The sequence below is a fragment of the Ranitomeya imitator genome, chromosome 1, assembly GCF_032444005.1.
Source record: "Ranitomeya imitator isolate aRanImi1 chromosome 1, aRanImi1.pri, whole genome shotgun sequence".
NCBI classification, from domain to species: Eukaryota; Metazoa; Chordata; class Amphibia; order Anura; family Dendrobatidae; genus Ranitomeya; species Ranitomeya imitator.
The window spans coordinates 344930809-345162028 of NC_091282.1; the positions used below are offsets into that span (position 1 = coordinate 344930809).

A 231220-nucleotide genomic window follows, 5' to 3' on the forward strand; every position below is an offset into this window, starting at 1 on the left:
GTTTTACTGGCATGAGCACAGCTGCATTAGCAGAGCTCCTGCTTGTAAAATTAGTTAATCCCTTCAGATGGATTTACAGCGTGGGACAAGACTGATCATCGGAAGGTATGGAATATTGGTTTTTTTTATTTTACCTTTTTTACAGAGCGAGGGTCTTCAGGTGGATTACCAGTATAATAAACTATTCCAACAACCTGTGTATTTATTTCATTAAAAGACTTTGTAATAATGTGTGTGTGTGTTTCATACTATTGGATTAATAATGGATAGGTGTCATAATTGACGCCTCTCCACTATTAACCCCTCTGTGACCTTAGACGTACTATCCCGTCGAGGTGCCCTGGGCTTATCTGACCCTGGACGGGATAGTACGTCATAGCCGATCGGCCGCGCTCACGGGGGGAGCGCGGCCGGGTGTCAGCTGCTTATCGCAGCTGACATCCGGCACTATGTGCCAGGAGCGGTCACGGACCGCCCCCGGCACATTAACCCCTGGCACACCGCGATCAAAGATGATCGCGATGTGCCGGCGGTGCAGGGAAGCACCGCGCAGGGAGGGGGCTCCCTGCGGGCTTCCCTGAGACCCCCGAAGCAACGCGATGTGATCGCGTTGCTGCGAGGGTCTCACCTCCCTCCCTGCTCCCTCCAGCCCCGGATCCAAGATGGCCGCGGATCCGGGTCCTGCAGGGAGGGAGGTGGCTTCACAGAGCCTGCTTAGAGCAGGCACTGTGAAGGCTGCAGCGCTGCATGTCAGATCAGTGATCTGACAGAGTGCTGTGCAAACTGTCAGATCACTGATCTGTGATGTCCCCCCCTGGGACAAAGTAAAAAAGTAAAAAAAAAATTTTCCAAATGTGTAAAAAAAATAAAAAAAAATATTCCAAAATAATGAAAAAAAAAAAAATATATTATTCCCATAAATACATTTCTTCATCTAAATAAAAAAAAAAACCAATAAAAGTACACATATTTAGTATCGCCGCGTCCGTAACGACCCGACCTATAAAACTGTCCCACTAGTTAACCCCTTCAGTAAACACCGTAAGAAAAAAAAAAAAACGAGGCAAAAAACAACGCTTTATTATCATACCGCCGAACAAAAAGTGGAATAACACGCGATCAAAAGGACAGATATAAATAACCATGGTACCGCTGAAAGCGTCATATTGTCCCGCAAAAAAAGAGCCGCCATACAGCATCATCAGCAAAAAAATAAAAAAGTTATAGTCCTGAGAATAAAGCGATGCAAAAATAATTATTTTTTCTGTAAAATAGTTTTTATCGTATAAAAGCACCAAACCATGAAAAAATGATATAAATGAGGTATCGCTGTAATCGTACTGACCCGAAGAATAAAACTGATTTATCAATTTTACCAAACGCGGAACGGTATAAACGCCTCCCCCAATAGAAATTCATGAATAGCTGGCTTTTGGTCATTCTTCCTCACAAAAATCGGAATAAAAAGCGATAAAAAAATGTCACGTGCCCAAAAATGTTTTCAATAAAAACGTCAACTCGTCCCGCAAAAAACAAGACCTCACATGACTCTGTGGACCAAAATATGGAAAAATTATAGCTCTCAAAATGTGGTATTGCAAAAAATATTTTTTGCAATAAAAAGGGTCTTTCAGTGTGTGACGGCTGCCAATCATAAAAATCCGCTAAAAAACTCGCTATAAAAGTAAATCAAACCCCCCTTCATCACCCCCTTAGTTAGGGAAAAATAAAAAAAAATGTATTTATTTCCATTTTCCCATTAGGGCTAGGGTTAGGGCTAGGGTTAGGGTTAGGGCTAGGGTTAGGGTTAGGGCTAGGGTTAGGGCTAGGGTTAGGGCTAGGGTTAGGGCTAGGGCTAGGGTTAGGGCTAGGGTTAGGGCTAGGGTTAGGGCTAGGGCTAGGGTTAGGGTTAGGGTTGGGGCTACAGTTAGGGTTGGGGCTAAAGTTAGGGTTAGGGTTTAGATTACATTTACAGTTGGGAATAGGGTTGGGATTAGGGTTAGGGGTGTGTCAGGGTTAGAGGTGTGGTTAGGGTTACCGTTGGAATTAGGGTTAGGGGTGTGTTTAGATTAGGGTTTCAGTTATAATTGGGGGGTTTCCACTGTTTCGGCACATCAGGGGCTCTCCAAACACGACATGGCGTCCGATCTCAATTCCAGCCAATTCTGCGTTGAAAAAGTAAAACAGTGCTCCTTCCCTTCCGAGCTCTCCTGTGTGCCCAAACAGGGGTTTACCCCAACATATGGGGTATCAGCGTACTCAGGACAAATTGGACAACAACTTTTGTGGACCAATTTCTCCTGTTACCCTTGGGAAAATACAAAACTGGGGGCTAAAAAATAATTTTTGTGGGAAAACAAAAAGATTTTTTATTTTCACGGCTCTGCGTTATAAACTGTAGTGAAACACTTGGGGGTTCAAAGTTCTCACAACACATCTAGATAAGTTCATTGAGGGGTCTAGTTTCCAATATGGGGTCACTTGTGGGGGGGTTCTACTGTTTAGGTACATTAGGGGCTCTGCAAACGCAATGTGACGCCTGCAGACCAATCCATCTAAGTCTGCATTCCAAATGATGCTCCTTCCCTTCCGAGCCCTCCCATGCGCCCAAACGGTGGTTCCCCCCCACATATCGGGTATCAGCGTACTCAGGACAAATTGGACAACAACATTTAGGGTCCAATTTCTCCTGCTAACCTTGGAAAAATACAAAACTGGGGGCTAAAATATAATTTTTGTGGAAAAAAAAATATTTTTTATTTGCATGGCTCTGCTTTATAAACTGTAGTGAAATACTTGGGGGTTCAAACCTCTCACAACACATCAAGATGAGTTCCTTAGGGGGTCTACTTTCCAAAATGGTGTCACTTGTGGGGGGTTTCTACTGTTTAGGTACATTAGGGGCTCTGCAAACGCAATGTGACGCCTGCAGACCATTCCATCTAAGTCTGCATTCCAAATGGCGCTCCTTCCCTTCCGAACCCTCCCATGCGCCCAAACGGTGGTTCCCCCCCACATATGGTGTATCAGCGTACTCAGGACAAATTGGACAACAACATTTAGGGTCCAATTTCTCCTGCTAACCTTGGAAAAATACAAAACTGGGGGCTAAAATATAATTTTTTGTGGAAAAAAAAATATTTTTTATTTGCATGGCTCTGCGTTATAAACTGTAGTGAAATACTTGGGGGTTCAAAGCTCTCACAACACATCAAGATGAGTTCCTTAGGGGGTCTACTTTCCAAAATGGTGTCACTTGTGGGGGGTTTCTACTGTTTAGGTACATTAGGGGCTCTGCAAACGCAATGTGACGCCTGCAGACCATTCCATCTAAGTCTGCATTCCAAATGGCGCTCCTTCCCTTCCGAACCCTCCCATGCGCCCAAACGGTGGTTCCCCCCCACATATGGGGTATCAGCGTACTCAGGACAAATTGGACAACAACTTTTGGGGTCCAATTTCTCCTGTTACCCTAGGGAAAATACAAAACTGGGGGCTAAAAAATAATTTTTGTGGGAAAAAAATTTTGTTTTATTTTTATGGCTCTGCATTATAAACTTCTGTGAAGCCCTTGGTGGGTCAAAGTGCTCACCACACATCCAGATAAGTTCCTTAGGGGGTCTACTTTCCAAAATGGTGTCACTTGTGGGGGGTTTCAATGTTTAGGCACATCAGTGGCTCTCCAAACGCAACATGGCGTCCCATCTCAATTCCTGTCAATTTTGCATTGAAAAGTCAAACGGCGCTCCTTCCCTTCCGAGCTCTCCCATGCGCCCAAACAGTGGTTTACTGCCACATATGGGGTATCAGCGTACTCGGGACAAATTGGACAACAACTTTTGAGGTCCAATTTCTTCTCTTACCCTTGGAAAAATAAAAAATTGGGGGCAAAAATATAATTTTTGTGAAAAAATATGATTTTTTATTTTTACGGTTCTGCATTATAAACTTCTGTGAAGCACTTGGTGGGTCAAAGTGCTCACCACACCTCTAGATAAGTTCCTTAGGGGGTCTACTTTCCAAAATGGTGTCACTTGTGGGGGGTTTCAATGTTTAGGCACATCAGTGGCTCTCCAAACGCAACATGGCGTCCCATCTCAATTTCTGTCAATTTTGCATTGAAAAGTCAAACTGCGCTCCTTCCCTTCCGAGCTCTCCCATGCGCCCAAACAGTGGTTTACTGCCACATATGGGGTATCAGCGTACTCAGGACAAATTGGACAACAACTTTTGAGGTCCAATTTCTTCTCTTACCCTTGGAAAAATAAAAAATTGGGGGCAAAAATATAATTTTTGTGAAAAAATATGATTTTTTATTTTTACGGTTCTGCATTATAAACTTCTGTGAAGCACTTGGTGGGTCAAAGTGCTCACCACACATCCAGATAAGTTCCTTAGGGGGTCTACTTTCCAAAATGGTGTCACTTGTGGGGGGTTTCAATGTTTAGGCACATCAGTGGCTCTCCAAACGCAACATGGCGTCCCATCTCAATTCCTGTCAATTTTGCATTGAAAAGTCAAATAGCGCTCCTTCCCTTCCGAGCTCTCCCATGCGCCCAAACAGTGGTTTACTGCCACATATGGGGTATCAGCGTACTCAGGACAAATTGGACAACAACTTTTTGGGTCCAATTTCTCCTGTTACCCTTGGTAAAATAAAACAAATTGGAGCTGAAGTAAATTTTTTGTGTAAAAAAGTTAAATGTTCATTTTTATTTAAACATTCCAAAAATTCCTATTAAACACCTGAAGGGTTAATAAACTTCTTGAATGTGGTTTTGAGCACCTTGAGGGGTGTAGTTTTTAGAATGGTGTCACCCTTGGGCATTTTCTATCATATAGACCCCTCAAAATGACTTCAAATGAGACGTGGTCCCTAAAAAAAAATGGTGTTGTAAAAATGAGAAATTGCTGGTCAACTTTTAACCCTTATAACTCCCTAACAAAAAAAAAAATTGGTTCCAAAATTATGCTGATGTAAAGGAGACATGTGGGAAATGTTACTTATTAAGTATTTTGTGTGACATATCTCTGTGATTTAATTGCATAAAAATTCAAAGTTTGAAAATTGCGAAATTTTCAAAATTTTCGCCAAATTTCCGTTTTTTTCACAAATAAACGCAGGTACTATCAAAGAAATTTTACCACTATCATGAAGTACAATATGTCATGAGAAAACAATGTCAGAATCACTGGGATCTGTTGAAGCGTTTCGGAGTTATAACCTCATAAAGGGACAGTGGTCAGAATTGTAAAAATTGGCCTGGTCATTAACGTGCAAACCACCCTTGGGGGTAAAGGGGTTAATCTGGCGTAATGTCACCTTACAATAGCGAGGTGACATTAACCCTTCATTACCCCATATCCCACCGCTACATGGGAATGGGAAGAGAGTGGCCAAGTGCCAGAATAAGCGCATCTTCCAGATGTGCCTTTTCTGGGTGGCTGGGGGCAGATGTTTTTAGCCGGGGGGGGGGGGGGGGGCAATAACCATGGACCATCTCCAGGCTATTAATATCTGCCCTAAGTCACTGGCTTTACCATTCTGGTGGAGAAAATTGCGCGGGAGCCCACGCCAATTTTTTCCGCAATTTAGCCCTTTAAATTAATAGCTAGTGCGCCCAAATTTTGCACATACACACTGCTAACATTAGTAGTGTGGAATATGCAAAAAAAAGGGATATGAGATGGTTTACTGTATGTAAACCATGTCTCATATCATGTCGGGTTTGGGAGGGAGATAGCAAAAGCTGGCAATTGAATTACCAGCTTTTATGCTATCTAGCGCTGGATGGGGTCTATGGGGGCCAGAAAAATACGGATTACACAAGGACCAGCAGTGTGACTTGCGAGAAATACGCAGCGGTGTTCTATAAAGAAAAGCCGGTAATTCAGTGCGGTGTACAATAGAATAGCTAAAATGAATGTCTACACATAGTATAGTGTGTATAAGTATATAAGGGGACAATACAAATATCTCGCTGAGGATCTGTTTATACCAAGGAAGGTGACGGGCACAAGGGGGCATTCTTTGCGTCTGGAGGAGAGAAGGTTTTTCCACCAACATAGAAGAGGATTCTTTACTGTTAGGGCAGTGAGAATCTGGAATTGCTTGCCTGAGGAGGTGGTGATGGCGAACTCAGTCGAGGGGTTCAAGAGAGGCCTGGATGTCTTCCTGGAGCAGAACAATATTGTATCATACAATTATTAGGTTCTGTAGAAGGATGTAGATCTGGGGATTTATTATGATGGAATATAGGCTGAACTGGATGGACAAATGTCTTTTTTCGGCCTTACTATGTTACTATGTTACTATGTATAGGGGTATATATATATATATATATATATATATATATATATATATATATATATATGTCAGTGAGACACATATATGTATATATATATACATATATGTGTCTCACTGACATATATATATATATATATATATACCCCTATACTATGTGTAGACATTTATTTTAGCTATTCTATTGTAACCTGTCAGTGTGATTTTACTGTACACCGCACTGAATTACCGGCTTTTCTTTATAGAACACCGCTGCGTATTTCTCGCAAGTCACACTGCTGGTCCTTGTGTAATCCGTATTTTTCTGGCCCCCATAGACTTTCATTGGCGTATTTTTTGCGCAATACGGTGACAAACGCAGCATGCTGCGATTTTCTACGGCCGTAGAACACCTTATAATACGGATCAGTAAAATACGGCTGATAGGAGCTGGGGCATAGAGAAGCATTGTACCGTATGCAATCCGTATTTTCAGCACCTCTCTTACGTCTGTAAAACACGGTAGTGTGACGCCGGTCTAATACACCAGGCACAAACATCTAAACTCCTTCCTCTTAAACAAGAGGAGAGTGAACAAAGGCAAATAGATCATCCGGGTAATTTGGTATATACCATAAAAAATAATAACTAAATCATAAGTATTTTAATACCCAGGAGAGATAAATGCCATGGACCTGTACCAAGACCAGTTGTCAAATACATGAAACTAAAAGGGGAGAGGAAAGCATCCAAACGACAACCTGAGGTCTATTTAAATAAAATTGCTTTATAGTGGAAGTGCAAGGAAGCGGTGGGAGCCGCAATCATCTAAAATTTAAGAAGGGCACGGTGAACCATGAATGCCATATGTATAAGATCTTAAATGTTGTACATTATGCATAACAGTGATAGATGTATCAAAATAGTACTGCATCCAAGATGCAGACACTTATTGTATACAATACACCAAAGAGTTCATGACACGAAATACGATACATCACCTAAAGTGCAGGCAAGTACAGGCAGACAGAGGGTCCCCATGCCCACCCCAAAGAGCATTTTGGAACACCTTCGTCAGGGAGCACCATGCCCTTCTTAAATTTTAGATGATTGTTTGTGGCTCCCACCGCTTCCTTGCACTTCCACAATAAACAATTTTATTTAAATAGACCTCAGGTTGTCGTTTGGATGCTTTCCTCCCCCCTTTTCCTTCCTCTTAAAGCAACATCACTCTTGTTTAAAATATACACCCCAATACAAACAAAAGCTGCAGGAGTTCACGGTCCACCCATCCCCAAGTCATGTCCACCTCCATCTAGTCTCCGGTGGTTTCTATATGCTTAGTTGAATGTAATGCATATACTTGTTGTACTTTGGTTTCACTTTCTCTCTGGTAAAAGGTCCTTCAGACTTCCTTTTATGCTGCAAAAAAGAATGCTGTCTTAAGAAGCTGATGCATGTACCTCACGTTGTGAAGATAAAAGTTGAATTACCCCATATAATCTACTCTAAGTTTCTTCTGCGACCAAACCATGCAACATATTTTACAATTCTTGTAACATTTCTAAACCTGTTTACACAATAATATTCATCACTCCCAATCCCTAACAATCCAGCATTTTAGAAAGATAGTCCTAAAAGAGTAAACGGTGAATAAGTTCTTCAGGAAAACGGCACGCTCCACTTTTTGATTCTTCGCAGTTAGATAAGTTTAATTGTCAAAGTAACAATGGTTATCAGACCAGAGAGATTCACCGATTAATGTGACATTTTGGCCCTTTGCACCCTGATGGTGAAAAATGATAAAGAGCGCCATCTATGCGTCATTCCTAGCCACCTTTCCACTAAAGTGTACCATACCACCTTCCTTGGCCAGAGGCCCGGCATTATCTGAACACAGGAGTCACAGCACAGAGAGTAACCTTTAACTTTTTCAAATTCAGTGAGGCCAAGTTCACAAGATCGTATTTTTGGTCATAGAGCTGTCCGTGAAAAAACAGACAGCATAAGGACAATACTCAGACCATCAGAGGATCGCAGCACAGCTGCGGAGGAGACAGAGAAAGTAATTTCTCCATCTCCTCTGCTGCCGGCGTCAGCGGGAATCGCACTGCACTCGGGTGAGATCAGAGTGCAGTGTGATGTTCCACACGAACCCATAGACTTATATGTGTGTGTGCGATCTGATTCACAAATGCAATTGCTGCATGCTGAGATTGTTTCCATAAGCCAAATCGGCATGAGAAAATAATTGCTGATGTGAGCTACCCCATAGAGAAACATTGGAGTGATCGGGGCGATTTTTTTTATCGGATTACACGCGTCCGATTACATTGCATGTGGGGATGAGCCCTAAGTGTTATTATTTTCCTGAGGGGAAACACAGGGATTCAGTAGCGGTTATCTGAGTAGTGGACAATCCCTGTAAGCGGCTCTGCCGTACTTTCAGCACTTTCATAATGCAATTAACCTGCAGATTAACCATATATCTGGAAGTTACGGTAATAGCATTATCGGACCTGACACGTTCCCTTTAACATAGAAAGCTGTGTTTAGTCTTGCTAATTTTTAATAAACGGATTGCATACGGTCTGAGTTTTCCGGACATACGCTGATATCAACTTAGCTTGACAGTGGGATCTAGGCTCAGGAAGGGCCGTAACGTCACAATATAACACAATATGCGGTGAATCTCTACACAGTGAAGAATTAAGAATTGAAGAGAGCTGAATCCTTGAAGGACAAGAATAGTCTTATTCCAGATCCATGTAAAAATGAATCTGAGGTAGGAAATGATCATCCAGGAACACAATGGGAAATCTTTTTTTTTTTTCATTGTGATCAAACTTTGGAGATAATTAGAAAAAATAACTGGAAAGACTAGGAACCTTCTCTGATCCTTGGGGAGCCTGGGAGACACTGAACCATGCTATCTGGCTAAATTCTTTGTCAGAGCCTGCAAACAGCACAGCCACAATGCACGATGCCAGACACCATTCTATACAGCCTCCCTAGTCTCATGCCCACAGTGGGTTATGTAATTCCTAGCAGGCAGCCTGCCATCCTAGCAGCAGGGAACATGTTCCATCCACAGGTAAACACAAGGCTACCTGCAGGGGGGGCTGCTGTCTCCTCCTCTCTTCTCATGGCTACAGTGTGGAGGAGGCAGAGACAAGCAGCAGACAGCCCAGGAGCTCAGAGCTTCCAACCTGTGGATAGTGTCTCCCTGTACAGAGCATGGCACTCCTCCAGTCTGACACATCCCTATGACAGGGCATTGCTCCTGTGCTGTGCCCAGTGCTCCTGTGCAGGGTTAGTGCCTAAGGTCTATTCTGGGAGTCAGCCACAATTGGCTACTATAGAGGAGCCCTCTGTTTCCTCCCCTGGCCAGGGTGCTGAGCTCACAGCATGGGTGACAGTGGAGCACCAGGGTCCTCTGATGGAGTGATGGAGCTGTCTATAGGTTCCTTCTGACTTCTGTCCTCAATCTGAAGATTTGCAACTTGAGTCATTCTCCGCTATGGCAAGGAATACAGCTCTCTACTTCAGACTGGTGGAGGGGAAGAACCTGCCTGCTAAGGATGTGTAAGTCTTTCTGTTTCCCCTCTTGGGTCATTCCTTTGGGAGCTGCTCATGTTCACCCCATTCATGAAATGAATGTATAGAGCACCATGCAGATGGCTGCAAGTGATATGTGACACCTGAAGGGTTTTACCTTATGGCTGAGCGTGTTTGTACTGGGAGTAGTAACCTGGCACACACTGGGAAATGCACCTGGCCGCCCTCCATCTCACCATGGACTGTTCATTTTACATGGAGCAGAATGTAGAAATGTGTTTACCGAAGCCCCAGTCCGGGTCATTGGCACAGAGACCTGCATTCTTGAAAAAGCAAAGTCTAATCTGACTGCATCTAGCAAAACTAGGTCAGAAATGATATACCTGTGATGGTACAGGGTGTCCAAAGTATCCCGCTATCTACCTGTCTATCCCAAAAACCTGAGTATACTAGTGTGATTACTACAGGTCTATGGAATTAATGTTATTTACCGCTTCGTAAATTAGGATAAGGCCAGTTACACACATTCGTGACACACAAGACACCCAGCCTGACTGACAGGTGTCCCAACCAGAGCTAACTCCATCATACCTGCCTATAAGGCCACGTTCACACCCTCAGTATTTGGTCAGTATTTTACCTCAGTATTTGTAAGCCAAACCCAGGAGTGTGTGATAAATGCAGAAGTGGTGACATGTTTCTATTATACTTTTCCTCGGATTGTTTCGCTCCTGATTTTGCCGTACAAATACTGAGGTAAAATACTGACCAAATACTGAGGGTGTGAATGTCATAGTGGTCAGGCCGGGTCTGCTGATGGAAGAACGGACGTGTTTCATGGAGGTGTGAAACTGGCCTAAATCTAAAAAAAAAAATGGCACCATAGGTCATGGAATGCCTCTTGGTCTGCAAGTTGAGACTGTTATAAATAAAGCACGTGGGCCCTTCATTAAAGGAGTTTTCCATTTAATCTAACATTTTCAAGTTTTGTAACAGAAACAATCCAATACCAGACTGTCACCAGATTTCATAACACAAACGTCATACAATATTAATTAGATGTCCGAGACCTGATAGGGCTGTTGTGCTTACTTTGAAAATTCATGGCGTAATCAATGTATAAACCTTCGAGAACTTTTTCACTAAATAAACACTGTAAGTCCCACCAGCGCATCTCATCTGATGTGAGAGAATCGGATGAGATATGCCAACGACTCGGCTCCTGCTCTGCTGCGAGCGTGAGGCGAGGGTCAGTGCTCCGATGCTCTAACATGAGAGGAGCGCAGCAAAGTAATTTCTCCATCTCCTCTGCTGCCGGCGTCTGCGGGTATCACACTGCATTCGGGTGAAATCTGAGCGCAGTGCGACGTTTCCCAAGCACTCATAGACTTATATGTGTGCGTGCTATCTGAATTTGGCAGGCAGTCGATTTTTTTTCTTGTCCGATCGCAATACATAGTAACATAGTAACATAGTTAGTAAGGCCGAAAAAAGACATTTGTCCATCCAGTTCAGCCTATATTCCATCATAATAAATCCCCAGATCTACGTCCTTCTACAGAACCTAATAATTGTATGATACAATATTGTTCTGCTCCAGGAAGACATCCAGGCCTCTCTTGAACCCCTCGACTGAGTTCGCCATCACCACCTATCACCAATACGGTTGGAGCAGGCGAAAAAATGCCACTGAGAACAGAAGCATAGGATTAAATTGTCACGAACGCAATCCGATTTTTAATCGAAAGTGGGAGCGATCCCTAAGAATCTGATCTCAGAAAATTCTCACTTTTATATAAGGTTGAGCAATTTTGCACAGCCCTTCACAGCACAGCCACAGACACATATTTTCAGCAGGTGTTGGAGATCTATGTAATAACGTATGTAGTTTGTAGTGTGAATTCTAGCACTGGCGATCCACTGCAGGTGGTCTGGGGGTCCGCCGCTGGTCTTTGCTTGCAGTCTGTCGTTGATAATGTCCTGATGTGCGGCTGCTACTGCTGATCCCTGAAATGTGCGGTCACGTTCTACACTCACTGGCACAATACTCAGCAATTGTCCTGATGCCAGTAGGATGGTACATGACCTCTAAGCCCACTGTTTGGCTGCAGCAATCATGTGCATCCTTGGCACTTAATCATTGGGAGACGGGAGTACTTGAACATCTGCGTCCGATCGGTGGGGCATTTAAAGGGAACCTGTCACCTGAATTTGGCGGGACTGGTTTTGGGTCATATGGGCGGAGTTTTTGGGTGTTTGACTCACCCTTTCCTTACCCGCTGGCTGCATGCTGGCTGCAATATTGGATTGAAGTTCATTCTCTGTCCTCCATAGTACACGCCTGCACAAGGCAAGATTGCTTTGTGCAGGCGTGTACTATGGAGGACAGAGAATGAACTTCAATCCAATATTGCAGCCAGCATGCAGCCAGCGGGTAAGGAAAGGGTGAATCAAACACCTGAAAACTCCGCCCATATGACCCAAAACCAGTCCCGCCAAATTCAGGTGACAGAGTCCCTTTAAGTGGTGAATAGTGTTTTTTTCATATTTCTTTATGACATTTGCTGCTCTATTTTTGTCATGAATTGGAGATTGTGTGTATAATGAAGCCACCATTACGTTCAGGACATTGGGGGGATTTCTGTTCTCTGGTAACTCTTTTGTCAGTTGTGAAAAGACCACTTTAGAATACAGGTATACCATAGACAAGTGACTGTGGAAAATGTCAATGAATCATCCCACAATCAGCAAATATAGCCAATAGCAATGTATACTCTAAAGGTACTTTCACACATAACGATTTCGTTAACGATATCGTTGCTTTTTGTGACGTAGCAACGAAATCGTTATGCGTGACAGCGACCAACGATCAGGCCCCTGCTGGGAGATCGTTGGTCGCTGGGAATGATCAGGACCTTTTTTTGGTCACCTGCTGTCATCGCTGAATCGGCGTGTATGACGCCGATCCAGCGATGTGTTCACTGGTAACCAGGGTAAATATCGGGTTACTAAGCGCAGGGCCGCACTTAGTAACCCGATATTTACCCTGGTTACCATTCTAAAAGTTAAAAAAAAAAGTACATACTCACATTCCGATGTCTGTCACGTGCCCCGGCGTCAGCTTCCCGCACTTGACTGTGTCAGCGCCGGCCGGCCGTAAAGCAGAGCACAGCAGTGACGTCACCGCTCTGCTTTACGGCCGGTGCTTACACAGTGCAGGGAAGCTGACGGCGGGGGACGTGACAGACATCGGAATGTGAGTATGTACTGTTTTTTTTTTTACTTTTACAATGGTAACCAGGGTAAATATCGGGTTACTAAGCGCGGCCCTGCACTTAGTAACCCGATGTTATCCTGGTTACCCGGGGACTTCGGCATCGTTGAAGACAGTTTCAACGATGCCGAAGTTGTTCCCCTGATCATTGGTCGCTGGAGAGAGCTGTCTGTGTGACAGCTCCCCAGTGACCATACAACGACTTGCCAACGATCACGGCCAGGGCGTATCGCTGGTCGTGATCGTTGGTAAATCGTTTAGTGTAACGGTACCTTTAGGTTCCCTGAGAGAGCATTATATGGTAATTGTAATCTTGTGAAGGAGAAAGGTGCAGACAAGCCTTTTTCCTACTATGCTGTAAACTTGTACCTATAATCCGATATAAAACCATCTGTTGTCGATTTATTCACTGTACATATACAGTCATCAATTAAATTGTTACATCAGAAAGGAAAAGTCATTGAATTATGGAAATCACAGGTTAGACATGTTAGTGATATGCAAAAGATGAAAAAATTGAAACAAAATTTTCAAAACATCTCAATTAGGGATGAGCGAAAAGCTTCGGATAAGAGCTTATCCCATCAACCCTAACCTCGATCTATTCTACACCAATTATGATCGATACATACAGAAATGCTCGCATCTACACAATTTAGCATGCTGTCAATGAGGTTATTAATGGTTGTCTGAGGAATGTTTTGTCACGCTGAATTAGCTTGGGCACGCAAATCAGGGCTGCCACTAGAAATTTCAGGGCCCCATACTGGCAAAATTTCCGGGGCCCCCTTGAGACTCCGCCCAGGCTCCACCCCAGCCTCGCCTCCACGCTCCACCCCTCAAACTGTCCACAGTCCCACCACTCTTTCTTGTAAAAACTCCACTTCTCACCTATCACACATTAACAGTTCCCATCACCAGATCACACATATAGCCGTCAGCTTTTGTTTTGGCCAAAAGATTTTTTAAGCCACCAAAATGACAAGGTAGACACTTTTGGCCGGGCCCTACTCTAGTCTAACCTATTAAACATTTGTTAAAATATGCAATACAATTTAGGTATATTTTTATTTATTTTTCAATTTTTAAAATGACCTATAATACCACATACAAGGAACAAAAACCACAGCACCATGACCAGACACCATATCACCACAGTGACCTATAATACTATCTTCAAGGCACAAATACCGCCACACCATGACCAGATGACATATTACCACCACAGTGATCGAATAATATCAAATACAAGGAACAAATACCACAACATCATGACCAGACCACATATTACCACCACATAGTGACTGAATACTACAATGCTGATTAATAATAAAAAAATAACCACAATACTATCACCATCAGTGACATTATACACAGGAGATCTGTACTTAGTTTGCAGTGTCTGTGTACAGGTAATACAGTGATCACCAGTGACATTATACACAGGAGCTCTGTATATAGTGTATAGGTAATCCAGTGATCACTGGTGACATTATACACAGGACTTCTGTATATAGTATACAGTGTATAGTGTCAGTGTATAGGTAACGCACTGACTCACCAGTGACGTCTCTAGGTGAAGTCCTTCATCTTTCATCCAGCACAGACCGCCATCACTTCATCCAGCCAGGACTCGTCTCTGCAGGAAATAACATCGTTATCTCGAGTTCCACTTGCAGAACACATTACTTAATTTTCCCAACTTCTACATTACACCACATGAAGAAGGCGACATAGTATCACTCTACACAGTAATAGGACCGCCCCCCCATTTAGAACAGTATACTCAAAAAATAAAATAAATACATCACTGCAGTAATAATATCCCTTAATTAGCCCCTATGGTAATAATATTCGCCATCCTAGCCCCCGTGTGTCTCATTCTTGGCGTCAGCCATATGTTCTCCCATCCTGCCCTAATGAGTATCCATCCTGCCCCATATGATCTCCCCATCCTGCCCCATCTGTCTCCATCGTATCCATCCTTCCCCATGATCCTGCCCCATCTATCTCCAATCCTGCCTCCAGTGTCTCCAATCATGCTCGTATCACCATTCTGCCCCGTCTCCAATCATGCCCCCTGTGTCTCAATTCTGCCCCATCTGTCTCCAGTCATGCCCCAGTGTTTCCAGTCATGCCGCCATGTCTGTCATCCTGCCCCCTGTGTCTCCAATCATGCCCCGTTTCTCCATTCTGCCCCTGTGTCCAGCAATCTGCCCCTGTGTCCAGCAATCTGCCCCTGTGTCCAGCAATCTGCCCCTGTGTCCAGCTTTCTGCCCCTTTGTCCTGCTTTCTGCCCCTGTGTCCAGCTTTCTGCCCGTGTCCAGCTATCTGCCCGTGTCCAGCTATCTGCCCCTGTGTGCAACTTTCTGCCCGTGTCCAGCGTTCTGCCCGTGTCCAGCGTTCTGCCCATGTCCAGCGCTCTGCCCCTGTGCGCAGCTTTCTGCCCCCCCCGTGTCCAGCTTTTTGCCCCCTGTGTCCAGCTTTCTGCCCCCCCTGTGTCCAGCTTTCTGCCCCCCCTGTGTCCAGCTTTCTGCCCCCCCTGTGTCCAGCTTTCTGCCCGTGTCCAGCTTTCTGCCCGTGTCCAGCTTTCTGCCCCTGTGTCCAGCTTTCTGCCCCTGTGTCCAGCTTTCTGCCCCTGTGTCCAGCTTTCTGCCCCCCTGTGTCCAGCTTTCTGCCCCCCTGTGTCCAGCTTTCTGCCCCCCTGTGTCCAGCTTTCTGCCCCCCTGTGTCCAGCTTTCTGCCCCTGTGTCCAGCGTTCTGCCCGTGTCCAGCTTTCTGCCCCTGTGTGCAGCTTTCTGCCCCTGTGTGCAACTTTCTGCCCGTGTCCAGCGTTCTGCCCGTGTCCAGCGTTCTGCCCCTGTGCGCAGCTTTCTGCCCCTGTGCCCAGCTTTCTGCCCCCCTGTGTCCAGCTTTCTGCCCCCCCCCCGTGTCCAGTTCTGCCCCCCCTGTGTCCAGCTTTCTGCCCCCCCATGTCCAGCTTCATTCAGCCAGGACTCGTCTCTGCAGGAAATAACACTGTTATCTCGAGTTCCACTTGCAGAACACATTACTTAATTTTCCCAACTTCTACATTACACCACATGAAGAAGGCGACATAGTATCATTCTACACAGTAATAGGACCGCCCCCCCATTTAAAACAGTATACTCAAAAAATAAAATAAATACATCACTGCAGTAATAATATCCCTTAATTAGCCCCTATGGTAATAATATTCGCCATCCTAGCCCCCGTGTGTCTCATTCCTGACGTCAGCCATATGTTCTCCCATCCTGCCCTAATGAGTATCCATCCTGCCCCATATGATCTCCCCATCCTGCCCCATCTGTCTCCATCGTATCCATCCTGCCCCATGATCCTGCCCCATCTGTCTCCAATCCTGCCTCCAGTGTCTCCAATCATGCCCGTATCACCATTCTGCCCAGTCTCCAATCATGCCCCCTGTGTCTCAATTCTGCCCCATCTGTCTCCAGTCATGCCCCAGTGTTTCCAGTCATGCCGCCATGTCTGTCATCCTGCCCCCTGTGTCTCCAATCATGCCCTGTTTCTCCATTCTGCCCCTGTGTCCAGCTTTCTGCCCGTGTCCAGCTTTCTGCCCATGTCCAGCTTTCTGCCTCTGTGTCCAGCTTTCTGCCCCTGTGTGCAGCTTTCTGCCCCTGTGTCCAGCTTTCTGCCCCTGTGTCCAGCTTTCTGCCCCTGTGTCCAGCTTTCTGCCCCTGTGTGTAGCTTTCTGCCCCTGTGTCCAGCTTTCTGCCCCTGTGTGCAACTTTCTGCCCATGTCCAGCGTTCTGCCCGTGTCCAGCGTTCTGCCCGTGTCGAGCGTTCTGCCCCTGTGCGCAGCGTTCTGCCCGTGTCCAGCATTCTGCCCGTGTCCAGCGTTCTGCCCGTGTCCAGCTTTCTGCCCGTGTGCGCAGCTTTCTGCCCGTGTGCGCAACTTTCTGCCCCTGTGCCCAGCTTTCTGCCCCCCCCGTGTCCAGCTTTCTGCCCCCCTTGTCCAGATTTCTGCCCCCCCCTGTGTCCAGCTTTCTGCCCCCCCCCGTGTCCAGCTTTCTGCCCCCCCCGTGTCCAGCTTTCTGCCCCCCCTGTGTCCAGCTTTCTGCCCCCCGTGTCCAGCTTTCTGCCCCTGTGTGCAGCTTTCTGCCCCTGTGTGCAGCTTTCTGCCCGTGTCCAGCTTTCTGCCCCTGTGTGCAACTTTCTGCCTGTGTCCAGCGTTCCGCCTGTGTCCAGCGTTCTGCCCCTGTGCCCAGCTTTCTGCCCCTGTGCCCAGCTTTCTGCCCCTGTGCCCAGCTTTCTGCCCCTGTGCCCAGCTTTCTGCCCCCCCTGTGTCCAGCGTTTTGCCCCTGTGCGCAGCGTTCTGCCCCTGTGCCCAGCTTTCTGCCCGTGTCCAGCGTTCTGCCCCTGTGTCCAGCGTTCTGCCCGTGTCCAGCTTTCTGCCCATGTCCAGCTTTCTGCCCCTGTGTGCAGCTTTCTGCCCATGTCCAGCTTTCTGCCCCTGTGTGCAGCTTTCTGCCCCTGTGTGCAGCTTTCTGCCCCTGTGTGCAACTTTCTGCCCGTGTCCAGCGTTCTGCCCCTGTGCGCAGCTTTCTGCCCCCCCGTGTCCAGCTTTCTGCCCCCCCCGTGTCCAGCTTTCTGCCCCCCCTGTGTCCAGTTTTCTGCCCCCCCGTGTCCAGCTTTCTGCCCCCCCTGTGTCCAGCTTCCTGCCCCCCCTGTGTCCAGCTTCCTGCCCCCCCTGTGTCCAGCTTCCTGCCCCCCTGTGTCCAGCTTCCTGCCCTCCCTGTGTCCAGCTTTACTGTCCTCCTTGTGTCCATCTTTCTGCTCCCCCCCGTGTTTAGCTTTACTGCCCTGGGCCCCCCCGGATCGCCGATCTCAATAATAAAAAAAGTTCTGCTTACCTGCCGCACTCCTGCTCTCTCCACGCAGCTGAAGCGTGCACTCGCCGGCGACTGACAATGACGTCAGACGCCGGCGACCTGCACGCTGCGGCTGGCGGCTGTTAACTATTATCTATCAATAGCGTTAAACAGCTGCAGCGCCGGCCGCCGCTAAGGGCCCAGTTCAGCCTGCGGCTGCCGATGCGGGCCCCCTCTGCTCACCGGGCCTCATACGCCAGTCACGGCTGTAATGCCCTGATGGCGGCCCTGACGCAAATCATCAAGATCCACTGCTGGCAGTTCACTTTGAAATTGCTGAGCAATGATATACCAGATGTGCTCCTTGAGAGACAAGGCTGTACACATTGCAGGTCATGGTAGCATCTTTAGGCCACGCAGGCTGCTTATAATTTCATAAGCAACATGCAACCTGGAATTGACAGGTTGAAAAATGTCTCTAAGGACACTATGGAGAAATGGCCGTACCACTGGTTCCTAGAACAAGTCAATGTAATGCTGAGCTGTTAATGTACCTGGAATGAAGACTGAAGAGGTCCAGCTAATATACATTGCACCACCCCACACCATAATGCCAGGAGTGGGACTGATGTGAAGTACCCTCTTGAAGGCCTCTTTATGGAAATGCCTACGTAGTCTCTAGATGGAGACTGAAGGTCTGTCTTCAACAATGAGTCTTGCTTTTATCTTGGATGTAATGAAGCCAGAGATTGGTTTGGAAACCACGTCGGCAGCGCCATGAAGAGGTCTTCGTAAGGGAATATCAAACCTGCCCTACTTTCCTGTTTATGATGTAGGGTACCATAAGGTACGGTAACTGGACTCCTCTAATCTTCATTTCAGGTACAATAACAGCTGGGTGTTAAATTGATGAAGTGGTAGAACCAGTGGCACAACCATTTCTCCAAAATAACCCAGGAGCCGTTTTTCAACACCACCAGGACACATGTTGCCCGTGCTGCTGTGACCAGGCTGCACGGTCTAAACTTCCTACCATGGCCTGTTGTGTCTCCGGACTTATCTACCCTAGCTGTCAATCTTCTTGACTGCATTCCACCTTGAAGAAGGAAGTCAGGAGGCAGAAGCATGAGATAACAATAAGAAAAAACATGAGATAACCCCTTTAATGTGTATGAGATTGTCTCAAGTCTACCAATGGAAGGAAGAACAATCATGTACTTGAGTAATGAGGTAACTTAAAGTAATTGTAATAGGTTAACAATATTAAAATTCATTAAAGGGTTATTCTCATATGCGTTAATGGATAAAATTTCAAAGTGCTTGTAAACATAAGCAACTTTCCAGTTAACTTGGTTTTAAGGCTATGTGCACACGTTGCAGTTTGTATGCGTTTTTGCCCATTTTTTTCACCGCGAAAACGCATACACAACACAGCCCATTGAATTCAATGGGATTCCGCAATGCTGTGCTAATGCTGCGCATTTTTCCGCGGCGGAATCGCATAGCTGAAAAATACACAGCATGCTCATTCTTTGTGCGGAATCGAGGGGATTCTGCACACATAGGAATGCATTGATCCGCTTACTTCCCGCATGGGGCTATGCCCACCATGCGCTAAGTAAGCGGATCATCTGCGGATGGTACCCAGGGTGGAGGAGAGGAGACTCTCCTCCAGGCCCTAGGAACAATATACCTGTAAAAAAAAAAAAAAGAATTAAAATAAAAAATCGTGATATTCTCACCTTCCGGCGTCCCTCGCAGCCTTCCCGCTCCTCGCCATGCTCCCATTCCCAGTGATGCTTTGCGACAATGACCTGTGATGACGTAGCGGTCTCGCATGATGCTACGTCATCTGAGATTATTGCCACGAGGCATTACTGGGAACGGGAGCATTGCGAGGATCGGGAAGGCTGCAGGGGCCGCCGGAAGGTGAGAATATCATGATTTTTAATTTTTTAATTATTTTTAACATTATATATCTTTTTACTTTATATATTTTTACTTTTCATGCTGCATAGGCAGCATCAATAGTAAAAAGTTGGTCACACTTGTCAAACACTATGTTTAACAAGTGTGACCAACCTGTCAGTTTTCCAAGCAATGCTACAGATCGCTTGGAAAACGCTAGCATTCTGCAAGCTAATTACGCTTGCAAAACGCTAGTGTTTAGTGGTAATACGCATGCCAATTCTGAATGCAATATACCCGCGGCAGGGATGCAGAATTGCCGTGGAAATTTCCGCCGCAATTCTGCAACGTGTGCACATAGCCTTAAAAGTCATCTCCTGAAAAACTGAAGGATTTTCCATTTTATTGTATACTGCTATTTGCTTAGGAAACCGACTACCAGTCTACCAGTAAGACTAGCAACGGTGGCCGAACTTGTGCAGCGCTTACAATGTTTTTTCTATAGATCTTGAAAATGCTGCTCTGGCCAAATTGCACCAGCTCCCGATTCAGCTATCTTCATTGCAACTTGCAGCATCGGAGAGCACATGGTCCAGGCCATGCCGCTGCTCTGAACCATCAACTAACCAGGAGTGCACAGCCCTCCCAGCAACCACAAAGCTTTTAAAGGTGTAGTCCAAGCTAATGATTTTATTGGTCTACCCTTAGTATAGGTAATCAATATCAGATCTTGGGGCCCTGACAGGACTCACCCTACTGATCAGCTTTTTTCAAAATAGGGACTCATCTGCAGTACCTGGAAACAGCCACCCACTGTGAATGGAGCTGTACTGTTTCCTTTCAGCTGCCACAAGAGATGGCAGGTGATCTCATGTTGATGACTTATCCTAAGGCCGGCGTCACACTCGGCGTAAGACAATACGGTCCGTATTTTACGGCCGTAATACGCTGAAAAGTCCCCAAAATAGTGGTCCGCATCTCCTCCGTAGGCAGGGTGTGTCAGCGTATTTTGCGCATGGCATCCTCCGTATGTAATCCGTATGGCATCCGTACTGCGAGATTTTCTCGCAGGCTTGCAAAACCGACATACGGATATACAAGGGATCCATGTGCTCAAAAAATAATAAAAACATATATACTGTATATATATATATATATATATATATATATATATATATATATATATATATACAGTGGGGCAAAAAAGTATTTAGTCAGTCAGCAATAGTGCAAGTTCCACCACTTAAAAAGATGAGAGGCGTTTGTAATTTACATCATAGGTAGACCTCAACTATGGGAGACAAACTGAGAAAAAAAAAATCCAGAAAATCACATTGTCTGTTTTTTTAACAATTTATTTGCATATTATGGTGGAAAATAAGTATTTGGTCAGAAACAAACAATCAAGATTTCTGGCTCTCACAGACCTGTAACTTCTTCTTTAAGAGTCTCCTCTTTCCTCCACTCATTACCTGTAGTAATGGCACCTGTTTAAACTTGTTAGCAGTATAAAAAGACACCTGTGCACACCCTCAAACAGTCTGACTCCAAACTCCACTATGGTGAAGACCAAAGAGCTGTCAAAGGACACCAGAAACAAAATTGTAGCCCTGCACCAGGCTGGGAAGACTGAATCTACAATAGCCAACCAGCTTGGAGTGAAGAAATCAACAGTGGGAGCAATAATTAGAAAATGGAAGACATACAAGACCACTGATAATCTCCCTCGATCTGGGGCTCCACGCAAAATCCCACCCCGTGGGGTCAGAATGATCACAAGAACGGTGAGCAAAAATCCCAGAACCACGCGGGGGGACCTAGTGAATGAACTGCAGAGAGCTGGGACCAATGTAACAAGGCCTACCATAAGTAACACACTATGCCACCATGGACTCAGATCCTGCAGTGCCAGACGTGTCCCACTGCTTAAGCCAGTACATGTCCGGGCCCGTCTGAAGTTTGCTAGAGAGCATTTGGATGATCCAGAGGAGTTTTGGGAGAATGTCCTATGGTCTGATGAAACCAAACTGGAACGGTTTGGTAGAAACACAACTTGTCGTGTTTGGAGGAAAAAGAATACTGAGTTGCATCCATCAAACACCATACCTACTGTAAAGCATGGTGGTGGAAAAATCATGCTTTGGGGCTGTTTCTCTGCAAAGGGGCCAGGACGACTGATCCGGGTACATGAAAGAATGAATGGGGCCATGTATCGTGAGATTTTGAGTGCAAACCTCCTTCCATCAGCAAGGGCATTGAAGATGAAACGTGGCTGGGTCTTTCAACATGACAATGATCCAAAGCACACCGCCAGGGCAACGAAGGAGTGGCTTCGTAAGAAGCATTTCAAGGTCCTGGAGTGGCCTAGCCAGTCTCCAGATCTCAACCCTATAGAAAACCTTTGGAGGGAGTTGAAAGTCCGTGTTGCCAAGCGAAAAGCCAAAAACATCACTGCTCTAGAGGAGATCTGCATGGAGGAATGGGCCAAGATACCAACAACAGTGTGTGGCAACCTTGTGAAAGCTTACAGAAAACGTTTGACCTCTGTCATTGCCAACAAAGGATATATTACAAAGTATTGAGATGACATTTTGTTTCTGACCAAATACTTATTTTCCACCATAATATGCAAATAAAATGTTAAAAAAACAGACAATGTGATTTTCTGGATTTTTTTTTCTCAGTTTGTCTCCCATAGTTGAGGTCTACCTATGATGTAAATTACAGACGCCTCCCATCTTTTTAAGTGGTGGAACTTGCACTATTGCTGACTGACTAAATACTTTTTTGCCCCACTGTATATATATATTAGTGAGACACATATATATATATATTAATATTTCATCCAGCGCGAGATAGCTTAAAAGCCGGTAATTCAATTGCCGGCTTTTGCTATCTCCTTCAAAAACCCGACATGATTTGCGACATGGTTTACAAACAGTAAACCATGTCATATCCCCCTTTTTTTTGCATATTCCACACTACTAATGTTCGTAGTGTGTATGTGCAAAATTTGGCCGTTCTAGCTATTAAATTAAAGGGTTAAATGGCGGAAAAAATTGGCGTGGGCTCCCGCGCAATTTTCTCTGCCAGAGTAGTAAAGCCAGTGACTGAGGGCAGATATTAATAGCCTGGAGAGGGTCCACGGTTATTGCCCCCCCCCCCCCCCCCCGGCTAAAAACACCTGCCCCCAGCCACCCCAGAAAAGGCACATCTGGAAGATGCGCCTATTCTGGCACTTGGCCACTCTCTTCCCATTCCCGTGTAGCGGTGGGATATGGGGTAATGAAGGGTTAATGCCACCTTGCTATTGTAAGGTGACATTAAGCCAGATTAATAATGGAGAGGCGTCAATTATGACACCTATCCATTAATCCAATTGTATGAAAGAGTTAAAAAAAACACACACACATTATTAAAAAGTAATTTAATGAAATAAACACACCGTTTGTTGTAATATTTTATTGTACGCTCAATCCACTCGCTGAAGACCCTCGCTCTGTGACAAAGAAAAAATAATAAACCAACAATATACATACCTTCCGAGGATCTGTAACGTCCCACGTTGTAGATACATCTAAAGGGGTTAATTTTTGTTACAGCCAGGAGCTCTGCTATAATGCAGCTATGCTCCTGGCTGTAAAACCCCAGCGAATGAATGGAAACTAGGTCAATGACCTGTAGTTACCTTCATTCGCGGTGAGGCGCCCTCTGCTGGATGTCCTTCGAGCGTGGGAAAAATTCAGAAAAGTTCCCAGGCTCGAGTTCATATAAGGACATCCAGCAGAGGGCACCTCACCGCGAATTGACCTGTATAAGTCAATTTTTCTACACCTAAATTCTCAAGTAACGCCAAACAGGTCAGATTTTTAGGTCTTCCTTATTACTGGAACACTATTAGCAATATTATACATTTTTAGATATTTTCTTTTATTGGGAATAGTAAAAATGTCAGCCCTTGGATGTACTTGAGGAATACTTGTCTATGGTACATGATTTTCATTTAAAATACTGGGAATATTTACCGGACCTGGTACATTGGACCTAGAATATTTCAGGCTGTTAGTTTAGATGAGGAGACCTGTGGCTCTTTCAGACATTTTTATTTAAATTTTATTCTCTCTGCTTCTCTGAGCATTCCACCTTTTTATTTTTTTAAATCTGCCATACAGGTCCATAGATATGGGCCATTTTTTAGTGCTAATTTCTATAGTCTTTCCAAGGGGGCGTAACTCAAAGGATCTTCTAAGAGCATGTCTTTAGGCTGTTCTGTATGCTTACAAAGAGAGCAACAGTTCCTAGGTAAAGATTGCAAAAATTAGCAAGCTACACTAATTAAAAAAGGCCAATATCTAGGCAACTGTATTGCAGATTCTAAAAGAGAAAAAAGGGGAACAGCGGGAATAAAATAGGAGCAATAACTGTCCACTTTTGACCTGGTGATAGGTCTGTTTTGAGAGTGATTCGTGATGCAGCCTGTGGCATGTCTGGACACGTAGTTGCAACGTTCTGTTGAGTATGGTAGTAGCAATGCATTTGTTTCTTAGACATATGTTGCTTTATTTCCATATGACAGAATCTGAGATGTATATTGCTTTAATTTATCTGTCAGCTGCCACCATTCATACAGGAGAAATGTGTTTTTTTTTTTGCTATATGGAAATTAGTGGTATATTTCTCATCAGGTAGGTCATGTGATCACATGGTCACCATCTTAGTAACCGGAAATTCCTTTAATGCAATTGGATGGAATGTACCACTGAAGTTTTCCACAGGGTCAGCATAGGAAGAAACTCATATCAAAGATAATGATGATGACTGCACAGCTCCTGTCACATATTTATAACGTAGGAGATCACAGCTCAGCCTCCCTTACTGTATACTTATAATTAGTTTATTTAGGAGAATATAGAGTTAAAGATAATTACAGTTGGTTCTATCTGCTCGTGTGATACTGTACTGATACAACATAGGATTTACAGCATAGCATCCAGGAATGACAGACAGAATGGAGGCTAGGAATCAAGATGGGGGCAAATATGAGAAAGTATGAGGCTGGACTACATGGAAATAAATACACCATATTAAAGAGACTAGATGGTGGCCCGATTCTAACGCATTGGGTATTCTAGCGTATGTATGTATTTATAAAGCAGCCACATAGTATATAGCACAGGCCACGTAGTATATAGGAGCCATGTAGTATATAGCAGACACGCAGTCTATAACACAGCCACATAGTATATAACACAGCCCACGTAATATATAACACAGCCCACGCAGTATATAACACTGCCCACGTAGTATATAACACTGCCCATGCAGTATATAACACAGGCCACATAGTATATAACACAGCCCATGCAGTATATAACACTGCCCACGCAGTATATAACACTGCCCACGCAGTATATAACACTGCCCACACAGTATATAACACTGCCCACGTAGTATATAACACTGCCCACGTAGTATATAGCAGCCATGCAGTATATAACACAGCCCACGTAATATATAGCACAGCCCATGCAGTATATAACACAGGCCACATAGTATATAACACAGCCCACGCAGTATATAACACTGGCCACGTAGTATATAGCAGCCACGCAGTATATAACACAGCCCACGTAGTATATAGCAGTGTGGGCACCATATCCCTGTTAAAAAAAAATAATTAAAATAAAAAATAGTTATATACTCACCCGCCGTTGTCCAGCGAAGCTGTCGCTATGCACGCGCTGCTGCCGCCAGCTTCCGTTCCCAGAGATGCATTGCGAAATTACCCAGATGACTTAGCAGTCTCGCGAGACCGCTAAGTCTTCTGGGTAATTTCGCAATGCATCTCTGGGAATGGAAGCTGGCAGCAGCCGCGCAAGCATCGGCGGACGACGGAAGGTGAGAATAGCAGGTTTTTTGTTTTTTTATTATTTTTAACATTAGATCTTTTTACTATTGATGCTGCATAGGCAGCATCAACAGTAAAAAGTTGGTCACACAGGGTTAATAGCAGCGTTAACGGAGTACGTTACCCGCGGCATAACACGGTCCGTTAACGCTGCCATTAACCCTGTGTCAGCGCTGACTAGAGGGGAGTATGGAGCAGGCGCCAGGCACTGACTGGACGGAAGTAGGGAGGGACCAATTCTCGGCCGGACTGTGCCCGTCGCTGATTGGTCGCGGCCTGGCTGCCGCAACCAATCAGCGACGTTTAATTTCCGGGACAGACAGACAGACGGAAGTGCCCCTTAGACAATTATATAGTAGAAGTGCAGCTTGTGATAGACAATAGAGGGTGGGGAGGTGGGAGTTGCAGGTATAAAACAGAAAATTGGAGTGCTTCCTTAACCATACTTTTAGGTAGTGTTTTAGCAGCAAGAGGGAATGTTTTAGTCCTGTGCCAATCAGGTGTGTAACTACAATGGGTGCAAGGGTTGCAATCGCACCCGGGCCCTGAAGCCTAAGGGGCCCCAAAAGTTCCTTTGGCCTATATGAAAAGAACAATACTATTAAAGACTTGCAATAATAGGGTGCCCTGTTGGAGCTTTTGCATTTTGGCCAATGAGCTTCAAGTTTCGCTACTGGTTCCAAGCATGCTCACAATTGCTTTCTGGGTGATCCCTATCTCTGAACTGATGTTGCCCTTTACAGCAATCAACCAGTAACTCCATCCCTCTGCTCTTGAGTGAAGGCTGGAGCATCCTACCTACAGCTGCCACTGAAATGCAATTTGAGGGGTTTCAAAGCTCACTTTAAGGGCCCCTTTCCACTTGTGAGAAAAACGGACGAGTGCAATCCGATAAAAAAATCGGATTGCACTCGGACCAATGTTTTTCAATAGGTGACATTCCATTAGCGATTTTTTTCCCAGCCGAAATTGGACTGAGAAAAATCTGTGTCGGCTGAGAAAAAAAATCGCAGCATGCTGCGTATTGCTGAGATTCTCGGACGAGACTCGCCAATGCAAGTCAATGGGTGCGAGAAAAAAAACGCACAGCACTCGCACCATGCGAGTGCTGTCCGATTTTTACGCACCCATGTCCTTAGAAAAGCCGGCAATTCAGCGCAGAGTACAGTAAAATCACACTGACATGTTAGATTAGAGTAGATATTTACACATAGAATAGGTATATATATAAATATATATGTCAGGGAGACACCTATATATATATATTTATATTTAATGCAGCGTGAGAGAGCTTTAAAGCTGGTAATTCAATTACCGGCTTTTGCTTTCTCCTTCCTAAAATCGACATGATATGAGACCTGGTTTACATACAGTAAACCATCTCATATCACCATTTTTTTTGCAGATTCCACACTACTAATGTCAGTAGTGTGTATATGCAAAATTTGGCCGTTCTAGCTATTATATTTAAGGGTTAAATGGCGGAAAAAATTGGCGTGGGCTCCCGCGCAATTTTCTCCGCCAGAGTAGTAAAGCCAGTGACTGAGGGCAGATATTAATAGCCTGGAGAGGGTCCATGGTTATTGGCCCCCCCTGGCTAAAAATACCTGCCCCCAGCCACCCCAGAAAAGGCACATCTGGAAGATGTGCCTATTCTGGCACTTGGCCACTCTCTTCCCATTCCCGTGTAGCGGTGGGATATGGGGTAATGAAGGGTTAATGCCACCTTGCTATTATAAGGTGACATTAAGCCAGATTAATAATGGAGAGGTGTCAATTATGACACCTATCCATTATTAATCCAATTGAATGAAAGGGTTAAAAAAAAAACACACACACATTATTAAAAATTATTTTAATGAAATAAAAACAAAGGTTGTTGTAATATTTTATTTAACGCCCAATCCAATCACTGAAGACCCTCGATCTGTAAATAAAAAAACATAATAAACCAACAATATACATACCTTCCGAGGATCTGTAAAGTCCAACGATGTAAATCCTTCTGAAGGGGTTAAAACATTTTGCAGCCAGGAGTTCTGCTAATGCAAGGCTACTCCTCGCTGCAAAACCCCAGGGAATGAAGGTAAAGTAGGTCAATGACCTATATTTACCTGCATTTGCGGTGAGGCGCCCTCTGCTGGCTGTTCATAGATCGTGGGAACTTTCCTAGAAAGCCTGGGAGCTTTCAAGGAAAGCTCCCACGATCTATGAACAGCCAGCAGAGGGCGTCTCACCGCAAATGCAGGTAAATATAGGTCATTGACCTACTTTACCTTCATTCCCTGGGGTTTTGCAGCGAGGACGTTGCATTAGCAGAACTCCTGGCTGCAAAATGTTTTAACCCCTTCAGAAGGATTTACATCGTTGGACTTTACAGATCCTCGGAAGGTATGTATATTGTTGGTTTATTATGTTTTTTTATTTACAGATCGAGGGTCTTCAGTGATTGGATTGGGCGTTAAATAAAATATTACAACAACCTTTGTTTTTATTTCATTAAAATAATTTTTAATAATGTGTTTGTGTAATTTTTTAACCCTTTACTAGTATTGGATTAATAATGGATAGGTGTCATAATTGACGCCTCTCCATTATTAATTAGGCTTAATGTCACCTTACAATAGCAAGGTGGCATTAACCCTTCATTACCCCATATCCCACCGCTACACGGGAATGGGAAGAGAGTGGCCAAGTGCCAGAATAGGCGCATCTTCCAGATGTGCCTTTTCTGGGGTGGCTGGGGGCATGTATTTTTAGCCAGGGGGGGGGGGGGCCAATAACCGTGGACCCTCTCCAGGCTATTAATATCTGCCCTCAGTCACTGGCTTTACTACTCTGGCGGAGAAAATTGAGCGGGAGCCCACGCCAATTTTTTCCGCCATTTCACCCTTAAATATAATAGAACGGCCAAATTTTGCATATACACACTACTGACATTAGTAGTGTGGAATATGCAAAAAAAATGGTGATATGAGATGGTTTATTGTATGTAAACCATGTCTCATATCATGTCGGGTTTAGGAAGGAGAAAGCAAAAGCCGGTAATTGAATTACCAGCTTTAAAGCTCTCTCACGCTGCATTAAATATAAATATATATATATATAGGTGTCTCCCTGACATATATATATATGTATATATACCTATTCTATGTGTATATATCTACTCTAATCTAACCTGTCAGTGTGATTTTACTGTACTCTGCGCTGAATTACCGGCTTTTCAAAGGAGACCCGTGCGTAAAAATCGGACAGCAATACGGATGTCATACGGATGTTGCGATAAAAAAATCGCATGACACTCGCATGGCACTCGCAGATGTTACATCAGTTTTTTCGGTCCGTAAATCGGACCGTTTTTTTCTCACACAAGTGGAAAGGGGCCCTAAAGAACACACAGCACTTACACCAGACCAGATAGCATGTGCAGGATTAAGTTTGCTTTTTCATACTTGCTGCTTTACAACTTTACTTAAAGGGGTTGTCTACTACTAGAACAACTTTTTCTTGAACTAAAGGTTTGGTCCTGATAAAACAAAAAACCTATACTAAACTCCAGTGCTGGCACCATTCCAGCGGTGTCAGTACTCACGGTCCCTGAGCTCTGGTGTGGTGTTGTGACACGTGGCCCCCAACACCCTTTCAGTGCTGGCATCACTGTCTCTGCCTTTGTACGGATTGAGCATGAAGAGGAAGACAGAGGATCAGCTACAGCCCAGTCTTCCTCTTCATGTTCAATCCGTATGAAGGTGGGGACAGTGACACCAGCGCTGATTGGGCTCTGGGCACCATGTATCACAACACCGCACCAGAGCTCCAGCACCGCAAGTGCTAACAATGCTGGAACTGCGTCAGCATGAGAGGTGAGGATAGGATTTTTATTTTATTGGGGCCAAATATTTAGTTCAAGAAGGGGTTGTCCTAGTAGTGAACAAACCCCTTTAGCCATTTTTCGACATCGGGCGTACATTTATGCCGATGTCAGACTCCCTCCCTGTGATGTGAGCCCACATCTTTCCTGGGACATGTCGGCTTTTTTGAATAGCTGACATGAGCCTGCAATAGCCGCGGGTGGAATCAAAAGATCAGATCTGCACCAAAATGATATGATTGAAAACGTCAGCTCAGCGCACAAAATATAAGCCCTCACCCGACCCCAATCACAAAAAATAGAGACGCTACAGTTATCGGAAAATGGCGCAATTTTTATTTTTAACAAAGTTTGAATTTTTTTTCCCCATTTACCATAGATTAAAAAGAACCTAGACATGTTTGGTGTCTATGAACTCGTAATGACCTGGAGAATCATAACTGCAGGTCAGTTTTAGCATTTAGTGAACCTAGCAAAAAAGCCAAGCAAAAAACAAGTATGGGATTGCACCTTTTTTTTTTTCAATTTCACCGCACTTGGAATTTTTTTCCCGTTTTCTAGTACACAACATGGTAAAACCAATAGCGTTGTTCAAAATTACAACTCGTGCCGCAAAAAACAAGTCCTCACATGGCCATATTGAGGGAAAAATACGAAAAACGCAAAGCTGAAAAAAGCTCTGGGGCTTAAGGTATGTTTTAAGACCTCTGCTTGTTGTCTGTCTAAAGCTGTGAAGAATTTTGCATTAAATTATTGCTTACCGGCTCTGCTTACACTTTTCATGGTATGATGGATACCATGTGCTGGAAAGGAGTTACAGCGCACATCAGTTTCCATCAATGCCATAAGGTGCATGCTCGACTTTCACTCCTCCTAGGTGCAGTTGTTCGGCTCCTGGACCAGAGTGATAGATGAGGAACCTAACGTTTGAACCCTCACCAATCTTAATGATCACCTATCCTGTGGCTCGTTACTAAATGTTTTAGGCTGGACTACCCTTCTAGGCTGCCCAATAGCATTTTATTTTCCTCCACTCAGTTGGCATCACCTGCTGCATCCACAGGTTTTGTTCCTACCAATATTCTGCAGATGACCTAATTTGCAGTAATAAATCCACTACTAATTAGATTTGATTTCTTGACACTAAATATGCCTGTTTGTATGTACAGTGTATTAAAACATGCCAAAGAGGGAATATTTATAACAAACAGAGCTATAGAAGATGCTGAACAACCAGAACAGAGCTCTGGCCTTCTACCTTCTGTATATCAAATGGTAATATAAAAGAATGCCTACTTAAGCACAGCTTTCAATTCCCCCAGACGGACCCTCTCTGCGGGGAACTGCAAGGAAAATAATCAGTGTGCCAAAACGTGTTTTTTTTCCCCATCCAGATGGGTCCTCCCCATCATTCCTCTCTCACCCACTCTCTCTCCCTATTCTAATCAGCGCTCATTATTTAATTAGAAATCCTAATTAAAAAAACAGCTGATGAAGGTTGGTGGGAGGCAGAGGAGGTGTAGAAACAAGAGATGAGCTAACTCATTTTCTAACAACTAAAAAGGGAAGAAAATGCCTTTTTAACTCTCTATGTGACTCCATGATGTTTGCAAACACTTGGCGTAATACGTCTGCATGCTCTGCGACTGGACCCATTCTTTTAAATGGGTGAAAAACACTTCCAAAATGCGAAAATAATTGATATGTTGCAGATTTGGGCAAAAAAGTAGCAAGAATTGATATGTTGCAGATTTGGGCAAAAAAAGTAGCATGTGAACAAGCCCAAAGCAAATCTGTCTCAAGGATTTAGCCATCCCATCTGAGAGCAGCATGATATAGGTGCAGAGACCTCGATTCCAGTGATGTATCACTTACTGTACTCGTTGCTGCAGTTTTGATAAAATCACTGTTTTATCTTCTGTAGATCTACCAGTTCGTTGAATACTAAGCTTTTGATAACGCTGCCCACACCACTGATTGGCATCTTTCTGTGTACACTGTGCATAGGCAGCAAGTTGCCAATTAATGGTGGAGACCGGGTTATAAAGAGCTCATGAATATGAAGGACTATATAGCAGCAGTTTAAGAGTCCCCTAGTGATAATCTCCTGCTGATAAAACAGTAATTGTATAAAAGCTATAGCAAGCAGCTCAATGAGTGACACATCACCAGAATTAGGGTCTTTGCCTCTACATTATGCTACTCTGAGATAAGTTGGGAAAAACCCAGTGAGAGATTCCCTTTAAGGCCACTTTCACACTCTCAGTATTTGGTCAGTATTTTACCTCCGTATTTGTAAGCCAAAACCAGGAGTGGAACTATCAGAGGGAAAGTATAATAGAAACAAGTCACCACTAGAGTTGAGCGACCTTGACCTTTTTAGAGTCGAGCCGGGTTTCGCGAAACCCGACTATCTCAAAAGTCGGGTCGAGTGAAATCGGCCGATTATGACGTAAAGTCGGGATCGACCGAAACACGAAACCCAATGCAAGTCAATGGGGCAGCATAGTCGGCAGTGAGTGGGGGCCAGGAAAACACCTAGAGTGCCCATTTTAATGTCAAAACCATCCATTCTTCTTAATGAAGCTTGTCAATTGGAAGGCATTTGAAATTGGGGTTCATTTGGCTAAAGTTGTGGTGGGTAGGGCTGGTTCAAGTAATTAGTGGGCCCAGGAAATCTGGACCACGTCACGGCAGTGGAGCAGGGAGAGGTAAGTATTTCAACTTTGCAAGTGCTGTGAACCTGAGCAAGCAGGGGGGGCCCACTCGTTGGCATTGGCACTGGCACAGGGCCCCTCAAAGTACAGCGGTGTGTTTGCACGGCGGGGGCGCCTCCCACCGGCAGCAACACTTTTGCGTACTATGAGAGGCCCTGTGCCAGTGACGTCGCCAACTAGTATTCCTCCCCCCACCTGATGAAGGAACCTGCACTTTCATCTGCACCTTCCTCTTTGTCCCCGTGTAAGGTGGTATGGTATGCGGGAAGAGCAACCTGACTTTCAGCAGGGTCACAATGTTGTTGTGTAGCGTGCACGGGGAATGTTGCGTTATGGGTCAATGTACCAGCAGACTCATCTATCACTGGCTGGGCAATGGGCAGGATGAGGAAGAAAAACACAGATATAGGCCCAAAGAATAAAGTTGGCTAAATGCAGTTCAAAATTGGTAACACAGGAATAACCAGGGGGCATTGCAGTGGAGGACAACTGGAATGAGAGGCTGACACAGAGAGTAGGCCCAAATCAGTAAGTAGTCGAAATGCAGTTCAAAATTGGCAACCGTAGTAAACAGGCGGCACAGCTTTGTTCAGTGGAGGAGAACAGCAAGGAGTGGCAGACACCGATAGTAGGCCCCAACCCAACTAGTAGGCCAAATGCAGTCTAACATTAACAACTACTTAACGAGCGCCTGAAAACGGAATTTCAGGACAGGAAACCAGGAGAACAGCAAGGAGTGGCAGACACCGATAGTAGGCCCCAAACCAACTAGTACGCCAAATGCAGTTGTTCCGTTTAACCACAATTTAATGAGAGCCTGAAGATAGAAGTTCAGGAAAGGCAACCTGGAGAACACCTTGGAGTGGAACACACCATCTCTCTACACCCCATACCCAATTTGTAGGCCTAATGCAGCGTAGTTTCCAACAACTACTAAACGAGAGCCGGAAGATCGAAGCTCAGGAAAGGCAACCTGGGGAACACCTTGGAGTGGAACACACCATCTCTCTACACCCCATACCCAATTTGTAGGCCTAATGCAGTGTAGTTTCCAAGAACTACTAAACGAGAGCCGGAAGATCGAAGCTCAGGAAAGGCAACCTGGAGAACACCTTGGAGTGGAACACACCATCTCTCTACACCCCATACCCAATTTGTAGGCCTAATGCAGTGTAGTTTCCAAGAACTACTAAACGAGAGCCGGAAGATCGAAGCTCAGGAAAGGCAACCTGGAGAACACCTTGGAGTGGAACACACCATCTCTCTACACCCCATACCCAATTTGTAGGCCTAATGCAGCGTAGTTTCCAACAACTACTAAACGAGAGCATGATGATCGAAGCATTGGCGAGGAAACCTGGGGAACACCTTGGAGTGGAACACACCATCTCTCTACACCCCATACCCAATTTGTAGGCCTAATGCAGTGTAGTTTCCAAGAACTACTAAACGAGAGCCGGAAGATCGAAGCTCAGGAAAGGCAACCTGGAGAACACCTTGGAGTGGAACACACCATCTCTCTACACCCCATACCCAATTTGTAGGCCTAATGCAGCGTAGTTTCCAACAACTACTAAACGAGAGCATGATGATCGAAGCATTGGCGAGGAAACCTGGGGAACACCTTGGAGTGGAACACACCATCTCTCTACAGTGGAACACACCATCTCTCTACACCCCATACCCAATTTGTAGGCCTAATGCAGCGTAGTTTCCAACAACTACTAAACGAGAGCCGGAAGATCGAAGCTCAGGAAAGGCAACCTGGAGAACACCTTGGAGTGGAACACACCATCTCTCTACACCCCATACCCAATTTGTAGGCCTAATGCAGCGTAGTTTCCAACAACTACTAAACGAGAGCCGGAAGATCGAAGCTCAGGAAAGGCAACCTGGGGAACACCTTGGAGTGGAACACACCATCTCTCTACACCCCATACCCAATTTGTAGGCCCAATGCAGCGTAGTTTCCAACAACTACTAAACGAAAGCATGATGATCGAAGCATTGGCGAGGAAACCTGGGGAACACCTTGGAGTGGAACACACCATCTCTCTACACGCCATACCCAATTTGTAGGCCTAATGCAGCGTAGTTTCCAACAACTACTAAACGAGAGCCGGAAGATCGAAGCTCAGGAAAGGCAACCTGGGGAACACCTTGGAGTGTAACAAACCCTCTCTCTGCACCACGGAAGGGCTGATTCTTAGGAAGGAAGGCTGTCGGAAAGAAGCAGGGCGCGTCCGAGGGTGATTATATTCTTATTAGGTATATACTCACCCTCGGACGCGCCCTGCTTCTTTATTTGTAATGAATGTTTATTTGCAATGTGGTTTTGACTTACTCTATTTTTTTGGTAAATAATGATTTTATTATTTTCATTGTTTTGCATCTTCTTGGCAATAATATAAAGAAGACGCGACAGGACAACACTCGGTGGATGCCATATCTGTGTTTAAAATTGAAAAAACCTTTCAGTTAACTACTTGCAGGAGAAAGTTATTGTAGCTGGTGGCCATTTTTAGTACTGTACCAGATTTTTGTTGTATGTGTTTGTTTTTAATGTTAAAATGTCTGCATTTGATATCTCTCCAGTATTTTCTTTTTTATAAGCAAAATACTTATTTTTATATTTTCTGATGTTGGTTCCAGGGGTACACGGGCAGCAGTGGTGTGGTCAGTGGAGGCCTAGTGGAAGGAGTGACCGCAGACAGGCATCGAAGGCCTAAAATAATAACACATGGCTGTAGGCAATTTTAAATTGGTTCCAGGGGTACACGGGCAGCAGTGGTGTGGTCAGTGGAGGCCTAGTGGAAGGAGTGACCGCAGACAGGCATCGAAGGCCTAAAATAATAACACATGGCTGTAGGCAATTTTAAATTGGTTACAGGGGTACACGGGCAGCAGTGGTGTGGTCAGTGGAGGCCTAGTGGAAGGAGTGACCGCAGACAGGCATCGAAGGCCTAAAATAATAACACATGGCTGTAGGCAATTTTAAATTGGTTCCAGGGGTACACGGGCAGCAGTGGTGTGGTCAGTGGAGGCCTAGTGGAAGGAGTGACCGCAGACAGGCATCGAAGGCCTAAAATAATAACACATGGCTGTAGGCAATTTTAAATTGGTTCCAGGGGTACACGGGCAGCAGTGGTGTGGTCAGTGGAGGCCTAGTGGAAGGAGTGACCGCAGACAGGCATCGAAGGCCTAAAATAATAACACATGGCTGTAGGCAATTTTAAATTGGTTCCAGGGGTACACGGGCAGCAGTGGTGTGGTCAGTGGAGGCCTAGTGGAAGGAGTGACCGCAGACAGGCATCGAAGGCCTAAAATAATAACACATGGCTGTAGGCAATTTTAAATTGGTTCCAGGGGTACACGGGCAGCAGTGGTGTGGTCAGTGGAGGCCTAGTGGAAGGAGTGACCACAGACAGGCATCGAAGGCCTAACATAACAAAAATGTCAATACAATGGTATTGTCAGTGGCAGGCATTGAAGGATGTCAGCGCATAGACTAAACATTGGTGGAGCTGTGAGATAATTTTGCAAGTGGTAGAGAACTGTTTGAGCTGGGGGGGGGGGGGGAACTGTCTTGTGGCCGGCGGTACAGGCCCAGGGCCCCTCATATTACAACGGTGTGTCTGACGTTGGGTGCGCACCACCACCGCCAGAGACACTTTATTGTACTATGAGGGACCCAGTGGCAGTGCCGTCGACCAAAAGCGGGCACACCCACCTCTTCAGACAAACTGCACTCTCACGGGTGCTGTCGCCAAGTGTCGATACCACGGCCCCGTGTGGGGAGTTTGGCCATTTAGTGAGGTGTAAACATGTCGTATGCTGGACAATCAGGTGCAGAAAATTACGAGATTGGAAAAGGCATTCAGAATAGTCCACAGGCAAGACCTTTTCATAGGAAAGCTAGGTGTCAGCCGGGCAAGGTGGGGCAAAAGATTTCGAAATCCAGTTGTGGTTCATTTTAATGAAGGTTAGATCATCTACATTTTGGGTAGCCAGACGAGTCCTTTTTTCTGTTAGTATTGAACCTGCAGCACTGAATACTCTTTCTGATAGGACACTAGCTGCCGGGCAAGCAAGCTCCTGCAATGCATATTCTGCCAATTCTGGCCAGGTGTCTAATTTTGATGACCAGTAATCAAATGGGAATGACGGTTGAGGGAGAACATCGATAAGGGATGAAAAATAGTTTGTAACCATACTGGACAAATGTTGTCTCCTGTCACTTTGAATTGATGCTGCAGTACCTGTCCTGTCTGCGGTCATAGCAAAATCACTCCACAACCTGGTCAGAAAACCCCTCTGGCCAACGCCACTTCTGATTTCTGCCCCTCTAACTCCTCTGGTCTGCTGACCCCTGCAGCTCGTGTGAGAACGATCACGGGCGCTGTGTGCAGGGAATGCCAGAAGCAAACGGTCAACAAGAGTTGATTGTTTGGTTGCTAATATTAGTTCCAAGTTCTCATGTGGCATTATATTTTGCAATTTGCCTTTATAGCGAGGATCAAGGAGGCAGGCCAACCAGTAATCGTCATCATTCATCATTTTAGTTATGCGTGTGTCCCTTTTGAGGATACGTAAGGCATAATCCGCCATGTGGGCCAAAGTTCCAGTTCTCAAATCTGCGGTTGTGCTTGGTTGAGGGGCAGTTTCAGGCAAATCCACGTCACTTGTGTCCCTCCAAAAACCAGAACCCGGCCTTGCCGCGCCACCAATTTCCAGTGGCCCCGGAAAAGCTTCCTCATTAAAAATATAATCATCCCCATCATCCTCCTCCTCCTCTTCGCCCGCTAACTCGTCCTGTACACTGCCCTGGCCAGACAATGGCTGACTGTCATCAAGGCTTTCCTCTTCCTCAGCTGCAGACGCCTGATCCTTTATGTGCGTCAAACTTTGCATCAGCAGACGCATTAGGGGGATGCTCATGCTTATTATGGCGTTGTCTGCACTAACCAGCCGTGTGCATTCCTCAAAACACTGAAGGACTTGACACATGTCTTGAATCTTCGACCACTGCACACCTGACAACTCCATGTCTGCCATCCTACTGCCTGCCCGTGTATGTGTATCCTCCCACAAAAACATAACAGCCCGCCTCTGTTCGCACAGTCTCTGAAGCATGTGCAGTGTTGAGTTCCACCTTGTTGCAACGTCTATGATTAGGCGATGCTGGGGAAGGTTCAAAGAACGCTGATAGGTCTGCATACGGCTGGAGTGTACGGGCGAACGGCGGATATGTGAGCAAAGTCCACGCACTTTGAGGAGCAGGTCGGATAACCCCGGATAACTTTTCAGGAAGCACTGCACCACCAGGTTTAAGGTGTGAGCCAGGCAAGGAATGTGTTTCAGTTGGGAAAGGGAGATGGCAGCCATGAAATTCCTTCCGTTATCACTCACTACCTTGCCTGCCTCAAGATCTACCGTGCCCAGCCACGACTGCGTTTCTTTCTGCAAGAACTCGGACAGAACTTCCGCGGTGTGTCTGTTGTCGCCCAAACACTTCATAGCCAATACAGCCTGCTGACGTTTGCCAGTAGCTGCCCCATAATGGGAGACCTGGTGTGCAACAGTGGCAGCTGCGGATGGAGTGGTTGTGCGACTGCGGTCTGTGGACGAGCTCTCGCTTCTGCAGGAGGACGAAGAGGAGGAGGAGGGGGTGCGAACGGCTACAGCCAATTGTTTCCTAGACCGTGGGCTAGGCAGAACTGTCCCAAACTTGCTGTCCCCTGTGGACCCTGCATCCACCACATTTACCCAGTGTGCCGTGATGGACACGTAACGTCCCTGGCCATGCCTACTGGTCCATGCATCTGTTGTCAGGTGCACCTTTGTGCTCACAGATTGCCTGAGTGCATGGACGATGCGCTCTTTAACATGCTGGTGGAGGGCTGGGATGGCTTTTCTGGAAAAAAAGTGTCGACTGGGTAGCTCGTAGCGTGGTACAGCGTAGTCCATCAGGGCTTTGAAAGCTTCGCTTTCAACTAACCGGTAGGGCATCATCTCTAACGAGATTAGTCTAGCTATGTGTGCGTTCAAACCCTGTGTACGCGGATGCGAGGCTAAGTACTTCCTTTTTCTAACCATAGTCTCATGTAGGGTGAGCTGGACTGGAGAGCTGGAGATCGTGGAACTAGCGGGGGTGCCGGTGGACATGGCAGACTGAGAGACGGTGGGAGATGGTATTGTTGCCGCCGGTGCCCTAGATGCAGTGTTTCCTACTACGAAACTGGTGATTCCCTGACCCTGACTGCTTTGGCCTGGCAAAGAAACCTGCACAGATACTGCAGGTGGTGCGGAAAATGGTGGCCCTATACTGCCGGAAGGGATGTTGCGTTGCTGACTAGCTTCATTGGCCGAGGGTGCTACAACCTTAAGGGACGTTTGGTAGTTAGTCCAGGCTTGCAAATGCATGGTGGTTAAATGTCTATGCATGCAACTTGTATTGAGACTTTTCAGATTCTGTCCTCTGCTTAAGGTAGTTGAACATTTTTGACAGATGACTTTGCGCTGATCAATTGGATGTTGTTTAAAAAAATGCCAGACTGCACTCTTTCTAGCATCGGATACCTTTTCAGGCATTGCAGACTGAGCTTTAACCGGATGGCCACGCTGTCCTCCAACTGGTTTTGGCTTTGCCACACGTTTTGGGCAAGATACGGGCCCGGCAGATGGAACCTGTTGCGATGTTGATGCCTGCTGCGGCCCCTCCTCCTCCGCTTCAGAACTGCTGCCGCCTGCACCCTGTTCCCCCAATGGCTGCCAATCGGGGTCAAGAACTGGGTCATCTATTACCTCTTCTTGTAGCTCGTGTGCAACTTCGTCTGTGTCACCGTGTCGGTCGGTGGTATAGCGTTCGTGATGGGGCAACATAGTCTCATCAGGGTCTGATTCTTGATCATTACCCTGCGAGGGCAATGTTGTGGTCTGAGTCAAAGGACCAGCATAGTAGTCTGGCTGTGGCTGTGCATCAGTGCACTCCATGTCAGATTCAACTTGTAATGGGCATGGACTGTTAACTGCTTCACTTTCTAAGCCAGGGACGGTATGTGTAAAGAGCTCCATGGAGTAACCCATTGTGTCGCCTGCTGCATTCTTCTCTGTTGTTTTTGCTGAAGAAGACAAGGAAGTGACTTGTCCCTGACCGTGAACATCCATTAACGATGCGCTGCTTTGACATTTACCAGTTTCACGAGAGGAGGCAAAAGAGCTAGAGGCTGAGTCAGCAAGATAAGCCAAAACTTGCTCTTGCTGCTCCGGCTTTAAAAGCGGTTTTCCTACTCCCAGAAAAGGGAGCGTTCGAGGCCTTGTGTAGCCTGACGACGAACCTGGCTCCACAGCTCCAGACTTAGGTGCAATATTTTTTTTCCCACGACCAGCTGATGCTCCACCACTACCACTACCCTCATTACCAGCTGACAATGAACGCCCCCGGCCACGACCTCTTCCACCATACTTCCTCATTGTTTTAACAACGTAAACAAACTAACGGTATTTGTTGCTGTCACACAAATTACACGGTGAGCTATAACTTCAGTATGATTTAGCTACCCCTTTACAGGTGAGTGAGACCACAACGAAAATCAGGCACAATGTTACACACTCTGTTGTTGGTGGCAACAAATGAGAGAGATGCCACACACGCAGGACTGTCACTGAAGCACAAATGTAAATATTAATCTCCCACTGATTTGATTTTTTTTTTTTTTTAAGGGAGACTTTAGGAAAAAAAAATAATAGAATAAAATGATTTTTTCAGGAAGAATTTAGAAACCAAATAAAATAAAATGATTTTTTCAGGGAGAATTTAGAAAACAAATAAAACAAAAAAAGGCTTTCTATGGCCCACTGAGTGAGAGATGACGCACACAGGAGTCAGGAGTGGCACACAAGCCCAGAGGCCAATATTTATCTCCCACTGATTGATGTAGTGATTTTTTCAGGTAGATTTTGGAACCCAAATCAAGCTAAAAAAATAATAGGCTTTCTATGGCCCACAATTGGAGAGAGAGAGCGAGATGGCACACCCAGGAGTCAAGACTGGCACACAAGCAGAAAGGGCAATATTAATCTCCCACTGATTGATGTAGTGATTTTTTCAGGTAGATTTTGGAACCCAAATCAAGCTAAAAAAATAATAGGCTTTCTATGGCCCACAATTGGAGAGAGAGAGAGATGGCACACCCAGGAGTCAAGACTGGCACACAAGCAGAAAGGGCAATATTAATCTCCCACTGATTTGTTTTTGTTTTTTTTTTTTCAGGGAGACTGTAGAAAAAAAAAATAGAATAAAATGATTTTTTCAGGAAGAATTTAGAAACCAAATAAAATAAAATGATTTTTTCAGGGAGAATTTAGAAAACAAATAAAATAAAAAAAGGCTTTCTATGGCCCTCTGAGTGAGAGATGACGCACACAGGAGTCAGGAGTGGCACACAAGCCCAGAGGCCAATATTTATCTCCCACTGATTGATGTAGTGATTTTTTCAGGTAGATTTTGGAACCCAAATCAAGCTAAAAAAATAATAGGCTTTCTATGGCCCACAATTGGAGAGAGAGAGAGAGATGGCACACCCAGGAGTCAAGACTGGCACACAAGCAGAAAGGGCAATATTAATCTCCCACTGATTGATGTAGTGATTTTTTCAGGTAGATTTTGGAACCCAAATCAAGCTAAAAAAATAATAGGCTTTCTATGGCCCACAATTGGAGAGAGAGAGAGATGGCACACCCAGGAGTCAAGACTGGCACACAAGCAGAAAGGGCAATATTAATCTCCCACTGATTTGTTTTTTTGTTTTTTTTTTCAGGGAGACTTTAGGAGAAAAAAAATAGAATAAAATGATTTTTTCAGGAAGAATTTAGAAACCAAATAAAATAAAATGATTTTTTCAGGGAGAATTTAGAAAACAAATAAAACAACAAAAGGCTTTCTATGGCCCACTGAGTGAGAGATGACGCACACAGGAGTCAGGAGTGGCACACAAGCCCAGAGGCCAATATTTAGCTCCCACTGATTGATGTAGTGATTTTTTCAGGTAGATTTTGGAACCCAAATCAAGCTAAAAAAATAATAGGCTTTCTATGGCCCACAATTGGAGAGAGAGAGAGAGATGGCACACCCAGGAGTCAAGACTGGCACACAAGCAGAAAGGGCAATATTAATCTCCCACAGATTTTTTTTTTTTTTTTTTTTTTCAGGGAGACTTTAGGAAAAAAAAGTAATAGAATAAAATGATTTTTTCAGGAAGAATTTAGAAACCAAATAAAATAAAATGATTTTTTCAGGGAGAATTTAGAAAACAAATAAAACAAAAAAAGGCTTTCTATGGCCCACTGAGTGAGAGATGACGCACACAGGAGTCAGGAGTGGCACACAAGCCCAGAGGCCAATATTTATCTCCCACTGATTGATGTAGTGATTTTTTCAGGTAGATTTTGGAACCCAAATCAAGCTAAAAAAATAATAGGCTTTCTATGGCCCACAATTGGAGAGAGAGAGCGAGATGGCACACCCAGGAGTCAAGACTGGCACACAAGCAGAAAGGGCAATATTAATCTCCCACTGATTGATGTAGTGATTTTTTCAGGTAGATTTTGGAACCCAAATCAAGCTAAAAAAATAATAGGCTTTCTATGGCCCACAATTGGAGAGAGAGAGAGATGGCACACCCAGGAGTCAAGACTGGCACACAAGCAGAAAGGGCAATATTAATCTCCCACTGATTTGTTTTTGTTTTGTTTTTTTCAGGGAGACTGTAGGAAAAAAAAAATAGAATAAAATGATTTTTTCAGGAAGAATTTAGAAACCAAATAAAATAAAATGATTTTTTCAGGGAGAATTTAGAAAACAAATAAAATAAAAAAAGGCTTTCTATGGCCCTCTGAGTGAGAGATGACGCACACAGGAGTCAGGAGTGGCACACAAGCCCAGAGGCCAATATTTATCTCCCACTGATTGATGTAGTGATTTTTTCAGGTAGATTTTGGAACCCAAATCAAGCTAAAAAAATAGTAGGCTTTCTATGGCCCACAATTGGAGAGAGAGAGAGAGAGATGGCACACCCAGGAGTCAAGACTGGCACACAAGCAGAAAGGGCAATATTAATCTCCCACTGATTGATGTAGTGATTTTTTCAGGTAGATTTTGGAACCCAAATCAAGCTAAAAAAATAATAGGCTTTCTATGGCCCACAATTGGAGAGAGAGAGAGATGGCACACCCAGGAGTCAAGACTGGCACACAAGCAGAAAGGGCAATATTAATCTCCCACTGATTTGTTTTTTTGTTTTTTTTTTCAGGGAGACTTTAGGAGAAAAAAAAATAGAATAAAATGATTTTTTCAGGAAGAATTTAGAAACCAAATAAAATAAAATGATTTTTTCAGGGAGAATTTAGAAAACAAATAAAACAACAAAAGGCTTTCTATGGCCCACTGAGTGAGAGATGACGCACACAGGAGTCAGGAGTGGCACACAAGCCCAGAGGCCAATATTTAGCTCCCACTGATTGATGTAGTGATTTTTTCAGGTAGATTTTGGAACCCAAATCAAGCTAAAAAAATAATAGGCTTTCTATGGCCCACAATTGGAGAGAGAGAGAGAGATGGCACACCCAGGAGTCAAGACTGGCACACAAGCAGAAAGGGCAATATTAATCTCCCACAGATTTTTTTTTTTTTTTTTCAGGGAGACTTTAGGAAAAAAAAGTAATAGAATAAAATGATTTTTTCAGGAAGAATTTAGAAACCAAATAAAATAAAATGATTTTTTCAGGGAGAATTTAGAAAACAAATAAAACAAAAAAAGGCTTTCTATGACCCACTGAGTGAGAGATGACGCACACAGGAGTCAGGAGTGGCACAAAAGCCCAGAGGCCAATATTTATCTCCCACTGATTGATGTAGTGATTTTTTCAGGTAGATTTTGGAACCCAAATCAAGCTAAAAAAATAATAGGCTTTTTATGGCCCACAATTGGAGAGAGAGAGAGAGATGGCACACCCAGGAGTCAAGACTGGCACACAAGCAGAAAGGGCAATATTAATCTCCCACAGATTTTTTTTTTTTTTTTTTTTTTTCAGGGAGACTTTAGGAAAAAAAAGTAATAGAATAAAATGATTTTTTCAGGAAGAATTTAGAAACCAAATAAAATAAAATGATTTTTTCAGGGAGAATTTAGAAAACAAATAAAACAAAAAAAGGCTTTCTATGGCCCACTGAGTGAGATATGACGCACACAGGAGTCAGGAGTGGCACACAAGCCCAGAGGCCAATATTTATCTCCCACTGATTGATGTAGTGATTTTTTCAGGTAGATTTTGGAACCCAAATCAAGCTAAAAAAATAATAGGCTTTCTATGGCCCACAATTGGAGAGAGAGAGAGAGATGGCACACCCAGGAGTCAAGACTGGCACACAAGCAGAAAGGGCAATATTAATCTCCCACTGATTTTTTTTTTTTTTTTCAGGGAGACTTTAGGAAAAAAAATAATAGAATAAAATGATTTTTTCAGGAAGAATTTAGAAACCAAATAAAATAAAATGATTTTTTCAGGGAGAATTTAGAAAACAAATAAAACAAAAAAAGGCTTTCTATGGCCCACTGAGTGAGAGATGACGCACACAGGAGTCAGGAGTGGCACACAAGCCCAGAGGCCAATATGTATCTCCCACTGATTGATGTAGTGATTTTTTCAGGTAGATTTTGGAACCCAAATCAAGCTAAAAAAATAATAGGCTTTCTATGGCCCACAATTGGAGAGAGAGAGAGAGATGGCACACCCAGGAGTCAAGACTGGCACACAAGCAGAAAGGGCAATATTAATCTCCCACTGATTTTTTTTTTTTTTTTTTTTTTCAGGGAGACTTTAGGAAAAAAAAATAATAGAATAAAATGATTTTTTCAGGAAGAATTTAGAAACCAAATAAAATGATTTTTTCAGGGAGAATTTAGAAAACAAATAAAACAAAAAAAGGCTTTCTATGGCCCACTGAGTGAGAGATGACGCACACAGGAGTCAGGAGTGGCACACAAGCCCAGAGGCCAATATGTATCTTCCACTGATTGATGTAGTGATTTTTTCAGGTAGATTTTGGAACCCAAATCAAGCTAAAAAAATAATAGGCTTTCTATGGCCCACAATTGGAGAGAGAGAGAGAGATGGCACACCCAGGAGTCAAGACTGGCACACAAGCAGAAAGGGCAATATTAATCTCCCACTGATTTTTTTTTTTTTTTTTCAGGGAGACTTTAGGAAAAAAAAATAATAGAATAAAATGATTTTTTCAGGAAGAATTTAGAAACCAAATAAAATAAAATGATTTTTTCAGGGAGAATTTAGAAAACAAATAAAACAAAAAAAGGCTTTCTATGGCCCACTGAGTGAGAGATGACGCACACAGGAGTCAGGAGTGGCACACAAACCCAGAGGCCAATATTTATCTCCCACTGATTGATGTAGTGATTTTTTCAGGTAGATTTTGGAACCCAAATCAAGCTAAAAAAATAATAGGCTTTCTATGGCCCACAATTGGAGAGAGAGAGAGATGGCACACCCAGGAGTCAAGACTGGCACACAAGCAGAAAGGGCAATATTAATCTCCCACTGATTTTTTTTTTTTTTCAGGGAGACTTTAGGAAAAAAAAATAATAGAATAAAATGATTTTTTCAGGAAGAATTTAGAAACCAAATAAAATAAAATGATTTTTTCAGGGAGAATTTAGAAAACAAATAAAACAAAAAAAGGCTTTCTATGGCCCACTGAGTGAGAGATGACGCACACAGGAGTCAGGAGTGGCACACAAGCCCAGAGGCCAATATTTATCTCCCACTTTTTTTTTTTGTTCCAGGGAAAATTTATAAACCCAATAAAAAAAATTATAAATAGGCTTTCTATGGCCCACTATCTGAGAGACAGAGAGAGATGGCACGCTTAGGACTGGCACACAAGCCCAAAGGCCAATATTAATCTCCCTTTTTTTTTAAAGGGAGAATTTATAAAACCAAAAAAAAAAAAATAAATAGGCTTTCTATGGCCCACTGTTTGTGAGAGAGATGGCACGCTCAGGACTGGCACACAAGCCCAGAGGCCAATATTAATCTCCCACTTCTTTTTTTTTTGGTTCCAGGGAAAATTTATAAACCCAATAAAAAAAAAAAAAATAGGCTTTCTATGGCCCACTATCTGAGAGAGAGAGATGGCACGCTTAGGACTGGCACACAAGCCCAAAGGCCAATATTAATCTCCCACTGATTGATTTATTGATTTTTTCAGGTAGAATTTAGAACCCAAATAAAGCAAAAAAAAAAGGGCTTTCTATGGCCCACTGAGTGAGTGATGATGCACACAGGAGTCAGGAGTGGCACACAAGCCCTGAGGCCAATATTTTTCTCCCACTGATTGATGTAGTGATTTTTTCAGGTAGATTTTAGAACCAAAATCAAGCAAGAAAATAAATAGGCTTTCTATGGCCCACTGACTGAGAGATGCCACACACAGGAGTCAAGAGTGGCACACAAGCCCTGAGGCCAATATTTTTCTCCCACTGATTGATGTAGTGATTTTTTCAGGTAGATTTTATAACCCAAATCAAGCAAAAAAATAAATAGGCTTTCTATGGCCCACTGAGTGAGAGATGACACAGACAGGGATGGCACTCTAGCAGAAATGTCAATCTTAATCTCCCACAAAAAAAAAAAAAACAGGGAGTGTCCTTCAATTACTATCTCCCTGCAGTAATCTCAGCCAGGTATGGCAGGCAGCAATAAGGAGTGGACTGATGCACAAATAAAAAGTGTGTACAAACAAAAAAGATAGCTGTGCAGAAAGGAAGGAACAAGAGGATTTGTGCTTTGAAAAAAGCAGTTGGTTTGCACAGCGGCGTACACACAGCAATGCAGCTATCAGGGAGCCCTCTAGGGCAGCCCAATGAGCTACAGCGCTGAGGGGGGAAAAAAAAAAAATGTAGCTTCCACTGTCCCTGCACACCGAAGGTGGTGTTGGGCAGTGGAAATCGCTACAGCACAAGCGGTTTGGTGGTTAATGGACCCTGCCTAACGCTATCCCTGCTTCTGACGAAGCGGCAGCAACCTCTCCCTAAGCTCAGATCAGCAGCAGTAACATGGCGGTCGGCGGGAACTCCCTTTTATAGCCCCTGTGACGCCGCAGACAGCAAGCCAATCACTGCAATGCCCTTCTCTAAGATGGTGGGGACCAGGACCTATGTCATCACGCTGCCCACACTCTGCGTTTACCTTCATTGGCTGAGAAATGGCGCTTTTCGCGTCATTGAAACGCGACTTTGGCGCGAAAGTCGCGTACCGCATGGCCGACCCCGCACAGGGGTCGGATCGGGTTTCATGAAACCCGACTTTGCCAAAAGTCGGCGACTTTTGAAAATGAACGACCCGTTTCGCTCAACCCTAGTCACCACTTCTGTATTTATCACCCACTCCTGGTTTTGGCTTACTAATGCTGAGGTAAAATACTGACCAAATACTGAATGTGTGAACGTGGCCTAATGAATGTTCTACAAGAGGTCTTCTGCAAAACAAACAGGGCTGTGGAGTCTATTAAGGCCTGTCCCACACGTCCAGACATTTCCAGTACCGAAAAAATCGATACCGGAGTTATCCGTGTCCGTGAGCTCACGTAGACAATCCGTGTGGCACACGTGTGCCGCCCGTGTGCCGACTGGGTGCCACACGGAGCGTGCAGGAGACAGCGATCTTTATTTAAAACATGAAAAAAAAAAGAAAAAAAAAGGATTTTTCATATCTTCTTTCCAGCAAACGCTGCTGGAGAGAAGATATGAATGGCGGCTTCAGCAACACGTGTGGGGGACAGCGCTTACTGTAGCGCTGTCTCCTGCATGGCACACAGACTGCACACGGACAACGTCCGTGTGCGGTACGTGTTTTACACGGACCCATTGACTTTAATGGGTCCGTGTAATCCGTGCGCTCCCACGAACACTGACATGTCTCTGTGTTTTGCACACGGACACACGGTCTGTGAAAACACGCTGACATGTGCAGAGACACATTGATTTCAATGTGTCTACGTGAGTCAGTGTCTCCGGTATGTGAGGAAACTGTCACCTCACGTACCGGAGCCACTGACGTGTGAAACCGGCCTAAGGGTGTGAGAACATGGATCCATTAGGACACTAGCATACCCACTTTTCTTTCTTTTTAGGAAAACACTTTTTCCCAAAGTCTTTTTCACGTCTATTCTGATTGCTTTTGCTTTGTTCCAAGCATTTATTTTCTTAAATCGTATTTATTAATAGTGACTGGCTTAGGCTATGTGCGCACATTTCAGATTTGCTTGCAGAAATTTGTGCAAGGTTTCTGCATCTCTTGGCAGAAAAACGCAGTAGAAAATCCTCACTTTTTAATGCATTTTTTGATGCAGTTTTTCGTGTGTTTTTTTCATGCAATTTTGTAAATCCATACAGCTAAATAAAGATATATTATTAAAAAAAAGAATTGTGATGTAATTTCATTGTTCACTCTCTTCAGTCAGATACCCTCATTAATATTAAATAAAGACACACACACACTCACCAGCCTATGTAGGAGCATTAACATAATTAACCTACATAATTAACCAACAATTTTAATAACCAGCAGAGGGAAAACTGATGGCTGAGGGCAGATGTTAATAGTCTAGGAAAGAGCCAATAGCCAAAGGTTCCCAGGCTATTAATATCAGCTCACAGCTGTTTGCTTAGCTTTTACTGGCTAGTTTACAGGGGAACCACAGAAAAAAATTGACATGGGGACCCCCAATACAATCGAACCAGCAGAGGCTAGGCGGACAGCTTCAGGCTGATATTAATAGCCTAGGAAGCGGCCATGGATATTGGCATCCCCCCAGGCTAAAAACATCAGCTCTCAGCCTCCCCGGAAATGGCGCATGTAGACAGAGACCCAGATTTTACTTATTCGTCACTTTCTGGGCTGCTTGCTATAATTTTGATAATACCATAGTTTTATCAGCAGGAGATTGTCACTAGAGTTCAAGTAGACCTTCTGCCATATAATATAATTCCCACCCTCTCCACTATGAACAGTGTACACAGAAAGCTGTGGGCAGCATTATCCAACGCTTAGTATTCATAGAACTGGTAGATCTGCAGCAGATAAGGCAATAATTTCATCAAAACTGCAGTAAGCAGCCCAGTAAGGGATACATAACTGGTAACCCGGTCTCTGCCACTACATTATGCTGCACTCAGATGGGGTAGCAACAACCTGGTGATTCCCTTTAACCACCTGAAGTGGTTAAAATAAGCCGAACTTAAGTACAAGTCATTGTTACATTGCTATCCATATGTGCATTTTTGGGGAGGTTTTTTTGTATTTTCTAAGGCAGGTTAACGACAGAATCTGCCTGAAAAAAACATTGTGCGCTTATACCCTAATACAGGCTTGCTTGGCTAGTTCAGAAATTCCCATTTAAGTGAAGGATGAGAGCCTTACATGAGTCTACCTCTCTATTCGCAGGGCCGCAAGATGGTAAAAATGTTGTTTTCCAAACTTTACGAAAATTACTATAACGTTCAGGTTGACCTGAACCTATAATCAGGTAGTTTTATTACCTTTTCTTATAGGTTTGGAAGTCCACAGGCTTTCGTATAATCACTGTTTATCTATATGGTTACATATATATTCTTCTAGATGGGTGATTTGGGAAAATGACCTAGATAGTTTTTTGGCTTTCAACCATCTGGCTTTAAATGGAAATTGCTGCATCCAAAGGTAGCAAGAAGTCAGTATGTCACTTATTTTGGCCGGTAAAAGAGCTGAAATTAAAGTACTTATCATGCCTGGCCACCATTGTTGCCACGTATTGGTGAAAGGTCTGTGCTATTGCATACTGTGTCCCAGTGAAGCCCAAAGCATCCCATGCATCTGTCCTCCTTTGTATATTTTTGATCTAACAGTTAATTACTGTCATAACTATCTTCTAAACACGTGGAATCTTGGTGATGGTATGCAGCAAGCTTATGGGACCAGTAAAATACAAGATCAACAGTACGGACCAGCAGCGTAAAATCAAACAAAATCCAACAATGGCAATGGCATCGTACTCTTCAGGATATGAGAACTGTAGGGTAGAGGAAAAAAAATATTTCATGCTTGGTCAGTTTCTTTAGGGTGCATTTTCCCCATAAAAGCTGACCAGGTTGATTTAGAAGGAAGCTTTTCTTCCTTACTGTTACGTTTTAGTCCTATACGAGGACTTTTGTCTCTTGTTAAAATGGTAAATTCCCAAGTGATAGCCACCAAAGGCAGACAATTACACAGGTACTGACTGGGGCTGAAATTCAGCCCTGGCATTTGAAATTACACAGGCCCATGTTGTCACCGACACCATGGGAGTCTTGAGAACACCAATTCTGTTAGCAACGTAGCAGTATATAACAACAAATTCAGAGCAACGGATGAACAAGGGACCCAGGCAAGAAGATAGGTGATATTATAAATTAGATTTTATTATAATGAAATTTGGTAAGCAACAATCCACAAGAAAAAATGATAAAATAATTTATATAAATACACAAAATGCGCACGTATGCTGAACCAAAAAAAACTGCCAATCATATATATATATATAGGCAAAGAATTTAAAGACCCCTAAAGGTAAAATAAATACAATATAATTCATAAAAATCCATATGCTGTGTTATAAACGAAAGGTGGGGGAGGGGAAAGGTAAAAAAATGTAATAGAAAGGGAATAAATTCTAAATATAGGAGAGTGAGGACTAAATAAATCTATAGCCTCAAAAAAGTGCACAACAGTGCCAAATAATCAATCAACAATGCAATATAAAGTGGAGGTCCAATGGCCCCAAAATAGCTCAGTACACTCTAAAAAACATAAAGTGAACAAGTGCATGTGATAAAAAGCAACAAGATTGTTTGCACAGTAAAATGGATATGTACCTTTAAGGGGTTAATAGGTCCAGTAACACGTGCGCCCCGACGCGCGTTTCAGAGTGAGTCCTTCGTCAGGGGATACGTATACTGTCCTACATGGCCATATTTATACAAGTGGTAATTACCGCCAATGTACGGCGTCCGGGTGTATGCGGCGCGTGCGCCGCCAGGAGGTCCCAGAAGTCCGTGACGTCCATGTCATGTGATCGGACTCACGGCATTATGGTCCAGCGTTGCCTAGATCACACAGATGCGGTGAGTCAGCAGCGTAGCAGACAAGGCAGCCCACAATCAGACAGGCCCTTCTGGCATTTGCCAGATGGCTAGTCCGGCCCTGCAATTACGGTTCTATAGAGGCCCAAATCTTGTGAAATCCATGTTACTTCCAGCATCATCAGACATCATGTAGAACTTTTGCAAGAGCCTCCGGAGAACATGTGCCCCATGGAGTAGGTGATCATAATTTAGACTTAGTGCCACGTCTTCTGTTTGGTCATGCGGTTGTCAGTGTTACTATGCTAGAACAGACATGCATCTTCGCCAAACACCTGGAAGCCATAACTTGGTGATGCTTCTCGGGATGGTTCTGTTTCTTACGTGGACTCTTTTCAATTACGGTACTTCATTTATCGTCCTATCCACCAGATTTGTGTTTATTCATCAGTGGTGTTCTTTCATATGTACCTTGATGCTATGTTATTTTTATATATATATATATATGTGTGTGTGTGTGTGTTCATATTCTCTATCAAAAGATCTGTTGACCCATTATCTAGAGCATAGACCATCATATTTATTTGGGTTTTTTTTTTGTGTAGGCTTTTACCTAGTTTTAATATTTTGCTGTTTATTGTATATCCAAGTATTTTTCTTATATGATCGCTAAATGAAAATTGTTAATTTAATTTTATTTCATTGGGATGTGCATTTTTGTATCATAATTCCCTTTTTTCTTTTCTCTTAATGGTTTTTCACTATGCATTGTGCAAACCACACTTTTCTGGTGGTAGACTCTTTTTTCAAATTATCAAACATGACAGGTATGGATAAATTAATGCCAGAGGCCGCAGTCACAAACTAAGTCCATATATAGGTGCTTCTCACTAAATTAGAAAATCATCATAAAGTTAATTTATTTCAGTTCTTCAATACAAAAAGTGAAACTCATATATTATATAAAGTCATTACACACAGAGTTATCTATTTCAAGTGTTTATTTCTGTTAATGTTAATGATTATGGCTTACAGCCAATGAAAGCTCAAAAGTCATTATCTCAGTAAATTAGAACACTTTATAACACCAGCTTGAAAAATTATTTTAAAATCCGAAATGTTGACCTGCTGAAATGTATGTTCAGTAAATGCATTCAATACTTCGTCAGGGCTCCTTTTGCGTTAATTACTGCTTCAGTGCAGCATGGCATGGAGGCGATCAGTCTGTAGCACTGCTGAGGTGTTATGGAAGCCCAGGTTGCTTTGATAGCAGCCTTCAGCTCGCCTGCATTGTTGGGTCTGGTGTCTCTTATCTTTCTCTTGATAATACCCCACAGATTCTCGATGGGGTTCAGGTCAGGCGACTTTGCTGGCCAAGCAAGCACAGTGGTACTGTTGTTTTTTAACCAGGTATTGGTACTTTTGGCAGTGTGGACAGGTGCCAAGTCCTACTGGAGAATAAAATTTCCATCTCCAAAAAGCTTGTTGGCAGAGGAAAGCATGAAGTGCTCTAAGATTTCCTGGTAGACGGCTGCGCTGATTTTGATCTTGATAAAACACAGTGGATCTACACAAGCAGATGACATGGCTCCCCAAACCATCACTGAGTGTGGAAACTTCACACTAGACCTCAAGCAGCTTGCATTGTGTGCCTCTCCACTCTTCCTCCAGATTCTGGGACCTTGATTTCCAAATGAAATGCAAAATTTACTTTCATCTGAAAACAACACCATGGACCACTGAGCAACAGTCCGGTTCTTTTTCTCCTTGGCCCAGGTAAGACGCTTCTGGCATTGTAAATTGGTCATGAGTGGCTTGACACAAGGAATTCAACACTTGTAGCCCATGTCCTGGATACATCTGTGTGTGGTGGCTCTTGTAGCAATGATTCCAGCAGCAGTCCACTCCTTGTGAATCTCCCCCAAATTTTTTAATTGCCTTTTGTTAGCAATCCTTTCAAGGCTGCGGTTAACCCGGTTGCTTGTGCACCTTTTACTACCATGCTTTTTCCTTCCACTCAACTTTCCATTAATATGCTTGGATACAGCACTCTGAACAGCCAGCTTCTTTAGCAATGACCTTTTGTGGCTTACCCACCTTGTGCAGTGTGTCAATGACTACCTTCTGGACATCTGATAAGTCAGCAGTCTTCCCTATGATTGTGGAGCCTACTGAAACAGACTAAGGGACCTTTTTAAACACTTAGTAAGCCTTTGCAGGTGATTTTGTTAATTACCATATATACTCGAGTATAAGCCGACCCGAGTATAAGCCGACCCCCATAATTTTGCCACAAAAAACTGGGAAAACTTAATGACTCGAGTATAAGCCTAGGGTGGGAAATGCAGCAGCTACCGGTAAATCTCAAAATTAAAAATATATACCAATAAAAGTAAAATTAATTGAGACATCAGTAGGTTAAGTATTTTTGAATATCCATATTGAATCAGGAGCCCCATATAATGCTCCATACAGTTTATGATGGCCCCATTAGATGCTTCTTATTAAAATATGCCCCATATAATCCTGCATGAAGGTTAATAATGGCCCCATAAGATGCTCCATAGACTCATTTGCCCAATATAATGCTGCACAAATGTTGATTATGGCCCCATAAGATGCTCCATAAAGATATTTGCCCCATATAATGCTCCACAAACGTTAATTATGTCCCCATAAGATGCTCTATAAAGATATTTGCCCCATATAATGCTCCACAAATGTTAATTATGGCCCCATAAGATGCTCCATAAAGATATTTGCCCCATATAGTGCTGCACAAACGTTGATGATGGCCCCATACAAACACTTGCCCCATATAGTGCTGCACAAACGTTATGGCCCCATATAGTGCTGCACAAACGTTATGGCCCCATACAGACACTTGCCCCATTTGCTGTTGCTGCGATAAAAAAATAAAAAAATCACATACCTCCCCGTCGCTTAGGCCCCCGGCACTTTCAATATTGACCTGCTCCTCGTTCCGGCGCAGCTCCATCTTCAGCGACTCAGCGTCTTCAGCACTGACGTTCAGGTAGAGGCGCGCACTAACCACGTCACCGCGCCCTCTGACCTGAGCGTCACTGCTGAAGACAGAGCGGCATCCGGAACGGGGAGAAGGTGAATATCGCACAGCGCTCCCCTCCCCATTATACTCACCTGCTCCTGGCGTGGTGCAGTCCCTGCTTCCCGGCGCCGGCAGCTTCTTCCTGTACTGAGCAGTCACCGTTACAGCTCATAACAGTAATGAATATGCGGCTCCACCCATATGGGAGGTGGAGCCGCATATTCATTACTGTAATGAGCGGTACCATGTGACCGCTCAGTACAGGAAGAAGCTGGGGCGCCGGGGAAAAGACGTGCAGGGACCGCGCCAGGAGCAGGTGAGTATAATTAGACAGCCCCCGATCCCTTTCCCCTGCCGACCCCAGGCATGACTCGAGTAGAAGCCGAGAGGGGGACTTTCAGCCCAAAAAAATGGGCTGAAAATCTCAGCTTATACTCGAGTATATACGGTATTCTAATTTACTAAGATAATGACTTTTGAGTTTTCATTGGCTATAAGCCATATTCATCAATATTAACAAAAATAAACACTTGAAATAGATCAATCTGTTTGTAATAACTCTATTTTATATATGAGTTTCACTTTTTGCATCGAAGAACTGAAATAAATTAACTTTTTGATGATATTCTAATTTAGTGAGAAACACTTGTATATTGTGGCCTATTTCTCTGTGATATGGCTCTATATAATGCACAAATAGCATACTTTGAAACCATAGAGTACCTTGATTTAAAATTTAAAGAGGTTGTGCACTACTGTTTCATTAATGATATACTGTATCCTAACCTATGACAATGAAAACCCAACTCCCCCCAACGCAATCACTGTTTTTGGTGGTTTCTGAGCCAGAAACGGAGGGTATGTATGCATTATACATACTCGTGGTCAGGGCCCACCTACTGGGTGTGGCCTCCCTCGCTGACAGTATGTATAACGCATATGTAACAAAAAGCCATGAGCCCTCTGGAAAATTAGTGCAGGATGTGCAGAATGTGCCATTAATGAGGAGAGACTGCCATCTGCTGACCAGCCGAAATCAAGCGGAAACAAAGTGTGCTTGCAGATTTGCAGGGTAAGGACCTTGTGTGCTGGACCAGATCAGGTGACCCTCTGTAAAGACTTCCGTGAGATAAAAACCCTGCGCATCAAACCACTCGGAGATTTGGCACCAAAGAACAGAGAGGGGCAGACGTGCTCCAGAGACACCGTTGAGACCAACGTGACAGGCCTCAGCAGGAAGTCTGTGGTACCCGGGTGTCGGTCACCACCTGGCAAGATCCCACCTGGAAGATATACCCTAGTATGGCTTACGTTGGTCAGAGCTGGAATCTGCACCCTTCGCTGGTCAAGGTCTGACTATCCCTGTCAAGAGCTGAGTTCCTGTCCTCTCTGCCCCGAGCCTGATAGACTTTCGCTGACAGCCAAGCCGAGAAGAGCCATACGGCGACTACGGCAGGAGAGACACGCCTGTGAGAGAGGAGGAACAGTGTGAGCAGGGCCGTCACTTCCAGCTATCACCTACGGTACTGGGTCAGCTGGGTCTATGATTACAGGTTGGGAGGGGGCCGGTTGGTGCGTGGGAGGCTCAACGGGCTTTAATAGACTACATCACAAGCGACTTGCATCCAAGCGGGAAAACCCGGTGACCCCCACTAGGATCAGAGCTTCGAGTGAGAATTCACATGGTGAATCCCAAGACTGGGCACATCACTAACGATAATTAGTGAGAGACTTTCTTGCTTGTTTGTAACCTGTTGTGATTCCCTATACTGGTAAATTGCATATCTACTAACCCTAATTGTTTAAAATGTATTGTTGTTTAAAAATACCAATATATCAACCCCTGACTGTTTCCGCCTCGTGATCTCTGTTCGCTGCATTCAGAGACCTGCATTACACATACATACTCCCTGGTCCAGGGTCAGAAACTGGCAAAGTGTGGGCGCTGGGGGGATCCATACGTCCCACAGAGTGACTGCAGACTTATCGATTTGGACCGGACAACCCTTTTAATAGGTGCAGAAATGGTGCAGAAAATCTGCAACATCAAAAACCCACCAAAAGCTCATTCTGGGAGCACAGCCTAAATAAGGCCAGGTGCACACTTTGAGTATTTGGTGAGTTTTTTACCTCAGCATTTGTAAGCCAAAACCAGGAGTGGGTGATAAATACAGAAGTGGTGACATATTTCTATTATACTTTTCCTCTGAATTTAACACTCCTGGTTTTGGCTTACAAATACTGAGATAAAAAACTCACCAAGTACTCCATGTGTTCACGTGGACTAATTGTCTGTTTTAATTTGTGATTACTGGTTTGCATTCAGCCCCATATTCTCATGATGCATTTTGTTTTTAGTAAACCATTCAGCTATGGACTTGTCCACACTTGGCACATATTTTAATGATGACTTGGTTATGTCAGATGTGATAAGATAGCAGAATAATAGCTGCACTGAACAGTCTTATCTTTGTTGTAACTATTAGAATGTGACCTTTTTCATTCCTCTTTCAAAGGTCAGGCACGAGTGACCCGTACTGCATTGTGAAGCTGGATAATGAAGTTGTAGCGCGGTGAGTCCTCTAATATGTGGTTTATCAGTCACAGTACATTTAGAAAACTTTCAGACCCATTCACTCAGTTTACAGTGCTGTATGATAATATAAGGTTTGCCAATATGTGTGCAATTATTCTAAAAATATAAAACTGAAATATCACATTTACGGTATATAAATATTCAGATCCAGTCCGTGGTCCAGAGAGTTCTAGAGCAGGTTGTTACCAGCCTCTCTTTACTTTGCCATTTCACCCTGACCAATATTCCAGTTCTTTAAACCTAAAAAATATCCCATCATCATAATGTTGCCACCACCATGCTTCACAGTAGGGACCAATTGATGAGTGCTGCCTGCTTTCCCCAAACATAACACTTGACATTCAGGCGAAAATGTTTAATAATGGTTATACCAGGGCAGAGAATTGCATTTCCCATGGTCTGAGAGTCCTTTAAATGTCTTTTGGAAAACTCCAAGTATCTGTCATGTGTGTCTTATTTACATCATCCATCTGGTCATCTTACATTAACCCTTTCTGCCATCGGACGGAATAGTATGTCCGATGGCAAAACCCCCGCTTTGATGTGGGCTCCGGCGATGAGCACGCTTCAAAGCCGGGACATGTAAGGGTCTGTGCACAAGTTGCAGATTTGGCTGCGGATCGGCAGTGGATTTGACGATGCGGATTCGCAGCAGATTTCCATGTGGTGTACAGTGCCATGTAAACCTATGGAAGACCAAATCCGCAGTGCACATGCTGCGGAAAATTCCATGTCAATTCTTTGTGCTTATTCCGCAGCGTTTTACACCTGTTCCATAATAGGAATCCACAGGTGTGAAATCCGTACAAAATCCTCAGTAAATCCGCAGGTAATCCGCAGGTAAAATGCAGGGCATTTTACCTGCGGATTTTTCAGAATCTGCGCAGAAAAATCCGCACACGAATCCGCAACGTGTACAAATACCCTTTGCTGTTTTGAACAGCTGAAATGTGCCCGCAGGGGTCCCAGGCAGCACACAGGGGCCCCAGGATGCACACGGGGCCCCAGGAAGCACACGGGGCCCCAGGCAGCGCACAGGGACCCCAGGCAACACACAGAGGCCCCAGGCAACGCACAGGGCCCCAGGCAGCACACATCGCCCAGGGGCCCCAGACAGTGCACAGGGGCCCCAGACATCACACAGGTTTGAGTGGGCCCTGTGCGCTGCATGGGGCCCCGTGTGCTGCCAGGGGCCTGTGCGCTGACTGGGGCCCCTGTGTGCTGCCTGGTGAACTGTGCGCTGCCCGGTGCCCTGTGCGCTGCCTGGGGCCCCTGTGTGCTGCCTGGGGCCTCGTGTGCTGTCTCTGCGACAACCCCCTCCCCACCCCCCCCGTGTGCTGCCTGGGACTCCGTTATTAAGTATATCACTCAATGGTTCTCAAAAGCCTGAAAAATCTGATCTACAGCAGCTGGGGTATATTCTGGCCCAGAGGGGTATAATCTGGCCTAGACCACTTTAACCCCAGGTATCTTCTGGAAAGGGGGTTAATCTGGCCTGTTACGCTGGGTAAAAACAAGAACAAAGGCAGAGCAAAGTCACAACCCCTGTATTAGCTTGAATATAGGCCGTTTCACATCTACAGTGGTATATCATGTAGAAGCTGGAGAAAAGTGGAGGTAAATCCGCACTGCCAACAGCATCAAATGCAGAGAGAGAACGTAGAAATTTAAATGCGGTTTTTATTCAATGCGTTTTGAAGCACACCTGCTTCTACCTCAAGACAAACCACAGAGATAAAAACAGTTTTACACTTTTCTCCAACTTTTACATGATAAACTTCTAAAAGACCTAGCATATCCCACGACTAACCCCCATACGAAATCACCACGGGGAGGTATGTGGGTGTATCCTTGATCTAATAAGAAGCAAAATTTGAGTTCTTGTATTTTGTCAGTCCTGGAAGGTATAGGTTGCTGAGGGTTCTATCGGTTTTCCTAAAGAGTACCTCCCTCCACTAAGCTCTGAGAAATTTCCATGACATGAGTTTTAGTAGTTTTATTTTGTCATCCCTTTTATTTTATGTCATTGTACAATATATACCATATTGTTTTGTTCCCATTTTGTATCATCTTTACATTTTTTTTATATACACTGCCTACTTTTCCAGATTAAATATATAAAATTTAATATCTGTTCTTCTTGCTCTGTAAATCACATCCCTGAAGTTATACGCTATCTTGTAACGGGTGTCCAATCAGCCTGTATAGACGATTGGTGGCAGCCAGTAGTTCCCTTTTGTTATTGTGGAGCTGGCAGTGACTGTATGACTGCACCGGGATATATATACAGTGGGTACGGAAAGTATTCAGACCCCTTTAATGTTTTCACTCTTTGTTTCATTGCGGCCATTTGGAAAATTCAAAAAAAGTTGTTTTTTTTTTCTCATTAATGTACACTCTGCACCTCATCTTGACTGAAAAAAATAGAAATGTATGCATATTTATTAAAAAAGTAAAACTGAAATACCACATGGTCATAAGTATTCTTTGGAGTCCAGCTGTGTTTAATTAAACTGATAGGACTTGATTTGGAAAGGCACACACCTGTTTATATAAAACCTCACAGCTCACAGTGCTTGTCAGACCAAATGAGACTCTTGAGGTCAAAGGAACTGGCCAAGGAGCTCAGAGACAGAATTGTGGCAAGGCACAGATCTGGCCAAGGTTACATCAGAATTTTTGCAGTACTCAAAAAATTAGGGGTGTGTTGGGGTTAGAGTTGGAGTTAGAATTTGGAGGTTCCACTGTTTAGGTACATCAGGGGTTCTCCAAATGCGACATGGCGCCCACCATTGATTACAGCCAATTTTGCGTTCAAAAAGTCAAACGATGCTCCCTCCCTTCTGAGCCCTGCCACGCACCGAAACAGTGGTTTTACCGCACGTACGGGGTTTCGGCGTACTCAGTAGAAATTGCACAGCAAATTTTGTGGTCCTTTTTCTCCTGATACACTTGCAAAAATACAAAAAAAATTAGTTTCAAAGAAAATATTTGTGAAAAAAGTAAAATGTTCATTTTTTCCTTTCACATTGCTTTAGTTCTCAAGAAGCACCTGAAGGGTTAATAAACTTCTTGAATGTAGTTTTGCATACCTTGAGGGGTGCAGTTTTTAGAATGGTGTCAGTTTTGGGTATTTTCTGTCATATAGACCCCCCCAAACTCACTTCAAATGTGAGGTGGTCACTAAAAAAATGGTTTTGTAAATTTTGTTGGAAAAATGAGAAATCGCTTGTCAATTATAACCCTAACGGAAAATAAATATGTTTCCAAAATAGTGCTGATATAAAGTTGACATGTGGGAAATGTTATTTATTAACTATTTTGTGTGACGCCACTCTCTGATTTATGGATGCAAAAATTAAACGTTTGAAAATTGCAAAAAAGTTGTATCGAAGAAATTTTACCACTATCATGAAGTACAATATGTCACGAAATAAATCTCAGAATCAGCGGGATATGTTGATGCATTCCAGAGCTATAACTTCATAAAGAGACAGTAGTCAGAATTGTAAAAATTGGCTTGTCATTAAGTACCAAATTGGCTCTGTCACTAAGGGGTTAAGCACAAAAATAATCACGGCCCTTTGGGCAAAACTGCAAAACAAGACGATAACACTTCGTGCAGTCTTTGCACTAGTGAGGGTCAGCCCACTCAGAGTTAACAATGTTCTTGCACAAGCACTATCTGCATAAACACTCTCCTGGAGTCTTCCTCTCCAGGCCCTCAACAGCCCAGACTAATCCTGGAGTTCAGCTTTAAGGCCAGACCATGTGACTCTCCATCATTTGACTGATCACATGATATTGACATCACACAGGTCCTGTCAGGAAACTGCAGGTGGAGATACAGTGGACCCTCACTCACTTTCTCTATGGAGGTCCACTAAAACCAGCCCATAACATAACTCTCATTTCATGCTCTCAACACGTAATGTGCTGGTTTTATATCACTGACGCCATCATGCGCAGTGACAGGTATCTCCCCTCCATCAGTAGATGGAGGACCTGCTCAAACATCTACTATAAGCACAGCAGCAACATCAGCAGCAATTACAGCAACAGATGGCACAACAGGAGACAAGTAAGCTGCTTATACAGCAAATGCAGCAGCAGCACCAGCAACACCAGCAGCATATTGACTTGCTTACAGAGGCAGTTCGTGGAAAGCAGGCAGCCCCTCCCCCGAGTCCAGGTGATGACACGCACGTCCGGCAGCCGGTAAGATGAGCCATGAAAAAAATGACCCCGGGTGACGATGTGGAGGCATTTTTGATTGTGTGAGAAGCTACATTAAGAGCAGTGAGCAGAGCTGCTGGCCCTCTATTTGACTGGTGAGCCCGAGAAGGCCTATTATGATTTGGCATTGCAGGATGCACAGGGGTATGCCAAGTTAAAGACTGAAATATTGGCACATGCAGGAGTGACTATGTTGGTCAGAGCACAAAGATTTAGCAATTGGGCGTATTATGGCGACAAACCGCCTCGGTCCCAAATGTTTGACCTACTGCATCTGGTGCAAAAATGGCTGCAGCCGTAATCCTCCACTCCAGCCCAGATGGTTGAGCGCATTGCCATGGACCTGGTCGGGCCCTTAGTTAAGTCCGGGGTCATCAATATATCCTTGTGGTAATGGACTACGCTACGCAGTACTCGAAAGCGATACCCCTGAGAAACTCCTCGCACGAGAGCTAGTCCATATTGTCTTCCAGACGGGCCTGGAGAAGGAAATCCTGATGGACCAGGGCACACCGTTTATGTCCAAGGTAATGAGGGAGTTGTGCAATGCCCTCCAGATTACCCAACTTAGGACTTCGGTGTACCATCCGCAGACAGACAGCCTGGTGGAGAGGTTCAATAAGACCCTGAAGTCCATACTGAAGAAGGTTGTGGAGAAGGATGGCCGAGTTTGGGATTGCCTCCTGCCATACTTCCTGTTCTCCATCAGGGAAGTCCCCTAGGTCTCAACAGAGTTCTCACCGTTCGAGCTGTTATATGGACGGCACCACAGGGATTTCTAGATGTTACAGAGGAGACTTGGGAAGTAGAAGTTACACCCCACCGGAGCATCATCGAGCATGTGGCCCAAATGCAGGACCGGATAGCAAGTGTGATGCCAATTGTGAAGGAGAGCCTCCTTCAAGCACAAGAAGCCCAGGCGAGAGTCTACAACCGAGCTGCAAGGCTGAGACAGTTTAGTCCTGGCGACCGGGTGCTCGTGTTGATCCCCACTGTGGAAAGCAAATTCTTGGCCAAGTGGCAAGGGCCATACAAGGTGGTTGAGAAGTTGAGTGATGTCAACTATAAAGTCCACCAACCGAGGGGAGAAAGCCATACCAAATGTACCACATCAACCTGCTGAAACCGTGGTGAGACAGGGACCTGGTAGAAGCAAGCTGCCTAGGGGCCCATCCTGAAGCCACGGTCGAGGAGGTCACAGTGCCAGAGACACTATCCCCGGCCCAGAAACAACAGTACTGTAAGCTGCTTCAGAGGAACCGAGACCTGTTTTCAGAGTTACCAGAATGTACGCAGGTGATGGAGCACAAAATCCTGACGGAACCAAGTGTGACGGTGAACCAAAGACTGTATTGGATTCCTGAAATTCACCGCGAGGTGATCTCACTGGAGGTGAAGAATGTTGAGCCTGGGTGTCATTCGGTACCCGGGGTCGATGATTTTATTGAGAGGCTAGGATCAGCCAGGTACATCACCACCCTGGATCTAACGAAGTGGTACTGGCAAATTCTTCTGTCTCCAAGTGTCAAGGAGAAGACGGCCTTTTCTACACCTGACGAGTGCTTTCAATATACCCGGATGCCGTTTGGACTACAAGGAGCCCTAGCCACCTTCCAGAGGGCAATGGACCAAATTCTAGTCCCTCACAAGAAGTAAGCCGCCGTTTATTTGGACCACATTGTGATTTTCAGCCTGGATTGGGGAAATCACCTGCAGTAGGTCCAGGCGGTACTCGATGCACTAAGGAAAGCAGGGTTTACTATAAACCCTAGAAGTGCACCCTTGGGAAAGAGGAGACAAAGTACTTTGGCTTTATCATTGGAAGAGGCGAGATAAAGCCGCAATTAGACAAAGTAGGGGCCATCCAGAAGTGGCCACAGCCGGTCTCCAAAAAGCAGGTCAGGGCATTCCTCAGAATAGTGATATATTATCGGCGATTTATTCTGAACTTCACCATGATAGCTGCCCCCCTGAGTGATCTTCTCAAGGGCACAAAGTTGATGATGGTCAAATGGTCCTCTGAAGCAGAGATGGCATTCCAGGAGTTGACAAGCCAATTTTTACAATTCTGACTACTGTCTCTTTATGAAGTTATAGCTCTGGAATGCATCAACATATCCCGCTGATTCTGAGATTTATTTCGTGACATATTGTACTTCATGATAGTGGTAAAATTTCTTCGATACAACTTTTTTGCAATTTTCAAACGTTTAATTTTTGCATCCATAATTCAGAGAGTGGCGTCACACAAAATAGTTAATAAATAACATTTCCCACATGTCAACTTTATATCAGCACTATTTTGGAAACATATTTATTTTCCGTTAGGGTTATAATTGACAAGCGATTTCTCATTTTTCCAACAAAATTTACAAAACCATTTTTTTAGTGACCACCTCACATTTGAAGTGAGTTTGGGGGGGTCTATATGACAGAAAATACCCAAAACTGACACCATTCTAAAAACTGCACCCCTCAAGGTATGCAAAACTACATTCAAGAAGTTTATTAACCCTTCAGGTGCTTCTTGAGAACTAAAGCAATGTGAAAGGAAAAAGAAGAAGATGACTGGGTGTATAAGACGACCCCCGTCTTATACGGCGGGCATATCCCAAATTCCATATTTTATATGGAAAAGTTGGGGGTCGTCTTATACGCCCAGTCATCTTATACACCAGAAAATATGGTAAGTTAAATATGAAACATTTCCTTTATATTTTAGGCCAAAAAATATATTGTCTTTTTTTTTTTTTCATTTTAAAAATTACAAAAAGGAAAATGGTCCGATCCCAAAGTTTGGGCACCCTTGGAGATTTGTGTGCTCAGATAACTTTGATCAAGGTTTCAAACCTTAATTAGCCTGTTGGGGTTTGGCTTGATCATTATCATCTCTAGGAACAGCCAGGTGATGCAAAATTCCCAGCTTTATAAAAACCCAACCTCTTCTAACCGTGTGGCAAAAAATAGCAGCCATAAGTTCTTCTAAGCAGCTGCCTAGCACTCTGAAAATGAAAATAGTGGAGGCCCACAAAGCATGAGAAGGGTATAAGAAGATAGCAACACATTTTCAAGTTGCTCTTTTGTCATACTCAAATCCAGCAGCTCTTGTGCACCAAGCGGCAGCTCTTCCCTCTGAGCTAATCAGCTCGCTGGACAGTTCATTGCTAAACCAGATACTAGTACCTGTGTTGTTTCTGATTAGCTCCACCCTGTAATCTCATGATTGAACACCCTACTTAAACCTGGTATTGCACTTCCTTCCTTGCGAGATTATTGAGTCAAGCTCTTTCCACCTGCTGCTTGGTCCAAAAAATACTGCTGCTCCCGTGTACCGACCACTAGCTAACTCCTGACTACGCAAGCTGCTTATCCTCCCAACTATACTGCTTCTCCCGTGTACTGACCTCTGGCTAACTCTTAACTACACTACCTGCCGGTGCTTCTCCTAGTGGTTGCAATACCACAACTCCAACTCAGATCAGTTCATGACACCTTTCCTCAGTTCGAAATGTAAATAAGAAATGGCAGTTAACAGGAACAATGAAGGTCAAGATAAGGTCTGGAATACAAAGCACAATTTCAGTGAGAGCATCTCTTAGAATTGCTAGAGAGGCATATCAGAACCCCCGCTTGGCTACAAAACACCTTCAAAAATATTTTGCAGACTCTGGAGTTGTAGTACATTGTTCTACTGTTCAGAGACACCTGCACAAACGGCATTCATGAGAGTAATCAGAAGAAAAACTCTCCTGTGTCCTACCCCATAAAATTCAGCATCAGAAGTATGCAAAAGAACATATAAACAAGCGCCTGATGCATTTTGTAAGCAAGTCCTGTAGACCGATGAGGTTGAAATAGAACACTTTGGCCACAATGATCAAAAGTATGTGTGGAGAAAAAGGGCACAGAATTTTAGGAAAAGAACATCTCATCAACCATAAAGCATGGTGTTGAATCGATCATTCTTTGGTGTTGTGTTGCAGCTAATAGCACGAGGAACATTTCACAGGTAGAGGAAGTTTCAATGAAATTTCAATAAATTCTTGATTCCAACATAACAGCATCTGTAAAAAAGCTGAAGTTGAAAAAGAAAATGGCTTCTACAAATGGATAATGACCCTAAACATAAGTCAAAATCCACAATAGACTACCTCATAAGCAAACTGAAAGTTTTACAATGGCCCTCACAGTCCCCTGATTCGAACATCATTGAAAATCTGTGGCTAGACCTCAAAATAGCAGTGCCTGCAAGACGATGTAGGAATCTCACAGAACTGGAAGAATTTTCCAAGGCAGAATGGATGAAAATCCCTCAAAGAAAAATTGAAAGGCTCTTGCACCATATACAAGCTGTGATACTTGCAAAAGGGGTGCTACTAGATACATGATAACAGTAATTTTGACCACTGGTGCCCAAACTTTTACATGGCACTGTACATGCATTTTTGATGTGATTCCACTGTGGAATAAATGTACATGCATTTTTTACTTGCAGATTTTTCACATCTATGAGAAAAATCTGCATGGAAAGCTCCGCATAACCGCAAGAGAAACTGGCATTTTGTAGAATTGAAACACGCACCACAGGCTAGTTTAGACTGAGAAAAAAAATCAGTGGGCATGAGATTTCTGTAGATCCCATCCACTTTGTTGGAATTGGAAAATGCTGTTTTGTAGAGAACATATACAGTATAACATCAAAAACTCATTGTGGGTACACAGACTTCCAGTTCCAGCAAAGTGGATGGGACTTATAGAAATGTCATGGCCACTGTGGTTCTTTTTTACTCAGTGTAAACTGTAATTTGGTGCATGTTTCAAATCCCCAGCATATCAATTTATCTTGCGGGTATGCAGTTGCGATTTTAGTGCGTTTTTGCAGCGGAAATTTACCAACAATGCAGAAAATCAGCACATGACTGTATTAATAGAGAGTTCTGTCATCGCCAAATACCAGGAAGTATCAAAAACAAAGCAGCTTTATTTAAACTATGACATACCAACGAGAGACCAAAAAATGCAGAGGAAAAACATGCTAAAAATATGTAAAAAAAAAAAACTCACTTAATGCAATGAATAAAACGCAAGAAACCTAGTTTACTTAAGGTAACATGCACACGCTGAGTTTTTTGTGAGTTTTTTACCTCAGTATTTGTAAGCAAAAACTAGGAGAGGAACAGTCAGAGGAAAAGTATAATAGAAACACCGTCACCACATCTGCATTTTTTACCTACTCCTGGTTTTGGTTTACAAGTACTGAGCTAAAAAACTCACCACATACTAAACGTCTTATTATGGCCTAATCAAAAACTCACCAAAAGCTCATCGTGGGAGCGTAGCCTCTCCATTACTAACTCCTAGGCTTGATTTCAGCAGACATAAAGCAGCTGACATCAACCCCAAATCTATTACCCCACTTGTCAACGCACCATGGCAAGTGGGAAGAGCCAAGGCTGAGAGCTAGAATTGGCGCATAGAATGAAAGTGCCATTTCTGGGGCGGCTGAGGGATGATGTTCTTAGTCTGGGAGGGGACCAATGTCCATGGCCCTTTCCCAGCCTATTAATATGAGCCCACAGCTGTCTATTTAGCCTTTGCTGGTTAATAAAAATAGGGGGAACCCACGTAATTTTTTGGAGCATTTTATGGGGCCCATCATATACTGTATGGAGCATTATATGGGGCCCATCATATACTGTATGGAGCATTTTATGGGGCCCATAATATACTGTATGGAGCATTATATGGGGCCCAGCATATATGGAGCAATATATTATTTATTTATTTTTGCTTATATAGCGCTATATTTTCTGCAGCGCTTTACTTAGAGACCCATCATATACTGGAGCATTATATGGGGCCCATCATATACTGTATGAAGCATTATATTGGACCCATCTTACACTGTTTTGGGGCCCATTGTGTATGGAGCAATGTATGGGGCTCATATTGTATTGAGCAATATATGTAGCTCATTATACTGTATGGAGCAAAATATGTGGCTCATTATTCTAAAAGGAGCACTATATGGTGCCTATAATTCTGAATGGAGAAATAAATAGGGCTCATTATTCTGTATGGTGCAATATATGGGTCTCATTATACTGTGTGGAGCACTATGTGGTTCCCATAATACTGTATGGAGCAATATATGGGGCTCATTATTCTGTATTGAGCACCATGTGGTGCCCAGAATACTAAATGGTGCATTATATGGGGTTCATTATACTGTGTGGAGCACTACGTCGTACCCATAATATTGTATCAATATATGAGGCTCATTATTCTGTATGGAGCACTATGTGGTGCCCATAATACTAAATGGAGAAATATATAGGGCTAATTATTCTGTATGGTCCACTATGTGGTGCCCATAATACTGTATGGAGAAATGTATGGGGCTAATTATTCTTTATGGAGCACTATGTGGTGCCCATAATACTGTATGGAGAAATATAATAGGTTAATTATTCTGTATGGAGCACTATGTGGTGCCCATAATGCTGTTTGGAGGGCTATACTGTCCGGTTTCTAAGCTATTGTAACATTTATACTACAAGGTGGGCCATTGGAAAAAATAAAGTTGGATCCAAAATGGCCGACTTCAAAATGACTGCCATGGTCACCACCCATCTTAAAAAGTTTTCCCCCTCCCATATACTAATGTGCCACAAACAGGAAGTTGATATCACCAACCGTTCCCATTTTATTTAGGTGTATCCATAGAAATGGCCCACCCTGTATATATCACTAGTGAAATCTTTATCCTAAGTCATATTGTACGACTCGTTAGAGGGTTGATTGTGACTTGTAGCATCGCTACTTCCAACAGGTGGCGCTATAGAGTTTAAGTCCTCTTTTTCTCAGAAGAGGCAATTTGCATAGTGAAATCTTTGGCATTGTACTATGCCTACAGTATATTTCTCTTCTGTATCTATGCATTATAAATTGTGGTATGTGTTAAAGGGGCCCACTGAGAGTCTTTTGCACGGGGCCCAGGAAAACCTGGAGCCGGTCCTGGCTATGAACCTTCATGACTATTGTCCCCTTTCCAGAATATTAACACCAGCCCCCAGCTGTTGGCTTTCCTTCAGCCAATTGGGAAAAGTAAGGGGGACTACATGCCGTCTTTTTTATTTATTTATTTATTTAATACGTGGTATAGACGGCAGGTGCTGACTCGCTGATTGTAGGGAGACCAGGCGACAATGATAAGAATCGGCTTCAGCACCCGACGCTAACTGTAAAGCTTTTCCCAGACACGGTACTTGTCACACTGATGGCATCTGTGTGTCATAAGTGTGCACGTGTGTGGAACATATTGCGGACTGTGCTGCAGCAAAAAAAACAGACACGGTCCGTGGAAGCACACTGAAGTGCGCAGACCCATTGATTTAAATGGGTCTATGCACGTGTAAGTGTCTGCAGTACGTGTAGAAACTGTAACCGTATGTACTTGACGTGTGGGGTACACTTGACTCACAAGCGCCTCTGATGACTATACCCTTTCTCCCAAAACCTTTTATCTATACCACCCCCACCCTATAATGACATTAGTTGTAATACCCAAAAATGACATAACACCAGCTTTTTGGATTAAATGGCCACAGCAGCCTTTTTATTAACATACAATTACAAATATAAAACAACAACCCAAACTCGGAAGGGGTGGTCCTCGAAGCCCCAAATTAAGGATTTCCAATGTTCCCCTTTAATATTCCTTTTGGCCTCCAGGCTTAGTCTTACCACTAGCCGCAAAGCACCAGCTCGGAGGCAGCTAATGACCAGCCCGGCCAAAACCAACAAATACCAAGTCCCATAATTATTCGTTACACCGACTGATCGACCACATCCACTCATAATCCACTCCGGGGGAGTCCAGGACCAATAGAGATCCCCCCCCCCTGCAATCCGCCAACGCACTTTCCACCAACTTCGAGGACCTTCCCCCCTCGCCACCAACATAAATGTTCTGTCACCTCAAACATTTATGTCCCTCCAAACTCTCAGGCCGGTTTCAATGCCCTCTTGAATGGCCAAGCAGCACATGTCCGTCCCCTCCGCATTCAAGTGAACCCCATCCGACCTCCAATATTCCCCTTTCCCCGATTCCAGATTAACGTGCCGTACGACCACTGCTCCATTTCGTGACATGAAACGCGAAATTGCCCTATTCACTTTGATCCTTGCCTTGTTTATTCCTTCAACCGACCTTGCCCCGCGCCACACTTTCCGAGGGACAATGTCAGACCACACAACCATCAACTTTGGGAACGACGGCCACAACCGCAACATGTCAAATTTTACCTCTTTTATCAGTTCCCGGCAAGGTCTTTTCCCCAAATCATTCCCACCCAAATGAACCACCACCAAATCCGGGCCCGGTCTAAATGTACAAATCGGTGAAATTCCGGCAAGAATTGACTCCAGACCATCCCGCGCTTCCCGATCCAGCGCAACGTCGCGGAATCTCTCTGGAACCCCAGCTGAGGCCCGTCGGGCCGAACCTCTCCCCTCAGTGCCGCCCAGAACACGAAGGAATGGCCTAAAATCCAGACCAAACGGGATGTACCACCTGAAATAAATAACAAAACCGTAAGTAAGAAAAAACCATCACGAGGCATGTAAATCCTAATACACTAAATTCGGGCGGATGTAAGATCTGAATCTGATTGATTCCCACCGACCAATTCTCTTTACCACATCTTCACCTAAACCTCTTCTAGCCGCCTCAGTCGCCGCCCCAATCCTAAATGAGTGTCAACTGTAGTCTGTGGGCGAAATACCCCCAGCTGCCAAACACCATTTGAACACTGCGATAAACTGGAATCGCAAGAAAAAGGACCCATCTTCGTGTATCAGAAAGGGGTTGGATAACACGCCCTTGCGTCTAATTAAATTATTCGCGCACAACACTGGAAACATGATGTAACCCGGAAATGCAAACAAAGCCACTTTGCAACCTTTTCCACAAACATCGGTCTTAGAAGACCGCAGTAATATCTCCCCCCTGTCACCAAACATATGAACATCTTCTCTCCGTACCCCCCCTTTCATTAATTTGGAGGGGCTAACCAAGTCCCTGAGGCGAAATGCACCGAAAAAGGCTAATGCAAAAGCTACTCTGAAAAGGTCAATCTCACATTGTGATACACATACCATCGACAACTGTGCGCCTAAAACCAATAACACCTCGTACGAAACTGGACGTCTCAAGTCCTCAACTTTCCAACCCTTTCTCCACCCTTTTAACGCCTGACATACCAAAAACGATTTTGTAACATCCTTGGCACCCTGCGCCTTAAAACCAAAAGCTAGCCCTGCTAGCATCTTATTCAATTTTGAAACATACCAACCCTTTTCTTTTAGGTGGCCAATCAACAAAAGCAATCTGGGTTCATCCTGCAAACGCTCCCCTATATAACCTTTACAATCCTCCCAAACCCCCCATGCATGATCATATTGCTTCCAGGTCCTAACAGATAGAGAGTTCACCAATAAACCATCTAAAGCCCGTCAGGAAGATTCCACAACTCCGCCGGACACTCCATGCCTGCTGAGTCCGCTTGAGGCACCAGCTCTCGAAAACGGTCCTCCTGGAGATGAGAAAGAGCGACAACAACTGAGTTACTCTCCAATGACCTGACTTCGGCTACAATCCACAAGTTACACAATAAACCCAAGAAAACCAGATGTTGCAAAATTTTTACCACTAATGGGGAATCCGCTGACAATGAATTTATCACCCTCGCCTCACTTTCTGACCTGCATGGGAAACGTATCTTTTTATTCATGATAGCCTTGCCCCATAACGACAAGGCCACCAAAATGGGAAACAGGTGCGTCAACACGCGATTCGCTGACCAACCTTGTTCCTTCCAAAAAACAGGCCATTCCGCCAACAACCAAGCACCCTGAAAAAACAATCCGAAACCGCATCCGTCTACCACTGCGGCAAACAGACCCAAAGCGTCCGCATCTATCACCGGCTCAATCCATATGGACTTACCATTGTAATCCTCCAAAAATCTCGCCCAAACTGCCAAATCATCTCGTAACTCTTTTCTCAATCTAATAAAATGAATGGGAGATTTTACACCTGCTGTTGACAATGATAGCCTCCTGCAAAATGCTCGACCCATCGGCATGATCCGACAAGCGAAGTTCAACTTGCCTAACAATGACTGCACCTCACGTAATCTCAGTTTCTTCGCCCTGTGCGCCCTAAACACTTCTTCACGCAACGTGCCAACTTTTTCCTCTGGTAATCTACAAACCATTTCCATCGTATCAATTTCGATACCTAAAAAACTCAAAACAGTAACTGGGCCCACCGTCTTATCTGCAGCTTATGGGACCCCAAAACTCTTAGCAACCGTTTCCATTGAATGCAATAGTATTGAACAGTCTGCAGTCTGAGCCGCCCCTATGAACAAAAAATCATCAAGATAATGTATACATGAATTTAAACCTGACACGTCTCTTATCACCCATTCCAAAAAGGTGCTGAAGGTTTCAAAATACGCGCAAGATAGGGAACACCCCATGGGAAGACAGTGATCAACAAAATAACCTCCATTCCAATAACACCCTAACAAATGCATACTATCCGGATGGACAGGTAGAAGCCTGAACGCTGCTTCGATATCTGTCTTTGCTAACTTGGCACCCTGGCCGCACACCCGAACCTAGTGCATGGCTGCATCAAAAGAAGTGTAAACCACCGAGCACAATTGCGGATCAATGCCGTCGTTTACGGACGATCCCCTAGGAAAGGACAAATGATGTATCATCCTAAATTTATTGGGTTCCTTCTTTGGAACTATACCTAGTGGCGATACCCTTAAATTCTGCAGAGGAGGACAAGCAAACGGACCTGCTATCCTGCCCAGACTGACTTCTTTTTCTAACTTCTCCGTCACAACCTCAGGAAACTGCCTCGCCGATTTCAAATTTTTCTTAGAAAAATTTGCTGCCATATCAACTGATGGGATTCGAAAACCATCCCTGAAACTATCTTCCAACAACCTCGCCACCATCCTATCTGGGTACCTATTTAGATAGTGTACCATCTCTCCCAGCCGAATTGGCATCACCCCTTTTTTCAGCTCCCTCAGCTCCTCTCTGTCTGCTTCCACTGAAACATTTTGATGATCCGTGCGTGCCACCGCAGATTGTACACTCGTGCTTAAATTTGCATTTTGCGCCAAATCAAGACCCCTCGTTGAATGCAAAGCACAAACCCTTCTGCATGGCCGTTGGATGTCCTGACTGGCTATAGCCCCCTGCGCTCCTGGGAAAGGACTGAGTGCTAGGCCCCGCTCTGGATGGGACCATCACCCGCATCCAAAGTGCTATATCCTTATGATCCCACCGAATTCCTTCCTCTGACGAAATTGCTCATCATATCTCCACCACCCTTGACCCCCATACACTCGGTAAGCCTCACCTATAGCGTCCATATAGCAGAATAACCCCGAACAATTTTTGGGAGCCTTTTCTCCTATTACGCTGGCCAAGATGGCAAATGCCTGCAGCCAATTTGCAAAAGTTCTCGGAATCAATCTGTACCTCCTCCTTTCCTCGTCCTCTTTCTTTGTCTCATCTCTTCTCACCATATCTAAGTTAAACCGTTCTAGGGGCAACAAAGAAAAAATTTCCACATACTCCCCCTTCCATATTTTTTCCCTAATCTCGCTTTTAAGATGAGCTCCTAAAGGGCCCTCGAAACACACGTAGACCTCTCTGCGTGCTGTATTGTCTAACCTCACTGTATCCTCCTCTTTCTCCGTGTCTCCTGCCTGGCTAGACACTGATACCGTAGCGGAGGAAATGGCTGCACCGGCCCCCCCGCTCTTGTTCCTTAAACTTTCCGCCGATACATCCCTAACCGGCACATTAGAGACCTCCCCAAACATGCCCCCTTGCCCAGAGATCCTACCCGTATACCCCAGCCAGGCAGTAGATGGGGGGGCAACAACCTGACCACCCCCAGATCCCCACAGAAGAGCTAAATCTCTCAGCCCATGCATAAGCATATTTAACCCCCCACTAACCCCTCCAGGAACCCCATCCTGACTACCACTCCCAGGCGAGGTCAACAAAGGGGGATAAGATAAAAAAGAGGTGTTCTCGCCAAGTTGCCCGAGCGCTGTAGACCCGGCAGCCGACCATCCAGTTGCCTGATGTTGCCTCTCATCCTCCGTCCTCCTTTCGTGGTCTGATGCTCCATGATCCATGTGGATGCTGCTGTGAGATGCTCTCCTCAACGTTCCTGGAGAACCTGCGGTAGTCTGTGCCGGAGACTGGGAGCCTGCATTATCCGGGGACTGCCGCCGCTGATGGTCCCTGTTTGTGGAAGGGGGGATGGGGCTTGCGCAGCACCGAGCGGCGGCCTGGGGACACGCGCCACGCTCGACCCCCTGCTGTCCCTCACTGCCACTGGTACTGCGGCGCTGCTAGGGCCGGCTGTTAGCCGCCCGCGATGCACCCCCCCGCTGAGGCGCCTGTGGAGCAGGCCCCCGTATCGGGTCTCTCCTGTCCGCCAATCGCCGAGCCGGCTCACCTGACACAGTGGCTCCGGCCGTTCCTGCTCCCGACACCCTGCGCGATCCTGATGTTGAGGAGGAGGCCGATGCCTCCCCCTGTTGCAGACCCCGCCGCGTGACCGGATTCCTCCCAGCTCGCCCTTGGGACCCGGCAATCCTGCGGCGCGCGCCGCCAGCTGGAGGGTCCTCGGAGGGGCTCCTACTCCGGCGTCGGGCCCGAGGGGGGACGTCAGGGCTTAGGCGTGCTGGCGGCCGGGACCGCCGCAGCCGGCGCCCTCCAGTGGGGACCTGGGGAGATCCAGCCGCCACCCCCTGGAGAAGGCTGCTCACATTTTGCTGCAGCCACGCAGTACCCTGCGTGCTGGCCGTGTCTCGGAGGCTCTGCAGGAGCGCTTCCACCTCCATGTCGGCAGACCGGAGCTTCGTTCACTCACAAACAGGCAGGTGAGAGAACGCTCCAGTGAAGTTAATGACGTGGAATTGGCGGTTTCCTCTTTACCCGCCCCACAGGCTCTCAGCCCACAGCTCCTCCTATCCTCCCCTTTTTGATCCTTTCCCCTCCCCAATTAAAAAACTCAGCCCATGTTAACCCCATACTGCCTATTAACCCCCTGTGGCACTGCTGCTCGCACATGACCCCGTCATGACGGCCTCCCTTGATGGCCCGGGGCCCAGTATGGCCTTTCTGGAGACACGGATGTGTGAAAAAAGCCTTAAGCATAGTTTTCTGTAACAAGGAAGTGATTCCAGGAGCATGAAATGGTTTAAAGGTTGCCTTTAAGAATTATGAAGGCCATCATTTTGCATTTTATGAGATTACAGAATGATGGAAGCATGAAACTTGAAGTTTGCATATGATGATTCAAAATGAACCACGCATTAGCATTGACAATGTCCAACATTGTACTGCAATCTGCTGCAATTGAATGTAAAACAACAACGTAAAATAAGCCCTGGCCTTAGAAAGATTGCAATGTACCATCTTAACCCTTTCTATTCTACACCTTGCTATACACCTAAAGTAACTACTGCTTGATCCTTGCAGTTACTCCAATGATGAAGTGATCACAGGGAGGGGTGACCTAACACCTCTAGTATTGCTTGTACAACCCCTGGCAAAATTTATGTAATAGTAACATAGTTATTCAGGTTGAAGGAAGACTTTAAGTCCATCTAGTTCAACCCATAGCCTAACCTAACATGCCCTAACATGTTGATCCAGAGGAAGGCAAAAAAAAAAACATGTGGCAAATAAGAAGCTCCACTTTGGGGGAAAAAATTCCTTCCTGACTCCACATTCGGCAATCAGACTAGTTCCCTGGATCAACGCCCTATCAAGGAATCTAGTATATATACCCTGTAACATTATACTTTTCAAGAAAGGCATCCAGTCCCCTCTTAAATTTAAGTAACGAATCACTCATTACAACATCATACAGCAGAGAGTTCCATAGTCTCACTGCTCTTACAGTAAAGAATCTGCATCTGTTATTATGCCTAAACCTTCTTTCCTTCAGACGTAGAAGATGCCACCTTGTCCCAGTCTCAGGTCTATGATTAAAAAGATCATCAGAAAAGTCTTTGTACTATCCCCTCATATAGTTATACATTAAAATAAGATCACCCCTTAGTCTTTGTTTTTCCAAACTAAATAGCCCCAAGTGTAATAACCTGTCTTGGTATTGCAGACCCCCCAGTCCTCTAATAACCTTGGTCGCTCTTCTCTGCACCAGCTCCAGTTCAGCTATGTCTTTCTTATACACCGGAGACCAGAACTGTGCACAGTATTCTAAGTGTGGTCGAACTAGTGACTTGTATAGCGGTAAAATTATGTTCTCATCATGAGCATCTATGCCTCGTTTAATGCAATGTAATCACCGGCCTTGGAGGATGTTCATTCAGTTGTTTAATTTTGTAGAAAAAAAGCAGATCACAGACATGGCACAAAACTAAAGTCATTTCAAATGTGAACTTTGTGGCTTTAGGAAACACTAAAAGAAATCAAGAACAAAAACTGTGGTAGTCAGTAATGGTTACTTTTTTTAACCAAGCATAGGGGAAAAATTATGGAATCACTCAATTCTGAGGAAAAAATAATGGAATCACCCTGTAAATTTTTATACCCAAAAATAATACCTGCATCAAATTAGATCTGCTCGTTAGTTTGCATCTAAAAAAGAGTGATCACACCTTGGAGAGCTGCTGCACCAAGTGGAGTGAGATGAATCATGGCTCCAACACGAGAGATGTCAATTGAAACAAAAGAGAGGATTATCAAACTCTTAAAAGAGGGTAAATCATCACGCAATGTTACAAAAGATGTTGATTGTTCACAGTCAGCTGTGTCTAAAATCTGGACCAAATAAAAACAACATGTAAAGGTTGTTAAAGGCAAACATACTGGTAGACCAAGGACGACATCAAAGCGTCAAAGCAATATGTCTCCAAAACAGGAAATGCACAACAAAACAAATGAGGAACGAATGGATGGAAACTGGAGTCAATGTCTGTGACCGAACTGAAAGAAACCGCCTAAAGGAAATGGGATTTACATACAGAAAAGCTAAACAAAAGCCATCATTAACACCTAAACAGAAAAAAACAAGGTTACAAGGGGCTAAGGAAAAGCAATTGTGGACTGTGGATAACTGGATGAAAGTCATATTCAGTGATGAATCACGAATCTGCATTGGGCAAGGTGATGATGCTGGAATTTTTGTTTGGTGCCGCTCCAATGAGATTTATAAAGATGACTGCCTGAAGAGAACATACAAATTTCCACAGTCATTGATGATATGGGGCTGCATGTCAGGTACAGGCACTGGGGAGATGGCTGTCATTACATCTTCAATAAATGCACAAGTTTATGTTGATATTTTGGACACTTTTCTTATCCCATCAATTGAAAGGATGTTTGGGGATGATGAAATCATTTTTCAAGATGATAATGCATCCTGCCATAGAGCAAAAACTGTGAAAACATTCCTTGAAAAAGACACATAAGGTCAATGTCATGACCTGCAAATAGTCCGGATCTCAATCCAATTGAAAATCTTTGGTGGAAGTTGAAGAAAATGGTCCATGACAAGGCTCCAACCTGCAAGGCTGATCTGGCAACAGCAATCAGAGAAAGTTGGAGCCAGATTGATGAAGAGTACTGTTTGACACTCATTAAGTCCATGCCTCAGAGACTGCAAGCTGTAATAAAAGCCAGAGGTCGTGCAACAAAATACTAGTGATGTTTTGGAGTGTTTGTTTTTTTGTTTGTTTGTTTTTCAAGATTCCATAATTTTTTCCTCAGAATTGAGTGATTCCATAATTTTTCCCCTATTCTTGGTTAAAAAAAGTAACCATTACTGACTACCATATTCTTTGTTTTTAATTTCTTTTAGTGTTTCTTAAAGCCAGAAAGTTGCCATTTGAAATGACTTTAGTTTTGTGCCATGTCTGTGATCTGCTTTTTTTTCTACAAAATTAAACAACTGAATGAACATCCTCCAAGGCCGGTGATTCCATAATTTTTGCCAGGGGTTGTATATGGATGTGGTTAAAAAACCCCAACTTTTAATTTATTTATTTATTTATTTTACTCGCTTATATAGAGGTATTCCACAGCACTTTGCAACATGGCCAATTAATTTTTCACATAGAAGCAAACACCCAAGGGGATTTAGTAGTTCCCATGCGTACTGAGTTTGAATGTGTGGCAGGGAACACTGAATTTCTGTCACACGAAAGGAATTATTTTCTTAGAAACAGAAGATAAACATTGATAGCGGAAATATTTCTAAAGAAAAAATCCCACTATTCATCCACTAGGGTGAACCTTGCAGTATGAATTTTTTATGAATATCCTATTAGAAATTGAGGACATGATGCAGGCTGACAGTGCTAATTGGCCCCTAGACATCGGGTTTTCAGACTGCAGTAATGATAAAGTGTCTTACAGTTCATGGAAATGAATTAGCATAGACGTCAATACCTTTTTTATGGTCTGCACAGGGTCCCTACTCATAAATAATGGAAGTAATCGCTGGTAAATAGAGTTGAGAGACTTTTACTTTTTTCGGATCGAGTCGGGTTTCGCGAAACCCGACTTTGTCAAAAGTCGGGTCTGGTGAAATCGGCCGATTATTGCGAAAAGTCGGGGGCCAACTGAAACACGAAACCCAATGCAAGTCAATGGGGAATCAAAGTCGGCAGTGAGTGGAGGACAGGAAACACCTACAGTAGCCATTTTAATGCCAAAGACATCAATTCTTACTACTTAAGCTTGTCAATCTTTATTTACCTTATAATAATAGTTAGGCATTGAAAACTGGGGATCATTTGGCTAAAGATGTGGGGGGGGGGGGGGTAGGGCTGGCTCAAGATTTTCGTGGGCCCAGGAAATGCGGAATACGTCACGGCGGTGGAGCAGGGAGAGGTAAGTATTTCAACTTTGCAAGTGCTGTGATCCTTAGCAAACAGGGGGGCCCACTCGTTGGCACTGGCACAGGGCCCCTCATAGTACCGCGGTGTGTTTGATGGCGGGTGGCGCCTCCCACTGGCAGAGACACTTTTGTGTACTATGAGGGGCCCTGTGCCAGTGACGTCGCCAACGAGTATGCCCCCCCACTTGATGAAGGAACCTGCACTTTCATCTGCACCTTCCTCTTTGTCCCCGGTGGTATAGTATGCGGGAAGGGAACCTGACTTTCAGCAGGGTCAGATTCTGGCTGTGTAGAGTGCAAGGGGAATGTAGTGGTCTGGGTCAGTGTACCAGCAGACTCATCTAGCAGTGGCTGGGCAATATGCAGGATGAGGAGGAAACACAGATATAGGCCTAAATAATAAAGTAGGCTAAATGCAGTTCAAAATTGGTAACAGGACTAAACAGGCGGCATTGCTTTGTTCAGTGGAGGAAAATTGTAATGAGTGGCAGACACAGTTAGTAGGCCCAAATAATAAAGTAGGCTAAATGCAGTTCAAAATTGGTAACAGGACTAAACAGGCGGCATTACTTTGTTCAGTGGAGGAAAACTGTAATGACTGTCAGACACAGTTAGTAGGCCCAAATAATAAAGTAGGCTAAATGCAGTTCAAAATTGGTAACAGGACTAAACAGGCGGCATTGCATTGTTCAGTGGAGGAAAACTGTAATGAGTGGCAGACACAGTTAGTAGGCCCAAATAATAAAGTAGGCTAAATGCAGTTCAAAATTGGTAACAGGACTAAACAGGCGGCATTGCATTGTTCAGTGGAGGAAAACTGTAATGAGTGGCAGACACAGTTAGTAGGCCCAAATAATAAAGTAGACTAAATGCAGTTCAAAATTGGTAACAGGACTAAACATGCGGCATTGCATTGTTCAGTGGAGGAAAACTGTAATGAGTGGCAGACACAGTTAGTAGGCCCAAATAATAAAGTGGGCTAAATGTCTGCCAAAAAATTGTTCATAAATAAACAGGTGGCATAGATAGGTACAGGGGTGGGCTCCTCTGCTGAGTAGCAGACAGTGGTAGTAGGCGCAAAGTATTAACTGGTCTAAATGGAGGCCACGGCCCCTGTATATTTTAACTATCATTTCAACAAATTTGTATTGGCAGTGCCATTGAAGGATTTAACAGCACAGACTACACAGTGGTGGAGCAGGGAGAGGTAAGTATTGCAAGTGGTAGAGCACTGTTCGAGCTGGGGGGAACACTCTCGTGGGCGGCGGTACTGGCACAGGGCCCCTCATGTTACGACGGTGTGTCTGACGTTGGTTGTGCACCATCACCGTCAGAGACACTTCATTGTACTATGAGGGACCCTGTGCCAGTGCCGTCGCCCAAGAGTGGGCCCACCCACCTGTCCAGGCAAACGGCACTCGCACGGGTGCTTGCGCCAGGTGGTGACCACGGCCCTGTGGGGGGAGTCAGCCCATTTAGAGAGGTATAAAAATGGCCTATGGTGGACACTCAGCAACTGCAAATGGAGAAATTGGAGAAGTCAGTAAGAGGAGGCCAAAAGCAAGACATTTTTCAGGCAAGCTACGTGTCAGCAGGGGAAGGTGGGGCAAAATAATTTGTAATCCATAATTGGTTCATTTTAATGAAGGTTAGATCATCAACATTCTGGGTAGCCAGACGTGTCCTTTTTTCGGTCAGTATTGAACCAGCAGCACTGAAGACTCTTTCTGATAGCACACTAGCAGCAGGGCAAGCGAGCTCCTGTAATGCATATTCTGCCAATTCAGGCCAGGTGTCTATTTTAGATGCCCAGTAATCAAAGGGGAATGGCCTGTGAGGGAGAACATCGATAAGGGAGGAAAAGTAGTTTGTAACCATACTGGACAAATGCTGTCTCCTGTCACTTTGAATCGATGCAGCAGTACCTGTCGTGTCAGCGGTCACTCCACAACCTGGTCATAAAACCCCTCTGTCCAACGCCACTTCGGATTTGTGCACCTCTAACACCTCTGCCATGTTGCCCCCTACGGCTCGTGTGAGAACCATCACCGCCGCTGTGTGCTGGGAATGCCTGAACCAAATGGTCTACAAGAGTTGCTTGTTTGGTAGCCAATATTTGCTCAAGGTTCTCATGTGGCGTGATATTTTGTAATTTTCCTTTTTATCGTGGATCCAGGAGGCAGGCCAACCAGTAATCGTCATCGGTCATCATTTTGATAATGTGGGGGTCCCTTTTTTAGGATACGCAAGGCATACTCAGCCATGTGGGCCAATGTTCCAGGTGTCAATTCACTGCTTGTGCTGGGTTGAGGAGCACTTTCTTGCAAATCAACATCACTTGTGTCCCGCAAAAACCCTGTACCTGACCTTGCAACGCCACCAGTTTCTATTGCCCCCTGAAAAGCATCCTCCCATAAATATTCATCCCCATCATCCTCCTCCTCCTCCTCTTCGTCCGCCACCTCGTCCAGGAGAGTTCCCTGAGCAGACAATGGCTGACTGTCATCAAGGCTTCCCTCCTCCTCGGCTGTAGACGCCAGCTCCTTAATGTGCGTCAAACTTTGCATCAGCAGACGCATTAGTGTGATGCTCATGCTTATGATGGTGTCGTCTGCACTTACCAGCCATGTGCATTCCTCAAAACACTGTAGGACTTGACAAAGGTCATGTAGCTTTGACCACTGCACACCAGACAACTCCATGTCTGCCATCCAAGTGCCTGCCCGTATATGTGTATCATCCCACAAATTAATTACAGCACGCCTCTGTTCGCACAGCCTCTGAACCATGTGCAGTGTGGAGTTCCACCTTGTTGCAACGTTGATGGTGCTGGGGAAGATTCAGCGATCGCTAATGGTTCAGCATACGGCTGGAGTGTACGGGCGACCGGCGGATGTGCGAGCAAAGTCTTCGCACCTTCAGGAGCAGGGCTGGTAACTCCGGATAATTTTTTAGGAAGCACTGCACCACCAGGTTCAAGGTGTGAGCCAGGCAAGGTATGTGTTTAAGTTCTGAAAGGGCTATGGCAGCCATAAAATTCCATCCGTTATCACTGACTACCTTGTCTGCTTCAAGATGTACACTGCCCAGCCATGACTGAGTTTGTTGCTGCAAGTACTCGGCCAGTACTTCCATGGTGTGTCTGTTGTCACCCAAACACTTCATTTGTAGCACAGCCTGCTGACGCTTACCACTAGCTGTTCGATAATGGGACACCTCGTGTGCAACACTGGCAGCTGCGGATGGAGTGGTTGTGCGACTGCGCTCTGTGGACGAGCTTTCGCTTCTGGAGGAGGAGGAGGAGGGGTGGAGAATGCCTACAGCCAACTGTTTCCTAGACCGTGGGCTAGACAGAACTGTCCCACTACGGCTGTCCCCTGTGGACCCTGCATCCACCACATTAACCCAGTGTGCCGTGATGGACACGTAACGTCCCTGGCCATGCCTACTGGTCCATGCATCTGTTGTGAGGTTCACCTTTCCACTGACTGATTGCCTCAGTGCATGGACAATGCGGTCTTTGACATGCTGGTGGAGGGCTGTGATGGCTTTTTTCGCAAAGAAGTGCTGACTGGGTAGGTCATAGCGTGGTACTGCGTAGGCCATCTGGTCTTTGAAAGCTTTGCTTTAAACCAACCGGTGGGGCATCATCTCTAATGAGATTAGTATAGCAATGTGGGCGTTCACACCCTGTGTACGCAGATGAGAGGATGAGAACATTCTTTTCATAACGAGAGTCTCTTGTAGGGTGTTGTGGACTGGAGAGCTGCATATGGTGGAACTAGCGGAGGTGGTGGTGGACATGGCAGATTGATCGAGGGTTGGTGATGGTATTCTTGATGTTGGCCTACATACAGTGTTTCCTACCAATAACTTTGCGATTCCCTGACTGCTTTGGCCTTGCGACGATATCTCCACATTTGCTGCTGGTGGTGTCCTAACCGGTGGGCTTACAGTGAGGGAAGCAATGTAGTGTTGCTGACTACCTTGATTCTGAGCAGGTGCACCAACGGTATGGACGTTAGGTAGTTAGTCCAGGCTTGCAAGTGAATGCTGGTTAAATGTCTAACCATGCACGTTGTATTTAAATTTTGAAGATTCTTCCCTCTGCTAAAGGTCTTTGAGCATTTCTTACAGATAACTTTTACTTGATCATTTGGATCTTGGTTAAAAAATTGCCACACTACACTCTTCCTACTATGGAATACCTTTCAGGCATTGCACGCTGTGCTACTTTCACCAGATGGCCACGCTGTCCTAAAACTGTTTTTGTTTTTGAGAAACGTTTTTGGCCTGATACGGGCCTGCCAGATGACAGCTGTTGCGATGTAGATGGCTGCTGCGGATCATCCTCCTCCGCCTCTGTGCTACTGGCAGCGGCACCCTCTTCACCCCAATGGCTGCCAATCTGGATCAACAAATGGGTCATCTATCACCTCCCCTTCAATTTCATGTGCACCTTCCTCTGTGTCACCGTGTAAGGTGCTATAGCGTTCGGGACGGGGCACATAGTCTCATCAGGGTCAGATTCTGGCTCAGTACACTGCGAGGGCAATGTAGTGATCTGAGTCAATGGAACAGCATAATAATCTAGCTGTGGCTGTGCATCAGTGCACTCCATGTCCAATTCATCTTGTAATGGGCAGTTAACAATTTCCCTTTCTAACCCAGGCACGGTATGTGTAAATAGCTCCATGGAGTAACCTGTAGTGTCGCCTGACGCATCCTTCACTTTTGGTTTGGGTGAAGGACAAAAGGAAACGTCTTGTTCCTGACCGGGAGCATCCACTGAAGACTCGCTGCTTTTATATTTGGAACTTTCTGAAGAGGAGGCGAAAGAGCTAGAGGCTGAGTCAGCAAGGAAAGCCAAAACTTTTTCCTGCTGCTCTGGCTTTAAAAGCTGTCTTCCTACTCCCAGATAAGGGAGCCTTCGAGGCCTTGTGTAGCCAGACGATGACGCTGACTCAACACCTCCAGCCTTAGGTGCTATTGTGCTTTTGCCACTACCACCATATGCACCATCACCACCACCATCAGTACCAGCTGGCAACCACCGCCCACGGGCTCTTCCACCAGACTTCCTAATTTTTTGGAAAATCTAACCAAAATAACAACCGTTATATGGTACTGTAAAACAAGGTAGAAGGTGTAAATAAACTTGTTTAGAATTTAAATCTCCTTTTTTTTTTGGGAGACTGAACCAAAACTCAGGCCCAGTGTATAACACTACACAATGTAAGTGGCAGAACGTGGCTGGCTGATATACGACAAACTAACAGAACTGACGTAGATCCACTTTGTGACAATTTGAATCTCCCTTTTTTGGGGGGGAGAATGCACCAAAACTCAGGCCCAGTGCATAAAACAACACAATGTAAGTGGCAGAAAGTGGCTGGCTGATATACGACAAACTAACAGGACTGAAGTATATCCACTTTGTGAGAATTTGAATCTCCCTTTTTTTATTGGGAGACTGAACCAAAACTCAGGCCCAGTGTATATAACAACGCAATCTAAGTGGCAGAAAGTGGCTGGCTGACATACGACAAACTAACAGGACTGAAGTATATCCACTTTGTGAGAATTTGAATCTCACTTTTTTGGGGGGAGACTGAACCAAAACTGAGGCCCAGTGTATAAAACAATACAATGTAAGTGGCAGAAAGTGGCTGGCTGATATACGACAAACTAACAGGACTGAAGTATATCCACTTTGTGAGAATTTGAATCTCACTTTTTTGGGGGGGAGACTGAACCAAAACTCAGGCCCTGTGCATAAAACAACACAATGTAAGTGGCAGAAAGTGGCTGGCTGATATACGACAAACTAACAGGACTGAAGTATCTCCACTTTGTGAAAATTTGAATCTTCCTTTTTTTTTTGGGAGACTGAACCAAAACTCAGGCCCAGTGTATATAACAACGCAATCTAAGTGGCAGAAAGTGGCTGGCTGACATACGACAAACTAACAGGACTGAAGTATATCCACTTTGTGAGAATTTGAATCTCACTTTTTTGGGGGGAGACTGAACCAAAACTCAGGCCCAATGTATAAAACAACACAATGTAAGTGGCAGAACGTGGCTGGCTGATATACGACAAACTAACAGGACTGAAGTATATCCACTTTGTGAGAATTTGAATCTCCCTTTTTTTGGGGGGAGACTGAACCAAAACTCAGGCCCAGTGTATATAACAACACAATCTAAGTGGCAGAAAGTGGCTGGCTGACATTCGACAAACTAACCAGACTGAAGTATATCTACTTCGTGAGAATTTGAATCTCACTTTTTTATTGGGAGACTGAACCAAAACTCAGGCCCAGTGTATATAACAACGCAATCTAAGTGGCAGAAAGTGGCTGGCTGATATACGACAAACTAACAGGACTGAAGTATATCCACTTTGTGAGAATTTGAATCTCACTTTTTTGGGGGGGAGACTGAACCAAAACTCAGGCCCTGTGCATAAAACAACACAATGTAAGTGGCAGAAAGTGGCTGGCTGATATACGACAAACTAACAGGACTGAATTATATCCACTTTGTAAGAATTTGAATCTCCCTTTTTTTTGGGAGACTGAACCAAAACTCAGGCCCAATGTATATAACAACGCAATCTAAGTGGCAGAAAGTGGCTGGCTGATATACGACAAACTAACAGGACTGAAGTATATCCACTTTGTGAAAATTTGAATCTCCCTTTTTTTTTGGGAGACTGAACCAAAACTCAGGCCCAGTGTATATAACAACGCAATCTAAGTGGCAGAAAGTGGCTGGCTGACATACGACAAACTAACAGGACTGAAGTATATCCACTTCGTGAGAATTTGAATCTCACTTTTTTGGGGGGAGACTGAACCAAAACTCAGGCCCAGTGCATAAAACAACACAATGTAAGTGGCAGAAAGTGGCTGGCTGATATACGACAAACTAACAGGACTGAAGTATATCCACTTTGTGAGAATTTGAATCTCCCTTTTTTTATTGGGAGACTGAACCAAAACTCAGGCCCAGTGTATATAACAACGCAATCTAAGTGGCAGAAAGTGGCTGTCTGACATACGACAAACTAACAGGACTGAAGTATATCCACTTTGTGAGAATTTGAATCTCACTTTTTTGGGGGGAGACTGAACCAAAACTGAGGCCCAGTGTATAAAACAGCACAATGTAAGTGGCAGAAAGTGGCTGGCTGATATACGACAAACTAACAGGACTGAAGTATATCCACTTTGTGAGAATTTGAATCTCACTTTTTTGGGGGGGAGACTGAACCAAAACTCAGGCCCTGTGCATAAAACAACACAATGTAAGTGGCAGAAAGTGGCTGGCTGATATACGACAAACTAACAGGACTGAAGTATCTCCACTTTGTGAAAATTTGAATCTCCCTTTTTTTGGGGGAGACTGAACCAAAACTCAGGCCCAGTGTATATAACAACGCAATCTAAGTGGCAGAAAGTGGCTGGCTGACATACGACAAACTAACAGGACTGAAGTATATCCACTTTGTGAGAATTTGAATCTCACTTTTTTGGGGGGAGACTGAACCAAAACTCAGGCCCAATGTATAAAACAACACAATGTAAGTGGCAGAACGTGGCTGGCTGATATACGACAAACTAACAGGACTGAAGTATATCCACTTTGTGAGAATTTGAATCTCCCTTTTTTGGGGGGGAGACTGAACCAAAACTCAGGCCCAGTGTATATAACAACACAATCTAAGTGGCAGAAAGTGGCTGGCTGACATTCGACAAACTAACCAGACTGAAGTATATCTACTTCGTGAGAATTTGAATCTCACTTTTTTATTGGGAGACTGAACCAAAACTCAGGCCCAGTGTATATAACAACGCAATCTAAGTGGCAGAAAGTGGCTGGCTGACATACGACAAACTAACAGGACTGAAGTATATCCACTTTGTGAGAATTTGAATCTCACTTTTTTGGGGGGAGACTGAACCAAAACTGAGGCCCAGTGTATAAAACAACACAATGTAAGTGGCAGAAAGTGGCTGGCTGATATACGACAAACTAACAGGACTGAAGTATATCTACTTTGTGAGAATTTGAATCTCACTTTTTTGGGGGGGAGACTGAACCAAAACTCAGGCCCTGTGCATAAAACAACACAATGTAAGTGGCAGAAAGTGGCTGGCTGATATACGACAAACTAACAGGACTAAATTATATGCACTTTGTAAGAATTTGAATCTCCCTTTTTTTTGGGAGACTGAACCAAAACTCAGGCCCAGTGTATATAACAACGCAATCTAAGTGGCAGAAAGTGGCTGGCTGATATACGACAAACTAACAGGACTGAAGTATATCCACTTTGTGAAAATTTGAATCTCCCTTTTTTTTGGGGAGACTGAACCAAAACTCAGGCCCAGTGTATATAACAACGCAATCTAAGTGGCAGAAAGTGGCTGGCTGACATACGACAAACTAACAGGACTGAAGTATATCCACTACGTGAGAATTTGAATCTCACTTTTTTGGGGGGAGACTGAACCAAAACTCAGGCCCAATGTATAAAACAACACAATGTAAGTGGCAGAAAGTGGCTGGCTGATATACTACAAACTAACAGGACTGAAGTATATCCACTTTGTGAGAATTTGAATCTCCCTTTTATTGGGGGAGACTGAACCAAAACTCAGGCCCAGTGTATATAACAACACAATCTAAGTGGCAGAAAGTGGCTGGCTGACATTCGACAAACTAACCGGACTGAAGTATATCTACTTCGTGAGAATTTGAATCTCACTTTTTTTTGGGGGGGAGACTGAACCAAAACTCAGGCTCTTTGCATAAAACAACACAATGTAAGTGGCAGAAAGTGGCTGGCTGATATACGACAAACTAACAGGACTGAAGAATATCCACTTTGTGAGAATTTGAGTCTCACTTTTTGGGGGGGAGACTGAACCAAAACTCAGGCCCAGTGTATAAAACAACACAATGTAAGTGGCAGAAAGTGGCTGGAAGATATATGAAAAAATATAAGGACTGTAGTACAATTTCAATCTCACCAAAAATGATCTCAGGGCAAGTATGACAGCAATAAAAAGGACTGCTGCACACAAAAGTGTGGACAAATAAACAAGATAACTGTGCAGAAAGGAGCAACAGGATTTTTGCTTTTAAAAAAGCAGTTGGTTTGCACAGCAGCGTGCAAACAGCAATGCAGCTATCAGGGAGCCTTATAAGGCAGCCTAATAAGCTACAGACATGATGCACAAAAATATAGCCTCCACTGTCCCTGCAAACAAATGGTGGTGTTGGACAGTGGAAATCGCTACAGCACAAGCAGTTTCGGGGTTAATCTTCCCTCCCTAACTATATCCCTTCTTCTGATGAAGCTGCAGCAACCTCTCCCTATGCTAAGATCGGCAGAAGTAAGATGGCGGTCGGCGTGCGCGCCCCTTTATAGCCCCTGTGACGCCGCAGAAAGCAAGCCAATCACTGTCATGCCCTTCTCTAAGATGGTGGGGACCGAGACCTATGTCATAACGCTGCCCACACTCTGCGTCCTCCTTCATTGGCTGAAAAATGGCGCTGAAAGCGTCATATGAAACGCGACTTTTGCACGCAGATCGGCGACCTCATGGCCGATCGCACACTAGGGTCGGGTTTCATGAAACCCGACTTTGCCGAAAGTCGGCGATTTTTGAATTTGTCCGATCCGTTTCGCTCAACCCTACTGGTAAATTATATGCTTGGACATATGTGTGCCTATATAGTCTATTCTACCAAGGATAGCAAGGAGGGCTGTAATATATTTGCTAATATCCTAGATAGTACTGATTTCCAAGAGACTTTGATCCGGTATAGATAATGTATAAGATAACAGGTAAAGGAAATATGTCAGTAGGAGAGACAGTGTTTTTGAGGGCTCATTCACACTTTAGTTTTTCTTGTATGAGTGCTATCCGTTTTTTTCACGAATATCACTCGTACCTGATATTCTATTGGGCTGTTGATATGTCCCAATTTTTTTCCTTGGACTGGTTCACTGAAAATATCGGAGGCATGTCTGATTTTGATCTGAGTGTCAGATCAAAATTAGTGATGAGCGAATATACTCGTTGCTCGGGTTTTCCCGAGCACGCTCGAGTGGTCACCGAGTATTTATGACTGCTCAGAGATTAAGTTTTCATCGCCTCAGCAGCATGATTTACAGCTATTAACCAACTTGATTACATGTGGGGATTACTTAGCAACCAGGCAACCCCCACATGTACTCAGCCTGACTAATAGCTGTAAATCATTCAGCTGCCGTGATGAAAACTTAATCTCCGAACACTAACAAATACTCGGAGGTCACCGGAGCGTGCTCAGGAAAACCTGAGCAACGAGTATATTCGCTCCTCACTAATCAAAATCGAGAATGCAAGTCTAAGGCCGGGGTCACACTAGTGATGAATACGGACGAGTGCTATGCGATAAAGCATATTCATCTATGGGGCAGCTCCCATCAGCATTTTTTTACTCTGCTCACTCGCACCCATATAAGCCCATAGGCATAGATATCATCCGAGTGATGTGCGATATTCGCTGACCCCGGCAATGGAGAAGATGGAGAAATTCATTTCTCCGCCTCCTCCGCAGCAGCTGTTCTCCAATCCGCTCTATGCGAGAGGCTCAGAGCACAGACGCATGACACTCGGCTCCTGCTGACAGCAGAGCAGGAGCCGAGGGTCATTAGCAAATCGCATCCGATGCCATATGCTTGTCTGACCCCGGCCTAAGGGTCCATGTGTGGTCTAATTTCCATGGTCTTACAGAAAGGAGAAGGTGGGGAAACTTTTATTTTTTTACTCTCCATATAGAAGAAAAACTGATGACACCCGTATCACACTCTGACCAAAGACTGATCAAAATAACCCGTTCATTTTTTGCATACTATGAAAATTGTGGATACAGGCGATAGATAGCAGATATGAAGATGTTCATACGCTGAAGTTTTGCAGTGTTTTTTTCCGTATCCAAAACCTTCACTCGTGGCAGTAAAAATGCTGCATATAAAGTGCCTCAAATAGATGCATTTTTGCTGCGTTTTACTGATAGATTACATGTGTGATTTGTCTACAGGACATGTTAATAAAGTTAGTTTTATTCACCAAAAACACTGCAAAAAAGCAGCACCAATGTTATGTTTTTGCAGCATATTTGCATGTTCTCATTGCTTTCTATGGGTAAGAAACAGTTCTGCAAAAAGAATTGACATACTGTGCTGAAATTCAGCCAGGAAAAAAAAAAGCTGTGTGTGCATAAGATTTCTGAAATCTCATAGCTTTTACTGGTACTGTTGATATTGCTGCCAGATTCCCATTTAATATCTAAGTTCTGCATTATTTTAAAGATCTGTGATGTCAGGGGCTGACAATATTAGCGCTGTTTTCGATGGATGGAGACTGCTATATTTTACTGACATTGACACCTTGAGAGGGGTGACGCCTGCCTCACATGATACAATGTATCCGGCTCTTAGTATTGGATCTGCACAGGTTTACATGTCAGGCGCTGCATGTATTCACAGCTGTTTTCCTCCGGTGATGGCGGCACCCAGAGATAGTAAAATTAGTGATGAGTTACAACCCGCTGTCCGCTACGGACCCGGATGATGCCTTGTGTCATTTTGTTGTTTTATCCCTTGTGTGTCTTAAGGAGTGGGATATGTGAAACATGTCCCCCCTGTCACTTACGAAGTGTGAGTTTCTCAGCATCCTTTCATCTTGTTTCCATGGAGACAGGAGGAGTTATACTGCTTCCCAAGCCTGTTACTAGGCTGTGAGTAAAGCCTCGTTATTCCCATGGGATACATTGCACCTCCATGTATCTGTACATTAAAGCCACTGGAGTTGTCTGGAAGTGCATAAAACCCTGCGCCTAGGTGGCATTCTTGGTATGCCTTATAGCATTGTCCTTTATACCTTTCTTCTTTTTTTATTAGCTACAGCACATTTCTCATTAAAATAACACATAACTCGTAAATACATGCCCTTGAGCTGCCCTCTACTATCAAGATTTATAAGTCCTTGTTCTGTCTTCATACACGTTGATACGGTGTGTGATCCGACATACGGCATAAACCACTTCTGTCTCCCAAATAAGCAGACTGTTCTCTGTAGTCTAACTTGTTTATTGGTAAACATGAGCGCGGTAAAACTATAAGAATACAAATGATTTGTATAAGTATTGGGCAAATAATAACATGACTGCAACTAACAGGGAAAGCATACAGGATGATGCAACTTCTATAATAACTACATACAGCAGGTAACCAAAAATCACATTTCCTGTGTACTAGCTGCTATACAGTTAATCACACTCTGTACAACATTACATAGCAAGAACAGGGATAATGGTCTTACCGGATAATCTTAACCGGAATGGCAAGTAAGTGATGTAGTTCAACACAGCAGATTAACACGTGTGTCCAGGGAAATACACAGAGAGAAAATGGAGTTTCCCCTTCCCATGATACCTTGGTGAATCCCAGAATGCAACACTCTAATAGTTACTGAAAAACACAGGTAATAAATTTAACCATCACTGGGTGGTGCTATAACACAGCAAAACCAAAACTATGGTATTAAACCTTTTTAAAGCTAGATACGAAACCTGACCTTCGCTAGAATGGGCAGAACACTCCCCGCTTGGCATCAACCGATGCCACCCACAGGTTCTTTTGGCGAAAACAGTAAGACAAGTTCCGCAACTGGTCTGAGAAATAGTTTACTCTCCCCGGACTTGCCTACTTTGACCTCGACCTTACGCACCTTCCCATCTTTGCTTGGGAGTATCTTGGTGATGAGGTCTAGTGGCCACTCATTACGGTGAGACTGGCTGTCTTTCATGAGAACGACATCACCGGTTTTGATGTTTGGTTTGTTGGTCTGCCACTTCTTCCTGGGTTGTAAGGTTGAGAGGTACTGCTTCCTCCATCTGTCCCAGAAGGTATTGGAGAGACTTTGGACTTGTCTCCATTGTCGTCTGTAGAGGTCCTTGTTGCTAAATTCTCCAGGTGGAGTGCTGAGAACGCTGGCTTTCTGAGTAAGTAACATGGCAGGAGTGAGAATGGTCGGATCCTCAGAGTCACTAGAAAGTGAAGTCAATGGTCTAGCATTAATGATGGCTGAAACTTCTGCCAGGAATGTGGTCAAACTTTCATGTGTGAGTCTTGCGCTACCTGCTTGCAAGAAGATGGAGTCGAGGATTCTGCGTGCCATTCCTATCATCCTCTCCCAAGCACCTCCCATGTGAGAAGAGTGTGGAAGATTGAAAGTCCAGGTGCATCCCTGCTCGTTCAAGTATCTTTCCACACTGGTGGTGTCTAGGTTGGAAGGAATTGAAGTTCTTTCACTGCTCCTACAAAGTTAGTACCTCTATCGGAGCGTATGTGCTTCACGGGCCCTCTGATGGCGATGAAACGTCGGAGTGCATTTATAAACCCTGAAGTGTCCATGGACTCAATTACTTCGATGTGGACTGCTCTGATGGACATACAGGTAAACATAACCGCCCAGCGTTTGGCGTTGGCTTGGACTCTTCTAGTGTGCCGTGCAACCACAGACCATGGCCCGAATACGTCCAATCCGACGTTGGTAAAAGGAGGTTCTGTACTAAGTCTGTCTGGTGGGAGATTGGCCATCTTTGGCTTTTGAGTCCCGCCACGGAGTTTGCGACAAATCACGCAGTTGTAAATGAGTTTACTCACGCACCGCTTTGCTCCACTATCCATAGTCCAGCAGTTCGTAGATTTCCTTCGGTAAACAGTCGGCCCTGATGTTTCACCAAGACGTGGTGGTGTTGCACAAGCAGGGTCGTGACATGATGATGTCCAGGAATTATTATAGGGTGTTTCTCCCCAAATTCCACTTCAGCTTCTTGAAGACGACCTCCAATTCTTAACAGCCCATCTTGGTCGATGATTGGATCAAGCTTCTTCAAGACACTGTCTCTAGAGACAGGTTGGATTTTATTGAGGTTATCTATTTCTTTGGCGTAACATTCACGTTGTATGGTACGAATTATAACGTTCTTGGCATTTTCCATGTTTGGAACGGTAAAGGCAAGCTTGCAGTGGTGCCAACCTTTGCAAGGTTCCTGGATGGCGGGTGACGTTGACTTGTAGGATCGAGCCGCATGAATTAAACAAGCGAGGGCACGAACAAGCGAGTTCCAAGTTGAGAACCTATTGAAACGGTGGGATTTGAGGTGATTGTCTTTAGTCACCGTACGTAGGACGGATAACTGAGGGCGGATTTCTTTATCTGCCTCCGGATCTACCAGCTCAAAGATGTTTGAACGGTGTAAGAATGTTGGGCCAGCAAACCAGGTTGTGTCCTTAAGGTGTCTTGCTTCAATGGATCTGGTTGCGTGGTCCGCAGGGTTGTGGTTTGTGGACACATAATGCCACTGTTTAGGGTCGGTGGATCTCCTGATCCTTAGCACCCGATTGCTGACGTAGACATAGAAACGACGAGTTTCATTGCAAATGTACCCCAACACTACCTTGCTGTCAGTGTAGAACTCGATTTCTTTGACCTCCAGGTCCATTTCTGTTGAGATAAGCTCAGCTAACTCTACTGCTAACACAGCTGCACAGAGTTCCAGTCTGGGTACTGTGTGTTCACGGAGCGGGGCCAGTTTTGTCCGGCTCATAACAATCCTCACGTGGCATTGTTCGTTGATGTCAATAGTTTTCAAATACGCCACTGCTGCAATTGCTTTGGTTGAGGCATCGCAGAAGATACAAAGCCTTTGCATCTTGATTTCTGTTGATGGCACAGAAGCATATGGTCGTGCAACGTAGAGACTTGACAGGGTTTCTAACGAGTTCTTCCATCTTAGGCTACGTTCAGATTAGCGTTTCCCGACGCTGCGTCGGGAAACGCAGCGGCGACGCACGCGTCATGCGCCCCTATGTTTAACATGGGGGACGCATGCGTTTTTCTTGTTGCGTTTTCCGACACGTGCGTCGTTTTTGACGCTAGCGTCGGACGCAAGAAAATGCAACAAGTTGCATTTTTCTTGCGTCCGATTTCGTCAAAAAAACGACGCGCGCGTCGCAAAACGCAGCGTTTTTGCGTGCGTTTGCACGCGTTTTTTCGTGCGTCGTGCGTTGCGTCGCTGACGCAGCGGCGCGCAACGCTAATCTGAACGTAGCCTTACCCACAAGTCTCTTTTCTCACTGGGAAGCGGATCATCCCAATCGGACGTCTCTTGGGTGAAGTCTCTCAACATCATTTTACCTTGGATAGTTACAGGAGTTACAAATCCCAGAGGATCGTACAAGCTGTTCACAACGGACAGGACGCCTCTACGCGTGAAAGGTTTCTCTTCTTCGCTGATCTGGAAGGTGAATGCATCCCTTTTCAAATCCCAAAGTAAACCCAGGCTCCGCTGCATAGGGAGGGAGTCCGTGCTTAAATCCAAGTCTTTTAAATCGGTTGAGTAATCTTGAGAGGGAAAGGCTGCCATTAGTTTTTGGCTGTTGGAAGCAATTTTGTGCAACCTCAAATTGGATGAAGCGAGCATTTCTTGCGCCCTTTTCAGGAGACTGACTGCCGACTCATCTGTGGGTGTGGATTTCAGGCAGTCATCTACGTAGAAATCCTTTTCCACAAAAGATCTTACATCCGATCCGTACTTTGCTTCACCCTCTCTGGCTGAATGTCTAAGCCCATAGATAGCGACAGCAGGGGAAGGGCTGTTCCCGAAGATGTGTACCTTCATACGATATTCCACGATGTCCTTGTAGGGGTCATTATCACGGTACCAGAAAAACCTCAAGTAGTTTCTGTGTTCTTCTTTAACAAGGAAGCAGTGAAACATCTGTTGTATGTCGGCCATAAATGCTACTGCATCTTTGCGGAAACGAAGAAGTACTCCCAGAAGTCTGTTGTTGAGGTCTGGACAAGATAGAAAGACGTCGTTTAAAGAAACACCTTCGTATCTGGCACTTGAGTCAAATACCACTCTTATCTGACCAGGTTTCTTCGGATGATACACGCCGAAAATAGGTAAGTACCAACATTCCTCGGAATCTTGAAGTACAGGTGCAATTTCCGCGTGGCCACTCTGGAATATTCTCTCCATGAAGGTAAAGAAGTGTTCTTTTGTCTCTGGTGACTTCTGCAGTTTGCGTGTAAGGGAGACAAATCGACTGTACACAAGTTCTCTGTTGTTGGGTAAGCGTTGCCTCTGTGGTTTGAATGGTAAAGGTGCGACCCAACTCTTTGATTCATCTCTTACTATCTCCCGCTCCATGATGTCCAAGAACAGTCTGTCCTCTATGGACGTTGCTACCTGGTTGTCTTCTCTTGTCCTGTGGAAAACTGTGCACCCTATATGATCTTCCTCACCATCGCATGCATGGTCTTCACAGGAAGGATCAGCTAACGGACAAGGTGGAAGGGCGTTGTGTGGCAATTCTTTAATCAGGAAACTGCTCTCGCATGGCTGGAAGAGAGACGGGCGTCCATTCTCGAGGGTATTGGTGAGCATGCTGTTGACTGATGTCTGCCTGTGTGCTCCACCCAAACAGACGTCTCCCACAATGACACATCCTTGGTCAAGTCTCTGAGCATATGGGGCGTTTTGTGGGCCGTTGATCTGTCCTCTAGCCTTGTGGACCTGTAAAATGTCTCTTCCGAGGAGTAAGACGATAGGAGCTCCTTGGTCAAGCTCCGGTATCAGGTGAGCTATACATTTCAAGTGGGTATGATGAGCTGCTACCTCTGGTGTAGGTATCTCCGACCTGTTGTCGGGAATTTGATTGTACTCCAGTATCGATGGCAAGGATAAGCAGGTTTGACCGTCTATAGACTCTACTTTGAATCCGGTCACCTTTCTCCCCGCCGTCTCGACAGTACCTGCACATGTCTTCAAGGAGTACGGAGAGCCGGGACCAGCAATGTTGAAGGTGTTGAAGAAAAAGGACTTAGCTAGAGACCTGTTGCTCTGATCGTCCAATATTGCATATACCTTGATTGCCTTATCCTGTTGGCTCACTGGGAATACTCTGACAAGACAGATCTTCGAGCAGGATCTCCCTGCTACAAATTCCTTGCAGATCTCTGTACACTGAGAAGTGACCACTGGGGTGTCAATGTCAGTGTCCGTCTGTTTTTCGGCAGACTCTTCTACTCGTGACGATACCCCTGAGGGTGGTCCAGGGTGTAAAGCCGTGTTGTGCTCCACACTACTGCATTCTGCGCATTTCAAACTGGTTTCACAGTTCTTGGCGAAGTGTGAGGTAGTCGCGCAGCATCTGAAGCATATCTTGTTTTCCCTTAGGAAGCTCTTACGGTCTTCTAGAGGCTTCTCCCTGAAGGCTCTACATTTTAGTAGAGGATGAGGTTTCTTGTGTAGGGGGCAGTGTTTGCTGAGATCCTGAGGTTTGTCCTCCTCTGGAGAGGACTTACTTGCCCTGTAAGGAAAACCTGTGGAGGTAACATTAGTTTTGTGTACTGCCACTGGTGTTTTACTGGGTTTTACACCGGAGACAGTGGTACATGACATAGTGAAATCGAAACTGGGGTCATTTCTAACTTTAGCCTGCTGAGCAACAAAGTCTACAAACACCCTGAAAGGAGGAAATGGCACCTTATGAGCCTGTTTGTAACGGGACCCGTGACTGACCCACTTTTCTTGTAAATTGTAAGGGAGCTTTTGGACAATCGGGTTGACACCTCTGGCAGTGTCCAGGAATGCCAACCCTGGTAGGTCACCTTCTGCCTGAGCAGCATATACCTCCATTAACAAGTCGCTCAGTTCCCTGAGCTTTTAATAACCCTTATTTGCTATCTTGGGGAAATCATCAATTCTTTTATACAAAGCATTTTCTATAGCTTCTATTGACCCATAACATTCTTCGAGTCTCTCCCACACCATGCGAAGTCCTGTGTGTGGGTACTTTATGTTAATGTTCCTGATTCTTTTGGCGTGTTCAGCTGACTTGTTCCCAAGCCACTTAACCAGCAGATCTAACTCTTCACTACTGGAAAGATGCAAGTCTCTGATGGCATTCTGGAAGGAGGCTCGCCAAGCTCTGTAGCTTTCAGCTCGATCGGTGAACTTTACAAGTCCCTTGGTCACCAGCTCCCGGCGGGTAAAGAACCTTGCAAAGTTCATAGTGGCTGAGTCAGTGTCAACATGAGCTGGTGTGCTGTTGTCATGCAGTGTGTGTGGTGCATCCTCATACCTGGTAGGAGCTTCTGGCTTAGGAAAGTCTGTATAAAACCGTTCTGAAGCGAAGGGTGTCCCTGTCAGTCTGGGAGGAGGCCGTACCTTCTGTTCTGTAAGACGATAGTGATGGTCGACGTCGTTTCGCAGTATACCTTCCTGCTTCCAGTACGGTGTTTGGGGGAAGGATCTCTGGTAATCTGTATAGGCTGGTTGGTGTAACGGATCAGAGTTGTCTTCAATTCCGGGATGTTGGTGGACATATTCTGAGACGCGTTGAGCAGGGTCCTGACGATCAAGGTCTGGTCCACGTACGTCACTGTCACGCTCAGATTCGGGAAACTCCACGGCTTCTAAGAACTCAGCTTTGTCTATTGCGGCTGCTGCTTCTTTTTCGGCGGAAAGCCTTTCTAAGGTCGCTCGCAGGCGTGCTGTATCTGCGTCTCTATCGGCTTGCAGGCGGGCTCTTTCTGCTTCTTGCTCGGCTTGCAGGCGGGCTCTTTCTGCTTCTTGGCAGGCTCTTTCTGCTTCTCTATCTGCTTGCAGGCGGGCTCTTTCTGCTTCTTGCTCTGCTTGCAGGCGGGCTCTTTCTGCTTCTCTATCTGCTTGCAGGCGGGCTCTTTCTGCTTCTTGCTCTGCTTGTCTTAACTTTAACTGCATCTCTTGTGCAGCGAAGGAGGATCTTACCTTCGCCGCCTCAGCTTCTGCTCGGGCGAGGGTGACAGACCTTTTCGAGGAAGACTTGCTAGAGCGGCTTGTTTGAGACCTCGTCCTGACTGAGGATGCTCGACTTGCAGACATCGTGTGTCCGTTTGCAGGCTGTAGGACGTCTCAGAGCGGGTAGGAATGACTTCAGCGTAGACTGAGACATGTAGCGCTTGGCGGGCAATATGGCGGCCGCTGCGGTATCTGCAGGCTGTGCGGTGAGGTACAAGCGGCTGTGTAAGTGGTCTTGTTATTGCTGGCGTCTAGCCTGGTTTTGCTAGCCTCCGCTGGTATTTAGCTTCTGTTTTACTGCTTGCTGGTATCTAGCCTGCGTTTTACTGGCCTCCGCTGGCGTCAAGAATCCGTTTTACTGTTCTGTATTCATACACGTTGATACGGTGTGTGATCCGACATACGGCATAAACCACTTCTGTCTCCCAAATAAGCAGACTGTTCTCTGTAGTCTAACTTGTTTATTGGTAAACATGAGCGCGGTAAAACTATAAGAATACAAATGATTTGTATAAGTATTGGGCAAATAATAACATGACTGCAACTAACAGGGAAAGCATACAGGATGATGCAACTTCTATAATAACTACATACAGCAGGTAACCAAAAATCACATTTCCTGTGTACTAGCTGCTATACAGTTAATCACACTCTGTACAACATTACATAGCAAGAACAGGGATAATGGTCTTACTGGATAATCTTAACCGGAATGGCAAGTAAGTGAGGTAGTTCAACACAGCAGATTAACACGTGTGTCCAGGGAAATACACAGAGAGAAAATGGAGTTTCCCCTTCCCATGATACCTTGGTGAATCCCAGAATGCAACACTCTAATAGTTACTGAAAAACACAGGTAATAAATTTAACCACCACTGGGTGGTGCTATAACACAGCAAAACCAAAACTATGGTATTAAACCTTTTTAAAGCTAGATACGAAACCTGACCTTCGCTAGAATGGGCAGAACAGTCCTTCTTCAGTTTACTCTTTCCCTTCTCTATTATTGTGTTATCTTTGCACCCGAGGATTCACGTCTGACATGTCTAACCAAATAGGCAAGAGAGTAATACTTATTTTCTGACAGATCAGCATACCCGCTGGTAACCCACAACATGTAAGTCTTCCTTATCCAGGAGGATTCAAGATTGTGATAGCACAAAGCCACCTCCACACTGCATGGCCCCTGTCCTTCTACCTCCCCTGTCTCTAGGCATGGCGGCTCATATCAAAGATCTGTTGTACGTATTTTCAGGGAATGTCAGATGCTGACCAAATTTTGGGAAACTGACACATCACCTTCAAACTAACAGACTATACTCCACCCCATGGACTCCAGGGTTCATTCATGCAACATCTTTCTACAAGAGACCGATCATCTGTCACCTGATTATCTGGGGCTCATTCCTGCATTCTGGCCTTCGTAGACTTTGCCTCGGGTCATGAAGAAATGAAGGATCTTATGTCCCTTTCACAGGCAAGACATGACACTTGTCTTCACTCTGCATTACTGATGGTGTTTTGAAAACTCTAAAGAGTTACATTAATGACCTAAAGATTCCCCAATTCTATGTTGTCTAGATCTCTTTGGTGATCCCCGCAGAGTGCATCCCTGATTCCCATTATGGTCATTACTATTCATTTACCGGGATTCATTTAGTGATTGATTTTGTTTTTTCCTATCTGACCTATTTTCCTGTCCCTCCTCTCCTCTTTCTTTCCCATTCTACCAAACCTCTCTTCTCTGCACAGGGTTCCTTTATGATTGTACATTTTGTATGATTCTGGTCAACATTTCTATACACCTGATATCTGAGTTCATTACTTTCTTTTCTTTACCTCCTGCCAATGTTGTTCTAGACTCGGATACCGATACTTGGTTATTTCTTATTATCTTATCTCTGTACTCCCCCTCTTTACATGTTTCCTTGTGCAGTTACCCTTTTTCCTTGGTTATTTTTTTTAAAAATTAAATAAATGAATAAATAAGCAGACATTTTATCATCGTTAAACTCCAGAGGGTCTTGTGTTCCCCATTGTAGCTTTCAGTCTGTGCAGTGTTTGACAGAAAAGGATAAGTTACTGTATGTGATATATTTACCTAGATATTATTATGGTATTAGTCATTAATGTATAATTACTGGATGTCCAACTGGTTAGCAAACTGATGAGGCAGATGGGCAGATACGCCATTGGTGCAGCTGCACAGGGGCCCAATAGGTTATTCCACATAAGGACTTGAGCTACTAAACTTTAGAGAGCAATAATTAGGTGCTTAATGATCAGCTATGGGTTTGGAGGGCTCCCAAAGACAGATTTTTGTCCCTCTACTGTTTGTTCCTGATGAGGCAGAAATATACAGTGAAGCCTTGTGGCCCCTTCAACGCAGTATCCTGTACAGTGACGCCCATACATATAAACAGGGCTGATTGTCACTGAGCTTTAGTACCAGACAAGGCCATGTGGACATTGTGCCAGGCACTGTACTGCCCAATCATGGGCAGCACGGTGACGCAGTGGTTAGCACAGCAGCCTTGCAGCGCTGGGGTCCTGGGTTCTAATCCCACCCAGGACAACATCTGCAAAGAGTTTGTATATTCTCTCCGTGTTTACGTGGGTTTCCTCCGGGCACTCCGGTTTCCTCCCACATTCCAAAGACATACTGATAGGGATTCTAGATTGTGAGCCCCATCGGGGACAGTGATGATAATGTGTGCAAAACTGTAAAGCGCTGGAATATGTTAGCGCTATATAAAAATAAAGATTATTATTATTATTATTATTCTACCTTTCAGTGAAAGTAATAGAAATAGGAACCCTACGGATAATGCAATCATGGACTACCCTAAGGAAACTGTTGAAATTTCAAGTCAAATTCTTTCCCACTACTAGACATCTGAAAGTCTTTTTCTAAGGCTTCTTAGTCAGAAAGTTGTATTGCGCTTCACAGGACTACTTTGATCCCATTTTCAGAGGAAAGGTGTTTTTTTTTCCTTTGGTGTAATCAGGTTACGATTTACACTGGCTGCCATGTAATAATGAGCTGTTCTGCATGGATGGGCATGCTATGTGGTAAAGAGTTGTCCACCCTGTAAGCTTGAACTTCTTTATTGAACACTTTCAAATTTGAAGCTTTGGTGATCAAGGTCAGTGACATCAGTGTGATCTTCTGAGGTGTATCTATGCCATATCCAATCCTTATTAAGACTGGATATCCATTTTGAAGGAGTTGCCCAGTGATAATTTATTGATACGTGAGGGTCCGACCTCAGGAGCACACACGAGTCAGCAGAATGTGATTTTTTTTTTTTATCCCTCAGATGGCACTATTATTTCTGTTGGAATGGAGCAGTCGTGCGCACGCCCAACTGTTACTCCATTAATTTACTATGTGGCTGCCATAAATAGTTGAATGTAACGCTCGCCAGCCCCATAAGGTATGAATGGAGTAGCACATGGTGGCTCAATGGTTAGCACTACAGCGCTGGAGTCCTGGGTTCAAATCCCACCAAGGACAACATCTGCAAGGAGTTTATCTTCTTTCCGTGTTTCCGTGGGTTTCCTCCTGGTTTTCCGGTTTCTTCACACACTCCAAAGACATACTGATAGGGAATTTAGGTTGTGAGCCCCATCGGAGACAGTGCAGATAATGCCTGTAAAGCGCTGCGGATTTAGTGGCACTATATATAGGTAAACTAAATAAATAAATGGAGTGACGCACGAGCACTGCTGATCCATGTCAATACAAGTTTCCTGATCTGACCATCAGTGCAGGTCCCTGAAGTTAGCCCCCACCAAATCAAATAATATCAATAAGTTATCACCTTTCATGTGAATAGGTGATAACTTATTTATGCAGATATGTAGGCAATATATTGTAAGGACATACCTACCATTTCCCATGGTTTTAGCAAGTCAGAAACTTTCTTTTTTACATTTGGTTATGTTCCTACTATGTATATTACCCATTTACTATGGTAATAATTTTATAATTATTATTCATTATTTACCCTCATCCATTCATGTATTTATTCTCTCATATGATAAGTGAAACAATTCTAAATCAATAGCTATAAAGTTTGACAATGGTATGATTTTCTCACATACAGAACTGCCACTGTATGGAGGGACCTGAATCCATTTTGGGGTGAAGAATTTACCCTACACCTCCCCCTTGGTTTCCATACTCTCTCTTTCTATGTGATGGATGAAGACACAATTGGGTGAGATTTATTTTTTCTTGTGTTGCATATCCATGGAATGGTGTATTTATATGCCACCGTCCATGTCTTCAACTGGGTTACACCTCTATCACGTTACATCGTACTAAACAGTGTTTTCCTATGTTGCAGACATGATGATGTGATTGGGAAGATATCACTCAGCAAAGAATACATTGCATCACAGCCAAGAGGTAAGAACATTCTATTGGTGGCCACAAATTTGGCGGATTTTCTGTTGATAGAAATTGCACACATTATTAAATATCTTAGACCTGATGCGGCTAGTGTGTTTACTTTGAAAATCCAGGTCAGAATGGCTGTATAATCCTGATAATAATTATGATAACAAAACAGTAAGGTACCGTTACACTTAACGATTTACCAACGATCACGACCAGCGATACGACCTAGCCGTGATCGTTGGTAAGTCGTTGTGTGGTCGCTGGAGAGCTGTCACACAGACAGCTCTCCAGCGACCAACGATGCCGAAGTCCCCGGGTAACCAGGGTAAACATTGGGTTACTAAGCGCAGGGCCACGCTTAGTAACCCGATGTTTACCCTGGTTACCATTGTAAAAGTAAAAAAAAAACACTACATACTTACATTCCTGTTGCGTCCCCCAGCGTCAGCTTCCCTGCACTGTGTAATTGCTGGCCGGAAAGCAGAGTGGTGACGTCACCGCTGTGCTCTGCTTTACGGCCGGCGCTGACACTGGGGGACGCAGGGAAGCTGACGCTGAGGGACGCGACAGGAATGTAAGTATGTAGTGTTTTTTTTTTTTACTTTTACAATGGTAACCAGGGTAAACATCGGGTTACTAAGCGCGGCCCTGCGCTTAGTAACCCGATGTTTACCCTGGTTACCAGTGAAGACATCGCTGTATCGGCGTCACACACGCCGATTCAGCGATGTCAGCGGGTGATCCAGCGACGAAATAAAGTCCTGATCATTCCCCAGCGACCAACGATCTCCCAGCAGGGGCCTGATCGTTGGTCGCTGTCACGCATAACGATTTCGTTAACGATACCGTTGTTACGTCACAAAAAGCAACAATATCGTTAACGATATCGTTATATGTGATGGTACCTTTATCCATTCTGACATGGATTTTCACAGAAAGTACACCAGGCCCAACACGTCTGCATTAGTTGAGGCCCTCGTGTCTGGCCTTATGAGTTTTGACTCATAAGAATCCCTGCCACAAGCAGACTTTAATTAAAGAGCGTTGACAATACACTGCAATACAGAAGTATTGAACTGCATTGTACCAGGACTCAAACTATAACTGGTAGAAAAGATAAACAGTTTAAAAATAATTAAATCTTTAAAAAAAACACCACAAAATACTGTATAAAAGTTTAAATTACACAAAGAAAAATTAAATAAAAAATGAAAATTGGTATCTCTGCATCTGTAGAAGTCTGAAATATTAAAATATTACTTTATTTGGAAATAAAAATGATTTAAAAAAGTAATACAAATCAATCAAAAAGTTATATGTACTAATAGTACAATATGGTACTAATAAAACTGCAGCTCACCCCCAAAAAATGAAGCTCTCACACAGTTCCTAGAGAGAAAAAAAAAGATAAATTGTCAGATAAACCATTTTTTTAAATATATTTTTTCTTTTATATTCTTTAAAAAATAAGAAAAAAACTATATAAATGTAGTTTAACTGGAAGGCTATGTGTACACGTCAGGATTTCTTGCAGAAATTTCCTGAACAAAACCGGACATTTTCTGCAAGAAATCCGCATGCATTTTTTTCACGTTTTTTGCACGTTTTTTGTGCTTTTTTCCCGGCGCTTCCCAATGCATTAAATAGCGGCAAAAACGTGAAAAGTCCACAAAATTCATGAACATGCTGCATTTTTTACCGCGATGCGTTTTCTCACGGAAAAAAACGCATCATGTGCACAAAAATTGCAGAATGCATTAAAAATGATGGGATGCTTATGTATGCGTTTTTTAAGCGTTTTTTCTGCAGAATAACATAAAGTAAAACATGAAAAACAATGGCAGAAATGCTGGCCTTTTATTCACACCACAAATAATTTTTTTCTGTTGTTCAGTATATTATATGGTAAATTAAATTGTGGCATTAAAAATTACTATTCATCCTCCAAAAATCATGCTCTTATTTGGCTGTAATCAGAGGTGTTGCTAGGGTCCTAAAAGATCAGGGGCCCAAGCCCCAAAGTGCATGTCTCCCCATACGACCCCCTTCCCACCATTTAAAAGAGGATCTATACATATATAATTACAGTATACCACTGTTGCTAACCAAAAATACACTATACAAACACCAATGTTATCATAAATACTACTATAATAGCCAACATAACACTGCAACACAATGTCTACAAACATTACCACTACACAGCAAATACATACCGTATATATACTCGCGTATAAGCTGACCCGAGTATAAGCCGACCCCTCTAATTTTGCCACAAAAAAACTGGGAAAACTTATTGACTAGAGTATAAGCCTAGGGTGGAAAATGCAGCAGCTGCTGGTAAATTTCAAAAATAAAAATAGATACCAATAAAAGTAAAATTAATTGAGACATCAGTAGGTTAAATGTTTTTGAATATCCTAATGCTCCATACAGTTCATGATGGGCCCCATAAGATGCTCCTTACAAAAAATATGCCCCATGTAATGCTGCACAAAGGTTGATGGCCCCATAAGATGCTCCATGGAATAATATGCCCCATATGCTACTCCATAAAGGTTGATGGTCCCATAAGATGCTCCATGGAATAATATGCCCCATATGCTACTCCATAAAGGTTGATGGTCCCATAAGATGCTCCATAGAATAATATGCTCCATATGCTGCTGCTGCTGCGATTAAAAAAAAAATGACATACTCCCCTCTCGTCGCTAGGGGCCAAGTGCCAGTGTCCTGAGCAGGTGGGGACACCGGCGCGCTATGGGGGCCAGGTGCCGGTGTCGCCGCTGGCTCAGGCCCCCGGCACTTGCTATCTTCACCTGTCGTCATCTTCAATGACGTTTATACTCACCTAATCCTGATTCCTGGCACTGCTGCCTCCGCCTCCTCTTCCATAGCTGGCCTGCAGAGTGGCACTATGCAATGACATCATCGCGCCGCCTATGCTGACGTCTCATAAGCCGTGGTTTGCGGCTTACGAGATGGACAGTGATAAGTCAGGGGGCTTATGTCTCGCTGCTCTATCACAAGATTTAACTGTTTCAGCGTCATGTTGATACTGACGCAGTTCAATGCGGTGGTTGCAGGAGATCTGGAACTCTGGCCAAAAAGTTTGGGGCCAGAGCCCTGGATGTTTGACGCTATGACCTGGCTGTAGTCATGGGTATACATAAAATTTACGTCGTCCTATAACAAAAGTTTTAATTGTGCCCCCTTTAAAATATATATATATATATATATATATATATATATATATATATACACTGTGGAGTGGGCAGGGTCATATCTCCCATATTTTTAAACAGGACATAGACATGTATTATGGCAAGTACACGGTAATTTTGCCTCTATTCAAGCCCCTTTCCTGGCCATTATAGTTTGATGTTCTCAAAAATTCCTTACCCACACATAGAGAGTATAATACACGTACAACTATCAGTATGATGGCCCTCACTCTGTATAATGCCCTCATTCAGTATGATTTCCCCCACACAGTCATATTAGATCATATCATATCACTGTTTCCCACACAGTATGATGCCCCCTCAGTATGATACTCCACAGCCTACCACCCATCGCAGTATCATGGTCCTAACCAGGTACAGACTGGGGCTGAAATTCAGTCCTAGCATTTGAAATCACCGAGGCCCATGTTGTCCCTGTCCCCATGAACCAGATGGGATATTTTATTATCATATAATTATATAGCACCATTAATTCCATGGTGCTGTACATGAGATGGGGTTACATACAAATTACAGATATCACTTACAGTAAACAAACTAACAATGACAGACTGGTACAGAGGGAAGAGGACCCTGCCCTTGCGGGCTTACATTCTACAGGATTTTGAGGAAGGAGACAGGAGGTCGGGGGTTGCAGTAGCTTCGATGGTGTTGAGGTGGCCGCGTGGTCATTACAGCTTGTAAGCTTTTTTGAAGAGATGGGTTTTCAGGTTCCGTCTGAAGGATCAAAATGTGGTGGATAACCGGACGTGTTGGGGCACAGAATTCCAAAGGATGGGGGATATTCGGGAGAAATCTTGGAGGCAATTGGGTGACGAGCGAATAAGCGTAGAGGAGAGAAGGAGGTCTTGGGAGATTACGTGAGGGAAGATATTGATTAGTTCGGAAATATTCGGAGGAGAAAGGTTATGGATGGCTTTGTAAGACAGTGTTAGTAGTTTAAACTGGATACGCTGGGAAACTGGGAGCCAGTGAAGGTATTTGCAAAGAGGAGAAGCAGGAGAAAGATTAATTAGTTGGGCAGCAGAGTTAAGGAAGGACTGGAGGGGTGTGAGAGTGATAGAAAGTAGGCCACACAGGAGGATGTTGCAGTAGTCGAGGAGGCAGATGATTAGGGCATGCACAAGCATTTTGGTAGAGTGAGGGTTGAGGAAAGGACGAAATCTCGAAATATTTTTTGCTCTGGAGCGAAAGGAGGTGATGAGAGCTTGGATGTGCAGTTTGAAGGAAAGGGCAGAGTCAAGGGTTACTCCGAGGCAGCAGACTACTGGTACGGGGGAGAGCATGATGTCAGTTATTGTGATACATCAGGTAGGGAAGGTATGCAAGATAGAGGAAAGATAATTAGTTCAGATTTGTCCACATTGAGCTTGAGGAAGCAAAAGGAGAAGGGGGATATGGCTGATAGACACTCAGATTCTGGAGAGTAGAGAGGTGACATCTGGGCCAGAGAGGTAGATCTGAGTGTCATCAGCATATAGATGGTACTGGAAGCCATAGGAATTTATGAGTTGTCCCAGGCCACGGGTATAGATTGAGAAGAGAACGGGGTCCTAGGACAGGGCCTTGAGGGACACCAACAGCGAGAGGGCGAGATGAGGAGCTAGTGTGGGAGTAGGAAACACTAAATGTGCGGTTGGTAAGGTATGAGGAGATCCAGGATAGGGCAAGGTCTTTGACACCAAAGGAAGAGAGGATGTGTAGTAGGAGGCAGTGGTCAACTGTGTCGAAGGCAGAGGACGGGTCTATACTTCAAGGATGACTATGAGTTGTACAGCATATTACATGGAGGACTACGGGATGCATTATACTATAATAATAATAATAATTATTATTATTATTATTATTTTATTTCTATAGCGCCAACATATTTCGCAGCATTTTAGAGGGGACTTGTACATACAACAGACATTACAGCATAACAATAAATACATAGATCAAAATAGATACCAAGAGGAATGAGGGCCCTGCTCGCAAGCTTACAATCTATGAGGAAAAGGGGAGACACAAAAGGTGGATGGTAACAATTGCTTTCGTTGTTTTGACCAAAGTGTAAGAATCGGGTGTTCATGTAATGCTGCATGAACCGGTTATCAGCCCAAGTATGTACCAGTACAGACACAGAGGGCTATTAAATGCATAAAGCATGTGAGAACATGATGCGAGGAACCTGGTTATGGTAAAAATTTTGAATGGGCAACACAGGGATATTTAGGTTAATGCGTTGAGACTGTAGGCCGATGTGAACAAGTGCGTTTTTAGGCACGCTTAAAACTGTGGGGATTGGGGTTTAATCGTTTGCAACTGGGTAGTGCATTCCAAAGAACTGGCGCAGCACGTGAAAAGTCTTGGAGACGGGAGTGGGAGGTTCTAATTATTGAGGATCCTAACCTCAGGTCATTAGCAGAACGGAGAGCACTGGTAGGGTGGTAGGCTGAGACAAGGGAGGAGATGTAGGGTAGTGCTGAGCCATGGAGTGCTTTGTGGGTGAGGGTAATAAGTTTGTACTGGATTCTGGAGTGGATGGGTAACCAGTGTAATGACTGGCACAAGGTAGAGGCATCGGTGTAAGATTGAGGAGTATGGGGGGGTGCATTATACTTCTTCTATGTACGACTCTGGTGAGTATAACGGTTTATTTCCTACTATACATTAAAGAACAGTGGCAGAACAGGGGACATATACCAAGATGGGGGATATATACCAGGATGGGGCTTAGGATAAGGGACATACATACCAGGATGACAGACCTACATGTATTATATATATATATATATATATATATATATATATATATATTTCCCTTAACAAATAGAGAGTCTGTAAGGCTACATTCACGTTGTTGGGCGCAGCGTCGTCGACGCATACCGACGCATGCATCATGCGCCCCTATCTTTAACATGGGGGGCGCATGGACATGCGCCGGTATGCGTTGTATATTACTAATATTACCCTGGATGGTGGAAAGGAAGATTTTCTACAAGAACAATATTTCTAATGATACCTGAGGCTGCTGGGGTAAGTGACTGAGTGAGAGCCTTTGTGTTTCATCACAACTTTTAACAGTATGGGTGTCTTGAGAACACAGATTCTGCTAACAACGTAGCAGACAAGGCAGCCCATGTCCAGACAGGTCCTTCTGGCATTTGCCAGAATTGCCAGATGGCCAGTCCGGCCCTGGCCAATAGCCCCTTACACAGTATGACTACCCCTCAGTATGATACTCTCACAGCCCCTTCCTCAGTATGATGTCCCCACAACTCAGCCCCCACTCAAGTATGAGGGTCCCACTGCTACCGACATTAAAAATAAAATAAACACTTCTCATTTTGCGATGATATCACAACACCAACTTCAGTGTGCTGAGTCTCAGACTCACAGGAATGGGTTGAATGGTGAATCACGGAATTTTCAATTTTCTAATCCACCATTTTATTCATCGATATACAGAACCTGAGGTTGCGGGTGCTACTGAGATTGTGATGACGTACAAGTGGGAGTGCCGAGTGGGCGCCCACCAGCTTACAGGCACAAGAAATGCCCCTTGGTCTGTCGCTATGGGCGGTACACGTCTGGTTGTAAAAGTGAAGTGGGGTTAAAAAAAAACCACATGAACAGTTTAATTGGAGAGGGAGTACTGCTCAGTAAAAGACACATTTCAGAGAACTCAGTAGACAACACTTGGTAATGTTCCTTTGGGCTCCATGTCTGCCACTACAACTCTGATGGGCCCTCCATCATTAGGTGCACACTTATCTACACATGTAGAAATACTAGAGCTATGGGTAGTACAAGATTTCTAATGTTTGCATAGCCATCTAAATTTCTTTGCTACTAAAACTCTGACAGTTCCAACTCGTGTGATCTGTCAGAGAACTGTCAAGATGAGCAGCTGTGTCTTTGGCACTCCTGAGGCATGGCTGCAGAGTCCCTCTTAGGCTCTTTGCCTTATGTTGCATGTACAGTAGCTGTATAGACTTAAAGTGGTTATCCAGTTTTCTGATGAAAGTCGGCAGTCACTCTTCGTGGCTGCAGATTTCTGAATCCAGACTGCATGTGGTGCACATGCTGTCAGGATTCACAGGTATTACCTGTGAGAGTGTGCTGTAAAGTGGCTATAGGACACCTAGTGCATGGTAGATAACCTTGGAGTAATGCTTTAGTACGTATTGAACTACAAGGGGTTAATGGGCCATGACAGGTTGATTGCCAGCAGCTAGATGAGTTGAGAAAAATGACTGCTCACCATATCTCCACCCCTGGATGTGGTTCACTTTGTAAAATGAAACCTGTTTGTCTCACACATGGCTGTGTTTATGGAGGTGTGCAGCTCTCCTGGATTGAGTGTCTTTACTAAAAGAAGAAGTTGGACTCTAAGCCAGGAGAGCTGACCAGCACTATTGTATGGACTTGTTACTTTATGTTTTACTTTGTGCCAGACAAAGGCTGTATTTAAGTTTTCCTGTGATGTGGTTTATGAGGACTGAAATAAACCAGCCGTACTTTAAATAGTAATAGTTCCTGTGATACCTCCGAACGCTCCCAAGTGAGTAGCATTGCTACAGTGTGTTCATATGTATTGAGAGGGGCAGAGCACATGTAGTTGTAATGTGGTCAGAAGTATGCAAGTCTCTAGAAATATTGACCTTTTTAACTTGTGCTAGTTTTTATGTTTTTAACAAGGGGGTGTTGCTTATAGGATAATAATCCAGAGAAGCCTAAATACATTTCCCCAATCCTGTCTGCCACACCTCCTTGGTAAAGACAGTAAAAATAAGTTTTAAATAAAAAGGCTCATATCTCTGGAATTGTATGGCTGGTTTAACCCCTTTACCCCCAAGGGTGGTTTGCACGTTAATGACCGGGCCAATTTTTACAATTCTGACCACTGTCCCTTTATGAGGTTATAACTCTGGAACGCTTCAACGGATCCCAGTGAATCTGACATTGTTTTCTCGTGACATATTGTACTTCATGACAATGGTAAAAATTCTTTGATAGTACCTGCGTTTATTTGTGAAAAAAACGGAAATTTGGCGAAAATTATGAAAATTTCGCAATTTTCCAACTTTGAATTTTTATGCAATTAAATCACAGATATATGTCACACAAAATACTTAATAAGTAACATTTCCCACATGTCTACTTTACATCAGCACAATTTTGGAACCAAAATTTTTTTTTCTTAGGGAGTTATAAGGGTGAAAATTTGACCAGCAATTTCTCATTTCTACAACACCATTTTTTTTTAGGGACCACATCTCATTTGAAGTCATTTTGAGGGGTCTATATGATAGAAAATACCCAAGTGTGACACCATTCTAAAAACTACACCCCTCAAGGTGCTTAAAACCACATTCAAGAAGTTTATTAACCCTTCTGGTGCTTCACAGGAATTTTTTGAATGTTTAAATAAAAATGAACATTTAACTTTTTTTCACAAAAAATTTAATTCAGCTCCAATTTGTTTTATTTTACCAAGGGTAACAGGAGAAAATGGACTGCAATCATTGTTGTACAATTTGTCCTGAGTACGCCAATACCCCACATGTGGGGGTAAACCACTGTTTGGGCGCATGGCACAGCTCGGAAGCGAAGGAGCGCCATTTGACTTTTCAATGCAAAATTGACAGGAATTGAGATGGGACACCATGTTTCGTTTGGAGAGCCCCTGATGTGCCTAAACATTGAAACCCCCCACAAGTGACACCATTTTGGAAAGTAGACCCCCTAAGGAACTTATATAGAGGTGTGGTGAGCTCTTTCACCCACCAAGTGCTTCACAGAAGTTTATAATGTAGAACCGTAAAAATAAAAAATCATATTTTTTCACACAAATTATCTTTTCGCCCCCAATTTTTTATTTTTCCAAGGGTAAGAGAAGAAATTGGACCCCAATAGTTGTTGTACAATTTGTCCTGAGTAAGCTGATATCCCATATGTGGGGGTAAACCACTGTTTGGGCGGATGGGAGAGCTCGGAAGGGAAGGAGCGCCGTTTGACTTTTCAATGCAAAATTGACAGGAATTGAGATGGGATGCCATGTTGCGTTTGGAAAGCCACTGATGTGCCTAAACATTGAAACCCCCCACAAGTGACACCATTTTGGAAAGTAGACCCCCTAAGGAACTTATCTAGAGGTGTGGTGAGCACTTTGACCCACCCAGTGCTTCACAGAAGTTTATAATGCAGAACCGTAAAAATAAAAAAATCATATTTTTTCACAAAAATTATCTTTTCGCCCCCAATTTTTTATTTTTCCAAGGGTAAGAGAAGAAATTGGACCCCAATAGTTGTTGTACAATTTGTCCTGAGTGCGCTGATACCCCATATGTGGGGGTAAACCACTGTTTGGGCGGATGGGAGAGCTCGGAAAGGAAGGAGCGCCGTTTGACTTTTCAATGCAAAATTAACAGGAATTGAGATGAGACGCCATGTTGCGTTTGCAGAGCCCCTAATGTACCTAAATAGTAGAAACCACTCACAAGTGACACCATTTTGGAAAGTAGACCCCCTAAGGAACTTATCTAGATGTGTGGTGAGCGCTTTGACCCACCAAGGGCTTCACAGAGGTTTATAATGGAGAGCCGTAAAAATAAAACAAAATTTTTTTCCCACAAAAATTATTTTTTAGCCCCCAGTTTTGTATTTTCCCGAGGGTAACAGGAGAAATTGGACCCAAAAATGTGTTGTCCAATTTGTCCTGAGTGCGCTGATACCCCATATGTGGGGGGAAACCACTGTTTGGGCGCATGGGAGGGCTCGGAAGGGAAGGAGTGCCATTTGAATGCAGACTTAGATGGAATGGTCTGCAGGCGTCACATTGCGTTTGCAGAGCCCCTAATGTACCTAAACAGTAGAAACCCCCCACAAGTGACACCATTTTGGAAAGTAGACCCCCTAAGGAACTTATCTAGATGTGTGGTGAGCGCTTTGACCCACCAAGGGCTTCACAGAGGTTTATAATGGAGAGCCGTAAAAATAAAACAAAATTTTTTTCCCACAAAAATTATTTTTTAGCCCCCAGTTTTGTATTTTCCCGAGGGTAACAGGAGAAATTGGACCCAAAAATGTGTTGTCCAATTTGTCCTGAGTGCGCTGATACCCCATATGTGGGGGGAAACCACTGTTTGGGCGCATGGGAGGGCTCGGAAGGGAAGGAGTGCCATTTGAATGCAGACTTAGATGGAATGGTCTGCAGGCGTCACATTGCGTTTGCAGAGCCCCTAATGTACCTAAACAGTAGAAACCCCCCACAAGTGACACCATTTTGGAAAGTAGACCCCCTAAGGAACTTATCTAGATGTGTGGTGAGCGCTTTGACCCACCAAGGGCTTCACAGAGGTTTATAATGGAGAGCCGTAAAAATAAAACAAAATTTTTTTCCCACAAAAATTATTTTTTAGCCCCCAGTTTTGTATTTTCCCGAGGGTAACAGGAGAAATTGGACCCAAAAATGTGTTGTCCAATTTGTCCTGAGTGCGCTGATACCCCATATGTGGGGGGAAACCACTGTTTGGGCGCATGGGAGGGCTCGGAAGGGAAGGAGTGCCATTTGAATGCAGACTTAGATGGAATGGTCTGCAGGCGTCACATTGCGTTTGCAGAGCCCCTAATGTACCTAAACAGTAGAAACCCCCCACAAGTGACCCCATATTGGAAACTAGACCCCCCCGGGAACTTATCTAGATGTGTTGTGAGAACTTTGAACCCCAAGTGTTTCACTACAGTTTATAACGCAGAGCCGTAAAAATAAAAAATCTTTTTTTTCCCACAAAAATTATTTTTTAGCCCCCAGTTTTGTATTTTCCCAAGGGTAACAGGAGAAATTGGACCCCAACAGTTGTTGTCCTATTTGTCCTGAGTACGCTGATACCCCATATGTTGGGGTAAACCCCTGTTTGGGCACACGGGTGAGCTCGGAAGGAAAGAAGCACTGTTTTACTTTTTCAACGCAGAATTGGCTGGAATTGAGATCGGACGCCATGTCGCTTTTGGAGAGCCCCTGATGTGCCTAAACAGTGGAAACCCCCCAATTATAACTGAAACCCTAATCCAAACACTCCCCTAACCCTAATTCCAACGGTAACCCTAACCACACCTCTAACCCTGACACACCCCTAACCCTAATCCCAACCCTATTCCCAACTGTAAATGTAATCTAAACCCTAACTGTAACTTTAGCCCCAACCCTAACTGTAGCCCTAACCCTAGCCCTAACCCTAGCCCTAACCCTAGCCCCAACCCTAACCCTAGCCCTAACCCTAGCCCTAACCCTAGCCCTAACCCTAGCCCTAACCCTAGCCCTAACCCTAACCCTAGCCCTAACCCTAGCCCTAACCCTAACCCTAGCCCTAACCCTAACCCTAGCCCTAGCCCTAGCCCTAACCCTAGCCCTAACCCTAGCCCTAACCCTAACACTAGCCCTAACCCTAGCCCTAACCCTAGCCCTAACCCTAGCCCTAATGGGAAAATGGAAATAAATACATTTTTTTATTTTTCCCTAACTAAGGGGGTGATGAAGGGGGGTTTGATTTACTTTTATAGCGGGTTTTTTAGCGGATTTTTATGATTGGCAGCCGTCACACACTGAAAGACGCTTTTTATTGCAAAAAATATTTTTTGCGTTACCACATTTTGAGAGCTATAATTTTTCCATATTTTGGTCCACACAGTCATGTGAGGTCTTGTTTTTTACGCGACGAGTTGACGTTTTTATTGGTAACATTTTCGGGCACGTGACATTTTTTGATCGCTTTTTATTCCGATTTTTGTGAGACAGAATGACCAAAAACCAGCTATTCATGAATTTCTTTTGGGGGAGGCGTTTATACCGTTCCGCGTTTGGTAAAATTGATAAAGCAGTTTTATTCTTCGGGTCAGTATGATTACAGCGACATCTCATTTATATCATTTTTTTATGTTTTGGCGCTTTTATACGATAAAAACTATTTTATAGAAAAAATAATTATTTTGGCATCGCTTTATTCTCAGGACTATAACTTTTTCATTTTTTTGCTGATGATGCTGTATGGTGGCTCGTTTTTTGCGGGACAAGATGACGCTTTCAGCGGTACCATGGTTGTTTATATCTGTCTTTTTGATCACGTGTTATTCCACTTTTTGTTCGGCGGTATGATAATAAAGCGTCGTTTTTTGCCTCGTTTTTTTTTTTTTTTTCTTACGGTGTTTACTGAAGGGGTTAACTAGTGTGCCAGTTTTATAGGGCGAGTCGATACGGACGCGGCGATACTAAATATGTGTACTTTTATTGTTTTTTTTTTTTTTTATTTAGATGAAGAAATGTATTTATGGGAATATTTTTTTTTTTTTTTCATTATTTAGGAATATTTTTTTTTAATTTTTTTTACACATTTGGAAAATTTTTTTTTTACTTTTTTACTTTGTCCCAGGGGGGGACATCACAGATCAGTGATCTGACAGTTTGCACAGCACTCTGTCAGATCACTGATCTGACATGCAGCGCTGCAGCCTTCACAGTGCCTGCTCTGAGCAGGCTCTGTGAAGCCACCTCCCTCCCTGCAGGACCCGGATCCGCGGCCATCTTGGATCCGGGACCTGGAGCAGGGAGGGAGGGCGGCAAGACCCTCGCAGCAACGCGATTACATCGCGTTGCTGCGGGGGTCTCAGGGAAGCCCGCAGGGAGCCCCCCTCCCTGCGCGGTGCTTCCCTGCACCGCCGGCACATCGCGATCATCTTTGATCGCGGTGTGCCGGGGGTTAATGTGCCGGGGGCGGTCCGTGACCGCTCCTGGCACATAGTGCCGGATGTCAGCTGCGATAGGCAGCTGACACCCGGCCGCGATCGGCGCCGCTCCCCCCGTGAGCGCTGCCGATCGCATATGACGTACTATTGCGTCCTTGGGAAGTAGGGCCCACCCCCCATGGACGCAATAGTACGTCTGATGGCAGAAAGGGGTTAAAGAAGAAAAAAAATCTAAATACTCAGTGGAGCATCGGGAATAAAATAAGAGCAAAAATATGACACTTAACCCGTTGTCCGTTTTAAAGGGAGTGTACAGTAGAATCAGTAGAATGTTAGAGTTGCAAGGGACCTCTAGGATCATCATATCCAACCCCCTGCTCAATGCAGAATTCACTAAACCATCTCAGACAGATGTCTGTCCATCCTCTGTTTGAAGACTTCCATTGAAGGAGAACTTTTCTAATATCTAATCTGTATCTTCTCCCTTTCAGTTTCATTCCATTGCTTCTCATGTTTCCATGTGCAAATGGGAATAAGGATGATCCTTCTACACTGTCACATCTTTTCAGATATTTGTAGACAGCTTTTACGTTTCCTCTTAGACTTCTTTTTTGCAAGCTAAACATTCCCAGATCCTTTAACTGTTCCTCATAGGGCATAGTTTGCAGTCCGCTCACCATCCTTTTAGCTCTTCTCTGAACTTGTTCTAGTTTTTCGATTTTTTTTTAACCCCTTCACCCCGAAGCCTGTTTTCACCTAAGTGACAGGGCCAATTTTTACAATTCTGACCACTGTCACTTTATGAGGTAATAACTCTGAAACGCTTCAACGGATCCTGGCGATTCTGACATTGTTTTCTCGTGACATATTGTACTTCATGATAGTGGTAAAATTTATTTGATATTACCTTCGTTTCTTTGTGAAAAAAACGGAAATTTGGCGAAAATTTTGAAAATTTTGCAATTTTCAAACTTTGAATTTTTATACCCTTGCATTAGAGACTCATATCGCACAAATTAGTTAATAAATAACATTTCCCACATGTCTACTTTACATCAGCAACATTTTGGAACCAATTTTTTTTTCCTTAGGGAGTTATAAGGGTTAAAAGTTAAACAGCGATTTCTCATTTTTTCAACAACTTTTATAAAACCATTTTTTGTAGGGACCACATCATATTTGAAGTCACTTTGAGAGGCTTATAGGATTTAAAATACCCAAAAGTGACACCATTCTAAAAACTATACCCCCCGAGGTACTCAAAACCACATTCAAGAAGTTTATTAACCCTTCAGGTGCTTCACAGGAAGTAACGGACTGTGGAAGGAAAAAAATAACATTTAACTTTTTTTTCCACATAATGATCTTTTAGCAACATTTTTTTTATTTTCACAAGGGTAAAAGAAGAAAATGGACCACGAAAGTTGTTGTGCAATTCCTTCTGAATACACTGATACCCCATATGTGGGAGAAAACCACTGTCTGGGCGCACGGCAGGGCTCGGAAGGGAAGGAGCGCCGTTTGACTATTTCAAACCAAAATTGGCTGGAATTGAGATCGGACACCATGTCCCGTTTGGAGAGCCCCTGATGTGCCTAAACAGTGGAAAACCGCCACAAGTGACCCCATTTTGGAAACTAGACCCTTCAAGGAACTTATCTAGCTATGTGGTGAGCACATTGAACCCCCAGGTGCTTCACAGAAGTTTAGAACGTAGAGGCGTGAAAATAAAAATTCACATTTTTTCCCCAAAAATGATATTTTAACAACAATTTTTTTATCTTCACAAGTGTAAAAGGAGAAAATGGACCACTAAAGTTGTTGACCAATTCATCCTGAATACACTGATACCCCATATGTGGGGGAAAACCACTGTTTGGGCACACGGCAGGGCTCGGAAGGGAAGGAGCGCCTTTTGACTTTTACAAACCAAAATTGGCTGGAATTGAGATCGGACACCATGTCCCGTTTGGAGAGCCCCTGATGTGCCTAAACAGTGGAAAACCGCCACAAGTGACCCCATTTTGGAAACTAGACCCTTCAAGGAACTTATCTAGCTATGTGGTGAGCACTTTGAACCCCCAGGTGCTTCACAGAAGTTTAGAACGTAGAGGCGTGAAAATAAAAATTCACATTTTTTCCCCAAAAATGATCTTTTAACAACAATTTTTTTATCTTCACAAGTGTAAAAGGAGAAAATGGACCACTAAAGTTGTTGACCAATTTATCCTGAATACACTGATACCCCATATGTGGGGGAAAATCACTGTTTGGGCACACGGCAGGGCTCGGAAGGGAAGGAGCACCTTTTGACTTTTACAAACCAAAATTGGCTGGAATTGAGATCGGACACCATGTCCCGTTTGGAGAGCCCCTGATGTGCCTAAACAGTGGAAAACTGCCACAAGTGACCCCATTTTGGAAACTAGCCCCTTCAAGGAACTTATCTAGCTATGTGGTGAGCACTTTGAACCCCCAGGTGCTTCACAGAAGTTTAGAACGTAGAGGCGTGAAAATAAAAATTCACATTTTTTCCCCAAAAATGATCTTTTAACAACAATTTTTTTATCTTCACAAGTGTAAAAGGAGAAAATGGACCACTAAAGTTGTTGACCAATTTATCCTGAATACACTGATACCCCATATGTGGGGGAAAACCACTGTTTGGGCACACGGCAGGGCTCGGAAGGGAAGGAGCACCTTTTGACTTTTACAAACCAAAATTGGCTGGAATTGAGATCGGACACCATGTCCCGTTTGGAGAGCCCCTGATGTGCCTAAACAGTGGAAAACCGCCACAAGTGACCCCATTTTGGAAACTAGACCCTTCAAGGAACTTATCTAGCTATGTGGTGAGCACTTTGAACCCCCAGGTGCTTCACAGAAGTTTAGAACGTAGAGGCGTGAAAATAAAAATTCACATTTTTTCCCCAAAAATGATCTTTTAACAACAATTTTTTTATCTTCACAAGTGTAAAAGGAGAAAATGGACCACTAAAGTTGTTGACCAATTTATCCTGAATACACTGATACCCCATATGTGGGGGAAAACCACTGTTTGGGCACACGGCAGGGCTCGGAAGGGAAGGAGCACCTTTTGACTTTTACAAACCAAAATTGGCTGGAATTGAGATCGGACACCATGTCCCGTTTGGAGAGCCCCTGATGTGCCTAAACAGTGGAAAACCGCCACAAGTGACCCCATTTTGGAAACTAGACCCTTCAAGGAACTTATCTAGCTATGTGGTGAGCACTTTGAACCCCCAGGTGCTTCACAGAAGTTTAGAACGTAGAGGCGTGAAAATAAAAATTCACATTTTTTCCCCAAAAATTATCTTTTAACAACAATTTTTTTATCTTCACAAGTGTAAAAGGAGAAAATGGACCACTAAAGTTGTTGACCAATTTATCCTGAATATACTGATACCCCATATGTGGGGGAAAACCACTGTTTGGGCACAGGGCAGGGCTCGGAAGGGAAGGAGCACCTTTTGACTTTTACAAACCAAAATTGGCTGGAATTGAGATCGGACACCATGTCCCGTTTGGAGAGCCCCTGATGTGCCTAAACAGTGGAAAACCGCCACAAGTGACCCCATTTTGGAAACTAGACCCTTCAAGGAACTTATCTAGCTATGTGATGAGCACCGTGAACCTCCAAGTGCCTCACCAAAAATTATAATGATGAGTCGTAAAAAAAAATAGAACACATTTTTTCCACAAAAATGATCTTTAGCAAGGTTTTTTTTGTTTTCCCAAGGGTTATAGGACAAAATAGAAAGAAAAAAATGTTGTGCAATTTTTCACGAGTACGCCGATACCCCATATGTGGGGAAAAACCACTGTTTGTGCGCATGGCAGAACTCGGAAGGGAAGGAGCACCATTTGGAATGCAGACTTAGATGGATTGGTCTGCAGGCGTCACGTTGCATTTGCAGAGCCCCTGATGTACCTAAACAGTGGAAATCCTCCACAAGTAACCCCATTTTGAAAACTGGACCTCCCAAGGAATTTATTTAGATATGTGGTGAGCACCGTAAACCTCCAAGTGCCTCACTCCACAAGTGACCCCATTTTGAAAACTGGACCTCCCAAGGAATTTATTTAGATATGTGGTGAGCACCGTAAACCTCCAAGTGCCTCACTCCACAAGTGACCCCATTTTGAAAACTGGACCTCCCAAGGAATTTATTTAGATATGTGGTGAGCACCGTAAACCTCCAAGTGCCTCACTCCACAAGTGACCCCATTTTGAAAACTGGACCTACCAAGGAATTTATTTAGATATGTGGTGAGCACCGTAAACCTCCAAGTGCCTCACTCCACAAGTGACACCATTTTGAAAACTGGACCTCCCAAGGAATTTATTTAGATATGTGGTGAGCACCGTAAACCTCCAAGTGCCTCACTCCACAAGTGACCCCATTTTGAAAACTGGACCTACCAAGGAATTTATTTAGATATGTGGTGAGCACCGTAAACCTCCAAGTGCCTCACTCCACAAGTGACCCCATGTTGGAAACTACACAGTGTGTTGTGTCAACAGGGTATAAACTAATTTTTATTAATTTGTGGACGTGTGGTATGCTTTGAAGCAATCCTTAATGCAAAGGCCAGGTTTCTCAGGGCAGGTTTCACAATGGTAAATTGTGTCCTTTCGGATTCCCCTCTTGGAACATACTCTACACCGTTTTTGTGATCGTCCTGTCCTCGCTGTTTGGGGAACCTGTCCTGGGAAATGTTGACCTTGGACAATACGGGCACTATCAGATTCAGAAGTACTGGGACCCTCACCTCCCTGAGTGCCAAACATTAGGGCCTTGATGACTACCTCCTGAAACTGAAGGAAGGTCCCCGTATTGCCTGCAGATCGGGACAGCACAAAAGCATTGTACAGTGCCATCTGTACAATGTGCACGGCCAATTTTTTGTACCATACGTAAGCTTTTCGCATGGCACTGTATGGTTGGAGGACCTGATCTGAGAGATCCACACCCCCCATGTACCGATTGTAATCCAGGATACAATCTGGCTTTGGGACTTGTGTTGTGGTCCCACGAACAGTGACAAGGGTGCTGTTGTCACGGTGTATGGTGGTCAGGATAAGGACATCCCTTTTGTCCTTATACTTGACCACCAGCATGTTGTCGCTGCATTTGGCTCTGCTTTCCCCTTTTCTCAGCGTTTGCCCAATTAGCGGCTTAGGGAGGCCTCGCTGATTTTTTCGCACGGTGCCACATGCAGCTGTACCTCTGGCAGAGAGGGCCTTGAAGAGTGGGATGCTGGTGTAAAAGTTGTCAATATAAAGGTGATAACCCTTATCCAGCAGTGGGTGCAGCAATTCCCACACAATTTTCCCACTCACCCCCAGGATGGGGGGGCATTCAGGGGGGTTAATCTGGGTGTCCTTACCCTTGTAGACCCTAAATCTGTGGGTGTACCCTGAGGTACTCTCGCACAGTTTGTACAGCTTTATTCCGTACCTGGACCTCTTACTGGGCAGGTACTGTCGGAATTTTAGCCTCCCTTTGAAATGAACGAGAGATTCATCAATAGCGATGTCCCTCTGGGGTGTGTACGCCTCAGCAAATTTTCTGCTGAAGAGTTCAACCACTGGACGAATTTTATATAGACGATCAAAGTTTGGATCGTCTCGGGGAGGACACTGTGCATTATCACTGAAATGCAAAAATTTTTGGATCGCTTCAAATCGTGTCCTTTTCATGGCCATGCGGAATACCGGTGTACTGTAGAGAATGTCAGTACTCCAGTATTGCCGAAGCTTTGGCTTTTTGATTAGGCCCATATGCAGCACAATTCCCCAAAATGTCAAAATCTCTGCTGCATTTACGGGGGTCCATCTGGCATAAGATGACGTGGGATTTTGGGTAAAAAATTGTTGGGCATACAGGTTCTGGGCCACCATAATATTTATTATTTCATCACTGAAAAAGAATTTGAAGAAGTCAATTTCAGTGAGGCCAGTCGTGTCAAACTGGATTCCTGAGCTGCTGCTGAAATCCGGAATGACGGGCTGAAAATTTTCCGGGGGTGCAATCCATACGGGATCGATTGCTGCAGGAGTTGCCTGGGTCCTACGGCGCCGTGTTAGGGGTCTTTCCTCACCAGATGAGGAGGAGGAATAGAGGAATGTGGGATCTTCCTCACTGGCTGAATCCGTGTCGGACGCAAGGATGGCGTAAGCCTCCTCTGGTGAATAGCGCCTTGTTGACGAATGGGCAATTTTTTTTTTCCCAAACCCTGGGTGTGTGTGTAAGTGGTGCTTTTACACGTGTAATGTGTGGGGCTTGTGTATAGGGTACTCTTTATTAAAACCAATCAGAGAGAAAAAACAAGTAGTGAGAAAAAATGTAGAAGAAACAAGAAAAAAAGATGAAAAGAAAAATCAATGTAAAAAAATAAGTTTGTATAAAAAAAAAAGTATAAATTTACCCTACGCAACTAAATATTTTTTTTACAAAAGAAAAGCGAACGCCACTAACACTGTGACGTACGCTCCCCTAATGCACTAGAGATAATCCGGCGATAGCAGATTTTTTTTATGCACAAGACGCTACCTCCCTACCTATAAAACTCAGTACGATTTTTTTTTTCTTCTAAAAGATGATCGGTCGTCACTAACGCTGTGACGCTGGCTACACTAACACGCTACCACTAAACTACCCTGTACAATTTTTTTTTTCTCCAAAAAAAAAAAAAAAGACCGGTCGTCACGAACGCTGTGACACCAGCTAATCTACGTCTAAGACTACACTGTACTAACTACTATTATATTTTTGTAAAAGAAAAAAAAAAATCGGACGTTGCTTAGACTGCAATGTCCGCTACACTAACTAAAAAAAAAAGTCCTGTAGCGCAGTCTCTGATCAGCAGCGATACTGATCAAAGAGCTGCGGACACAGGAAGAGCACGAATGCTCTGCGCGGGACGCCGCGCACAGGAAAAAAAGCGCAAAAAAGTGCGCAAAAAATTGAATTGGAGGGGGGTACTTGAACAGGGATGGAGGGACGTCACCAAACACTGACGCCGGCTACGCTACCTTGTTACGTCTAAAACTACACTGTACTAACTACAATTTTTTTTCTAAAAAAAAAAAAAACAGACGTCGCTTAGACTGCAATGTCTGCTACACTAACTAAAAAAAAAAAGTCCTGTGGCGCAGTCTCTGATCAGCAGCGATACTGATCAGAGCGCTGCAGACACAGGAAGAGCACGAATGCTCTGCGCGGGACGCCGCGCACAGGAAAAAAAGCGCAAAAAGTGCGCAAAAAATTGAATTGGAGGGGGGTACTTGAACAGGGATGGAGGGACGTCACCAAACACTGACGCCGGCTACGCTACCTTGTTACGTCTAAAACTACACTGTACTAACTACAATTTTTTTTCTAAAAAAAAAAAAACAGACGTCGCTTAGACTGCAATGTCCGCTACACTAACTAAAAAAAAAAAGTCCTGTGGCGCAGTCTCTGATCAGCAGCGATACTGATCAGAGCGCTGCGGACACAGGAAGAGCACGAATGCTCTGCGCGGGACGCCGCGCACAGGAAAAAAAGCGCAAAAAAGTGCGCAAAAAATTGAATTGGAAGGGGGTACTTGAACAGGGATGGAGGGACGTCACCAAACACTGACGCCGGCTACGCTACCTTGTTACGTCTAAAACTACACTGTACTAACTACAATTTTTTTTCTAAAAAAAAAAAAAAAACGGACGTCGCTTAGACTGCAATGTCCGCTACACTAACTAACCTAAAAAAAAAAGTCCTGTGGCGCAGTCTCTGATCAGCAGCGATACTGATCAGAGCGCTGCGGACACAGGAAGAGCACGAATGCTCTGCGCGGGACGCCGCGCACAGGAAAAAAAGCGCAAAAAAAGTGCGCAAAAAATTTCAATTGGAGGGTGGGGGAGGGAGGGGGTACTGGAACAGGGATGGGGGGATGGGAAAGGGGTGGGGGAGGTGCTGCTGCTGCTGTGATCACAGGAGTCACACAGCAGGCAGATGGCAGCAGAGAGCACACAGCACGGAGCACAAGCTGAAGCAGGAGCACAAGCTGGAGGCAGGAGATCCCAGGGAGGATCGCACTGGCCACCAATGGATTCCTTCACTAAGGTGACACAGAGGGGCAAATCTGAGAGAAAGATGGCGTGCAGGGCGGTGATCGGTATTTTAAATTAACCCCTTTGGCGCTGATTGGCTAGAAGCTATTGTTCAGCCAATCAGCGCCATAGGGGTTAATCAGGTGAGGTGACGTGGCGATCACCCCACCTACAGTGACGGCTGCGATTGGTGCGACGTCACACAGCATCAATCACAGCCTGTCACATGCTTTTTTTTTTTTTTTTTGAAACTTTATTGTCACATCGCTGTGATTGGCTGGTCAGAATTGACCAGCCAATCACAGCGATCGCTGATGCGGGGGGGCGGTGCAGGCACTCGGGGCTGCGTGCAGGGATTGTCTGCTGTCAGGAACAGCAGACACCGGAACCCGATCACCGTGCGATGCCGCGCGGTGACCGGAAAATGGCGGCGCCGTACTAGTACTGCGGCTGGCACTTATGCAGTGCCGGCAGCGCAGTACTAGTACGGCGCATGGCGCGAAGGGGTTAAATGTGCACAGAACTGGACACAGTATTCCAGAAGAGGTCTACCAAGGAGGAGTAGAGGGGGATAATTACTTCACGTGATCTAGACTCTATGCTTCTCTTAATACATCCTAGAACTGTGTTTGCCTTTTTGCTGCTGCATCACACTGTTGACTCATTTGTAATCTGTGATCTATTAGTGTACCAAAGTCTTTAACAAGTTCTGTTGTTTAGTTGTATTCCTCCCATTCTATAGATGTTATTTTCATTTTTCTTTCTTTCCCAGATGTGGAATCTTGCATTTCCCCCTGTTAAAAACCATTATATTAGTGGAAGCCCATTGTTCAATCTTATCTGGATCATTCTGAATCCTTTCTCTGTCTTCTCCACTGTTAGCTATCCCTCCTAGCTTTGCATTGTCTGCAAATTTGATTAGTTTACCTTCAGTTCCCTTATCTAGATCATTTATAAAACTGTTGACCAACACTGGGGCAAGGACAGAGCTTTGTGGTACCCCATTTGAAACACTCTACCAATTGGATATGCAACCATTTATTACTGCTCTTTGAGTATGATTTCTGAGCCAGTTATGAATCCACGTAACCGTAGCTTTGTCAATCCCATACTTAGTCATATTTTCAATAAGTATAGTATGAGATACAAATGCTTTGCTGAAGTTGAGATATACTATATTACCGCATTTCCCTGATCCACCCAGTCAGTAATTCCATCATAAAAGAAATTAGATTAGTCTGGTATGACTTGTTTGATATAAACCCCTGCTGTATCTGGTTAATTAAAAGTTCTGCCTTCTCAACATCATTTTTCACCACTTCACTCTTTTTCATCCAGTAAAAATCCTATAGCATCTTTGACTTTTCTTTTTGACGTACCCCGAAAATCCCTTTTTATTGCTTTTGGTCTCCTTTGCACGCCTGACTTTATTACTGTCTTTAGCTCTTCTAACTCTTGCCCTGCATTCCCAGCTGACAGCATTATATTCTTCTTTAGATATGTCCCCTTTTTTCTATTTGATATACGGTACATTTCTTTTCCCTTTTTATCATGTGTTTAAGTTCTGTTTTCATCCATCCTGGTTTTTAAATGCTTCCAATACTTCCTTCTTTTCTGGATTGTTACTGATTGTGCAGTGAGAAAATCTCCCATTCTTCTTCGACATTTCTGTGCTTTAGAACATCCATCTATTGGATCTTTACTACCCTCTTTCTGAGTCCATTAAAATTTGCCTTTCTGAAGTCCATTGGCAGATCCTCTTGTTCTCTCTTCTACCTTTTGAAAGATAAAGTTGTCAGCGTGAGAAAATCAGAATTTTCTGGACCCATTACTTTTGCCTGAGAGAGATTCCCCACAAATATCTGCATAGTTAAAATCTCCTATAATCACTGTGTCATACTTTTTTTTAGAACAAAGACATCTGATGTAAAAAGAGTTCATCCATATCTTCAGTCTGTCCAGGTGGCCTATAGTAAACACCTATAATAGTGTTGTGGCGACACCGCATTTAATCTGAATTATCAAGACATATTATTTCAGTAGGCCTAGGGACATGAGCTAGAGTTCATGCGAGAAGGACTGTAGACTCTTAAGGTACCGTCACATTTAGCGACGCTGCAGCGATCTAGACAACGATCCCGATCGCTGCAGCGTCGCTGTGTGGTCGCTGGAGAGCTGTCACACAGACAGCTCTCCAGCGACCAACTATGCGAAGTCCCCTGGTAACCAGGGTAAACATCGGGTTACTAAGCGCAGGGCCGCGCTTAGTAACCCGATGTTTACCCTGGTTACCAGTGCTAATGTAAAAAAAAAAAAAACACTACATACTTACATTCCGGTGTCTGTCCCCCGTCGCTGTGCTTTCCTGCACTGACTGTGAGCGCCGGCTGGCCGTAAAGCACAGCGGTGATGTCACCGCTGTAATCTGCTTTATGGCTGGCCGGCGCTGACAGTGCAGGGAAGCAGAACGCCGAGGGACGCGACAGACAGCGGAATGTAAGTATGAAGTGGTTTTTTTTTTTACATTTACACTGGTAACCAGGGTAAACATCAGGTTACTAAGCGCGACCCTGCGCTTAGTAACCCAATGTTTACCCTGGTTACCAGTGAAGACATTGCTGAATCGGCGTCACACACGCCAATTCAGCGATGTCTGCGGGAGATCCAGCGACGAAATAAAGTTCTGGACTTTCTGCTCCGACCAACGATGTCACAGCAGGATCCAGATCGCTGCTGCGTGTCAAACACAACGATATCGCTATCCAGGACACTGCAACATCACGGATCGCTAGCGATATCGTTGTGAAGTTGGTCAGTGTGAAGGTACCTTTATTGTCATTAAATTAATGTTCAATGGCTGCCATTTGTTGACTGGCTGCTGATTAGCTATTGTATCTGTACTAGTATTGCAGTCCTAGTATTGTTCTGCTATCTTTGGGAAACAAAGGCACAATGTTTGATTGTTTGTTAATATGTTGACCCATTGGAGCTCTGCAATATGAAGGACAATCTATGCATGTTGTTTGAACACTCCAGCAGTGAGGGATGGCCTCCTCACACCTTCCCCCAAGCCTATGGTGGAATGACTGAATGAGAACTTGTGACCTATAAAAAGAAGGATCTGCCTGTGTTTTGAGAGATGGCATTACAGTTGCCATGGCATCATGGCTCCAACTAAAGAAATACGGCATTTAGAGAATCCAGGTTGTGACAATCAAGTCATCTGGCCTCGTACATCAAGGGATTGTCATCTTCCTAAGCTTGTAACTACTTCCTCACTGTGGGGGACCGCCAAAAGCCGGGAGCCACTGAAGGCGGTACTTGGCCCTGGATACAGCTCTAATCCCGACAAGTCAGCAGATCGGTGATACTCTGTATCTTGCACCATCTTGGCTATTTGCTGGGACTGTTCTATATGCTATTGTGTGTTGGTGGTTCAATAAATTATAGCCACACTGTTTTACGCTCACCCTGTGTTGTCTGAGTAGTGTTCTGCCCACAGGAAGAGAGAGTAGGCGTTCAGTGGTATGGGCCCTGGTCCATGCAGTCTTTCTAAAGACAGCCGGGCCACTTGGCGAGAGCAACCACTAACCTTGTATCTCTACAAGTGTCCTTTCTGTTCTTCTCTCCTTGTATTCTTACTCACATAGATTCTACAGAGCTACCATTCTCTGAAGCTTGGATTTCTGTGGAGATATATGCTTTCCTAACATACAATGCAACACCTCCTCTCCCATTAAGCCTGTTTCTTATAAATAAGTTGTAACCTTCAAGGTTTGTATTCCAATCATGTGCATCATCCCACCAAGTTTCAGTGATGCCTATTACATCATATCTCTCTTCCTGTGTTAGCAGCTCCCATTCTCCTTGTTTGTTTCCCATGCCCTGTGCATTTCTATACACACATTTTAGTTTGTAGTCAGTTTCTCTTGCTCCTCTATTTTCTTTCAGAGTTTGTTGTTTTTGTTCTTTATTTCCACTTCTAGTAGCAGGGTTCGCAAAAAAATTCATTAGCTGCATACTTTTTTCTCGCCGTATATTTCTCTTCCCATATTGCTCTAGTTTAAAGCTCCCCTGATGAGTGTAGCAAGTACATACCTTGGCAGGTGCATAGTTATTACCTGAATTATATTGCTTCTTGATTTCCATACTATTTATTGTTGCATTCTCTTGAACTCATATACCTTCATAGTCATGAAATGTATCAACTAGAATTGAGATTTCTTACTCTTTTTTAGGAATTGACAGCTGGATTAACTTGAGTCGTGTGAACCCAGATGAAGAAGTCCAGGGAGAGATTTACCTTGAGTTGCACATAATGCAAGACCAGCACAAGAGCAACTTGCACTGCCACGTCCTAGAAGCTAGGTATATGGTATATTAAGCATTGTTTTATGCAGCTAAAATCTTACAATACTCCCTTGTTACCTATGGATTCCTGGAAATGTAGTGTTATAGCAATCTACCCCCCCCCAACCCCCCCCCCAACCCCCCCCCAAAAAAAAAAAATCAAAATGTGTCATGATGTCATTCATATTGTGCATCTTATTCCTATGAACAGAAAATGTGCTTGGAACTGCTGTCACTTCCTTTGCCCAATAAACAAGTTAAAAAGAGTCACAGATCTCAGAAGAGTTTAATTAATGACAGGGTAGCCTTAACTTGAAACGTAACATGGAGGACTGAATGTCTTTGGCCCAAAAGGAGAGATTGTTTCTAAATCTTTCATCATGAGCCGATTCTGAGGAGTTAACATTCTTCTTCTAGATCACTCCATTTCTATAATTTCACAGGATGAGAATAACAAGTTACATACAGGCCATTTACTGGTCACCGGCTACTTACAAGCAGCAGTGTAGTCAACGTTTGCCTTCACTGCTGGTCACCGTTCTTCTTGTGGCTCTAACCTCTTGCGTACCAGACTGACCCAGCTACTGCTCTCCCCAGATCTAATGTCTTGTACAGTCCACAAGCTTGACTACCATTAGCTGAAGTTATAACAAAGCCCCCACAGACCTCCAAGAGCTGAACTTTCCAGGCTTCATGGATATATAGCAAAACCAGAGACAAGAGCCAGCATATGTGTTAGTAAAAGTGCATTGTGTAGGTGCACATTCACACTGGGGCCATTAATAGACAAAACCTAGAATAAAAGCCATCTGACTGCAACAAGGTGTACCCAATCAGAATGGTAGCTAAGTGTAGTACAGTGGGTACAGAAAGTATTCAGACCCCTTTAAATTTTTCACTCATTGTTTCATTGCAGCCATTTGGTAAATTCAAAAAAGTTCATTTTTTTTCTCATTAATGTACACTCTGCACCCTATCTTGACTGAAAAAAAAGAAATGTAGACATTTTTGAAAATTTATTAAAAAAGAAAAACTGAAATATCACATGGTCATAAGTATTCAGACCCTTTGCTCAGACTATCATATTTAAGTCACATGCTGTCCATTTCCTTGTGATCGTCCTTGAAATGGTTCTACTCCTTCATTGGAGGCCAGCTGTGTTTAATTAAACTGATATGACTTGATTTGGAAAGGCAGACACCTGTCTATATAAGAGCTCACAGTGCATGTCAGATCAAATGAGAATCATGAGGTCAAAGGAACTGGCCAAGGAGCCCAGAGACAGAAAACACAGAGCTGGCCAAGGTTACAAAAGAATTTCTGCAGTACTCAAGGCTCCTAAGAGCACAGTGGTCTCCATAATCCTTAAATGGAAAAAAATATGGGACCACCAGAAGTCTTCCTAGACATGCCCATACAGCCAAACTGAGCAATCATGGGGGAAGAGCCTTGGTGAGAGAGGTAAAGAAGAACTCCAAGATCACTGTGGCTGAGCTCCAGAGATGCAGTAGGGAGAGGGGAGAAAGGTCCACAAAGTCAACTATCACTGCAGCCCTCCACCAGTCATGCCTTTATGGCAGAGTGGCCCGACGGAAGCCTCTCCTCAGTGCAAGACATATGAAAGCCTGCATTGAGTTTGATAAAAAAAAAACACATGAATAACTCCCAGACTATGAAAAATAAGATTCTCTGGTCTGATGAGATGAAGATAGACCTATTTGGTGATAATTCTAAGTGGTATGTGTGGAGAAAACCAGGCACTACTCATCATCTGCCCAATACAATCCAACAGTGAAACGGTGGTGGCAGCATCATGCTATGGGGGTGTTTTTCAGCTGCAGGGACAGGATGACTGTCATTGAAGGAAACATGAATGCGGCCAAGTACAGACATATCCTGGATGAAAACCTCTTCTAGAGTGCTCTGGACCTCAGACTTGGCCGAAGGTTCACCTTCCAACAAGACAATAACCCTAAGCACACAGCTAAAATAACAAAGGAGTGGCGTCAGAACAACTCTGTGACCATTCTTGACTATCCCAGCCAGAGCCCTGACCTAAACCCAATTGAGCATCTCTGGAGAGACCTGAAAATGGCTGTCCACCAACATTCACCATCCAACCTAATGGAACTGGAGAGGATCTGCAAGGAACAATGCCAGAGGATGCCTAAATCCAGGTGTGAAAAACTTTCCCAAGAAGACTCATGGCTGTACTAGCTCAAAAGGATTATTCTACTCAATACTGAGCAAAGGGTCTGAATACTTATGACCATGTGATATTTCAGTTTTTATTTTTTAATAAATTTGCAAAAATTACTACATTTCTGTTTTTTTTCAGTCAAGATGGGGTGCAGAGTGTACATTAATGAGAAAAAAAATGAACTTTTTTGAATTTATCATATGGCTGCAATGAAACAAAGAGTGAAAAATTTAAAGGGGTCTGAATGCTTTCCGTACCCACTGTATATCACCATATGATGTGCCAGCAGGCCTCAAAATAGGGGCAAAAGCAGGACCTGGACCTGGACTCACTGTGTTTTTCACCTGCCTGTGGAAAGTTAAATATACAAAATGCAGAACCCAAGTGGCCCCTATCCCAATTGTACGAAGTACAAGAAACTAAAGCCAGGCCAGAGACATGAGCCAGCATATCTGTTATTATAAGTGTAATCTGTAGGTGTGTTCCACTGGGATGGTTTTTACGCTCTTTTGATCAAAATAGTATCAACTTAATATCCTTCGTTATTTGCATGCACTATTACTACTTATTGTTCTTATTCTAGGTTTCATGGGTACAGAGGCCAACAAAACGCTCTCCTGGCACCTTATGCAGTTTCTTTCACCTCCTTGACACAAAACATTGCCTTTAAATGAATTTCTTTTCCTCTCTTTCAATAACATAGATTTAGAGCCACTATATCCACATCTACATCAGTGTTATCCTCTTCCAGGACCTGCAATGATGCTGGCACGTCTTGCTGCTGACAGGGCATTTTGTGCAGTGCTATGTACCCTTTCCCTACAGCCCAATACAAGCAAAGTGCAAATGGTACTCGGACAGTGCAAGGGTAACAGGGCAAACAAAGCTTGGCACAACACAGTACACACATTCCACGTGACAAAAACAGCAGCCCACCACTTATCTCTCAATATCGTATGTATCTGTCATAGGTGCAGATTTCAGCCTCATGTAGACGTTAGTGTTTTTCATCTGAGGTTTGCCAGTGTTTGGTCATCATATCAGTTTTTACCACCAGTATTTAATCAGTGTTTGGTGAGTTCATATTTTTAGTATTTCATCAGTGATTTTCACACATGAAAAAACAACCAACCTTCTCCTATTCATTACCATGTTAATCACAGACAGCACACGGACTGTTCAATGATTTCATCCGTGTACTGTCACTGATTTTCAAGGACCCATTGACTTGTATCCATGATGTGGATCAAAAATGGAAATGTCTGGATGATTTTTCTGTGGACTGAGTGTCATGTGAACTTATGAACAGCTCCATAAATTATAATTGTGAGTAAAAATACAGAGGTTGAACGCAGCCCCAACGCACGTTTCGCTTGGGCTTCCTCAGGGTGCCCCTCGTATACGGACCTACTTGGGTGAGATATAATCTTAGCTATACTGATATACATCACACTGGGTTTTGGATACTGAACCTTGGGACACACTTGTGGTGATTTATGCGGTTTTTTACCCTGGATCTCTCCTTATAGCCAGTGTTAGATGGTGATATATACATTATGCTATACACCCATGGTCCTTTTTACACTATGTAAACTTGGTTGTTTTCTGTCTGTGTCCTTCACATTTTTTAACTTGTTTGTCCTTGGTATATTCTTGTATATTATATTGTACTTTTATGTCACATGTTTTTATATTTACTATTAATAAATATTTGACTTTATTTATGGGTGGTTTGGTACTCCTGTTTCTCTTTTGTTTATAAATTATAATTGGTATGTGGATCGCCCCCCGTAGGGCAGTGGGGTACTCGGAGCCGGGCCCTTCGGTTCTCAAGGGGGATGTCACGGTGGCTGACCCGGTCCGTGGCCCGAGGGACGTTCGTTGTAAATGGGGGAAATGTCTTTAAAGGGATAATGTTCGTGACGCCACCTGTGGTATTCGGTCAGGGTGACTGACGCTGCTTAGGGGTCCGTTGGGGTGATGTTAGGGCAGCTAGATGGTATACCTTCCCACAGGTGAAGTATGTCCCCAGGGCTTCCCAGTGTGTGGATGGTGAATGGTGAAAGGCGCAGTGAAGAACGAGGACACAAAGTTGCAGTCTCTTTACCTTTACTGAAGGCTTCAGCGTCCACAGTCCAGAGCACCAGATTACAGGGCAGGCAGAGTCTGGCCGGTCTGAAGGCAAATCCAGAGTCCCCTTATCCAGGTGGAAATCAGTAGCCTTCCTCTAGCGCCTAGGTGTTGTAGTACCTCCCTGCTGTGCGTCTTGGTAAGGTCCTCACAACTATTGTGGATGTTATGTCTTTCTCTCTCTGTCCCCCTGATGGTAAGGATAGGACAAACCCGTATGACTGATGGCCTGAGGCTTTTTACAGGGACTCTAGTATGCCCCGGCCCCCACAGTTGCCACCGTGCCTCCTGGGTATAAGGTCGGGCAACTAATATGGAATTAGCTGTCCTGCCGGTCTCTGGAGCCAGGCTTGGAGACGATGACTCCCTCGGTGTTCCGGCTACCGGCTTCAGCACCTCAGAAGGAGGCAGCCTTTTACAGGGCAGAACTCCTTCTGGTTTCCTCTCATTTTGCTATGACTTCGTTTCTCACTCTCTGCAGCACAATTCCCCTCAATGTCTCTTTCTTAGGATGCTGCCGCATTGGTAGGCAGGCGCAGCTCTGTGTCCTTCTGTCTAGGCCTCTGACAGGATCCCACCCCTGTCAGGGACCCACTACCTGAGTGGAGCTCAGATAGCAGCTGACTGAGTGAAGCCCAGCTAGCGTCCACCAGACTGGTGCTGCCTGACTAACTTCCTATCCAGACCACCAGTTTTACCTAATTGTGAAGAGTCACCTACTAAATAGGAGCATAGCACCCCCTGGTGGACTGGAGTGTGAAGTGTGGTGTGTGGTATGTGATACCTGGTAAAGTGATCCCCTTTATTGCCATCAGACGTAACATCACTCCCCCTGGTGGAAGAATGACATTACTGCACCGACCAGGACCCTGGGGCGCTGCATATGTGTTCTATGATCCATGAAAACAGATAGAACACATACGTATAAATGGACATCTGAATGAGATTGTAGCGCTCATGTTCCTCTGCAGCTGATGCATACTTTACAGACTCGTCAGAAGTCCTTCCTTTTGAGACGCGCCTGTTTTTGAGAACTGGTCTGTGCTCCTAGCCTAGTTCTCTTCTCAATAATAGAGATCCTTTCCCAGCCATGCAACTTCTGCCACATACTGTGACTCACTTCCTGCTACAGCTCTTTTTATAATCTCCTGGTCCCTGCTATAACAGAGCCATCTAATAGTAACAGTTAAAAGTATAAACTCATTGAACCACATATAGACAATACCAACACTGAAAACAATGAATTTACCATAGTTACATAAATATACATATATAACAATTGCAGCAATAAGTTTATAGGAACATACCACAAGTCTTTTTACATAAGAAAAAAAGGATAAAATGATCTGGATCTATGCATGCTATGAATGGCCTAAACACATGAACTTCAATAGAATGTCATTAGAGTTTAATCTCTACTTAAAGTTAAAATATAGCTATACATGAAAAGTAACATAGAGAGATGATTTGCCAACAAATGAGAATTAGTAGTTAAAGGGAGGAAAAGTTATTTGGGAAACTTCTTTTTTGTAAGTTTAAAAGCTGCATTTTCTGTAATAATATTTAAGGTTCAGCTACCACCAAGTTGGGATAATCTACTATAGACAGCACATTATCTTTGGATACACTTACTAAGAATCAGTGAACCTGAATAATAAATAATAAAGGATTTATTTGACCTTCACCACACCCTAACCAAGAAGATGTTGAAGGCTGTAGCTCTCTTGTTAGTTAAGAACTTGACATAGAGTCCAAAGTCCCTTTTTCAGGAGCCTTATATAGCAGTCTAGCCAGGCCTGACTGTCAGGAACAATGCAAAATGCTATCCTTAAACGTAACCCTAGGGTAAACAAGAACAATACTTGTTGACTGGGATTCAATGTCAAGGCACTTGCACAGCAGAAGATTGGGGGATTCCACTTCCAGACACATAAGATCGTGGATTTCATGTCCAGGCACTAGCCATGAGATTGGGGGATTCCATGCGCAGGCACTAGCCAGAAGATTGGGAGGATTCCATGTACAAGCACTTTCAATACGATGGAGGATTTCACGTCTAGGCACTTGCCATAATATTGAGGATTTCATGTCCAGGCACTAGCTATAAGATCGGGATTTCATGTCAAGGCACTAGTTGTAAGATCTGGAATATCATGTCAAGGCACTAGCTGCAAGATTGGGGATTTCATGTCCAGGCACTAGCTATAAGATCGGGGATTTTACATCCAGACACTAGTATTAGATTGGGATTTCATGTCAAGGCGCTAGCTATAAGATCGGGATTTCATGTCCAAGCACTAGCTATAAGATCGGGGATTTCATATCCAGGCACTAGCTATAAGATCGGGATTTCATGTCCAGGCATGAGCTATAAGATCAGGATTTCATGTCAAGGCACTAGCTATAAGATCAGGATTTCATGTCATGGCACTAGCTATAAGATCATAACATCGGGGATTTCATGTCAAGGCACTAGGTATAAGTTCAGGGATATCATGTCAAGGCACTAGCTATAAGATCGGGGATTTCATGTCCAGGCACTAGCTATAAGATCGGGGATTTCAGGTCCAGGCAATAGCTATAAGATCAGGAATTTCAGGTCCAGGCACTAGCTATAAGATCGGGGATTTCAGGTCCAGGCACTAGCTATAAGATTGGGGTTTTCAGGTACAGGCACTAGCTATAAGATCGGAGATTTCATGTCCAGGCACTAGCTATAAGATCGGAGATTTCATGTCCAGGCACTAGCTATAAGATCAGAGATTTCAGGTCCAGGCACTAGCTATAAGATCGGGGATTTCATGTCCAGGTACTAGCTATAAGATTGGGGATTTCATCTCACGGCACTAGTTATAAGATCGGGGATTTCATGTCCAGGTACTAGCTATAAGATCGGGGATTTCATGTCCAGGTACTAGCTATAAGATCAGGGATTTCAGGTCCAGGCACTAGCTATAAGATCGGAGATTTCAGGTCCAGGCACTAGCTATAAGATCGGAGATTTCAGGTCCAGGCACTAGCTATAAGATCGGGGATTTCATGTCCAGGCACTAGCTATAAGATCGGGGATTTCATGTCCAGGCACTAGCTATAAGATCGGAGATTTCAGGTCCAGGCACTAGCTATAAGATTGGGGTTTTCAGGTCCAGGTACTAGCTATAAGATCGGGGATTTCATGTCCAGGCACTAGCTATAAGATCGGAGATTTCAGGTCCAGGCACTAGCTATAAGATCAGAGATTTCATGTCCAGGTACTAGCTATAAGATCGGAGATTTCAGGTCCAGGCACTAGCTATAAGATTGGGGTTTTCAGGTACAGGCACTAGCTATAAGATCAGGGATTTCATCTCATGGCACTAGCTATAAGATCAGGGATTTCATCTCACGGCACTAGCTATAAGATCGGGGATTTCATGTCCAGGTACTAGCTATTAGACCGGGGATTTCATCTCACGGCACTAGCTATAAGATCGGGGATTTCATGTCCAGGTACTAGCTATAAGATCGGGGATTTCATGTCCAGGCACTAGCTATAAGATCGGGGATTTCATCTCACGGCACTAGCTATAAGATCGGGGATTTCATGTCCAGGTACTAGCTATAAGATCGGGGATTTCAGGTCCAGGCACTAGCTATAAGATCGGGGATTTCATGTCCAGGCACTAGCTATAAGATCGGAGATTTCAGGTCCAGGCACTAGCTATAAGATTGGGGATTTTATGTCCAGGTACTAGCTATAAGATCGGGGATTTCATCTCACGGCACTAGCTATAAGATCGGGGATTTCATGTCCAGGCACTAGCTAAAAGATCGGGGATTTCATGTCCAGGTACTAGTTATAAGATCGGGGATTTCAGGTCCAGGCACTAGCTATAAGATCGGAGATTTCAGGTCCAGGCACTAGCTAAAAGATCGGGGATTTCATGTCCAGGCACTAGCTATAAGATCGGAGATTTCAGGTCCAGGCACTAGCTATAAGATCGGAGATTTCATGTCCAGGTACTAGCTATAAGATCGGAGATTTCAGGTCCAGGCACTAGCTATAAGATTGGGGTTTTCAGGTCCAGGTACTAGCTATAAGATCGGGGATTTCAGGTCCAGGCACTAGCTATAAGATCGGGGATTTCATGTCCTGGCACTAGCTATAAGATCGGAGATTTCAGGTCCAGGCACTAGCTATAAGATCGGAGATTTCAGGTCCAGGCACTAGCTATAAGATTGGGGTTTTCAGGTACAGGCACTAGCTATAAGATCAGGGATTTCATCTCATGGCACTAGCTATAAGATCGGGGATTTCAGGTCCAGGCACTAGCTATAAGATCGGGGATTTCATGTCCAGGCACTAGCTATAAGATCGGAGATTTCAGGTCCAGGCACTAGCTATAAGATTGGGGATTTCATGTCCAGGTACTAGCTATAAGATCGGGGATTTCATCTCACGGCACTAGCTATAAGATCGGAGATTTCATGTCCAGGTACTAGCTATAAGATTGGGGTTTTCAGGTCCAGGTACTAGCTATAAGATCGGGGATTTCATCTCACGGCACTAGCTATAAGATCGGGGATTTCATCTCACGGCACTAGCTATAAGATCGGGGATTTCAGGTCCAGGCACTAGCTATAAGATCGGAGATTTCAGGTCCAGGCACTAGCTAAAAGATCGGGGATTTCATGTCCAGGTACTAGCTATAAGATCGGAGATTTCAGGTCCAGGCACTAGCTATAATATTGGGGTTTTCAGGTCCAGGTACTAGCTATAAGATCGGGGATTTCAGGTCCAGGCACTAGCTATAAGATCGGGGATTTCATGTCCAGGCACTAGCTATAAGATCGGAGATTTCAGGTCCAGGCACTAGCTATAAGATTGGGGATTTCATGTCCAGGTACTAGCTATAAGATCGGGGATTTCATCTCACGGCACTAGCTATAAGATCGGAGATTTCATGTCCAGGTACTAGCTATAAGATTGGGGTTTTCAGGTCCAGGTACTAGCTATAAGATCAGGGATTTCATCTCACGGCACTAGCTATAAGATCGGGGATTTCATCTCACGGCACTAGCTATAAGATCGGGGATTTCATCTCACGGCACTAGCTATAAGATCGGGGATTTCAGGTCCAGGCACTAGCTATAAGATCGGGGATTTAAAGACCAGGCACTAGACATAACATTAGAGACTCAATGTTGAGATACTAGTAATACCTATCAATTATAGAATGTAGCTGTTTTGGGCAATGCCCTTCTCCCCCTCAAGTACACCATATAGTTCTCCAATCACATAGTCACACCATGATCTTTACAGCCACTAACATATCTTGATAACAAACTACAGGTCACCTGTGATATTTAAAGTATTTTTAAAGGCCAGTGTTTATAGTGAACACAGCAATTTCACAATGTTTAAGGAACGCTTGTCTGACTGTGAATTGTGTATTTTTGACTTGTTTATGGACAATAATCAACATAAGGGAGAGGGGTTAACCTCTTTTGTTCCTTATTGCTCTATTATCGCAGGCAACCTGTCTAAATATCTAATAAAATTCTGCCAACTGTGATGTATCATTGGTCAGATCACAACACTATACTTTAACAGCTGCCAGTCAGTAATTCGCCTATGGGATGAATGGCCATTTCCAACAAAAATACATATGTTTGTAGGTAACTTTAGAATAAAATGTAAGGGGACTATTGTTTAGGCAACTTTACTCACTTTAAGTCAAGAGAAACAGATCAAAGACTTAATGTAACAGATTATTTTCATATATTATATATCAATCTGTAGCTGGACTCACAAAATGCTAAATTTAATATCAGGTTTATGCTGTTACTTTCAAATGGAGATAAACAGTAAGTGTAAGTACACCAGTATCATTGGCTCTGTTAGATTTATTTAGTAAAGTACACAGCTTGCACTGTGAATTCGGCTGGCAGACCTTTTTTAACTCTGCATAGAGACATATTTATTAAGCTAATTTGCTCTATAAACCTGCCTTTCATGATAGCACCATATTTATTATATTTTTCACACCACAAAAAGGGCAGTGGAAATTGGTTTTCTTGAAAGGGGAGCATGGCTTAAAGTGCAGCTCCAAGTACCAAAAATGTTGCCAACATGACACTTGGCACAAAAATATTAATTCACTTTCACACCATCTATTTATTGGAGTGAGTTTGGGAATTTGGGGGAATTTTTTAAATTGCTAATAATGCTGGCTAAAAACCTCATATGAAAAGCTAATCATGGATATTTCCCCCCCAAAAATTGTGAGGGATGAGTAAAATGTCAAAAGGTTGATTTTTTTTTTTGTGCAAAAATGTTATGCACCAAAATTTGCTGCTTGATACATGCCCCCAAAAGTAAGCTAATTAATAGATGGTGTAAACTTATATATACTGATATATCAACCAGCATGAACAACTTTGATTATTCTTGAACATCATTAAAGGAATCCTCACCAGATTTTTTCCTACCATCTGAGAGTAACATGATGTTTGAACAGAGACCCTGATTCCAGCAATATGTAACTTATTGGGCTGTGAATTGTATATTTTATAAAATTACTGTTTTGTCTACTGCAGATCTACTAGTTTTCTGAATGCTGAGATCTAAATAATTCCTCCCAAACCACTGACAGCTTTCTGGGTACACAGTGCCTAGGCAGAAATTTGACAATTAGTCGTGATGGTGGGTTATACAGAGCTCATGAATATGAAGGACTACATGGAAGCCGGTTTAGTAGTCCTCTAATGATAATCTCCTGGTGATAGAACAGTGATTGTATTAAAACTACATCAAGCTGCAAGTAAGTGACACATTACAGAATCTGGGTCTCTCAGAGAGCTGACATCAACCCCAAGCCCCTCTACCCAATTGTCAATGAACCAGGGCAATCAGGAAGGCGAAGTGCCAGACTTGGAGCATCTCATGTGATACTCCACTTCTGGAGTGGTTGAGGGCTGGTACTTTTAAGCTAGGAAGGGCCCAATAACAATGGACCTTCCCAGCCTGATAATATCAGTGCACAGCTGTCTGCTTTGCATGTGCTGGTCTCATAAATTAGGGAGGACCCTACTACCTTTTTTATTTATCTAGTTATTTACTAGGTCCAACAAGCATAAAAAGCTGTAGAATTTACTCCACATGAAAGGCACTAAAAGGTACAATTTGAAAATATGTAGGGTGGTTGTGAAATTATATATCTGCAGGATATCTATATATATCTAGTCATAGCCGATAGTGTTGGCACCCTTGAAATTGTTCCAGAAAATTAACCCCTTAACCCCCAAGGGTGGTTTGCACGTTAATGACCGGGCCAATTTTTACAATTCTGACCACTGTCCCTTTATGAGGTTATAACTCTGCAACGCTTCAATGGATCCTGGTGATTCTGACACTGTTTTCTCGTGACATATTGTACTTCATGATAGTGGTAACATTTCTTTGATATTACCTGCGTTTATTTGTGAAAAAAACGGAAATCTAGCAAAAATTTTGAAAATTTCGCAAATTTTCCAACTTTGAATTTTTATGCCCTTAAATCACAGAGATATGTCACACAAAATACTTAATAAGTAACATTTTCCACATGTCTACTTTACATCAGCACAATTTTGGAAACAAAATTTTTTTTTTAGGGAGTTATAAAGGTTAAAATTTGACAAACAATTTCTCATTTTTACAACACCATTTTTTTTAGGGACTACATCACATTTGAAGTCACTTTGAGGGGTCTATATGATAAAAAATACCTAAGTGTGACACCATTCTAAAAACTGCACCCCTCAACATGCTGAAAACCACATTCAAGAAGTCTATTAACCCTTCAGGTATTTCACAGGAATTTTTGGAATCCTTAAAAAAAATTAACATTTAACTTTTTTTCACAAAAAAGTTACTTTAGCTCCAATTTGTTTTATTTTACCAAGGGCAACAGGAGAAATTGGATCCCAAAAGTTGTTATACATTTTTTTCTGAGTATGCTAATACCCCATATGGGGGGTAAACCACTGTTTGGGCGCATGGCAGGGCTCGGAAGGGAAGGAGCGCCATTTGACTTTTCAATGCAAAATTGACTGGAATTGAGATAGGACGCCATGTCGCGTTTGGAGAGCCCCTGATGTGCCTAAACATTGAAACCCTCACACGTGACACCATTTTGGAAAGTAGACCCCCTAAGGAACTTATCTAGATGTGTGGTGAGCACTTTGACCCACCAAGTGCTTCACAGAAGTTTATAATGTACAGCTGTAAAAATAAAAAATCATATTTTTTCACAAAAATTATGTTTTCACCCCCAATTTTTTATTTTCCCAAATGTAACAGAAGAAATTGGAAGCCAAATGTTGTTGCTCAATTTGTCCTCAGTACGCTGATACCCCATATGTGGTGGTAAACCACTGTTTAGGTGCATGGCAGAGCTGGGAAGGGAAGGAGCACAGTTTGACTTTTCAATGCAAAATTGACTAGAATTGAGATAGGACACCATGTCGCGTTTGGAGAACCGCTGATGTACCTAATCATTGAAACCCCCCACAAGTGACACCATTTTGGAAAGTAGACCCCCTAAGCATCTTATCTAGATGTGTTGTGAGAACTTTGAACCCCAAGTGTTTCACTACAGTTTATAATGCAGAACCGTGAAAATAAAAAAATAAAAATTTTCCACACAAATTATTTTTTAGCCCCCAGTTTTGTATTTTCCCAAGGGTGACAGGAGAAATTGGTCCCCAAAAGTTGTTGTCCAATTTGTACTTAGTACGCTGATTCCCCATATGTGGGGGGGAACCGCCGTTTGGGCGCATGACAGAACTCGGAAGGGAAGGAGCGCCGTTTGGAATGCAGACTTAGATGGAATGGTCTGCAGGCGTCACATTGCGTTTGCAGAGCCCCTGATGTACCTAAACAGTAGAAACCCCCGACAAGTGACCCCATATTGGAAACTAGACCCCCCAAGGAACTTATTTAGATGTGTTGTGAGAACTTTTAACCCCCAAATGTTTCACTACAGTTTATAACGCAGAGCCGTGAAAATAAAAAATCTTTTTTTCCCTCAAAAATGATTTTTTTAGCCCCTCAAATTTTTTTTTTCCAAGGGTAATCAGAGAAATTGGACCCCAAAAGTTGTTATCCAATTTGTCCTGAGTATGCTGATACTCCATATGTTGGGGTAAACCCCTGTTTTGGCGCACGGTAGGGCTCGGAAGGGAAGGAGCACTGTTTTACTTTTTCAACGCAGAATTGGCTGGAAATGAGATCGGACGCCATGTCGCGTTTGGAGAGCCCCTGATGTGCCTAAACCGTGGAACCCCCCCCCAATTCTAACTGAAACCCTAACCCAAACACACCCCTAACCCCTAACCCTAATCCCAACCGTAACCATGACCCTAACCACACCCCAACCCGAACACGCCTTTAACCCTAATCCCAACCACACCCCTAACCCCAACACCCCCCTAACTTTAATCCCAATCCTATCCACACCCCTAACTCCAACACACCCCTAACCCTAATCCCAACCATAACCCTAACCACACCCCTAACCATAATCCCAACCGTAAATGTAATCCAAACCCTAACTTTAGCCACAACCCTAACTTTAGCCACAACCCTAACCCTAACTTTAGCCCTAACTCTAACACTAACTTTAGCCCCAACCCTAACTGTAGCCCCAACCCTAACTGTAGCCCTAACCCTAACTTTAGCCCCAACCCTAACCCTAACTTTAGCCCCAACCCTAACCCTAACTTTAGCCCCAACCCTAACCCTAATAGGAAAATGGAAATAAATACATTTTTTAATTTTATTATTTTTCCCTAACTAAGGGGGTGATTTACTTTTATAGCAGTTTTTTTTTAGCGGATTTTTATGATTGGCAGCCGTCACACACTAAAAGACGCTTTTTATTGCAAAAAATAGTTTTGCATCTCCACATTTTGAGAGCTATAATTTCTCCATATTTTGGTCCACAGAGTCATGTGAGGTCTTGTTTTTTGCAGGACGAGTTAACGTTTGTATTGGTACAATTTCCGGGCACGTGACTTTTTTTATCGCTTTTTATTCCAATTTTTGTGAGGCAGAATGACTAAAAACCAGCTATTTATGAATTTCTTTTTTTTTGGGGGGGGGGGAAAGGGCGTTTATAACGTTCCACGTTTGGTAAAATTGATAAAGCAGTTTTATTCTTCAGGTCAGTACGATTACAGCGATATCTCATTTATATCTTTTTTTGTGTTTTGGCGCTTTTATACAATAAAAACCATTTTATATAAAAAATAATTATTTTTGCATCGCTTTACTCTGAGGACTATAACTTTTTAATTTTTTCGCTCATGATGCTGTATAGCGGTTCATTTTTTGCGGGACAAGATGACGTTTTCAGCTGTACCATGGATATTTATATCCATCTTTTTGATTGCGTGTTATTCCACTTTTTGTTCGGCGGTATGATAATAAAGTGGGTTTTTTTTGCCTCGTTTTTTTTTTCTTACGGTGTTCACTGAAGGGGTTAACTAGTGGGACAGTTTTATAGGTCGGGTTGTTATGGACACGGCGATACTAAATATGTGTACTTTTATTGTTTGTTTTTTTAACTTTTTTACTTTGTCCCAGTGTGGGACATCACAGTATAGTGTTGGGCATTGCAGGAGGCTTGCCGGCGTCTGCTGTGAGCAGGCGCTTGCAAGCCACCTCCCGGAAGGAGCCCCGCGGTCATTTTGTATCCGGGGCCTGCAGGGAGGAGGACGTAGGAGACCCTCTGAACAACGCAATCACATCGCGTTGTTCCGAGGGTCTCAGGGAAGCACGCAGGGAGCCCCCTCCCTGCGTGATGCTTCCCTATGCCGCCAGAACGCTGCGATCATGTTTGATCGCAGTGTTCCGGGGGTTAATGTGCCGGGAGCGGTCCGTGACCGCTCCTGGCACATAGTGCCGGATGTCAGCTGTAATAATCAGCTGACACCCAGCGGCGATCGGCCGCACTCCCCCCGTGAACGCGGCCAATCGCTTATGACGTACTATCCCATCCCTGGGAATTAAGTCCCAGGTCACCTGGGTTAAGTATTTCTCCCAGAAAATTATTGCAATTACACATGTTTTGTTATACACATCTTTATTTCCTTTGTGTGTATTGGAATAACACAAAAAACTGAGGAAAGAGAGGCAAATTGGACATAATTTCACACAAAACCCCATGACTGTTGACAGGAGGTTTCTGGCTGTGAACTTCGATTGCTTGGCTGATGCAATTTCCTGGTTCCTTTGAGAGCTTGTGACTCTGGTAGGGTAAGTTCACACTAGGTATTTTTTCAGAATTTTTTTATTCTGCAGCAAAACCTGATCTCTTGGCAGGAAAGAAACTGAAGAAAAAAACATGTTTTCCTTGGTTTTTCTTGCCTTTTTCTTTCATTTTGTATGCTTTTTTTTTGTACTTTTTTTCAATTTTTTGGCATGCTAGATTTGTCTCTTGTGCATGCAGATAAAGTTTAGTGTTGAAAAGAAAGTCCTATTCCATAGAATCAGGTTTTGGCGCACAAAAAAAAACACAGCAAAACATGATACCTGAGTCTTTGGTGCGTTTTTTCAGTATTTTTTCACCACCCATTAAAGTCAATGAGTGAAAAACGCTGAAAAAGCACTGAAAGAAATGACAAGCTCTATGTCCAAAAACCATGCAAAGCACAGAATACTGATGACTAGGGTTGAGCGACCTTGACTTTTTTAGGGTCGAGCCGGGTTTCGCGAAACCCGACTATCTCAAAAGTCGAGTCGAGTGAAATCGGCCGATTATGGCGAAAAGTCGAGGATCGACCGAAACACGAAACCCAATGCAAAGCCAATGGGAATTTTTTTTTTTTCTCTCTCTCTCTCTCTCTCTCTCTCTCTCTCTCTCTCTCTCTCTCTCTCCTCTCTCTCTCTCTCTCTCTCTCTCTCCTCCGTCCGTCCCTGAACTGAAAAGCTGGTGTTACACAGTGCAAATCGCTACAGCGCACAAGCGACAACATGGCGATAGGCGTCCACGCCCCTAAGACCTATGTCATCACTCTGCCCACGCCCCTTCATTGGCTGAAAAAAATGGCGCCAAGCTCGTCATACGAAACGCGACTTTGGCGCGAAAGTCGCGTACCACATGGCCGACCCCACACAGGGATCGGGTCGGGTTTCATGAAACCCGACTTTGCCAAAAGTCGGCGACTTTTGAAAATGAACGATCCGTTTCGCTCAACCCTACTGATGACAAAAAAACAATGTGTGTGCATGAAATTTCTGAAATCTCATAGGCTTTGCTAGTACTGTAAAACACAGCTGAAAATTAGCATACAAATGCATAAAAAAAGCAGTAAAAACGCCTAGTGTGAACTTAGACTTAGAGGAAAAGGAGCAAAGTCTTCAGGAGAGAATAGCTATACTGAAGCTCATCATAAATAAAGAGGATTTCCTTCACTGAGAAAAAGAATCTATTCAAAATGTTGCAAGAGAAGAGCTTTTCAGTGTTCTTGCAGAAGCTAATGACAAAGTAGAAATAACTGTTCAGAAAGTTTGAAGAGAAGCACGTTTCAATGTACTTGCAGATGAATAGAAATGGAAGCATGTGACCCAGCAGCAGGATGAGGTGGCAGTCAGCACTAGTGATGGGCAATCCCCCCAATGTTTGGGATCGGTGGATTCGCCCGAGTTTTTCTGTAAACTTTGAGTTCGGGGACAGAGAAGACGCGAATTTGCGTCCGAACCCTGAACTTGGACTTTACAGATATGGGATAGGGCTGTAAAAGAAAGCATAAAATTAATAATAAACATAATTATACTTACCCATACAGCGGGACAGGAGGATGCGTCGCTGGACAGATCAGTATAATATTTATAATGTTTAAAGAAAACTTTTACAGCTGAACTGGACCCGAACTGTAACACGGGTTTCCCATCGAAACCCGTGTTTAGGACCGTGTGACCGAACACTATGTGTTCGGTACCATCCCAAACTTTACAGTTCAGGTTCGTCCATTCCTAGTCAGCACCCATACTACTGGAGAACCGCTACTAGGCTCTCATGCAGGACAAGTATAAAGTTGTAAATCAGAAAAGTGCTTTGCCCTCAAAGAACACCACAGTTAGAAATCAGAAGCCTCTTTTATGGAGAAAAGGAAGCGCTATGGTGAAGAAGAAATGGAGAGTGGTGGTCGTGCAGGATTCCCTACTGAGAGGAACAGAAGTGTGCTGTCTTACAGGTGCCCAAATCAAAGATGTGTCTGATAGGGTATCAAGACTCTTCAGTGCTACAGATGAGCAGGCCAGACCAGAAAGTGAAGGAACTGGGAGCACAGGTCTTCTCATCCATCCGCCAGTGGATGGACAGAGACCAAGGAGATTGAACAGTATTCTACAGGTGAACAACTGGCTATGTCGATGTTGCCGTGAACAACGTTTTGGGTTTCTTGACCATGGAGTGAATTACCTTCATGATGGACTACTTGCTAGAGACGTGTTGCATCTTACGAAAAACAGCAATGCACATATTTGGTAGACGCCTTTCTACACTCATCAGGAGAGCTTTAAACTAGAACAATATGGGGATGGGAAATATATGGCCAGGAAGAGACATGCAGCTAATGAATCCTTTTGAGAACCCTGCTATTAGAAGTGGAAATAAAAAACAAAAACAACAAACTCTGAATGAAAATAGAGGAGAAAGAGAAACCGACTGCAAACTAAAATGTGTATATACAAATGCACAGAGCATGGGAAATGAACAAGGAGAACTGAAACTTGGTGGGATGATACTTATGATTGGAATACAAACCTTGAAGGCAACAAGTTATTTACTAGAAACAGGATTAACACGAGGGGAGGAGGTGTTGCATTGTATGTTAGGAAATCGTTTTTTTCCAGAGATCCAAGCTTCAGAGAATGGAAGCTCTGTAGAATTTCTGTGGGTAAGAATACAAGGAGAGAAGAACACCAACTATTGAGGGGGTTACTATAGGCCACCTGGACAGACTAAAGATATGGATGAACTTTTTACATAATATGCCTCTGTTTTCAAAAAGTACTACATAGTGATCATGGGAGATTTTAACTATCCAGATATTTGTTGGGAATCTGTCTGAGGCAAAAGTAATGGGTCCAGAAAATTCTTCTCTTGCTGGCAACTGTCATGATCCAGAACGGGTTTGGGGTCTTGTCTCTCCACAGTCTGGTCATGTCAGGGGTTAAATTTCTCTGCCTCGTTCTGAAGTCAGGTCTGCTATTTCTCTGCGCTGCATCCTGCAGGCAGTGTCAATTATATTTCCTGCCTACGGCGTGTGTAGCTGGCTCTGGTGATACCCTAATTTGTCCTGCTTTGTTTAGCTGTCTTTGCCGTGTCTGTTCATTGCTCTCTTCCAGCCCCGACTGTGTTTCCCTTTGTGTTTGGATTCTCCGGTACTCGACTCTGCTCCGACTCTAACCAGATTCTGTTTCTTTCTTCTTGTACTTTTGCTTCAGACCAGTGCTGACCTTTCGGTGCTCCTTTGACTCTGTGTTTGGTATTCCCCTTGGTACTCCACTACTCTCTGGTATCGATCAGGCTTGTTTGACTATTCTGCTGCCACCTGGTGGAAGCGTCGCTACAGTTCTCCTGGTCTGCTCTGAGCAGAATTTCAGCCCTCTCTCCACTCTGCTGCCATCTAGTGGAGTTTGCATTTACTTGCAGAGATGCAGCGTGACAACAACTTTATCTTTCAATTGTAGCAAAGAAAACAAGAGGATCTGCAATCTTGGACCTAATTAATACGGACAGAGAGGAAATGGTTCAGGAAGTAAAAGTTGCTAGGAAGCAACAATCATGCTATCCTCGAATTTTGGATTACAAGAGGAGGAAGACCAGTGAGGGCTCAGACATTAAGGTTGGACTTCAGAAAGGCAGATTTTAATGGACTCAGAAAGAGGGTAGGAAAAGTCCAATGGATGAATGTTCTAAAGGACAGAAATGTTCAAGAAGGATGAGAGATTTTGCTAAATTAAATTCTCACTGCACAATCTGTAACAAAAATCCAGAAAGGAAGAAAGAATTTGAAGTATTTAAAAATCAGGATGGATGAACACAGAACTTAAACATTTACTAAAAATGGAAAAAGAAATGTATATCAAATGGAAAGAAGGGGGCATATCTAAAGAAGAATATAATGCTGTTTGCTGGGAATGCAGGGCAAGCGTTAGAAGAGCAAAAGACAGTAATGAAGTGAGGCTTACGAAGGAGACCAAAAGCAACAAAAAAGGATTTTAGAGGTATGTCAAAAGCAAAAGAAAAGTCAAAGATGCTGTAGGATTATTTGTTTTTATTTATTTAGGATTTTTACAGGATGAAAAGGGTGAAGTGGTCAAAAATGATGTTGAGAAGGCAGAACTTCTTTAATTCCTATTTTGCATCTGGGTTCTCTAACAAAGCAAATGTAACATCAACTGATCTTCACTGTACTATCGAAGGAATTAAAGAATCCACACTATCTATTAACAGAGAGATAGTGAGGGAACACTTAGCTAATATAAATGAATTTAAATATTATGGTCCAGATTAATTAAATCCTAGGGTACTGAAAGAGATAGCAGAGGAAATTGCAGAATCACTAGGCAGAATATTTGAAATTTCCTGGAGAATATGAAAAGTCCCAGAAGATTGGAGAAGGGCAAATGTTGTCCCTATCTTCAAAAAAGGAAAGAAGATGGAGCCAGGAAATTACAGGCCATTGAGCCTTACTCTTATGCCAGGAAAGATTTTTGAACAAATTATTTAACAGCATGTATGTAAGTACAGCAATTAACCAGAGCCAGCATGGGTTTGTAGCAAACAAGTCATGCCAAACTAATCTAATTTCCTTCAATGATGGAATCACTGACTTGGTGGATCAGGGTAATGTGATAGATATAGTATATCTTGACTTCAGCAAAGCATTTGATAAGGTATCTCATACTATCCTTATTGATAAAATGACCAAGTATGGGATTGTCAAGGCTGCAGTTAGGTGGATTCATAACTGGCTCAGTGATCATACTCAAAGAGTGGTAATAAATAACTGCACAACCAAATGAAAGATTGTTTCAAGTGTGGTACCACAAGGCTCAGTCCTGACCCCAGTGGTGTTCAACATTTTTATAAATGATTTACATAAGGGAACGGAAGGTAAACTAATCAAATTTGCAGGTGATGCAAAGCTAGGAGGGATAGATAACACTAAAGAAAACAGAGAAACAATTCAAAAGGATCTAAATAAGCTTGAACAATGGGCAGCAACTAATAGAATGGTATTTAATAGGAAGAAATGCAAGATTTTATATCTGGGCAAAAATAACGAAAATGACATCTGCAGAATGGGAGGAATAGAACTAAGCAACAGCACGTGTGAAAAAGACTTGGGTATACTAATAGATCACAGACTGCACATAAGTCAACAGTGTGATGCAGCAGCAAAAATGGCAAACACAGTTCTGGGATGTAGTAACAGAAGCATTAAGTCTAGACCACGTTAAGTAATTATCCCCCTCTACTCAGGCTTGGTCAGGTCTCATCTGGAATACTGTGTCCAGTTTTGGGCACCGCATTTTAAAAAAGACATTGAAAAATTGGAGCAAGTTCAGAGAAGAGCTACCAGGATGGTGAGTATGTCCTACAAGAAATGATTAAATCATCAGGAAATGTTTAGCTTGCAAAAAAGAAGGCTAAGAGTAGACTTAATAGCTGTCTACAAATATCTGAAGGGATGTTATAGTGTAGAGGGATCATCATTATTCTCATTTGCACATGGAAACACGAGAAGCAATGGACAAACTGAAAGGGAAAATATACAGATTAGATATTAGAGAAGACTCTTTGACAGTGAGGGTGATCAATGAGTGTAACACCTGTTCTTCAAACAGAGGCTGGACCGGTATCTGTCTGAGATGGTTTAGTGAATCCTACGCTGGATTGAGGGGGTTGGACACAATGACCCAGGAGGTTCCTTCCAACTGTAACATTCTTTAATTCAATGATGTGTTTGTAAAATTCAGAAGCTATATGGATGGTTCACGCACTGTCTATTTTATTCTTGCACCCACAGACTTACATTGTTGAGTCTCATCCGATATATGCAGCCACTCGCAGCATGCTTCGATTTTTTTACTCACTACGAATACTACGAATACAGGTAACTTCACAGAAAAAAATCCCCAGTGTAAACTAGATAAAAAATACCTTTATTAGTTAATTAAAACCTATAATAATAAGTGCACTTCACACAAACCATCACCATGACAACAACATAAAATAGAAAAGACCAGGATGATGCCTAGCCCTGTAATGCACTACCTGCACCCTACCTACCAGCGGAGGTTGGCACCCTAAAGACCTGCGCAATTGGCGCCCCCGCTCACCGTCGACTATCCCTTCTACCCCTATTGGGCCCTAAATAGGACGGGATGAAAATACATACACAGTCATACAGAAGTGCTATAATATATATGATGGAAAAACAGGGGGAGTCTATATTGCTACCTGCTCTACCCCTACCTATCAGCGGAGGTTGGCACCCTATGATAGTACGTGGCGCCCCCGCTCAACGACGACTGTACACTCAACTGTCCCTTTATAGATGTTTCGGGAGATAAAATACTGTATGTATAATAAAGTGCTGTAGTGCTTATAAACCATGTCTAAACACACTCAACAGGTTTAAATATACTTGTATGGATTCTCTTTATATATAGCGCTCATTCATAAACCGACTGACTGTGGTTTTTTTGTTTGTGGCCTGACTGGGGATTCAGCCCAGTGGGTTTGGACTAGGTACTTGGGTGTCCAATCGGTGCATCAGGTCTATTTTGATGAATACTGATTATTTACATCTTTTATGTATCAAACTTCACTTTGTCTGGAGTACCTGGTTTATGAATGAGCGCTATATATAAAGAGAATCCATACAGAATCCATACAAGTATATTTAAACCTGTTGAGTGTGTTTAGACATGGTTTATAAGCACTACAGCACTTTATTATACATACAGTATTTTATCTCCCGAAACATCTATAAAGGGACAGTTGAGTGTACAGTCGTCGTTGAGCGGGGGCGCCACGTACTATCATAGGGTGCCAACCTCCGCTGATAGGTAGGGGTAGAGCAGGTAGCAATATAGACTCCCCCTGTTTTTCCATCATATATATTATAGCACTTCTGTATGACTGTGTATGTATTTTCATCCCGTCCTATTTAGGGCCCAATAGGGGTAGCAGGGATAGTCGACGGTGAGCGGGGGCGCCAATTGCGCAGGTCTTTAGGGTGCCAACCTCCGCTGGTAGGTAGGGTGCAGGTAGTGCATTACAGGGCTAGGCATCATCCTGGTCTTTTCTATTTTATGTTGTTGTCATGGTGATGGTTTGTGTGAAGTGCACTTATTATTATAGGTTTTAATTAACTAATAAAGGTATTTTTTATCTAGTTTACACTGGGGATTTTTTTCTGTGAAGTTGTTAAAAGTAGAGGTCCCCACAGTTCAACTTTTTTTCTCTGTGAAAGTGTTACGAATACAGGTAGTATGATGTAATTGAATGACATTGGTCTGTGTGCGATTCCATTGTACTTCTCCGATATATATGCAAGTGTGAGTGAGCCCTTAAGGCGCATTCAGGCTTCCATGCCAATCAGTCCGATACTGTACCACAATGCACAAACTTAGCTACGTGTCTCCCAACCCGAGTGTGACAGCTTCATAGAAATACATGAAGCTGTCACACTCGGTTCAGGAGAGACGCTAGTCAGTCCGTGCATTAGTGGTCCTTCCTCGGACTGATTGGCATGGACGTCTGAATGAACCTTTAGGGTAGGTTCACACGAGCATAGAACAAAATAAATAAATAAAAAAAAAAACGTTCAGAGTTTCATTCAGAAAACTCAGACGACTTTTTTCACTTCCATGTGCAATCTGTTGTTTATTTGGCTCAGCTCTAATCATGTACAAACCATTTATAGTTTATTATGTTCCAGAATTGCAATGTATCAGCATTTTTACCTACCTATATACTTGAATGGGCGAGTCTCATCTGACTTATGGTATAAACAAGTACTTATTGCAATTTTTTTCGCAAGCAGATTCTGTGAAAAAAAAAACGCTCATCTGCACTGCCCAATTGAATAACATTGTTCCAAGTGCTGTCCGTTTTTTTCACGAATGGCACTTGCACTAAAAAATACAGTTGTGTGAAGGAGCTCATTGAAGCAGTGTTTCTCTTAGTCACTTTCTTTTTAAATTGCAATTTCTAGCAGAAATGAAGCTTCCCTATGTGTTTGCTCCACTAATCATTATTCATTCCCGAGCTTCTGCTTAATAAAGGCATTTCTCTTTAAATAAAAAAAAAAATCTCTTTTCTACAGCTGTAAATCCCTAAATGGCAGGATTCAAATACCAAAGATTCCAGACAAATGTCTGTCCTGTGACAACAACCATTGTTTGCTTCATTGAGCTAATATAATTGGGCAGTCCATACCCCCTGCCAAGTAATGGCTGTCCTAGGGCGCCCTGGAATTCTGCACTTTTTAGATTGTGATGTCTTTATAAAAGGTTCCCTTGATGTTTTTTTTTAACAAATGTATGTCCCTGATAAATATAACCCTAGATCTAGACATTTAATGACAATTTGCTAGCTGTGAAGCTGAAAAGATTGTGGTTTCCTAGCAACAGGTTTATGCGCATAGCAACACGGAATCATTTCAAGTGTGAGAATAGCTGGAATTAAAAAAAAAGATGGAAACTAAATAAGGCTGTTAACACGCGAAAATCCCATGGGTATATGATGAAGGTGAATCATGGCATTACTGTTATAAACAACACGTTTGTGAAAAAGAATAATATAATAACTGTTCAGACAAGTGGGATAACAAGACAGATCCACCGGCAAGCTGCTTATGCCTGTGTATAATCGAACATTCCCTTTACAGTGCACAGTGTCAGCCATGTACAACTGTGATATAATATCTGTAAACTAGAAATAGTAGATGAGTCATTCTTAAAAGGTGGCAAATTAACTTAAAATGGGATATATGATCTTAAAGGGAATCTTTTACAGGTTTTTGCACCTAATCTGAGACTAGCAGCATAATGTAGAGACAGAGACCCTGATTCCAGTGATGTTTTACTTAGGGTACCGTCACATTAAGTGACGCTGCAGCGATATAGACAACGATGCCGAGGTCCCAGGGTAACCAGGGTAAACATCGGGTTACTAAGCGCAGGGCCGCGCTTAGTAACCCGATATTTACCCTGGTTACCTAAAAAAAAAAAACACTACATACTTACATTCCAGTGTCTGTCGCGTCCCTCGCAGTCAGCTTCCCGCACTGACTGTGAGGGCCGGCCGTAAAGCAGAGCACAGCGGTGACGGCCCTGCGCTTAGTAACCCGATGTTTACCCTGGTTACAAGTGAAGACATCGGTGAATCGGCGTCAGCGGGTGATCCAGCGGCGAAATAAAGTTCTCGCCTTCTAGCTCCGACCAGTGATCTCACAGCAGGATCCTGATCGCTGCTGCGTGTCAAACACAACGATATCGCTATCCAGGACGCTGCAACGTCACGGATCGCTATCGTTATCGTTCTATAGTCACTCAGTGTGAAGGTACCTTTACTGGGCTACTGAATGTATTTGTTTAAAAAAAAAAAAATCACTGTTTATCAGCAGGAGATGATCACTAGAGGACCAGTAAACTGGCTGCCATGGAGTCCTCCTTATTTATGATCTCTGTATAACTCCACCACCACCACTGATTGGCATTTTTCTGTCTGCATAGTGTACACAGAAAGCTGCCAATTAGGTTTAGACAATGTAATACACAGCTCAGTATTCAGAGAACAGCTAGATCTGCAGCAGATAAAACAGAGATTTTATTTAACGTGCAACAAGCAGCCCAGTAAGTGATATATTGTAGCAATTAGGGTCTCTGCCCCAACATCATGCACAAATAGAGTAGCAAAAATTTGCTGACAGATTCCCTTTAAAATGGAATCTGTTCAGATGAGTGATAAGCAAATGTTTCTCATGTGTTAGCTGCTTTTTGTGGAGCCAAGTGATTTGCCAACCATAAAGTAACTTGATAATCCAGGTTAGAAAAAATTAAAGTGCACTCACCGGTCCTGAAAAACAACGATCCTTTATTACAACATGTGCAGGGTACAGCAGGGAGAACATGGACAGAGAAGGACAACGGCCGTTTTGCGCTGCTGCGCATCCAGGGGTCCTATTACTAGGTAATACGGGTATCAGGACCGGTGAGTGCACTATCGCTGGATTCAGTGCACCCGATGGTCTGTTTCTTTGGTATATATGGCATAGCAGCGGCACACAGCTGTGGGTACATCGGTTTTGTGGGTATAGTGGTGCCGTGTTTTTTTCTTTTTATATTGAACATAAAGTAACTTGGTCTCCAACTTACCAATGAAAGAGTGGACAGGCAAAGTTTTTGTGTTACCTTGTTATTGATCACAGATGCTGTGGTTACAGGCACTGCCTTAAGTGTCTCACTGCATCTTGCTTGATTTGCACTCTAATCCAACAACAGATAGCTCCATTATAGCATATGTGTTATGGCTCGGTTTGGGGATTCGATCTGCTGACCTGTTGCTACATAGTCAGTTCCCCTGTTTGCTGAGCTATCGCATTTTCTTTCATGTCCAAATGCTGATGGTTCCAATTGTCTTTGGTCCCCCTTCTTGGTTTGCTCCTCTCCAGGTGTTTTCCATTTTCCAGTTTTGGTCTGCTTTATCACATTCTAGGTTGAGTTTTATGTTCAACCTGCACTGCACTTCCTTGCTGGCTATACCTCTTGGTGGACTTGGGTTTATGAGTTGAATCTGTTTGTTTTTCTTCCCAGTTCCTTTTCCTTTCACATCTTTAGGTTAAGTTATACTTGTTCCATTTACTTTGGCCCTCCTTAGCTTTCTGTCTCTACTCTATATGAATGTGTTTTAATTTTCTCACCCGTGGGTAGGAGATATATTGTTATATACAGCAATACTGTGGTATTTCTGTATATAACACAAGCTATTGGATGATCGTAGATTCAAGTCCCCTAAAGTGATTAACAAATACAATAGAAAAAAAGGGTTTAAAAAATGTGTAAAAGTTCAAATCACCACCCTTTTACCCCCATTAGAAATTAAGAAAAAAAAATACACATATTTGGTATTACTGCATTCATAAAAGTCTGATCTGGAAGGGGAAAAGGAGTATTTTGGAGCAGGTATGCTTCACAAAACGCCTGAAAAATCACTCAAACACTTGAAAGTATTATTATTCTTTTCTATTGTTAAACAAGTTGCTGGTTTCATGTTCGTTCTTTTAAACATATTTTTCCACTTCTGGTTTTGAAATACACTCGATGGGGAAAAAAAGAAAGTGCATGTCACCTCTTTGAAGCGGTCCAATCCTAACTAGTCTTTATCCACTCAAACTGCTTCAAGAAAAAAAAACTCTTCTAAAATGCTTTGGGAATTGGAAAAGTACTCCAAAAACTCCACATAGAAGGAGCATTTCCTGAAGTGGTTTCCACTAGAAAACTCATTATTTTTGTCTGTTTCGAAAAAACTCAATGTGCGCATAATGAGAATTTCAAATTCCCCCACATTGCTGAAATACGCAAATTCCCCAGTGACATTAAATATCACAGGTATTCTTCATAACCATAAAAACCACAGAAGAAAACCCACAGTATTACATGACTTTGTTATGATATAGGTTTTTAATGTATTTATTCATTTTTGTATTGTTTTTACACTTGCTCTAGGTACTAATATATTCCAATGAAGTTTGTTATCTTTCATTACTTTTAATTTCCTCATACAGAGATTTGGCACCACGAGACATCTCCGGAACTTCAGATCCATTTGTACGAATCTTCTGTAACAATCAAACTTTGGAGTCCTCAGTAAGTATGCTGTTACTTTACTTATGAACTGTACATGTGGATTCTAAACATCTGTGTCTCATAACTCATTTTGATGAGCCAGGACAGAGCCTTGAGAGACACCAACAGAGAGGGGGCGAGTTGAAGAGGTAGTATGGGAGTAGGAAATGCTAAATGTGCGGTTGGTAAGGTATGAGGAGATCCAGGATAGGGCGAGGTCTTTGACCTCAAAGGAAGAGCGGATCTGTAGAAGGCAGTGGTCAACTGTGTCGAAGGCAGAGGACAGGTCTAGAAGGAGTAGTATAGAGAATTGTCTGTTAGTTTTGGCTGTAAGTAAAGGTACCTTCACACATAACGATTTCGTTAACGATATCGTTGCAACGTCACGCTTTTTGTGACGTAGCAACGATCCCGCTAACGATCTCGTTATGTGTGACAGCGACCAACGATCAGGCCCCTGCTGGGAGATCGTTGGTCGCTGGGGAATGATCAGGACCTTTTTTTGGTTGCTGATCACCCGCTGTCATCCTTGGATCGGTGTGTGTGACGCCGATCCAACGATGTGTTCACTTGCAACCAGGGTAAATATTGGGTTACTAAGCGCAGGGCCGCGCTTAGTAACCCGATATTTACCCTGGTTACCATTGTAAAAGTAAAAAAAAAAAAACAGTACATACTCACATTCCGATGTCTGTCACGTCCCCCGCCGTCAGCTTCCCGCTCTGACTGTCAGCGCTGGCCCTAAAGCAGAGCGCAGCGGTGTCACCGCTGCGCTCTGCTTTACGGCCGGCGCTGACACAGTCAGTGTTGGGAAGCTGACGGCGGGGGACGTGACAGACATCGGAATGTGAGTATGTACTGTTTTTTGTTTTTTTTAACTTTTACAATGGTAACCAGGGTAAATATCGAGTTACTAAGCGCGGCCCTGCACTTAGTAACCCGATGTTTACCCTGGTTACCCGGGGACTTCGGCATCGTTGAAGACAGTTTCAACGATGCCGAAGTCGTTCCCCTGATCGTTGGTCACTGGAGAGAGCTGTCTGTGTGACAGCTCCCCAGCGACCACACAACGACTTACCAACGATCACGGCCAGGTCGTATCGCTGGTCGTGATCGTTGGTAAGTCGTTTAGTCTAACGGTACCTTAAGTCGTTCGTAAGTTTGGTCAGAGCAGTCTCAGTGGAATGGTGGTGACGGAAGCAAGATTGTAGGCTGTCGAAGAGAGCGTTAGATGCATGGTAGGAGGAAAGTTCAGCGTGGACATGCTGCTCAAGTAGTTTGGAAGCAAATGGGAGCAGAGATATGGGGCTGTAGCTGGACATAGCACTCAGGTCAAGAGAAGGCTTTTTGAGGATAGGTGTGATTGTGGCATGTTTGAAATTAGAGGGGAAAGTACCTGAAGTTAGTGATAGATTGAAGAGATGGGTTAGAGATGGGATTAGTGTGGTGGTGAGGTTGGGGAGGAGGTGGGATAGGATGGGGTCAAGTGCACAAGTGGTGAAGTGTGATTTGGAGAGAAGATGAGCAAGCTGTTCTTCAGTGATTTTGGGGAGGGAAGTTATGGGGTTAGGGCATTGGTCAGGCATACAAAGGGGTTGTGGTGGTTGGACAACAAAGACTTGCCTTGTTTGGTCGATCTTATTTCTGAAGTGTGTGGCACTTCGATATAGCCGATCTGCAGTCATTTATTGGCTTTATCCCATCCTAGACTTTTGCACTGTACGAAACACAGTCTCTGAATCTCCCTACCTTTTTTCTAGGCTTTTTGGTTTGTTTTGGAAATAAAATTAAGTGTTATTACATATCAAACTGAGTGGCAAAGTTTGCTAAACACTGGAAGGTTGGAAGGGCGACATTATTGACCTCAAGGCAGGATTCCTAACCGTTGACTCTTTACCTGTACGAATTCTATCTAAACCACTTTTGCATTTTTAATCCAATAAGGTTATATAATAATTTACAATCACATTGAGTCATTGAACAGCAGTCCTGTAAGCCCTTCACTATATCCGCCGTATCTGTATGGCACTGCAGGAACAGCATTCTCGCAAACCGCCGTATATTTACGGACTCCCTAGTTCCAGTCGCCTTACTGTGACCGAATTAAGATTCTGCACCTTCCCCGCATTGGCAGTCGCTATGATTAGCCGATTAATTCTGACCAAACAATCACAGCAATTTGACAACAAAGCTAAAAAAGTCAATGTGATGTGCTGTGATTGGTGCTGTTTGAGACAGCACATATCACAGCAGTGAAATTGGAAGGGATGATTGCGACATCACCTTTGGTGATTAACCTTTTTGTCTCCTATTGGCTGAATAATAGTTATTGCCCAATCTGTTATGATACGGTGGTCTAGGAGCAACATGGAACGAGCTCTGAAGGAAGTGGTAACTGTACTGACCGCAGTCCCTAAGCTCTACACAACACTAGAAGTAGCCGTGGAATGCTCCTAACTCTCCCTAGGCATCTCGTCATAGCCTAAGAGCTAACTACCCCTAAAGATAGAAGCAGGAAAGCTATCTTGCCTCAGAGAAAATCCCCAAAGTATAGATTAGCCCCCCACAAATAATGACTGTGAGTGGAGAGGGAAAAGACATACACAGAATGAAACCAGGATGAGCACAGGAGGCCAGTCTAACTAAATAGATAGGACAGGATGGAATACTGTGCGGTCAGTATAAAACACTACAAAAATCCACGCAGCGTTTACAAAAAATCTCCACACCTGACTAAAGGTGTGGAGGGCAAATCTGCCTCCCAGAGCTTCCAGCAAGACAGAATAAATTCACACTGATAAGCTGGACAAACATAGAAAGCACAGAATGGATAAGTCCACAATCTATAGACAGAAAAGGGCAAGCAAAAACTTACCTTAGCTGAACTGGTCAGGATAACAGGGAACTCCAAAGAGATGTGAATCCAACCAGGAACCATTTACAAGTGGCACTGGCTGAAGATAGAGCCAGACTTAAATAGCCGAGCAGAAGAGACGATAAGTGAAGGCAGCTGATGACAGCTAACTCCAAGGAGCAGCCATATCACTAGAAACCACAAGAGGGAGCCCAAGAGCAGAACTCACAAAAGTGCCACTTACAACCACCGGAGGGAGCCCGAATTCACAACACCAATCACCACCAAAAGGGTTGATTTAAAACAGCGATCAGCGCTCTGCACACCATCTTTTTTCAGATCCGGCATGCAAAAATGGGGTTACTTGTGGGTGTTTCCACTGTTAAGACACATCAGGGGCTCGCCAAATGCAACATGGCCTCCACAGACTATTCCATCAAAGTCTGTGCTCCAAAATGCACTCCTTCCTTTTGGAGCTCGTTAGTGTGTCCAAACAGGAGTTTCCCACCACATATGAGGTTTCGTCGTACTCAGTAGAAATTGCTCAACAAATGTTAAAGTCCATTTTCTCATGCAACCCTTGTGAAAAGAAATGTGGGGCTAAAACAAAATTTTTGTGGAAAACTGTGATTTTTTATTTTCACTGCTCAATATCATTGTAACGCTGGTTGGTGTGGACCCACTGTGCCACAGGCCAGGCTTATCTTGTAGGGGTGTAACTAATTGACTAACAGATATTTGCTAGAGCCTCTGATGGTGAGGATAAGCTTTGCAGCCGGTAGTCACCAGATACAACACCAAGGCAGTCCTTGAGTCTGCAGCAGCTGACCGAAAGGGAAGGTCAGAGGCACAGGTATGAAGTATCGAAGGAAGAGACAGAGGCATAGTCAGATTGTCTGTAGTCGGAGTAGGCAGCACACGATCAATAAAAGTAGCCATGGTCAAGAGCAGCACGGTGGCTCAGTGGTTAGCACTGCAGCCTTGCAGCACTGGAATCCTAGGTTCAAATCCCACCAAGGACAATATCTGCAAGGAGTTTGTATGTTCTCGCCGTGATTGTGTGGGTTTCCTCCTGGTACTCCGGTTTCCTCCCACATTCCAACGACATACTGATAGGGAATTTAGATTGTGAGCCCCATCGGGGACAGTGGTGATAATGTGTGCAAACTGTAAAGCGCTGCTTAATATGTTAATGCATAAAGATTATTATTACTATTATTAAGAGCAGAGAGGTTAGGCCGGATGGGTAAACAAACTTAGTTCATTAACGGGAAGCGGAATACAGAGGAATACATGAATGTGTCCTGAGTAGGAACCAACGTTCGTGCGGGTAGTGGTAGGAGGGCTGCCTAATAAAGGCCCTGCTAGCATGGAATACGCAGAAGAAGCTAAACTCTGCAGGACACAGCATGGTTAAATTCCTATGGAGATTGGCCAAGGTACCGACAAGCAAAATTGTACAAAAGCACCTTCAGCAGAATGTCCTGAAAAGATAAACAGACCTTATCTCTGAGGTACTGATGTGACTAACCAGTTTGTCACCCGAGCTGAAGGAAGTCGCCATAAGAGGAATCGGCAATTGGTATCCTGGAGAAAGCATACATAGGAGAGGATACTTGGGATGCTGGTAGTATACCATAAAGAATGCTCCCCAACGTGGTTGTTCTGGAAAATTCCGCCTAGGGTAGTAGTTTCACCCAGTCATCCTGTCGGGCAGAGATAGAGTGGCAAAGGTAGCTCTCGAGGATCTAATTTATTCGTGCCACTTGCCCATTGGTCTGCAAATGGTACACGGAGGAGAAGTCCATCTGGACATTCAGCAGCCTGCACAATGCTCTCCAAATCTTTGAAGTGAACTGGACTCCACAATCGGAGACTATGTGGAGACATACATGCTGGAAGAAATGCGTGGTGAGCTTTGGAGCAGAGGTAAGACCTGACAGGGGTATAAAATGAGCAAACTTAGAAACCGGTCCACCACAACCCAGATGGTGTTGCAACCCTCAGAGAGGGGCAGATTCATGATGAAGTCCATAGTGATATATTGCCAGGGGTTGAAAGGAACCAGTAGAGGCTGGAGGAGACCAGTAGGCTTATCCCTGACCCATTGAACCGATCATATGCAAAGCGGCCATAGTCCATCTCTCTTCTCCCCGCATGCCTCCCTGACTTGCACGTCCATTTCACTGTCTATGCCATGTATGGCGAAGTAAAGGACTGTTTGAAAGATTAGATTCAATCTGGTGAGTGATGCATTTTCTTTTTTGAACATTTAGTATACATGTGATTTTCATGCAGAGCACCGCAAACCAGTTGATTATTCTGCTGTACTTCAGAAACTAGAGGATTATTCATCTCCACGTGTGACACAAGCACTCCACTGGTGCAGTTCAATTTTTTCTTTGTTTGAGAATCTTATCCCTGGAAGACTTGTTTCTGGCACATTGTGAATAAGTGGTTACGAAGTCCCTTGACCATTGAGGGCCACCAGAAATGGCAAGCAATCAGCTCGGTGTTCCTAGGACAGAATTCTCCTCTCTCTAGCAGAGGAGACAAAGGTCTTGCTCAGAGGGATGACTGTAGTCTGTGTCTAGTAATTATTTTATGTAATGCTATTTGTAATGTTGTAATGATTGAAATGCTGTTTGTAACACTGTTGTAATACTATAATTTCCCTTGGGAGCAATAAAGTGTATCGTATGAGAAGTGCTGGAGAAATTTCCTGTAGAAGTTTGCCAAACCCATATAGCGGTGAGTGGCTTGCAGACCTTGCGGATCGGGCAGGATAGAACAGCAGAAACTGTCTCAGGATACATTTCGAGAACTTGGTTTGAGACAATATTGCCAACGAAGGGCAAGGAAGTTCTTTCAAAGACACATTGGACAATTTGGCAAACAAATTGTTCTCCCCGAGACAGGTTTTGGCGGACATGTTCTCTGTGGGAAAGATTAGGAGAGAACATCAAAACATCGTCCAAATACACAACCACTGAAACAAAGAGGACATTCCAGAAGATGTAATTACAAACTTCTGAAACACTGTGAGAATGGCATGATGAGATACTCATAGTGACCGTAATGGGTATTAAAGGCCATTTTCCATTTGTCACCCTTATGGATACGAATCAAGTTGTAAGCCCCACCGAGATCAAATTTAGAGAAGATGTTGGCTCCCCGAATTCTGGCAAAAAGCTCAGAAATCAAAGGCAAGGGGTACTTTTTAATTTTGATTTTTGTTAATATCTCTATTTGCATAGTTTTAGGCGCTCGCTCAAAACACATGTGTTCAGAGCGGCCTATCACGTTCACTAATCAAAGTCATTTTATGTTTGTGTGTGTGTGTGTAGCCCATTCACTATCCCCATCTATTCCCCAACCCCTGAAGATGGCTGGACCATGATTGTGAATACATCATTGTAAATACACACCTGTACTTTGCATCTCCCCCACCTCATTGTAGATTGTAAGCTCTCACGAGCAGGGTCGTCTTATTTTGCTTTAATTATTGTATTGTTAACGTTGTTACTTATGACTTTTGTGTTTGAAACTGTTAAACTGTAAAGCGCTGCGGAATATGTTGGCGCTATATAAATAAAGATTATTATTATTATCTCAATAGTCTATACAGAGGAATAGGGAACCATCCGTCTTGGTCACAAAGAAGAAGCCAGTACCGGCAGGAGTGGAGGACGCATGCATGACTCTCTTGACTAAATACTCTTGGATGTCTTTAGACATGACTTGGGTTTCAGGTAGAAATAGAGGATACATCCACCCCCATGGAGGTTGTCAGGTAGGAGATCGAGAGGATATTCATAAAGTATGTGGGTGGCAGAACCTCAGACTTATTTTCACAGAAGACGTCTGTAAAGGCATGGGAATAGATGAGCAATGAGGCAAGGTTCAAAGGGACAGGAGAATTGAGTCTTGTGAATGACTTTTGTTGTGAATTCTGTGGCAGAGCTCCCTCCTGTGGTCACAAGTGGTACTTCGGCTGATTCTCTCTATGAGCTTCCGTTGGTGGAGGAAAGTGGTACTGCGGCTTCTGAGTTTCCTTCCTCAGGTGATGTGGTGAAGTCGTTAGGTGCTGCTCCATTTAACTCCACCTAGTGCTTTGATCCTGGCCTCCAGTCAATGTTCTAGTATTGGACTTGCTTCCTCCTGGATTGTTCCTGTGGCCTGCTGCTCTGCTTAGCTAAGTTCCGCTTTTGTTATTTTTGTTTGCTGTTTTTTTCTGTCCAGCTTGCTTATTTGGTTTTTCTTGCTTGCTGGAAGCTCTGGGACGCAGAGGGTGTACCTCCGTGCCGTTAGTCGGTACGGAGGGTCTTTTTGCCCCCTTTGCGTGGTTGTTTGTAGGGTTTTGTGTTGACCGCAAAGTTACCTTTCCTATCCTCGCTCTGTTCAGAAAGTCGGGCCTCACTTTGCTAAATCTATTTCATCTCTACGTTTGTCTTTTCATCTTAACTCACAGTCATTATATGTGGGGGGCTGCCTTTTCCTTTGGGGTATTTCTCTGAGGCAAGGTAGGCTTATTTTCTATCTTCAGGCTAGCTAGTTTCTCAGGCTGTGCCGAGTTGCATAGGGAGCGTTAGGCGCAATCCACGGCTGCCTTTAGTGTGGTCGGAGAGGATTAGGGATTGCGGTCAGCAGAGTTCCCACGTCTCAGAGCTCGTTCTATGTTTTTGGGTTATTGTCAGGTCACTGCATGTGCTCTGACTTCTATGTCCATTGTGGTACTGAATTACCTAATCATAACAGTACTGGAGGCCCAAAGTACTAATGATTCTCAATAGAGGGAAAAAAGAAGTTCTGAGACCATTTTTTTTTCTCTGCACTGTGTTTTGCCTTTTTTTCCCCTAGACATTTGGGTGGTTCAGGACACAGGTGTAGCAATGGACATTAAAGGTCTGTCTTCATGTGTGGATCAGCTCACGGCAAGAGTACAAAATATTCAAGACTTTGTGGTTCAGAATTGTATGTTGGAACCAAGAATTCCTATTCCTGATTTGTTTTTTGGAGATAGAACTAAATTTCTGAGTTTCAAAAATAATTGTAAACTATTTCTGGCTTTGAAACCTCGCTCCTCTGGTGACCCAGTTCAACAAGTTAGGATCATTATTTCTTTTTTACGTGGCGACCCTCAGGACTGGACATTTTCTCTTGCGCCAGGAGATCCTGCATTATGTAATATTGATGCGTTTTTCCTGGCGCTCGGATTGCTGTACGATGAACCTAATTCAGTGGATCAGGCAGAGAAAAATTTGCTGGCTCTGTGTCAGGGTCAGGATGAGATAGAGGTATATTGTCAGAAATTTAGAAAGTGGTCCGTACTCACTCAATGGAATGGAGGTGCGCTCGCAGCTATTTTCAGAAAGGGTCTCTCTGAAGCCCTTAAGGATGTCATGGTGGGATTTCCTATGCCTGCTGGTCTGAATGAGTCTATGTCTTTGGCCATTCAGATCGGTCGACGCTTGCGTGAGCGTAAATCTGTGCACCATTTGGCGGTAGTATCTGAGCATAAACCTGAGCCTATGCAGTGCGATAGGACTTTGACCAGAGTTAAACGGCAAGAACACAGACGTCAGAATGGGCTGTGTTTCTACTGTGGTGATTCCACTCATGCTATCTCTGATTGTCCTAAGCGCAATAAGCGGTTCGCTAGGTCTGCCACCATTGGTACGGTACAGTCAAAATTTCTTTTGTCCGTTACCTTGATCTGCTCTTTGTCATCTTATTCTGTCATGGCATTTGTGGATTCAGGCGCTGCCCTGAATTTGATGGACTTGGAGTATGCTAGGCGATGTGGGTTTTTCTTGGAGCCCTTGCAGTGTCCTATTCCATTGAGAGGAATTGATGCTACGCCTTTGGCCAAGAATAAGCCTCAGTACTGGACCCAGCTGACCATGTGCATGGCTCCTGCACATCAGGAGGTTATTCACTTTCTGGTGTTGCATAATCTGCATGATGTGGTCGTGTTGGGGTTGCCATGGCTACAAGTCCATAATCCAGTATTAGATTGGAAATCCATGTCTGTGTCCAGCTGGGGTTGTCAGGGGGTACATGGTGATGTCCCATTTCTGACTATTTCGTCATCCACCCCTTCTGAGGTCCCAGAGTTCTTGTCTGATTACCAGGATGTATTTGATGAGCCCAAGTCCGATACCCTACCTCCGCATAGGGATTGTGATTGTGCTATCGAGTTGATTCCTGGTAGTAAATTCCCAAAAGGTCGACTGTTTAATTTATCTGTGCCTGAGCACGCCGCTATGCGGAGTTACGTGAAGGAGTCCTTGGAGAAGGGGCACATTCGCCCGTCATCGTCGCCATTAGGAGCGGGTTTTTTTTTTGTGGCCAAGAAGGATGGTTCGCTGAGACCTTGTATAGATTACCGCCTTCTAAATAAGATCACGGTTAAATTTCAGTACCCCTTGCCGCTGTTATCTGATTTGTTTGCTCGTATTAAGGGGGCTAGTTGGTTCACCAAGATAGATCTTCGTGGTGCGTATAATCTTGTGCGTATTAAGCGAGGCGATGAATGGAAAACTGCATTTAATACGCCCGAGGGCCATTTTGAGTACCTAGTAATGCCATTCGGACTTGCCAATGCTCCATCAGTGTTTCAGTCCTTTATGCATGACATCTTCCGAGAGTACCTGGATAAATTCCTGATTGTATACTTGGATGATGTTTTGGTCTTCTCGGATGATTGGGAGTCTCATGTGAAGCAGGTCAGAACGGTGTTTTAGGTCCTGCGTGCTAATTCTTTGTTTGTGAAGGGATCAAAGTGTCTCTTTGGTGTTCAGAAGATTTCATTTTTGGGGTTCATTTTTTCCCCTTCTACTATCGAGATGGACCCTGTTAAGGTCCAAGCCATCCATGATTGGACTCAGCCGACATCTCTGAAAAGTCTGCAAAAGTTCCTGGGCTTTGCTAATTTTTATCGTCGCTTCATCTGCAATTTTTCTAGTATTGCTAAACCATTGACCGATTTGACCAAGAAGGGTGCTGATGTGGTCAATTGGTCTTCTGCTGCTGTGGAAGCTTTTCAAGAGTTGAAGCGTCGTTTTTCTTCTGCCCCTGTGTTGTGTCAACCAGATGTTTCGCTTCCATTCCAGGTCGAGGTTGATGCTTCTGAGATTGGAGCGGGGGCTGTTTTGTCGCAGAGAAGTTCTGATTGCTCGGTGATGAAACCATGCGCCTTCTTTTCCAGGAAGTTTTCGCCTGCTGGGCGAAATTATGATGTTGGCAATCGAGAGTTGCTGGCCATGAAGTGGGCATTCGAGGAGTGGCGTCATTGGCTTGAAGGAGCTAAGCATCGCGTTGTGGTCTTGACTGATCATAAGAACTTGACTTATCTCGAGTCTGCCAAGCGGTTGAATCCTAGACAGGCTCGTTGGTCGCTGTTTTTTGCCCGTTTTGACTTTGTGGTTTCGTACCTTCCGGGCTCTAAAAATGTGAAGGCGGATGCCCTGTCTAGGAGTTTTGTGCCCGACTCTCCGGGTTTATCTGAGCCGGCGGGTATTCTCAAAGAGGGAGTAATTGTGTCTGCCATCTCTCCTGATTTGCGGCGGGTGCTGCAAAAATTTCAGGCTAATAAACCTGATCGTTGCCCAGCGGAGAAACTGTTTGTCCCTGATAGGTGGACGAATAAAGTTATCTCTGAGGTTCATTGTTCGGTGTTGGCTGGTCATCCTGGAATCTTTGGTACCAGAGAGTTAGTGGCTAGATCCTTTTGGTGGCCATCTCTGTCGCGGGATGTGCGTTCTTTTGTGCAGTCCTGTGGGATTTGTGCTCGGGCTAAGCCCTGCTGTTCTCGTGCCAGTGGGTTGCTTTTGCCCTTGCCGGTCCCAAAGAGGCCTTGGACACATATCTCTATGGATTTTATTTCAGATCTTCCCGTCTCTCAAAAAATGTCAGTCATTTGGGTGGTTTGTGATCGCTTCTCTAAGATGGTCCATTTGGTACCCTTGTCTAAATTACCTTCCTCCTCTGATTTGGTGCCATTGTTCTTCCAGCATGTGGTTCGTTTACATGGCATTCCAGAGAATATCGTTTCTGACAGAGGTTCCCAGTTTGTTTCGAGGTTTTGGCGAGCTTTTTGTGCTAGTGTGGGCATTGACTTGTCTTTTTCCTCGGCTTTCCATCCTCAGACCAATGGCCAGACCGAACGAACCAATCAGACCTTGGAAACATATCTGAGATGCTTTGTTTCTGCTGATCAGGATGACTGGGTGTCCTTTTTGCCTTTGGCTGAGTTCGCCCTTAATAATCGGGCCAGCTCGGCTACCTTGGTTTCGCCGTTTTTCTGCAACTCTGGGTTCCATCCTCGTTTCTCTTCAGGGCAGGTTGAGTCTTCGGACTGTCCTGGTGTGGATACTGTGGTGGACAGGTTGCAGCAGATTTGGACTCATGTAGTGGACAATTTGACCTTGTCCCAGGAGAAGGCTCAACGTTTCGCTAATCGCAGACGCTGTGTGGGTCCCCGACTTCGTGTTGGAGATTTGGTTTGGTTGTCTTCTCGTCATATTCCTATGAAGGTTTCCTCTCCTAAGTTTAAACCTCGTTTCATTGGTCCGTATAGGATTTCTGAGGTTCTTAATCCTGTGTCTTTTCGTTTGACCCTTCCAGATTCTTTTTCTATCCATAACGTATTCCATAGGTCATTGTTGCGGAGATACGTGGCACCTATGGTTCCATCTGTTGATCCTCCTGCTCCGGTTTTGGTGGAGGGGGAGTTGGAGTATATTGTGGAGAAGATTTTGGATTCTCGTGTTTCAAGACGGAAACTCCAGTATCTGGTTAAGTGGAAGGGTTATGCTCAGGAAGATAATTCCTGGGTCTTTGCCTCTGATGTCCATGCTCCCGATCTTGTTCGTGCCTTTCATATGGCTCATCCTGGTCGTCCTGGGGGCTCTGGTGAGGGTTCGGTGACCCCTCCTCAAGGGGGGGGGTACTGTTGTGAATTCTGTGGCAGATCTCCCTCCTGTGGTCACAAGTGGTACTTCGGCTGATTCTCTCTATGAGCTTCCGTTGGTGGAGGAAAGTGGTACTGCGGCTTCTGAGTTTCCTTCCTCAGGTGATGTGGTGAAGTCGTTAGGTGCTGCTCTATTTAACTCCACCTAGTGCTTTGATCCTGGCCTCCAGTCAATGTTCTAGTATTGGACTTGCTTCCTCCTGGATTGTTCCTGTGGCCTGCTGCTCTGCTTAGCTAAGTTCCGCTTTTGTTATTTTTGTTTGTTGTTTTTTTCTGTCCAGCTTGCTTATTTGTTTTTCCTTGCTTGCTGGAAGCTCTGGGACGCAGAGGGTGTACCTCCGTGCCGTTAGTCGGTACGGAGGGTCTTTTTGCCCCCTTTGCGTGGTTGTTTGTAGGGTTTTGTGTTGACCGCAAAGTTACCTTTCCTATCCTCGCTCTGTTCAGAAAGTCGGGCCTCACTTTGCTAAATCTATTTCATCTCTACGTTTGTCTTTTCATCTTAACTCACAGTCATTATATGTGGGGGGCTGCCTTTTCCTTTGGGGTATTTCTCTGAGGCAAGGTAGGCTTATTTTCTATCTTCAGGCTAGCTAGTTTCTCAGGCTGTGCCGAGTTGCATAGGGAGCGTTAGGCGCAATCCACGGCTGCCTTTAGTGTGGTTGGAGAGGATTAGGGATTGCGGTCAGCAGAGTTCCCACGTCTCAGAGCTCGTTCTATGTTTTTGGGTTATTGTCAGGTCACTGCATGTGCTCTGACTTCTATGTCCATTGTGGTACTGAATTACCTAATCATAACAGACCTTGGCTAGACAGTTGGAAGCACAGTGCGATCCTCAATGAAGTACCTGATCAAAGGACCAGTCACCGGTGAGTGTAGATGCAGCCATGGAAGGCCCAGGAGAAAATAATTCACCGATCTGGGTAGTATGTAGAAGGAAATCTTCTCGGTATGCATCAGATTGATCCACAGCGTGACTGGCAAAGTAATAAATTGAGCCGGTTTAGCCAGGAGTTGCCCGTCTATGGAGGCAATAGTCAAAGGATGATCCAGCTGTTATGAAGGGAGCTGAAGTCAACAGATGAGATCCAGACGAATGAAGTTGCCTGCAAAGCGGGAATCCAGATGGGTAGCGATGGAGAGGGACTTCTCCTGCCAGGTCAAGGTAATTTCAGACAATAGTTTTGGAAAGCCATTACTCTCACCTAGGGTCAATACTTTGGCCAATCATAGGTGCTGGAGCTTCCCGAACTCACAGATCACTGGCAAACAAAATATCCCTTTCTTCCACAATACATACAAATGTTCTCTCTGTACCTCCACTGTCATTCCTGTACAGAAAGCATAGTCCACTCAACCTGCATTGGCACAGAAGCTGGTGGTGCCACTTGTGATAGCAAAGAGACCTGGAAGTTCAGAGCCAGTATGTGTGGTCCTCTGGCATGAAGAGACACTTAAGCTATTTTTTGGTGTATAATGACATCTAGCAAGAAGGTAAATCTTTGCCAGCCAACTAATCGTTTATTCGACCGAACAGACCCAGTCAGCCGGATGGTCGCCACCAGGGCTTCTTCGCTCTACGTCAGCTCCACAATGAAGGTATGGCAGCATAACGCATACTGGAGTACAGTATCCATGCTCTGCCTGACTCAACAAAGTCAAGGCTACGGAGGAGGTACGGTGTGGAAACTCGAAAACCGCATGGAACATCTCCAGGAACCTCTCAACATTGCGGGTGTCCGGACCTTCATGCTCCCTTAAAGCTAAATGAATGCCATAGCAGAAGCAGCACTGCTGCAAGAAGCAGACTCAGCTGGATGACATGACACGGGGACAAAGTGTACAGTGACTAGAAGAGCGCTGAGGAGGCATGCGGGTTACCGACGTGACAGTTGTAAAAATCTTTGGAGCACTTGGGCGTTCAAGGTGCTCACCAAACATCTAGAAAACTTACTTGAGGGGTCATGTTTTCTGAGCCCCGCTGTGCACCCCAAAGAGTAGGTTTCCACCACATATGGGGTATCCACGTACTCTGGTGAAATTGCACAACAAATTTTGTGGTCCATTTTCTCCTGTTACCCTTGTGAAAATAACAAAATTGGGGCTAAAACAACATTTTTGTGTGAAAAATTACATTTTTAATTTTCACGGCTCAACGTTATAAAATTCTATGAGTCATCTGGCTGTTCAAGGTGCTCACCACACATCAAGATTAATTCCTTGAGTTTGTCTAGTTTCCAAAATGGAGTCACTTTTCAGGAATTTCCACTGTTTAGGCAACAAATTACGGTATGTGGTCCATTTTCTCCTGTTACCCTTGTGAAAATAACAAAATTGGGGCTAAAACAACATTTTTGTGTGAAAAATTACATTTTTAATTTTCACGGATCAATGTTATAAAATTCTATGAATCACCTGGCAGTTCAAGGTGCTCACCATACATCTAGATAAATTCCTTGAGGGGTCTAGTTTCCCAAATGGAGTAACTTTTCAGGAATTTCCACTGTTTAGGCACATCAGTGGCTCTCCAAAAAAGACATGGTGTCCACTATCGATTACAGCCAATTTTACCTTCCAAAAGGTCAAGTCATGCTTCTTTCCTTCCGAGCTCTGCCGATCGCCCAAACAGTAGGTTTTCACCACATATGGGATATCAGTGTGCAGCGCCCCAGAGACCTGGTCATTGCAGTAGTATCGCTCTGCCACTAAGGGGAGTGATGGTACGTCTGATGGCACTAAAGGAGTTCATCTGACCAGGTATCACCAGCACACATTACACTTCACACTCCGGCCACTAGGGGGAGCAAAAGGTTTTATTTACTAGGCCACTCCTCACGCTGGTAAAACTAGGGGTTGGATAGGAAGTTAGTCAGAAGCTGACTGGGTTTTGTTCAGGCAACATCCCGTGGCAGGGTGTGTTGCAGGGGGAAGATTCAGGGGGGTCCCTGTCAGGAGTGGGAACCTGGCAGGTACCTAGCGACCAGAACAGAACGTTACGGAGCCGCACCTGCGCTATCTGCGGCGGCATCCTAAGAAAGAGACACGAAGCGCAGGATATTGTGGAAAGTGAGAAACGAGATCAAGCACAAAGGAGAGCCAGTAGGAGTCATGCCCGGAGAATGGCAACATCCTACTGAGGCGCGTAGCCGGTGGCCGGAACACCGAGGAAGTAACTGACTCTATGCCTTACTTCAAACTCCGCAGGACAGTTAATTATAGGTTGGCTGTCTACCTTACATCACAGGCAGACATAGGGGGCAACGCGTGGAGAGGGGCGTCTCTAGGGTCCCATCAAACGGGTGCGTCCTAGCCATAACATACCTGGGGGACGGAGAACTAGAAAGAACTGGAACGAATTAGAAAGAACGAAAATAGAAGTTGTGAGGACTATCCCGAATGCTCAGCAGGGAAGCACTACAACACACAGGCGCTAGTGGTAGGCAACGATTTCCACCTGCAAAGGGAACTCTGGATGTGCCTTCGGACCGGCCGGACTCAGACAGCCCTGTTAACCGTGCTCTGGATTGAGGATCCTAAAGTCTTCAGTAAAGAGGTAAAGAGACTGCAACCCTGTGTCCTCGTTATTGACTGCACCTCACACTATCGCTATCTACATTACTGGGAAGCCCTGGGGACACACTTCACCTGTGGGAAGGTATACCATCTAGCTGCCATAACATCACCCCAGCGGGCCCCAAGCAGCGTCGGTCACCCTGACCGAATACCACAGGTGGCGTCACGAAACCTTGACAAACTATCATCACCCCTTTTATTGGACGCCCCTTAGCAGGGTCACGGACCGGGTCCAGCCACCGTGACAACCCCAGAACTGAGACAGAAAGGACCGATACCGAGTAACCTGTGGCCCTGTGTCTGGGGGCGCTCCAAGTGTACTCAGGAGAATTGCACAACAAACTGTATGGTGCATTTTCATTTTCTCCTGTTACCCTTGTATATATGCAAAATTTGAGGCTCAAGTGACATTTTGTGGAAAATGTAACATTTTAATTTAATAAATTAAATTAAAGATAATAATCTTCTGGAATATGGTTTTGAGCAGTTTGAAGGGTGCAGTTTTTAGAAGTGTGGCACTTTTGGGTATTTTCCACTCAAAACACTAAAAAATTCAACCTAAATTTACCACTATCATGAAGTATAATATGTCAGGAAAAAACAGTTTCAGCATCACTGGGATTCACTGAAGCGTTGCAGAGTTATTACCACATGACTTATTCCTTCCAATGACCAAACTGAGGACTAGGAGGCACTCATTGCTTGTGGAAGAAAGGTGATTAAGGCATCTAAATAAGAAAGGGTTCTTTACAGTTAGAGCAGTCAGATTGTGCAATGCCCTACCACAAGAAGTAATAATGGCAGACACTATAACAACTTTAAAAAAAAGGGCTGAATTATTTCCTTGATACACATAACATTGCGGATTATAGTTAAATTAGTGATGGACCTAGGTCTTTTATCAACCAATGTAACTATGTAACCACATAAAGTCACACTGGTTAGAATGGAAAAAAATGGCCTGGTCTTGAAAGTGAAACAGGCTTCAAGGTGAAGGGGTTAAGGATGCTTTCACATTGCGCTTATCTTCATGTTCTTGGTTCCCACCAGGCCTTATGTCCGACACACACTCTTTCTCCCCCTCAAATTTGGATTCGGACGTATGCACCGATGGGGCCAGAGACCATAGTGATGCCTGCATTCTTGCCTATTTAGTAGGCAATGTGGGGGATAAATTATTATATTTTATTTTCAATGATCAAATTTTTACAGATACAGTGATACCAAAAGAGGGGTCTTTTTACATAATATGAAAATGAATTAATTTTAACTTATTATATAATCAGAACTATATGTGTATCACATTTTATGAGGAAGGTTGAGGGGGTATTCTGAAATTAGCAAATAAAAGTTATTATTTCTGTATTAAAAAGTAATGCAATTTTCAAATAGAGTTTCTGTATCAGCTCTGGTTAGTATCTTAATTAGCAGTCATTCAGTAAGAGTTTTCATTGATAACTCAGGTTTAGGGCTCGAGCGTATAAATCAGATGTATGCTGTCCTCGTTTTGATTGGACATCACATACTGACCTATGTTATTCAGATGAACGATGTTTTTCTCAATCCAGCTGTCCATCAGAAAAAATAGCAGCATGCATTACTTTAATCCAAGTCTGAGACTCTCACATTGTATTCTATTGGTGCGAGAAAAAAAATCAGATCTCATACGGACCTTCAGAGTGGCATCCGATTTTTATGGATATATTTCATGATAAACGTAGGATACTGTATGTGATCATGTACATGTTTTAGTGTAGTTGTTTGAAAATGGCTTGTATGTGGACGTCACACAGATGTAAAAAATGGACACAAGGATGAAACGTGGATAAAAATCAGAAAAAAATCATCCACATTTTCTGGATGAAACACACAAATTTTCATATTCTCGTCTGCAGGCGCCCTACACAGATTGATAGATCTGTCACACTCACCATCTGTATATGGACCACAATGCCAGGGTGTTGACAGGTTTTTCAACCCGAGCATACAGACAAATTTGAGGCTATAATTTTGGAAGACCTGCGATCTGTTCTGGCATTGAGGTCTGTATATTAACTATCAAATACATTAGTGTGACCCTGGCGTAATGGTAATTAATCCTACACTTGTGTGTTCATCACATGACCAGGACAGATTTCAATGTAAGCTTTTATTTAATGACAGCAAGTAAAGAATCTTGAAAATTATACAGAACTAATATAGAAAATATATCAAAATGTTTTTATCATTTATTTTGATTATAACATTTGCCTGCTACCTCCACTTTTGAGGTGGGTTTTTCAGTTGGCCGTTGCATTTCTATAGGGTGGGACGAATGGTAAGTCTGGACCACACCTCCACATCACAGGAAAGGCAGTGGAGCCATGGTTTAGATTAATCATTGCTCTTCTCATACCATTATGCTGCCCTCTTGGACACAGAATGACTAAGGACTGGAAAGACGGTGTCAGTGGGAGAGGTAATGGGAGTCAAGTAGGTAGGGTGACTTTACGTGAAAAACATATAGTCACTTTAATGATAATGACGATGCAGCTAGTATTGTGGATCATGTCTGTGGATGTGTATAGTCTTTCAACAGTCCTAGTTAAGCAACTATAACCCAATGTATGAATGAGGCTAGGGCTATATGGTGGCATGCACTCAATGTCGCATTGTAATATCCTATGGTATCACATTGTGACCTCTTGTGACTGTGACACATAATCGCAAACATTGCTTTTTTTTTTACTTACAGCAAAATTACAGCTGTAAAATAGTCGCAAATGTTTTTGTCGTACCACTTTTCAGAGAATTGCTGTTGCGCTACACATTTGACACATGTCACCGTGCAGCCCCAGCCTTAGTACTTAGTACTCCTCGGCCTCTAGCAGATGCTGTAGACCTGTGCTATACTACCTAGTAGTTTGTTTTCAGGTGATTAAAAGAACACGTTTTCCACGCTGGAATGAAGTATTAGAATTTGACTTGCGAGGAATAGAGGAACTAGATCTTGGAGATCAAGTGATCAGTATTGAAGTTTGGGACTGGGATATGGTTGGAAAGAATGACTTCCTTGGCCGTGTAAGTATCTTCTAAGTACCAGTAAATGCTTTTCTTTCCTCTCCTTACCCTTTATCCTATGTTGTATCTCATTTTCCCACTGTATCATTTATGACTACCATGATTTACACTCTTATTCTCTCACTCCTTGCATGTTTCAACAATGTCTTCCATCACTCACCCTCTTAACACCCCCCTTCAGGTGTGCTTTCCCTTGGAGCCCCTACACAGAAACCCTGCGGTGACTGGCTGGTTTCGCCTCCTGCCTTTTGGAAACACGGAGGAGGAGAATGGGTAGAATGATGCTTGTTGTGTGACGTCATAATGTGATAATGCTCTAAAAAATAAACAAGTGGGACGGCTCCTTAAAGCGTCTTTGCCACTATGATATAAAGTTATTGTTCAGTCCTCAAGTCTTTATTGATATAGTAGAAAGTGACAGGATAATTGGCCTCTGCTCTCCACTGAGATGATGCCGCAATAGAGCCCTATACATATGTTGTCCATGCCATCCGATTGACCAGTTGAAGCTATCATAAGGGCTCGTGCAAAAGACTCTAAAATTTGATGGACAGCACTCGACCCCATGTTATTCTTTGGGGCTGTATCTGATTTTTTCTTCGGACCAAATCAGTCTGATGAAAAAAATTTGCAGCACTCAAGAGTTGCATCCAATTATCGGATTGCACTCAGCCATTCATGCCTATAGATCTGTGGAGAAATCGGACTGCACTCAGATGACATCAAAATGCGCAAAAATATAAAATATAATTAAATTAAAAACATAGGAACTGGTTTTCAGGAGTTGAAATTCATGGTGACGGAAACACTTTAATCATTTTAATATACACATTTTTATTTGCGAAAATTCTGATTAGACAAAACAGGTTTCTGCTGGAAACAAAAACTAAAATATTCAGGAAGCTCCATATTTTACCATTATTCATTGAAATGTAAGGTACATGTATAATATAAAATATATACCTGGAAAAGACCATTTATCAACCAAATAATACCCACAACTTGCTGTAAACTGTCATGAATACCCTGCTCCGCCTGGATAGGAGCCCCACTCTCCCCCACTGAGTAATAAGTTATTAATATTACTATCACCCACTTCCATCACTCAGGGCAAAGGTCCCACAACCCTGCTGCTACTGTACATAATGTTATAAAATAAGACATTCAATTATTTATCCAAAATAACATACGGTAGTTTTGTATAGTATATACTGAATACATATAACACTGCTTTTTGTGTAATTGTGAGCAGCATGGCTTTGTGTAAATGCTGTGTGCAGCAAATGTGCATATACAGTATGTCTCTGCTCGTTGACTTTAGGCTGCAATCACATCATTTTCTGCCTTTCAGAGGTAAGCTTGGGTCCCTACGTGTCAAAATTAACCTGTCTGAGGAGCGAATATTACCCTCTGTCTATTATCAGAACCTCATCCAGCTCCTTGTGGAGTCCGCACAATCCCCTGAGCAGGTGGGATGCTTATAGCTCTTTAAAAATTTATGGAGGACTGGTATCTTCGGTGGGTTCACAGAGGACGAGTGAATGATTTTTTCTGTGCTTTAACATAGGGAGACTCTAGTGTTCTGGATCTTCTGGAGGAGATGTGCTCAGCTGAGAGCCGGCAAGAAGTGGCTGTGAAGCTGGTGAAAATTTTCCTAGGCCAAGGACTGGCAGTCACCTTTCTTGACCAACTGAATATGCGAGAAGTGAATCGAACTGGTGAGGTCACCTTTGTCAGATCAACCCCGTACATTATCATGCTCTCAAGTCATCCAAATATCACTTTATTTCTTACTTCAATACAAAGAGAATAGGTTCCCCTATCGGACAACTTTTTTCCTGGTGGCTTTAAGCGGGATATTGGTAGCTTAAGCTTGTACCACTGCATAATTCTTGTCTTCTTGCATGTTTTTAAGTCTGTTGTTGAAGTTTTTAAAATATATTTGGTAAATTTTTATTGGTGTTAGGTCAGGCCTCATTCAGACCTCTGTTTTTACTTTAATACAAGAAAAAAAAAAACTTAAAATTTATTTACCGGTACAATAAGTTTTAGTTTTCTGTAGTCCATAGACAGCATATAAAGGGTTAACTTGTTAGCTCCCTACTCCGAAACAGAACACATGTTACACATCAATTAATAAATAAAATATGCAAATTAGCTTAATGAACCGAGGTGCCCTGCGCACACCATAAAAGTAGATAAACAACCACAGAACACCGTTTATGTATGCAGCAAAGAAAAGAATATTAGATGGAGGGAAGTCTGTGCTGCCTACGGACTCCAGGAAATGAAAATTTCTGTCCTGTTACATAAATAAGGCTTTTTAAATGAAAGTCCCTGGAGTTCCCTTATTCAGTTGGCTGACGTAATGGCTACTAAATACACAGTTTTGTATGAGAGATGTTTAACAGAAGCTAGGTCTGCTAGCTCAAAGGGAGAACTGGTGAGCAATTCAGCACCAGGGATAAATCCCAAGGGGGAGTTGGCAGGCGGAATGAAAGTATGAGATTCTTAACTGCCTGAAAAAAAAATTCTGATTAAAGTATTACCAGAAAATGAGCCATTTAGATGAGAATTTATGGCTGAAAACTGGGTTTTTATAGTGTTCAGTTTCAGGCATTTATAAAAACCTTCCTGAAGAAATTGAAGGATATATGGTAATGAGGAAGCTGGGAGTTCTCGGGAAGCCTTCCATGAATTAAAAATTATCCAGATCCTGGAATAGCTCTTGACCATATTTGACCTTCTAGAGCAGACTTGGGCAAGATGCGGCCCGCGGGCCGCATCCGGCCCGCCTGATGATTTTAAGCGGCCCACCAGCTAGCTGTCACTTCTGACAGCCGCCCCCGGCACCGCTCGGCCAGCCGCCAGCCGCTTCTGAGGAGGACCGCTGGTGGCTGGAGTGAAAGCCAGGTTGATTACCTGTTTATCGGTGGTGGCGGCCATCTTCCCGAGGCCGCGCATGTGCAGATGGAGTGCTCTGCTTCACGGAGCTTCAGGAAAATAGCTGTGGGAGGCCGCATGTGCGCAGATGGAGATCGCAGCGGCCATTTTCCTGAAGCCGAGTCTGCAGATTTAGATCTCGGCTTCAGGAAAATGGCCGCCGCAATCTCCATCTGCGCACGCGCGGCCTCCCGCGGCCATTTTCCTGAAGCCCTGTGAAGCAGAGCACTCCATCTGCGCACGCGCAGCCTCGGGAAGATGGCCGCCGCCACCGATATTCAACCCGGCTCTGCTGCTTACATTGCATTCCTGCGCACGCCATACCGCACCTCTGCCACTGCACCACCACTGCTGCAACCCCCCATGGACACCAGGCCGTGGCGTCACAGCTCAGGTGCACGCCACACCGCATCACCCCACCTCTGCCGACACGATGCCTCCTGTGACCCTGCTCTGCCACCACCAGCCCTCAGGTAAGAATCCTACCATAAGATACTGTAAATTTGGACAATAAGACGGACCCCCATATCATAAAAAATCTTTTTTTCTGCAATTTTCACCACAAATTTGGGGTGCACCTTATGGTCCGGTGCGTCTTATAGTCCGAAAAATACGGTAATTATATTAGTTCGGCCCTGTAAAACCATCCCACTTTCTCATGCGGCCCCATGGCAAAATTAATTGCCCACCCCTGTTCTAGAGGGTAGCAGAGTATAGATTTCAGCTTCCGAAAGACCTTCATTGTTTAAATCTTGCCACTCAGTCTCCTGGCAGTAAGATGGAGCTTGTGGAGATCTGGATGAAGAAAGTCCCCCTGAGACAGCAGGTTGGGAAGAGCAGGTAGCTTCCAATATCTGCTCTTGGATAGGGTTAGGACATGTCAAAACCAAGCCCTGCGCAGGCCAAAGTGGAATTATTACTATGGCTTCTGCCTGATCTTCCCTAATCTTTCCTTTCTTCATCTTCATGATCAATGGAAGATGAGGAAAAACATAGAGTAATATCTTTCTCCAGGATCTTGAGGCCATCTATTGCCCAAGGACAATCCAGAGAGCAGAATTTCTGAACCTTGGCATTCTGCCTGATGTCTATCATATTGATCTCTGACATGGTAAAAAATTTCTTGTCAGGGGCTCCATTCTCCTGGATAAATTTGATTTCTGCTCAACCAATCGGCTATCTTGTTGCGAGACCCGAAATATGAATGTGAGAGATTTATGAGGACTAGTTCGGCCCAGGCAAAGAGTAGACAACATTTTTAGGCCAGAGACGGACTCCCTGCCTCACCTTGTTTATTGAGATAGAATACTGTCGCTAGGTAGTCTGATTAGATTAAGATATCCTTAAGAAACAGCTGCCTTGGAAGTGAGACAAGGCAAATATGACAGCTCTCATCTATCTTAGATTGGAAGGAAGAGATTTCTCCAGGGAACAACACTTGCCCTGGACCTATGATTTTTGTAAATAAGCACCCCATCCAGAACTTGATGCATCTGTCATTATAGTCATCAGTGGTCTTGACAGCAGAGACTTGCATTTCTGAAGGTGCCTCAGAGACATCCACTACTTCAAAAGTTGTTTGGTAATGTGTGGAATGGAAAATGTCCCGTTGAGAGAATGACAGTTTTTATTCCAGGCTGACAGTATGCTGTATTGAAGAGATCTGAAGTGGGCTTTGGCCCACGGTACTACTTCAAATAGGAAGTCAGAGAGCCTAGCACTGTCATGGCTGTCGTGACAGAGATGTGTTTGTTGGAAATCAGACATTTGACACTCAATTTGCAGACACTTTTTCGGGGTACTGCCCCTCATCAGTGCACTGTCTGCAAATTGAGATTCTGGTTTGGCTATTATCCTAAGTCATGTGACAAGGCTCATTAAAGGGTCAACATTGACTTGTAGGATTGCTACCTTCCAGTAGGTGGCACTAGAGTTCTAGTTCTCTTCTTCTCTGAAGAGACAATTTGTATAATTAGCATATTTCCAAGAGGAGCATTGCGGCTTTAAGTCTCCTCATCTCGGCATGCTTCGCATGTCAATCTCCGCAAGGAGAAAACGATACTTCTTGGATATCAGTCGGACGTCTCTCACACAGCCAAACCAGATGTCCACTTTGCACTGATGAGGGCCAGTACCCCAAAACACAGTGTCTGCAAATTGATATTCTGGTTTGGCTATTATTCTAAGTCATATGACAAGGCTCGTTAAAGGGTCAACATTGACTTGTAGGATTGCTACCTTCCAATAGGTGGCACTAGAGTTCTAGTTCTCTTCCTTACTGAAGAGACAATTTGCATAATTAGCATATTTCCCAGAGGAGCATTGCGGCTTTAAGTCTCCTCATCTCGGCATGCTTAGCATGTCAATCTCCGCAAGGAGAAACGATACTTCTTAAACCTCTAAGACTGCCGTAACACTAGCAGTATTTAGTCAGTATTTTACCTCAGTATTTGTAAGCCAAAACCAGGAGTGGAACAATCAGAGAAAAAGTATAATAGAAACATATGCACCACTTCTGCATTTATCACCCACTCCTGGTTTTGGCTTACAAATACTGATGTAAAATACTGACCAAATACTGCTAGTGTGACGACAGCCTAAAGCCGGTTTCACACGTCAGTGGCTCCGGTACGTGAGGTGACAGTTTCCTCACGTACCGGAAACACTGACTCACGTAGATACATTGAAATCAATGTGTATCTGCACATGTCAGCATGTTTTCACGGACCGTGTGTCCATGTGCAAAACACGGAGACATGTCAGTGTTCGTGGGAGCGCACAGATTACACAGACCCATTAAAGTCAATGGGTCCGTGTAAAACACGTACCGCACACGGACGCTGCCGTGTGCAGTCCGTGTGCCGTGCAGGAGACAGCGCTACTGTAAGCGCTGTTCCCCCCACGTGGTGCTGAAGCCGCCATGCATATCTTCTTTCCAGCAGCGTACGCTGGAGGCCGCCGATTACAGTCATGAATATGCGGCTCCACCTCCCATAGGGGTGGAGCCACATATTCATTACTGTAATAAGCGGCCCTACGTGACCGCTCATACAGGAGAAGGTGCGGCGAGGACGGGACGCTGCGAGGGAGCCGGGTGAGTATTTTATCAACAGCGGGGGGGGCCACAGGGGGTGGGAGGGGGGTGGTGACAGGGATCTTTATTTTAAACAAGGAAAAAAAAAAGGGGTTTTCATATCTTCTCTCCAGCGAACGCTGCTGGAAAGAAGATATGCATGGCGGCTTCAGCACCAGATGCAGGGGACAGCGCTTACTTGTAGCGCTATGTCCTGCACGGTCCGTGTGGTACCCAGTTGGCACACGGGTGGCACACGGCTGCCGCACGTGTGCCACACTGATGTTCACGGTAAGCACACGGACACGGATAATTCCGGTACCGATTTTTCCGGTACCCGAATTATCTGGACGTGTGAGACTGGCCTAAAGGTGAGTTACACAAAAAAATCAGCTGCTGATTTAAGAAGGAGCAGATTTTCAAGTAATTCTTCCCTGGACACTCCCTCCTGAATATCTGAAGATACAGCTCTGGCAAAAATTAACTGCAAAATGTTCAGTTTGATTTTTCTCTTTATAGGTATATTTTTGAGTAAAATGTAAGTTGTTATTTTAGTCTATAACTTCTGAAAACATGCCTCCGAATTTCCAAGCCATAAATTTTGTACTTTTTTTCTGACAACGAAAAATGGTCAAAATAAAAAAAAACAAACAGTGCTTTCAGACCTCAAATAATACAAAGAAAACAAGTTCATAGTCATTTAGAAACAACAATACTAATGTTTTAACTCAGGAAGAGTTCAGAAATCAATATTTTGTGGAATAACCATGATTTTTAATCACAGCTTTAATGCTTCTTGGCATGCTTTCCACCAGTCTTTCATACAGCTTCACGCGCAAAAATGTAAACAGTTCTTTGTTTGATGGCTTGTGACTATCCATCATCCTCTTGATTACATTTAAGAGGTTTTCAATGGCGTTCAGGTCTGGAGATTGGGCTGCCCACGATAGGGTTTTGATGTGGCGGTCTCTTAATTTTTGCCAGAGCTGTAGTTGACTCTAGCCATGGGAACTGTTGATAGAGCGATCTTGTAAATGAAGGCAGCCGCAGAATAGTATCTTTTCAGAAAATAATCTGTCTTAGGCCGGTTTCACACGTCGGTGGCTCCGGTACGTGAGGTGACAGTTTCCTCACGTACCGGAGCCACTGATACACGTAGACGCATTAAAGTCAATGCATCTGTGCAGATGTCATTGATTTTTTGCGGACCGTGTCTCCGTGTGCCAAACACGGAGACATGTCAGTGTTCGTGGGAGCGCACGTATTACACGGACCCATTAAAGTCAATGGGTCCGTGTAAAACACGTACCGCACACAGACGTTGTCCGTGTGGAGTCCGTGTGCCGTGCAGGAGACAGCGCTCCAGTAAGCGCTGTCCCCCCCACATGGTGCTGTAGCCGCGATTCATATCTTCTGTGCAGCAGCGTTTGCTGTAAAGAAGATATGAATAATCCATTTTTTTTTGTGGTTTTTCGTGTATAAAATAAAGGTCCATGTCCCCACCCCCTGTGCGCCCCCCCGCTGTTCTGAAAATACTCACCCAGCTCCCTCGTTGGCTGTCGCTGCTTCCTCTCCTCCATAGGGGTGGAGCCGCATATTCATTACTGTAAATGAGCGGCCCCACGTGACCGCATACAGTAGAAGGTGCGGCCAGGAGAGGAAGCAGCGACAGCCAACGAGGGAGCTGGGTGAGTATTTTCAGAACAGCCGGGGGGCGCACAGGGGGTGGGGACATGGACCTTTATTTTATACACGAAAAACCACAAAAAAAATGGATTATTCATATCTTCCTTACAGCAAACGCTGCTGCACAGAAGATATGAATCACGGTTTCAGCACGATGCAGGGGACAGCGCTAAACTTTAGTGCTGTCTCCTGCACGCTCCGTGTGGTACCCAGTGAGCACACAGGCAGCACACGTGTGTCGCACGTGTGCCACACTGATGTGCGACATAAACGCAGGGGCACACGGACATGGATAATTCCGGTACCGATTTTTTTCCGGTACCGGAATTATCTGGACGTGTGGGACTGCCCTTACTAACCACAGAATTTTTCAACAAAGATACTTCATCTGATGATGATAATCTTTATTTTTTATATAGCGCTAGCATATTCCGCAGCGCATTACAGACATCATTATCATGGAAGGTTTCTCGGATAAATGTGCTACAGCAAGGTCAATTTAGTGTCTAGTTTGTAGAGTGCTTTAAACTTGGCACCTTGGTTAATCCGCCTTATCAGGCTTAGGCCACGTTCAGGCATTCAGTATTTGGTCAATATTTTACATCACTATTTGTAAGCCAAAACCAGGAGTGAGTGAGAGATTCAGAAGTGGTGACGTGTTTCTATTAAACTTTTCCACTGATTGTTCCATTCCTGATTTTGACTTAGGCTGGGATAACACATGCGAGAAATACGTCCGAGTCTCACATGGTAATACCCGGCCCTGCCGCCTGCCGCATAGCAATACATGGAGCCGCACGCTCCGCTCCTGAGTGTCGGGTGCAGGGCCGGGGAATATCATGCGAGACTCGGACGTATTTCTCGCATGTGTGATCATGGCCTTACAATTACTGATGTAAAATACTGACTAAATACTGAACATGTGAACGTGGCCTTCGGCCAATCTTTATGCAGGCATTCATTCGGAACTGAACTGGGTGACCAGAACAGACTTTTTTCCTGTTTTAAGTGAACTAAAAGAGCTGTTGCTTCTTTGGCTTATTTTCAGTGGGTTTTTTTGCTGATTCAGCTGAATATTTATATTTAACTTCTTTTAAGAAATGTGCTGCTGTATCACTATTGAAGAGATACAGGTCATCTGTCATAGTATCTGAACTGGATGAAGATTTACCTTCAGAAGAAATATCATAGGTAGTCTTTGTCTGAATATGCCTATGAGACCTTAAATTCTTGGAAGGTCTCTGAGAGTTGCTCTTTAAACCACTGTAGAAAAACTGCTTTTTTTACTAAAGCATTTGTGGCAAATCTGAGGCAAGGCAATTGGCACATACAGTATATCCTGTGCATGATCTTCAGGTAATGGCTGCTGCACAAGATGAACAAAATCTACGGTATATCTGGATTTTCTTGTTCTTTTTCTAGAATTGGAATCTGAAAATCAAAGAGAAGTATAAGTAATAAGTCCCTCTTAATGAGGGGATCTCCAGGACATAAAAACTACCTTAAGTCAGGGAAGGATCTGCTGAGAAGACAAAGGGACACTGAGACCACACATCTGAGTTGTACTTCTGGGATTCGCAAAGACATCACTGTACACAGTGCTCCTGCACGAGCCAGGAAACAATAGAGGCCGGGTGCGCACAATACGGAGGGAACCACACCACACATGCATTCCCCATGCATCGGGACGGAATACTGTGAACATAGAACGATGCAGAGACCACGTATCTAAGTTGCACTTCTTGGATTCGCAAAGACATCACTGTACACATTGCGCCTACATGCACCAGGAAACACTAAAGGCCACGGTGCATACAATACAAGAAGGAGGACACCGTGCATGTGCTTTCCATGCCCCAGGATGGTAATAATAATACTGTGAACAGAAATTACCTTACCTGATGAATAAAGGTACCTTCACACTGAGCAACTTTCCAACGAGAACGACAGCGATCCGTGACGTTGCAGCGTCCTGGATAGCGATATCGTTGTGTTTGACACGCAGCAGCGATCAGGATCCTGCTGTGACATCGCTGGTCGGAGCTAGAAGTCCGGAACTTTATTTGGTTGTCAGGTCGGCGTGATTCGTCATGTTTGACAGCAAAAGCAACGATGCCTGCAATGGTTTTTCATGGAGCGAACAACCAGCGAGAACGATAAGTACGTCACTGGATCGCTCCTGCATCGTTCAGCTGTTGCCGGTGTTTGACGTCTCCTAGCGACCTAAACAGCGACGCTGCAGCGATCGGCTCGTTGTCTATATCGCTGCAGCATCGCTAAACGTGACGGTACCTTAAGGAGAAACCGGTCCTAGATATTTGACACTTTATTTGTTCAGGAAAGCAGGACCGAGGGACATGAGAACACCTCATATATGCAGGCAGGCAGACAAGCCTGAGGGACATAAGAGCTCCTCGTGTACAGGCAGGCTGACAAAGACAGGTCTAACCAACATGTTGGGTTTCTATGAGGAGATAAGTGCAAATCTGGATGTTTGTAATGCATTTGATGTAATTAATCTGGACTCTGCAAATGCATTTGATACTGTTCCATATAACAGCCTTATACTGAACCTACAGAAGCAAGGACTGGGGGAAACTATATGCCGATGGGTGCGGAATTGGCTAAATGACAGGAAACAAAGAGTCGTGATAAATGGTGCATCAGCAGTGAGGTACTGCAGGGATCTGTGCTTGGACCGATTCTTTTTAAGCTCTTTATTAATAACTTAGTGAATGGGATTGAGAATAAGGTTTAATTCTTTACTGACCACAACAAACTAAGTAGGATATTAAAATCTGACTTTGACATTACGTTATTGCAAAACGATCTGGATAGGATAACTGAATGGGCAAACACTTGGCAAAAGTTTCTTAGTGTAGATAAATATAGAATAATGCAACTAGGACGGAGTAATCCTGTTGCTGCATATACATTAAATGGGAGTGTACTCACGACTACAGAACAGGAGAAGGACTTGGGTAGTCTGGTTAGAAGTAAGCTGAGCAGCAGTACTCAATGTCAAGCAGCAGTCGCAAAAGCAAACAAGATTGTTACCACTTATAAATCATTGGTGAGGCCACATCTAGAATATGGGATCCAGTTTTGGGCTCCACATTTTAACCCCTTTCTGACATCTGATGTAATAATCTGTCCATGTTCCCTGGACCTATTTGACCAAGGACGGATTATTAAGTCATCGCGATCGCCCGTGCACACGGACTGTGCGCGGGCGATCGCCACCGGGTGTCAGCTGATTCTGACAGCTGACACCCGGCACTAAGTGCTAGGAGTGGTCCCGCTGTGCTCCAGGCATTTTAACCCCTGAAATACTGCAATCGAACGTGATTTCAGCATTGCCTTTTGATCGGAGACGCCGCGGCTGCATTCCCATGCCGTACAAGCGATCACCCTGCAAAAAATGATAGTCCCATAGTGGGACAAAGTAAAAAAGTAAAAAAAAATGTTAATTTTTTAATTAAATAATTGTAAAAATATTTAAAAAGCAAACAAAAATAATACAAAAATTTAAGATATTGTATCTATAAATAAATATTTGTATGAAAAAAATATAAACAATAAAAGTACATATATTTGGTATCACCGCATCCACAGTGACCCGACCTATAAAACTGTCCCACTAGTTAACCCCTTTAGTGAACACCATAAAAAAATGCAAAAAACAATGCTTTATCACCATACCGCCGAACAAAAAGTGGAATAAAACACGATAAAAAAGGATCTAGGTAAACATAGTACCACTGAAAACGTCATCTTGTCCTACAAAAAGCAAGCAACTCCATCAGCAGAAAAATAAAAGTTATAGCTCTGAGAATAAAGCGATGCAAAAATAATTATTTTTTCTATAAAATAGTTTTTGTGTAAAAGCGCCACAACATAAAAAAAAATATAAATAAGGTATCGCTGTAATCGTACTGACCCGAAGAATAAAACTGCCTTATCAGTTTTACCACATGCGGAATAGCATAACCTCTACCCCCCTTACCCAGAAATAATCCTGAACTGCTGTTTTTTGTTAATTCTGCCTCACAAAAATTGGATTAGAAAGCGATCAAAAAATCTTCCCGCAAAAAACAAGCCCTGACATGACTCTGTGGGACAATATATTGAAAAATTATAGCTCTCAAGAGATGGTGATTGTTATGATCTGGTGGCCTAGGAAGCAGCATGAGACGGACTCTGGAGAAGGTGGTCCCTGTACTGACCGCAAACCCTGAACCTAGCAGCGCAACTAGAAGTAGCCGTGGGATGTACTTAACACTCCCTAGACCCCTCGGCACAGCCTAAGATCTAACTTCCCCTAAAGACAGAAACATGAAACCTATCTTGCCTCAGAGAAAATCCCCAAAGGATAGATAGCCCCCCACAAATATTGACTTTGAGTGGAGAGGGAAATAACATACGCAGATATGAAATCAGATTTTAGCATAGGAGGCCATACTAGCTAAAAAGAAAGAATAGAACAGAGTACTATGCGGTCAGTATAAAAAACACAAGAAAATATCCACCACAGAAAATACGAATCACCACATCTGACTAAAGACATGGGGGTATATCTGCATCTCCAGAGACACCGCTTGGCTGCAAAAAATCCTTCACAGACAAAGCTGGACAAGACAAAAACATGAATATAAGGTCCACAGCAGGTGGACAGCAAAAACAAAGCCAGGACTTATCTTTGAAGAAAAGCACAGCGAACAGGAGAGACCAGTAGGGATGTGAATCCTCCATAAACAATGGACAACTGGCAGGGACTAAAGAGTCCTGCAAGGCTATATACCCCAGTCAGTTTTGCAATTAGTAGATACACCTGTCCAATCCTGCAGTCCAGGCACAACTGCATTACCCTCTACAACCATCGGAGGGAGCCCAAAAGCTGAATTCACAACAGGTGATGCAAAAACTATTTTTTGTAATAAAAAGCGTCTGTTAGTGTGTGACAGCAGCTAAACATGAAAACATGATATACTGTAAATCTGGTATCGCTGTAATCGCACCAACCAAAAGAATAAAGTCGCCTAATCACTTATACCGCATGAGGAATGGCGTAAAAAATATATAAAACCAATTCTTCACCTGCTGAAGATCACAGTAAGGCTCGGCGCACATTTATCCTGCACTCTGCGTTGAGCGCTTGCACCGGGGTTTCTGTGTAAATCTCTGAAATACGTGATTCAGATGGATCCTCTGGCAGAAGATTCCCGATAATGAGGCAGATGGAGGCACTGTAGACACCATAGGACTTGTCATCCGGCAGTGTCTTTTTAGGATTGCGTAAAAGTGCCGTTGGCCACAGTTTTGTGCACTTCTAAAAAGGACACCACTGAACAGAGGCCAGAAGGAATCCAGAGTAACTCTGCTGCCTCCTTTTAGTGAATGAATCCCTTGGGGGTTTCATCTGGATCACGTCACTCGGAGATTTAGATGGAAACCCCAAAGTGAGTCCTCAGTGTAGAGTGCCAGATAAATGTGATCCCAAACGTTATATAAAATGTTCCCAATAAAAGCTTCAACTCAATCTACAAAAAAAACAAGCCTCACTCAGGTCTATGATCTGTTAACGGAAATATAGGGGGCTTCCACTTTACTGGTAGTGAAAATGCTCTGAAAAAGCGAAATGGCTCCTCACCTGCCAAATGAAATTCAGCAAATGCTCCGCTCCCAAATCTAAATGCCCCTCCCTTCTGAAGCGATGAGAGCCCGCCTAACTTACAGGTGCATGTCTCCAGAAGCACGGGCAGTTCATAACATACTGGTGACTACAGCGTACTGGTCATTACAACGGCAGTTTGTAATTTTCACTCGGCAACATTCATTGCTGCTTGTTTCTGGAAAGTACCCATGGAGTCAGTCGGCACTACACCTGTAGATAAATTCCCAAAGGGGTATAATTTCCAAAATGGGGTCATTTGAGGGGGGATTCTGCTCTTCTACGAGGGGGCTTTATATATGGAGTCCGCAAACTGTTCTGGTAAAATCTGCATTCCAGGAGGCAAATAGCACCCCGTTCCTCCTGAGTTTCTCCGTATGGCTAAGTATTGCTGTACTGCCATATATGAGGTATTTCTACAGTACAGATCAAAAGTTTGGACACACCTTCTCATTTAAAGATTTTTCTGTATTTTCATAACTATGAAATTTGTACATTCACACTGAAGGCATCAAAACTATGAATTAACACATGTGGAATTATATAAGCGGTTACGCACCCTATACACAGAGTGGTGACTGAACCTGCACAGGCCCACCCCTATGACTACAAGCTAGAGGCCACCAAGGGGGAATAAAGATAATTTGCTCCTGGCAGCGGGACTCTCAGTGTCGGTGCTGCATGGTATCAGAATGAGATGAACCTGCAGAATAACCCCATATCTGCAGGCTAATAGCGTTATTTTACATCACAGGTTCACTTTAAGGTATAAAATTGAATGTTCTTTTCAGTGTAGACATGTTGTTTTAGTGAATATTAAACATGTGAAAACGGAATCTGGTTAAATTCTGGGTTTTCATGTTTTTAAGCTAACAATAGAGAACAATATACAGTACAGACCTAAAGTTTGGACACACCTTCTCATTTAAAGATTTTTCAGTATTTTCATGACTATGAAAATTGTACATTCACACTGAAGGCATCAAAACTATGAATTAAAAAAAATTCCCATTAGCCCTTAGAAAAATTAAAAACTTGGGGCTAAAATAACATTTTTGTGAGGCAAATGTGATTTTATTATTTTCACGGCTCAACATTATAAACTTCTGTGATGCACCTGGTTGTTCAAGGTGCTCACCACACATCTAATTACATTCCTTGAGAGGTCTAGTGTTATGATCCAGTGACCTTGGAGCCGCATGAAACTTTCTCTGGAGTAGGTGGAAACTATACTGACCGCAAATCCTAAACTAACACCGCAACTAGAAGTAGCCGTGGGGTGTGCCTAACAAATCCTAGACACCTCGACACAGCCGGAGGACTAAATACCCCTATAGATGGAAATAGGAATTCTACCTTGCCTCAGAGCAGAACCCCAAAGGATAGGCAGCCCCCCACGAATATTGACTGTGAGTAGTAGAGGAAAGACACACGCAGGCAGAAAACAGGATTTAGCAAAAGAGGCCACTCTAGCTAAATAGGAAAGGATAGGACAGAATACTAAGCGGTCAGTATTAAAACCCTTCCAAAAATATCCACAGCAGATGATACAAAAATTTCCACAATCTAACTAAAGATGTGGAACGTATATCTGCAACTCCTGAGAATCAAACAAGACAGAGAAAATACAGACACAATCTAAGCTGGACAAGAAAAAACAAATGAATAGCACAGAATTATAAAGCACACAGCATGTGTGCCCAAGAAACAAAAACCAGCCACTTATCTTTAGCTGATTTAGCAGCAAGGCAGGAGGAACAAGACAGATCCAAATCCTCCCAAAACCATGGACAACTGGCAAGGACTAATGAATACTGCACATCTAAATACCCCAGTCAGAACTGCAATCAGTAGATACACCTGACCAGGACTGCAACCCAGGGACAACTGCATTACCACCTACAACCACCGGAGGGAACCCACAAGCAGAATTCACAACAGTCTAGTTTCCAAAATGGGGTCACTTGGGGGGGTTTCTACTGTTTAGGCACATGAGGGGCTCTCAAATGGGACATGATGTCTGCTAATGATTCCAGGAAATTTTACCTTCAAAAAGTCAAATGATTCTCCTTTCCTTCTGAGCCTTGCCGTGCACCCAAACAGTGGTTTTCTCCCTCATATGGTGTATTGGCTTACTAAGGAGAAATTGCACTACAAATTTTATGGTGCAATTTCTCCTGTTACCCTTATGAAAATGCAATATTTTGAGTTAAAAACATACATATGTGTGGGGAAAAATTTTTATTTTTACGACTCAACGTTTTAAACTTCTGTGAAGCACCTGACCATTCACTGTGCTCACCACACATCTAGATAAATTACCTGAGGAGTCTAGTTTACAAAACAGTGTCACTTTTGTTTTGTTTTTTCTATCTTTAGGCACATCAGAGGCTCTCCAAATGCAACAAGGCGTATGCCAATTGTTCCAGCAAAATTTGGATTCAAATAATCAAATGGCACTCCTTCCAGTGGTTTTCTTCCTCATATGGGGTATCGACATGCTCAGGATAAATTACACAACAAATTTTGGAGTCCAATTTTTTCTGTTATCATTGTCAAAATAAAAAAGTTGGGATCTGAAGTACATTTTTTGTGAAAAAAGTTAAATGTTCATTTTTTTTCCCCACATTGAAAAAATTCCTGTGAAGCACCTGAAGGGTTAATAAACTTCTTGAATGTGATTTTGAGCACCTTGAGGGGTGCAGTTTTTAGAATGGTATCACTTTTGGATATCTTCTATCATATAGACCCCTCAAAGTGACTTCAAATGTGATGTGGTTCCAAAAAAAAATGGTTTTGTAAATTTTGTTGGAAAAATGAAAAATCGCTGGTCAACTTTTAACCCTTATAATTTCCTAACAACCAAAAATTTTGTTTCCAAAATTGTGCTGATGTAATGTTTTTTTGTGTGACGTTAATGGGCAAACCACCTTTGGGGGTAAAGGGGTTAAAAAGGATATTCAGAAGTTAGAGAAAGTTCAAAGGCGGACAACTAGATGATTACAAGGGATGGAAGGCTTCTCATATGATGAGAAGTTGGAAAAGTTGAGACTGTGGCAAGCTCGACCACAAGAGGTAGTAATGGCAGACACCATAACTGCTTTTAAAAAAGGTCTGGATGATTTCCTCGATACATATAACATTATGGATTATAGTTAAACTAGTGATGAAATGTACAATGGGTGGAAAACGTTTGAACTTGATGGACTTAAGTATTTTTTCAGCCTATGTAACTATGTAAAATCCGAGGGATATAAGAACACCTCATATATGCAGTCAGGCAGACAAAACTGAGGGACATGAAAACACCTCATGTATGCAGGCAGGCAGACAAGACCGAGGGACATGAGAATACCTCATGTATACAGGCAGGCAGAGAAGACTGAGAGACATGAGAATACCTCATGTATGCAGATAGACAGACAAAACTGAGGGACATGAGTATACCTCATGTATGTAGGCAGGCAGACAAGACCGAGAGACATGAGAACACCTCATGTGTGCAGACAGGTAGACAAAGCCGAGGGACACGAGAGCTCCTCATGTATACAGGCAGGCTGGACCGAGGGACTTGAGAACACCTCATGTATACAGGCGGGCCAGGTCATGACCTTGGGCAGCACTGACCAATACTCAATTGAGGACTACTGAGATAACTTGTCTTCTGCACTTGACAAGAAGAAACAAAAAATACAGTGTCCTGTGTTTTTTTGTCTCCCATCATGTTGTGCGCAGGGCACCTGAGTTCATTAAGCTAATTTGCATATTTTATTTATTACTGTTATGTAGCATATCTTCTGTTTCTAAATAGAGAGCTGACAAGTTAACCCATTGTGTGCTGTGTAGGGCGTCCAGGAAAGGACTGTTTTTCATCAGTGTGCTGGATCCGATTTCCATCTACTTTCAGTCCATGTGTCCATTTTTATAAGTGTTGCGTCTGTTTTTCTTGTATGCAAAAAAAAGTTAAGCTTTCCAACTCAATAAACAGTAAGAGCCTGACAGCACTGATGGCATCGATATGCTGTACATTTTTTTCATGGACCTATTGATGTGAATGGACGAGGTGCGTCTCTCGGATCAAAAATGGACATATCTACAATTATTTTTTTTGCGGCTACTCGTCTTGTTCATATGACCAGCCCCATAGATTATATGGGACTACATAGATAGAACACATAAAGTAGATGTCTGAATCAGGCCTTAGTGTTTTTTGTATTTCCATTTTTGCACACTTTGTACTCCTGGCGGCAGCTTGGTCAGTGTATTATGGCTTTTTAGCTCCAGTAAATGTCCCTGATAAGCATGATAACTGGTGCATTTCATGAGTATTAAGACCTTGCGAAACATTTTATACACCAGTACATGTACACTGTCCTATGTTAGAACATAAGGATGTCAAGATTATTTTATGCATACACTTCTCTTTGTCATTTATAGGTGACCCAAATACTCTTTTCCGTTCTAACTCACTTGCTTCAAAATCAATGGAGCAGTATATGAAGGTAATGTGAAACCACACTTATTCTCCTAAACCATTCTCAGTTGCCATTCTTGCATCCTCCTGTTGTGTGACTGTACCCTGTATTCCAGCTGCTACACTTAGACCCTAGCTTCTACTGAGCTTCGGTTCTTGGTGATCTGGTCAGCTTATATTTTTGCAACTGTGATGCAAAGCCCTAGATAACCAGATATTGTCACATAGCTAACCAGCTATTGACCAATTTGTATCTTCCATGTCAACAGGATAATTACAGGAAAGAAATATATCTTGGTACCCTGTTACCAGTAGATAGAAAAATATTTAGAATTGAGAGTCCTCAGTGGTTGATACCTTTTAATGGCTAACTGAAAAGATGGTAACAAATTGCAAGCTTTCGAGACTACACAGGTCTTGAATGTGAGAGCTGCGGGATAACTACATGGACAAAATTTCTGATGGGAAAAACAGAATGGGACCTTGTTATATTACAATTACCCTCCAAAAAAGAGAAGTTGTTATAGGATTATTCATTCAGTAGAATATAACGATTTTTTTAAATAAAGGGCTGTTGTCAATTTCCTATTTTTGGGAGCGCACCAGTTCCCAACTTCCTGCTTGCATGAGGGCAGTGCACGCTTAAAGATTGACAGTTAGTGGCAAAGGCAAGACTGAGCTGCTAGCCCGGACTACCAGCCCTCTGATGCTGCAAACAGAGGCAGCTTTGCCTCTTCATCAACGGAGGACACTGAAACTGATGGGATACAGCGATTCTGCCAGCTTTAGAGAGTCACTTCCATGATTTATAGCAAACAGCTTACAAGCGCTCGCTCCTTGCCTAGGAATCCAGCCTTATCTGATGTGACAACCTATGCAACAAGCATAAAACTTAGGAATAGGCCCTCAATATCACAAATGAAATCATGGAGGTCCAACACCAGTGGCCAGATGTAAACAGTGTATCACTCACTGGAACCATGTACTGTGGCCACTGCCGGGTTCTGCAGACCAGCTCCTATTCAACTAATAGGTGTGTGACAAAGCTGTTCTAAAGGCAGTAACTGAAAACCACTGAATGGTGGGGCTATCAGGTAGTGATCTGATAACCTGGGGACAGGTCATCAATATAAAATTGGTATAAAATAGCTTTGATGTGTCAGAACTTTCAATTTGGCATTGGACTAATTGCATTTACCGTATATAAATGTACAATATAATGTATCTCTCTATATTTTTATGTCAATATAAGTACATTTCAAGATTGTATAAAAATGTTGTGTTTTTTTTTTTGTAAGGGGGGAATATATGAAAAGATATTTAGCACTTTATAAATATTTTTTTCATTCTATTTCATTTTTTGCAGCAAAGAAAATATGTATTTATTGCCCTGCATAAGGTGAACTCTGCAGTCTTAAGGCCCCTTCACATTTAGCGACGCTGCAGCGATACCGACAACGATTCGGATCGCTGCAGCGTCGCTGTTTGGTCGCTGGAGAGCTGTCACACAGACCGCTCTCCAGCGACCAACGATGCCGGTAACCAGGGTAAACATCGGGTAACTAAGCGCAGGGCCGCGCTTAGTAACCCGATGTTTACCCTGGTTACCATGCTAAAAGTAAAAAAAAACAAACACTAGATACTTACCTACAGCCGTCTGTCCTCCAGCGCTGCGCTCTGCTTCTCTGCTCTCCTCCTGTACTGGCTGTGAGCCGGAAAGCAGAGCGGTGACGTCACCGCTCTGCTTTCCGGCTCACAGACAGTACAGGAGGAGAGCAGAGCACAGCGCTGGAGGACAGACAGCGGTAGGTAAGTATGTAGTGTTTGTTTTTTTTTACTTTTAGCATGGTAACCAGGGTAAACATCGGGTTACTAAGCGCGGCCCTGCGCTTAGTTACCCGATGTTTACCCTGGTTACCAGTGAAGACATCGCTGGATCGGTGTCACACACGCCGATCCAGCGATGTCAGCAGGAGTCCAGCGACGAAATAAAGTTCTGGACTTTATTCAGCGACCAACGATCTCCCAGCAGGGGCCTGATCGTTGGTCGCTGTCACACATAACGATTTCATTAACGATATCGTTGCTACGTCACAAATAGCAACGATATCGTTAACGATATCGTTATGTGTGAAGGTACCTTTAGCAGTTACTACTAACACATGGTTTAGTCAGCGTTGTGAGTGATGGAACTGGTCTAAGCCAGTGTGAATTGATAATTGCACTGCAAACATTCTATAACCAACAAAGTTTTCAGAAGGTTGTTAAACGTCTCTGCTTCTATGGCCACCATTACTTATACTGTTCTTAAAGAAGCACTCCTCCCATTAAAATGTTTATCCTCTTAATATACAGTGGGTAAGGAAAGTATTCAGACCCCTTTACATTTTTCACTCTTTGTTTCATTGCAGCCATTTGTTAAATTCAAAAAAGTTCATTTTTTTCTCATTAATGTACACTCTGCACCCCATCTTGACTGGAAAAAAACCCATAAATGTAGACATTTTTGCAAATTTATTAAAAACGAAAATCTGAAATATCACATGGTCATAAGTGTTCAGACCCTTTGCTCAGACACTCATATTTAAGTCACATGCTGTCCATTTCCTTGTGATCCTCCTTGAGATGGTTCTACTCCTTCATTGGAGTCCAGCCGTGTTTAATTAAACTAATAGGGCTTGATTTGGGAAGGCACACATCTGTCTATATAAGACCTCAGAGCTTACATGCATGTAAGACCAAATGAGAATCATGAGGTCAAAGGAACTGGGCAAGGAGCTCAGAGACAGAATTGTGGCAAGGCACACATCTGGCCAAGGTTACAAAATAATTTCTGCAGTACTTAAGGCTCCTAAGAGCACAGTGGCCTCCATAATCCTTAAATGGAAGAAGTTTGGGACCACCAGAAGTCTTCCTAGACCTGGCTGTCCAGTGAAACGGAACAATCATGGGAGAAGAGCCTTGATGAGAGAGGTAAAGAAGAACCCCAAGATCACCGTGGCTGAGCTCCAGAGATCAAAGTCAGCTATCTCTGCAGCCTGCTACCAGTCGGGCCTTTATGGCAGAGTGGCCCGATGGAATCCTCTCCTCAGTGCAAGACATATGAAAGCCCACATAGAGTTTGCTAAAAAACACATGAAGGACTCCCAGAGTATGAGAAATAAGAGTCTCTATGGTCTGATGTGACGAAGATATACCGCTTAGAATTACCACCAAAAAGGTCTATGTGGAGAAAACCAGGCATTGCTCATCACCTGCCCAATACAATCCCAACAGTGAAACATGGTGGTGCATCATGCTATGGATGTGTTTTTCAGCTACAGGGACAGAACGACTGGTTGTCATTGAAGGAAACATGAACGTGACCAGGTACAGAGATATCCTATATGAAAACCTCTTCCGGAGTGCTGTGCTCCTCAGACTTGACCAAAGGTTCACCTTCCAACAAGACAATAACCCTAAGCACACAGCTAAAATAACAAAGGAGTGGCTTCAGAACAACTCTGTGACCATTCTTGACTGGCCCAGCCAGAACCCTGACCTAAACCCGATTGACCATCTCTGGAGAGACCTGAAAATGGCCGTCCACCAACGTTCACCATCCAACTGACAGAACTGGAGTGAATCTGCAAGGAAAAATGGTAGAGAATCCCCAAATCCAGGTGTGAAAAACTTGTTGCATCATTCCCAAGAAGACTCATGGCTGTACTAGCTTAAAAGGATGCTTCTACTCAATACTGAGCAAAGGGTCTGAATACCATGAATATGATAAATAAATAAATAATAATATAATATATTATAATGAATATAATAAATAAATGAATATAATAAATAAATAATAATAATAATAATAATATGACCATGTGATATTTCAGTTTTTATATTTTAATAAATTTGCAAATATTTCTACATTTGTTTTTTTTTCAGTCAAGATGGGGTGCAGAGTGTACATTAATGAGAAAAATGAACTTTTTTGAATTTACCAAATGGCTGCAATGAAACAGTGACAAATGTAAAATGGTCTGAATACTTTCCGTACCCACTGTATTGCAATCATCATATTATATAGCACTGTGTACTTACAATTGCTCATTTTGCCCTTCTACCCACTTAATTCTTCTTTTTTCCATTTGGTCTATGACATCTCGTGATTAAAATGTGACTAGCTAAATTCTCCTAAGCTCTGTGTAAAAACAGGAGGTCAGTTTTCCCTGCATGACTCACCAGTCACTGCAAAAGTTCCTGGCAGAGGGGAGCAGCTGGGATAGGAGTTAAAGAGGCCAATGATAAATGTAGGGACAAGAGACTTCATGTTTCTATGTAGAGTAGAGAAAAGAACAGAATTTAGTGGACCTGTCACGTAATAAATATGTACGGTATTTTTTTAACCCTGTGTAAATGCCGTTACTCTCCTGAATCTGATGTTGCATTTCTTTTGTTCCCTGTATATAAATCTAGTATTTTATCCAAGGGGGCTTGATAATCAATCTCTTCTCTTCATTTACACATATGTAAGAGGGGCCTCTGTGTCAGGCACAGAGAAGTGTGGGAACACAAAAGAAACAATATCAATTAGAACAGCTGCAAAAAATAAAAGGTACATTCCTTCCATTTCATAAATGAGATCCACATTCTACCATTCTACCATTCTTCTGCCAGATAGTGGGAATGCCATTTCTTCATGAAGTATTACGGCCTATTATTACTAGAATCTTTGAGGAAAAGAAGTATGTTGAGCTGGATCCCTGCAAGATTGATCAGAACCGCAGTAGGTAAGAGGCTTCACTATTTCATTGTTATACATTGGAGCGTCATACATAACATTCACGTGGGTCCCAAAAAATAATGGACTTCTATGACTGTATATTGATCAGTTTGATAAATTTGCTTTACCCTTTACACATGGATGTAGGAATAATTAGGAAGTCTATAAATTGTTACTCTTAGTGGCAAGCGACATAATTCTAGTGCATATACTGATAGCACAGACTGTGAATAATGACTACTGTAACTTCACATCTAAGTTTTTACTATGACATTTTTAGTTCAGTTATTTTTCATTTACGGTAACTCTGTTGTTAACAAGGGCCTGTCTCTGGGGCTCTTATGATAATTTATTAGCTGTACCACTTGCTTGTTGTCCCATTTTCTCCCAAATGCCATTCTAGTTTGTACTGTAGCTGATTTGTACTTTATGTTGCAAGATTGCTTTTAAGATTATTTATCTGTAAGGAAGATGGTGTCTCCGTGAGTTACTGTATAATCTCCCAAGTGATGCTTCTATGGGGGAAAAATCTTAGTTATATGAATGCAAAACTCCCTATAAAATTGAGGCATATTGATATACCAAATGGGGCCACAGAATCTTAAGGGTGGCAAATTATGGATCTTTATTGTATGAGCCTGAGCCTTCCATTTATTGATAGTGTAGCAGAGACCAGTTCTGTAGCTATGTAAAAATAAATCATTAATTGAAGCCATATTTGCTGGACCCCAATTCTGACACTCGGTGGCTCTGAATTATGGTAAGCTTACACATAGAGTCCCTGCTTACGAGATATACAAAAAACTGCTGCATCGTCTCCTGGAACATATTCACCATCACAACGTGTCGCCTCTTCTTTGCAGACGTATTTCCTTTAAAGGTTCCGTTTCAGAGCAGCAGATACGCGAGAGCAGTGTTGAGTCTCTGAGGGGTTACCTGAGGGACATAATTGATGTCATCTTGGGTTCAGGTGAACAGTGCCCACCAGGCATGCGCCTTTGCTTCAAGCAGCTACATAAGCGGGTTGAGGAACGCTTTCCAGGACCAGCCAACCAGGTGAGAAAGACAACATTATTTTGGCATTACATAAATACATAGTTAGTCATACTCAACCATAGTGTCAGAGTAGATTCCTGAATTATCATCAATAAAGTAAGTATTGTACAAGAATTTCATTGTTTGTTTCCATTCCATGTAGGTAGAAAGTCCACTTGTATGATGATAATGGAGTGTAGTGGATGGTAGGACAAGGTATTGGATTCTATGTGATAATATTCTCTTCTCATCACCAGGATGTGAAATATGCAGCTATCAGTGGTTTCCTTTTCTTGCGCTTTTTTGCACCTGCTATCCTCACTCCTAAGTTATTCCACTTACGGGAGCATCACGCTGATCCACGCACTGCGCGCACCTTACTGCTGCTCGCTAAGGTATCCCTTACAAGAAGTGAGCACAGGGTTCGCTTGTGACTGCTGTGGCCTTGTTTGCATCGCATGCTTTGTACATTCATTATTGTCACTAATGTTTGTCATTTATGCTCACTATACATACCAGTGCGTATTTTTCTTCTTCTAAAGTAAGAATGTAAGCACATTAAAGGATTAAACCCTAAAGGACATTAACAGCTGTCTGTGAATCATTTTCACAGCAGGATTTCTCAGAAGGAGATTTCCCACAATTTGAAAGACTCTTTCTCTTAGAACCCAAGAACTAAACTATAAATTGATTTTCAGATACCAGATTTACTACATAAAATTGATAATAAGCCGTTCCCATTATATTGGTGCTGTACTCAAAGCTTAGATACGCCATCAGATATTTAGTTTGCATGTCCTACAATGAAAACCTTTTGGTCCAAGATTTAAAGGGAATCTGTCCCCAGGTTTTTTCTACTTATTATGAGGGCAAAATGAGAAGAGATCCTGTTTCCATAAATGTGTTACTTACTGGGTTACTTGCAGTAGATTTACTAAAACCACTGTGTTACCAGCAGGAAATTATCACTAGAGGACTAGTAAACATGCCACCATGTAGTCCTCTGTATTAATGACCTCTCTATAACCACACCCCCTCCACTGATTGGCAGCTTTATACCTATGCACAGTGTACACAAAAGCTGCCAACCAGGGGTGTGGGTGGGGTTATACAAAGCCTGGCTTTCAGAGAATTAATAGATCGACAGCAGATAAATCAGTGATTTTCATGAAAAATACAGCAAGGAGCCCACTCTCCGGAATCAGGTTAATATCGTGCTGCTTTCAGATGGGATAGTAAACCTATTGACAGATTCCCTTTAACAGATAATCAGTCTATGCTTGGCTATATCAATCAATCTCTATCCAAAGATGACCCTTCTCAACCTTGATACATCACATTTGTACATAAACCCATTTCCATTAATTCTGTACTTCATTTCTGCAGCTAAATTGTTGATCCCCAGACATACAGTTCTAGAATGGATCAACAAATTAAGCTTGATAATGTCCTATTTAAAATGCAGATGGATCCAAGAGGAACGTTAACATCATTTTTTCGCAATCCCGGACAAATTATTCTGATTTCAAGATGAGGCTGAATTAGAATCATGTTGATAAGATTATGATTGAACCTCTTTAGCTTGTTATGGATGCAAGAGAGACTTCAATGCCGACTTTTAACACTAACATGATTCAATATGTGTTAATACCTGTCAGCTTCTTAACCAAAGCAATTATTTTATGTTACCTGTTTATTATGTGCTACAGAAAATTAAAGACATTTAATGCTCCTATTCGTCACAGCATGGAATTTGCCACAGTTTTAAGGATTCACTCATCTGTATTATGAATTTACAGACTCAGTTCTACTGTATATTGGAAAATTCAAACCAGAGTTAATAAAAAAAATGGAACTGTTTAGCTTCTACAGCCTCTATGTATCACAATACATAGCAGGCTGCAGAATGAGTTACCAGTGAAAACTGTCAGGTGTTCATGTCCCTTAGTAAAAACACATACAGTATATGAAAATTATACGGTAGTTATTGTATTTAAACTATGTTCTCGGCATCCAGTACAAAAACAAATATCTTGCTTTATATTGAGTGTAGTATTTTGTCTTTAAAGTATGCATTTTATATGATGGCATATATTAGAGAAAAATGTCATGAGTTTTAATCGAAGATATAAAAGGCTCTGATCTGATCTGAGCAAAGCTTTTTTGATATCTTGCCAGCCATAGTTCCAGTCAGTGATGTAATATTAACATGTACTGTCTTTCAGGCAGTACAGAGCATTGGAAATCTTGGACAGCAGCTTGGTCATGGAAAAGAACAGTGGATGTCTCCTTTACATCCTCTTATCCAACAGAGCGTTGGGCGTTTGCGGGACTACTTGGACAAACTTATAGACATGGAAAGTGATGTTGGTATGTGGCATTAGGGTTATTGTCTTTTTATGGAGACATGAATTAATATTCCATCTGACATTATATTCCACTTTCATGCTACCATTTATCCTTACCCTCCTACCTATTTTGCATAATTAATACTTAAAGAAAATGTTTTCTTGCCTTTGTGTGCAGTAAATGTGTTTGCATGACAAGTGCAGCTATTCACTATCCTCAGTGGTGATATTTGAACGGTTATAAGACCAGTGATTGGCTGCAGTGGTCACTGGAGTGGTTTATGTGACATCATCACTAGGGGACTAATGGAGCAATGGGGAATTTAAGAAATGGTAATTTTTTTATTCAATACCATTTCTTACTTTTGGTACAACTCTTTTAAAGGGAATATGTCAGTAGGATCAGTCCTCCTAAACCATCTATATGGACATGAAGGTCATAGAAAAAATAATGAAAATTCTATTTTGATTTTTGCGATCTGATGTCTTATTCCAGAGGAATCCACATTTTTCTCAATATGTAAATGAGCTGTTAAGACCTATGGGCTAGACACAGATCTCCGGGAGAATCTGCCCCAGAGCCTATTTGAAATGAAAGGGGAAGTTACCAGTGTGAGACATGTAATGACTGACAGTCTGCTCTCCTCATTAACTTGTCTCACACTGGTAACGCCTCCTTTCATTTAAAATAAACTCTGGAGGCAGATTCTCGGGGAGGTCTCTATCACTGTTACATCTGTCAGAGGCCACAGGCTCAAAAAGGCTATCTCAGACAGGTTGGGCACAAGCCACTCCGTCTGGTAGATTCCAGAGAAACCCCAGCCTTCACACTTTAACTCCTGTACAAGGATATGGTCTTAAAATGGGGTCCACTGCATTGCTTCCACGGAAGAGCTGTTGTCTGGACTAACAAACCATAGGCAATAGAGGTCATCAAAGCGGGGTCAATACCAAGAAGTCACATCAGGGACAAAATCAGAAGCCAACTGGGTGATCAAAATACAAGCTGCGGTCACACAACAGAATATATAAAATAACACACAGGAGCATGGGATGAGAGTGACCAGGTCAAGCTGAACTAAATAACTAGCAGCTAGAGACTTTCTGCTGCGGTTTGTAAAGAAAGGAGCCCCGCCTATGGCTCCCAGCAGAAAGCTAATTACATACCAGCTCACTGCAGAAAAACATAGGTGGACGGGAAAGGGATTATAAATATCTACTATATAATTGTCTAAGGGTCACTTCCGTCTGTCTGTCCTTCTATCTGTCCCGGAAATCCCAAGTCGCTGATTGGTCGCGACAAAACAGCCACGACCAATCAGCGACCGGCGCACTCCGACGGCAACATGACCACTCCTTCCTCCCCGCAGTCAGTGCCCGCTCCGTACTCCCCTCCAGTCAGCCCTCACACAGGGTTAATGGCAGTGCTAATGGACCGTGGTTTAACGCACTCCATTAACGCTGCCATTAACCCTGTGTGACCAACTTTTTTACTATTGATGCTGCCTATGCAGCATCAGTAGTAAAAAGATCCAATGTTAAAAATAATGAAAAAAAATAAAAAATCATCATATACTCACCGTCCGTCGGCCCCCGGATGCAGCCCAGGCCTTTCCGGCTCTTCGCGACGCTCGGGTTCATGCATTGCGGTCTCGCGAGATGATGACGTGCGGTCTCGCGAGACCGCTACGTCATCATCTCGAGAGATCGCAATGCACTCTTCGGAGTGACCGGCACAGTCCGGCCGCTCCCTTCTCTCCTGCAATCAGGGAGTGACCGGCCCTGCAGCTCGCGATGCTCCGCTCCCACCGCTTCGCTTATTGGTCGCGCCCAGCCGGCATGACCAATCAGCGACATTGCCGCGGGATTTAAATCCCGCTTCCCTGACTGGTCGCACCCAGCCGGCCTGACAAATCAGCGACATTGGCGCGGGATTTAAATCCCGCTTCCCTGATTGGTCGCACCCAGCCGGCACGACCAATCAGTGACATTGGCCCGGGATTTAAATCCCGCTTCCCTGATCGGTCGCGCCCAGCCGGCGCGACCAATCAGCGACATTGGCACGGGATTTAAATCCCGCTTCCCTGATCGGTCACGCCCAGCCGGCGGGACCAATGAGCGACATTGCCGCGGGATTTAAATCCCGCTTCCCTAATTGGTCATGCCCAGCAGGCGCGAACACTCAGCGACATTGCCGCGGGATTTAAATCGCGCTTCGTGATTTAAATCCTGCGCCAATGTCGCTGTTTGGTTGCACCGGCTGGGCGCGACCAATCAGGGAAGCGGGATTTAAATCCCGCGCCAATGTCGTGCCGGCTGGGCGCGAGCAATCAGGAAAATAATAAAAAAATAAAAAATCATTACATTCTCACCTTCCGTCGCCTTCGCAGCAGCTTTTCCTGCAGCTCGCGATGCTCCGGTCCCACCGCTTCGCTGATTGGTCGCGCCGGGTGGCCACGACCAATCAGCGACATTGCCGCGGGATTTAAATCCCGCTTCCCTGATTGGTCACGCCAAACCGGCGTGACCAATCAGCGATATTGGCGCGGGATTTAAATCCCGCTTCCCTGATTGGTCGCGCCAATCAGGCGCGACCAATTAGCGACATTGGCGCGGGATTTAAATCCCGCTTCCCTGATTGGTCGCGCCAAACCGGCACAACCAATCAGCGACATTGCCGCTAGATTTAAATCCCGCTTCCCTGATTGGTCGTGCCCAGCCGGCATGACCAATCAGCGACATTGCCGCGGGATTTAAATCCCGCTTCCCTGACTGGTCGCGCCCAGCCGGCCTGACCAATCAGCGACATTGGCGCGGGATTTAAATCCCGCTTCCCTGATTGGTCGCACCCAGCCGGCACGACCAATCAGTGACATTGGCACGGGATTTAAATCCCGCTTCCCTGATCGGTCGCGCCCAGCCGGCGCGACCAATCAGCGACATTGGCACGGGATTTAAATCCCGCTTCCCTGATCGGTCACGCCCAGCCGGCGGGACCAATGAGCGACATTGCCGCGGGATTTAAATCAGGGAAGCGGGATTTAAATCCCGCGGCAATGTCACTGATTGGTCGCGCCGGCTGGGCGCGACCAATCAGGGAAGCGGGATTTAAATCCCGCGCCAATGTCGCTAATTGGTCGAGGCCACCCGGCACGACCAATCAGCGAAGCGGTGGGACCGGAGCATCGCAAGCTGCAGGAAAAGCTGCTGCGGAGGCGACGGAAGGTGAGAATGTGATGATTTTTTATTTTTTTTATTATTTTTCTGATTGCTCGCGCCCAGCCGGCGTGACATTGGCGCAGGATTTAAATCCCACTTCCCTGATTGGTCGCGCCTGCTGGGCATTGCCGCGGAAGTTAAATCCCGCTTCCCTGATTGGTCACGTCCAGCCGGCGCGACCAATCAGCGACATTGCCACGGGATTTAAATCCCGCTTCCCTGATTGGTCACGCCCAGCCGGCGCGACCAATCAGCGACATTGGCGCGGGATTTAAATCTCGCTTCCCTGATTGGTCACGCCCAGCCGGTGCGACCAATTGCGCTTCGTGATTTAAATCCCGCGCCAATGTCGCTGATTGGTCGCGCCGGCTGGGCAATGTACTAAGTCACTGGGCAATATACTACGTGGCTGGGCAATATACTACGTCACTGGGCAATATACTACATATATGACAAAACCTGGCACTCAACTTTTATGTCTGAAGAAATATTTTATTAATCAGCAACAAGAAACGTTTCGGTCCGTGCTATTTGGCGTGTATTCAATAGAGGATGTGCTCCAGAGTGGTTGTGCTCCTATGGATAGGCAGTATGTCAGTATGGCTAGCAGGAAAGTGTATCTTATAGCTGACGTAGGCAATGTCCTATCTTATGGAGGAAGCCTAAAGGACGCGGTGTCCACCGCTAGTCCGGACTTAATGTTAGGAGAACGCCCTTTTTTTATGTCTGAAGAAATATTTTATTAATCAGCAACAAGAAACGTTTCGGTCCTATACAAAACGGACCTTCATCAGTCACTGAGAATATAAATAATGTACAAAAATCAAAATAACAAATCAAAATCCAAAAATAAAAATCAAACGTGAAAATGAGGTATATACAAGCAACGACATGTAACAGATGGCAAGCTATAAATAGTATATAGTCGCAATAACAAAATGGAACCGTCCAATAGAGGCACAATGCTACCATAGTTAGTAAGTGGATAGGTAGGATAAGAAAGTGGTACCATACCGTGCTATTTGGCGTGTATTCAATAGAGGATGTGCTCCTATAGATAGGTAATATATCTGTAATAAGAAGGTAACCATGAAGGTAATGAACGGAGAGAGAGGTAGTGTGAGGCCTGACGATACATACCAGAGTGGATGTGCTCCTATGGATAGGCAGTATGTCTGTAATAGGAAGGTAACCATAAGGGTAATAACTGGAGAGAGAGGTGTAGTGTGCGGCCTGACTATACATACCAGTATGGCTAGCAGGAAAGTGTATCTTACAGGCTGACGTAGGCAATGTCCTATCTGGGTACGAAAATGCAGGAAATTACAGCTGAATCCTAACTGGACCCCATAAACTAAAGAACCATAGGAGCGTACATCTTACCTTATGGAGGAAGCCTAAAAGACGCGGTGTCCACCGCTAGTCCGGACTTAATGTTAGGAGAACGCCAGGGCTACTAAGCGGTTACAGCGGTAAATACGCCGCTGACCGGAAGTGGGCGTGTCCAGCGCGCGTGCGCGCGTGCGCGCGAAGTCAGCTACGTCACCACAATCATGGTGGTGCGTTCCAGGAGGCAAACATGTGCGTCTCAAAGCTAAGGAAGGGGGGGGGGGGTTTGTCCAGCTGGGGTAGGAGGAGTGTACACTCCATTACTGTGACGGCGGTAATGTGCAGCCAGTGAGCTCCCAGTATAAACCACAGTATCGGGCACATCTGCACTAACCCATGCATAGTGACAAGAAGCATATATTCTAATACTGGCATCTATCCAAAAAAGGGGGTTGAGTATAATGTCAGTATGTACCGAAGGGAATTATAAGGAAGAAAAAAAGTAATAGATCAATAATAGCTAAATGAAAAAGTCTCATGCAATGGGGTGGTAATATAATATATAGAAATTAGTGGAAACGAAGACCTAGGCAATGCCACCTATATAAAAAAACAGTTTAGTAGAGCTAAGTACGTGCAAGGCCGTGACTAGAGGCCAAGAAACATTTGCTTAAGTTGTAGTCGTGCTGGTGAGTGAAGGGTGAGTGCCACATAGGAGGATTCTCGATCCCAGAATCAATACAGGCGGTTCTAGAATGAGCAAACAAAGAAAATAATTAGTATGGTCTGCAAAAAAAGTAAAATCTGACAGTAATAATTGGTACAATGGTTCAAATAAATGCCAACAAATCATAATCCCTGTTTAACCCTTTTGGTCTCAGGGTATCCAACGTATGTATCCAAAAAGCCTCACGTTTTTTCAAAAGCGCGATACGGTCACCCCCCCGTCGTTGTGGTGGAATTGAGTCGATGACCTGATATCTTAATTGAGAGATGGTATGGCTCTGAGTCGAGAAGTGATGGGGAACTGGTAGAAGGAGATTGTTACAGCGGATAGTAGATTTATGTTTCGATATTCTATCCCGCACCGGTTGTGTTGTTTCACCGACGTATAATAGGCCACATGGGCATTTTACAAGGTAGATTACAAATGATGATTGACATGTATAGTAGTTTTTGATTTCAAAACTCTTACCGGTATGTGGATGCTGGAAAGTATGGCCTTTTTGCACATTTCCACACTGTGCGCAGTGTAGGCACGGAAATGTACCCATCCTTGGCTGTGATAGGAATCTGGATTTCATGGTTCGTGTAGACCCAAAATCTGCTTTCACCAGTGTGTCCCTGATATTCTGTGGTCTCTTGTAACATGGTAAAAAGGGGAGTTTAAATTCCGGTACTGTGGGATATGCGGTTGAAAGTAATGGCCAGTGTTTTCTTATATGCTCATGGAGAATGGCGGTTACAGGATGATAAGTGTGTACAAAGGGGACCCTTTTACCCTGATCATTTTGTCGTGCCCGGTGTGAGAGGTTTTTTTGTTGTTCCTCCAGGATGTGTTTAGGGTACCCACGTTGATGAAATTTAGTGGTCATATCAAGCAGACGTTGCTCACATTTGTCATGATCCGAGACAATGCGGCGTACACGTTGGAATTGTGATTTTGGAATACAACGTTTCACTGCTGGGGGATGGAAGCTATCAAAATGTAGAACACTATTACGATCAGTGGGCTTAATGTGTAAGTCGGTAGTGAGATGGCCCTCTTGATCCTTCAGAACCGTGGTATCCAGGAAGCTTACCGAATTAGTATCATGGGTGATGGTAAACCCTATCCCTGGCCAGGCTTGATTGAGAAACGTAAAAAATGTTTCCAGGGATTCCAACGTGCCCCCCCATAGGCAAAAAATGTCATCTATATAACGCGTCCAATAGAGGACGTGTGAGATAAAAAGATGATGTCTATAGATAACAGACTCCTCGAAGTGTGCCATATAGGCATTAGCGTACGGGGGCGCCACGTTGGAACCCATGGCGGTCCCACGTACCTGGAGAAAAAACTGATCCTGGAAAAGAAAGTGGTTATTGAATAGTATCAAGGAGAGGAGGTCAACACACAGGTTTATCTGTTCAGAGCCCAGACCGGCAGATGTCAATAGATGGTGGGCGTTCTCCTAACATTAAGTCCGGACTAGCGGTGGACACCGCGTCCTTTAGGCTTCCTCCATAAGATAGGACATTGCCTATGTCAGCTATAAGATACACTTTCCTGCTAGCCATACTGACATACTGCCTATCCATAGGAGCACAACCACTCTGGAGCACATCCTCTATTGAATACACGCCAAATAGCACGGACCGAAACGTTTCTTGTTGCTGATTAATAAAATATTTCTTCAGACATAAAAGTTGAGTGCCAGGTTTTGTCATATATGGTTATGGTGTTGGAACCTACCTGAGCACCTCCTATCTTCGAGCTGTGCACCAAGTTATATATTCAAATGGGCAATATACTACATCACTGGGCAATATACTACGTGGCTGGGCAATATACTACGTCACTGGGCAATATACTACGTGGCTGGGCAATATACTACGTGGCTGGGCAATATACTACGTGGCTGGGCAATATACTACGTCACTGGGCAATATACTACGTTGCTGGGCAATATACTACGTGGCTAGGCAATATACTACGTGGCTGGGCAATATACTACGTCACTGGGCAATGTACTAAGTGGCTGGGCAATATACTACGTGGCTCTGTGCTGTATACTACGTCGCTGTGCAATATACTACGTCACTGGGCAATATACTACGTGGCTGGGCAGTATACTACGTGGCTGGCCAATATACTACGTCACTGGGCAATATACTACGTGGCTGTGCAATATACTACGTGGCTGGGCAATATATTACGTAGCTGGGCAATATACTACGTGGCTGGGCAATATACTACGTAAAAGAGAAAAATGTTCCAGCTTCTTGATAAAATGTAAAACTTTAATCCATCATATAAAATAGTAGAAGACACACTCCTGGGACAATGCCATATCACAAGTGAAGAAAGCTACGCGTTTCGACCATACGGTCTTTGTCACAGACCGTATGGTCGAAACGCGTAGTTTTCTTCACTTGTGATATGGCATTGTCCCAGGAGTGTGTCTTCTACTATTTTATATGATGGATTAAAGTTTTACATTTTATCAAGAAGCTGGAACATTTTTCTCTTTTACTTGGATTTTGCACTACGTCGAGTCAGGACGAAGTTCCGTGCTCCTTGCACATATCGGTGAGCTGGCTTTTTTCTTTCTTTGTACTCAATATACTTCGTCACTGGGCAATATACAACGTGGCTGGCCAATATACTACGTGGCTGCGCAATATACTACGTGGCTGGGCAATATACTATGTGGCTGGGCAATATATTACGTAACTGGCCAATATACTACGTGGCTGGGCAATATACTACGTGGCTGGGCAATATACTACGTGGACATGCATATTCTAGAATACCCGATGCGTTAGAATCGGGCCACCATCTAGTATAATATATAATTGTAACTTTAAAAGCATTATAAAAGTTAAACAGCCACATCGTGTTGACATCCAGCAATAATTGTGGTATTAGTGCAGCGCCGCCTAGTGACCATGGCAGGGGTTGCAGCAGTTCAGACATGGATGTGACATAACAACTCTTTTACGTATTAAGAAAAAGGTGGATTTCTTTTGAAAAAGATATTGCATTGTAGTTATCAAAGTATAATTTTAATCAACTTTTATTGACCTGCCTGCTCATATAGACCGCTTAAAAGCGTTGATCCTATTGATAGATTTAATTTAAGAGGCATATAATACTGCTGAATATATGAGCTTTTCTAACACTCCAGTTGTCAGTTCATATTGTTCTCATGCTAGAGATGCTACTTACCAGTCATACCTTTTTTTCACTTTTGGTATCTCATGAATTACCATTAACTCCATTCACAAGTGTTTTTTTCTCATTTTTTGTAGAGTGTGGGCATACATCTCGTACACTATTTCACCCATTAGTCACAATTAAGGAAGGTTTCCTGCACAAACGCAAAGCTGAAGCTGTGAGTTTGGTTACGCGTTTTACGTTCAAGAAAAGATACTTTTGGCTGAGCAGCCAGACTTTATCCTACTCCAGATCCCCAGATTGGCAGGTAAGCGGGCTGTTAGGCACCAAGTTCAGGTTGTAATTATGATCACGTAGTGAGAACTATATTCAGTATATGCTTGACACATATTGTACCAGCTAGCTGATGCAAAAAGGGATTTTGTGTCTTTTATAAGACGTCCATGACCATAGGTAATCAGGTGTGGAGACAATATTACAATTTAGAATCTACATTGCTTGAATAACAGACAATCTAATCTTAGTGTATAAAATAAAACAAAAGAGTTGTACAAACATTTTTACTCAACAGCTAAGAAACAATATGAAGCCACCCCAGTGGCCCCTACCAGTCCAGCATCGATGACGTCCTGTACATCACTTACTGTACCTACCCACAGTAACCATTGATTGGCCTCATTAGTTATTACGCAAAAAGATTACTGAATAAGGTTGGATAACACCAGAAACGCATTGATCGCTTGGTCAGTATTTGGACCATTGAGAAATGAATGGTGAACTCACCTCATATCCTTGCTATGCTATGCTTTTAACCCTCACTTTTGGATATGAACTAATTCACTAATAAAATAATATGTTTTATTCAGTGGAGCTGGATTTCATCCTTATTAGTTATACCTCTACAGTATGTGACCACTGAGGCCAGTGATAGGCTGCAGCGGTCACAGGAGTAATGTACACATGATGTCATCCCTGCAAGACTAGTGGCGAGAAACATGTGTTGTAAGATTTAAAGAGTGTCACAATGGTAACTCGTTTCTGGGGCCATGCTACTCACTGCGTTCCTTGTTCTGCTTATCCTCATGTCTGGCCACTGTGCTGAGTCCATAAGGCACTTCCAACTCTGCTGCACTTGCAACTCTGCGCTGACAGAACCTGCAGGAATTTAACCCTGCTGTGTCCTACAAGGTTTGGATTCCCCAGCCAATCACCAACTAGCCGGTGCTATATCAGGCAGCACTGCCCTACACACCTTGCCTGAGCTTAAGTTCCAGTTTGCTCTTAGCATATAGTTTCCAGTCAAGGTGTCTTGTTGTTTATCCCTCCCATTACTGGCCTGGCTTGTCTACATATCTGTTCTGATCTCTCCATTCCTGTCCCAGCTTTGTTTGTGAACCTGTGCTGCCTGCCCTAACTCTGGACTGTCTGACTACGCTTCTCTCTCACCCAGGGCTGACACTAGGAATTTCAGGGCCCCATACTTGCAACATTTTCGGGGCCCCCAGGCTCCACCCGAGCCCCACCTCCAGCCCTCGAACTGTCCACAGTCCCAACCCTCTCTCTTGAAAAAACTCCACTTCTCACCAATCACACTTTAACAGTTCCCATCACCAAATCACACACATAGCCAGCAGCTTTTGTTTTAGCCAAAAGATTTTTTTAATCTGCTATGACGACAAGGTAGACTCTTTTGGCCGGGCCCTACTCTACTCTAATCTATTAAACATTTGTTAAAATATGCAATACAATTTAGGTATATTTTTATATATTTTTCAATTATTAAAATGACCAATAATACCACATACAAGGGATAAATACCACCACACCATGACCAGACACTGTATTACCACCACATAGTGACCTATAATACCACATACAAGGAACAAATACCGCCACACCATGTCCAGACCACATATTACCACCACAGTGTCTGAACAATATCACAAACTAGGGACAAATACCACCGCACCATGTCCAGACCACATATTGCACTACATGGTGACCAATAATACCACATACAAGGAACAAATACAAACACAACATGACCAGACCACATATTACCACCACACAGTGACCGAATAATAGCACATACAAGGAACAAATACCACCACACCATGACCAGACCACATATTACCACCACATAGTGACCAAATAATAGCACATACAAGGAACAAATACCACCACACCATGGCCGGACAACATATTACCACCACACTGTGACTGAATACTACAATACTGATCATTAATTAAAAAAACTATCACCATAAGAGGCATTATACACAGGAGATCTGTACTTAGTATGCAGTGTCTGTGTCCAAGTAATACAGTGATCACTGAAGCCATTATATACTAGAGCTCTGTATATAGTGTTAGTGTACAGGTAATACAGTGATCACCGGTGATATTATGCACAGGAGCTCTGTGTATAGTGTCAGTGCACAGGTAATACAGTCATCACTAGTGACATTATACACAGGAGCTCTGTATATAGTGTCAGTGTACAGGTAATACAGTGATCAATAGTGACATTATACACAGGAGCTCTGTATACAGTGTATAGTGTCAGTGTACAGGTAACACACTGACTCACCAGTGACGTCTCTAGCTGAAGTCCTTCATCTTTGCGTTTCTTTTTAATCCAGTGCAGACCACCATCACTTCTTTCAGCCAGGACTAATCTCTGTATAAAATAACACAGTTATCTGGAGCACCGCTTCCAGAGCACATTCCCCTCTTTTTCCCTTTTTTCTACACAATACAACTGAATATAGATGTGCACCCACCATTAATATATAATTGGTTATTATGCAACCCACCATTCCAAATATAAATTATAATCCACCACTGTGCCCTCACTATCTATGCATAGCCACTTTCCCCATTTAATATATAAATTAATTAGCACCTGTACTCTTTCCCCCAATTTACTACCAGTCACTTTATCCTCAACGCCCCCCACTATGTACCTCCCTCTCTAACCCTTACCCCGATTCATTATAGTTACATGCCCCTACTGCCTCAATTCATTGTCATGTCTTCTCTCTCCCACCCTCTATCTTCAAGTTATGCCAAACAACCGCAAGCCTATTGTAAGATCTTTTGAAACTCCGGGTGTGGACCCGCAGATCCACGGCAACGAACCTCCCAAGGGCGAGCTGACCAGGTGGACCACCCCCTATACAGGCAGCTTGAGGGGCAGGCCCAAGGGAGACTATCGCCACAGAAGCTGGAACCCGGAAACAGGCAGTAGGAAATACTAAACAGAGAAGCTGGACGTAGGACGGACAGAGCGGGGTAGGATGTGGTATAGTTTGATATATGTAGAGAACAGACGGGACCAGAGGAGCACAGGGAAGGGGAAGACACAAAGGAAGCGAAACAGGACAGAGGCATCAGACTGGATACAGAGAGTACACTGGGAGAACTGGACTGGACGAGGAGATAAGGAAGCCTGGGAAGGGCAGAGAAACTGAACTGACTGGTCAGAGCGGAGACTCAGAACAGGCAGCGCAAGACGAAAGTGGACCTGAGTCAAGGGAACACAAATGACAGGCAAGGAGCGAAGGAAGGAGTTACCTTAAATATATGGCATGCTGGGGAACTTCCGGGTCACGATCCTCCAGAGACAGACAGAGATGAGATACAGAGCATCTGTAAATCACAAAGAGGAAGTGCGCAGAGGAGCACTGGAGTGGGCGATGCGCACGCGCACCCGACGAGAACAAGGGAGTGAAGAAGACTGAGGGAGAGAGCGCGTGCCTGCAAGAGGAGCACACCGAAACTGGTAAGTATGAGCGGAGATGGCGGCGGCGGACCCGACAGCAGGAGCGACAGGAGGAGCACGCCGCAGCAGGTAAGTATGAGCAGGGAGAGCGGCGGTGGTCCCGGCAGCAGGCACGACCGCAGAAGAGGCAGCCGTGACACCTATCAATAAAGACATTGGCACTTAAGCCACCGTGACTTTGCATTAATAGCCACCTAATATATACACTGGAGGAAAGATATTGTATAGGTTAAACAGAGGTGGAGATGAATGTCTAATATTAAGGCCGGGGTCACACTGGCAAGTGTGACCCCAGCCTAACATTTATCCCATGTACACTAGTATTGGATCCATTTGATGGATACATTGTAAGGATTATTTTCAACATATTGTACTTTTTAAACAGATGGTCTTTAAATCATGCTCTTTGTAGAACTTAATAGTACATCCTACGTTGAACCATCATGTATGGAGCTGGTTTAGGAACTAAGCCCGCACCCTGCATGGCAGATACCAACTGTATTATACAACTCTATACTTTATAAAAAGCTATTAAAAAGTTCATGACATGGGATGCCTTTAATGGATGCCATATCTTTTTTCCAAAATTACATCAAGGCAAAATGTGTCATTTACGTCTTTATTTCATACTTTAATTATTTTTTACATCAGCTGGCCAGCCAGGAACAAAATGTTTACTCTTTTGGTCTCTGACTGATTCGTCAACCATGCCGTTTTTGTTCAATAAAAATAAAAAATAACTTTATTAAACATGTACTGTAAGAAAATGACCCATATAATCCCTATAACAAACTCAGCAAAAATGCGTAAAATCCTGCTCTTTGTAAGGTTATTTTCTGCTAAGGCTGGTTTTACACTTGCCTTTTTTTAGCCCATTTTTGCGGCCCCAATGCATTTCTATTGGGCCGCAAAAATTTGTAGGTACGCCGTAAGGCCATGAGGGCCATATTTACGGCCGTGAAAAAATATCGAGCTTGCTCCATATATTTCACGGCTTACGGACACGGGCCGCTGTGTCAGATAATAATAATAATTTTTATTTATATAGCGCCAACATATTCCGCAGCACTTTACAATTAAGCGGGGATATGTACAGACAATAAATTCAGTACAAGTTAAGACAATTTAAACAGTTACATTAGGGGTGAGGTCCCTGCTCGCAAGCTTGCAATCTACAAGATGCTGTGGTCTTCTTGCTCAACACTGTTGCGGTAACCCTGTGACATTTTGCCTGCAGAAAAAAATGTGCAAAAAACTCAATGTCTGAACACAGCCATTTACTCTACATTTTATTATGCACCAAATACTCTTCGTGGAAACGTAGCCTAAGGCTAGGGTTACCCGAGTATATACTCTATCATCATAAGAGAATGATGCAAATCACACTCTGATCAAACTCTAATCAGTGTTTGATCAGAGCGTGAACATAGTGTGATCTGATTCTCTCGTATCAGGAGAAGATGAAGAAAAAAAATTCTTCTCTCAGTTTGTCAGTCCGTGGAAATCGGACTGCACTCAGATGACATCTAAGTGCAGTTCGATATTTTTCACAGACTCATTGATGAATGTCGTATCAAACTTGATAATGCAACAATTTTGTATTCGGACCATCTCTGCTCAAGGTAAAAAAAACAGACATGTGCACAGCCCCATAGAATAATATTGGTCAGTGTGCAATCCAATGTTTTGTGAGATCGCACTCGCAGAGGAGTAGTTAGGTTTTCTGGCATCTGGGGCAAGAATTCACTTCTGTCTCACAGGTATCCACTCTATTTATTTAAAATTTAACCTTTATTAGACCTTAATACATATAATAATAAACAACACACCAAGCACCACTTTCTCGTGGTGCTTGGTGTGTTGTTTATTATTATATGTATTAAGGTCTAATAAAGGTTAAATTTTAAATAAATAGAGTGGATACCTGTGAGACATTTATGATTAATCCCTCTGGTAATCAAATATTAGTTGTTTAAGTCCAAGAATTCACTTCTGGCAACATACTGAGTAGACTTGTCCAGCCTTGCTCAATTCATTTTCATTGAGAGACACCATGCATATCTAGTTGGCATGTGACCACATATATGCAAATCGCCAACACGAGAGAATCATGACAGCGTGCAGTGTGCACTGTGATAATGCAGAAGTCTGCAGTCACATAGATAAATGAATAAAAATATGAGGTAAGTATCACAAAAAAAACATTTACATTCAGGTACCTGATACATGACGTTGTCTCTGGAGTCGTTCTCTTTCTTTTCTTCTTCATCTTGTCCAGACACTATGATGGCTTTTCACATCCACAGCTCGTCTCTGGTCTTGTGCAGCACATCCCCTCACAACGCCCTTAAGGATAACTGTCATTATAATACTCTTAAATAAAAATATCTGCCCTAAGCTGAGCCCCTGGATAAATAATTGGTCCTCCCTATATTCCCTGCAGAAATATGACCCCACGCTAATGGTACATGCCCTCCTCACTGCTCTCTCCTATCCATACTGGGCTGCCTCTTCACCATGTCCTCTTACACTGTGTACCATCTATAATGCCTAGTCTCTATCCTATTCCCCCTCACCAAACTCCTTGGCTTACTATCCCTTCCTGGCTGTAACCTTACACTGTTCCCCCATGCTACCCCCCACTACTCAGTCTTTATTTTGTGCCCCCTCACACTTTTCTCCCTCCATACTGTCTCCTCACATTATTCCTCTCAATAGTCTCCTCACACATTTACCCTCTCACTCTCCATACTGCCTCGTCACACATCTCCCCGACTCCCCATACTGTGTCTGCACCCATCCTATCACTCTTTCTCCCCATTCTGTGTCTGCATACATTTTCCCCTCACTCCTCATTCTGTGTCTGCACCCATCCCCCATAATGTTTCCTCAGACATTCACCCATCTCCACTCTTGCTCCTCATATTGTGTCTTCAAATTTCACCTGTTCCACATATTGTGTCTGCACCTGTCCCTTCAAACTTGTGTCCTCAAATGATCCCCGTTATACTAAATCTCCCCCAAACACACATTAAATCTCCCCCACCACACACAGTAAATCTCCCTCAACCCCATTACACTAAATTTCACCACTCACAGTAAATATCCCCACACACAGTAAATCTCCACCCACACAGTAAATACCCCCACACACAGTAAATACCCTCACAACCAGTAAATACTCCCACACACAGTAAATCTCCCCCAGCCCCATTACACTAAATTTCCCCCACACAGTAAATACCCCCACACACAGTAAATACCCTCACAACCAGTAAATACTCCCACACAGCAAATCTCCCCCAGCCCCATTACACTAAATCTCCCCCACACAGTAAATACCCCCACACACAATACATCTCCCCCAGCCCCATTACACTAAATCTCCCCCACACAGTAGATACCCCCACACACAATACATCTCCCCCAGCCCCATTACACTAAATCTCCCCCACACAGTAAATACCCCCACACACAATAAATCTCCCCCAGCCCCATTACACTAAATCTCCCCCACACAATACATTCTCCCATACACAGTAAATACCACCACACACAGGAAATCTCCCCTACACTAAGGGTACGTGTCCACATTCAGGATGGCCGGCGGTTTGGATGGAGCGGCAAACTCGCTCCGCCCACAGCTCGGCCCCCTTCTTGAGACGCGATGATGCCGGAAAGTTCATTGCACACATCCGGAATCATCGCACCCCACACATAGGGCCCTGTGTTTTACCTTGCAGCGGCGCCGCAAGGTAAACGGACATTGTGCGATCTAAAAAGACGCGCTGCATGTCCGGAATCGCAGGGCCGCCGGATGCGTCTTACCACGCATAGTGGAGACGGGATTTCATAAAATACCCTCCACTATGCTGTAACATCTGGACGCTGCATGTTTGATGCTGCGTCTCTATGCAGCGTCAAACATGCAGCGTTTCCTGAACGTGGAAACACACCCTAAATCTCCCTCACACAGTAAATACCCCCACACACAATAAATCTCCCCCAGCCCCATTGCACTAAATCTCCCCACACATTACATTCTCCCACACACAGTAAATCTCCCCCAGCCCTGTTACACTAAATCTCCCTGCACACACAGAAAATACCCTCACACTAAATCACCCCCAGTTACTTTTAATATTCGATGTCTTCAGCTTACCACCAATGTGCGCCTCTCACTGGTCAGAACTTCAATTGTACTCGCATCTGAAAGAAGCAAGTACGATTGACCACTGGGACCCGGCGCACTGCAGTTTCTCGGAGCCAGCTATCAGCTGGCTCAGAGAACTGCCAACTCCCAGTCCGGGGGGCAGCCATGTGCAGCCGCTGAGAGAGACATTCGGACCGTCGCGTTAGGCGGCCCAACTGCGTCACCTCCCTGCCGGCTACACATGCCACGGCTGCGCCTCCCCCTAGATACGCCTCTACGCACTCAGATTGAAAACCGTCGTCTACACGTGTACACTACTTGGACTTAAGACCCAAAGTGTTCAGGGCACTGAAATATTATCTGTCTAAGCAGCAATAATTATCTGGAAAAAATTTCTTCATTGAAACAGCTTTGTCCTACCAGTTCTGTTATTATTTCTTACTGCAATTTATTTCCTTTATGCAGGTCCGTTCCTCTATACCAGTACATCGGATCTGTGCTGTCGAACGGGTAGATGAAAATGCATTTCAGCAGCCGAACATGATGCAGATTATTACACAGGATAGTGAAGCACAGGGAGGCCATATCATGTACATACAATGCAAGGTATGGATCTGGGATATATTTTCTAATTAATGTTAACTGATCAAAATGTCAAATAAAGTGTGGTCATCATTAATGGAACTCTTGATTGTTTATTATAAAAAGCCCAAAGTCACAATTTATCACAGCTTTCACGCTGGCGTAAAAGCTTTGAAAACTCAAAATGTAGGCAAAGTCAGAGTAGTGCCAAAACTTTGCGACTTTTGGCATTTTCAGGCCTGTGTCTTCCAGCTCTGCCAAAATGTGTTGAGCTGGGAAAGGGGCATGATGCCACAGCTTGTCTAATTAATGAGCTGTCAAGTTCCGTATGCCTGAAATCTCACTCCAGTGCCTGAATGTAGTGAGATTTCATATGTAACGTACAGAGGCACACACCACTCATCAGACAGTCCAGATTAATGAAGAGGCAAGCACTTCTTTATCCATCAGAAGCATCTGACTCCAGCAAGCCCCATCAACAAGACCACCATGAATCGGGCCCTAAATCTTCAGAATTAATTGGATATAACGAGTGTCACTGGAATAGTTTACCAGCATGTCCAAATACATTCAACAAAAAAGTTTACCCGTCAACATACTGTACATGCAGTCATTTAAAAAAAAAATAATGAAGAAACATCTTGTATGATATGGACAGGGTTAAAGGAGCCCTTTCATAATACTTGGCTACACAACCTCTGGCGAAATTGACAGCGTCTAATATTTTTTTTTTTAGTCATCTTCGAGCTTCTTGCACCTGTCTGCTTGTAGCTTCTTCCATTTCAATTCTCTCACGCTCTTGAATGTTTGCTGAGTACTTTTTCCCCAATAGCAGATTTCCGCTCTCTCCAAACATTTTCAATTGCCTAGATATCAGGACTTATTGAATGACAGTTTAAATAGCCCATCTTTTCCTTCTTAACTCTTTTTCTGTGCACTTTTGGGTGTGTACTTTGGGTGATTATCCTGCTGTAGGATCCATTTTTTTCGACTTAAGCCGATCTTTCACTTCAGAGTACTTTTCCTTCTCTAATTCTCTGATGGTGTCCCAATTTCATTGATCCTGTCAGATTATGTGCACACACAGTTTTTTAGGTGATTTTTTATTGGATCCTCTCCATAATCCTACTTAAAAACGTGTCAAAAACTCTGGGAAAACTCCTCCTATTCATTTCTTTGGGACACCGACACCTGCTGTAATATTAATATGAGGAGGCATTTTTAGCTTTTATTTATTTGGACGCAACTAATCACCGCAAGCATAGAAGCAATGACAGGAACGGGTAGTTCCACTATGAGGTACATGGGTAGGTCTACCCCCCATTCACTCGGATTTTAAATATTTAGCCATTTTTATTTTAGTATATATATATATATATATATATAGTTCTTATCTAAATATTAATATATTTTTTACCCTTTATAGTCATATTTGTGGTACCTTGGCAGTCTTATGGCTCCAGATATGAATTGGGTACCATTTGGGGCTTTATGTACGTACAAGCAGTTTGCTTGAGGTTTTTAAATTACTAGGGTGCTTATGAGCATAAGAATCCACTCAATATGAGGGGTATATTGTGACAAATACACAGGTTTTAACATATGATTTTTAATAAAGAATTTAATTTTAAATAACAAACACATTCACATACACTATGGGACAGCAGAGGGTTAATAGGATATGTGCAATCTATTGCTGTTCCTGATAAGTTAAATACAAGAGCCAAGTTTGTAGTGCAAGGATAGCTGCAGCAATGTAGTGTCCTTTTGGTATACCCAAACCATTCAGCTGTAGGGGCGGATATGGGCGGACTAGTGGCACTGGCAAAACGTATAAAGGGAGGAGATGGTATGACAAGCATTAACCCCGATGAAGAAGGCTGTCTGCCTTCAAAACGTGTTGGTTAGGTGATTCCCTTTTTGGCTCCAACGCCGCCCCGTACCTTTGTGACATCACAGTTCAGGCACGCGCGAACAGGCGCCGGCAGCCATCTCCTTTCAGCGGTAACGAGGGACGCCTTCGGCCGGGGCTCCCTAGGTGTCGCGCTAGCTGCCACACGCCTCCCCGCTTCCTCCCCCGCATACTCCACAGCAGCAAGTAGCAGACTTTGGATCTTTTCTTTCCCCTTACACATACCCACGCCGACTGGACACACCTCCCAGAGGCATCGTAACACCAAGACTACACGTGTACCACCAGCGGGGTAAGCACCGACCTGCAGTGTTATGTGTACACTATAGTCACTGGATCAAGGGGAACTTATTACTATTATCATTATCTACTTCCTGTCATTGCTTCTATGCTTGCGGTGATTAGTTGCTGGCCACACGCCTTCCAGCACCTAGTACCTAACCCCTAAGCGCGGCATCACACTTTCGTGTAGTATAGAAATATTGATCAGTTAATGGACACAGAATGGTCAGATTTTGGCAAGACAAAAGTTTTGTCGCCTTATAATATAATGCCCCCAATCCTAGTTTACATCCTCACCTGTGCTCAGTAAATGATTGGTTAATTAGTGTGTGTGTATAAAAAGAAACCCAGCACCCCAGACCTTCACTTGAACTTCAACTTGAGCTCTCACAACATGCCAAAAATCCACCCTGTGACCAAAGCCTGGATTATCAAGAGGCTGAAGACCAGATCCACTGCAGAGGTGGCTGGCACCTTTAATTTGTCTCAGTGTCAAGTACAAATAATTAAAAAAAGATTTGAAGAGACTGGAGATGTGTTTGACAAGCCCAGGTCCGGCAGACCCCGCATGACAACTGCTCAGGAGGAACGTTTGTTGGTTAGAAAATCCAAAGCAAGCCCCTCTTCCACTGCAGCAGAGCTCCAACAGGCCTGGTCACCTCACGTCCCTGTGTCAACTAGAACAGTTTGTAGGATTCTGTCTCAAAATGGCCTCCATGGTCAGAATCAGTGCCCAGAAGCCAGCACTAAACAAAAGGCAAATAACAAACCGTGTGGCCTTTGCAAAGTCCCACAGCCTGCTAAACAGATGGACGCTGCAAAAGTGGCAGAAGGTGGATTTCTCTGATGAATCTTCAGTAGAATTACACCACAGCCGCCGCAAATACTGCAGGAGACCTACTGGAGCTTGTATGGATCCAAAATACACCCAGAAAACAGTTAAATTTGGTGGTGGAAAGATAATGGCCTAGGGTTACATTTAGTATGGGGGTGTGCGAAACATTTGCAAGGTGGAAGGCAATATCAGTAGCCTAAAATATCAAGAAGTATTAGCGACCTCTTATATTCCAAATCATAAAAGGGGTCAAATTCTGCAGCAGGATGGTGCTCCATCTCATACATCCATCTCTACAACAAAGTTCCTCCAGGCAAAAAAGATCAAGGTGCTCAAGGACTGGCCAGCCCAGTCACCAGACATGAACATCATTGAGCATGTTTGGGGTAGAATGAAAGAGGAAGCTTGGAAGACAAAACCAAAGTATCTAGATGAACTCTGGGAGGCATTCTTTGCTATTCCTGATGACTTAATTAATAAATTGTATGAATCATTGTTGAACCGCATGGATGCAGTCTTTCAAGCTCATGGAAGTCACATAAAATAGTAAATATGACTCTAATAGCACCACAACTTCATTCACCAATGTTATGCAACATATATTTGTATTTTAAGTTAATTATTTGTTTGAATATCACATTACTTTCTGTCGGCGACAAAACTTTTGTCTTGCTGAAATCTGACCATTCTGTGCCCATTAACTGATCAATATTTCTGCATTGATGCCAATTTATTTTCTTAACCTAAACCACATTTCGGAGGGTTTCAGCTTTCAAAAGAATAATTTATACAACCAATGGATGAATTAGTAACGTCAGGTTATAAGCTTTTATTTACATAACATGGATAAGTGACATAACTTTTGTCAGGGAATGTAGACTAAAAGAACAATTTACATTTTATTTTTAATCACAGCTTTCATGCGTCTTGGCATGCTTTCCACCAGCCTTTCACACTGCTTCTGGCACAAAAATTTAAGCAGTTCTTCTTTGTTTGATGGCTTGTGACTATCCATCATCCTCTTGATTACATTCCAGAGGTTTTCAATGGGGTTCAGGTCTGGAGATTGGGCTGCCCATGACCGGGGTTTGATGTGGTGGTCTCTTAATTTTTGCCAGAGCTGTATACCTATAAAGAGAAAAATCAGACAAACTGAACATTTTGCAGTGGTCCCTTAATTTTTGGCAGAGCTGTATATCCAAGCAGCTCCACTAAATACTTTATTTAAGCAGCTATCTCACTGCTTACTAAATATTCAGGGGTGCCAATAATATTGACCACAATTGTAAGTCATCAGATTGTATGAGACAAATGAAATATTGTTTATAATTTATTCTGCACAAACAGAATGTAAATGACCTGAATCAATGGCTGTCTGCATTGCGCAAAGTCAGCTTATGTAACCAGCGCTTGTTGCCAACCTATCACCCAGGGGCCTACCGCAACGCACACTGGACATGCTGCCTGCAAAACGAACGTACAGGTAATAAGCATATACACAGTTTAACATATATTGCAAGTTCATCGTTTTCAGATCGGTTGTACTTGGTCTGTTTTCCAGTTCGTGGCTGCAGTCGTACACATTTGGCTGTAACTCTGGGGGACTGGAGTGATCCTTTAGATCCTGACGCTGAGGCTCAGGTTCTATATCGACATCTCCTGTCTGTAAAGGACATCCTCAGGTCTGCAAATACATCTTCTCTTCTATTCTTTTATTCTATAGCGTAACTATCTGTAAAATAATAGTAACAATAATAATAAATTATACCGAATATTTTTCCAAGCCTGACACTTTCGTGCTGTCTGGGAAACCTTTGATCTTTTGATTCCTTTTTTTTACATTAGGAATAAGTATTTGGATGGGGCACAATGTGCAGCTGGGGGAATGCCAGAGTCTATAGGTCACAATGACAAAGGTACAGTATCATCTCTGTGAAAATCTTGTTACTTCAAGGTAGTATCCTATGAGTGATGTACGTTTTTATCTCTGTCATTTGTCTCACTCAGGTTCCACACCATCTTCCCCAGGTAGACGGTTACTCACGGTGATTGAGGACTTACAAAAAGCGCACCAGACCTTTGAGAGGAGAGAGCGAGAGGACATGCCTAATCACGGTCAATGTGCCTAAAACCAGGGGCATAACTGTAGTCTGTGCAGAGGTTGCCCTGGGGGGAGGCATAAGTTCCTTTTGGACCACAGGCGAAGATTAATTTTTATTAAAGACCCATGATAGTTGGAGACCCTGTTGAAGATTTTGCATTGGGACCCACAAGCTTCAAGTTACGTTACTACTTTGACCACAGTTCATTATAACCTGGGTCTATGTCTGAGTCCTTTTTATTGCTGATATCACTTGGCCAAGTTTCAGATTTTTGTACTTTTTTTTTTTAAGTTCCTGATTCCGAACAATAAAATGTAAAAAAAAAAAAAAATCAAACCATGCAGAAATTTTGCCCTGTTTTATGTGTATTCTATCTCAAGGGAGGACCACAAAGTCAGAACTAATTTGCTTTCTTGGTGGAAATGGAAGTGAATTTGTCAGCAATTTTGAACGTTGTCCCTGTAGGCCTGAGTCGGGCATGTTTTAAATACCATCATTTATCATTGTGTGACCAGCACTTTGCCACTACCTAGTTTTTTTTCTAGAGAATGTAGTACACACGTCACCAGCATCTTCCCGGTGAGAGGTTTTATCTACACTTGTCAGCTACACAAATGGTGTCAGTCCTGTCAGCAGGTACAATAGCAAAGGTAGTCCAGCAATGCTAAGGAATTCATTGTGGGGCTCTGGTACTGTTGGAGAGTACTGTACATTATTTAGGCTAGTGAAAACAATTTCTGTTATTTCTTTAGGCTGTGCCTTTATTCAAGATACATATTTTTCACAGTATAGTTTGTCATGAAAGTACTAACCATTAGAGTCACATTAGAAGAACATGGATACTTTTTTTTTCCAGAAAAAGTATTGCACCTTTCCATGGCTTTTGTTGTGTATTGCAACTCAGCTTCATTGAAGTGAATGGAACTGAGCTGCAATTCCGCACACAACCTCTGGACAGGTGTGGCCCTGTTTCACGAAGTTCACATGAGCATATAAAAAAAATTGTCCAATTTTCATCCAGAAAATAAAGATGAGTTTTCATCTGCATTGTCATCCATATGGGACCAAATACAATGTATTCATAAAAATCGGATACTATTTGGATGATCCGTTCTCTATAGGATCCTTTTTTTTTTTCTGCGCAGCCCTAGACTTGAATTGGTAAATTTAATCTGAAATACAGAAGAGACTAGTGCATTTTTGTCTGAACAGCCCAACCTTATAACATTGGTCTGAATGTAAAAATAGTCATGTGAACGTGACCTTTTTGTGACAAAATGGCTATATTTTTCTAATGATGTACAACTTCTTTCTTTTTCTCTGCATCCTGGATTTTCTAAATTTAGGTTCACAATTTTTGTAGGTGGAAAATGCACTTCAGGAATCACTCCAAGTGTTATTTTTTTCCTGAAGGATTTTCTGAAACAGTTTTGAAGTGACTTTTAAGAGATTTTTTTTTACCACAATGTTTTTTTTAGAACATTTTTACTTGTAATGTTCACAGCAGATTCCATGAGAAATTCATCTTGACAAAGTGACATGTTGAGGAAAAAAACAACTTGTCAAATGATTAGTACAGTGGATTTTCCATTTAATTGTATAGGAAGATAAATGATAAAGACACTGCAGGATGACTTGTATATTGGGGGTTGATATGAGAGATAAGCTGCAGTATAGGGCTCTGTGTACAGAGGATGAGATTAGCTGAGTTATGCTGCATTCTGCTGAGAGTTCAGTGATGTGAAACTGCAACTGTCACTTTATTGATGCATATGACAAAAGATTATCTTCTGTTGTATGCCTCAACAAAGCAGCATTTGTGTTTTCAGCAGGCAACAAACACAACACTGCATTACGCTTGTCAAGTAATGAAGGACAGTTGAGCTCTGCTAGAACCAGCTAACAATGTAAAACCATATAGACAGCTATACTGGTGTAGATAGAAGATAAAATAGGCCATGCAAAATGATGTACTGTAGAAGAAAGTGGACAGAAGCATAAGATGAATTCTACACTTTGCTTGATGAGAACTAAGAGAGAGAGAGGTGTGCCTAGTCTGGAGTACACAGGAGAGAGTCTGCAGCACTGAGGAGAAGCAAAGTGCTGCTGGGAAATGTAGTTTTAGCAGAGAAGACTAGGTCTGTTCAATCTGCTATATGAAGCTGGATATACAGAATGGCAGATAGAAATAGAAAAAAAGACACAAAGATACAAGAAAGAAACTTTATGTGGGCTTAGTCTGTATATTTGCAATCATATTTATTTACTGTGCTTTGGGAAAAACAATGCAATTCTGTGAATAACCCTTTAATCTCATATTCCATATTTAACTCTCTACTAATCGGTCTCCCTCTTGCAAAACTCTCCCCGCTCCAATCTGTCCTGAATGCTGCAGCCAGGATCATATTCCTCACCAACCGTTACACCGATGCCTCTACCCTGTGCCAGTCATTACACTGGCTACCCATCCACTCCAGAATCCAGTACAAAACTACTACCCTCATCCACAAAGCACTCCATGGCTCAGCACCACCCTACATCTCCTCCCTGGTATCAGTCTACCACCCTACCCGTGCCCTCCGCTCCGCTAATGACCTCAGGTTAGCATCCTCAATAATCAGAACCTCCCACTCCCGTCTCCAAGACTTTACACGTGCTGCGCCGATTCTTTGGAATGCACTACCTAGGTTAATACGATTAATCCCCAATCCCCACAGTTTTAAGCGTGCCCTAAAAACTCATTTGTTCAGACTGGCCTACCGCCTCAATGCATTAACCTAACGATCCCTGTGTGGCCTATTTATAATAAAAAAAAAAAAATAAAAAAAAAAAAAAAAGGTTCCTCGCATCATGTTCTCATACACTTTATGCAGTATTAGCCCTCTGTGTCTGTACTGCTACATACTTAGGCAGGTAACTGGTTCATGCAGCTTTACATGAACACCTGAGCCTTACACTATAGCTGGTCCGAATAACTAAAGCAATTGTTACCATCCACCTCTCGTGTCTCCCCTTTTCCCCATAGTTTGTAAGCTTGCGAGCAGGGCCCTCACTCCTCCTGGTATCTGTTTTGAACTGTATTTCTGTTATGCTGTAATGTTTATTGTCTGTACAAGTCCCCTCTATAATTTGTAAAGCGCTGCGGAATATGTTGGCGCTATATAAATAAAATTATTATTATTATTATTATTATAACTTTATGACTGGGATTAAATGCCCAAAGGTTGGACCTAGATTTCTCAATTACTCTTAGAGCAGATTTAAAGAGATTAGTCCTGTGCTAGCAATTTCTCATTTTCGTGAGTTTTGGAGTTGAGCTTATAAAATATTTTGAATCTATCACCAGTGTTTTCCTCTCATAAACAATGAGGGAGTAGTCCAATCCACACAGTATTAAGCAGCAATTCATCTCTTAAAAAACTTCCATATATTCTCTCTGTTTCTAAATCTGTTCATGTCCAATAGCTGATCTTCCAATTCCCTCACTAGGGCCAGGAAATTGCAACTGTAATTATCCGAAAGTTTTGTAGTCACCTGGTCATCTACCTGCATTAAAGGACATACACTTCATATCCTTTCTACCCTTTAGGCTACGTTCACATTGGCGTTCCGCCAATGTGCGTCGCTGTTGCGCCGGCGACGCAGCGGCGACGCGCCCCTATGTTTAACATAGGGGACGCGTGCGTCGTTTTGGTGGCGTTTTTCGCCACGTGCGTCGTTTCCGACGCTAGCGTCGGACGCAAGGAAACGCTACATGTAGCATTTTCTGTGCGTCCGATTTTCGTCGGAAAACGACGCACGCGTCGCAAAACGCGCGCGTTTTTGCGCGCGTTTCCGTGCGTTTCAGCGTGCGTCGCGCGTTGCGTCGCCGACGCACGGCGGCGCAACGCTAATGTGAACGTAGCCTTACATGTATGTACGTTTTGACCATGTGGATAGTTTTATTACAGAGGAAAGACAAGCCAATAGTGGCAATGGCAAATAGTCTGTTCACATGCATTTTATGTAATGCAAACTGAACATTAAATATAGTAACTGAAAATGCCAGATCCTTAAAGGGGTTGTTTTTGGTTTACATATTCATGTGAATGTGAGATTAACTCCATTACTCGACAGCAGCCACTAAAAAATGTATGAACCTATGGTGTTCTACACCATACATTGCATACATCATCTGACTGCTGCTGGAGCAGATATCAGCGGATCAATAGCAGTGCTGGCTGTCGGACCCCCATCAATCTTATATTGTTGATTTATTGTAAAAAAGCAAACTTGGAGCTCTAATAACTCAGAAGACCCTATTAGTATATTTTTTCCCAGGCAAGGCAACCCTTTGGTTAAAACATGTGTTGTTAAGTCTACCAATTAAGCACCGAGCATTCGCAGTCCTAAAAGGTGCACCCATTATTTTGTGCATGCCTGCTTATATATAACTTGATGGTGGCCTGATTCTAACGCATCGGGTATTCTAGAATATGTATGTACAGTATGTATGTATGTATATAGCAGCCACATAGTATATAGCACAGGCCACGACATATTGTAGAATACCCGATGCGTTAATACAGGCTACGCAGTATATAACACAGGCCACACAGTATATAACAGTGGCCACACAGTATATACTGTAACACAGCCCAAACAGTATATAATATTGCCCACGTAGTATATAACACTGCCCACGTAGTATATAACATTGCCCACATAGTATATAACACTGCCCATGTAGTATGTAGCAGCCATGTAGTATATAATGCAGCCCAAACAGTATATAACACAGCCCACGCAGTATATAACATTGCCCACATAGTATATAACACTGCCCATGTAGTATATAGCAGCCATGTAGTATATAACGCAGTCCACGCAGTAAATAACACAGCCCATAGTATATAACACGCCCACGTAGTATATAGCAGCCATGTAGTATATAACGTAGCCCATGTAGTATATAGCAGCCATGTAGTATATAACGCAGCCCACGTAGTAAATAGCAGCCATGTAGTATATAACGCAGCCCACGCAGTATATAACACAGCCCACATAGTATTTAGCAGTGTGGGTACCATATCCCTGTTAAAAAAAATAATTAAAATAAAAAATAGTTCTATACTCACCTTCCGTCGTCCAGCGAAGCTCTGTCGATGCAAGCGCGGCTGCCGCCAGCTTCTGTTCCCAGGATGCATTGCGAAATTACCCAGATGACGTAGCGGTCTCGCTAAGTAACATAGTATATTGGCCAGTCACATAGTATATTGCCCAGCGACGTAGTTTATTGCCCATCGACGTAGTATATTGCCCAGCGACGTAGTGTATTGCCCAGCGACGTAGTGTATTGCCCAGCGACGTAGTATATTGCCCAGTCACATAGTATATTGCCCAGTCACGTAGTATATTGGCCAGTCACGTAGTATATTTCCCAGAAACGTAGGTATATAACACTGCCCACGCAGTATTTAGCAGTGTGTGCACCATATCCCTGTTAAAAAAAAATAATTAAAATAAAAAATAGTTATATACTCACCCCTGGGATCCAGCGAAGCTGTGCGATGCGGCCACTATCTTCTGTTCCTAGGATGCATTGCGAAATTACCCAGATGACTTAGCGGTCTCGCGAGACCGCTAAGTCTTCTGGGTAAGTTCGCAATGCATCTCTGGGGACGGAAGATGGCGGCCGGCGCGAGCGCATCGTTCGACGACGGAAGGTGAGAATAGCAGGTTTTTTGTTTTTTTATTATTTTTAACATTACATCTTTTTACTATTGATGCTGCATAGGCAGCATCAATAGTAAAAACTTGGTCACACAGGGTTAATAGCAGCGGTTACGGAGTGCGTTACCCTCGGCATAAAGCGGTCCGTTACCGCTGGCATTAACCCTGTGTGAGCGGTGACCGGAGGGGAGTATGGAGCGGGGGCGCTGACTGCGGGGAGTATGGAGCGGGGAGTATGGAGCGGGCGCCGGGGACACTGACTGTGCCGCGGGGAGTATGGAGCGGGGAGTATGGAGCAGGCGCCGGGCACACTGACTGCGGGGAGTATGGAGCGGGCGCCGGAGACACTGACTGCCCCGCGGGGAGTATGGAGCGGGCACCGGGGACACTGACTGCGGGGTGTATGGAGCGGCCATTTTCTTCCGGTCTGTGCCCGTCGCTGATTGGTCGCAAGACCACTAAGTCTTATGGGTATTTTCGCTAAGCATCTCTGGGAATGGAAGCTGGCGGCAGCCGCGCGCTCCTCGGCGGACGACGGAAGGTGAGAATAGCATGTTTTTTGTTTTTTTTTAACATTAGATCTTTTTACTATTGATGCTGCATAGGCAGAATCCATAGTAAAAAGTTGGTCACACAGGGTTAATAGCAGCGTTAACGGAGTGCGTTACCCGCGGCATAACGTGGTCCATTAAGGCTGTCATTAACCCTGTGTGAGCGCTGACTGGAGAGGAGTATAAAGCGGGCGCCGGACACTGACTGGACGGGAGTAGGGATGGACTAATTCTTGGCCAGGCTGTGACCGTCGCTGATTGGTCGCGGCAGCCAGGACAGGCGAGACCAATCAGCGATGTGGGATTTCGGTGACAGAAGTTGCAGACAGAAGGACAGACAGACGGAAGTCCCCCTTAGACAATTATATAGTAGACTAGATGGTGACTCGATTCTAACGCATCGGGTATTCTAGAATATGCATGTCCACGTAGTATATTGCCCGGTCACATAGTATATTGCACAGCCACGTAGTATATTGCCCAGTCACGTAGTATATTGCCCAGCCACGTAGTATTCGGCACAGAGCCACGTAGTATATTGCCCAGTCACGTAGTATATTGCCCAGCGATGTAGTATTCAGCACAGAGCCACGTAGTATATTGCCCAGCCACATAATATACTGCCCAGTCACGAAGTATATTGTCCAGTCACGTAGTATATTGCCCAGTCACGTAGTATATTGCCCAGCCACGTAGTATACTGCCAAGTCACGTAGTATATTGCCCAGTCACGTAGTATATTGCCCAACGACATAGTATATTGCCCAGCAACGTAGTATATTGCCCAGTCACGTAGTGTATTGCCCAGTAACATAGTATATTGGCCAGTCACATAGTATATTGCCCAGCGACGTAGTATATTGCCCATCGACGTAGTATATTGCCCAGCGACGTAGTATATTGCCCAGCGACGTGTATTGCCCAGCGACGTAGTATATTGCCCAGTCACGTAGTATATTGCCCAGTCAAGTAGTATATTGGCCAGTCACGTAGTATATTTCCCAGAAACGTAGGTATATAACACTGCCCACGCAGTATTTAGCAGTGTGTGCACCATATCCCTGTTAACTAAAAAATAATTAAAATAAAAAATAGTTATATACTCACCCCTGGGATCCAGCGAAGCTGTGCGATGCGGCCGCTATCTTCCGTTCCTAGGATGCATTGCGAAATTACCCAGATGACTTAGCGGTCTCGCGAGACCGCTAAGTCTTCTGGGTAAGTTCGCAATGCATCTCTGGGAACGGAAGATGGAGGCCGGCGCGAGCGCATCGTCCGACGACAGAAGGTGAGAATAGCAGGTTTTTTGTTTTTTTTATTATTTTTAACATTACATCTTTTTACTATTGATGCTGCATAAATAGTAAAAACTTGGTCACACAGGGTTAATAGCAGCGGTTACGGAGTGCGTTACCCGCGGCATAAAGCGGTCCGTTACCACTGGCATTAACCTTGTGTGAGCGGTGACCAGAGGGGAGTATGGAGCGGGGGCGCTGACTGCGGGGAGTATGGAGCGGGGAGTATGGAGCGGGCGCCGGGGACACTGACTGTGCCGCGGGGAGTATGGAGCGGGGAGTATGGAGCAAGCGCCGGGCACACTGACTGCGGGGAGTATGGAGCTGGGAGTATGGAGCGGGCGCCGGGGACACTGACTGCCCCGCGGGGAGTATGGAGCGGGCATCGGGGACACTGACTGCGGGGAGTATGGAGCGGCCATTTTCCGGTCTGTGCCCGTCGCTGATTGGTCGTGGCTGTTTTGCCGCGACCAATCAGCGACTTGGATTCCATGACAGACAGAGGCCACGACCAATGAATATCTGTGACAGAAAGACAGACAGACGGAAAGACGGAAGTGACCCTTAGACACTTATATAGTAGATGCAATTTTTTTTCAGTCACACATTATTCTGTTCATAATCCTAGAGAAACCTGTGTGTGCTTCAATGCTAAAAATTCTCAGTGGCAATGGTATCACAACTCCATGTGCTTTATTCCAGCACATTCCAGCCACCATTCAGTGGAAACAAGCAGCACTCTTGATGCAGCTCTCGGGTCTTGGCCCTATTGGCAGGAATGATCTACAACGGATCTCTCATGATTGGTAGATTCTCACCTATGTCCATCTCTGTAGCAGGATGAAGTAGTTCTGATTAACTGCTCACATGTACCTTCTTGTTACCTGCAGAAAATGGGACCGTCAGAAGACTGAGACTGCCCGAACCATGGGCAGCTTAAATCAAGGCAGACTCTCTCCTTACAAACTGTTATGCTGAGGCTTTTTAGAGATTACATAGCTTAAAAATAAGTTGAAAGGGGAAAAGAGTCATCTGGGCGGCTCCCGCCAGCTTCTCCCCTGTCAACTTGCTAGAGTAAGTCTCTCCTTATAGACAAATAAGAAGAAACCTGTCAATTTAGTATTGTATTACAGGGAAATTTGTGTCTGGCTCTTTTATGAGGCAATGTAGCTACCTATTTTACAGAGGTGCTTTGGCTCTCTATTATAAGGCATCAATTGGTGTCATTGTTATGGGGAAATTGTGGCATCTGAAATGATTATCGTGGCAAAAATGCATGTATTTATGTACAGTACAGACCAAAAGTTTACACACCTTCTCATTTAAAGATTTTTCTGTATTTTCATGACTATGAAAATTGTACATTCACACTGAGGGCATCAAAACTATGAATTAACACATGTGGAATTATATACTTAACAAAAAAGTGTGAAACAATTGAAATTATGTCTTATATTCTAGGTTCTTCAAAGTAGCCTCCTTTTGCTTTGATGACTGCTTTGCACACTCTTGGCATTCTCTTGATGAGCATCAAGAGGTAGTCACCGGGAATGGTTTTCAATTCACAGGTGTGCCCTGTCAGGTTTAATAAGTGGGATTTCTTGCCTTATTATTGGGGTTGGGACCATCAGTTGTGTTGTGCAGAAGTCTGGTGGATACATAGCTGATAGTCCTACTGAATAGACTGTTAGAATTTGTATTATGGCAAGAAAAAAACAGCTAAGAAAAACGAGTGGCCATCATTACTTTAAGAAATCAAGGTCAGCCAGTCCGAAAAATTGGGAAAACTTTGAAAGTGTTCCCAAGTGGTGGCAAAAATCATCAAGCACTACAAAGGAACTGGCTCACATAGGACCGCCCCAGGAAAGAAAGACCAAGAGTCACCTCTGCTTCTGAGAATAAGTTTATCCGAGTCACCAGCCTCAGAAATCGCAGGTTAACAGCAGCTCAGATTAGAGACCAGGTGTTAGGGGTCGAGTTCCTGCCTCTGCACAGGGGAAATCTCGGGCCATCTCCGCTGCGGTCTCCCATTCTCCTGCCGCAGTGGAGCCTGCTCAGCGGAGACATCGATCCCAGCGTCTCGCTCAGTCTGACTCTGTGCTGAGAGTTACTGCTGCATTTCCTGCTTCTGCCATTGAAGTCAGTGCTGGGCAGCGGCGAGCAGACGCTTCTGGGTCTAAGTCCTGCTTTTCACGTTCTGAGCATGCCCAGAGTAAGATCTCTCAGTGGAGATCGAGGGTCACATGACCAGATACTGCAGCTAAGGTCCTTGTAGGTGCTAGGACTAAATCCTGCTTTGCACTCTGAGCATGCCCAGGGCAAGATTTCTCAGTGGAGATTTGGGGTCACATGCTCAGGTACTGCGGCAACTCCATTGGTCCTTCTTTGGAAGGTCCTAAACGTGCTGCAGCTATTTAAGGCTCGCATGGCCACACGGCCATGCGCTAGTATCAATTCTAATATGTGCTTTGCGCCAGTGTGGTTATGTATGTGTGTGTTCAGGGACCCAGCTGAAATAAGCCCCTAGAATGCTGGCACCTCCGGCGAGGAGATTGTGTGAACATGATTCAGGGACCCGGCTGAAATAAGCCCTTAGAATACCGGCACCTCCGGTGAGGAGATTGCGTGTGTGCATAACCACTGACTGCTATCAGTTCGGCAGTAAGCTTGTGCTCCTGTGAGGCTAACAGGGCGCAGTGCTTTCCTCTCACGGCTGCTCTGTGAGGTAACAGAGCTAGTCTATATTGCCAAACAGTGCCGCCATTCACTAGCAGCAGGTTCCTCCTGCACGGTGGACCCCGGGCTGCGAACGCACCATTCATAATAAACATCTATTTTACTCGGTGCGTTCCGCTAGCCCTAACACCAGGCCAATGCCACACAGAGTTCTAGCAGCAGACACATCTCTACAACAACTGTTAAGAGGAGACTTTGTGAAGCAGGCCTTCATGGTAAAATAGCTGCTAGGAAGCCACTGCTAAGGACAGGCAACAAGCAGAAGAGACTTGTTTGGGCTAAAGAACACAAGGAATGGACATTAGACCAGTGGAAATCTGTGCTTTGGTCTGATGAGTCCAAATTTGAGATCTTTGGTTCCAACCACTGTGTCTTTGTGCGACACAGAAAAGGTGAACGGAAGGACTCTACAAGCCTGGTTCCCACCGTGAAGCATGGAGGAGGAGGTGTGATGGTGTGGGGATGCTTTGCTGGTGACACTGTTGGGGGATTTATTCAAAATTGAAGGCATACTGAACCAGCATGGCTACCACAGCATCTTGCAGCGGCATGCTATTCCATCCGGTTTGCGTTTAGTTGGACCATCATTTATTTTTCAACAGGACAATGACCCCAAACATCTCCAGGCTGTGTAAGGGCTATTTGACCAAGAAGGAGAGTGATGGGGTGCTACGCCAGATGACCTGGCCTACACAGTCACCAGACCTGAACCCAATTGAGATGTTTTGGGGTGAGCTGGACCGCAGAGTGAAGGCAAAAGGGCCAACAAGTGCTAAGCATTTCTAGGAACTCCTTCAAGATTGTTGTAAGTCCATTCCCGCTGACTACCTCTTGAAGCTCATCAAGAGAATGCCATGAGTGTGCAAAACAGTCATTAAAGCAAAAGGAGGCTACTTTGAAGAACCTAGAATATAAGACATAATTTCAGTTGTTTCATACATTTTTGTTAAGTATATAATTCCATATGTGTTAATTCACAG

The 231220-nt window shown here is 43.7% G+C and overlaps 1 protein-coding gene across 4 annotated transcripts; it reads left to right on the forward strand.

Moving 5' to 3' along the window:
* Window positions 1–9439: 9439 nt before the first annotated feature.
* On the forward strand, window positions 9440–220297 carry RASAL1 (RAS protein activator like 1). 4 transcript variants are annotated; one of them, XM_069759900.1, is made up of 22 exons: window positions 9440–9868; window positions 56129–56185; window positions 100456–100569; window positions 100699–100760; window positions 126077–126206; window positions 153355–153436; window positions 171727–171873; window positions 172055–172146; window positions 173225–173342; window positions 173441–173591; window positions 187626–187736; window positions 189684–189748; window positions 194380–194492; window positions 195349–195541; window positions 195778–195915; window positions 197746–197890; window positions 206431–206603; window positions 214699–214839; window positions 219192–219327; window positions 219406–219526; window positions 219690–219760; window positions 219852–220262. In XM_069759900.1, exons 1-22 carry the CDS (start codon window positions 9804–9806, stop codon window positions 219971–219973), a joined length of 2547 nt encoding a protein of 848 aa, XP_069616001.1. In that variant the 5' UTR covers window positions 9440–9803; the 3' UTR covers window positions 219974–220262. The 4 variants fall into 4 exon arrangements, with proteins under 4 accessions (XP_069616001.1, XP_069616010.1, XP_069615995.1 ...); XM_069759909.1 differs by lacking the exon at window positions 187626–187736 and having other exon boundaries at window positions 219852–220297; XM_069759894.1 differs by having other exon boundaries at window positions 219192–219526.
* The last annotated feature ends 10923 nt before the right edge of the window (window positions 220298–231220 follow it).

Bases quoted from the DNA above. Each gene is read 5' to 3' on its own strand.
- RASAL1 (XM_069759894.1), top strand. From the start codon at position 9,804: ATGGCAAGGAATACAGCTCTCTACTTCAGACTGGTGGAGGGGAAGAAC. The intron at 173,592-187,625 runs GTGAGGTCACCT...TTCTATCTTTAG, and splicing joins GCGAGAAGTGAATCGAACTG to GCACATCAGAGGCTCTCCAA. The intron at 219,761-219,851 runs GTACAGTATCAT...TGTCTCACTCAG, and splicing joins TATAGGTCACAATGACAAAG to GTTCCACACCATCTTCCCCA.